Raw genomic sequence first — 243793 nt, 5'->3', positions numbered from 1 at the left:
CTAGTTACCAACTGATGAGCCCAAATTGGCACAATGGAGCAAAACACTGGCAGCCAAGAATCAGTTAGCTGGAAAATTATCATTTCCAATAATGGACAATTATATTGGAATTATGAATTCATTCATTCAAGAAAATTATTTCAAGTTCTCTATGAAAATCGAAATCTAGACCATCTGATGGCCTACCAGTCAATCTTTGCAAAAGAGAAGAAGTCGCTCATAGCACTTTGGCACTGCGTGAGGCTCCAAGTAGCTGTGGAGTAGCCTTGAGTACATGCACTAAGCCATGGGTCTTGGTAAGTGTTAGTTACCAACTGACGAGCCAAAATTGGCACAATGGAGTGAAATGTTGGCAGCCAAGAATGAGTCAGGTGGAAAATTTATCATTTCCAATAATGGACTAATTGTATTGGAATCCGCTACACTTTCCTGTCCTTATATTTCCCGCATGCTTGGTTCCAGACAATATTGTACTTCTCGAAATTGTCAAGCCTTCCCGTAGACACTATGAATTCATAATTTCCAAGAGATCTGGCTAAAAAAACAGTGACAGCTTCACTTTGAAGCATCAACCTGGATACGAGCACACTACTTGACTAGGCAGATGTGAAGCACTCCCACACTACCTCGTTACCGGTGATCTTAGCCTTCCTTTTCATTTGATCATTCCCTTGAATCCAGTCATTCATGCATTTTTATACACTTGAACTAAAAAATGATTTGCCATACTCAGTTTGTCCTTTTCCTTAGCTTCAATTATTTTAACTTTTTCATTTGGCGATAATGTCGTGTAAGATTTAGCCATGATGTTCTGTTTGTCTTCAGCTTTATGAATACAGTAGCCAACTGTTTGGCAGTATGCCAGCTTCCTTATGATCGTTACCGATTTATTCTGAAAATCTCATTACAGTCTTGGTTAACTTCCCTATTTAGCTACTGTACCTGTTTATCTTAGAAGATGGATTACTGGCTTTTCTCTCACAGAAATTCCTGAAGTTTCCCAGTGAAGAAACAGAACGGCAGGTGCACTGGTGGAAGGGATGTCCGAACACATGTGTCAGTTTGACCAAACAATGGAAGGAATGCATAAATATTGTACGCAGGACTACATCAGTTCCTAATATTTTCTGCATTGTACAAGTAGATTTTAAAGAATTCTTTCATTATTAGTTTCCGCTTCCGCATTGAGGAGATTCCGCATTATATAAAAGAATATTACAATGCTGTAAGCTTCATCGGGACTAAGAAAAGAATTCTGTAGTGGACAAGTTTGTTTTATTCAAGTTCTGCTTTGGGCAAGTTTTACTGTATGATAAACATACAGAATATTAAACAAAGTTTTGCACCATGTATGTACAGATCAGTTCATGACATTTAATACATTAATTAATGACATGTGAAAAGATAGTGCATATTTCTTAAAGAATGCATGGTCTGTCAATCAACTTGACTTAATCACAGATATGTTCAATGGGGTTCACGCCAAGGACACTTCTCCCTTTGAATGATATCAACACTGTAAAGAAAAATAAATGATGGATGCACTAGATAATTGTCATCCATGAAGATGTTAGAGATATGATTCAACTGAGGGTTAGAGAACGTTGTCCTGGTATTGATATTTTCCTGAAATGTGTACAAGAACTCTGTGTGTTACACGTAAAAATTAGGTGTATTTCTTAAAGCATTTCTGGTTTCTCTCCATACACAACTGTCAAAAAAGAGTCAATCATCAGTAAACTATAATTTCTCTATCACACACAAAAATGCCGTGTGTTGAAGAGCTAAGCACAAGGCAAATACTGTCTCTCTCTCTCTCTCTATACGTATGGAGAAGTGTTCCACAAAGGTTTTATATACACTAGTAATTAACGGACTGTATGAATCTACAATCAGTATCAATACTGTAATCATCAGTAGAACTCTACTGAACGAATGTATATATAACCTGTTAAACATGCCCATGAAATAAGCTTTTTACAGCTAAAATTCATACGAGAGAAAATCCACAAGGGATAGCTGCCCTAGAACGAGGTAACAGCATTAAAGTAATAGTAATGTACTGTAATGCTGTTCAAATGTTCACACTATTTACAGGATACAATGACTAGTGTTATATTAATTAAAAAATGTGAAATAAAAGCATTTTAAAAAACCAAATTCATGAACCTGTCAACTTCTGCTATAATGTACTTTGATACACCACAGCCATATGTGAGAAACTAAGGGTCAAATTTATTATTAGCAACAGCCTTTCATCAAAACCAAACAACTGAAATCAAAATAACTCTAATTATGTTTTACAGAGTTGGAGAATATTCATTTAGCTACACAATCAACTTAAAATCCTATATTAGAATATATACAACTAGAAATGAAATATTCAAAAGTTAAATTTTATAGTCATAAACAATGAAAAATATCACATCAGGGCAATTATATACACAAAATATGTTACATTAGGAAAATAAGTGCAGTAAGGTGCAAAATAATATTTACAAAACTGACAATTACATTAATTCAGTCTATCAATGCATAAATTAGACATGCCTGATATGAAAATTTACAACATATTCAGCATTTGTCCTCTGTACACTAATTGCAAATGGATCAGTTGGGTGGAATGTGAAGGCAACAAGTCGGCGAGCTGATGGTGGAGCACTTTTCCCAAGAACACCAGCATAAATACGAAACTTGAGTAAACCGGAATCACGGGCATAGAACCTGAAAGAGAAATAGAGTTCAGTATTGACTGAATTGTGGAACATTTCAAGGAGTAACAGAGTAAACAACATAAAATAAGATAAAAAATTAGGTCAAACATAATAGATTAAGTAAATATATTGAACCCATATACATAGCAGGTTGCCAGTATGCTTAGCAGATTGTGAGGGGCTCATCTCTACTTGATATAGATTCCCTTAGGGAACCTGAATTATTTGACCCAAATAAGTACATTTATAATACCAATATAGTGGGCCCATTACTGGACATTATAAATTTTCAGGCTCGAGCCCAAATTAGCACACTGGGGCGAAATGCTGGCAACAGGAATGAGTTGGCCTGAAAAATTATGATGTCCAATAACAGACCCATTATATTAGTATCATCTCCACTTTTCGAAGTACAAACTGAACAGCATGCGGAGTGTTGTATTTTGCCCCCATAAACTCTCCAGCGCACTAAGAGCAAGTGTTGCACATATGTTTACGAAGCTTGGAACTACATTTAGACCCAGGTCATCAGCCCAAAGGCTGGTTGGATCCTCAAATAGCACCATCTGAGGTTACCCGGTTATAGGGAAACAGCAAAAATGATGGCAGCATACTAGGCAAGATGAAGAGTGAGATAGTTTGCCATCACTTTCCTCACTGGGCCAGAAAATGCTATTGCAGCACAACTTACCCTATGAGAAGCATTTCCATAACATTCAGAATGACAGCTCTGAATGACATTACTCGGCACCACTCAGACCTCAGCAACTCCCATACAGTGACAAACACAAATGAGACAGACCTCAGTGGAAGGTACATTTGCCTCTGGCCCATGTCAAGAGACAAATTAAACAAATACTTCATCAGAAACAGTAACAGGCAGATCTTACAGATAAATAACATTTAATCTATTCAGGATTATTAAAGATTATGTCATGTGGGACAGAACAAGCAATCCCACTGGTCAAAGGTGCACCAGGTAATATAGTTCCAAACTGACCACTATGCTGAATGTGGAATAAAAGAATGTCCTTCAGACAGTGAAGTCAGTTTCATCATCAGTCACCTCTACTGTCTCATCGTTACTCTACGAGTTATTATGTACGTTATCGAGTGTGTTTCATGTACGTGATGTGTTTAGGTTCGTTGTACCAGTGTCAAGTGAAGGTTATGTTGTGACACTTGTAATTCTTCATTATACTTGAGCTTTCCCTGCCAGACTATGGGCAACACTCTGCGAGTATTTCAGTGATTTTTCTGCGAGTACACACAGTCTGTAAGGACTTGAACATTTTGTGGAGCTATCTTAAAGACTTAAACTTAATAGCCATGTACAATTGTAATGACTTTGATATTTTCCAGTCAAGTAAGTGACTTGAAACATGGTTATAAAGTGTGAGTATATGAGTAGACTATCGAACCGTATATCATAGAGCTATGTAACTTTAATTATAGTATTTGAATGAGTGAAAGTCAGACAGTACATCTTAGTGTTTGAGTGCATTTAAGTGAGTGAATTAAAGGTACTTGGATGTGATTATTAATGTAAAATAACAAAAGTAATGAAAGTGCCAGGGATTTCAGAATCGATTAAATGAATGTTAAAACTTCGTAGCTCAGAATAAGGTGCCACATCATTACAAGATTTTGTCATTGAATGGGAAAGAAGATTAGGAATGTGATACTAAGGTGATGGCACCACAAATTGAGTTCCCCAGGTGCAGTATAATGGAGTGGTACCGGGCAATTATGGACATCGCCATGCATTGGTTGATGAAATCGCAGTCTAGCCTGAGGCCAAACTGATGAGTATAATTTCTTAATTATGTAAATGCAATGTCGAGAAGTGCTTGGAAGATATTTTATTTAACCTACGTTAGGAGTTCAAGGCAAAATGTTGGGTAACTTGCCTGGTAAGTGTACCAAAATTCAGTAGTATTTTATTTTATTTTTTTGCTATTTGCTTTACTCGCACATACACAGATAGGTCTTACGGCGACGATGGGATAGGAAAGGCCTAGGAGTGGGAAGGTAGCAGCTGTGGCCTTAATTAAGGTACAGCCCCAGCATTTGCCTGGTGTGAAAATGGGAAACCATTTTCAGGGCTGCCAACAGTGGGGTTAAAACCCACTATCTCCCGGATGCAAGCTCACAGCTGCGTGACCCCAACCGCACAGCCAACTCGCCCCGTCAGTGGTATTTTAATACGGGTTCGAGGTAGTATTAACATTCTTACAATACATACCGTAGAACTAATACGTAAGTTCAGGCTATGTCTTATGGCTGGTGGTCATCTGAAATTAGCCGTCATTGAAATTTTACTTAGTAACAGTGACCTTGAGAGATGCATGGGCTATAGATTTTTATTTCTTATTAAAAAGAACCTCTGTCCGCAACTTTGTGAAATGATACAAATAAATTGTTCATTATCAATATTTAAGTTTCATTCATTGAAAGATATATTCATGATCATTAGCTTTTCGCAAAAGAAAAAGAAAACAAAAATTTAAAACAAAAAAATTGCTTTATGTTGCACCGACACAGATAGGTCTTAGGTTGATGGCGGGATAAAAAAGTGCTAGGAGTAAGACAGAAGCGGCCGTGGCCTTATTTAAGGTGCAGCCCTAGCATTTGCCTGGTGTGAAAATGGGAAACCACATAAAAACATCTTCAGAGCTGCAAAACCGAATACCAGCTCAGAGCTGTGTGACCCAAACTGCACGGCACCTCACTCGGTAAACAGATATTCCTCTAAGCTGATAGACTGTGTGCTAAGTAAAATTTCAATGACGGCTAATTTCAGATGACCGCCAGCCATAAGACATAGCCTGAATTTACGTATTAGTTCTACGGTATGTATTGTAAGAGAAATCCAACTGCTTCAGCAAGGAAAAGCAGCAGGAACTGATCAAATTACTGGGGAGGTGATAGAGACAATGGGGTGGTACATAGTGCCTTATTTAAGATTTCTCTTTGACTACGTCATAAATAATAGTGTAATACCAAAGGAATGGAAGGAATCTATAATAATGCCAATTTATAAAGGAAAGGGTGATAAAAGGAAACCAGAGAACTACAGACCAATCAGCCTGACCAGTATAGTTTGTAAAATACTGGAGAGTTTAATATCAAAGTACATCAGAGGGATATGTGATGATAAAAATTGATTCATGAGGAGCCAGTATGGATTTAGAAAGAAATTTTCTTGTGAGGCACAACTGGTGGGATTTCAGCAAGACATATCAGATCAGTTAGATTCAGGAAGCCAGTTAGATTGCATAGCCATAGATCTTTCCAAAGCCTTTGATAGAGTGGAACATGGAATATTATTAAAGAAATTGGAGGGAATAGGATTGGACGTAAGGGTTACACGTTGGGTAAAAACATTTCTAAATTCAAGGGTTCAGAAAGTCAATGTAGGAATTAACGTATCGCAGGAAGAGAAAGTTTGGAAGGGAATTGCACAGGGTAGTATAATCGGTCCGTTACTTTTCTTAATATACGTAAATGATTTAGGGAAAAATATAACATCAAAAATAAGATTGTATGCAGATGACATAATTGTTTATAGGGAAATAAACAACACTGAGGATTGCTCAGAATTACAAAGGGACCTTGAGAGTATCCAACAATGGGTTGAAGAGAATAATATGAAGGTTAATGGAGGCAAATCAACGGTTACAACATTTACAAACAGGAGTTTTAAAACTGAATTTGAATATACTTTGGATGGGGTAGTTATCCCAAAAGATGGCAAGTGCAAATACTTAGGCGTGAGATTTGAAAGTAATTTGCACTGGAAGTGTCATGTGGATGACATTGTTGGGAAAGCATACAGATCGTTACATGTCATAATGAGGCTACTTAAAGGATGCAACAAAGAATTAAAAGAGAAAAGTTACTTAAGTATGGTTCGTCCATTATTGGAATATGCAAACAGTGTTTGGGATCCTCACCAAGAATACCTAATAAAAGAAATAGATAGTGTGCAGAGGAAAGCAGCAAGATTTGTAACAGGGGATTTCAGGAGAAAGAGTAGTGTGTCAGAAATGTTAAAGAAACTAGGGTGGGAAACTTTAAGTAAGAGAAGGGAGAAAACTAGCCTTATAGGTTTATATAGAGCCTATACAGGAGAAGCAGCATGGGGAGATATCCGTGAGAGGCTTCGGTTGGAAAATAATTATATCGGCAGGACTGACCCCAAATATAAAATTAGAAGGAATTTTAGCAGAAGCAATTGGGGTAAATTTTCATTCATTGGGAAGGGTGTGAAGGAGTGGAACAGTTTACCAGGGGTAGTGTTTGATCCTTTTCCAAAATCTGTACAGATATTCAAGAAGAGAATAAACAGCAACAGAGAAAATAAATGAAATGTTAGAGGGCATTCGACCAGTGCAGGTTAATGTAAATAAAAAATGTGTGTGAATAAATTAATTCCATCCCCTGGTCTAAGGAGTTTGGACAGCCAAAGTAGGGGACTGCCTGTAGGGGTGAGGTACAGTGGGGACTTCGAGGGCCCTGGGACCGCTACGGTAGCTGTGAAGGCCCTTCAGGAACTCTGAAAAGTGTTGGTAAAAGGGGCTCTGGTTAAGACGCAGCAGGTCGTTATGCTACTTAGGTTCCAGAATGGGTAAAGAAAAGAAAAAGTAAATAAATGCAATGTAAATTTTAATCTTATACCAGTTGTACAGTATCGTTTGAAGTAATTCCACATACTGTATATCAGACGACTATATTTGTAAGTAGTACAGGAGATATAAGTAAAATTTTGTAAACAATGTAAATTTATTAAGGATGAGCTGTGTGTTTAATAGAAAAAATTGTTAGCGTAAATTATATAATATTGTATTATAGGAAAATTTTCTTCTCTTGTTAATTTAATATTTAGTGCTTGACAATAATGTATTTTAGTGTACCATTTGCCACCGAGGTAAACACCTCAATTGCAAATAAAGAGATTTTGATTTGATTTTGATCTTCGAGATTAATTATTGTTCATGTGTGTGGTGCTTTATTAAGGTTGAGATTGGGAGCAGCAAGCATTTATACAGCTGTCCAGGGTATCACCAAGTCCTCTGCATGAGCCTGTAGTTATTTAGTGTTGTATTGAACAGGACAACATTTGTTAGTTGCATATGATGCATGAGGGGGGTGGAAGAGGGCAAGCCTGCAGGCATAGTCGGATGTTTTCCTGGTCAGCCGTTCCAGTCTGTGTCAACGTCCCACTAACGACTTTTTTAAAGGTTTTCAGAGACATGGAGGTGCTGGAATTTAGTCCAGTGGGAATTCTTTTATGAGCCAATAAATCTACAGACACAAGGCTGTGATGTATTTGAGCACCTTCAAATACCACAGGACTGAGCCAGGATCATAGTTGAAGTGTGGTGGGAGTATTTGAATTAGCACCAACATTTTGTATTTGTTTGTTGAAGTCCACAGATGGAGCTATAACATTCTATCTTATTTAGATTTTCCACTATTACTTAGCAACGTTTCGGCCATTCTAAGTCAAGTTTCAATGAAATTGTGTCTCATTATGTTCAGCATCTTCATTTTCCCATGGGAAATGTGCTGTGTCATTACATTATTTCTTTTGAGCTACTCCTGACAATGATGTTGAATAAATGCACTACCACTCAATAGGCATGTAATGTCACAGTGAGATGACATGGGTTGAAAACTGATTTCTATTCCACTGGTAAACTCATGATTATTGCTCTTTATCTTCAAATTATATTTTCCTCATGATGAGAATCGCAACTGTTTTCATCAATTTAGTTAGAAATCCCCATCATATTTGGGCTAATTGTGTGAATTTAGTTTCTGAAGTGAGACATTAACTGAAGAGATAGTACCGGTACTTTTATTCTGTGAAATCATGTACGAGGGCCATCCGGAAAGTAGTACCCGTTAGCGCCGCATGAAGCGCTGACAACTCGGGTAGCCGCTGGGCAAGGTCAGACCGCGTCAGTAGCTTGTCTACTTGCTCTGTGCGAGGTTGCGTGACGCTAGCATTGCCTGTGTTGTGTCTGTGATGGTTTAAAATGTTTAAACAAATTGAGAACCCTGCCAGTTGTGAAGTGAGGGCCTTGATTAAATTTCTTAATGCACGAAACGTTCGACCATGTGGTATTCATCGCCAATTAACGGATGTGTATGGAGACAATGTGATGGACGAGTCGTATGTTCGGCGCTGGTATCGCAATTTCAACCTGGGGAGGGGGAATACACACAACGAGGAGCGTTCAGGGAGACCATCTGTCATTACAGACCAACTGCTGAGCGCAGTAGACGAATGAGTGAGGAAGGATCGGCGCGTCACAACTGATGAACTCTGTGAACATTTTCCTAAAGTGTCTCGAACAATTGTTCATGAAATTATCAAAGGTCATCTGCATTATTCAAAAATCTGTGCAAGGTAGGTCCCTCGCATGCTTACCTGAGAGTAAACGACAGTCAATGGAGTGGCATCATGCTCATTCACCAACCAAACAAAAAAAATTCAAGACAGTTCTGTCCACCAGGAAACTAATGGCAAACGTTTTCTGGGATCGCCGAGGTGTACTGCTCATTGATTTTATGGCCCGTGGAGACACAATTAATGCTAATGCGTATTGTGAAACATTAAAGAAATTACGGCGGGCAATACAAAATCGACGGCGAGGTCTATTGTCTACAGGCGTCATTCTCCTTCATGACAATGCCAGACCTCATGCACCTGCGATAACACAACAACTTTTGCAGCAATTCAAGTGGGAATCCTTCGACCATCCCCGTATAGCCCGGAATTGGCCCCTTCGTATTTTCATCTTTTTACGAATCTTAATGACTTTCTGGCGGGAAAAACATTTGACAGCGATGAAGAACTTAAACGAGCCGTGACTACGTATCTCAATACGCTGGTGGGGGAGGACTATGACGCTGGAATACAAAAACTCGTCCCACGTTATGACAAATGCCTAAATTTGCTTGGAGATTATGTGGAGTAGTAGTGTAAAGTATGCTCTTTCCAATAAAAATGTGTATATTTGTTCATATTTACTCCTGTGTCCTTATTGCGCAAATGGGTACCACTTTCCGGATGACCTTCGTAGATTATTTAACCTCTCAAGGCATGTAATACTCAAGGTTCTTACAATCAGGTTACCCACAACAGCTAACTTGTGGACATTGGCTGTTCAAGCACGGCATTAGAGAGATATGATGCATGAGGGGGGTGGAAGAGGGCAGGCACACATGCGTAGTCTGATGTCTTCCTGATCTGCTGTTCCAGTCTGTGTTCTGTTGCTGTTGCAGAGAGTCGCTTAGTCGAGAAGAAGCTATTAGGCGCAATGATACTGTCTCTTTGTAGCTCTCCCTATATTTGCTAGCTTGAAGAGATGTCGGAGAAATGTACAAGTAATTTTCTCAGTGTCCAAATTTTAACACCAAGGCTGTGAACTTCTTCCACTCCGGTAGTTAGGAAAGTGAGTCGATCCTCCGTGTCAATTTACTGTCATGGAAACCAGAAGGATTGTACCTTTACTACGAGCAAACAGCTAATGTTCCAGTTTTCAAATCTGAGTTGGCTGACATTGTGTTCATAGCAAACCAGGAGCAACTTTCAATTATATTAATGAAATCCTTGACGTACCTCAACAAAATAACACAAATGTCGTTTTTTTTATCGATGGTTCCCTGCGCAGTGTAAAAATGTATATATACCGATGCTTAATACAAAAGTAGTGGCTTCTATATTAGTAGCATGGACAGGAATAGCCACCATTTGGCTTCCCAACAGTTGATCAGTGCACTCTACATTCAAAATAGGCAGAGATCTATAATCCCTCAAGATGATTTAACTCCTTCAGATAAAACACTTCCATTTTCTCTTAAATGGCACCATTTAACTTGGCATTTTGCATCACGATAAATAAAGCTCAAGCAGGCCCCGATTTACAAATGGGCGGACTGGGCAATTGGCCAGGGCGCCAGTTTTTGAGGGGCGGCAGCTGGCGTATCGAGTAATTATGGCCTGTTTGAATTAAGTCTTAAATTCATTACACTCAAATTACTTTTACTTTCCACAAATTATTGCAATTATTTTATTAGCCTATATAAAACACTTTAAACTATTATAACTTTAAAACCTGAATTTAATCTATATATTTAAATTTTATGAAGGAAATTAAATTACTGCAAACAATAAGAAAGTATTATTTAACTCGTGCGGGTGCTGGGTAGGCAACTGCAGTTGGTGGCTTGGCAACCCCGTTGTTCTAGGCAGCCACTGCCCTGTCTGTCACTGACTCGTGACGGTTAGTGTGCGTATTGTTGTTTTCATCTGCTCACCATCAACCTGATAACATCACCTAGCCAACTCATTATGTTGTGTAATTCTTACATGTTTTTCAGTATTTAACCATGAGTAAGAAGTTAAGTGGTGCTGAATACAGGAAACGCGCTGCTAAAAAGCAGAGTGATGAACTCGAACTACTTGAAGTACCTAAAATGGGAAAGTTTTCTACTTTGACTCGTTCAACTCCAACCTCGGAATCAGAATGCCAAGGTGACTTAACAAAACCTTCGACTTCGTCATCGGTCCCATTTAACTTCACACAAGAAAACTTACAAGGCCTAGATATAAAGACTGATCAGCCCTGTGTTAGTATTAAATTGAACGATGAGCCTGAAGTTGTCCAGCAGCCGTTTGGAACTATTTCACAATCACAACCTGGGGTAACCTTACCTAATTCACTTTCTATAGTTGATCCTGCAACTTGGAATGTCAAGTTAAATTCAGTAGTTGAGAATGTTATTAAACACTATCCAAAACAAAACACAATGGTGGATTTTTCAAAATCTCTGCGAACTTACAATGATGGTAAAAGAACATTGTCTCAAAACAAGTTACTCTTCCAAATGGAGATGTTGTTTTAAGAGTTTGGTTACTGTATTCACAGTCATGTGGGAAAGTATTCTGTATTAAATGCTGTTTATTTCAACCAGATAATGCAAAAGTGCATTTTTCTACCGGTTTTAATGCCTGCAAGCACAGCTACGAACTACTGAAACATCATGAACATTTTCATGACCACAGGTATAATGTTCTTACATACATCACCAGATAAAAACAGTTAATGCAGGTTGATAAAATTCTGTTTACACAGTATGAAGAAGAGGTAAATCACTGGCGAAGTATAATCTCAAGAACAGTTTCTGTTGTACGATTTTTGGCAGTTAGAGGTTTACCATTCCAAGGAGACAATGAGGATTTTGGATCAACTTCAAATGGTTTATATCTTGGTTGCCTCGAGTTAATCAATGAGTATGACCCTTTCCTTGCCCAGAACATCGGGAAATATGGTAACAAAGGTCAAGGGCACACCTCATACCTGTCTTCTCAAATATGTAATGCATTTATTGAAGTTATGGGGAATTGTGTGCTTAAAACTGTAGTTGATGAAGTAAAAGAAGCTAGATACTACTCTCTCATTGTAGACTCTATGCCTGATTGCTCTCACACTGTCCAGTTGGCTATTGTTTTGCGATATTGTAATGGTTATCGTATCCGCCATGTTGGAATTTGAGAGAGTCTGGCGACGTCACCATCTGGTCCGCCCGTTTATTCTTAGACTCTGTGGTTGGAAAAACAAGAACAGCAGAAAGTGTCGGAGCGTCGAGAGTAGTCAAAGATTGTGTGAAGAGAGAGATCAAAAGAAGCGTGTAGTCGGGAATCCTGACTGTGTACCAAGGTGTAAGTGATTTACTAGCATTAGTTAATAAATTTTAGTATAGAAGCTACTAGCCGAGTTAATTTATCCTACTACCCCACCAACTTGTTACAACTAGTGTCAGAACTGGGATGGACTGGTAGCAGTAATTTCGTAACTAGCAATCTCCAGCGAATAGCAAATTGGATAGCGAACAGTTTCAGGCTCTCCTCAATAAGTTTACCGAACTCTCATCCAAACAGGACGAAATCAAGAGCGAACTGAAACTGGAATTGAATGAACTTAAGGGTGGACAAAGTAAATTAGAACAGGAAGTGCGCTCTCTAGAAAGAAAATTAAAGAGTGACATTATGCAGGACGTACAGGAACTGGCTGAAAAACAGATCAAAGAAATACCACAGGTTGTGGAGTCAGGGGTTCGAGACCTGAAAGAGGAAGTAAGCGCCCTTCGTACGAGAGTGACGGCATGGTGACTCATGCTACGACCACCAGCCGCGAGAGCGGCTCCAGCGCCGGGAAGGTAAAACCCCCGCGCTTCAACGCGACCACATCTTGGAGAACCTTCCGGATCCAATTCGAGACCGTGTGCGGGCAAAACGGTTGGACATCAAAAGAAAAGGCCGTGCACCTAATCGCCGGACTGCAAGGAACAGCAGCGGAAGTGCTACACAGCCTCCAGCTGGGTGCCACCCATGAGGAGATTGTTACAGCTCTCGACAGCCAATACGGTGACCACCACCTGGCAGCCGCCTACCGAGTCCACCTGAGGAAGAGCACCCAGCATGTTGAGACGCTGCAGGAATTCGCACAAGATGTGGAGCAGCTAGCCCACAAGGCTCTGGATGGGCTGCCTCAGGAGCACATTCAGCGGGAGGCAGCCTATACATTCACTGATGGGCTCCGCGACGCTGAGATCCGTCAAAACCTGATGCTCAGCGGGGAGCATAACCTCAGAGAGGTCGTGACATTAGCCCTGAGGGTGGAGGCGGTAAACGGAACAGCGGCACCGTCACTAAGAGTACGAGCCGTGAGAAGCGAGGACGCGCAGGAGAACCGCCCTGTTACAGGAGAGTGACGCACGCCACCACCGAGATGCCGACGCACCAACGAGATCACCTGTTGGAACTGCGACAAGCATGGCCACCTGCAGAGGGACTGCCATATGGAGACGGCCCCTGATCAGGGAAACGAGTAAGGACCGACAAGGAGAGGGGCTTGTCGGCACCGTTACTACCGTCCCCTCGTTTCACGCTAAATGTGGTCACAGAACGGAGTGACGATAGCTTGATCACCGACGGGTGGCTCGGAGACAGGCCGTGCAAGCTCACGATAGACACGGGACACAGTGGGTAATTTCTAGCATCCAGCCGGCCAAAAATAATATTTCCAACCCTCGTCTTTGGTGCGCATTTTCTGTGAGTCATGTTTGTAAGACTCTTGGGTACATTAATTAAGTATTGAAAAGTCGCACTGTCTGATTATCTAATCTCACCGAAGGCCTAAAGTGGGTCTCCTCCGTTAGGGCATCATATTCTGGCGAGGCGAGCGTGCAGTTATTATTATGTGAGGGCTCAGTAAAGACGTCAGAACTAAATATTTCTTTAGCTTGCAATGTGATTATATTAGATGAAGGTATGTATTTTTATACAGTATGTAGCATTTTATGAAAATTACTATATTGTTGTCCGAAATATGCACTTAAAATTAGGTACACGGTGTCCAAGTGCTATCTAATTATACAACTTTGAGCTGACTTTCAAAATGGATTGCCTTTGATTTCCGCAATGAAAGTATTTTGGATGAGTTACCTATACTTTCATGAATAGAAAACTGTGACTTTTTGCTGCGACCAGGCACGTCCATGAGAGTAATTAATTTTTTTCAGAAGCCATGTACTCTGTAACTCGGAGGTCGGTTTTCGAGCTGTTGAGGAACAGCAGGGAATATAAGCGGAACGATGATATTGCGAATGTTGTAATTGAACATTTAGGCTTTTAGGATTGTTTAGAAGATATATCCAAGTCAATAAGGAGATCTGGCAGTATTTTGTGTGCTAAAATTTGATCACGCTGGACAAAATATAGTAGAAAGGGACATATTGCTGAAGTAAAATAAAAGTTGGTTTGAGCAGAGAATGAGCCTTGCAGAAGGACGTGCATCAAAACAATGTCAGGATGAGCCTGCCATTAGCCTACTATAGCTCATTCCATGTTAAGAAAACAGTACTGCTCTTATGACAACAGGGTTGCCATATCGAACGGCTCCGCTCAACGCCATCATGGGAATACGGTGGAACATAAATTTGTGATATTCAGTATGTAAGTTCAAGACAAAAGACTGAAGAAACTAAGCTACAAATTACTTTTATGAACTGAAGGGGACGTGGGGTTTACAGGGGCCACTTTTGGTTTGTACAGAATCAGAGGTAAACTACGGCACATAAGAAACCTCAGCACTGAAATATAAGGCAAATTGCGAGAGAAAATAGACAAATAATTTTATGGACTTGAGGGGCGGGTGATATATTTAATTGCATTTAATAAATTTATCCAGACAATAAAAGCTAGAGAACAGATGCAGTGAATAAGTACTGCAGATGACTACAAAAGATCACAGTATTAATGTTAAAGAAATAAATCACACACGTAGGCTTATCGCATAACTCTCATTCAACACAATATATTTACGCACTGATTTAAAGCCTAAAATACACACGCAATAAATACATACTGCAGATGACTTCACTACAGAAGTTCAGGGAGGAAACGCGTCTACTGGTTGATATCCAAAGCAAAGTGCTGGCAATACCAATGATGGAAACCGCTAGAAGATTCTTCAGAGAGGCTTCCACTTCTGCGGATATTACTGGAGTAGATATAAATTTAATAAACTATCTACGTGCCACCGTAGAAACTCTTTCGTGTGGGTATGCCATTGATAAAGTGACATTTGGCATGTACGCAAAGGAAACTATACAATTGTACTTACAAAAATACAAATTGTACTACATGCCTGTAACTTTGCACAAACTCTTGGTTCATGGCACTGTATTATACGTATTGGACACCTCTCCGAGGAAGCCCAGGAGACCAGGAATAAAGTTAATAGGAAACCTTCCAGAAAGACACAAATACTGACCTTTTCCATAGGCTGCTTATATCATCGGACCCTTATATTACCAGCTTAGGGAAATCAAGGAGGAGGTAGTTGATTCCGCTTTCACGAGAAGAGCCTCCTTGGTTCTGCCGAAGGAGATAATGAAAGTGACAATAGCAATTCTGATGTAACTGCATCTGATGAATAAATTGTTTGGCAAGTACATGTATTCATGTATCTGTTTTCAAACATTCTAACAGCATGTCCCACTATTAACACCTATTTAATTTAAAACTATAACGAAAAATGATTAAAATTACAAAGATTGCTAATTCTATTCCTGGCGTAGTAATTTGTTCTTTGTTCTTGATTGACCACACACTTAATTATCTCCAATAATAACAGTTACATACTAAGTTTTATGAAAATCGGTCCATTAGTTTCCGAGATACGATTTTTGGCCGGCTAGATTCTTGAAATTACGCACTGTGCGGGGGTGGCATTAACCATCGCCAGGCCTGACATCGCTGAGGGACAGTAAGAAAGGTAACCCAATCGCCCCTACATGCTGCTAACGGCCTCAGGAGACACCATCCTTGTCCTGAAGGAGGCGCTACTTCAACCGACGCTGGGACAATAAAGCCTACGAGTTTGGGCCGTCGTCGCCGCCGTCACGGATGAGGTCATTCTGGGCCTAGATGCGCTACGGGCATACGAGTTGACTGTCGACATGGGACGTGTGTTGTGGCTCGGCAAACAAGAGATAATGCTCCGACGGCCAGAGCCGCAAACTCGAATAGCGCGATTAACGCTGGCCAGCGATGAAGTGATACCAGCCAACAGCGAGATGATGGTTACAGCACGATTAGAGGAACCCATACAAGGGGACAGCGTGCTCGTGGAACCCGGACCTCTGACCGCTGAACATGGACTCTACCTGGTGAGGACACTCGTTCCGGCACAAAGCTGTGTGCCGGTACGCATACTGAATTCGACGTCGCGGGAGCAGAGGATACCCAGCGGGACTGAGCTTGGAACTTGCGAACCAGTTACGTGCGTCGTGCCAGTGGACTATGAAGACGCACAGGCCCTGGAAGCAGGCGAAGGATCAGATAACCTCCGGATGATTATATCCGATGCCTGGAAACATTTGGAGGCGACACAGCTCAGGGAGCCTATGGAACTAATCCATGAGTTTAGGGACATCTTCACTATTACCGAAGGCGACTACGGAAAGACGGATAGAGTGTACCATTGCATTAACAACTGTGATGCCGCTCCAATCCGACAGCCACCTCGTAGAGTACCCCTGGCAAAAAGGGCGGAAATCGACCAAACGCTGGGTGACATGAAGCAGCGGGAAGTCATCGAGGAGTCGAACAGCCCATGGTCATCGCCAGTGGTCCTGGTGAAGAAAAAGAACGGTGAGCTCCACTTCTGCGTTGATTACCACAAATTGAACGACATCACGAAGAAGGACTGTTTCCTGTTACCTCGGATAAATGACAAACCTGGACACGTTATCTGGCGTCCAGTGATTTTCGATTTTGGATCTAAAGTCTGGGTACTGGCAACTGGCGCTCCATTTGGAAGACAAAGAGAAGATGGCGTTCTCAACCGGCCAAGGGCTCTATCAGTTCATCGTGATGCTCTTTGGCCTCTGCAACACACCGGCGACCTTCGAGCGACTGAAGGAGTCTGTATTGAGGGGGCTAACTCATGACGCCTGCCTCGTGCATCTGGATGATATAATTATTGTGGGACGCACGTTGGGAACCTGCGGAGAGCGTTCAAGAGGCTACGTGGGGCTCACCTAAAGTTAAATCCTGGAAAATGCCACCTGTTCCAGAAGGAGTTACACTACCTGGGCCGCATCGTGTCATCGAAGGCAGTAGCCACTGATCCAGAGAAGTTAACAGCTGTCAGGGACTGGCTGGCGCCGAAGGACAAGTGAGAACTGAGGAGTTTCCTTGGCCTTTGCACGTACTACCACAGATTTATAGCTGGCTACACAGACATCTCCAAGCCCCTTATGCAACTCACCGAAGAGAGAAATCCTTTCCAATGGTCAAATGAGCAAAGGATGCCTTCTGGACATTGAAGGAGTCCCTGTGCACGGCACCAATCCTAGGATACCCCAAGTCTGGGGAGAAGTTCATCGTAGACACTGACACCAGTGATGTGGGAATTGGTGGGGTGTTGTCCCAAGTGCAAGACAGCCGGGAGAAGGTGATCACCTGTTTCAGCAAGACGTTGTCAAAAGCTGAGAGAAATTACTGCGTGACACGTCGGAAATTGCTGGCCATAGTGAAGACCTTGGAGCACTTCCAGAACTATCTGAATGGGCAGCCTTTCCATCTACGCACTGACCACTCCGCATTGACCTGCTCCTGAGCTTCAGAAACCTAGGAGGACAGACAGCTCGCTGGGTACAACGCCTTTAGGAGTATGACTTCACCACCAAGCACCGACAAGGAAGGAAGCAATGCAACGCCGACGCTCTATCCAGAAGACCATGCCTCGAGAACTGTGCACATTGCCAGAAAGTGGAGAGACAGGCGGGCATTGTGGACGCCCAGGCAATGAGGGCCACCCCCGCTGAAGTATGGGATCGGGACGCCCTCAGGAGAGGGCAGCTGAAGGATGATGACATCAGGCTGATCTTACGGGAAGTAGTCAGTACAGAGATCAGAATGGAAAGACATCGCCGAACGCAGTTCGACCTATAAGGCGTACTGGGCCCAGTGGTCGTCTCTCATGGTTAGTGATGGGGTACTTACCCGCATGTGGGAATCGACCGACGGAGAGAAGCACATTGCCCAGCTGATAATTCCCAGAAGCATGAGAAGAGAAGTGCTGACTGAGTTGCATGCGGGCACTACTGCCGGCCACTTGGGAGTGAATAAGACCCTAGATCGTGCCCAACAGCATTACTACTGGCTGCACCTGAGAGGATCTGCCAGCTGTGTGACACCTGCGCGGCGAGCCGGGGCCCACGTACCAGGAGTAGGGGCCAGATGATGCAGTACAACGTTGGAGCACCTTTCGAAAGGATCGCCATCGAAGTTGCGGGACCATTCCCCGAATCTGACGCCAGGAATCGTTACCTACTCTTGGCCATGGACTACTTCACAAAGTGGCCAGAGATCTACGCCATCCCAAACCAAGAGGGAACGATAGTGGCCGACGTTTTGGTCAAAAACTTTTTCTGCCGATTTGGTGTCCCGAGGGAGCTTCATAGCAACCAAGGCAGAAACTTTGAGTCCAGACTGATGCCAGAGGTTCTGCAGCGCTTAGGAGTGCGGAAGACCCGTACAACGCCTCTCTACCCTCAGTCAGATTGCATGGTGGAGCGTTTTGTGAAAACCGTCTAAGAGCATCTCAGGAAGGTGGTTTTGGTGCACCAGAGGGACTGGGATGAGAGGGTCCCATTCTTCTTGATGGCCTATCGAGTGACCACCCATGAGACGACGGGCATTACACCTGCCAACATGGTCTTCGGAAGGGAGCTCCGCCTGCCATGCGATCTAATGTTCGGGTTGGCACCAGGCCAGCAGCAGCCAGTGACGGACTATGTATGGGAGTTGGTGGATTGGCTCAACGACATCCACAATTATGCCCGACATCATCTAAGGGTAGCCAGCGACCGGATAAAAGCCCGCTATGACATGCTGGCGAACTCTGCGAGTTTCCAGGAAGGCGACAGTGTGTGGCTGTACCATCTGGTGCGGAAAAAAGAGAAATGACTGAAACTGCAGCCACAATGGCAAGGCCCATATACAATCGTCACCAGGATCAACGATGTTGTCTACCGGATCTGGCGGCCGCCCCAAGGGAAGATGATGGTTGTTCACGTGGATCGCCTGGCACTGTATCGTGGAGCAGCTCGGGACGAGCAGCCTTAAGGAGGGGGCAGTGTAATGGTTACCATGTCCACCATGTTGGAATTTGAGAGAGCCTCGCGACGTCACCATCTGGTCCGCCTGTTTACTCTTAAGACTCTATAATTGGAAAAACAGAAAGAAAAAAAAAACACAGCAGAAAGTGTCGTAGCGTTCATAGTAAACAAAGATTGTATGAAGAGAGAAATCAAAAGAAGCGTGTAGTCGGGAATCCTGACTGTGTACCGAGGTGTGATTTACTAGCATTAGTTCATAAATTTTAGTATAGAAGCTACCAGTCTAGTGTTAATTTATCCTACTACCCCGCCAACTCGTTACAATATGTACCTCAAACAAGCCAAAGCCTGTAGAACGACACATTAAGCTTCTGCCTGGAATATCACATACATCTGCTGGACTAGAAAAAGCTGTAGTTGATTATCTTTAGAGTTTTGCAATCAACACCTTAGGGGCCAAAGTTATGATAATGCTTTCAATATGTCAGGAGCTTACTCAGATCTTCAGGCCCTCATAAAGCAGCAAAGTTCCCTTGCTGAATACATACCGTGTGCAGCACATTAATTAAATCTTGTTCGTTCGGCTGCCGGAGAATGCTGCACTGCCACAGTAGTTTTCTTTGGCTTCGCCCAGGAGTTGTATATTTACTTTTCTGTGTCAACGTAGAGGTGGAATATTTTGAAACAATTCTTGAAAAAAAAAAAAACAAAAAAAAACGGTACGCCAGTGGTAAAATCTTTATCAGAAACCAGATGGTCTGCAAGAGCAGACCCTATCAGAGCTTTGGTAGAAGGTTATGAAGAAATACGACAATCGTTGAGGCAGCTATTTGAAGACTCCAGTGTAAAACCTTCTTGTAGACTTGAGGCACAAAACCTTGAACAAAATTTCAGAATTTCGAGACCACTTTTCTGTTAGTTGTGTGGAATGACATTTTGGAAAGAGTTGACAAGTGTTCTAAGAAGTGTTCTTCAGAGAGGAGTAAAACAATTGAAAACCCTGGAAGGATTCATCAAAGCGAAAAGGGATGAATGAGCAATCTGCTTTGAAAATAGGTGGATGTAATGTTCCAAGCTACTCAAGAGTAAGAAAACGGAAAATATTTGCAGATGAAACACGTGGGATTGAAGGAGTCCCAGATGCAAGAACAAATTTCAAAATTATTGTGTTCCTTACAATAATGGACACACTTACAGGAAACAAGCCTATAAAGTCGTAGCTTCCAGATTTCAAGTATTGCCTCTACTACTGACTTGATCATCTGAATCAGAAGTGAAGAATGCTGCTTTGAAACTTAGTTCGCTGTACCCTGAAGACATCAGTCAGGATTTCGTAAATGAGTGTGTACAGTTTCAAATGTATGTTGAACTCAAGGGATTCCAAAACTTGCCTAAAGTGTATTCTTACATTCAGCAAAACAATTTGTCAAGTACTTTTCCCAACCTTGAAATTGCAATTAGGATGTTTTTGACCTTACCAATAACCAACTGTACTGCAGGGATTTTTCAGTTTTAAGCAGAGTAAAAAATGCTAAGAGGGCAACTCTTCTTAATGAAAAGTTAAAGTAATTAGTCCTTATGTGCACAGAGGAACATTAAACTTTGAAAACCAACTTTGATGAAATTGTTCAAGAGTTTGATAAGAAAAAAATGAAGGGAAAGATGTTTTATGTAAAGTAGTATTATATACCGTAGCCCATAAACAAAACTTGTATTTTTAAATGTGATGAAAATAAATTACAATAAATTAATGATAATTTATGAAAATCCACAGCCTGTTTCCAGTCATTCGACCAGGTCAGCGATGGAATGAATGAAGCCCCATCTAGCGGCGAAGGTAGGAATTTTGCCGGCTGCCGAAGCCTGTCGCACTCCGTGGGGCAATGATTAATGAATGACAGATGAAATGAAATTATATTGGAGGGTGTTGCTGGAATGAAATATGACAGGGGAAAACCGGAGCACCCGGAGAAAAACCTGTCCCACTTCTGCTTTGTGCAGCACAAATCTCACATGGAGTGACCGGGATTTGAACCACGGAACCCAGCGGTGACAGGCTGGTGGGCTGCCGCCTGAGCCACGGGGGCTCTATGTGTCTTATTTTTGAAATTATTTACTTATACACAAACTATCAAACTGAACCAATGGCTTTTAAAATAAAAATAGATACAGCCTGACTGTTATCTTTATTAGGCTTGATAAATTTACTTATGAGAATTAACTTTATTTGCATAATGTGCTGTTTTAAAACTCACATTAAAAACTGTAATCTTTGATTTGTAAACAATTATTATTTTAGTGGAAAAGAAAAACGAGTGGGGGGAGGGCTAAATATTGTTTGCCCAGGGCACTGACTACTTGAAATTGGGGCCTGAGCTCAAGGGAAAATTTTAGAACATGCAGGTTTCAGCCATGGCATATGTAGCATTGTCAAGAGTGCAAACTTTTGACATCTTTAAAGTTGTAATACTGCCAATAAGTAACTGTACAAAGAATGTCATATGTATATATAAATCCTTCACTAAATATTTACCCCATTGACTGTCATGTATTGACAGGTTTTGGCTAGTTATTATTATTATTATTATTATTATTATTATTATTATTAAAAATAATTGGTAAAAATTGTATAATAATGCACTTTATGTAGAATAATATTAATAATTTTTATTATTTTTAGTTTGTTTGGGCCACCTGACGATCATAGTGCTTCTGCTTTAGCTGAGTTATTGTCGATGTTTGGCGCTTCTGGTGTCCTTTCTTCTTGGTACCATGAACTTTTCTGTTGGCTCAGCAATCCTTCATTTTCTTGCTGAACACTATCTTGCATTCCTCGGACCATTTCCTGGTCTGATTGGGGTTTACCTCTATAAGGGATGTTAGGAAGGGTCTGGTTTTAATAGTTCAATGGTAGTTACGTCTGTTAATTATATTTTATAATTATAATTATATTTTTATATATGTAGTAGAAGAAACTGTGAAAGAAGATAAAGTGACACTAGTATATAGGTGGTTGAGATGATACAAATCAGAATGAAAATAAATTTTAGTGAGGTGGATATCGATAAGGTTGAGAGTGGGGAAAGTGAAAGGGAAAGGTGGTAGGCCAATTTCTTCGAGATCCTTCTCTACCTGCTGGATCCACAGGGATAAAGTGGCTTTACCCTTATTGGCTACATTTACATTGAAGAACTTACAGGATAGCCTGTGGGAGTCCATTCTATGCAGATGTCCATAGAAAACCAGCCATCATCTTCTGATGGCATTTGAGAGGGTTTCTTGGAGTGCGTAGAGTTCACGATTTGGTTTGTACCATCGCCTTCTATCTGGGAGGATCTTTGTTCCTACTATGTTTCTCAGGAATTTCCTTTCTTGAACTTCGATGGTTCTTAGTGGAGTCTTCTTAGGCACTCTGCTGTGTAAAGGATTGACGGTCTGATTATTGCATGTACTGTCTTATTTTGACATTCAACAATAGATGTTTTGAGGCGAACAAGCAGGGTATGACTTGTCTAATTTGATTCTCCTGTGTTCGGCAGCAACAGTTTTACCAAGATCTTCTGAAATCCACTCCCCTAGGTACTTTACAGTTTTGGCTGTATTGATATGCTTGGTATCACTAACTCTCATCATTCTAGGGGCAACTTTGATATTGCTAATGAACTCTGTTTTTCTCATGTTGATCAGGAGACCTATTTTAGCTGCTATTGAATAGTGTCTGGAGTTGTGTAGTAGCTTCTTGCACGTCATTTGCTAATAAGGTCAGGTGATCGGCAAAGGCCAGGTATGGGATCCTTAAGTTGTTTGCCTTGATCTCCATTCTCAATCTGGTGTTCACTGGTATAGATCTGGTCCATTCCTTGATGATGTTTTTCTAGGACACAGTTAAATAATATGCATAAGATGGCATCTCCTTGCCTCACCCGTTTTGATTGGGAAGCTGTCTAAGGTCGTTACTTTTTGTCCATTCCCTGCAACTTATCTATCAACAGACTGAAATACAAGCGGCAGCAGAAAGTGACAGGAGAGATGAGAAGGACCGGTTCGTGATGACAAGGCAAAGGCTGAAGGTGATGAGGGGAGTAAAGTCCAGTGCAGTGTAAGAAGAGACAGTATAGAAGACCAGGAGGACGAGGAAGTGGCTGATCAAGGAGCGGTGAGAGGAAGGGGCAGCAGAGCGACACCGGGAAGTGCTGTGGTGGAGGGGGAAGAGAGGTAATGAGCAGGGGTAGAATTTTAAGTATAAAGGATCTGTGGGGGAAGAAAAGCACAGGGCAGGAGGAGAGGGGGTAAAAGAGTATGTTAAGACGTCCAAAAAGGAAGAGAGCAGTGAAGAATGAGAAGGAATGAGGAAAACTAGAAGTAAAACGACTAACACAGTGGATGAAAATAAAAATAAGGGAGGGAAAGAGGGGACAACAGAGGGCAGCAAATAACTAGGGCGGAAGATAGGCTTTGTAAATATTGAAGGGGTACTAAGTTGGGCAATGAAGTAAAATGAAGGAGATTTTCGATACAGCGGCCCGCCTCAAGACATAGCTCGAAGAAGGGAATAATTTAACATGGAAGGGACTCGTGGTAAAGAATACTATGAGAAAGAAACAGGGAAGGAGGGGTAGGAATCCAGGGGGTATATCGTTATTAGTAAAGGAAGAGATAAGTGATCTAATTTTAGAAATAGATGATGAGATGGAAGAGGTGATGTAGATTAGGTTTATGATGGAGGGAGGAGAGACAAAGAAAGTGTGTTTGGGTTTTAAATACAATCATCCAAGGAGTTTGATATATGCAAATGTATATTTTTTTGAAGGGTTGACGGAGGAAATAAATGTGATTAGCGAGAAGTACGAAGAGGATTGATTGTGTTTGACGTGCGAGCTTGTAATGTACTACTTCGTGTTCTTCTTGGGCTCATACTAGCTGCTGTGAGGGGAAGGGAAGGAGGGGTAGGGAGAGTTGTTGTTGTGGGGGTAGGGGTGGAGCTGGGTGTGTTGTTTGGTGTTTTTCTGTTGCGTGTTGCGTTCTGTTTATCGATTAACTTAAGGTAAGGGTTTTTTAGGGCGGGGATAACTGTATTGAAGATGATGTTAGTTTTTTCTGTGATTTCATTTATGTTGTAATTTGGATTGGTGTACTGATCTAGAGTGATGTAAAATTCTTCTGTTATGTTGAGCAGGGGGCCTTTGGGGTTTATGTTTAGGATTTGCATATCGTTATCGATGTTTGTAAAACTTTGTTTATAGTCTGCGACATGTTGTCCTATTGAGGAAAAATGATTGTGTTTCACCGCGTTTATGTGTTCGTTATATCGTTATATATATATATATATCGTTATATAACAAACAGAATACACTAAATAAGAAATTAGAAGCACTTAAACAACCATCCAAACCAAACCCAAAAACCGAAACTCCGAACACGAACTCTCCTACCTTTCCCAATGAAATCACTGAACACAAATTCCACCCACCCGTAAAAAATCTCACAAATATGACTTTTAACGAAATGGAAACTGTTATCTTGAGCAAGGGACCCAAGCACAATTGGGGTAACACATCAACTTTCCAGAACATTACAACTACTATCACCGAAATAGAAAACGCCATACAGAAAATCCCACATGAGCTACGAGACAAAGTCAGATATGATATTAAAAAAAGGCTCCCACAATATATGGACAAAATTCACAGTAACTCCCAAAATAATAACTCAACCAATAAAGTACACATAAACAAACTCAAAGATAAGATAAAACAGAATAATCTATTGATAACGAAAGCCGACAAGGGCAATACCACAGTTATTATCGACAAAGACCAATACATATTGAAAACCAAAGAATGTTTTCAAGATAACACTTTCCTCATCAAACATAAAGACCCAACTAACAACATACAAAGGAACCTCAAAACATTATTAAAAAATACACACTTTCTTTTAACAGAAGTAGAATCCTCTAAACTAATAGCAATGAATCCTCAAATACCCACTGCTAAAGCTTATCCCAAAATACATAAAGAACATATTCCAATGAGACCTATTATTAACTACAGAGCAAGCCCAACCTATAAACTTTCACAATTTATTCAACGATTTCTCAAAAAGCACTACGTACTCTTAGCTAATAAAACAGTACGGAACTCAATAGATTTTTGTAATAGGACAAAAGGATTAAAGATTGAACCATATCACAAACTCGCATCCTTTGACATAATAAACATGTACCTGAACATTCCCACAAAACGAACAATAGAAATCATTGAATCTAACCTAAAAAGTCATAGCAATCTAAGCACTTTGGAAATAGAAGAGTTCATTAAATTACTTAATTTTGCCATTAGTAACACCTACTTTAAATTTCGTGATACTATCTATCAGCAACAGGGTTTACCGATGGGATCTCCCGCTTCTGGTATAATCGCCGAAATTTACATAGACTGTTTAGAGCACACATTCATTAACAAAATAGACCATATATTTTTTTGGTGTAGATTTGTTGATGACATTTTTATCATCCTCGACAATAGGTCCACAAATGAAACTGATATATTAGATAAACTCAATACAATAGATTCCCATATAAAATTTACCATGGAAACCGAAAACAATCGCAAACTGAACTACCTGGTCATAACGACAACTAGACATGATGACCACCTTTCTTACAGAATATACAGAAAACCCACGCATACCTCAAATACAATTAAAATAGATACCGTTCACCCCAACATACACAAAAGAGCAGCCTATTATAGCATGATACATAGAGCATTCAATATACCGTTAAAAAAGAAGCTAGCATAGCTAAAAACAATGGATTCAAGAAAGAAATGGTTAAAAAAATCATTCACAAAGTAAAATCCCAACCCAAAACCAAACTAACAAAAGTAGACGAATCCAAGAAAGATTATGCACTATTCACTTTCAATAATGTACACATATACCCCATACCTAACATTTTAAAAAAACATAACCTAAGAATAGCATTCAGAACTACACACAATAGTACCAACATCATACACAACGTCAGGACAATCAACAGCAACAACAAATACAACCACTCAGGGGTATACCGTATCAAATGTAATACCTGCGAGACAAGCTATATCAGACGTACTGGTAGAAACTTCCTAAACCGATATGACGAACATATAAACGCGGTGAAACACAATCATTTTTCCTCAATAGGACAACATGTCGCAGACTATAAACAACTATAAACAAAGTTTGACAAACATCGATAACGATATGCAAATCCTAAACATAAACCCCAAAGGCCCCCTGCTCAACATAACAGAAGAATTTTACATCACTCTAGATCAGTACACCAATCCAAATTACAACATAAATGAAATCACAGAAAAACTAATATCATCTTCAATAAAGTTATCCCCGCCCTAAAAAACCCTTACCTTAAGTTAATCGATAAACAGAACGCAACACGCAACAGAAAAACACCAAACAACACACCCAGCTCCACCCCTACTCCCACAACAACAACTCTCCCTACCCCTCCTTCCCTTCCCCTCACAGCAGCTAGTATGAGCCCAAGAAGAACACAAAGTAGTACATTACAAGCTCGCACGTCAAACACAACTCCGCTACACCAACAACAGTAAGTACATATTCCAATTCACGCACATAACCCTTAGACATTCCTCCAACACGATATCACTTATAACTCAATCTTATCTTCCACAGATAAACATAACATCATTGCACAGCTACAAATGGGAAAGGAGCCACTACTTTGAACCCAATGTCATCCAAATTTACGGACGGCACAGGACAACATGAATTGGTTCCAATAAAAAGGCAACACACACAGCAGAGCTGAACATATTTCAGTTGAATTTCATCCATACATTTGGCACTTTTAAAAAATTGAAAGTGTTTTATCCCACATATACACATGAAGACAAAATATTTTACCCATGCAATTTTACAAACTCCAAGAATAGCAGCTGAAGTGTACAACTGTAAATAAGACTTAAATACGGAAGTTAGTCGATGTATTGACCAACAAGCAAGAACGAATGTTCATATGCATGAAGTGCTTTTATATATTGTATTTATCTATAAGTTAGTTTAAGTAAAGACATATTTTATACACTAATTTTAAGACCTTCAACATAATATTTTAGACATACAGTTGCAATATTGTACAGAATGACATATACGCCAGTTCACGCTAAGACTTGCCCCATTTGTATGTGACTAAATGTACATCATCATCATATAGCATTCCTTTAACAACACAATCTTAATCAAAGCTTCATTATATAAATATGTATGTATGGTTCAGCTGAAGATGACCTTGTATATGAGGTCAAAACCGGTCCTGTAGCTTAATATATGCAATAAATAAGTATTGATTGGTAGAAATCCTCTCCTATTTTTAATTGTGCAATTTGTCAATACGGAAATGAAATGTCGTATGGCTTTTAGTACCAGGATATCCCAGGACGGGTTCGGCTCGCCAGGTGCAGGTCTTTCTATTTGACACTCGTAGGTGACCTGCGCGTCGTGATGAGGATGAAATGATGATGAAGACAACACATACACCCAGCCCCCGTGCCATTGGAATTAACCAATTAAGGTTAAAATCCCTGACCCGACCGGGAATCGAACCCGGGACCCTCTGAACTGAAGGCCAGTACGCTGACCGTTCAGCCAACGAGTCAGACAATACGGAAATGAAGATTATAGATTATGTTATTAAGTAGTCGCGGGGAAAATGGGCCTGTTGGCAGTTGTAGAGGTACAAGAAATTCCAGAGATTATTTCTGCTGATGATGTATTATTGTTGACGTTGACAGCTGGGGGCCTGCAAAGGAGTTTGAATGAGGTTTGTAGTTTTATGAAGAAATGGTCATTTTTAACAGTAGCAAGACAAAGATGATGGTTTGTAGGAAAGGTAACAAAAGGAAACCTAGGAAGAAACTGATAATAATTGGGGAGGAAATAGAGGTGGTAGATAAACTGGAGTATCTAGGCCTGATGATAAGTAGAAATGGTAGTTGGGTAGAACAAATTAGGTGAGCTAAACTAAAAGGCTCAGCAGCCATTCTCAGTAAAGGCCCGCTCACACCTAGCGGAAGGGAGACGCGGAGAGGAGAAGTTCCGAGAAGAATTTATCTCGTATGCACTCATATCTACCGGAAGCGCGCCTCGCCATTTGGACAGCTGGTATCATCTGTCACAGTGGTGTGTGAAACGTGACTCAGTCGAACGCAACTAAAATGGATTGCTTGTTAGCTCTTGCTCTGTTCGCTGAAGATGCTGAAGGGGAAGAACAAAGGCAAAATTGAAGATTTTGGGTTCACGTCATAAATTTATCCAGGAATTTAAACGGTGAATTTTGTACATTGTTTCAATCGCTGTTGCGCGATGAAGAGAAATTCAAAGTGTATTTTCGAATGAGTATTGTGAAATTTCAACAGCTATTTCAGCTTGTTGAAGAACATTTAAATAAGCATTTTACGAGATTTCGTGAACCTGTATCAGCGACCCTACGACTGGTTGTATGTTTAAGGCGAGTTAATTATGTTGAATATTTTAATAGTTCTTAATGTTCCATTTATTACAAAACTCTAGTGGCATACATATAATAAACACAACTAGAACTACATGACAATATATATTAAATATTAAAATCAGCGATGTACAAGTACTCAAGTGGTTCTGTTAATACATATAATTTTAAATAATTACGAATAGCAATGTAATTTATTACTAAAAGTAGTAACTAAAGCTATTGCCACTGAACTGAATTATGGTAATTCCAATGATACAGTGGCCTGTGCCATTCTGCAACAGTATCTAGCACTTTTTTTTTTTTTTTTTTTTACCTCAACTTGAATTTCGGGGGGAAAGGTTTTCATGGTTTCAGCCATGCTTTGAAAGAAACTAGAAATGGGATCTTGCACTGCCGAACTAACATTAGTCTTTTCCAAGTACTCTTTGAACACTTAAACTACAGAGAGACTCTGATCTTTCTTCCTCTTACGACTCTCATAAGCAGGCCTGTTAATTAGGGATGACGATGCTGAAAGAGGAGAATCCTCACACACACTAGTAAAGACTTGTACTTTCCTGTCCCATCGTCGCCATAAGACTTATCTGTGTCGGTGCGACGTAAAGCAAATAGCAAAAAAAAAAAAAAAAGACTTGTACTTCGGTGGCATCACTTTCCTCTTGTGTTTCTAGTGTCTCAATAGTGGATACCTGACTGTTGACATATGAAGGGTTTGAGGAAATATAATTCCTCCTCGTATTTCCAGGGTTTTTTCACTTTCCCCCCTTTACTGCCACTCTTTTCTCTTGATGCCATCGCTTTTCTATAGCATTCCCTAATACTTTTCCATTTTTCCTTGCATTCGTTTCCTGAAAGAAAGATATACTTGAAATTAATTATGGTAAAACAAGACCATGGCCAACAAAACATGCTGCTATGTGTAATTTATAAAGTCTCACAAATCGGACAGTTAGACTATTGTACTCTCGTTTGTTTTCAGATTTCTTGCTACTGGTGACAGTTTCAAAACAATTGCGTTCAGCTTCCGGCTTGGCCATTCAACAGTAGTCACTATTGTTCATGAAACATGCCGGATTTTGTGGGAAGTTCTTCAGCTAACAGTAATGCCTCAACCGACATCAGAAGTGTGGAAAAGGATTGAAGCAGGCTTTTGAGACAGATGGCAGTTTCCAAACTGCATTGGTACAATAGACGGCAAACATGTATTAATTCAAGCACCTGCTGGGAGTGGATCTACATTCTATAATTATAAACGCTTCTTTTCGATTGTTCTCCTTGCATTAGTGGATGCTGGCAACAAATTCATTTGCGTGGATGTTGGTTCGTATGGCTCTAACAGTGACAGTGGCGTTTTTTGGAATTCTAATCTGGGAAAAGGATTAGAAAACAACAGTCTTAGTGTACCACATGGGAACCCATTGCCAGGGACTGGAGTTGCAATACCACATGTTGTGATCGGGGATGAAGCATTTCCTCTCCGAAAGTACTTACTAAGGCCCTACACAAGAGCCCAGTTAGAAAATAACTATGAGAAAAAGGTTTTCAACTATTGTTTAAGTCAAGCTCGCAACGTCGTAGAAAATACATTTGGTATAGTAACTCAGAAATTTAGGGTGTACCAGCGACGGTTGCAATTAACATAAGCACACGCTACAGACACTGTGTTAGCAACGTGCGTTATCCACAACTTTTTGAAAGATGATATTACTAGCCTTCTGGAGAAGCCAGCATCTGCCACGGGATGTATAGCTTTTCAGCCGCTAGAAAATATCAGGGGAAATGCTTCGGTAGAGGCAATGGCAATTAGAGACAATTTTAACGACTATTTCAATACCATAGGAGCAGTTGAATGGCAAAAGAACACTGTGAATCGTGGACGTCAACCAGTTAATTGACTCAACATTATTATTTCTCTTAAGTCATTTTGTGGCTATGATGAAATGTGTATCAAGTAGTATGTAGTCTATGGCAATATTAGTAAATATATAATAGTTTACTGTTCTGCACAAATGAAATTACTAAAGAACAAAGCATAACTATGATCTGATTTTACGATAACAACAGAACTATTTAATTTCCACTGTATTCTGAAATACATATAATTATAAATAATATTTATTACCTTCTCTAAAATAGTTACGTAAGATACAATATGCTGGATACGCGAGTAACTGTATTTAAATATCATATTTTGTTACCTTAAATGGAGATTGTGATTTTAATTGATGCCTTGTGGATAAACAGCCTTTTCTTGAACACTGTTATGCTAAAATATCAACATTATTATTGATTTCTCAATTTTAAAAGTTGCATTTCCCAGTTCCTTGCTTATCTCATCCCACGCATTATCTCTTGCAATGGTATGTGGTTCATGTTTGTGGGTTAATGTAGTCAAGTCCTAGTTCGTGAACCATGGGCAACGGCTGAGTGGCCTAGTAAGTGGTCCTGAGAGTCGGGATACCAGCTGCTATGGAATGGGAGTGGGCATCTCGGACATATTCTGAGTCGTGGCCCTCCTTGTGCTCAGGCGGCTAGGACTATACAATTCACCGGTGGTCCATAACCCGTTAGAGGAGAGATCCTCACTTGGACTATGTGCAAGTAGGGCAGCATCCTGCTTCATGAATTTACCGAGCTCAGAACACTTTAAGCAAGCCTCGGACCTATGGGAGTAACGGAGTCCCACTCCCATTTGACAGGCGAGGGACTCCTTGGAAACAACTTGGCGAACGGAATGGAATTCGATGGGGAGCTATCAATATTAATGGGGCTTATGGAAGAAAGAAGGTAGAACTGGCTGAGTCAGCAAAGAGGATGCATCTGGATGTGCTAGGAGTAAGTGATATTCGGGTAAGGGGAGATAATGAGGAAGAGATAGGAGATTATAGGGTGTACTTGACAGGCGTTAGAAAGGGAAGGGCAGAGTCTGGGGTAGGGCTCTTTATCAGGAATACCATTGCACGCAACATAGTTTCTGTTAGGCACGTAAATGAGCGAATGATGTGGGTAGATTTGCCAGTGGGAGGAATTAAGACAAGAATTGTGTCCGTGTATTCACCATGTGAGGGTGCAGATGAGGATGAAGTTGACAAGTTTTATGAAGCACTGAGTGACATCGTGGTCAGGGTCAACAGCAAGGATAGAATAGTGCTAATGGGCGATTTCAATGCGAGAGTTGGGAATAGAACTGAAGGATACGAAAGGGTGATTGGTAAATGTGGGGAAGATATGGAAGCTAATGGGAATGGGAAGCGTTTGCTGGACTTCTGTGCTAGTATGGGTTTAGCTGTTACGAATACATTCTTCAAGCATAAGGTTATTCACCGCTACACATGGGAGGCTAGGGGTACCAGATCCATAATAGACTATATCTTAACAGACTTTGAATTCAGGAAATCTGTTAGGAATGTAAGAGTTTTTCGGGGATTTTTCGATGATACAGACCACTATCTGATCTGTAGTGAACTAAGTATCTCTAGGCCTAGGGTAGAGAAAGTGAAATCTGTCTGCAAACGAATAAGGGTAGAAAATCTCCAGGACGAGGAAATTAGACAGAAGTACATGGATATGATTAGTGATAAGTTTCGAACAGTAGACAGTAAGCAGGTTCAGGATATAGAAAGTGAATGGGTGGCATACAGGGATGCTGTAGTAGAAACAGCAAGGGAATGCCTAGGAACAACTGTGTGTAAAGATGGGAAAAGGCGAACATCTTGGTGGAATGATGAAGTGAGAGCAGCCTGTAAACGTAAAAAGAAGGCTTATCAGAAATGGCTCCAAACAAGGGCCGAGGCAGACAGGGATTTGTACGTAGATGAAAGAAACAGAGCGAAACAAATAGTTGTTGAATCCAAAAAGAAGTCATGGGAAGATTTTGGTAATAACCTGGAAAGGCTAGGTCAAGCAGCAGGGAAACCTTTCTGGACAGTAATAAAAAATCTTAGGAAGGGTGGGAAAAAGGAAATGAACAGTGTTTTGAGTAATTCAGGTGAACTCATAATAGATCCCAGGGAATCACTGGAGAGGTGGAGGGAATATTTTGAACATCTTCTCAATGTAAAAGGAAATCATCATGGTGGTGTTGCAAACAGCCAAGCTCATGGGGAGGAGGAAAATAATGTTGGTGAAATTATGCTTGAGGAAGTGGAAAGGATAGTAAATAAACTCCATTGTCATAAGGCAGCAGGAATAGATGAAATTAGACCTGAAATGGTGAAGTATAGTGGGAAGGCAGGGATGAAATGGCTTCATAGACTAGTAAAATTAGCGTGGAGTGTTGGTAAGGTACCTTCAGATTGGACAAAAGCAGTAATTGCACCTATCTACAAGCAAGGAAACAGGAAGGATTGCAACAACTATCGAGGTATCTCCATTGATTAGTATACCAGGCAAAGTATTCACTGGCATCTTGGAAGGGAGGGTGCGATCAGTCGTTGAGAGGAAGTTGGATGAAAACCAGTGTGGTTTCAGACCACAGAGAGGCTGTCAGGATCAGATTTTCAGTATGCGCCAGGTAATTGAAAAATGCTACGAGAGGAATAGGCAGTTGTGTTTATGTTTCGTAGATCTAGAGAAAGCATATGACAGGGTACCGAGGGAAAAGATGTTCGCCATACTGGGGGACTATGGAATTAAAGGTAGATTATTAAAATCAATCAAAGGCATTTATGTTGACAATTGGGCTTCAGTGAGAATTGATGGTAGAATGAGTTCTTGGTTCAGGGTACTTACAGGAGTTAGACAAGGCTGTAATCTTTCACCTTTGCTGTTCATAGTGTACATGGATCATCTGCTGAATGGTATAAAATGGCAGGGAGGGATTCAGTTAGGTGGAAATGTAGTAAGCAGTTTGGCCTATGCTGACGACTTGGTCTTAATGGCAGACTGTGCCGAAAGCCTGCAGTCTAATATCTTGGAACTTGAAAATAGGTGCAATGAGTATGGTATGAAAATTAGCCTCTCGAAGTCTAAATTGATGTCAGTAGGTAAGAAATTCAACAGAATTGAATGTCAGATTGGTGATACAAAGCTAGAACAGGTCGATAATTTCAAGTATTTAGGTTGTGTGTTCTCCCAGGATGGTAATATAGTAAGTGAGATTGAATCAAGGTGTAGTAAAGCTAATGCAGTGAGCTCGCAGTTGCGATCAGCAGTATTCTGCAAGAAGGAAGTCAGCTCCCAGACGAAACTATCTTTACATCGGTCTGTTTTCAGACCAACTTTGCTTTACGGGAGCGAAAGCTGGGTGGACTCAGGGTATCTTATTCATAAGTTAGAAGTAACAGACATGAAAGTAGCAAGAATGATTGCTGGTACAAACAGGTGGGAACAATGTCAGGAGGGTACTCGAAATGAGGAGATAAAGGCTAATTTAGGAATGAACTCGATGGATGAAGCTGTACGCATAAACCGGCTTCGGTGGTGGGGTCATGTGAGACGAATGGAAGAGGATAGGTTACCTAGGAGAATAATGGACTCTGTTATGGAGGGTAAGAGAAGTAGAGGAAGACCAAGACGACGATGGTTAGACTCGGTTTCTAACGATTTAAAGATAAGAGGTATAGAACTAAATGAGGCCACAACACTAGTTGCAAATCGAGGATTGTGGCGACGTTTAGTAAATTCTCAGAGGCTTGCAGACTGAACGCTGGAAGACATAACAGTCTATAATGATAATGTATGTATGTATGTATGTATGTATGTATGTATGTATGTATGTATGTATGTATGGTATTGCTGTATAATTTATGACATTTATCATACAGAAACGTGTACTTTTCAACTAATTGAATAAGTTTCTCGCAATCCATTTTCAACACAGCCCAGTATAAGTCTCTCAGGGATGTGAATATCCGCAGATGAAGCAAGCAGCCAAGCACTGTGCTGTGTATCGCCAGCGATCGCCAGTTTACAGCATGGACTCTACGAAAATACCCGACTACTTTACGAATGTTACCGATGTTATATTCTGGTGGGAGGAGCGGAAGAAATATTCCCGTTAAGCAACTTCCTCGTCTTCGGCGCGGCGCGTTTCCCCTCCAGTCTGTGTAAGTATGAGCCAGTGCATCTAATACGCAGTTAAAGAATATTTTCCTGCTTTTGCGCAGCATCTCGCTTCCGCTAAGTGAGAGCGGGCCTTAATAAGGATATTGGAAAATAAATTTCAGGGCATAGAATATGATATACAAAGAATGGTGTTTATTGCAGTGGTGAAGAGTAGAATGCTGAATAGGGCAGATATCTGGGGTGTGGAGAAAGAGAGCAGGGCACTGGAACAGAGAGTAAGTTCAGCAAGATTGTTATAGAGTTTCCGTTTCCGCAGGCGCAAGGATTATGTGTAAAGTTTTTATCAAGGTAGACATTTTAAAAGGGTGCTTAGTTACTGGTGTGGATTGAGAAGAATTGAAGGGGGCCTAATTCTGCAACTGACTTACCAGTATAAAAAAAAAAAAGAGCAATTATGGTGATTATTGGGTAGATAAGAACTGCTTTAGGAGGGCCGGGCTTAGGGGACTATTATGATATAGAATGGGAGAGGAGTGGTGTATACTGGAGATAGAGGGCAAGAGACAATGTACAACAAAAGCTTGTGGCTGAATGCAGTAAGCAACCCTAAATATTTTTATGAGGATAAATCAAGTATTGAATGTGAAAGTGGCTAATGTGGACAGGTTAGAGAGAAGAGGATTCATATGGTGGATGTTAGGAATATATATAAATAGGGGATGGACTAAATTAAATGATAATACGGTTTGTATTGTACCAGGAATGCCTACAGCCTGGCACATTATATTTTTAATTCGTAATTCATTTACGAATTGAAAGTTCTAGCATTTACAGTAAGTGTGCAAAGCGAACATTCGAGACTCAGCTGCTAGCTATGGGAGTAAGAGAGACAGTGCTACGTCACAGGCAGAGAACCGGCCAGATGACATAATCGCCACGTATTGCTAGCTCACTCATCTAGAAGATACTGGAACAATTTTGATATCTACTAAACGCTGTTAGCTATGAAATAATGAAGTACACCACTGTGGAGCCTATATTTTAAAACTAAAGTGGCCAAATTTTGAAGAAAATCCACCTACTGGTTTCCGAGATATTAAGGTGGAAAAGAAACACATTTTTTTTTGCTTGAAGCAGAGAGTATATAAGAGCCTCGCCTCGAGGAGTAAAAGCAGTTGCAATCCACAACTCGACCACGTCAAATGGTACTATCACCATGTCGCGTTACGCAAAGTTGTGTGTTGAAGTTACGAGATTTTTGCCATGCTAAAAGACTTAGAAAAATCCGGCTTGTATTAAGACGATATAAATTTTTTGCTGTGTTGCGGACTTGTAAAAATCCGGCGTTTATCAAGTTGAATTTTGTTATTCTCAATAACTTATAAAATTTCTACAGTGTTACGGACTTGGAATATCCGGCATGTAACAAGTGGAACTCTGCTATTCTTAATAACTTGTAAAATTTTGGCAGTTTCACGAACTTTGAAAAATACTGTGTGTGCTAATTCGAACTCTATTATTATCGGTAACATCTCCGAACTAGGTAAAATTTCTGCGTGTGTTTAACATTGAACTGTGAGTTCTCATAAATTAGAGTATTTTGAGAATTATGAACTTGATAATCATTGTAGCCGAGTGGGAACAATTTTCTCAAATATGACTTGTGTTTGAACAGTGATACCATATAACTGAGTAAACCTTAAGGACATTTTATGACATTTTATCGAATGGTGATCCTAGTGAAGCTAAATAACACCGAAAATTCCCTTAAGATCTGTGTTGGTGATAACTAGAGACAGCTAAAAACATTGTGCGTGTGTGTAGGTCATGGACTGAACTTACACTCAACATTCCAATAAGCTTTGAACTTTAAGTTTCGTTTCAAACTCAGTATAAAGTGTTCTGAATGCCAAGAACATTGTTTTCTAGTGTAAATAGCCTGAATTATATGAATTGTGTCTTCAAAAACTCATATTACTTAAGAAGTGTGAATATTTAAAAACAGCAGAAACTTCGAACTGTGACGTGTGTTTCAAAATTATAAACACTTCAGACTGTGCTTTAATTCATTTAAAAGCCATAGTTATTTCTAATAGTGATCATTACTTCGAAGTTATATAACGGACTGTGATTCAAAGTACACAGAACAGACTGCGATTCTATGTTCACATAATTGACTGTGATACTAAGTGCAATTATGAATGTTGCTTATCATTGACTTGCGAATATTCAATTAACCAGACAGTGCTATTTTCTAACACTCACAATCAATTGTCAATTGAACTTTCTCATGTGTATACAATGTTATACAACACGAGAAATCTTGACCAAGTTTTAATCCTCGTATAAACGCAACACCTGAATCGAAGTGGTATGATGTTGGAGATGGTACGTGGTTCGACGAGGGATGCAATATGTGGTACAGCGAGGGAAATGGAACGGGGTACGACGTTAGAGATGGTACATGGTTCGATGTGGTGCTGACAACATCGATGGAGTTCTAGCTGCTGTTCATGGAACTGCATTCACCAGTTCCAGCCTACTAAAAACTCTCAGGTGATATGAGTGCATTTAGCATTTTAAACTGGTAAAAGCAAGTGATTACTTTAAAAACTATTTATTGCACTAGACAGTTGATGACTTACTGAAGAGGCACTTTTATTATTTTCAAATCATTCTTTAAAAGTGATACGTCAACTACAAATATTTGTCTCATTACAAGTGCCAATGGAATTTTGAGTGAAAATTAATTTAATAATTTAAACAGACTTTGGTGCTTCAAAATAATTTCATTTCAAGTTATTGAAATATTACTGTGAAGTGTAAAACTTAGAAAAAGACTTTAGGCATTGATTTAGAAAGACTTTAGGTTTCATATGAGAGTAATTTATGAAAACAATTGTTTATTCCAGAACATTCTAAAGACTTATGAAACCACGCTTAACTTACGAATTTCATGAAGAAATAAGTTTATTTTTCTACTTCATTTATAGCAAAGAATCTTGACCAAGTGTTAATCCTCATATAAATGCAACACCTGAATCGACGTGGTACGACGTTGGAGATGGTACGTGGTTCGCCGAGGGATGTAATATGGGTACAGCGAGGGAAATGGAACGGGGGAGCCTGTAACCCCTAGAGGGCGCATCCCCAGGTGGCGGATAGGGGAATGCCTCCCAGATATGGGTAGTAGGAAGGAAATGAAATACCTCCCGGGAACCAACAGGCAGGTAGCGTCGGATCCAGAGTGGGCGGCTACACCCAGCGTCTGTTCTCCATGTTAGAAGCGGCTGTATTCATACAGGAGAAGGCAACGGGAAACCACACCAGTGACAATATTAATATGGAGAGAAAGAATAAATCAAAGGGCCCTAGTCCCGGGCAGCCCTTAAGTGGGCAAGGGGTGCTAAGAATCCACCGGTTTAACATAATTAAAAATCAACTACATATAGCTACATGGAACGTTAGAAGTTTATATGCAGCTGGAAAGATGGACAATATGATTCAAGAAGCCAGGCGATTGAAAATGAACATCTTAGGAATCGGTGAGCTACGCTGGTCAGGTTCTGGATTGTGTCACCATGAACATGGCACACTCTACTACTCTGGCAGGGACCCGCAAGACCGCAATCACTGGAATGGGGTAGGTGTGTTCGTTTCAGCGAACTATATCAGATATGTCAAAAACTTCATACCAATCTCCGACCGTATAATGCTGTTACAGATGCAGAGTCAGCCCTTTAATGTAAGCATTATACAAGTATATGCTCCAACAGCAGACACAAAACATGACAACAATGTTGATGAGTTCTATGATATGCTGAATAAGGTGTGTAAAGAACTCAACAGCACTGACATAATAATAATATCAGGAGATTTCAATGCCAAAATTGGGCAAGGTAGAAGGTCTGACTTAGTGGGAGAATATGGATTGGGTTCAGCTAACTAAAGAGGAGACAGTCTATTCCAATTCTGCCGAGAGCAAGATCTAGTTGTTTGTAACACTTGGTTCAAACTTCATAAATGGCACCTCTACATATGGATTTCATCACTAGAAAAGGAAACAGGAAGACCAATCAGGAATCAGATTGATTATATTCTGGTTAACAAAAGATTTAGAAATATTGTCAAACGAGCAACAACGTATCCTGGAGCAGATATTGGGTCCAGCCATGTGTGCCATTAGTGGCAGATATCAGATTGAAATTGAAAACCACCACATCAAAGCAAGTGTCTAGCAAGTGTGATGTTACCAAATTGCGAGATGGTACAATTAAAAAAGCAGGAATACAAGACCTGAACAACAAAATGCAAACCAACAATAGCAACAACAATGACAACAGTACAGAATATCAATGGAAAATATTACATGATACACTGTTATAAGTCTGAAAGGATCATCTTACATCAACAAGGCAAAAGAAGCAGAGATGGATGACTGATGAAATACTTGATCTAATGGAATGGAGAAGACAAGAAAAGGGCAGAGAAGACAGCAGCTACCGACAGACACAAAGGGAGATTAAGAAGAAAATCAGATTAGCCAAGGAAAGATGGATGACAATGAACTGTGAAGAAATAGAAGAACTAAATAAAGACATGATAGTTTCAAGTTATACAAGAAAGTAAAAGAGATAGCTGGGCTGTACAGAAAACAGGCGCCAATAACTCTCTTTGATGACACCAGCAAACCCATCCTAGATGAACAAAAAATCATACAGACCTGGATAGAATACATAAATGAATTGTTCAGTGATGACAGAGGTGAAATTGTGTACTTACATAATGAAAAAAGTCCAAAAATAACAAAAGGAGTACTACATTCCCTCACAATATCACCTAATGGTAAAGCAGTAGGTCCAGACCAGATACCAGCTGAGGTTCTAAAACTAATAACTGAAGAGAATGTTGACCAAATTGCTAAACTTTTCAATACAATTTATGATACTGGAATAATTCCAGAGGACTGGTTGCAATCGACATTCATCGCAATACCTAAAAAGACTTATCCAAAGAAATGCAGTGACTACCGTCTCATAAGTCTGATGAGTCATATGCTAAAAGCATTCTTATGTATAATACACGCACGCATTAGAACGAAGTGCGAAATAGACTAGGATGACAACCGAATGGGTTTCAGAAATGCCTTTGGCACACAAGAAGCCTTATTCAGCGTCAATATCCTGCTCCAAAAATGCTGCCAACTACACAAAGATGTATTTGCATGTTTCATTCACTACAAGAAAGCTTTTGATAGAGTGAAACATGAAAAACTGATTGAGATTCTCCAACGAAAATATCTTGATGGAAAAGACATACGCATCATACAGAATCTCTACTGGGGCCCACAAGCAACAGTCAAAATCAACCAAACCAAAACATCAGATGAGAAAATCAGAAGGGGGTACGCCAAGGTTGTATACTCTTGTCGCTCCTTTTTAATATCTATTCTGACATCATTTTTAAAGAAGCTTTGCATGATGATGAACTGGGTGTGAAAGTAAATGGTGTTTTGATCAATAATATTAGATATGCAGATGACACTCTGATTCTGTGCAACACTATAGAAGGCCTTCAAGAACTCCTGAACAGAATCCATGTCAAAGGTTTACAGTATGGTCTCAATTTTTAAATGTAGCAAAAACTAAGTTAATAGTATTTAGCAGGAATAATTAATGAACAAGGAGAGTGTGTATGTGAGGATCTTCAAAAGGAAGAAGTATTCAGTCAGCAGTATGTAAAGATTGTTAGTTACAAGGATAATGTCCAGACAGAGGAGGAGACTAAGGCAAAGAGGTATTAAAATTTACATATGATAACAATGACATTTACAGTAAGATACAAAAGTTGAAAACTAGAAAAGCGGCTAGAATGGGTTGGGATATAGTACCATATCTGAAGTACTTATTTGATTATTGTTTGGTCAGAGGAGCTATATCAGATGAATGGAGAGATGCTATAGTAAGCCCTGTGTATAAAGGAAACGGTGATAGACATAAAGCTGAAAATTACAGGCCAGTAAGTTTGACGTGCATTGTGTGTAAGCTTTGGGAAGGCATTCTTTCTGATTATATTAGACAAGTTTGTGAAATTAATAACTGGTTCGATAGAAGGCAATTCGGTTTTAGGAAATGTTATTCCACTGAAGCTCAACTTGTAGGATTCCAGCAAGATATAGCAGATATCTTGGATTCTGGAGGTCAAATGGACTGTATCGCGATTGACCTGTCTAAAGCATTTGATAGGGTGGATCATGGGAGACTACTGGAAAAAATGAGTGCAATTGGACTAGACAAAAGAGTGACTGAATGGGTTGCTATATTTCTAGAAAATAGATCTCATAGAATTTGAGTAGGTGAAGCTTTATCTGACCCTGTAATAATTAAGAGGAATAGGCCGGTCTCATCACAATTGTAGATGTTTGGAGGCTGATAATCGCTTATGATACCCGGCAGAACTTCTTCTTTCCAGTGTTGAACCGTGACGTCGTCCACAGCTTTTGAGTCATCGCAAATTGTTCTCCCTGTGATTCTATGACGATCTTTAAATCCTTGCAACCATCCTGATGAAGCCTTGAAATCAGCAGTGATACTCATCTTTTTAGCTAAATCTATCGCCTTTGCCTTCAGCATGTCGCCACTAATTGGTAGAGCTGCAGCCCGCTTTTGCTGGAACCATGTGAAAAGTGCTTTCTCCAAAGCTACGTACCATCCTTCTTGCTGACGGCTGCACTTTGCTGATTTTGAACCCAGTTTTAAGAACTCATCCAAAACAGCGTTTCTTTTACTGATGACTGTACATAGCGTTGTATAAGCAATCCCTAAGTCTGAAGCGATTTCAGTTTTCGTTTTGTGTGGATTAGCATCCACTTCTCGTATAAATTTTACTTTTTCATCTAGGGTATAATTCTTCCTTTTTCTGTTCTCCATGGCTAATCAAAAGCAACTGAGTGACAAAACTACTGTTTAACAGTAAACACCACGTACCGGCACCGTAGGCATTTTACTTCTCTGTTGTTCCCACGAAAGAAATTCTCATATTCAAACAAATTTACTGTATTTTCTTTTGTTTCCGCACCGAAACTGCTCACTTTCCGTGTAATGTAACTTAATCTTTGGCGGCATTGTGATTGTCAAAAACGACGAAGGTAGAGGAGGAGCGAGAGAGAGAGAGAGCGAAGAGGACTCGAACGGTTGGCCTTTGTTAAGCCGCCAATAAGTAAGTGTCAATCATGTCACTCGGCGAAACTCTTTGTGTTATGTTTCAACACCGAAACGAGAACGCTCTACTTCCGCCTTCGCCGACAAAGTGGACACTTCGTAAATACAGTAGTTTCTTTTAAGAAAAGTACGTGCTCATTACAATTACGCAAAACTCAGATATATTTCACCGACATTTAATACGTATAACTGCGAATTACGTATAAAAGGATTACGTATAAATAAGGTTTAATTAACACGCCTTTAAATTACATTTTGCCGGGACCTAAAGGAAATTACGTACAAGTACGAATTACGCAGAATAGAGTTACGTACAAAGCAGGTTCAACTGTATCATATTTCAAATCTGTAATATGTTACGTGTCTGAGATAATTTACAGATACAGTCTTTCTAAAATTTCACCCCGTTTGTCACTCTAGTTCACCCCCTATTCATCGGATTATCTAAAAACACAAAAATACGTGTTTCTTTATTTTCAAAGGAGATTCCAAATATCAATTTTGATGTCTGTAATATCTTCAGTTTTTGAGATATAAGTCTCCTCACAATGTTCAACCCGTTTTCCCCCTTTTTTCATCCCCCCTAATGAGATTTTCCGAAAAAAAAAAAAAAAACATGTTTCTTTATTTTTAAAGGATATTCCAAATACAAATTTTTACGTCTGTAAACTTTTAAGTTTTGAGATATAGATATCCTCATTTTAAAAATTCATCCCCCTTTTCACCCACTTAGCGATGGAATATTCAAAAATCCTCCCTTAGCGAGCACCTACATGTTAATATGAGTGTATCCCCAAAATTTCATTTCTTTACCTCCAGTAGTTATGGCTCGGCGATGATGAATCAGTCAGTCAGTCAATCAGAACATGTTATTTTATATATATAGATAATGATAATAATAATAATAATAATAATAATAATAATAATAATAATAATCGTATGGCCTCAGCTACCGTGTGCAGACACTTCAATGTGATGCCATCTGGCTGTCTGCTCGTCAATTTCAACGTTCCGTTTTACTCTAGGCTCACTAGATAGAATTATTATATTGTTATATTATGTATCACTGACTGGCCGTTTCAGGGAAAAACGTGAGGCGGGTCGGGGTTGATGCACTACTTCATTTCAACATCGAATAGTACGTTATTTTGCTCAGCACTAACCCATGCTAAATAATTTCCTGGATTGTTTCTCATTCTGTACAAATGTCAACACCATCAGCTCTGTGCAAGTACTGTAGTCACAACTTCCTGGTGACAAGACGGTTTGACGCTGGAGAGCGAGAGGAGAATCGCTCGCTCGGCCTTGGCCTTTCTCACTGACATCTATGCACCCGTGATGTAACTATCAGTGGAGTTAGTTGTCGACAGCAACGAGACTAGTGGCAATATTTTGAAATAAAATGTGGATCTTGACCTAACTACGGCCGCCTCTTAACGGTGGTATACTATGGCTGTACCTCAGAAACTCATTACAAGGCAGGTATTTGATTGCCCTATATTTTCTGCACCTAAAGACTTGCCAACTATTTTCTTATATTTTCTTTTCTTCCTGACTTGTGCACTGAAGTGACCTATTATTTTAACCATGTGATCAGGTGTTCCTAACAACTATTTCTCCAGCAAAGACCAGAATTTGTCGACCTTGTCATGAATCTTTCTGTCTTCATTTAACGGGGCATGCCCATTAAAAATCGCGTACGACTTACTCCCCTTCTTCAAACGCAAGACCGAAAGCCTCGGAGATGATTTAAATTCAATAATAGCATCTGTGACTGATTTATGACAAAGAAGGCAGTTCCCAAAATTAGTTGCGATTTTCTTTTCATTACCTGCTCTATATTCCCTGATAGCTGGTAATCCTTTTTTAGTATCCTGTAGTTACCCATTGAGGATATTTCATCTGAAAGAAATCTTGTCTCTTGTAATGCAAGCATCTTGATTTGATATTTCTCCAATTCCTTGACCACCTCTATTAATAAATATTTAAAAAAAATATTATTTGCTTTACGTCCCACTAACTACTTTTATGGTTTTCTGAGATGCCGAGGTGCTGGAATGTAGTCTTGCAGGAGTTCTTTTACGATCCAGTAAATCTACCGACATGAGGTTGACGTATTTGAGCACCTTCAAATACCACCAGACTAAGACAGGATCGAACCTGCCATGTTGGGGTCAGAAGGCCAGCACCCTCAACTGTTTGAGCTACTCAGCCCAGCGACCATCTCTATTTGCTTACCAATTCTCGAGAGGGCATTGATGTTCATTGTCCCCAAGAAATACTTCTTCTTCGTCCTAATCTTACTGCATACCTACCAACTTTTGGAAATCAAAAATAGGAAGATTTTTAATTCTTGGATTTTATTACATACATGTCTACAGTTACAATAGTTGCAATGTGAATTGACCATTAAATTTAAAATCTCAAACTAAGAAAACATAAAAATGGTTACAAATAAATGTACCTAATCATTCTCATTTGACACTTACATATGAATAATATTTATATCACACCAAGACATGCAACAAAATGTATAATAGTTTCCTTTATTAGATGGTAAAATGAACGGAAATTTATAGGTATCTCTGAACACTTGGAAATAAGGTTTGTTATATTTTTTGGCCAAAACGTGAAGAGAAAATACCAGAAACTGTCAACAACACAACTCTCTGAAATGCATTCAACTCATTAAAATTATGCACTGAAATATGCAGAACTGCCACATATAAAACAATTCAGTATGTCTCGTATATTATTAACATGCACAGAAACGCAAGAAAAACAAGTAGCCTACAACTCCAACGAAACTACGCACAGAAACAATGTTAACAGCGCGTGAACCACACAATAACAAACTCATTCTTTCGTCTGATTAACTGAGTCGCTTCCGCGCGCTAGACTCTCTTACTTGTAGTATGCTTGCTGTCCTGAATCTCCAGATGTAAAGCACACACACTGCTTTGGTTGAGCCGGGGAACACGATACACTCGCGAAATAAAGTATCAAATAATTACGCTTGAAAATGAAGTTGCGTAATTACAAAAGCACGTAAGAATTTATCTTTTATCCTAGGGGAAGAGTATTAACCATACTGGAGGTTACATTGGTCAAAAATAGAAAGAAGTAAAAATAAATTGGAAAATCGGAAGACAAGTTAAAAAACAGAAGCTTCCAGGTAAATTGGAAGGGTTGGTAGGTATGTTACGGGGTGAAGGATCCTCTGACTGAACCCGACATGATGGTACAGGGCCCCCAGAATCCAATACCCTATTAAGACCAGATGGTGACTGGCCCCGGATTTTACCGGCTGGAGTAGCATCTTCCGATTTACGTTTTCCCATCATGGTAGTCTGTGTGATGATAATTTTCAGCAGTGTGCGACCCTAAGGCCTCACCAAAGAATAGAACCAGATTGGTAAGATCTGGGGCATGTGTGAACAGCCAATTCTAATCTGGGTGCAGATGCTGGCCAACAAGCCGCCCGATACGAGCTCGATAGCTGCAGTCGCTTAAGTGCGGCTAGTATCCAGTATCTTGATTTATGAACTTCATTTTTCCGTATTGATATTTAGCAATTGTCACAAAAGAAAAAGAAGATTCCACCTAATCAATACATTTATTTACATGTAAAATATTACATATCTAGGACTGGTTTCGACCCTTTATAGGTCATCCTCAGCTATATCAGAATCATATTTACATTTTTATCTTATGCCTCTTAAGGACCTTCATGACATACTATTTTATACTTTCAATAAAAACTTTTCTTAAAAACTTACAAAATTAAAAGTATTGTGATAAAATTACAAACTTTATCTTACTATATACATGCAATTCTGGCTGAAAGAATTCGTCTTTAAGCTTATTTAGCATTTATCATAGGTATTTTGCTTATTCTGCTGAATTAAGCCCCATTCTATAAATGTGTAATCTTATTTGAGATAAGTTTGTTTATGATCGTGAAGTTACAGCGATAAGCTATCAGTAAAATGAATAAAATTTTGTGTGTTAACTTCAATAAAATATCTTATTACATTTTTACATTAAAGTATTGAAGTATAACAATGGTTTAGGTAGACTATAAATGTGTGTTGACTACTATAAAATTTTACATAAACACACTAAAATATTTTAAAGTGTAATTATTATACATTAGAGTCTAAAATATTTGTTTGCCTTAGTTTTTGCGTTGTTTTATAATGAAATATTGCAACAATTTGCCTTTACATAACATTAAATATTTAAGATGATATATAAATAAGCTATATATGGATGGCTTATAAGTCCAATTATTAAGTGTCAGTTCCTTCTTGCGCAAATTATAAGTTCCACTATGCGATGTTTATGTTTTGTGTGAAACACAAATGTCTATGAACTGAAATGCTTATTGTTTACTTCAAAAGTTTTTAACACCTAAATGTCATGTAGTGTGGCCAATGTATTTGTGACACCGGAATATATACACAAAGCACATCACAACAAACAATGGTCAATGTAATGCTATTGTTGATCAATTTTATGAGCTGTCTATATTTTATAATCACAGGAATAGAACCAGCTTTTGGGTGGTTAGGCCGTGTGCATAATGCAGAGTTTCGTCGAGACGTGCCATTTGGACTCATCAGCTGGAATGGCACGCCCCTCCAGGACTCTGCTTAGCAGGCTTTTGCATTTAGTTTTCTTCCGACTCTGTGATATTCGAGCATCTGATGTAAAGTGAGTCCTCCTTTTAAGACTCCCTTTTGTGTTATTATTCAAGCGATCATTCCTTCATATCTTTTTTCTCATTCTTATAATCATCTTCACAATATTATTACAGTCAGTATGGTAAAACTGAATAAGACATTTTTATTTTTTTTTTGCTAGGGGCTTTACGTCGCACCGACACAGATAGGTCTTATGGCGACGATGGGATAGGGAAGGCCTAGGAGTTGGAAGGAAGTGGCCGTGGCCTTAATTAAGGTACAGCCCCAGCATTTGCCTGGTGTGAAAATGGGAAACCACGGAAAACCATCTTCAGGGCTGCCGATAGTGGGATTCGAACCTACTATCTCCCGGATGCAAGCTCACAGCCACGCGCCTCTACGCTCACGGCCAACTCGCCCGGTGAATAAGACATAAATAATCAGAAATTGTACTCTATAACTCTTGTTATGTAGTACTTTTCGATATGACCAATTAGATAGGTAATTTAAAAAAAAAATGTTGACACCTTACCCTAAACTACCATTTCGAAGAGGGTGAATAAAATCATTTGTAGCTTGGACAGTAGTTCCTTATTCCCTGACTTTACATACCAATTTTCATTAAATTCTGTTCACCCATTTTCTTGTATATCGGCGTTGATATGGACTTAGCAACAAAAATCCAAATTCAATAATATCTCCGTTATCATACCCGGTACAGTAAAAATGTATAAGACATAAATGATAGGAAATTTAATAATATATAGCTTTAATTATGTAGTATTTATCAATAGGGCCAATATGTGAGAATTAAATTTTAGGCCTTCCCCTAAACTACCATTTCAACAGCGTGAACACAATTATTTATGGCCTAGATTGTAGCGACTTACTTCCCAACGTTATATACCGATTTTCATTCAATTATCTTCAGCCGTTTTCTCGTGATGCGCGTACATACATACAGACAGACATTACGGGAAATTAAAACGTGCATTTCTCCATGTTACTGTGGTCACGACCGGTACAGAATTATCATTATTTTTAAATTCTGTGCAATGTACAGACACACTTTTTTTAAGTTATATTGAGATAAATTAAAATTAGTCAGAATTGTCTCCGAATGGCTCCTAAAATCTCTAGAGAAGTCACTAGTCGCCATTGAAATTCTATCACTAAATTACTAAAAAAGACTCGATATCTAGCGACTAGTCTCTAGAATCAACTAGACTGATTCGAAAGAACACGAACATAGTACACGAGAACGAGAGATTGACGATTGATATCCGCGCCGCGATAAACAGGTTTCAATAAACATCGCACATTTGCGCACATTTCTCGCATTAATAAACGTAGATATTTCGGTTGAACGCGGCCAATGAGCAAAGGACTTCCGGCCACTCGTGTAAAAAAGGTGAAATGGCGGGATTTGAAAACAAAAAAATGAGCTAAAATGGGGAGAAATAATAGAATAATCGGGAGGCGGGAAAAACTGTCGAAAATCGGAAGTCTCCTGCCTAAATCGGGAAAGTTGGCAGGTATGCTGCAGTATTCTGATAAAACTGAGAAAGGTAACTTGTATTAATTTAAAATATGTTTTCAGATGTTGCATAAAGGTGAATGTAAAATAAAAATATGACTCCCTTATAAGTGTTTTCTCATTCTTCCCTAGCCACATTTAATGGTTTACCTGCTATCTTGTTTTTTACTTTATATTTTATTAATTTATACTTTTTAAATGTACTTCTTGCACAAACCTGATCGCTTCCCAAATTTTAACATTTTCCCCGAGGAAATAATAAAAACACAAAACACCACATTTTGATTTTTAAATCAACATATCTCTAAAAGAAATAAAAGCACTTTCTAACACACCTAGGAATAAGAAGTTATTTAAGTACGGAATTTCAGTAAAATTTTTCATTAAATCCAATTGCATTTACATTAATTTACAACAATTTCGGAGCAAAACAGTAATTCAGTGTAACTGTTAAAACTGTAGAAAGCAAATTGTGTATAAATTATATTATAGAAGTTGGCTACCCCGCTTGCCAGTGTTTTGTCCAATGTGCTTGTTTATCATTCACTGAAGACCGGAGAATGTATCGTCGTTTTTCAGTACCTGAATTAACAAAAATTTCCAGGTTGAAAGAGTTGTACAAGAAAATAAGTATACTTACTGTTCTTTATCAACCATGAGTTACATTTATTTCCACAATGTAAATAATGCAGAAATAAATTTTCGGTTATGTTAAAGCACAGATTACTGGTATTTAAATGTTACACATGTTGCTGCAGACTGTTTTCAAATTAAAAATAATGATTCTGAATGTAACATCTCCGGCATAGACAACAATATCAATAATAACACCAAGGGTTCCAACCAACATAAAGGTGAGCCACCACAAGAAGTATTATGACTAGTTCCATATTAAATTCATCTTGTGAATCAAAAAGCAAGAAAACACCCACCAAGAAACATCAAACCAAGACTAGGCAATGCCACCAGATTCAGTGGAAAAGTACTGTAAGGAAAGATTGTCACCAACGTGGAAAGGAGTGTTTCCAGATTATGTAAGCTAATGAGAGAAAAATGAGTGTTAACAATGGAAAACTGTTCAAATACATACAAGTTCCACTGTGCTTCAAACTTTACAGAAAGTGAAAGAACATTTTAAGTTCTTATCATCTAACCCAGAAAGATAATCATTACGGTATTTCTTTGCATACAGGTAGTACAAATATTTAATAGTACAGTACAATATATATCTAAGTCATACACGATACTTATAAGATTGACATTGCTCGTGCGCATGCAAACTACACTGAAATGACTAAACTGGTGTACACCAGTACAATAATGGCATCTACCAAAAGACATATCATTGAATAGTACTAGGTTTGACTGTTCATTGCAGCCAACCTCAGCTATTCACCATGAATCATTAGGACACAGTATCATTAAATCAAATGGGGTTGAATCCCACAAGTTAAAATTACATGCAGCTGCATTCAAAATCGACACTTAACCCAATGAAAGTGACAAAAAATATTGTTGTCTAGTAATCTCGCAAGAGAATCATTTTAAAAGTATGCATGTTAAAAGACTGTATATTTAAAAAAAATTAATTATCACAGTATTGATAATCCATTAAAATCCATTAATCGTTGAGATACATGCTGACTACTGAATAAATAAGGTTCAACCTTCTGAAGGTAATGAACAATATCTCAATGTTTTGAAAAGCAAATCATATCCGTCCATAAGGGCGTTAATGGGGGATATATAAAACAAAGAAGAAAAAATTTTAATACGTCTTGATATGAGTTATGAGGATGCAAAAGGAAAACTTACACTTCAAGGTTGCTGTGGGAACACCTAACACAGCTATCAGTGTCGACAGTAGCTTTGAACTTCTTGTAGCATAGCAGAGAAGGAGACTGGAGGGGAACTACGGGAGGGAGAGAAGAGAGCGGGGAAAGTTAGAAGGTGGAAGGAGAGTGAAGGGAGGGGAGAGAGGTGTACTGTTTGGATGATAATTTGTATAGCATGTATAATACTTAAATGTTATGGGAATTATTCACTGAATGAGGACATAAGTGTTCTCAGAAATTTCATTCAAGTTAAAAGCAGGGTTAGTGAACTGGTCTAAAGATATAAAATGAGGAGCATCGTTTCAAATCGTATTAAGTGCACAGATTATAATTTTACAGGAAGTTAAATAAAACGTTTTACTTCCTAACCAAATAAGACCTGTCAAAATTGTAAACGGCAAAATCTAGGTATTGAGGTTATGTTCCCGAATCAATCATGATTCAAATCATTTCCCAACACATGAAAGCGTCATTCTAATTATAAAATTTCACTTGATACGTTTTGAACTAATTCATTGAACAAAATACGTTTTGATTCACATAATACGATTTGAAACGTTCATTTGATTCCAAAGGTTTTTTTTGACTTTACTGTTAGCTACAGCACATCATGTACAGTAAATTAAGTTATTATTAACACATTGTTAATGCTATATGGATTTTTACAGTCTTGCAAGTAATCCTTCTTCCTCATGTAAACAGTCACAGTCGTCATCATGAGTTGGCCTACGAGTATCTGACGTTGAACCGATGTTTAGTGCTGAAACATAAGATTGCAAACAGTCAAACTCCTTCCAGTTGTCTCCAAATCTGGCTTTCAGCAGGTTCTCGACATACAGTTTTTAGCGACAGGTAATGCTCTCGGTTTATCGATTATGGGAGGTTCATGTACCTGACCCAGCCTTATGGCTTGTTTCAGAAGGGTTACAAATCGCTTTGAGGGGTCATCAAACCTGTACGTCAATTTCATCTTTACTGTAACATGGTACTGACCACTTTTCTCGCTTTTCTTCAGAATCACCCTCTTCATTTCTTTAATCCTGTCCAATTTCTTAAAATGCTTAGCGAGGATCTTGTGGTCCCTTATAAGCCACTCTTTTCCTACATGTTATACAGTCCCCACAGACTGATAGATCTCTCAGTATTCCTCAGGAGTAACGAAGTCAGAGCACTTACGAAGAAAATTTTCTACAACACCAAAAACCCTGTCTGCGGATGAAAAGGAATGTCCTCTGACAGGACAGATGACAACAATCATGGAAATGTTAGCGGCTGCTTTGGTTTGTAGCCAGTAAACTATAGCATGGATAACATGTAAGTTCTTGTTTTGGCTTCCACATCCGTCTGTGAACAGCCTGATACAGGTGATCGATTTATCAAAATGTACCTTATCTAAAACCGAAGTAACAGCTGATGACACCTCGTTTGGCCTTCTTCCAGCCTCAGTCTCATTCCATACATAAAATTTTGGATTCTGAATACTGACATCGGTAACACACAGTGCGTAAAATAATATTTGGCGCAAAGAGAACACTTCACCAATTGATAATTTAGGCAGTGGTTGTACCTGTTACAAATCAAAGTAGACGGACACTGTGTCAGCAGGTCGTTCCCTCATAAGTTTGTGAAAACCTGTGAGCGAATTTTATGTGCTCCCAAATCAGCTAGTAAACTGATCTTTTTAGCACTATCTTTTTCAGATTTAATCTGAAAGAGCATTCGAGCGCAGTAACAACAAGCATCCGTGGATGGTGTCCCAATCCCAAGGTTGAAGTGTGTACAAAAAAAATTCTGGAAGAACCATTTTTTCACTTTCAGGTTCGCGGAAACACTCGCATTATACATTTTGTGGAGTCTGTTTCTCTGCTGGTAGATAAAGCCTCTGACTTTTATTCCTGTTGTAATGCGAATCCCTTCCTCTCAACTGAGAAATAAACGCAATCACCTTTTCTTTCTTTGCAGTAAACAGAGCACTCTTCCTATTCCCGCCTCTCTTCTCTCGAACACCTTCACCATTATTAACAGCTTTGGATATATTATTAATCCTGGTTTGGCTTGTCCCGAACAATTTCTGAAAGAATTTTGAGCTAATCACTTTTGCTTGATCACCAGTATACACCTAGAAAAGAAGAATAAATGACTAGAATAGCTACGCTCATAAGCTGTATTCCGTTCTTGTAAGTTCAGCTGTACCGTGCAATTATATCAACTTTTTCCTTGCAACAGAAGGAAGATGAGAATAAAGCCCCCCATTATTCATTGCAATTGACTGTTTACTGAATTACTCAGCTATTCACTAGAGATAATGACGTCCTAATAATAACGTGGCATTGTAGCACTTCCTCCTAAAATCTAGTAGCAGTATTATATAAAAAAATATAACCCACCTCATACGAAACAACAATGGAATTCCAACTGCGCTCTCCTGCATATTGCTTTCCAGTTCTTCGTGGTTTCGGAGATGTAACTTTTATCATATGGCTCAGTCGGCGATTTTGTTCCACTTTCTTTGGTACGCTGTAAACTATATTATTTGCTTTCGCCAAGTAGAATACTGGGATGCTCCCACACTTAAATCTGCCTGCCTTGTGATTGCATGGTGCCTCAAAATTAGTTAAATGTGGATCGTGATTTGAGAACCTAAAATGAAAAGACGTCCACATAATCATTCACGTTGTTGTAGGACTAGCAGTAAATATGGTAAGAAAAACGTATGCAATGTACGAAAACATGCGTTTATGCAATCTTTCCTGCACAAAAAAGCACATCGAACACACCGACATTACCAATTTCAATAATAATGATCATTTATAACTTACAACTAGTGATGGGCAAATGATACCCATGTTCAAGTGGGATCGGGCCGACCCAATATGCGCCGAGGTTCGAGCCTGTTTGAAGCAAGCACCAGCAGTCACGTGAACGAAGGCAGAGTCTGACTCGGGCTACAGCGCGAACGTGCAGATAAGCAAATAGCATATGAAGTGAAGCACTGGTCACGCAGGTGTATGTATGATATTGATAACGAAGGTGCGTGTTGTCATATATTACTACATTCAGTCATTGACATTTATCTTATGCAGAATAAAGACTGCCCATAAAATTAGAAGGCTTAGATTATGAGAATATGCTACGAAAAAGGACAAAGCCTGTATCCGTAATATTCCCCGTGTATTACTGGAAGTATTTTCCTCTCGAGGCAGTACTTGTGTATCTTGTAACAACCGTTAGTTGGATGTTAAATTATGAATAAGGTACTATTATTACAATGTCATGCTTTGGGTGGATAAGACAGCAGTGTAGCACGGCAGGCAAGGTTCTCCTTCTGTCCTCAATGATGGGGGGTTTGAATCCCCTCCTTGGGATAGAATTACCCTTTTTCTTTTCTTTGCTCCAATAGAAGAATTTGAGTAAGAAAGGATTGATATCTCCTCAATCAAGTGCACAAATACATTTATAAATATTATTATACAGCAATGTTAACCGTCTGATTGCGTAAAATATATGAAAATCAAAAGTATCCCTTCCGTGACTCGGGATCTCACTCTTCATCCTTACCAAACTTCAGGCCAATCGGTCCAGTAGTTTTAGAGTCTATCCGGAACACACAAAACACCATCTCATGGTGTTAAAAAGTCCAGCTCCTTGGCTAAACGGTTAGCGTGCTGGCCTTTGGTCACAGGGGTCCCGCGTTCGATTCCCGACAGGGTCGAGAATTTTAATCATCATTGGTTAATTTCGCTGGCACGGGGGCTGGGTGTGTGTGTTGTCTTCATCTTCATTTCATCCTCATCACGACGTGCAGGTCGCCTATAGGTGTCAAATCAAAAGACCTGCACCTGGCGAGCCGAACATGTGCTTGGACACTCCCGGCACTAAAAGCCATACACCATTTCATTTTTTTTTTTTCATGGTGTTGAAAATACCGACCCTGCCAGGAATCGAACCTGCGATCCCTGTGACCACAGGCCAGCACGCTAACCACTTAGCCATGGAGCCGGATGAGCAATGTGTCAACAACTGAAGACAAAATATCGTACATTTTTACTCTTATAACCATTCACATATGTAACTATTTCGACACGTGTAATGGTTTCCTTTTTCTGTATTCATACCGCCCAAGCAACACATTTTAGTAGACAATTGGTTTAGCATATTCTGATGGAGGCATATGTAACAAATCATCGCACAAACACAAATAATTCTGACTGTCCCTAAAATACAGATATGGGTCGAAATTATATGATATACAAAAGACATAGAAGTAACAGTAAACAGAGACGAACTGGTACTATCCAGTATAATACTCTTACACATCCTACTCAAATTTTCTGGGTGTTCGTAAAAGCAAGCCGCTACATTGCGGCGCACACAAAAGCTCGAACATGTTCGAACTCTGACGTCATCTGTTTGAGCTGGGCTCAAGCACATCACTACGTACAACAGGAGTGTTTACTTACCGAGCTTCCTGATCATATTGTCTTTTAGTTTTTGCAACTCTTATTCGCTTTCTACTTCCTTTCGAACGCTCTCCTACAGGTAAGTAGCCCTCCATGGTGATCGAAGTGAACGGGCATGCAAGCAATAACATGCTGTCAAGTATGATATAAAAATAGCGGGAACAGCCAACAAAAGAGCGGGATAAATGCAGGCTGGGAAACATTATCGTGAACATAATACGTTTTGAACCGTTCGCCGTGGTGCACATAATATGATTTGTTCCGAATCATGTTTTTCAGCACTGAATTCCTATGAATAATACAAAATGACCCGATCTAACTCAAAAGCATTAAAAAAGCATATCCTAATTGGCAGGAAACTGCATCAAAACGAATTCTGACCTCGACTGCATTTAATACGTTTTGAAACGATGCTCCTCAAATACTCTTCCAGAATGTTGAGAATGGGATATTTTTGACTGAAATAAAGAATCTTTAAATCTTGTTAATTTGTGAAATGACGATTTGATTCCTTAACATGTAACTCAACGCAGAGAATCTGTTATGCTTAATAGCATTAATGTGTTCTAAATATCGAGCATTACAGCTCCTCTCTGTCTGACCAATATAACTGAAATTGCAGTCGGAACATTTCGATCTATACATAGCTGAACATGTAAATTTGTTATCAGGGTTCAATGAACTGGAATTGTAAAATTTACAATTAAAAAAAATTTTTATGTGATGAATACTATGATTATTATAGGTAAAAATGGCATACTTTGTGGTTTTGGCTCCTTGATTAGATTCGATTTGGGTTTATATTAAATCTTATTAATGAGTTTATAAAATGAAGGCTGAAACAGTTATTTAAAGCTACAGTCGATTCTTGATGATTTGACACTCATTAATTTGAATCTCTCAATAATTTGAATTTTCTCCTTGTCCCTTGAAAAATACTCGATAAATTAAAAAAAAACAATGTTATTTGATCCCCTCAGTAATTTGAAGTTGTAGGAATGGCATCTTGCTCGCCGACATTCTATAATTTGAAGTCGGGTTTCCCTACTCTCCATAATTTGAAGTCGGTGATTACAGTACGTATTGTTATCGTGCACAGACCTGTCGTCTGTTTACATCAATAATGAGATGCATGAGTGAGTTTGCAGTTGTGAGTCTTCTTTCAAACGTTAAAGTGTGGTACAGTTTGTTAACGTTTGATCTGTGTAATTTTTAAGCATCACAGTGAGTTCAAGAAAGAACAAGTGTCTTTCCATAAGTGAAAAAAAGCGTGTGATTCAAGCTGTGGAGGATGGACAATAAAAAAAACATGTTGCCAAACAGTTCAGTATTTTACCATCAACATTGTCGATGATTTTGAAAAATAAAGATCGCGTCACCGAAAGTGCCTTAACTGCGAGTAGAAAAAGGTCACGTCAGGGTGAATTTCCCCGTCTTGAAGAGTTCTTGCTTAAGTGGATTCGTCTATGTAGAGGACAAAACGTTCCCCTGGGCAGTTTCATGTTGAAGGAAAAAGCCAAGTCTTTTGCGCAGTCTCTCGGGATTAAAGGATTTGCAGCAAGTGAGGGGTGGCTTTCAAATTTAAAAAACCGACCCGCCATCACATTTAAAAAGATCTGCGGAGAGAGCGCCAGCGTGGATAGTTCCATTTGTTCCGAATGAATTGACGAACTAAATGAACTTTTGAATGGCTATGACCCAAGGAACATATTCAACACAGACGAAATCGGGCTTTTTTTTATAAATGTCTTCCTGATCGCACCCTGACGTTCAATGACGAGAAGTGTCATGGAGGGAAACTGAGCAAGAAAAGAATACCTGTCCTTCTAGCATGTAACATGGACAGATCTCAAAAGTTGAAACGACTCATTATAGGGAAATCTGCCTAACCACGCTGCTTCAAAGGAATAAAATCGTTGCCCACAGCTTATCGGTCAAACAAAAAAGCATGGATGACGACAGAGTTGTTTAATGAATGGCTGACCTCGGTTAACAGTGACATGAAAAAGGAAAATGCAAAATCTTGCTGTTTTTGGACCACTGCACCGTGCATAATAACCCACCACCATTAGACCACGTAAAATTGATTTTCTTTCCACCCAACAAGACATCAAGATTGCAACCATTAGACCAAGGCATTATTCAAAATTTAAAAACTCTCTACCGCAGAGAAATTGTTTCTCTTGTGCTGGATAGCATCGAAAAAGGTGAGAAGGCGAACATAAAAGTTTTGACAGCTATAATCATGATTGATAAGGTCTGGAAAAATGTCAACCCTATCACCATTTATAACTGCTTCAAAAAGTGCAGGTTTAAGCAAACCGAAAATGTGAAACAGTCATCAGAGCCGCCAAAATTTACGAATTTTGACTCAGGATGGGGACTTCTACCTAACTGTGGAGAGTTAACGTTTGAGGATTACGTTCAAGTTGACGATGACATCGGTGTCCACGGTGCCCTAACCAATGCTGAACTGTTGGATTTAGCCTCTCTGGATGAGGACGAAGAAGAAAACAAAGAACAACCGCCAATTCCAGTCGCATAGAGCGAGGCAAGGACAGCTCTTACTACCCTATGCTCCTACGCCCTAAGAATGGACACAAGTGACGATTTCTTCTCAGCTCTCACCACTATCGAAAATTCATTGGACCATGATAGATGGAAGTCGCTCACTCAAAAGAAAATTACGGACTTTTTTTCAAAATGAACATTTCTGTATGAACGTTCAAATGAACATTTCTCTATGAACAGTCAAATGAACATTTCATAATTGTACAAATGTTGTGAAAGAAATGAGTAAGTGTAATTGAAACTCTTGTTTATTTGAACTTTTCCCCTCCCTCCCTCTTGGTTAATTGAACTCCTATTATTTTGAACTCTCGGTAAATTGAACTTTTTCTCTGGTCCCTTGAGTTTCAAATTATCGAGAGTCAACTGTATTTGCTGAATGTTCAATTCTTCTTCAAGGTCAGACTGAGAAAATGGAATACTAAATGATCTGTTTAGCATGCTGTGATATGAAGCTTTTTTTGTGTGAGTTGGTGGTGGAAATTTGAGTAGGTTTCCAAAATATTTTAAATTTGAGATGATCATCTTCTCTAGTTATGGTTAGGTCAAGATAATTAATGGATTTGTTAATCTTCTTTTATAAAGCAAATTTAATGTGAAAATCTATGTTGTTAAGCAAGTGAATGTTGATTCACCGTCATTTAATAATTCGTCCATCACCACTAGAACACCATCTGCATATCTCAACCAGCATTCTATATAAGCTATGCTACTAATATTAGTGTACTCTAGATGATCAATGTATAACTCCACTAAGATCCCCGAGGCCGACGAGCCCATGGGAAGATCATAGTGCTTGTAAATGATGACAATGAAATCAAAGTAATTATTATTGAGAACAAATTCTAAAATATTAATGAATTCTTCGAATTCAAGAATGCTCTTATTGCTGTATTGTCTTAGATTGTTGTTAATAATGGCTATAGTTTATTTTATGGGAATGCTTGGATACATATATATCAGTAATGTCAAAGGAAACTAACGAATGATGTGGAGCAATTTTGAAGTCTTTGAGAATATTACATAATTGGGTGGAATTTTTAAATGTATTTGGAGAATTTACAGGTCAGGCTTGGTCTACAATTTACGATTGGTCTCACGGGCACATCAGCCTTGTGGATCATAGGGGGAGCTCTAGCTTTGGGTAGTTTAGAGTTCATGTTAATGAACTTCTGTTCTTATGTTTTAAATAAAGAAGTACTATGTTTTAGAATCTGCTTAAGTACTTTTTGAATTTTGGAAATGGGGTCATTCTTGAATTTTGCTAAGTATTTCCTGAAAAAAAAAAAAATGTTTTTGTTACGTAAGTATCTAGAATCACTGCAGTATTTCCTTTGTCTGCTTTTGTAACAATTAAACTGTTGGTCAATTTTCTTTTTTAGGCTCATGGAATTGTTTTTGTTCAATAGTGTTACATTTATTGGTTTTAAAATTTTGAATGAAAGCTGGAATTTTCTTTTTAATTTCAAGGCAAACATTTTCTATTTTTGGTCTAAAGGAAGTTTTTGAGTAGCTACTTCTAATTCTGTAATGATAGTCATGAGACTGTTAAATATCGAATCGGTCCAATTAGGTTTGGGACCTTTTCCTAGTGAATCGAGTTCTGCCTTATGGAAAGTAACATCAGACAAGTTCTTTACTGATGAATGAAATATAAAAGGATACACATGTGCTGGTGATGAACTAGGTTTAAGATTCCTGAAGATTCCTTTTTTTATTTAAAGTATTCTGTTTGGTTGAGATTATCTTGTGCAATTTGACATTTAACAGCTGTAGAAATTTGTCCCACTGGAAGCTCTAAATGTAAAAGGCGGCTTGGAAGTGAAGTTCATACAGTTATTATTTAAAAAAAGATGTTTTCTTATACAGGAATTTAATTTCATCATGTAGCCAAAGATACGAGCAGAAGATCTCTGTAGTTTATTACGACCTTTTAAGAAGTTAACATTCATACTTTTATAATGTACAGACCTCGGATTTTTAGGCGCTAAAATTTGTATTTCAGGTGCCTAAAAAAGGCTCTCAAATATGTAAAAATAGGTTCTAAAAATATGTTTTAGGCAGCTTCAATTTTACGTGCTTTAATAAGCACTTATCAATTAAGATACCATTTTTATTTTTCTAAATTGATAATAATGCTAAATGCATACAAGTAATAAGGCAATAACATGTTAATACAATATTTCACATACACAATGGTTCACCACATTTTTGAGTTTTTTTCTATAAATAATCAAAACATTGAATTAGAAGCACGTTACTGCCCATAATTTGATGCATAGTAAATCACTAGCACCAAATACAATAGAGGCAATAAGTGACACTCTGCGAGATATCGAGGGACAGGGATTAGAGCTCTATCTAGCAGAGTGACCTGAGAGTTACTGATTCTGTCATAAGAGCATATGTATTTGTTTGTGAAGTTTATGGCATTATTTATGCATTTGCATTAAGTTGACATAAGTAAATAGTAGTGTGTGTCACTCCTTTATATCTCCTCTCAATATGAGTGGAAAGATATGTGCCTGTGTTTAGCTGCAATAACTGTGAAGTGCAGAAGGATTCACGGTCTTTCTTCCGTTTCCCTCGTGGCAAGAAAATGTAAGTAAATATTGTGTTTGCATATATATTCTTCCAGTTACCAAGAGAGTTTTATAGTACTTCCTAAACTTCTGACCTGCGCGACTCACATTGTAACTGGCTTAAAATATAATAAGCTTATTTTATTGTATAGTGCAGCAGTTAATCTTCAATATTGATGTGTTGTTATAGGTGTGATCTGCGGGTTTGATTTAATTCAGGAAAATACATACGCATATGTGTGTGGCTGGTTGTATTCCAAGTTACCCCATTCGGAATGCCATAATGCGTTGTCAAGCATTGGAGAAAATATGGGTGATTTATGAAATGTACATATTTTGTTGAAACAATATGATGATGCAAATTTGCTTTACCCTAATTTTTTTTTTATTATTTCGTGTGGCTATTTCTAGCCAGGTGCAGCCCTTGTAAGGCAGACCCACCAATGAGGGTGGGCGGCACCTGCCATGTGTAGGTAACTGCGTATTATTGTGGTGGAGGATAGTGTTACGTGTGGTGTACGAGTTGCAGGGATGTTGGGGACAGCACAAACACCCAGCCCCCGAGCCAGTGGAATTAACCAATGAAGGTTAAAATCCCCGACCCGGCCGGGAATCGAACCCGGGACCCTCTGAACCAAAGGCTAGTACGCTGACTATTCAGCCAACTAGTTGGACCCTAATGTAATGGCATTATGGCAAGTATTGCTTATAGGTAAAGTTTGAATGTTTTTGAGGCTAAATTTATAGATTTTCTTTCTGTTAGTAGGCTTCAAGTTAAAGGGAAAATTGTCCAGCTCTTAAATGTAAATTCATTGAATCATGTGTGTAAGTAATGTGCCGATATTTTTGTTGACAAGTGTTTTAATGTGATGATACAATGCTTTTAAATGAGAAAAAAGACAAATCTAGCCGTGAACATTCAGCAGGAATGCTAAAGCTAAAAAAGTAATGCATAAATGAAAGATCAAGCCCTTTCACAGCAGTCAATTTCACATCTTGATTATATGTCTAATTTCAATCTTTAAATAATAACCTGTTAAATAATTCTTCATTCATTTATCCAGAATTGCTTTAGCAACTTTGAAGTTAATATCTTATTAACGCTTTCTTTCTAGACGTAATTTATTTATCCATTTCCGTATATATATTTCCATTGATATTTGAATTTAGCGCGAATTTTCAGGTCACGCCACTAGGAATGCCACTTGCGACTTGTCTCACATTTTAACAAGGCTAAATCCAGAAGTGTGCTCCATGGCTGAATGGTTAGCGTGCTGGCCTTTGGCCGCAGGGGTCCCAGGTTCGATTCCCGGCAGGGTTGGGAATTTTAACTAAGGTTGGTTAATTTCCCCGGCACGGGGACTGGGTGTATGTGTCGTCTTCATCATCATTTCATCCTCATCACGACGCGCAGGTCACCTACGGGTGTCAAATCAAAAGACCTGCATCTGGCGAGCCGAACATGTCCTCGGACACTCCCGGCACTAAAAGCCATACGCCATTTCAATTTCATCCGGAAGTGTACCATATTGTCTCTACTGTATTTGCTAGCACTATTTCTAGATCTTCTGTTGTGAAACTACACCGCTTGTCTGACAACACTAGCTTGTAGGCTGAGAAAGTACGCCCAACGTCAACAGAGGTTACAGGGCTGTATTTGAATTTTGGTACAAGACGTGGGGAGATGCCACATTCAACGTTAGTTTTGCCAATCAAAACATCAGCCACAGCATGAAGCGTTGACAGTCCTGGGTTCTTCTGCAGTACTTCATTAAGCTTATCCTAAATTCTATCCCCAGCGGGGCCTGGAGCTAAGCTGATTTATTCTTTCACCTCTTCTAACAATAAATCCAACTGTTCGTAAACAGGTTTCCTGGAACTCTCAAGTGCAGAAATAACAGGGACCAAAAAATTATATGGGACCTGATGTAGGCAATTTCTTGAGAAATGGTTACATCCTTTAGAACATTTTTGGCCGAAGTGATGCACATGGCATCTTCATTTAGGGCGAGAACAAAACTTCTGATTGCATCAAAAGGTTCGCTGTAGTACACAATGGCCTGCAACCAAGTCCCCCAGCGTGTAAGGATGGGTTCTGGTTGCAGTGGAAGATCCGGTAAATCATTGCGGAACAACTGGATTCGTGTGGGAGCCTTTACAAAAATGTTCTTAGTGGAGGAGATCATCTTATTGACTCGAGGAAATTCGGCACGTATCTGCTCAGCCACGCGATTCATAGCATGAGCAAGACCAGTGACGTGAATCAAAGCAGGGTAAAATACTTTCAGCAACTTAACAGCAGAAATCATGTAAGCGGCTGCATCAGTGAATATAAGAAGCACCTTATTTTCATCCATGTTATTGGGGAAAAGCACCTTGAGACCTTTATTTACAAACTGAGCAACTATCTCCTGATTGGTTTTAGTTAACTGTCTGCTGCACATCAAATATGGCGAACACGGTGTGTCGGGATCTAATTTTCCAACTATCAAGTGGGCGATATAACGACCTGAAGTGTTAGCAGTCTCATCGACAGAGATCCAGATGTATGAATCTCCTATATCTTCCCTTATCTGCCTAACTGTCTATTTGTAAAGTGTGTCCAGGTTGTTTTTTCTTAAAGTTGATTCAGATGGAACGTTCCAATGACAATATTTTTGTAAAAAGTTTTTGAAAGAAGGATTTTCAAGTGAGTTGAATGGAATGGAATGGAATAGTAGCAAATATTGTGTAAACCGTGCAGGTATATAGGCCAGATGAAAATATGCACAAAAGACTATTCAAATTCATAGGGCCTTGTAGCGCTTCCCGACCCCTCCAGTAGAAATGCACCCTACACCTTTAAGTGACACAGTAGAGGTAATAATTCCATGTGACTATTCCTATCCTGGTCCAGCCTTTGTAAGACAGACCCTCCAACGAGTGTGGGCGGCACCTGCCGTGTACAGGAAACTGCGTGCTTTTGTAATGGATGACAGTATTGTGTGTGAGTTTCAGGAATGTTTCTGACAATACAAATACACAGTCCCTGAGCCAGGGTAAATAACCATTTAAGGTTTAAATCTCCGATCCGACCGGGAATCGAACATGGGGCCCCCTGAACTGAAGGCGACTATGCTGGCCATTCAACCAAGGAGCCGAACACAGTAGAGGTGAATTTAATTCATTTCTTTTTCTGTTTTGTTATGTTCGATTAGATTATGTTGGCCAAAATTTTTCTTACTACAAGTACTGATGCCCGCGCATGGCTGAATTCTGTGTTTTTTCCTCCCTACATTTACTGTATGCTTATCAAAAAAAATCATTGCTGTATATATTTCCAATGTGTATAATCTGTCATACAGTTCCTACAATTGATAAAAGTGCATATCTAATTTTCTTACAATTTCCACCTCATACTTTTAGGTTCCCTACAGCAGCATGATATTTTTTTTCTTTCTTCTAGAAACTGCTTGAAAATTTGCCTTTCTCCAAAATGAATAGACCTTACAGTACCACACAAACATGGCCAGTTTTTAACGATTCTATAAGCAAAAATCAAGGGATTGGGATGCGCTACAATCCCCAATTCATATTTACTGTTATACTTCATTTAGTGTATGTACGCTGAATTGATGTATAAAATGTATAAAACGTAATACAACGGAGAGATAGAGCACCTACGTATTATGTACGACTCTCACACCAAAGTACGTACTTCAGAGTGAAATATAAAACAAACTTCACTTACCTCTTTGCTGCAAACGTCGCAGAACATTCCAACCAATGTGAAATGGGGAAACTCCTGCAACCACTGTTTAATTAAGGATGTCTTGGAAGCTGCCACGTTCGACATAATGCATACACTGAGCAAACGGACGCACTGAAAGTTTCTCACAGAATGGACTGAAGAGTTTTGTTTCCAGCAGGTCAATGGACACTGTCCCCCACCTCGTGACAAACAGACTAAGGGACAAAGGGAGTATTCACAGCGGGAGGTTCTTAAGGACTTCCGGGGAGTGGTAATTGGTTTACAGCTTCACATTTTGTCTGAAAAGAATTTCAAGAAAATACTATTCAAGATACTGAAAACGGGTCGGCAAATATTTAAGTTTCTCCGACTAAATTCGTTTTTAATCGATTTAGGGATAAAATATAGCAATTATAGGAATATAGGCAAAAATAGGTTCTAACGTCAATTTAGGCATTTTTAGGCACTATAGGACCACCGATTCTAACCTTATAAACATATGAAACATATAAATACAACTTCATTATAAATTAACCGCTGCCTGGATTCTACTCTCCAGCTGCATAGGTTACTATGAGTTCATAATAGGTTGAATATAATACTTTCTTACATTTCTTCGAGACATCCTGGTTCCACAAAATACCCCTTCCACTCTGGTAGAAGCTGTTTGGTTGTTGCATTTTTTTTCCGAATTTCCTCGGTTATCTTTCCATCTTCTGTGATCACACTTCCGAAGTACTTGAAACTTTTAACCACTTCCAGAATTTTACCATTCAGTTTTATCTTTCCTCTTCCTTCCCCTTGTCACCACTATTGTTTTACTTTTCTCTGTGCTTACTTTCATCCCAAATTTTCCTATCACCGAGCTCAATAGCTGCAGTGGCTTAAGTGCAGCCAGTATCCAGTAATCGGGAGATAGTGGGTTCGAGCCCCACTGTTGGCAGCCCTGAAGATGGTTTTCCGTCGTTTCCCATTTCCACACCAGGCCGCTTCCTTCCAATTCCTAGGCCTTTCCTATCCCATCGTCGCCGTAAGACCTATCTGTGTCGGTGTGACGTAAAGCAAATAGAAAAAAAAAATAATAATAATTTCTATCTCTTGATTCCATACATATACTTGTTTTTGCACTTCTGTTTCATCCTCACCACATATCATTATATCATCTGAAAACAACATGGCTTTGTTGCCTGTCTTCCCAATCTCTATTTAATGTTCTTATGAATTTCACCCATGACTATGATGAATAAATAGTATGGGGGATAGTACACTTCCCAGTCAAAGACCATTTTCAACTTTAAACCATTTTGTTTTTCCTGTCTTCACTAATAACAAAATTTTTGTACATAGCTTTCATCATTTGCACTTCCACTCTGTTAAGTTGTTTTTTCCTTAATGTGTCCCATACCAACTGTCTGGGCACACTGTCATAAGCTTTCTCAATGTCAATAAATGTCATCACTATGTCTTTTCCAAACTCCCATCTTTTCTCCATCATATGTCTTAATGTAAAGATCAGGTAAAACATTGATCTGTCTTTCCTAAAACCATACTCTTCTTCTTCCATTTCTCCCTCCAGCTTCCTCCTCAATCTTCCTTACAATACTCTCTCAAATATCTTGGCTACATGGGCTTAGTAATGTATGATATTTCAAGCAAATGACATATATAAAGGTAGTGCAAACAAAGCTGAAGATATAACATTCTTAATTTTCTTCATTAATACTGTTGCAAAAACCAAGGCTATGGAACCAAGCTCTGCATCGGGAGGAGCGTGGATTCGAACCCCACTGTTAGCTGCGCTGAGAATATTATGTTTTTCAGTGATTTCCCATTTTCACTTCTAGACAAATGGCGGGAGAGTTCCAATTCATAGACCAGAGCCAATTACGTCCTCCTCCTTACTCAATTTAATACTTCATCTTCATTAGCTCCTCACCTGAAGTTAGCATCAGGAAGGGCAGCTGGCAATACAATAGTTATTTATTTATTTATCTGAAAGTACACAGGTTTTACACCCAATTAAGTACCTTCTTGATATTAAGTAAAAATCTGTATCTATGAAGTTAAAATTTACCAAAAACAAAGTTAAAAATCAACAAAAAACAAAATAGAACAACATTAACATTATATATGATACCATTTACAATTGAAAAGAAATGAAAAATTCACTATAAACAAAGAAACTTAAAACACGAATAAGTACACTGGGAAATATGAATACCAGAAAGAAGGAATTATCAAAAATTTACAAATTGTAAAGCCAGGCTTCTAGTTTCTTATTGAATTCATTATCCGATTTGGTGAATATATTGATTTCTTTTGATAGAGTGTTATAAAGCGTTGTCATATTTACGAAAGGTGAATTTGACTGATGCAATGTTTTTGACCTTTGAACGCGAAATAATTGGTGCTGATGTGATCTTGTCTGCGGAACATGGAATGAAATGCATTTTAACAGGTCTTTTTTTTCTTAGTATTTGTGTAGAAATTAGGGACCGTCTGGTTTTCGATGAATGAAATTGAAATACATTCCTTAATAACTGGGTTGATGTGTCGAAAGGGCAAAAAGTACTAAAAGTTCTGAAATAAAGATAACGTAGGAACTTGTTTTGTATAATTTCAATAGCATTCACTTGTTGCTTTGCATACAGGCCCCAAATTATTACAGAATATTCCAGTATGCTCTGTACTAATATATAATTTATTCAGTACAGAGGGCTGGGTAAATGGTCACAAAGTTCTTATCAAAAATCCTAGCATTCGGTTAGCATTCTTTGTTATTGTATCGATATGGTTGTTGAATGTTAAAGCTTACTGTCAAAAATTATACCAAGGTCCTTAAACATTAAAACCGTACCCAATTTTTTCCCCCGTATATGATAGGCTGAGACTTCAAATTCCTTCCTCCTGGTAAACGCCATGTATTTACATTTACTAACATTCAAAAACAAATTATTAATATCACACCAAGAAATTACATTATTAATGTCCTTTTGCAACTCGTCCTGGTCTTGGTGGTCACTGATGTATTTGTAAAGTTTCAAATCATCTGCAAAAAGTAAACCGAGTGCAAAATATTGTCTGGTAAATCATTAATTAGAAAAGAGAGATCCAAGATTTGAACCTTGCAAAACACCAGATGGACTGATAAAGTTATCTGAAATTCCATTGTTAAAATAAACAAACTGCTGTTAATTTTTTAAATATGAACACATTAACTGCAACAACTGTTTACAAAAAACAAATTTATACATTTTTGTAATTAAAATTTTATGGTTGACTTTATCGAATGCTTTTTTGAAATCTATATAAACAACATCAGTCCTTCCGTTGGTATTTATGGTATCATACAAATTATGAGTATAGCCCAAAAGACTGGTGATAACTGATCTGTTGAGTACAAATCCATGTTGAAATTCAGATAGCGCAACATTTTGCCACTCTTGTTCACTCACAGATACTTGTATTCCCTACCACGTTGCAATTGTTTAGCTTTAGCAAATAGAATTCCGCTATTAGGAGCTAAAGACTGATTAATATACATGGGACTAGGGACGGAAAGACCAAGATGAGTTTGGGACAAATTCCTTTTGATCTTACGTTTTTCTAAGATCTGTTCCTTATAACATCTTCTAACAAATTTTACAATAATGCCACGAGTTGGACCGTTATTAATTTTTTCCAGCCTATGACACGCATCAATCATATAATCTTTTATTTCTACATCTAGTACCTTGGCGACACTGATGACAGTATAACAGACATTTTCATTCGGTACTTCCGGAACACCGTTTATCTCAAGTATGTTAATCCTAGAACACTGCGCATCATCACACTTGATTTTAAGTTCACTGAATGCTTTTGCAAGCCGATTATTTTCAGAAAATAAATTATCAATAATATTTTGCTGTCTATTAATTATTGCCTGCAGATTTTCTAGAATTTGTTTGTGCTCGTAGAGCCTTTCATGAAACACATCAATGGACTTACCTAACCGTTCTTCTATTTCACTAGTTGTTTTCTTAAATGTAGCCATATCGTCAGTTAAAATTTGCAGGAGTTTATAAATGTCCCAAACTGATGGTGCCGACGCAAGTGACTGCGATTCTTCTTGCATGCTCCTATGCCGCTGTGAGTTGCACTGTTCACCTCCATGTCTGATCCTGAGACTTCAAATATTCCACATCTTGATCATTAAGTTTCACACATTTACTGTGAAACCAACTGCTACAAGTGTTACACTCAATTTTAGATGCTATGTCCTGCCAAGGTACTGCTTTCCCACACTTCGCACAGGTACTCATATCTATTCCTTAATATAATATTAACCGATGGGCAAGTGATGTGATGTGACTAGTGTGTTGTGACCGCGGTACCACACGTTCAAGTTGCCTTGACTCAGTATATCGAATCGAAACCAAAGACAATATATAAGTGTCGTGACCCTTCAAAAGCACATTAAACTACCTTGAAGCCTTTGTTTACATATACTTGGCCTTAACCCTGACAATAAAGATCACAAATGTAACTCTTAGAGAAGGATTAGTTCCAATATTTATAGTTCCATAGCATCCATAACACTTACGGAATCTGTGGGTTCAGGTTCTAATCACTAAACTTACATACTTTTTATAAAATAACTGACATTTACCAGAGCACTATTCACACACAACCTTAGCCATCCATTGCCAACTGCCATATAAACTCAACTCACCTTATCCCCAACACCGTATTAAGAAACGTGAAGGGTAGACAAACTATACTGTCGATAATGTAATCTTCATATGACGAGCTCGTTATTGAAACTAACAGGAAAGTTTGTCTTGTAGCAGAGATCGTATCGCTTTGGTGTGCAGCAAAGTTATCTTCAGATAATTGCTGCGTACCACTTAGGGTTAAGATATATATTATATCGTATTGGTGTGCAGCTGACCTAAGTCTTTTTCAAGGGCATCCTAGCAATAAGGCAGAGCACAAAATCAGTGCAGGAACACCAAGTCTGATGGAGGAGGCAAGTGTACACAGACAGTACCTAAAGGAAGGAAGGATAAAGTTAGGTATCATATAAAGTCTTTTCCAACTTGGAATCCCATTACTGTAGAGCTAATAGTAAGAAGTTTTATTTTACCCTGATTCTAATGTAAATCAACAAAAAATGCATGAAGTATACATAAAAGACTGAGAGAGAAGGATCTGAACCAGTTGAAATGGCCATGTGTAGGCACATTTTTTGTAATGAATTCAACTTGTCATTTTTCTCACCCAAGCAGGACAGATGTGATATGTGTGAGAAATTCCAAAAGACAAAAAGAAAACAGAGTATCACGTGTATTGCCAGAGAAATATGAGAACCACATAAAACAAAAGCAATTAAAGTGCCTAGAAAGACTGCATGATAGGAAATTCAGCAATTCAAATGATCCTACCGTTTGTTTTGATATAGAAAATGTGAACAATAGAGACCAGAAGTTCAGCCATTTATTTTAGTTAAGATAGGCAGGCAAATAGGCACTTAAAATTCTGGTAATAGGCAGAAATTTAACAAAATAGGCATTTGAAAATTACTCAAATATGCAGTACAAATAATTATCATACTAATTTAATACAGACTACTTAATACACCTCTCTATCACATTTGAGTACTTAGGCCTACTCTTTCTTTTCTTGATTACATGTCAAAGCAAGATGTTTTTTCAAGCTTTCAACTGTCACAAACAGCCTTCTGTCACAGAGAGCACTTTTCATCATAGGAAACGATTGTTCCACTTCAACTGAAGTGATAGGAGCATACTTAAAACAGGTTATTCTGGATGGACTCATATCAGTAACAACATAACTTTACCTTTTAGAACATCACAAATATTTTTAAGCTTTTCTAAGTCTTTATTAGCACTCATCACACGTTTATATTTGTCACTAACAGCTAAACACTTGTCTCCTGGTGCTCGCAGCTGCTGGTTTATTGTATCTTCAATGATAGCCAAAGATGACACCAGTGTATCATGTCCGTTCTCCAACATCGTAATTAATTCGGGTAGCACACCATAGCTTATGGATAAATGATAAAAAGACATTACATGGTTCTACAGAGACCGAATCATGAGGAGGTTGACAGATTGCCTTTGAAGATTGGGAAATATATTTAAAAGAGTAGAGGAGTTTAAATTCCTTGGTATATTAATCGATGAGCAAAACTGAAGGCAACAGGAACACCAAGCTAGAATTAAGAATGCAAATAAGGCATTTTATTCTATGAGCTTTATATCAGGCTCCAAGTTTTTAACAAGGAATGCAAAAATGATTATCTACAATACAATCATTCGACCAGTACTTCTGTATGGTTCTGAGACATGGAGTATAACCAAGAAAGAGCAGCAGCAGTTACAAGTCTTTGAGAATAAAGTTTAAAGAAAAAAAATTGGCCCATGGTTTGATCCCCTCTCTCAAAGCTGGCAGAAAAGATCTAATTATGAGATTTACACCCTCTCCAAACAACAAACTATAATGGGTGTGAAAGAATCCAACAGACTGCGCTGGGCTGGACATGTACTGAAGATGCAGAATAACAGAGCACCAGTAGATCGATACAAGGGATCTCTTAATGGGAAAAGACCTTCAGGAAGACCCCGAAACACCTGGAAGAAGGAGATCAACAAGGTATGTCGGACCCTCTAAATTGATAACTGGGAAGAGCAGGCTCAAGATCGAAAAGGATGGAAGAGTATAGTGAAATCGGCATGGGAACTTCACGTCCCTCAGAAGCCTACGGAGTGAGTGAGTGAGTACACCGTAATGTGCTGTTGTAAATGCCAGATCAATGCTAAGTTCTTGATGGTACAGCAACTTTTCATCTCACAAACTGAAGCAGCTTCGTCTTCTCGTATAGCACTGATTACCTCGCATATCTTGTTCAATTCAAATTATTGGTGTAATATCACCATATCTGTTAATGAATATATAGTAAATAAATACAATGTCATTTGGACGTATTGTGTCATCTTAGATGGGTATTAATTGTGTCATCTCAGATGGCTGAACAGTCCAATTCTGGATGCACATATTTTATTGCAGTGACACAACACACTATTTGTTGTAGCAGATGGTTGTGCAAGAACACCATCCCTCGCATTCGCTCGTTCTTTCCTGCGGTTCCTCCTCTCAGCTTCTAACCTTGTTCTAGATGTTCAACTCCGCTGTATACAATTCTACGCCATTTGGGCCTATTCTTGGCTGTAGTTTCCCAGTTGATCGTACAATATGACACCTTTTGAGATTATACTTTAGAACATCCTTATATCGTTCAAGCTGCCCTCCATGGTTTCGCTGGCCATTCTTTAGTTGGGAGTACATGATTTTCTTTGGGAGGCGTGTATCTGGCATGCAGATGGTATGGCCAGCCCAGCGTAGCTTATGCCTATCTTTGCCTTCATGCTTGTAGTGTTGGCTTCCTCGAGGATACCACTGTTCGGTCGACGATCTTACCAATTAACTTTCAGTATTCTCCGCAAGCATCATTGATGATATCTTCAATAAGTTGGTTCCCCCTGTAAGTTGTCCAGGTCTCGCAATCATAGATAAGAGTAGGAATTACAACAGCATTGTAAACGTAGAGTTTGGTTCTCACACTGATATCATGATTGTCAAACACTCTTTTTAAGAGACGACCGAAAGCTGCACTAGCACACCTTAAACGATATTGGATTTCTGCATTAATGTTTTCACATGTTGAGAGGTGGCTTCCAAGGTAAGGAAAATGATTTATGTTCTGCAGAGATTGCCCATTGACTGTAATAGCCAGAGTTCTCGTATTGGAATTTGGTGCTAGCTGGTAAAGGATCTTAGTCTTATTAATATTAATTTCCAATCCAATACTTTCATATGCTTGATTAAAAGCATTTGTGATTGATTGCAGATCTTCCTCTGTGTTGGCTAAAATAACATTGTCATCTCTCTACTGAAGCTCTGTAAGTGACACTGAGGACACCTTGGTCTTAGCTCACAGTCTGTTAATATTAAACAGATTTCCATCAGTTTTATACACAAGTTCTAAACCTGATGGCAGCTCATCATCCACAAGGTGTAGTATAGTTCCAACAAAAACTGAGAACAATGTTAGAGCAATTATACAACCTTGCTTGACTCCAGTAGAAATATTGAAAGGGTTTCCTGGTCTTGTATTGGAATGAAAAGTAGCAAACATGCCGTCGTGCAGTAGTCAAGTTGTACGTATTTGTTTGGACATCCAATCAGAGCTAGAATTTGCCACAGAGCTTCTCGATTAACACAATCAAACACCTTGATAAGATCTATAAAAGCCATGTAATATATAGCAGCACAGGTTCAGGTTACCCACCTGGTCAAAACCGGTTGTGGAGGTAAAGAGAGCCCTGGTGCTATTTCCTTAAAAATCCAGATTTGGGAGGGCGATTTTAGGAAGATTTTCTTCGTGTTTGAAGTCAACTTGTCAACATGCGGGCACAAACTTCTAATTTCTTCGGCAATTCTGTGCAGCCGTGAATGAGACATGCGAGATGGAGAATTTTCGGGAAGAGGGCTTTCAAGACTTCAGCAACATTTTTCATATAAGGTGCCACATCTGTGGTAGGTATACTATTTACCAACTGATGAGCCCAACTTAGCACACTGGAGCAAAATGCCGGTAACCAGGAATGAGTTAGCTGGAAAATTTATAATGCCCAATAACGGACCAACTATACTGATATTATAAATTTACTCATTCGGAACAAGTATTTCAGGTTCCCTATGGGAATCAACATCTATATCATCTGATCGTCAGGCAGGCGTCAGTTTTTGAAAAAGAGAAAGTCTCTAATAGTGCATTGGCACTGCCGGTGGCTCTAAGTAGCCTATACAGTGGCCTCCACGGTATGCAGTAGCCATGCGTCTTGGTAGGTGTGCTATTTACCAACTGATGAGCTCAACTTAGCACACTGGGGCGAAACGCTGTCAACAAGGAATGAGTTAGCTGGAAAATTTATAATGTCCAATAACGGACCACCTACATTGGTATTATAAATTTACTCATTCAGACCAAGTATTTCAGGTTCCCTATGGGAGTCAACATCTGTATCACCTGTGATGAAGAGCAGAACATCATCATGTCGTATTGCTTGTGGGCAGAGTAGCATTAAGGAATTTGTAAACAACTGTGCGACAGGGGAATAATTTGCTCTCTCCATCTCTCTATTGTCAAAAGAAGTATGGAAGGGTCGATTTGTGTTGCTTCCATAGTTCTGATGATGGCATTGGACAGGTAACGTCCAATTGCACCCATAATTTTGTCAATTGAGATCCAGATTTTCTTTCCCGACACTCCGGTATGATTAAAAGTTAGACACTTCATTATGTTCCATATTGAACTGGGATTACACTAAACTGAAAATGTTAAGGATCCAACTTTTCAATATAATGACAATTTATTGATGCTAGTTAGATCATATGTTGTTTATACAAGATTGGTACTAGTTTCGGTGCTCATTGCGTGTTATCATCAGCCAATGAATCAATGGAGCAAATCACAACTAATCAAAAAACAATATAAAACACATGACAAGCACCTGCAAAGACAAATGTTAAATAGTAATAAGTTAAAATTGTGGTACAAGATAATGACCATAAAGTAAAATTCTATAAAATCTGAGAAGGTAACTCAGTTGTTAAGTCTTGATACACAAGAAAATAGTCCAGCTTGAGGCTTATTGATCATAAGGTGTATCTTTAGTTTTGTTAAAAATAAACTGCAAAATGTGTTATCCATGGGAAGAATAAATCTTGTTCTCTTAATCTATGGTATTCAACAGGCTTAACTCAGGTGGTTCTGAAGCAAACATTGTCGTATGAAGATCATTAATCTGAACCAATGTTATAATTCCCAGTTCGATATTGAATCGTGGAGATATGATGAAAAGATTGAAAGCCAAATTAGGCGTGATAAAATTAGCCAAATTAGGCGTGATAAAATTTACAAAGATGAAAAGAAAGTCAAGTGAAAGGCGAACTCACTTTGAGCAGCGTGTTGGGGCAGTTGTTGAAAGGAGTGGAACTGGGCTACTGAAAAGTGCAATAATAGAGGCCGAGTAGCGGAGGGGAAGGGAGTGAGAGGGAAGAGAGGGGGGGGGGGAAGAGGAGGAGCTAGAACAGGGGAGTAGGGCTAAGGTGGAGCGGAAAGATGAGGTAGTGGGGGGGGAATTTAATTTAATTTTTTTTAACAAAACTAAAGATACACCTTATGCTCTATAAGCCTCCAGCTGGACTATTTTCTTGTGTATCAAGACTTAACAACTGAGTTACCTTCTAAGATTTTATAGAATTTTACTTTATGGTCAAACGCACCATACTCTCATCATCTTGTACCACAATTTTAACTTGTTACTATTTAACATTTGTCTTTGTAGGTGCTTGTCATGTGTTGTATATTGTCATGTGTTTTATATTGTTTTTTGATTAGTTATGATTTGTTCAACTGATTCATTGGCTGATGAGGACATGCAATGAGCGTCGAAACTAGAACCAATCTGGTTTAAACGACATATGATCTTACTCTCATCAATAAATTGTCATAATATTGAAAAGGTAAATCCTTAACATTTTCAATTTACTGTACTCCGGTATGATTCCTCTGCAAGGTTTCTGATTGTACATTCTGACTAAACTTTTTCATTAGTATATTTCTGTATAAACGTTCCGAATAACTGATTTTCCAGTTTCCAAACAGGAATTCCAGAGTCTAGGAAAACTCTGCAGAGATCCAGAGAAAACTGAGATTGACTGCTGGATGTGCCAACCGCTGTTGATATCAGAGAGATCTTCTTCTGCCCAGCCATTTTATAAATCCCAGATGTATGTTTAAAAGCAAAGTCATCTCCGTACAGGCCATGAAGGCCCTTGGACGGGTGGAAGGTGAAGGCTTCCACCATTCGTAACCTCGGCACGTGGTGGGGTGGAGTGGTTAGCTCTACGCCTGGCCGCCTTTGCCCCCAGGAATTAACCTGGTACTCATTTTTGGTGTAGGCTGAGTGAACCTCAGGGCCATATGCACCTCCGGAAGTGGAAATCTTGTTTCTTAAATTTTACGACTTCCTGATGGGGACATTATAAATTCCTGTTTGCCAGCGTTTCGCCCCCGTGTGCTAGGCTGGGCTCATCAGTTGGTACCTAGCACACCTACCAAGATGCTGGCTAGTGCATACCGTGGAGGCCACTGCATAGGCTAATTGTAGCCACCGGCAGTGCCAATGCACTATGAGAGACTGTCTCCTTATCAAATGAGTTAGGTGGAAAATTTATAATGTCCAATAACGGACCATTTATATTGGTATTATAAATTTACTCATTCAGAACAAATATTTCAGATTCCCTATGGGAATCAACATCTATATCATCTGATGGCCAAGCAGGAATCAGTTTTTGATAAGGGACAACCTAATGCCTGAGTTCATCAGGGACCTTATTCTTGGAATTTGCGTGAGTGAGCGTGCCAATTTCTAAACACTCATAACAGAAAGATATGGGTTAGTGTTCAGAAGCTCAGGAATAAGATCCCACAAGTTCCAGTAGCAAATGGAAGTGTTATTCGAATATGTATGCTGGTCAACTAGCATGCAGAGAAACAAACACTACTGACATATTTCTTTCTTTGTAGAATTCTTTTCTGTGATAATTTCTCCTTAATAATGTGGTGAAATCCGTAATAAATACTGGCAATCCATATTAGTTAGCATATATTAAAAGCGTTTAAAACACTGGGCTTTATAAAAGGAACATTAAGTAAATAAGAGTTGTCTTTTTAATTTATAAGGTAATAGTAGTATTATTATTATTATTATTATTATTATTAACTTTTATTATTTAAGAGAAATAATTTAATAACAAATTAATGGGAGAAATGATTATCTATCAAAGTAAAGACCTGGAATTACATTATCGATCACTCTGTCTCTCTCAAAGAACTACTAGCTGCATATAACTCATGTCACATCTACATATCCGTCTCACTCTATCATTCTGTTTGGGTCCAGTCTTACAAGGGAAGGGCGCATACCAGGGAATCACGGATCTTACGCAAATTTTGAATACACGTTAAATGAGCCAAGAATAATACAATGGCCAAAACATTTCTTTCGGAAATTCATTTATGCGACCCACAGAAATCGTTAAAATTCACATGTTTGAATTGTAGTGCTTGGCCATGCAGGACTGCAGCGTGTGCTGGTTTCACTCATCGATGAACCACGCCACTGATCTTCATTCTTATTCCGTTAGTAAGTACGTAGTATGTCGCGATGGTTTTTTTTTTTGCTAGCTGCTTTACGTCGCACCGACACAGATAGGTTTTATGGCGAGGATGGGATAGGAGAAGGCTAGGAGTGGGAAGGAAGCATCCGTGGCCTTAATTAAGGTACAGCCCCAGCATTTGCCTGGTGTGAAAATGGGAAACCACGGAAAACAATCTTCAGGGCTGCCGACAGTGGGGTTCGAACCCACTATCTCCCGAATACTGGACACTGGCTGCACTTAAGCGACTGCAGCAATCGAGCTCGGTCAAAGATGATGTAGCGGCATTAGAGAAATAATTTAATTCCTGCAATGATTGTGGGTCAATACAGGCAACAGAATAAGATTGTTATGGTGAAAATAAAGGCTAATTATTATAAAGAGACGTTACACACAAAAGCAAGTTATTCTACATAGTTTCTGCAACAATGATGCACGTGGTAGGAATGTTGAGAGCACAAAGCGTTTCTATATCAACCACATCTAACGAAGTGAGGATAAGGGCAGGCAGAACATTTTAAGTCACCACTGTCAAAACAATATTGCACCGGATGCTCAAAGGCTCCTGGGTTTTTGGACAAGGTCTGTCTTCGGTACCAGCCGTATTGCCACATGGGACGAAAACGACGAGGTGATAGTTGGTGGTATGTCAGAGATTGGATTTTCAAGATGGTGTTCCTCTGCACCAAAACAATATCCATATACATCTAGTGGTTGACAGTAAGCTGTGACACCAGAAGAGATCCATCATCAGCTGTATGGTATCTTCATTTTGCGTAGATTTATGTCCAGAAAAGGAATTTGGAATGAGCGCAACTTTACTGGACAGTGTATTTTGCTTGACTACGCTATTAAACCATTCATTGAATTGTATAGATCCCATTTTTATGGATTTAGGGCAACCAACATGAATATTTTCATGTTCTTTTTCACAGACTTAGGAAACGCACCATTCGTCTGTCTTAAAGTGATATCATAAAGGCCCCACGAGTTCGCCACGTGCGGTGACACTTGGCATTATGGTGTAACTGTGGATGGTGGACACCACAGATTGCACTGTAGCGGAAACTGATTTTCCCCCTTTTAAAGTCAATGACTACTCATACACATCTCCAGGCTGAACCCACTCTGATCAGTGTTACACACGTTTTCGGGGTTGCAGGAATCTAAACCAGATTTAACTTCTACGACTATTTCTACTGCTGCCATGGTTTCTACTTCTTTGCTGGTCTACTTTTTCGGCGTTACAGGTGTTACTTTTCATGACGCAATACCATTGCATTTCTGAAACTTATGTACCCACGTCGCATGCTTTAAACCCCGTGCGTTGTTCTTCATGAATAGCCCATAGTTGGATGGTCAAATCGCCAATTATTTAATTATTTTGATGGGCAAAATCAATTTTTTTTTTTTTTCTGACAGTAGTCACTATTTTCCGCAATTTGTTGTGGTGCATCCCACTGTTCTTTATATGCTTTTCCCACAAATATAGATAATTTTTGCTTTCCTTTTTGCATTTACCGACGAAAACAAAAGCGGAGCTCGCTTACCACTTCTCCAATATTGAACAGCCTTCCATTTTAAGTGTATATCAGCGTAGCCACAAATCAGCTATTGGACAGTGTGAGTTGCGGGTAGCATATGGAGTAGTGGCCTCTAGACGAATGAACCCAGCATGCGGTGCAGTAATGCGTAGCAGAGCACGCCAATTCAAACATATGAACTTTAACGCTTTTTGTAGGTCGCACTAATTAATTTCTGAAAGAAGTATTTTGGCCATTGCATTATGCTTGGCTTATTCAACATGTGTAAAAATTTACTTAAGATCAGCAGTTCCCCGGTATGCGCCCTTCCCTTTTTAGACAAATTTTAATTTTGACGTGACAAGTCATTTCTCTGTGTTTTCCCTGTATATTTTCCGATTTATTGTTTCCATGTTTTTCCAGAAAACAGGTACCCTGCACGGTGATACAGCATTTCAAATTGTTAAAATGCCTCTGTTAGTGTAGACATGATCTCAAAATACTGAATCCCAACATTTAGCAATTTCACAGGTCAATATTCAGTAAAAGCTTGGCAAAGAGATAATATGTGACATCCAGCCAATGTACAAGTGGATGCCACTCTTGGATAAAACCTACTGTAAGTCTGTTTTTAAATGTAATATTCACTGCCAAGTTTCACCACCCCATCTGGAATGAAGAAGTGACGTTTATTTTTGATGAAAAAGTGTGGAAGTAAAGTTTACTACAATAATCAATCTTAAAATGCTTCATTTTGAATACATTATATATTTTACAGTTTTTTTATGCCTTCTTTAAAATTTCAAGCATTATATCATAGTAAAGCATCCTTTATGTCATTCCCAGACTTCTCTCAACTGTCTTATACTATGTGTTCGTGGTTATAATTATTTGTAGAATGTCAGTGCCAATAACGATATTGAATTGCTTTACCTGCTTTAGTTATACGAATTGGCAACATAGCAATCGTCATTTTCTTTGTGCATAGCAATGAATACTTTTAATGATAGTAAACATGTTTCTTCCGGTGGTAAATATCACACTTGTTTCATCCCACATTTATTGATTCTCCAGTCCGTAATATTAAAATAATAATCAAGTTAACATCACTAAAAGTAATTAAAGAAATGTGTATGTAAGTAACATGTATGCTACTTCATAATGGTGAAAAATATGACAATCTTTCATGCAAGATGGATGATGGGTTAAGATGGCAAAGATAAAATGTTGCACATGACTACATTGTTTACGTCTTGTGAAGCATCAAACTCTTACTAGCCTTCAGCCGTGTGTAATATTACAACATTAATATTATCATGAATAATGAACGTCATGAATGAAGTTAGCAGAAAGAAAGCCTTTAAGAAAAGAGGAATCTTAAAGTCCAGTCTTAGCCGCATTAAAACATTTGCTGGCACAGAATTAGAAGCCGCAGATCTTGCACTAATTCAGATTAAATTAAACAGATTGAAATCCCTCAATGAAGAATTCCAAGCAATTCAGTTAGACTTGGAGTTATTGGATGAGTTGGACGATGCTCAATATGACAGATACCGCGAGGGATTCCAGAATTTATATTACATAGTAGAATCTAAACTACAAGGCGCAGTCAACATAAGTTACCTTCTGTAAATGATTCCTGTTGTAAAAGAAACATTAGGCTTCCGAAAATAGACCTAGCAACTTTGTATTGTAATTTAACCACATGGTTGCAATATAAGGACACCTTTGAAAATCTCATAATTGCTAATGAGGATCTCTCAAATATAGAGAGATTTCACTACTTGCTCTCATCACTAGGGAAACAATCAAAAACATACGTATTTCAGACTCCAACTTTACTAAATGCCTACAATCTAATAAAAGGCCGATATCATTGTCCAAATCTCATTGCTTCTGAATACCTCAATTATTAGAACTTCCAAGTAAACAGAGTTCTACGGAACCAGAATTGTGTCGTTTAATAAACACATTTCAAGGTAGCTTAGATGCACATGCAGCATTAAATGCCCAACCCAGCATTCAAGATTTAATTCCAACTGAATTACTGTTATTGCATCGTTGCATATTGATAGGAAGCTAAGGTTAGAGTTTGAAAACATGTACGCTAATCGGGATGACATTCGCTTCAATGAACTTGTCAAGTTCTTGGAAAAGAAATGTCAAACTTTGCAGTTATGCATGCCAACTTCTTTTCCCAAGCAATCTCATTGCTCAGAACCAAGAAAACATTGCGGATTCAAACAACCTGCTAAATGACATCAGACCTGTATGTTTACAACCAATCCGTGTTGTATTTGTAATGTTTCACATAAATTATATGCATGCCCTGAGTTTTTAAGTTTAAACATTAGTGACAGATATAAGGTGGTGAAAGACAACAGTGCATGCAGCAATTGTCTTAGTATTTCTCATAAATAGAAGTCCTGCTCACCTAAAATGACTTGTAAAAAATGTAATAAATACCATTACACATTGTTAGATAATGAAACAAGAACTCTGTCACAGACATCAACAGCAAACACATCAGAAGACCAAACCCAATAAGGAACAGGTCAACAGTACTCTAGTTATCACTCCCTAAAAACCAAACCTGCCATTCAAGTGTTGCCGAGTACAGACCTCGTAAGAATCAAGGACCCTGGTGGAAGGTTTCATATCTATCCTTGACAGTGGTTCTCAGAGTAATTTCATTTCAGAAAAGATTGTTCAACAAATTTGTTTGAAAAGATACAAAGCCCACACGATGTTACAAGTTCCTGGAGATATCACTTCACAATCTGAAGCAACAGTAAGCATAGAGATACACTCTAACGTGAATGACGACTACAGCCTAAATACTGCCTATGTAGTTATTCCCAAAATCATGGGAAGCATATCTGCTTCATACATAAATTGGGGAAAACTTGAATATACCAAAAGACATTCCACTGGCAAATCTGGGATTTTAAAAGTCTCGGGTTACTGACCTCATCGGAGCCCCAGAATTCATGCATCTTCTGAACATGGAACGCAAGAAATGTCCAGGCAACTACCCAATTTTTCAAAACATACATCTTGGTCGGATACTCACAGCCAGTTACCAGTTATTGTTTGGTCGGAGGAGCTATACCAGATGAATGGAGAGTTGCTATAGTAGCCCCTGTGTATAAAGGAAAGGGTGATAGACATAAAGCTGAAAATTACGGGCATTGTATGTAAGCTTTGGGAAGGCATTCTTTCTGATTATATTAGACATGTTTGTGAAATTAATAACTGGTTTGATAGAAGGCATTCGGTTTTAGAAACGGTTATTCCACTGAAGCTCAACTTGTAGGATTCCAGCAAGATATAGCACCACAAGATGAATTACGCAATTCTCATCCATTCTTCCTTCGTAATGACTTCACGCTTGAAACCCAACTCTAGAAATTTTTTAGCATCAAAGAAGTAAATCATGTTGTTTATTCACCCCAAAAAAGAGAATGTGAAAGGCATTTTCAGGAGAATACCAAATGAGACAGACATGGAAGATATACAGTAAGCACTCGGCCGCATCCAACAGCTTCGACTGGTTACAGAAAAGCTGAAGAAAATAATTACTACTTGCCTCATCATCCTATCTTTAAACAAACTAGCAGCATGACAAAAACGTATGTCATATTCAATGCCTCGGCAAAGACTGGGAATGGCTTAAGCTTGAACGACATCCTTCTTGTAGGTTCTACAATCCAAAATGACCTCTGTTCCATTATCCTGAGATTTTGCACCAAACCCATTGCATTCACTGTAGACATCGAGAAAATATACAGTCAGATGAATATCAGTCCACAGGATTACCACTTGCATTGCATTCCGTGGCGAGAATGTCACAACGATTTGTTCAAAACATACACCCTCACGACTGTTACCTATGGAAGTTTATCTGCACCATTTCTTGCAACAAGATGCTTGCAGCAGCTTGCCACTGAAGAAGTAGAGTGCTTTCGGAGAGCATCTATCATTCTCAAGCGAGATTTCTACATTGGCGATTGTATGTCTGGCGCAAACTCAATCGAAGAAGCTCAAATGGTCCAATCTGAACTTCAAGACCTTCTCTCATAAATAGTGTACGAACAGTCAAGAGTTGTTGAATTCTATTCCTACACACCTTCAAGAAAACAACACTCTCTCACTAATTTAAACAGTGACATCGTAAAAATTTTTAGTCTCATGTGGCAACCATCCAGACAATTTCCAAGTTGTCAAAATTACCATTTCTCATCATCAATCGATTAACAATACTGACGTTACAAGAAGACTTATCCTTTCTAGAATAACAGCAATCTTTGACCCATTGGGTTTGCTGGTTTCTATGGTAATTCTCCGCAAGATATTCACAACGTCTTTGGCAAGAAAGGGCACCTTGGGAGGAGTTATCGACTTCACAACTTCTGCAGGATTGGTAAACCCTTTCTAACCAACTTTGAGTTATCAGAAGGATAAGCATTCCACAGCTAGTGATGATCAATGGCGAACTGAATAGCATTCAAGTTCATGGATTTTGTGATTCCTCAGAAAAGGCATATGGTGACTGTACCTATTCAGGATCCGCTAGTCATGAAGGGAAGGGGCTGCTGTTATGCTGCTTTGTGCAAAATCAAAAGTAGCCCCACTAAAACAAATCACACTACCACAGCTAGAACTCTGCGGAACTGTATTACTAGCGAAACTTATAAAGAAAACACTTGCCAGCTTATGTTTGAATACTGAAAGCATTTATATGTTAAAAGATTATATGTTAGTGTTAAATTGGCTTGCTTCTTGTCCCACAAAGTGGAAAACAAATTGCGTGCTATAATGTATCCACACAGACGCACACAAAATGCTGTCAGTTGGTACAATTATAGTTTCACATATATTTACAAATAACACACATAACCTCAATCACTGTTCTCAGAAACAAAACATTCACATCACAAACCGCCATCTTTAACCACAACTGCCAACACAACATATAGCGGTTACAACCTTGAAACACAAATAAAACAGTTGACTACGATCAATTCAACATAGAGACTGCCTTAACTCAGCATGTCAGCCACGTGTTTCCAAACTACAATTTCAGTAACCCTACAGTAACTAACTTTCAACAACTCTCAATAACCCCCTATGACTCAGTAACTAACTGTCCTTCAAGATTGTCCCCTTGTATATGTGTCTGGCCAGAATTCTAGAAGTTACATTACCAAAAACAGCTACCTTTGATAATATATTATAGTGCATGAATACACAGAATACAATGTACAGACTGTTCTCCACCGTTCTCGTCCTATACCATTCAGGAAGTTACAGTGGGTTTCATAATTATGGATTACAAATTATACAGGTAAGAATAAATAATAAGTTTACAGGTATTTACCTTAACGGAACTGATATCACTGTCTATGTACAACACATGTTCATGACATAACCTCACACATAACGCGATCATTCGACTACGTAACTAATAATACTAGTACTAACATGATGTAATACTTCACAGCCATATATACAAGTAATAATAATAATAATAATAATAATAATAATAAAATAATAATAATACAACTGTAAAGTAACAATAATAATAATCACCATAATTCGAGCTCAATATCTACATTAGGTACCTATGGGTGAGAGAATATTTTTTCAAGTTATACCCGTTACCGCACTTGCGTCAATATCCCCCCTATAACTTGAAACAATTTCCACACTTTGTCACACTCGTTGACTTTGCCTTTGTTCTCACTATTTAACCCGACACAGGCTACCTCACTCATACAGCCCCCCTGTTGGCGCTGTCGAAGTCCACGGTTCGCAGCCCGGTGGTTCCATCAGGGACCATCACCTTCCCATGGTGGGTCCGCTGGGTCCGGTCGACAGTGTCTTCGTTCCTGGTGATGGTGATCCACAGGTCCTTGCGTGGCATTCGAAGCTCCGCTGGATTTCCCCTCGTTCGTACCTTGGTGTTCTGTCAGGTGGTAGCCTCGTTTGGTGGTTGTTGGTTCAGACCCCATTAGTTCTCCGTCACCTAGAGGGGTTCCCTCCACCCGCGTCGTCATATCCTCCTCGTAGTTCCGCTTCCCGCCGATCATCCTCCCTGGACGAGTCTCAGCGCCGCGCACCTTATCACAGGCGTCGGCTGCCTCGAGCTTGGTGTCACTTCGGATTAACTCACCCTCAGTTACGTCTTCTGTTCGCTCGATCTCCACGTCGAACACCCGCGGCTCTCCATTAGTGCGCTGTGCCCCTTCCCGCAGCCGGATTCGGCAGTCGGCTCCCAGCTGGTGGACAACGCCGTGCCCGCCGATCGCTCCCACAGCTCGAACATGACTGAGGGTTGCGTCGTACTTCCATCTCCTGTCCAGTGATCAGGTATTCGGCTCCCTCTCCTGCCATCGCACCGGTCTTGAACTGGGCCCCGATATTCTTCTTGAGTTTCTCAAACTGGTCTTGAATGAAGGAAGTTAACTGTTTAAGCATTACCACTACCGCCCTCTTGTCGTTCTCCATTTTTGAGTCCAATAGATTCAATAGAGTCCTGTCATGGTCGCCAGTTAATGTTTCCATACAGACGCACACAAGATGCTGTCAGTTGGTACAATTATATTTTCACATATATTTACAAATAACACACATAACCTCAATCACTGTTCTCAGAAACAAAACATTCACATCACAAACCGCCATCTTTAACCATAACTGCCAACACAACGTATAGAGGTTACAATCTTGAAACACAAATAAAACAGTTGACAACGATCAATTCAACATGGAGACTGCTGTAACTCAGCATGTCAGCCATGTGCTTCTAAACCACAACTTCAGTAACTCTACAGTAACGAACTTTCAACAACTCTCAATAACCCTCAATGACTCAGTAAGTAATTGTCCGTCAGGATCATCCCCTTATATATGTGTCTGGCCAGATTTCTAAAAAAGCTCTTTCGAGAATATACTAAGAGTGCATGAATACACAGAATACAATGTACAGAATGTTCTCCACCGTTCTTATTCTATACCATTCAGGAAGTTACAGTGCGTTTCATAATTATGGATTACAAATGATACAGGTAAGAATAAATACGGTAATATGTTCACAGGTATTTACATTAACGGAACTGATATCAATGTCTATGTACAACACATGTTCATGACATAACACATAACGCAATCATTCGACTATGTAACTAATAATAATACTAGAACTAACATGATGTAATACTTCACAGCCATATATACAAGTAATAATAATAATAATAATAATAATAATAATAATAATAATAATAATAATAATAATAATCGTAAGATGATAATTCGATCGTATAATAATAATAATAATAATAATAATAATAATAATAATAATAATAATAATCACCATAATAATTCGAGCTCGTAATCTACATTAGTTACCCATGGGTGAGAGAATATTGTTTTCAAGTTATACCTGTTACCGCACTTACGTCAGCTAATTGCGTGGCAGAAATTCAAGACATAACTTCCACAGTAGTGTAGCATCATGTACCTTCTAAAAATAACACAGCAGACCTCATTTCTCGGAGGCACAAGGCCTCATCACTAATCTATTGTGAACTCTGGTGGCATGATCCAGTCTGGGTAAAAGAAGACCCCATCACATGGCCATGTGATAAGGATACCACTTTGTTAAAGAACTTACCTGAACAAAGAAGCCTCACAGTGCTCATCAATGTTCCTTAAGACAATGAATTTATTAAGAGATTTTCAAATCTACTAAAACTGCAACGTGTAATTGGATATTGTTTGCGATTTGTATCAACCTGCCGCAATAGGTCAGTAGAACGCAATTTCAACACATTGTTTCCCAAAGAACTAGATGCAGCACTGAACAAATGTACCAAGACAACAGAAGCCCTTTCCTATGCTAAGGAAATAGATGGACTGAAGAAGAATAATGAACTGAGCTATAAGAGCAACATAAGGAACCTTACACCTATTCTTAATCAAGATGACTGTATGCATGTTGGTGGAAGACTTATTAATGCTCCTCTACAAGGCAAGACATCAGAACATTCTGCCTCCACATCATTACTTGACAAAACTGATGATAATGAATGAACACAAATGTCTACTAAATGCAGACTTCTGACTTCATCACTACGACAAAGATTTTGGATTCCCACAATAAGACAGATTTTTAGAAAATGCATTCACTCATGTGTAATATGTAGAAGGATAAGTGCAAAAACTGCAGAGCATCTCATGGGGCATTTAAATTTATTTACTTCATACCACCAACACAGATGTTTCTCCAATTACAGGTGGCTTAGTCACTATACATTAATTATTAAAAAAAAAAAAACTTAATACTAAAAAAAAAATGCAACATTATTAACCCTTACCCCTCGAATTAAAGTTCAATGTGGTGCCTCTACTACTCGTATTTTAAATGTACATTTTTATCTTATATGACCTGTATTAATCTTTCACGATTTGGGAGATAGCACTTGGTTTTAAATGATGTAGTTAGGCTATGCACGTTTACAGCAAGCTATACGGGAGCAAATAAAAGCAATATGTGGAATTTAAGACGAATTATTTTGCATTTTTATTATTATTATTATTATTACCGTTATCGCATATCGATTGGTTTCTTTAATAATTTAGTGTACAAATTATCGCTAAAAAGCAATTGAAAAACTCTATTCAGTCTCTGTTTTCATACCTCGCGGTAGTATGTAGGCTGAAACCACTGTAAACGGCAATTTCTTGAAATCTGAATCTGTTGATTTATAATTGTGCCAGCCGTCAGCATCAGGTACATGTTGGGTTACGGTACACAAACCGACCATCGTCTGTTCACTTTTAGGCATCGTGAAATGCTATTAGATATATTCATTAGGAGCAGAGGTGCGAAAATACTGAGGTTTTGTGTGTTGCCTGACATATACAACATATATATGACTAGCAGAGCACATGGCGGCCATGTTTGTTTACTATGTGCGTGATTTGACAGCTGACGGCTACACTGCCATCTAAATAATGGATTTTTGACTGATTGTCGAATAGTATCTGGATTCTACAAAGTTCCACGCGGAACCAAAAGATGGCAGTACAGTATAACATCGTGCATTTTGTCGGCTAAGAGACGGCAGACGAGCGGTGGGCGATAAAATGCCGTGTCGGGTCTCCCCCGACATGCGACCGGAACGGGAATATCGTAATGTCGGGCCTCACCCGACAGACGAGTGGTAAAGGTTAATAAAGTAGCACACGGAATTTACAGCACATTAATACTTTTTCAAGTTCGAAGTGGACTTATGACCTCAAATACTTAATATCTAAAAATAAAAGTAGCAATGCAGATACAAATAATAAATTAAGAATCAGTATCTACAAAAGAAATAACTCTAATCTTAAACTGACACCAGTTAAAGCAACTGACATATAAAAAGAAAATCATAGAAAGTAAGGCATGAAATATACATGTTTGGTAAGAGATGAGTTGTGGCAATCAGTATGAACAGCACATTATATCTTAAGTACAAATAGATGCTAGTAATGACAATTTGTCTCCAGTTTTCCCTACATTTTGTTTATCTATATTTAAATAAAATAAAACACTAAAAGGAAACACAAACTAACCAAGAAATAAGTACATACATACATCTATAGGGTACACCTTCAGAAATAGAGCTTTAACTGAACTCAAAGTGCCCAGCATAGTGCGACCATTACTTTACCTGTGTGCCTTCTTCAATAATTTTACATAATAATTGTATCTAACAGCAAAGTCTAAATCAAGATGAGGAAATTTATGAACTGTGACGTTATATGTAGTGCACATTCTGAACAATGGTGGGCTTCTACAAAATACTGTTTTAGAAATCGGAAGAAACTAGAGATGTCTGTGTCTTAAGCTTCTTTTCCGGGTACTGAATGAGAATTGTTGTAGAAAGTAACTGTTATCTACCACATTATTGATAACTGTATGGAGGTATTTTTGATCATTTGTTATACGTCTATTTAATAATGAAGTGAAGATAAATTCTTTCAGGAGATCTTTATTGTGAATTATGCTGCTAGGGATTTTAAAAGTAAAGATAATGTAAGAAATGTTCTTGAACATTTTCCACATTGTTTTGATAATATTTATAAAGGGGAGACCAAATTACTGACGCGTACTCAAGTGAGTTGCACAAAAGTTTGAGGGCTTGGATATTCTTCAGGTCTTTCATGTGTCGGATCAAGAAGCCCAGTTTTTTGTAGGCATCATTGTTTGTGTCATAAAAGTGTGGGTTAAATGACAAATTGTTTGTGATGTGTACTCCTAGTTCATTAACTGAATTAACCTGCATCACTATGTTGATAGAGTACATGTGTTGTTCAGGGGATCTGCTGTGTGTAGTTTTTAAGAAGCAACATTATTATTATTATTATTATTATTAGCGTATGATGTGTACATGACAATCAAAATATACAAACATAATACAAAATATAGAAATATACAAGTTGGTGACATCATCAGGACTTCACTTTTATATTTTAATGTCCAAAATTTTATCCATGTAATCACTTCTGGTGTAACTTCAAAAAATTCCTCCACAGCGCCAGGAAATGCACGTAGGGGGTACTATTGAACTATGTGCTTGATAGAATGCACTTGAGCACCACAGTCACAGCAGAGAGAATCTACCCATCCCCACAGATGTAAGGCTACGCCAATCCTACCAACACAACATTGGATCCTGTTCAGGGTTGACCAAACAGCACGGGGCAGACTAAAGCCAGCCAGTTTCATGCTGGGGTCGAAGATATCACATAAGCCCTTGGGAGATGACATCCTCCACTCTTCTCTCCAGGCATTCCTGGGATTGAACCGATGACACGACAGGTCCAAAGCTGTCTTCCATGCTGGTTTTCTTGATTTCAGCCTAGTTGTAGTGTGCTGCTTTATATCCTGATGTACAGGAAGGGCCTTATTCTTTACTATTCTGCACCAAAAGCTATTAAGCGCTTGTTGTCTCCTTATATGAGGGGGATAGATATTGCAAAGGACAGGTAACCATTGCACTGGAGTTGAGTACAGCGTGCCAGATACAATATGCATAACCTGGCAAAGTTGGATATCAATTAGATTGCAGTGAGAGCTATTTAACCATATTCCGGCACAATACTCAAGGCGGTAGTTCGCAAAGTATTGGCGTCAGCTCCCCATGAAGTTCCAGCTAACTTGCTCAGCAGGTTATTCTGGGTCTTAAGTGTGGCGGCTGATTTTTCTATGTGACTTCGATATGTCAGTGATCTGTCTAATGTTACACCTAGGTATTTTGGTGTACTATTGTATTTCAAAAGTTGATTTCTGAACCATATCCTAGGTTGATAAGTAGCCTCTAAGTTGTTGAGTTGGAATGCGGTTACTTCTGTCTTCGAAGGACTTGGCTGAAGTCTCCACTTCCTAAAGTATTCATCCATCATCACCCGTAGATCTTCAGACAGTATATCCTCAGCCTCCTTGAAAGTAGATCCCTATACTGTTAGGTTTGTATCATTGGGATAAATGAATTTCCGAGCTGTAGTTTCTGGGATATCATGATGTACAGATTGAACAATATAGGGGCTAAGACTGAAGTAAACCAAACCGGGTATTTAGTTCTTGAGGAAAAAAAAAAAAAAAAAAAAAACGCTCTTTTGGGGACCGCAGCTTAAAATACAGAATTTACTTTCACATAAAAATGTTCTACAGCTTCATCTACATCTTCAATTTTTCCCAACTCAGACCAGTCCGTTTCTTGAAACGTTATATATAGGCTACCAAGAAAATTTGCTTTCTGAAAATCACGCGCTATAGTACGAATTTGCTTTATTCGATCACGTTCACCTCTTGGTTCTATAAGAATAGTGCAGGGTGGTGTGCATCTTCTGGGACTAACAGATACTGCTCTCTGCAACATTTCTTTATATTGAAATATAAATTATTTTCTATACTCCATTCGTATAATTGATTAAAGTCGCTTTGTAGTTTGTCGATGTCTCCATCACATTTTATTTCTTTGTAAAGCTTCACATCATCCGCATATAAAAGGCAGTTTGAAAACTTAACTTTAAATGGGAGATCGTTGAAATAAAGGTTAAACAGAAACGGACCCTGGTTTGAACCCTGTGGAACACCAGAATATACAGAAAAAATGTCTGAATTACAACTGCAATATGCTACATACTGTTTTCTGTCTCTAAGGTAGGATGAAATCAGTGTTAGCACTGGTGAAGTCATTCCAAATTTAGAGAGTTTTTTCAATAAAATGTCGGGATCAATTTTGTCAAAGGCTTTCGAAAAATCCAAGTAAATTACATCAACATTTTCTCGCCTATGTAGAAAATTTTAAAAAAATACTGTGTAAAATTACCAAGATTGCTTATTGTTGATCTACCAGTCAAAAAGCCATGCTGATATTCACTTATAGCCCTCTTTACATGAGCAAAAATACGAAAATATAAAATCTGTTCTAGGATTTTGCACGGAGTACATAAAATACAGACAAGTCAATAATTCTTAATCATCTTATTGTCCCCAAATTTAAAGACTGGGCAAACTCTCGATATTTTCCAGGCTTTGGGAAATGTCCTCTTCTTAAGTGTCAAATTATACACTCTCAGAAGAGGAATGAGTAACACTTCAGAACATGCTTTAAGGATGTAGGGAGGTATCCCATCAGGGCCACATAATTTTTTGGACTTTAATTTCATAATAGCTGCTTTATATTCACTTATGGTTATAAATTCGACTCCCAGGGAATCGTTTACCAGTAATCACGGTGTATCCAGAATAGTGTAAGAAGGAGAAGAAGAGTATACAGATTTAAAGAATGTTGCAAAACCATTGGAAATACTTTGACTATTATCTAACGTAATATTATTAAGTTTCATACTATGTAAGGGTGGATCTTTTTGAGTTTGCTTATTTTTAATAAAATACCAGAATTATTTAGCATCTTTCATGATGTTGTTTAGAATTTCACTGATATACCAATTGTACGCTTTGTTGATCAAGGTTTTGACATATTTTCTGAGTTGTTTATATACATGTTTACTGTGATCAGAAAATTTTCGACATCTTCTATGCAATTCTTTCAACTTAATATTATGGATTATGTCTGAAGTAAACCAAACCAGGTATTTAGTTCTCGAAAAAAAAAAAAAGAAAAAAAAAAATGCTCTTTTGGGGACCGCAGCTTTAAATACAGAATTTACTTTCACATAAAAATGTTCTACTGCTTCATCTACATCTTCAATTTTTCCCAACTCAGACCAGTCCGTTTCTTGAAACATGTTATATATGCCAAGAAAATTTGCTTTCTGAAAATCACACGCTATAGTACGAATTTGCTTTATTCGATCACGTTCACCTCTTGGTTCTATAACAATTGTTAGTGCAGGGTGGTGTGCATCTTCTGGGACTAACGGATACTGCTCTCTGCTCACAGTTACACCACTTACATCAGTTAAAACGAGATAAAGAGTTCTATCTTTGCTAGTTGCTTAACGTCGCACTGACACAGATAGGTCTTATGGCGACGATGGGACAGGGAAGGGCAAGGAGTGGGAAGGAAGTGGCCGTGGCCTTAATTAAGGTACAGCCCCAGCATTTGCCTGGTGTGAAAATGGGAAACCACGGAAAACCATTTTCAGGGCTGCCGACAGTGGGATTCGAACCTACTATCTCCCGAATACTGGATACTGGCCGCACTTAAGCGACTGCAGCTATCGAGCTTGGTAAAAAGAGTTCTATCATTAACGTTCAAAACATTATTGAGAGATTTCAATTGATACAGAGACATAAAATTAGCTAGGGACTTGTAGGCGATTCCACCATTTAACATATCATAATCTGAACTAACTATTAATGGAAGGTTGAAATGCCTACAAGGAACATGTTTACCATGAGCACCTTCTTGGCAGCACTACATTGCTCCACATCTTTAAGAGGATATCCCTTCAGGATATACAGCGATCAATGCAACCAACTTTTTTGGAGCTAATAGAGAAATTCAAAGACTCTTCATGAACAATGATCATGGCCAAGAATTAGTGAATGCTACCGCTTCATTGAGACTGACATGGCACTTCATTCCACCATCAGCACCCCACTTCGGAGGCTTATGGGACGCTGGCGTAAAATCCATAGCTGGGTAATGAGAACAAATTCACTTACTTTTGAAGAGCTGACCACTTTATTTACTCAAATCGAAGCATGTCTGTAATTCAAGACCCCTAATCAACAGTAATAATGATTTGTTGGACCCTCCATATCTCACACCGGCTCTTTTTTTGATCGGAGAACCCCTCACATCCCCGCCTGAATTTGATACTGAATCAAAACCGATCAATATAATTTTCAGATGACAATACATACAACAGCTGAAGCAACATTTCTGGCAGAGATGGACGAAGGGGTACCTGAACACCTTGCAAGAGAGTTACAAACGGACCAGAAGTTCTCCGAATCTATGCCCTGGTACTGTGGTTCTCATCAAAGATGACACTTACCACCACTCCGCTGGAAATATGGAGTAGTTGAAGCAGTTCATCCAGGCAATGACAACTGAGTATGTGTAGCAACAGTATGATCCAACTCTAGTGTGTTGAAAAGACCGATTCATAAACTGAGTATTCTCCGAGAAGAAGAATAACTCGAGTGAACTAGTGTTTTCTTATAAATTATTTTTTTAAATCCTTTTTATTTTACTTCTCTATGGACAGAAAGAAAGAAATTTATATTATCATGTTACTTCTGTATGTAGATTTCAAGTTGCATTTATTTAATAATTTAAATCTTCTTCTAAAATCCAGATGCCCTTTGGTGAGTGATATGTTCATGGTTATAATTATTTGTAGGGTGTCAGTGCCAACATCGATATTTAATTGCTTTACCTTCTTTAGGTGTACCCGGACCTGCAGTGTAGGGGTAGCGTGCCTGCTTCTTACCCGGAACCCCCGGGTTTGATTCCCAGCCAGGTCAGGGATTTTTACCTGGATATGAGGGCTGGTTTGAGGTCTACTCAGCCTACGTGACAATTGAGAAGCTATCTGACAGTGAGATGGCAGTGCCGGTCTAGAAAGCTAAGAATAACGGCCAAGAGGATTCGTCATTCTGACCACACAACACCTCATAAACTGTAGGCCTTCGGGCTCAGCAGCGGTCGCTTAGTAGGCCATGGCCCTTCGGGGCTGTTGCACCATGGGCTTTGTTTTTTCTTTAGGTGTACGAATTGGCAACATAGCTATCGTCATTTTCTTTGCACATAGCAACGAATATTTTTAATGATAATAAACACGTTTCTTCTAGTGGTAACAATCACATTCATTTCATCCCACACTATGAATTATCTGGAAAGACAAGGTTCTTTTGTTGACAAGGAGTTCTATTTTACATCAGTCTCCCACTATATATTGTACCAGGAAAGCCTATGTCCTGGCCCATATCAATCGAAAGAAACGTTATTCCAGCATAAAATATCCGTCCGACGTACGAACATTTAAATAAAGGAATGTTCCAGCAGGTGCCAGACTTCACGAGTGCACTAGGCGAAGTCAAGCGACATCACCTGACGCTCGAAGCCCTAGAGATATTTCTCGAAAAGAATTTTCTTTTCGCAAGCTTTTCAACGCCTTAACCAATTTCAACGGGACAAACGCTGAATCGTAGCGGACGTCATAAAAATTAATCCCTGTGAATTTCGAATTAATCCATCCCATGGTTGTTGAGTTATAATAATTTAAAGTCTAAGAAAATTATACACTCACGGTCACATGGCCAAGAGAAACTACCCCTCCCAGCGCCAGCATATATGTGTCAAGGCTAACAAGCAGAGCAGCGCAGTACAAGGACGAGTACACAGATGTGTGTGAGTGAGACAGAGGAGAGACCGACCCTCGTACAGTATGTCCGCGCAGTCACGGTGAAAGTACTTGCCGTTGCGTTTCCGGAACACGAAGTTATATCGCCGACAAAGACTTAACTTCTAAAATTGACAGGACCTTGGACACTAAGTTTGCAGAGGCCGATAAAGTCATTAATAAAAGGCTCACTGAATCCAGTGCCCTTATCGAGCAACGATTCCGTGAAGCTGGAACTCGCCTCGAAAAGAAACTTACTGATTCTAGTGCACAAGTCGAAGCCACATTGAAAAACATGAGGGATCAGTTTGTTGAAAACTTAAGAGTCTATCAAGGAAGAAATAAAGACAGAGGTCGTCAAGTCTTTAGGCAAAGATCTTAGAAATGTTCTTCCTTCTGTTCAAGCATTTTCCACCGAACTCAAAGATTTACGAACTGAATTTCAAGAATCCCTTGGTAACATCTCGCAAGCTCAAGTAAAGCTAGCTCAGGTGCAGGAAAACCTGCGAGATGCATTAAAGAACGACGTGGGCAAATTACGAAGCGAGATAGGATTAATTAAAAGCACACACGGAGAACTCGACAAGCGTATTACAGGACAGCTAGACAGCACTCATACCCAGATAGCTGCTTTCTGTAAAGACGTACAAGTCATTCAAACTGACTTGAGAAATGAAATAAAAGATTTAGACGCCTCAATTAATTCCAAAATTGAGAATTTGTCTGAAGAAGTGAATCAAATTAAACTCAAAGAACATACAACTGACGTCACTATTCCTGGTTCATCGAGGGAAGTGCACAGCACAACAACCCTCATTAAAGTACCAGATGACAAACCAGTCAAATTTTCAGGACGTGACGAGTATACTGCTCGAGAATTTTTGTTAAATGTCGACGATTACCTGGAAGAGAATAGGGTAGATGACGATAGAAAACTTAGAGTAGTATCCAAGCTTCTAGAAGGACGAGCCTTGTCATGGTTCATAGCTTTTAAGAGCAACTTTAAAAACTATGACGACTTTAAAAAGGCACTTCTCAAACGCTTTTGGGATTCTGAAAGACAACACCTCGTCAAGATGCAACTCTACTCTAGTAAATACAATACTTCAGTCAATACTTCCCGATGTTCAGATTATTGTTTAATGCAATTAAAAAAATTACAGTTTTTAGATCCACCTTTGCCAGATATTGAACTCATTCAGATCCTGACACTTCAATATCCGCCTCATGTTCAAGAGATACTGGTCGCTGCCAACATTAAAACATTGGAACATTTCGACGCTACTTTGCGCAGGTTAGATACGGCTAATATCCAATCTAGTCCGAAAACTAACAGGAGTCGAGAAATAAATACGAACTCTGCGGAAATAAAACAGAGAGAGGAACCCAGGACACGTGAAGAAGGCAGATTAAGCCCTACGAACCCAACCAGATTCCGGAATTTTAGACGTCAGAGGAATCAGGATAGACACCTTTACCAACCTAGGAATTCATGGAGACAGCGTGAAAGCACTCCTGAAGGAAATCGTGAGTCCAGACGACGAGAACTCTAAAGTAGATGGAAGGATACACGGGAATACGTCAGGGAGAGAAATCGTAATCCTGATGAGCTTGGAGCCACGTCCCTGGAATACCAACGTCAATTCGGACCAAGAGAACAATGATCACCTAATCCTGAATCAACAGGCGCTATTAAAAAAAAACGCCGATCTCACAATAGGGAGATTGACTACAGAACACGATGAGGACGAGATTTCAAACTATTGTACTGCTGTTATCGATTACTGGCACATTGACGATTCCGAATTACTATTCGAAGACGCACAAACACCAAGGCCAATCATTACCCGTTCATTACCTGTCATAACAGTACGTACAGGCAACCTACAGGTGATTGCGCTCATCGATTCTGGAGCGCAAGCTTCTTTAATTTCTGATAGGCTTGTAGACTCGCTTAAAAATCAGAACAATGTTTTGTTATTGCCTGCAGCTCAGATCAAAGTAAGAGGGACAGTTCCTGATAAAGTTGTTTTAAGTGTAAATCGCAGGCATTTTTAGAGTTTGAAATTAACAGTCAGACATTCAAACACATATTTTTGGTAGTATCACGTCTTAACTTCAACTTAATACTTGGATCAGATTTTATGATCAAATACAAAGGAACCATTGACTATGGCGCAATCCTCGTAAGATTAAAGAATAATTCCTTAGGACTACAGCTGGTAGGATGAAGCGACCTGGAAGTTCAAAAGAATGGAGCCCGTTTCGAAGAAGCCGGTGGTGACATTATTAAGCCAGCTGTAAGCGAGGTTGCACCAGCCGTAGCAGAATGTCAAAAGGGTGACCAAAGTGAGGACGATGCAGAGTCCCTATTCAATGAGAACTCAATCATAGGTCTGGATTATATAATGTCAATAGCCAGTGCGGTTGAAGACTCGGAAATTAAATTAAAATTGGAGGAGGCTAAAAATGATATTCTACAAAAATTTGCATGTGTGTTCGATGACAAGCCTGGATAGATAGCTGGCTATGAATATCATCTTGATGTAAATGACTTGTCACCTTATCAGAAGAAACCATATCCTGTCCCCGAGAAATATCGAGAAGAAGTTCGTGACTTAATTCATAAAATGACAGATGATGGGATAATTTCGCCTTGCGTAACTAAGTACCTGAATCCATTGGCCATAGTGCGTAAGCCTAACGGCGGTATCAGGATTTGCCTTGATGCGAGGGTCCTAAATGACCGACTGACCTTAGAATATGACCGTCCTCCATTACTTAAGGATATCATCAGAAGATTCCACGGCATGAATTTCTTTAGTTGCCTTGACGGAACTTCATATTATCATATAAAATTGGATGCTGAAAGTAGACTTTTCACAGGCTTCTTATTTGAAAATAGGACCTATGTTTTCAACAAAATGCCCTTTGGCATTAAGAACTCAGGAGCTGTTCTGATCAGAGCCCTGGAAAAACACTTATCAGATGACGTAAAGGACATAACTACGATTTATGTTGACGATATTTTGATTGCCTCGAGAACTTTCGAAGAGCACGTGAGAGATGTCAATCTGGTCCTACAGGAATTGGAGAAGAAGAATTTCAAGATAAATGCCCAGGAAAGTCAGCTTTTCCAAACATCAGTATTATTCTTAGGACATGTAATTAGTGGTGATGGAATTCAACCTAACCCTGCCAAGATTAAGAGTATCATTGACATTCCTAGACCTCAGCGCATTAAAAACGTGAGACAGTTCCTAGGATTTTGTCAGTTCTTTTCTCAACACTGTCCAGATTATACTGAGATGGTAGCTCCTCTTCAGCAACTACTACTTAAGAATAATAGATGGAAGTGGACTGAGGAATGTGAACGAGCTTTCCTTGCCACCAAGGACATGTTGAAAAACTCTGTTAAACTAGTTTATCCGGATTTTTCTCTTCCATTCTTCATAGAGTGTGATGCCAGCTCTGTAGGAATAGGCGCAGTGCTGTATCAAGTGAGACCTGAAGATCCCGATCACAGACTTTACATCTCGTTTCTAAGTAGAAAACTACGACCTCACGAAAAGTCCTATACCATAACTGAACTTGAAGCTCTGGCTGTTGTTTTTTCTTTCCAGTATTGGAAGAAAATCATCTACGGCTATCCCATTACGATTTACACAGACCATAAAGCTCTGACATTCATACTGTCATCTGACATGACGAATGAAAGAGTTTCCCGATGGGCTCTTTTCATTCAGCAATTCGACCTCACAGTACTACACAGGCCTGGTTGAAAGAATGCCTTAGCAGATGCCCTCAGCCGCAACCCTGCTGAAGTTATCGAAGTTCACGAGGTTAACATCATGAATGATGATGACGAAGAATGTCTTCGCAAACTGCGCTACCTTGCCCAGATGCAACGAAGAGACACCAATTGTAGGGAATTAATTTGATTTTTATCAGGTTCGATTCCCGCCGATGATGATGAATTCCCACGTCTCCAACGACTTTCTTCAAACTTCTGTTTACGGGATGGGATTATTATGAAATACATTGACTTAGCCAAGACGCAATGCAGGATTTATGCACCTGTCAAAATCAGGAAGGCTATCATATGGCATTGCCACTCAATTTCAGGTCATGCCGGTACGGATAAAGTTCTCAACCTTATTAAGGAAAGGTTTACACGGGAATATCCTAGGCGAGACACTAGGAGAATTTTGCGGTCTTGTGATTTATGCCAGCGGATCAAACCAAATAATTACCTACTTAAGGAATTTCCTAAACCGCTGATCCCGGAAAAGCCCGGAGAAATAATGGCAGGGGGAACAGACATGTCATTGTTGTTGTGGATGTCTTTTCCAAGTATACTATGCTGTTGCTTATTCAGAAAGTTAATGCCGGTAACATCTTAAGGAGGCTGAAAAAGAACATCATTCCTGAGACGGGAAAGCCTGAATACTTACTAACGGATCACGGAATGCAATTCACTTCCATAGAATTCCAACAGGCCTTAGAAGAACTTAACATCCGTCATATCATGAATTCTATTAGGCACCCGGAAGCTAACCCTGCTGAAAGGATAATGAGAGAACTCGCTAAATTCTGCCAAATTTATTGTAGCGAACATCACTGGAAGTGGATCGAGATATTGCCAGTAATGCAAAAGATTGTAAACTCTATTGTGCATGAATCCACTAATGACATTCCTCTCAGCCTGCATCATGGGATAAAACCTGAGCGACCTTGGGACAGAAGTCTACCAGCTCTACCAGATGTGATCGTGCCGCAGCAAGTTAAGGTCAACGACGCGCTGACCAGGCTAAGACATGCAGCTGCCATCAGAGAACAACGCCAGCGTAATAGGAAGTTCAGAAGACCATTAAATCCTGGAGACCTTATTTTAATACACAGACCAACTACTTCAAACCCTGAGAGAAGGATTTACGCTAAGTTCTGTCCACTATTTGTAGGTTCTTACCGTGTCCGCGCTGTATTGAGAAACGGAGCTTATGAAATGGATGGCACTTTTGAGGGTATTTATAACTCAGCCAATTTAAAACAATATGTACCACAGGAAGAGTAAAGCCTGGAAAAGAAAATCCTCCGTATTTTCTTTTCGTCAAACCAAGGGGAAGATGTACCAGGAAAGCCTACGTCCTGGCTCATATCAATCGAAAGAAACATTATTCCAGCATAAAATATCCGTCCGACGTACGAACATTTAAATAAAGGAATGTTCCAACAGGTGCCAGACTTCACGAGTGCACTAAGAGAAGTCAAGTGACGTCACCTGTCGCTCGAAGCTCACCTCCCCTAGAGATATTTCTCGAAAAGAATTTTCTTTTCGCAAGCTTTTCAACGTCTTAACCAATTTCAACGGGACAAACGCTGAATTGTAGCGGACGTCATAAAAGTTAATCCCTGTGAATTTCGAATTAATCCGTCCCATGGTTGTTGATTTATAATAATTTAAAGTCTAAGAAAATTATACACTCACGGTCACATGGCCAAGAGAAACCACCCCTCCCAGCGCCGGCATATATATGTCAAGGCTAACAAGCAGAGCAGCGCAGTACAAGGACGAGTACACAGATGTGTGTGAGTGAGACAGAGGAGAGACCGACCCTCGTACAATATGTCCGCGCAGTCACGGTGAAAGTACTTGCCGTTGCGTTTCCGGAACACGAAGTTATATCGCCGACAAAATTATAAAAGACGTCGCACTGTATTTAGTACATCGCGTCGCGACTACAGTCTAATTCTAAAGACATTTGAGAATATAATACGAGTGAACTTATTGAAGTGCAAATATCACATATTTAACGTTCACAGAATATATCATTACGTGTAGACTTAGTTTACTTCACATGATATTGAACTTCTACAGAAACTAATGTGTAGAATTATCAGGACTCATTTCTTTTCGAGTATTGAACTGTATTTCTTTATTCACGCCATATTAGTATACGACTTACAGTGGTAATCTGGGTGAATACTAAGAACTTTTTCTGAGGTAATATGACGTTATAATAACAAGATAATCAGAAAATAATCCTTAGTGACTTAATGACCGTGTTCAAAGACTGTGATTATAGACTATGATTTGCCTTTTTCAAGTGTGAACTGTGTAATTATGGACGTTTCAGTAACAACTTTAAATAGTATTTCATACAGGAAGGACTGTGATTATTCATTTAACGTCTTAAAGTTCAATTACGCCATAAACTGTGTTCAACAGTAAATGACAGTGTCAGTGATAACTACTCGCACTAAGTGAATTTTTCGTGTGCGAAAAATCACCTTAACGAGCTGCAATTCTACACGATCCAGTTCCAGCCGTCATCACCTCATCGGGGGACGTCAACATGGTGTGTTAAGGGAACATCGCTGTCCCTGATTCTCCACGGAACATTCCAGATGTCCATCCTTCAACATTTGTAGCAACATTTCTTTCACCAAGTGAGTAGTAACAAACTGACTAAAATTTTCTTATTAATTTTGAACAGTGGAAACTTCAGTGCCACGTGTGAACAAATATTTCAGAGTTCTCATAGTTTCTCAGAAGTGATTAATTTAATTTTCAAATTTAATTTTCATATCTCATAGAAAGACTTTAGGCTTTTCAAGTGTGCTATACATGAAGGTTTACAAACTGAAAAACCGAAAACTTGTAACAGAAATTTAATTTCTCATGTCAATTTGCAATTACAAGTGTGTGCTCATATTTAGAAAGACTTTAGGTGGAAATCTAATACCTCGTCTTCTCACATATGAAAGACTTTGGAATCAGTGATATTCATTTAATTTTCATGAACACAATTCAGGAAGATTACGTTCAAACTTTTAATTTCAATGCCAGATTTGAGTCCAATAATAATATTGCAGGGTGAAGAATTAATAAATTGTTAAAAAAAAAAAAAAATTAACCATCTATTATTCTCTCTGCGAGTCTATCCTACTCTGTATCGGCTCCAAAACCAAGTTCCACTCCCTGAGGTCCTACTCATGCCCTTTCCCCAAAAACTTTTCCTGGTACAATATGTCTTCTAAGTTCTTATTTTTACTGAAACTGATAAAAGAAACAATAGTCATCAAATAGTCAAACCTTACTACTGAAGAGTCCCTTCATAAATGTAAAGTTATTAGCAGGCAATCTAAAAATATTCTCCCGTAAAATTCATGAAATGTCGAATGGAACCTTGTCAATCTGAGCCCTCAATTATGTCGATTCTACAGGAAGAGCACTGTAACCTTTATTGTGAAAAACTGACAAAAACAAGTATTTCCTGCTTTTAATACGAGGGCAGATCAGAAAATAAGTTGCACTTCCCAGTTATGGCCATTTATTACACCACCTATACAACAGCAACACGACCATAACGACATACCGTATTTCACGGCATAATCGTCGCACTTTTTATACCAAAATTTTCGAAAAAAAATTGTAGGGTGCGACCATTATACGATGAATATTTAATACCAGTATTTGTATTACTCAAAAAATGTATTTATAACTAAATTGTATTTGATACAAATTTAAGATGCACGTAATACTCGTGTTTATACATCAAAATAATTAAAATAGTCTAAAACAAAATTCACAATTTTTCGCAACAATTCGGCGAACGTTTTTCCAACCTGAAAATAAAAATGAACGTATTAAGTTAATTTGTCATTAATTTGAGTATTAAAGTTAAAATATTACACTTGCAAAAACTTATCGCTTTGTTGTGAAATGCGGACTTACCGGTACGCAATTTATTCCAAATCTTCGGTGTCGCTATCGCAGGTTTCGCTATCTGATGCGCCGTCCTCGCCTCTGTTAATACCAGTATCAGATTCTTCGTCTCCCTGCCACACTGCGTCATCTTCGGAACCGTCTAGTGCATTCGAAATCCCAGTCCTTTTGAAGCTCTTGGAGACTAGTTCAGGTGGTATAAGATCCCAACTCTTCTTCACCCACGAGCATAACAAGTCCAAGGGTGGACGCCTGATATTTCCGGCGGGCGTCAATTGCTGATCGCCGCTCATCATCCACTCGTAAAATCGACGTAAGTGGTCTTTAAAGGGTTTATTAACACATACGTCTAGTGGCTGCAAAGCAGATGTTAGGCCACCAGGAATGACTATCTGTCGTGTCTTATTTGTAGTGAGAATTTGCTTCACTTCGTTCACGAGGTGATCTTGGAAACTATCTAAAACAAGCAGAGCTGGTTGTTTTAGTAGTGCATCAGGTCTTCTATTCCACACAGTTTTAACCCAGTCCAGCATGAGTTCTACGTCCATCCAACCCTTTGGTTGCACTCGTACATGAATTCCACGGGGAAACTGTATATTCTTAGGCATCGTTTTCCTCTTGAAAATGATGTAAGGCGGCAACTTTCTCCCGTAAGCTGTAATAGCTAGCATTGCCGTGCATCGCAACTTCTCACTACCGCTGGTTTTCATTAATACACTGCGTGATCCTTTTAGCGCAGTAGTGCTGTTGCGAGGCATATCAAAAAAGATTGGAGTCTGATCGGCATTACCGATTTGAGAAAGCAAGTACGAAGTTTCCTTGCGCAAACGTATGACAAATCGGTGAAAATTTACAATCTTGTCCGTGTAATCAGCAGGCAACTTTTGGCTTAGTGTTGTTCTCCTTCGCACTGACAGATTGTGTCGTCGCATGAACCCCTTAATCCACCCACAAGTCGCCTTAAACCGAGTTACCGGTATGTTGTGTTTGCGCGCTACCTCCTGTCCCTTAATTTGTAACATTTCATATGATGCACTGCAGCCATTGTTACGTATTTCACTGACGTACCTAAACACTTCTTCGTCAATTATAGGAAACTTCCCTGTTTTAGGACCTCTAAACGCGCGTCTAGAAGGGTTTGTGCTTCTTAGCTTGCTTTTTACTTTCCGCCAGTCATGCACCAACTTTTCACTCACAGAAAATTTTCTTTCTGCAGCTCTGTTCCCGTGCTGTTCAGCGAAGGCAATTACGCTTAGCTTGAAGCCCGCAGAATAGTTTCTATATTTACCCATAATCGCTTATAAATGCTTCACACGTTAATGTTTTGCGATATAAATGACTTTCCGTAATTGTTCACTATTAAAACAAATTATTTCTGCAAACACCCAAAACACAAATTAAAAACTTAAATTCTCACGCACACATGTCTACAGTAATCACGCAAATCTGAAACAAATAAATGCATCTGTGATCTGTCCATTCCAGAGCAGCGAATACTGTTAGGCAGCAAGGAAGCATGCAACAATTTATCAGTTTAGCTCGTTGGTTGCGACACACTACTGCGCTTGCGCAAAGCTCGCAAACCGGAGCTCTAGCTAGCGCGGTGTAGATCTACTGTATAGTTGACTGTATTCCGAGACGTCAGTAACAAACATTCATTTTTTTCAATTTCTTTTAAACATACGGTAATTAGGTTAATATTTCTTCCCAGTTATTGATGATTTTACATTACATTACTGACGAGTTTATAAAATAAAACTTTAATAGCATTGGATAATAATTATCTTGACTGCTTGGATAAAAGTTTTCATCCCATGCCCGGACACTTATGACGTAGTAGTAAGATAAGAGTCTAGCGATGACAACTGAGACATCGTAAATAATTCGGCTGAATAATTCTGTGGAAATCTGCGTTATCGTCTTGGATTTCACTTCGTGCGCAATAACACAGGAGCCGGCCCCATGGTGTAGGGGTAGCGTGCTTGCCTCTTACACGGAGGCCTCTGGTTCAATTCACGGCCGGGTCAGGGAATTTTACCTGTACCTGAGGGCTGGTTCGAGGTCCATTCAACCTACCTAGCCGGTATTTCCTGGCGACGTTGCCGATAAGCGATAACTTACAGCCTTACGTATTTCAAATGGGAACTCATAATATGTAGGTGGTGAATAAATAGTACACTGTCTCGCGACCACGTTGTCAAACTGCCGATAGCCTACCGGTAAGCATAATATGTAGGTGGTGAATAAATAGTACACTGTCTCGCGACCACGTTGTCAAACTGCCGATAGTCTACTGGTAAGCCATGCGTCGTACATATACCGGTATTATTTATTTATACGTTGTGCAACATGTCGCAAACGTGACTGTGTTGCCAAATTGCCCATAAACCATACACGTATTTAAATTGTGCATTCATGCGCAACTTACGTTGCAGTTCCATTTACCTTTTAACCAGATTAGTGAACAAAATTTGGACGTGTGACGATTATGTAATTAAAGGTTTAAAGTCCGATTTTTGTATTGAAAATAAAGGATGCGACGATTACGCGGTGGCGACGATTATGCCGTGAAATACGGTACACTGTAACGTCACTTTTCCATATAGTTTCCAAGAGACTCCAAACATTTCTGCGAACGCACAACCAACTTGTCGATGCCGGATGCATAGAAATTTCCTCCAGCGTTCTGCAACCACTCGGAGACAGCGGCCTTCACCTCCTGATCAGTCTGGAAATATCGACCACCGAGCTCCGTTTTGAGCTTACCGAACAGATGAAAGTCACATGGCGCTAGGTCAGGACTGTAGGTTGCATGTTGCCAGACCTCCCACTTGAAACGCTGCAGCAGTTCTCTCGTTTGGCGGGCCTTGTGAGGTGTTGCGTTATAGTGCAACAAAATCACACCGGCGCTCCTCTTTAATCGCTTTACGCAACCGCTGCAACGTTTGACAATAAGATGCCGCGTTGATCGTCATTCCTTTCAGCATGAATTCCACGTGCAGCAAACCCTCCGTGTCAAAGAACAATGTCGCCATAACCTTACCGGCTGAAGGTTGAACCTTGGCCTTCTTTTGTTGTGGTGATGAGGGGTGCACCCATTCCATTGATGTTCGGTTCGTTTCGGGGGTGAATTGGTGGACCCACGTTTTGTCGCCTGTGACGATTCGCCGCAGAAACCTGTTGCCGCCTGTGGCATAGCGTTGCAAAAATGCCAGGGAGGACTGGAAGTGTCCCTTGTGCTCATCGGTGAAAAGACGTGGGACTCATCTTTGACACAGCTTACGATATCCAAGTTCCTCGTGAACAATGGCGAACACACTGCCATACGACATGTTCAGGTGTGTCGCGATTTCTCTCAGTTTGATGCGCCAGTTCTGTCTAATGATCGCATTCACAGCGTTGAGCTTTGCACGGGTCCTGGACGTTGCGGGCCTGCCTTCACGATGGTTGTCCGTGATATCCCTGCGTCCGGCTTCGAATTGCCGACACCACTTTACGACACCTTGCCGGGAAATGGCCCGCTCCCCTACACAGCACTAATTTCACGATGAATGTCTGTGCAATTCTTCCTTTTGGCCCATAGGAATCGGATTGTCGCACGCACCTCATATTTGGAGTGAACGTCCAGTTGACGCGCAATTGCATTTGGCCGCTATTCACACAATACTAGACGAGACACCACAGCGACCTGCCTAACAGACGTGTGGGCAGTGTCTGTCCCTTTCTCCGCTGTGTCCACGTTTGCGACACACAGCGCGCGGCTGTGGCGCGTTAGTGTTACTAACCTTTTGATCCAACTATGTACCTTGGGGTACCAGCCCCATAATGTAGTGGTCACGTGCCTACCAGTTACTCAGAGGCCCTGGGTTCAATTCCCAACTAGTCCTAGGATTTGAATACTGGACTGAATGCTACAGCTCGGTTCACTCAGTTTCGTAAGAGTGACCAAAGAGCTATCTAATAAGAGAGGCAGTAGACTTGGTCACCAAAGTCAAGCAATATAGCCGACGATGTGGTCACACTGACAACTTGGGGCTCCAATATCTTGAAGACCATCTGTTTGGGCAGCAGTCATCTTGTCAGGCCAAAGCATTTAATGGACTATATGTACTGATGATTTTAATACCTTGTGTTCAGCAAGCAAATATTTTATAGATAACAGTGCAATAGTTAAAAGAGATTCTTCCAGAGTATGTTGTTGCTTTCAAATATGGCCTAATCTGCAAATGTTGAAAGTTCATTCTCAACATAAAAACTAATATTAACTGAAAAGAGTCATGAACTTCCTCAAGAACATCTGGGAAAAAATCAACGTTCTGTACAAAAATTACAATTACAACTCTTCTTTAAATTTGTCCCAGATTTTTCTGGAGATGCTCGAGCTACTTTGGCTCATTCTGGGTTTTGACAAGGGTGTACAACCAACAGAACAAATTATGAGAGATATTTTAAAGTGAGTACATGTATGAACCATATAAGCGCACATTTTAAAAAAGTATTAAGGATATTTTAATGCATACACATACAATGTCAAATCATCACCATACCTTTATAAATACTTCAGAGAGGTTTTGAGAGGAGACATCTAGTATGGATAGGGAATAGCATGTTTAGATTCTCAACAGTAAATGACAATGGGAAAAAGAAAAAAAAAATATCATACCTGATAGGGTGTTCACCACAGGCCTTAGGTCTTTCCATCACTGAAACCCATTTATCGTCATAGCTGAAGAGTGCTAAATCAAGATATGGAGAGCTGCTATATGACTGGGCACTGATAGGTAGTTGTGCCAACAATCTTTTAGTAGCTTCGGTTGGGCCACCAAAACGTGCACTTACTATGGTCTGCTTAAAACGTCGCTGAATAAGCCTGAAAAGATACATACTGAATTTGTGCACAGAATTCTTGGGAGTATGCAGTTTGGCCCAACTATGTGTGATCCTCATCTTGGCTTTCCTGAATTCCTTGGTAAGAATCCTTACCTAGGCATATATTTTAAAAAGAAAAGTAAACTAAAAATAGAATGTCTTAATAAATCATTAATGTTTTGATAAAATGCAGGTCTGAAGTATGATTAAAACAATTGCTGGGAATCATCAGAATATATTTCTCAATGGTGACAATAATAATAATAATAATAATAATGAAAAGCTATCAGAGTTTTATGGTGGAGAGAGAACCACAAGATTGAGAGGCCCTTCAACAGCAGAGGAGCGGAAGAAAGCACTGATCGATGGACTCAAGAGATAGTGGCACGCATGCACACAAAATGAGATTGGATGTTGTTTTTTTTTTGCTAGGGGCTTTACGTCGCACCGACACAGATAGGTCTTATGGCGACGATGGGATAGGAAAGGCCTAGGAGTTGGAAGGAAGCGGCCGTGGCCTTAATTAAGGTACAGCCCCAGCATTTGCCTGGTGTGAAAATGGGAAACCACGGAAAACCATTTTCAGGGCTGCCGATAGTGGGATTCGAACCTACTATCTCCCGGATGCAAGCTCACAGCCGCGCGCCTCTACACGCACGGCCAACTCACCCGGTAGATTGGATGTTAACATGCAGTCCATAGAGGATCAATTCAAAAAACAAAGTAATATTAATTATTAATAATCATATTGGTTTTACATCCTACTAACTACATTTACAATTTTCAGAGATGCTGAGGTGCTAGAATTTTGTTCATCACAGTGTCCACAGAAATGTTCTCGCAAGTTTCCCTGACCTACTAAGAAAAATTTCCCTGACTCATGAAAACTGAGTGACAAGTTAATTCATCGAACAGCAGGTGTTTTCAAGGAACAAAAAATGAAATTCCAGCCTCCACCATACCTACTCTCTCCACTTCCCTTTTTTCAATTATTTATGGATAAAACAATTACATTGATGGCACTTTATATATAAACAAATTGTTTAAAGGTAACATGTAGGCCTGACATGTACCTTTATCTTATCATTTCCAAGGAGTAATTAAAATCTTTCTTCTTCTTTTTCTTCCTCCTCCTCCATTCCCTTTTCCAGATTCTCTCTGGGTAGGGTAGTGTACCAAAGCCCTCCACCTTACTCGATCTTTCCACCACTCCTCTTCTAGTACTTTATTGCTATCAACTCTTCTATGTGCAATACAGTCCACAAGAGAGCTCCTCCATCTCACTCTAGGCCGTCCCCTAGACCTCTTTGCAGTCTGTATCCTTGAATGTTCTCTTTGGTATTCTCTCCCTTGGCATTCTCATCTAGTGTCCAAACCATTTCAGCTTTGCTATACTTATCTTTTCGTGAGGTTTACACACACTGTAACCTTTACTAGAGTGCTTACATGAAACAAAACATTAAACACAGTAAACGAAGGTAAGTGCCATTACGTAGTACCAAAAAAAACTTCACACACAGTTGAACATCAGTTGGAACTACGCGGATCTCCGCAGACAACAACGTACGTAAATATATCAGTAGGGCCAACTAGTGGATAATAAACCAGGAAGGTGGAAGGAGCTAGAACCTACCGAGGGCATGGACATGGCTTAGATTGCAGATTCCGAAATAAGCAGCCGTGATCCTTAAATTTGAAAAATATTATTTAAACTGGATTTTACAAATACATTCCGAACAAAATCCGCCAACTTGCAACTTACAAACTATATTCTCTGTGATACGCATAACTTACAGGTTCTTCGATAATACCTTCGTACAAGTTCAAAATTTCAAACCAACTATACATCTAGTTACAAATCCAGTTGTACAATGCAATTTACAGTGAAGTAAACGTACTCTCCAAAACTCTAGCATACATCAAGTGACACTGAACACCAGAGGCAAACCGCAAGGTAAATATATTAAACTACAGTCTACATATTTAGTGAAACAAGAAAAGGGAATGCCTTGAAAACAAACAGGCAAGCCCAGCTGAAAAGCTAAGGCGTCATAAATAATTAATTTGGCGAATCTAGGTTAGGCTAGGGCAGACTCCTATACGAAATAGCAACCGAACATTACGGAAATTTTAGCCAGAACGGAATGCAAGAGTGCTTACCCAAAGGTGGCCCATCCCGGTAGCGAGGCGTCGCACACGACGTAAAACTTCAGACAGACCAAGACAGACTAAGGCAGACCAAGCCAAGACAAGATGACGAAATGCTGCCTTGCACTCTATATAAGGGTAAACCATGGCCTTGGAGTAGCCAATCAGAATGCATGAGTCCGCCTATCCCCTCCTAGGTTCACCAATCACAATTCCTACTACAGTCGCGAACTTTAAATAATTTTCTCGAATATGCACGTTCGCAAATCTTCCATTTTCAGAATAGTTAGTATGTGCCTTCTAGAACACATAACCAACAAAAGGCAACACACCCTGTTCAAAAATTCATGTAACAATTTTCTAGATACTTCCAGTAAGTACAGAACTGAAATCTACTATTTACAAATACATATGTTACAAATATTACACTGTACAGGTTAGGTCGTTACAAATAAAACATATTACCACACTTTACAAATAAAGTCTTCAATAAACATTTTCCACTTCCACTACATTGTTCACCCGTGACATCTTCCTCCCCCCGAAAGTCGAGCCACACTCGATCATTAACATAATTTTACTGGGGAGAAAGCGATAAAACGTTCTCACACAGTATACACAATACATGACCCTAACAATCATGATTGACTTCTAAACAATCAAAACAAACTGTCACATAATTTTCAAAAATAATGAAGGTGTTCATAGATCCACCTATAAATATCACATAAAATCCACATGGATAGTCATACTACACTTCAAAACACCTTCTGACCCTTTCACAGTTGTTTAGACAATTTGTACTCTGTCCACCAAAGGATGTACACGCTTTCCTTCTGCCAAATGTTAGTCATCCAGAAACTTCTCACTTTGTTGCTAAACAGCGTTCAAAGCCTCCTATTAGGCAAGTTATGGACTAAGTATTTTGCACCACCTTTCCACACCAGTCACAGCACAGCTAGGCCACAGGTTCTCGCTGATGATGCGGCTGCCGACACGGCCGTTTGCCGCCAGCCTCCATTCAACTTTAGTTCAACCCAGGTAGCTATGTAATTGCAGTCCAATGGTATCTTCCAGTAGATAAGCAAATGGGTGAGACACCGTCCAGTCCGACTGCCTCCACTAGGACGTTCGTCACAGGATCGTGGTGCGGTATGGTAGCGCCCAAGGCACAGAGTTTGCCTCCCAACTTGGCACTTCAGGTTTCCATCAAGAGAAGCTGGTCACTGCAGCCACTGTAACATAAACAAACCGCAGCAGACAGGGGAATACATGAGGTAAAAGTATGCTGCTGGGCTCAAAGATCTTCGCAGTCACCCCAAGGGTGGCTTAATGATTATGCAGTAGGGACTCTTCCTCGCACACCAGGTATTTTAGGGCACTAGCCCCGGGGTAAGCACTGCTATCTATAATTCATTTGACAAGATTACGATGGGAGTGAAAGGAAACTATAGGAGTTTACCTTAAACCTGAAAGTAGGGGAATAAATTCCCACGAGTGACCCTAAACTAAAACCTACCTAACTTATAATACTAAATCCGTTACACTAAAGGATAGCTAAAGTATTTGCCTACACAATCACTTACAACTAACTTACAACAAAACTTATTATTACCTTATAACTAAAGCCTTATAAATACCTTACAATGAATTTATTATCTTATAACTAAACTCTTACCAATAGATTACAACTAAATCTACATGGTCACCAACAATAGTATTTACCCCTCCCTACCAGACTTAAGGTACCTTGATCTGGGAGAGATGGACTCTGCTAATTCTTTTCCTTTCGGGATCGCTCACCAATAATGTCACCGGGGTAAGGAACTTTAAGATGGTGCAGGGACCTCAAAATCTGGGGGCCAACTTACTGATAACATGGTCCGCAGCACTACTGATGGGGTGAGTTTTAATGAACACCTGGTCACCCACAGACAGATCGTGCGGTCTTTGCCCGTGGTTGTAATTACGCTGGACCTTAGCATAATAAACCTTCAAGTTCTTTCGTGCACGGTGCCAATTAGCTCGGATCTTTTCTGGACTGGCATCGTCGGCCAGGTCATTAATTGACCACAGATTAGAAAGAGGAGAATTTGGGGTAAAAGCCAACATTAACGAAGCAGGGGTTTGCTTGTGGCTTTCATGGACAGCTGTGTTAAATGCAAATGACAACCAATTTAATGAGGAATCCCACTTGGAGTGGTCTGAGGAGTGATAAGCGATGAGGGCAGATCACAGGTTACGATTCACTCTCTCAGCATAATTTGGCTTTGGGTAATACGGGGTAGTGGTTACATGAGCAATGGATAGATCAAAACAGAAATTCCGGAACTGGGCAGAAGTAAAGGTTGTTGCGTTATCACTTACCAAAAATTGAGAGGGTCCAAACGAGGCGAATATCTGTTTCAAGCACGAGATGGTGGTGTTGGCATTAGCCATCCGAGTGGGGAACAGCCACGTAAAACGCAAAAAGGCGTCAACACACACAAGTATGAAATGATGACCATTCCGAGATCTCGGGAAGGACTCGATATAGACTATGAACAGTCTTTCCATTGGGCGAGAAGCTTGCTCAGAAGACAAGAGACCTAGACGAGTATTCGGGGCGGGTTTGCTGATGTTACAAATCTTACAGGACTTGACAAGGGAACGGATCTCACTATCCATGGATTTCCAAATGAAGTGGCTACGAATCTTCTCTCTTGTTTTGAAAACGCCCAGATGACCGCCCACTGGGGATTCATTAAAATATTTGAAGAGAGCCGGGACCAGGTTAGTTGAGACTACAATTTTGGGCCCTCTACGACCGCGAGCAGGACAACACAGGCCACCATTCTTAAGAATGTAGGGCTTAACATGCTCACCGGATTTAATCCTGTCGATAATAGCCTTTAACTCAGGATCGTCCTCTTGATGTTTGGTTGTATCCTTGAAAAGGAAGGGAGAGTCAGTGGGAACTACATTCACAAAAGCCGATACTTCTTCGGGAGATGGGTCTGCCGGCTCTGAGGTTCAGAGCTGCCTGGATAGAACATCCTGCTAAGGCCATCAGCCACAACGTTTTCGGTGCCACGAATGTGGCGGGCTTCAAACTGGAAGGCTAAGATGTGCACTGCCCAACGTGCTAGACGCCCAGTCCTTCGCGGCTTGGCGAGTACCCAACTCAAGGCCTGATTAATCAGTTTCCAGATCGAAAGGAAGATGTTCCAGGTACATTCTGAAGCGTTCTAATGAGAAGACAACAGCCAAGGCTTCCAACTCATAAATGGAATAATTTCGCTCAGCAGGATTCAGGGCACGTGAAGCATAAGAAATAGGACGACGCCCTTCTTGAAATTCCTGAAGAAGAACACCGGATATGCCTGAGGAAGAGGCGTCAGTCTGAAGAATGAAGCGTTTAGGAAAAAATCTGTCATAGCCAGTACAGGAGCGTTACATAAGGCAGATTTCAAGTCCATGAAGGCTTTGCATTGGGCATCACCCCAGACAAATTTGGCATTCTTTCTTCTCAAGGCATTTAATGGGGCTGCACGTTCAGCAAAATTGGGAATGAATTTGCGAAAAAAAATTAACCATGCCAATGAATCTGGCTACAGCCTTGACGTCCTTTGGTGGGGGAAAATTCTGGATGACGGCAGTACGAGACTGATCGATTGAGACACCCCTCCCCGACACAATATGTCCTAAGAAGGACATCTGGGGTTGTGCGAAGGAAACCTTGGATGCCTTGAGGGTTAGACCTGCTTTACGCAGTCTTTCAAGCACTTCGTTGAGATGGAGTAGGTGTTCTTCGAAGGTTTCACTAAAAATTATGAGATCATCAAGGTAATTATAAACGAACTTGAACTTAATGCCCGATAAGACAATCTAGTAACTGTGTAAGGACAGCTGCTCCAGTCGCCAAGCCAAAAGGGATGCGCTCAAATTCATATAGGTTCCAATCAGTCGCAAATGCTGTGAGATGCTTGGATTCTTCGGCAAGAGGTATCTGGTAATAGGCCTGATTTAAATCGAAGGTGGTGAAAATATTTGCATTAGCGAACCAAGAAAAACAAGAGTGCAAATCAGGAAGCGGGACAGATTGGAGGACTACCTTACAGTTCAACATCCGATAGTCAACTACAGGCCGATAACCACCTTACGGTTAAGGGACCAGAAACATGGGAGAAGAATAGGCTGACTTGGACAGGCGTATCACTCCGTCAGCGAGCATTTGATTGATAGCCTTCAGGGCTTTCATTTTGGGAGGTGACAACAGGTACGGAGGAGAGCAAACCAGTATGTTATCCGTAACCTCAATTTTGTATTCTAATACATTGGTGACACCTAACCTGTCGGTGAAGACATCAGGGAACTTATCGCAGAGTTTCCTACGTCGATTGGCCTGCTCTTTGGGTAAGTGATTAAAATCAAAAGCCTTGGGTTCATCAGAATCTTCAGGAACAGCGTTAACGTGACAAGGCAGAATAGGGGAGCAATCACACAGCTCAAAGGTTCTTGCACAAAATTTAAAATGGAATCTGTTGAACTGGAGGTCCAAAATCATGCCTGTTTTAACAATAAAATTGACACCCAATATGAATTGGCAGGATAAATCCTTTGCCACTAGTACTGGCATTTTCCACGTGAAAACACGGACTCTAATCTTGACCTCTAGTGATCCTACAATGTTCAATGAATTAGAATTAGCAGTATGGCAGGTTAAGGACACGGGTTGTAATGTAGGTAACTTGCAAACAGTTTTCATAGAATCGTACCAGGTCTCACTCGTCAAGCTGACACTACTCCCAGAGTCTAGTAACGCACAGACAGGTTCATTATTTACCTCTATGCATAAATATGGTAGTTTACAAGAAGGTATGGCAGAAATCCTACAAGAGTGCAAGAAATGAACACCAGAGTCATACTGGGAGCAATCATTAGCCTCAGAATTAAGTAAATCATCCAAGGTACAGTCATGATCGACAAGACAAGAAGCCATGCTTTGGGGTTTACCATCAGAACTGGCGGTTAGTCATCTAGCACTACTATGGCCTGGGGGTCCAGAGCCAGAAATGTTACCTGGGCACTGCCTAGAGAAGTGCCTAGTTGATCCACAGTTACGGCAAGAAGTATTGGTGGAAGAGCCTCAACTCCTGGCAGGTTTCGCATTGCCTAATGCCCCAGCCTTGGGACAATCCCGCTTGAGATGAGCCGTGGAGCCACAACAGAAGCACGAACGAGAATTACGCGAGTTGGAAGCAGGTGACGAGGTGGTTTTAGAATCCTGAGGAGAGGGCATGCTTATAAGAGGTGGGGCTAATGCAAGATGTAAGTGGTCAGCATATCGAATGCCTTCAGCAGACACTGTAACGGCTTCCAACTGGGCGAAACTTGCTGGTAGAGGTGAAAGAGCCAGATATGATCTATAGTTCGGGGCGAGACCTTAAATTATGTTGGCAACCATCTGGGCCTCTGAATAGTGGAGTCGGAAAATCTTAGCTTGGAGCTTAATGTCTTGAACATATTCAGATAATGACTCGTTGAGATGCTGTACTCTGAAATAGTGCTTCTGCACTAATGCAGACAAGGTACGAGCAGGAATGAAATATTGAAGCACATGGCCATGAAATTGATCTATAGACCATCTTTCCGAAATGGCCCTGACAATATGCTCAGAAAGAGCTCCAGAGACATGCGGGTATAGAATTTGAAATACGTTGTCATTACTGAGATTATACACTATTGCCTGATCCTTGAACTCTGTTAGGAACCGAAGGAAATAACCTCATCTACGGAGTTAGCTGAAAATTTAGAGACTCCCTTCAACACAGTGGTCAACGGGTGAGGCAGATTAGAGAAAATCTGGGGACAAACAGGTGTAGGGGGTGTTTGGGAAGGCTTAGAATAGTCCAGAGGGTTTACTGAGGCCTCGTACCTTTGATTTGGGTGTCCTTGTGAAAAGGACGGAATACAGGATAGGTTAGGACTAACGTTAGCCTGCAACGTTACGGGCGCAGACAACCTAATTTGAGAAAGGTTCTCACTAATCTGAGAGACCATTTGGGCACTAACCGGTTGTGTAGATGTTATGCAACTTGATACCGGTGGCGCTAAGACAGGGGGGTGGTTTTCTACCCTTGCATCAGAAACGGGCTGATTAACAATAGAAGGCAAACACTGAGCCACAACAGAATTAGCAGGTAGTACAGGAAAACTTGTATGGGTACCAACATACAAAGGAGATAGATCATTAGAATGACTTACAGGAGTCCTAGTTCCAGACAATAAAACAGAAGATCCCAGGGCAGCATTAGTCACCTCAGACTCTTGAATAACACCAGCACTAGGTGTCAGATTGCACACTTGTGCAGCAACAGATGCATCACCAGAGTTAACTAGGGTTGGGCACCATGTCCGTTTCGGCACAAGGTGCCGGTGCACAGTTATGTTCCGCTGTTCCAGAACACCGAGTGTCAATTGTTCCGAAACATTCTCAAGCGAGCCGGAGACACTGACTCGCTGTCCCATCAGAAGCGCCACTATGCACTGCCCTTCGCCTACTAGCTGAACTGTGCAGCGGGCGCACGGGACGCGGGACTGAAACTGCGCAGTGTAGAGAGAACTTCGAGAGGCAACATTACATGCTCCGCGCCAGTGGGAACTGGGAGTGTGCCTGTACGGAACGTGCTGTGTGGTGTGTGCCTGTGTGTAGTTATGGCCTTGTCCAGCATAAAGCTGCAGGGAACGTGAACGAACAGTCGGAACACTGAAATTCGCGCCCAATAATCACGTTAAAGGCTGCTTTTAGGTTAAGATATTTCCGGTCAATATAAAATACACATAGCACGGTTACAATGGCAGTGCAGGTGTTTAAAAGTAACCAATTCAAGAATATTTTTACCAGTTGAATGTATTGGCCTTGAGTAATTAATATCTCGAAAATATCCCTCAACACTTTCTCGGGGATTGACGTTAAACATTAATTTGGACTTTAAGGAAACTTTTAAGCCCAAGAAAAATATGGGTCGATGCTTTGGAATTAAAAATATAACTGGATGAATACATTGTTGTACTTTCGTGCTGTTAGGACGGGCGCACATTGAGAAGCAGTTGGCCGCAGAGCAGGGAAGAGCAGAGCAGAACAGCGCAAAGCTTACGAAATTGCGAAGTGGATGTGAGCGCACATTGCCACGCAGGGTCTCATCAGTTTTTAGAAATAACATGTTTTCTTTAGACTCTGTGATACTGGGGCATCCAGTATAAAGAGGCTCTTTTTTTCTTTTTCTTCAAGCATTCGCGATGTTTCTCATTTTGTTAGTCATCTTCACAATTTCCCTTGTGCTCATGGCAACGCGGTTATTCAGCTTAACAAAATCGCAATAAAAACAACCACCTTCACCAGTTTACAAGACTGAACAATATTTCTATGTTACCGATGTTCGGCGTTCATATGGACTAAGCAAAGAATTTAATTCATGATTATTTTTTATATTTTTTACGTCGCACCGACACAGATAGGTCTTATGGCAATTATGGAATAGGAATGGGAAGGAAGCGACCGAGGCCTTAATTAAGGTACAGCCACCCCCAGCATTAGCCTGGTGTGAAAATGGGAAACCACGGAAAACTATCTTCACGGTTGCCGACAGTGGGGTTCGAACCCCCTATCTCCTGAATGCAAGCTCATAGCAAGGCAATCCTAACCGCACGACCAACTTACATGGTAAATTCATTAATAGGATCACAGTGGGGGAGAGGGGAAAAATATGTATTTACAAATGTACTGCTAGATTTTCATCTAGTTGTCACAAGACACAAGATACTAAAATCAATCAACACTGACAATCTGTTGTGAACGCGTTTGCATTTATATTTGACAAGACATGATAAATGATTTTCCATATTTATCTCTTCACATAAATGTGATGATGGATGATGGCGACGGAGTCGGCGATGATGCTCTCCATAATCAGCATTAGATCTTTGTCTTAAATTCTATATGTTGCAAGAACTTGGGTCACGGATTGTTTCATAGATATTTGAGGATTACATTCTTTTGTTTGCTGTTTGTTTAACGTCGCACTAACATATCGAAGGTTTTCGGCGACGGAAGAAGGGTGGAAGATTGGGAAGGTAGCGGGCGTGGCCTTAATTAAGGTACAGCCCCAGCATTTGCCTAGTGTGAAAATAGGAAACCACGGAAAACCATCTTCAGGCATGCCGACAGTGGGGTTCGAACCCACTATCTCCCGAATGCAAGCTCACAGAGCCGCGACCCTAATTGCACGGCCACTTGCTCGGTGGATTATATTTTAGGCCTTTCTCTAAACTGCCTTGTTACGCAGCATGAATAAAATTATTTATAGCCTAGACTGTAGTGCCTTATTCCCCGAATTTACATACCGATTTTCATTAAATTCTGTTCAGCCATTTTCTCACGAACATACGTACATACATACATACTGCATTGCAGTCCACATGATTCACATAGTACCTACAAAATATGGTGAGACTGAATGGCTGTGGTAATTTTCTCCTCCATTTCTTAACTAACTGCGTGACACGTGCGCAGGAAACTGTATTTCGAAGACTGCGCGTGGTAGGCGGAAGTAGGTGCAGAACCGGCCTGCTCTGCTCTGTCCTGCCCTGTCTGTCAACTTGCGATGGTGCAATGATTTGTGTGGATTACAAAAATCTGCTCTGCGCTGCACTGCTTTAGCTGCTTTGCCTGCGTCCCAATGTGCAGCCTTATGCTCTCTGCACTTCGAATTCCTTTCCTCTCAACTTCCATTTACTTTCTTCAATATCTCGAAAATTTCCCTCAACACTTTCTCGGGGATTGATGTTAAAAATTAATTTGGACTTTAAGGAAACTTTTAAGCCCAAGAAAAACACGGGTCATCGCTTTGGAATTAAAGATATAACTGGATGAAAAAATGTTGACACTCAAACACAGGGCGGCACACAGCCGGTATCGACAGGCAGACAGTCAAGGCCAACTAATCTATCTAGTGCGGCCTTGACACAGCACGTTCGGTTCAGGCACATTCCAGCTGAAGCGGACCATGTCCTGTTGCCTCTCGAAGTTCTCTCTAGGACGCAGTTACAGTCCTGTGTCCTGTGTCCCGTGTCTCGGCACTCTGTACCGAAACACTCCGCCTCAAGTTCCTAATGTTGCGGAACAAGTGAATGTTCCGGTCTGCCCAACCCTAGAGTTAACACTGTCACTCATTTCAGATGGGATTGACACTTGAATTTCAGAAACTGTGTTATTTAACTTATTGCCTTCAAGCAAACCACTGATTCTGTCGAAAATTCTGGAAAACTGTTCTAGTAAGGCTCGACATTTCTGCCGCTCAACTTCCGGCAATTCGAGAGACAACAAATCCTTAATTCTGTCTAAATAATGTAATAACTGCCCCTTAACCGCGCTAACTGACCATGCGAGGGCTTAGAAGCACCAAGGACACAATAATGGCGTTAAATACAGGTAACCTATCTTTAATCACGGCCAAAGACTCACGCAACTCGTCTGTAGTTAACTCAGGTATGGTAATAGGTAAGTTAAGCGACTGTTTCAACAGGCTAGTGTCATCTCTGACATTGCCTGTTGAATTAATTTTTCGGATACGAAGTTCATAAACGAGTTCTGCTTTTCTCAAATGGAAAGGATTAGGAACAGCACGAGCCATCCTAACGGGTAGAAACAAGATTTCAAGCGATACACAAATCACAACTTTTACGGTGTTTTAGGTTAGGTATGATTACAGTTCACTTTTCTTCGTCCGCAACCTAGCGCTTGCCTCTGCTACCAAATGTAACCTTTACTACAGTAGTTACACAAAACAAAGCACTAAACACAATAGGGGGGGGGGGGGGGGGGGAAGGTGCCTTTACGCAGTACCAAAAAACTTCACACACAGTTGAACATCAGCTGGATCTCAGCCGACAACATACGTAAATATATCAGTAGGGCCAACTAGTGGAAAATAAACCAGGAAGGTGGAAGGAGATAGAACCTACTGACGGCATTGATATGGCTTAGATTGCAGATTCTGAAATAATCAGCCGTGATCCTTAAATTTGAAAAATATTACTTACAAATGGATTTTACAAATACATTCCAAACAAAAGCCGCCAACTTGCAACTTATGAACTATATTCTCTGCGATACACATAACTTACAGGTTCTTCGATAATACCTTCGTACAAGTTCAAAATTTCAAACCAACTATACATCTAGTTACAAATCCAGTTGTACAATGCAATTTACAGTGAAGTAAACGTACTCTCCAAAACTCTAGCATACATCAAGTGACACTGAACTACCAGAGGCAAACCGCAAGGTAAATATATTAAACTACAATCTACATATTTAGTGAAACAAGAAAAGGGAATGCCTCGAAAACAAACAGGCAAGCCCAGCTGAAAAGCTAAGGCATCATAAATAATTAATTTGGCGAATCTAGGTTAGGCTAGGGCAGACTCCTATACGAAATAGCAACTGAACATTACGGAATTTTTAGCCGGAACGGAATGCAAGAGTGCTTACCCGAAGGTGGCCCATCCCGGTAGCGAGGCGTCGCACACGACGTAAAACTTCAGACAGACCAAGACAGACTAAGGCAGACCAGGCCAAGACGACGAAATGCTACCTCGCACTCTATATAAGAGTAAACCCTGGCCTTGGAGTAGCCAATCGGAATGCAAGAGTCCGCCTATTCCCTCCTAGGTTCACCAATCACAATTCCTACTACAGTCACAAACTTTATAATTTTCTCGAATATGCACGTTCGCGAATCTTCCATTTTCAGAATAGTTAGAATATGCCTTCTAGAACACATAACCAACAAAAGGCAACACATCCTGTTCAAAAATTCATGTAACAATTTTCTAGATACTTCCAGTAAGTACAGAACTGAAATCTACTATTTACAAATACATATGTTACAAATATTACACTGTACAGGTTAGGTCGTTACAAATAAAACATATTACCACACTTTACAAATAAAGTCTTCAATAAACATTTTCCACTTCCACTTCATTGTTCACCCGTGACACACTCCCATGCTTCTCCTTATTTCCTCATTTTGTATTCTATTTCGTCTTGTTTTTTCCTGTATGCTCCTCAAGAACCTCATTTCAGGTGCTTGTATTTTACTTTGGTTCCGCTTAGTCAACGTCCAGGCTGTTGAAGCATAGGTCAGTATAGGTTTATAATAGGATGAATATAAAACCTTCTTGCACTTCACTGGCACATCTTTGTTCCATACAATATCTCTCACACACTGGTAGAAACTTGCAAACTGCTGTATTCTTAAATCAATTTCTCCATCCAAATTTCCATCTTGTGACATCATGCTGCCCGAATATTTAAAAATGTTTACTACTTCAAGAAGTTAATTTCCTATTATCACTCCCCTGGATTTCCTGCTATCTCTCGTCATGATCAAAGTCTTGCTTTTCACAGTACTAATCTTTATTCCAAAATTGCTTATCCCCTCATTCCATAAATCAACTTGTGTCTGTACTTCCTCTTCATTATCTCCCCAAACCACAATGTGATCAGCAAAGAGCACTTGCTCGCACATCTTCTCCTTGACATTATGTAGAATTCTATCCATGATGATAATGAAGAGTAAAGGAGACTGGAAGCCTGTCTCAACTCTGAACCATTCAGTTTGACCCACTTTGGTTCTAACACAGCTCTTGTAATTTTGATACAATGCTATTAGCATCTGCACGGTTTCATTCCCAATCTGTACATCTGTCAATGTTTTCCATACCAAATTCCTTGGGACTCTGTTATATGCCTTTTCAATATCTAGAAACATTACTACCATGTCTTTTCCATATCCCAATACCTATCCATCATTTTTTTTTTTCAATTTGTTTTAACGTCATACTGACACAGATAGGACTTATGGCGACAAAGGTATAGTATATGCCTAGGAGTGTGAAGGAAGCGACTGTGGCCTTAATTAATTTGCCTAGTGTGAAAATGGGACACCAAGGAAAACCATCTTCAGACCTGCCAACAGTGGGGTTCAAACTCACTATCTCCTGGATGCAAGCTCTCAGCCGCGTACCCGTAACTGCAAGGCCAACTTGCCCGGTTTTCCATCATTTGACGCAATGTAAATATTGGGTCAAATGTGGACCTGCCTCTTCTGAATCCATACTAGTATTCTGCCAATTTTCCTTCTACTATGTCTCTTATTCATTTATCCAAGATTCTTTCAAGGATCTTAGCTGTATGAGGTATCAATGTCACTCCCCTGTAATTTTCACACTGCTCCCCATCTGGTTTCTTGAAAATTGGTATAATGACCCCTTTCGTCCACTCTTTTGGAACAGTCTTTTCTCTCCATATTACTCTGAAGAATCTATACAACGACTGTAGACCCACTGCTCCTGCTGCTTTTATCATTTCTATGGTGACCTTATCAATTCCAGCTCCTTTGCCTCATTTCATACTTGTAGTGGCCCACTCAATCTCTGCCATGGACACCTTGTTTTCCTTATCTTCCACCTGCAGTAAATCTGGTTCTTCGATTTCTCCTTGTACCAAAGTATTTTCCCCACCTCTGCAATATATCCTGCTTCTGTGTCATCACTTCCTCCTGTTCATTTTTAACTCACCGAGCTCGATAACTGCAGTCGCTTAAGTGCGGCCAGTATCCAGTATTCGGGAGATAGTAGGTTCGAACCCCACTGCCGGCAGCCCTGAAAATAGTTTTCCGTGGTTTCCCATTTTCACACCAGGCAAATGCTGGGGCTGTACCTTAATTAAGGCCACGGCCGCTTCCTTCCCACTCCTAGCCCCTTACTGTCCCATCTTCACCGTAAGACCTATCTGTGTCGGTGCGATGTAAAAAAACTAGCAAAAGAAAAAGAAAAAAAATTTTTAACTCGTTCGGTGGGCGATGCGGTGAGATCCGTGACTACAAGTCGCTTGCTCGGCGAGGAACGCGGATATATCCACCGATTCAATTTTTTTTTCTCAGTTGCCTGCCTGCAGAGGTTTATTTCCTTTTCAGCAGCGTATTCTGGATGAGTCTGCCCTCTGATGGGAACATTTTCATCTATATTCTCCCAATACCAAAGTGTCATCCACGAATTTCATCATAAAGAACGCAGCTTACATCCGGGCAAGAACGACCTAAGGCCTAATAGCTTCGAGCTGAAGCTTTAGCTCATCGCCTAATCGTCCCTTGGATGTAACAATATTGCTGTAGAAGGGATTTCTAGAGATTATGATACTGAACAGATCTCTCTAATGACATTTTAGAACTGTGACCTGATTTATTATCCCCAGTCTTGAGTTCTTCCTTCACGACTGGAGTGTGCGTGTACCGCGAGTTACACAACATTTATTATCATACGCATCCGTAATACAGACTCAATTCATGATTTCCGTCCAAACTGCATAGACCTTTTCTTACATTTTTTCTGCTAAAATATCTATAACGAATTACCGGCCCCCACCATTAGAGGAAGGCAGGCTCAAATGTGTAGGGTGCAGGCGTAGCTGATACAAATGTTCAGCAGTCGCAAAAGAGAAAACAGTGTTCAATTCCAGTTCAAGTAGCAATCATGACAGTGACAGTTGTGATAATAATACTGATTACGAAGGTGGTTTGAGAAGTCCGTGCAAAGTCTGAGAGATGGCACCACCGGCGCGTATCGAGGTCATGATTACTTAGTAGCATCTCTTGAATGAACGCACACCAAGTTTCAGCCATATTGGTCTATTTCTTTGTGTTTGGCATTCGTGTGAATCAAGGAACGAATTTCATGTTGTTGGTCCATATTGAATTGAGAATAACATATGAATAGTAACACAGTAAAGGTTTCCACCTATTCAATACTAATATGTATTTACAATATTATAAATTACATGGAACTAGTTTCGACCCACCCAGGGGTCATCATCAGCCATATTAAAGCATACATAAGTTTTTGACGAATCCTAAAACATGTTATTTTTAACTGTAATAATTTATAAAGTGAAGTGTGGTAATGAGATGAGAAATGTTAGTGTGGTACAGGTGAGTAGTAATTAATAATAATATGAGAAATATATATACAAAGAAGTTTGGAACAAAGTACAAGTAGTGTAAAAATATAAACTCATGGATATCAGTAGTCCTCGTACTAAAGAATACAATGTAAAATAACACATATAAACATATATACAAGTATGTACAAAGTCTGGAGAGTAAAAAGTGATACTCTTTTAATGCCGAGTCGGCTTGACACTGATCAGCTGAAGCACAGAATTAGGCATTTGGTGTATTAAAGCTGTGTTGATAATTTTTTCTTAAGAAACATTGGATGAATTGTGATAATTTGTATAAGGGGCTTATCAATTTTTATCCAAAAAGTCTATTAAAAACACATCAGAGCTAGTAGAAAAACTTACCAATTTCAATTTGCAACCGGATTACTCCATCCACTCTTTCGATATTGTGAACATGTACCCAAGCATACAAGTATCAAAATTAATTCCGATAATTAAAAACAATTTAAACAAAAACAGCCACTTAAGCAAACTAGAGATACAAGACTTTATCACAGTATTAAAACTAATCGTCAACAATAACTTTTTCACTTTCGACAATGTCATATATCAACAAGATGGTTTGGCAATGGGGTCACTGGCCTCAGGCATCTTGGCAGAAATATACCTGGACTTCCTCGAATACAGCAAAATTGACAATGAATTTGGAAACATTCTCTTTTGGGCCAGATATGATGACGATGTCTTCGTAATCATGAATGAGAAATCCATTAACGCCTCCACCACCCTCTTAAGACTCAACACTATTGATTCTCATATCAAATTCACACTAGAATCCGAATCAAATCAAAAAATCAACTTCCTAGATTTAACTATCAATAGAAACTCAGATTCTTTCAGTTATAAAATATTCAGAAAACCTACTCAAACAGCCTCCACCATTCGCCAAGATTCAGTGCACCCCCAGTCCCACAAACGAGCCACATACAATAACCTAGTTCACCGAGCCTTCAGCATACCTATGTCCAAGAAAGATCTAAAGAACGAACTTAACACAATCCGCGGAATGGCAAAATTCAACGGCTTCAGCAATCATTTTATAGAAAGGATAACCAATAAACACAAACATCGCCCTAAAACTACCCTCAAAAAACAAGTAACTAAACCTCTAACATTTTCCACCTTCACGTTCAACAATGATATCTACAAGTTAACCAATATCTTCAAGAAACAAGGCGTTAAAATAGCCTTCAAAACCAACAATAATAACACGAACGTTTTACACAATACTTCACACATCAACAAGACCAGCAGTTTTTTAAAATCAGGAGTGTATAGGATCAAATGCAACACCTGTGAAAAATCCTACATCGGACAAACCGGAAGAAACTTCAATACTAGATACCACGAACACACTAACGCAATAAAATACAACAGGTTTTCAGCCATCGGCCAACACATGCATGATTATAACCATAATTTCACCAATATCGAACAGGACATGGACATCCTCGAATTAGCAAACAAGGGCCCTTTACTCAACATAATGGAAAATTACAACATACACCTAGACCAATACTTCAACGCCAGTCACAATCTCAATGAAATCTCAGAGAAACCCAACATACTCTTCGATCTATTCATCACTTTCCTCAGAAACAATAATGCAGCCAACCAAAACTCAATCCTAAGTCTAATCAAAGGAACTTTTCCGAGACAATTACCCTTTCTCCCGCACCCTTCAACCCTGCCTTAAGGCTCCCACCCCCACCCCGCCCCAAGCCACCCCCACTCTTCCTAACCCCCTCCTAACCTGCACGCGCCTGCCCTCCTCTCTGCCCACATTTCACTTCCCGCCACCAGTCGCACACCATCAGCTATACTACACACACCGCAGCGCGAGGTAAGCGTTCTTTCACTTTATGTTAACCTTTTCCTATCTCCGTTTTTTGTTTTTACCGGCTTTCTCCATTTTAACAGGTCCAATTTGGTTTCCGCTAAGAACTGAGAATTAATACATCCACGCGCAGTATCCACCTTCTTAACCAGAAATTCAAAAATAACTTCACATCCAACAATCAACAATGCAGCCGGTCAACACAGCTTTAATACACCAAATCCCTAATTCTATGCTTCAGCTGATCAGTGTCAAGCCGACTCGGCATTAAAAGAGTATCACTTTTTACTCTCCAGACTTTGTGCATACTTGTGTATATGTTTATATGTGTTATTTTACATTGTATTCTTTAGTACGAGGACTACTGATATCCATGAGTTTATATTTTTACACCACTTGTACTTTATTCCAAACTTCTTTGTATATATATTTCTAGTATTATTATTAATTACTACTCACCTGTACCATACTAACATTTCTCATCTCATTACCACACTTCACTTTATAAATTATTACAGTTAAAAATAACATGTTTTAGGATTCGACAAAAAACTTATGTATGCTTTAATATGGCTGTAGATGACCCCTAGGTGGGTCGAAACTAGTTCCATGTAATTTATAATATTGTAAATACATATTAGTATTGAATAGGTGGAAACCTTTACTGTGTTACTATTCATATGAATCAAGGAAGTCGAGTGATTTTCAAGAAATGGACGAAAAAGAATTTCGTGTGGTGATTAAACATTACTTTATGAAAGGCAAAACGCCTCAGAAGACTACAGAGAAGCTTGATAAACATTATGGTGACTCTGCACCTTCGATCAGAACAGTTTATAAGTGGTTTCAAAATTTTTGGACTGGCCATCTGGGCACAAGTGACGCTGAACATTCTGGACGGCCTGTGGAGGTTACGAATCTAGAAATCATGATCAAATCCATGATATGGTGATGGATGACAGAAGAGTTAAGGTGCGTGAGATTGCTAGTGCTGTGGGCATCTTGACTGAACGGGTACATAATACTTTGCATAAATATTTGGACATGAGATAGCTATCCGCAAGATGGGTGCCGTGATTGCTCACGCTTGACCAAAAACGGAATCGTGAGAAGTGCTGCAAGGATGGTTTGCAGCTGTTCCAGAAGAATCCGGAGGACTTTAATCGTCGTTTCGTCACTGTGGATGAAACATGGATACATTACTATACTCCTGAGACCAAACAACAATCTAAACAATGGGTTACCAAGGGGGAATCTGCACCAAAAAGGGCGAAGACCGTTCCTTCGGCCGGAAAGGTTATGGCGACTGTCTTTTGGGATTCGCAAGGGATAATCCTCATCGACTATCTGGAAAAGGGTAAAACTATTACAGGTGCATATTATTAATTGTTATTGGACCGTTTGAAAACCGAGCTGCAAGAAAAATGCCCACGATTGGCCCACAAGAAAGTCCTTTTCCATCACGACAACGCACCAGCACACACCTCAGCATTTGTGGTCGCAAAATTAATGGAAATAGGATTCCAACTCGTTTCACATCCTCCTATTCTCCAGACTTGGCTCCCTCGGACTACTATTTGTTCCCCAATTTGAAGAAATGACTGGCGGGACAAAGATTTTATTCAAACGAGGAGGTGAATGCAAACACTAATGGATATTTTGCCGACTTGGACAAATCCTATTATTCGGAAGGGATCAACAAACTAGAACATCGTTGGACAACGTGTATAAGCCTAAAAGGAGACTATGTCGAAAAATAAAAAAGGTTTACCCCAAACACGTTAGTAGTTTTTATTTTTGCACAGACTTTTCAAACGCCCCTTGTACAATTCAACCAATGCAAGTTCTTCATCAACTTATACTGAAAACGGACAAAGAAAGTCCCGCTTTGATCCAAAATTCCATTGTGATGTAAAGGGGGAGTTTTTAGGGAGAACAAAACTGAGAGAAATATTTCAATTACTTTTTTATGACGAGATATGCCAGAACATAGCTGAACAGACAAAAGATGCCGAGCAGGAAATCGTACATAAAACCCAGTTTAGTAAGATGAAATGAAGGAGTCAAGCCTGTGTTCTAACAAATAAGGACGAAATAAAGCTTCTTATGGCCGTACTGTTGCCTCAGGGGATTGTACAGAAACCTAAATTAGGACACTATTTCTCGCAATCGCTTGTTCACTACGTCTATTTTCTATGAGCTGATGATACAGAAGAGACTTTTTCTCACCGGACTGAGTGGCCTAGACAGTTGAGGCGCTGGCCGGCCTTCTGAACCCAACTTGGCAGGTTCGATTCTGGCTCAGACCGGCGGTATTCGAAAGTGCTCAAATATGTCAGCCTCTTGTCAGTAGACTTACTGGCATGCAAAAGAACTCCTGTGGGACTAAATTCCAGCACCTCAGCATCTCCGAAAATCGTACAAGTAGTTAGTGAAACATAAAGCCAATAACATTATTATTATTATTATTATTATTATTATTATTATTATTATTATTACATTTTCCTCCACAGCTTTTTACATATCTCTGACAATGAGGTGAATAATAGACAACTTCCTCCCAAAATATACAAGATAAATCCAGTATTTGGCCACCTGTTAGCAACATTTTCGGAATCTTATACCCATGATGGCAAAGTGCCAATTGATGAGAAAACTCTTTCTATGAAAAGGGTGGCTAGGGTGGAAAGTTTACATACCAAGAAAATGATCGCGTTTTGGAGTGGATTCATATAAATTATGCGAAGCCGAGGCAGGTTATATAACATGATCTGCTTCCGTGTGTATCATAATGAACAGCTGTAAAAGACATAACACTGTGAAGACTGTAAATACTGCAAATATTATCTGTATTGTAGTGTAATATAGTCCGTGTGTGTCACTTATGAATTGAGTCATATGCGCGAACAAACGTCTATGTTACCTTCCCTACGTTTTGAGAAAAACGGCAATAAAGATGATTGTTGACCGCGGGACATGTCTACGCGAGAGAATGTAACATAGACTTTTGTTCCGTAAACCAACAGCTTAGAAGTGCACGGGCTCACTCATTCGCAAATAATGGACGCATACAGAGGAGAATAGTGTTATTTTAAAGTTTTAGCCTAATTATAATGATCCGATGCCTACAAATACTATTCCATTAAATATAACACGTAATTGAACACATTTCTTTACAGTGGTTAATATTTTCTTAGAAAGTAACTACTGTGCTCTTCATTCTGGTGCTTCAACACAATAATTTGCACATCTTTATAATCATTATTATTACATCATCTGGTTACACATTAACGGCAAAATTTGAAAATGTATAAAACATGTACTCAAATTGATATACACAGAAAAGAATCAATAATAGCAACACTGTAAGTTATATTTTTCAACTCGCTTGTAGTTTATATTCTGATGTTATTCTGCTTTTAGGTTTACATAGAAACTATGATACTCCTCCTTCAAGTATTTCACCATATCCTGAAGATCCTTCTTTTTCTCCTTCGTAATCGGCAGGTCATCTGGATACAAAGGAAGAAGGTCAAAAATTGAAAATGTCTCACCAATGATGCCATTTCTTGGTGTCACAACCGAATAATATTGGAATGGTATTATTGTATTGTGCGATTTTCTAACGTATACACCACTAGGCTCATCTTTAGTAAATTTTATCCACATAGCCTCCGTGATTTTTAGTTCCTTATTCTTCATGATACCCCTGGTCAATGGTTCAAAACTTTTGAAGTCATTTCTGTCCATCTCTACTATTTCATAGTTTCTTGAAATAAAAGATTCTCCTATCACATATTTCCATTCAGAAGGAACGTGGACTGTACAAACCTTTTTCTGTTTTTCAATTAATGCGAAGTCTCTGTCGCATGGTAGGAAGCTGTGTCCCGATCAGAGAAATTTTTGATGCACTTCATCAAAAAATCCTGACATAACAAATTTCCTGAATAGTACAAGATGTAGCCAGTTATTATTTTGTCCTACGCGTCGATCGGACCACACAATAAGTTTTCTGCTCTGCAAACTGCTTGCCTGAAAGTTGTCAGTGATGTGTTTTAGTAAACATGATGCTATATCTGTCGATCCCCTCCTCCCAATTGTTTCATTCCAGAGATAGAAAGTTACTTTATTTCGTCCCATGTCATGTATAGCAAAATTGTAGGAAGACAGCTGGCGTTGGTAGTACATGGATGAATGGGCGAGTGTAGGGCAGAACAGAACTTGTTGCAGATCGACACAAAGCACAGTTACATTTTCATTCCTTTCGGCAATTTCACCATCGTTGTGCATGGCTTTATACGCTTGATCGGCTTTGTAATGGTGCAGCATACTATCAGTCTGTATTTTCTTCCGCTCTTCTTCCGTTTGAGCAGCTTGAAGTTTGTTAAACAATAAGTCATAGTATTTACAAGTGTCACTTCGTGGAGAGCCTATTTTCAGATTCATTTCATAAAAGGTTGACTGATAGTACGTAAGGCTTACTTCAGCATCAGGGTGCTTTGATTTAAAGGCTCTGTACATTTTAGCTAAGGTTAAATCAGGTGACAGGTACTCTTTCTCAGTTTTGTGTCGAGAATAATGGCTGGGCTGCCTAGGGAAGCTGTTTATATGTTCTGTAACTTTGTTTTTGATTTCATCTGTAATAGAGTGAGGACGATTGAAATGCTTGCCCCTCTGGTCTTTAGGAACACTGACCCCGTCTTTCATATTTCCCTGCAGAGTTTGGATACGTCTGTGCGAAATTGGAAACGTGTGCATAAGGGTAGTTTTACAAACTTGCAGAGAGCCTAATCTGTCATGAAATGTAGCTTTTTTTTTCGAGAAGTTGCATCTGTTAGTCCTTTCCTTCGTCTGTTAGGTTCCTCTAAGTCAACACATTTCATTAAATAAAGAGTCTGTTCATCATAAGATCATTTATAAAAGTCCAGGAAATAGGACAGTTTTAATTCACAACTCAATTCTTTACACCCAGACCTCCTACATTTACAATCGAAATTATCTGTTGGTTTCTTACGTTCTTCTACATGCTTACCTCTTTTACTGATGTAAGCTTTCCCACTGTCCCTTAATTGTTTACGTTTCACATCTTTCCACTCACTGGGGTCACTTTTCCTTTTCCTGCATCTGTTCTTCGTCAACTTGCGTACACTGCTTGGGGATAACAGTACATTACTATCACTACTATCGTCTGATTGCATTACTATGGTGTCCATGATAAACTAAATAAACACAGTAATATAAGACTTAACACACCAAAAGAATCTCCGTACTAGAATGTGTTCATTACATTGCATTCAATTTGTGACATTGTCGAGCGCTCGCGCGGGAAACGATGTAACATAGACTTTTGTTCCATTATTTTTCAAGTACATTTCTCGTCACAATTTCGGGAATAATATAGCCATCTGTTGAGATATACTCAAACTACCTGCAAATACAGATCCAGGACACATCATGGATGTTTGTTCCGTGAATATCTCAAAAACCACAAAAATGTAACATAGACGTTTGTTCGCGCATACGACTCAATTGTAGGTAGGCTATATAAACTTGATCCCTCGAGAGCGCTATGGTAACCAACATAACAGAAAATTTTGTGAGTATTATAATTTATTTCATTGTAAATCTTTTAAGTACATGTAAACTTTGTATATCTACAATTTACATTTACATATACAGAAACATTTATTTCCAGGCAGAGATTGATAGTAAACTGCCTAAAATATTCAGGTAAATGTTACCGTATAAACGAAAACCAGAGCTTTGCTATTAGGAAGAGGCAATCTCGATATCACAGTGTGAAAGCACTTAGTACGTTTCTGCACAGAGTACTGAAAAATTTAAATATAATAATTTTTCAACAATTAAATACATTATATTCAAGTAAATATTTCTCTCAGTGCCCTTCAATAGTTCATTTTAGTCTAAGATTGTTTTTAATCAAGTAATCAAATATTTTCTTCAATCAGGGAAATCGTTCCCCACCTGGGAGTGAGTGGTTGTGTACCGAGCTCCCCGCTTAAGGGGTTAATGAAGTTAGCACCTTCTCCTGGGTTTTTCTTCTTTCTTAATCCACTGGAATGAGATCTTTTTGCTTCCAGTTGTATCTTCTTGCAGACATTCAGTGAAATTTTGCCAGCATTTTTCTTTCTCTTCTTGAACCACCTCGGAGCACGCCTCCTTACAGTGCCTGTATTCTGTTTCGCATTCTGTTCTGTTTCTCAGCCATTTTTCCCAAGCTTGCATCTTTTGTTTAACTATATCTTTTACCATGTCATTCCACCAGGGCGTTTCTTGATCTTTCTTCCTTCCTCATACTCTTCCACAGGTCTTTTCTCCAAACTCTACCATGACAGTTTTAACCCTTTCCCGCCCTTAGCACCCGACTCTTCACTTTGCCTTCCGGTCCTTAGTGCCCGGCTGCATTATCTGCACACTTACGCGAGCTATGCGATAGTTTTTTGTTCTATTCAGCTTTGAAGAGTTTATGAGGCATTTATGAACACGCAGTACAATCTACAAGGCTTAAGAAATGAAAGAAGAGCGATAATCTGTCTTGACGTCGCCTAGGAAATGGTCTTGAACTTCCGCGAGCGGGACAGCTGTTTCGTTCGTAAACATGGCGGGATTGAATACTGCGGATATTGAAAATGAGCTGAATATAGGCGACGAAAGCGACACAGAATTGTTGAGTAGGGGTGGAGGTGAATTTTTAGTGAGGGAATAACGTATCAACGAAGATAATTTTAGTGATAACAGTGATGTAAGTGAAAACGGATATCGAGAATTCGGGCCTGATTGCGATGCCACGGCATTTCAGTTAACACAAATATTTTGTTTCGTTACTCCGAATGATTATGTGGAACCTGTCCATAATTTCGAAAGAGTATTACGAGAAATATATTATTTTTGACATATGTTAGGAGGAGACAAACTATTCAGTGAGATAGCCACTTGCTTATATATCAATGCAGCATTCAAACAGGCACATTCCAGAAACATAGATACAAAATGTGAAGGCACTTGCTCAGGAGAAATAGATGCTGATATACAGTATACATTCCACTTCCAGAATCACGCGGTTATTGGTTTAGAGAGATTCATACAACATGAGAATGTGACAAATAGAGCCTACCTTTGTGTCAAGTACCACAATTAGATTCACAACTTCATCAAACCATGCGGATCATAACTGGTACACTTCGTGCTACACCGACCCAATGGTTACCGGTTCTCAGCAATATACTACCTCCACATATCAGGAGACAGAAGGCCCTTTTTCAGCTATGGACCAGAATGCTGAAGAATGAACATCTACCTGTTCAGGAGGATCATCATCATCATCATCATCATCATCATCATCAGTTTTCCACTCCAGTTGCCCGGGTGTGGTTTACGAGCACTCTCCACTTCTGTCTGTCCATGTACCACTCTTCTCTCAAGACGACATCCCAGCTGATTCCTCTTGTTCGTATGTCCTCTTTCACTTTGTCCAGCCACCTCTTCCTAGGTCTTCCTACCGGTCGTTTTCCGGCCACGACTGTGTGTAGCCATTGTTTTGCTGTCCTTCCATCGTCCATTCGTTTGACATGGCCAAACCATTTCAAACGGGCCCTTGTCACTTTTTCATTCAGGGATGGGTACACACCAGCTTGCTCCCTTATTCTTTCATTCCTTACCCTGTCCCTTTTTGTCTTCTGTACCATAGTTCGTAGGAACTTCATTTCTGCGGCTTGTAGTTTGCTGTCCACTTGTTGGGTTGTTGTGCAGGTTTCTAGGTCATATGTTATTATGGGGGTGAAGTATGATTGGAATAGAATCTGCTTTGATCTTAAGGGAACTTGTTCGTTCCAGAGGAGGTTCCGAACTTGATGGTAAAACAGAGCTGATTTTTGAATGCGGTTGTTAATCTCATGCTGTATTCTATTATCACTTGAAATGATGCACCCAAGATATTTATATTGGTCTACTGTTTCCAGGATATCATACAGAAATGCACATGCCTTAAGTCTCGCCAGCCTGCTTGGAAGACTGCCGTGAAGATAACATACAGCGACTTCAACCCCAACTCTAAATGGTTAACAGAGTGGTCTTTATCCCCACCTAGGGCAATAGTGGATACTGGCAGGCTTCGATCTGCCACGCTGCACCTGGAGTAGACTAAATCGCATGAGATGTGGAGAAGGTAGAACAGCATCTACTTTACACACCTGGGGTTGGTCAGTTTCTCCATACTGTGATTGTGGGGAGGTTTGACAAACAATGAAACATGTAGTGCAGGAATGTCCACTCCTTGCTTTCACTGGCACCATGGAAGACCTCAACTCAGCAACATCCGAAGCAGTGAAGTGGGTGGTGGGTTGGACATTCACATTTAGTGAGATGTGCATCACTCGCACTCAATGTGTATATACGAACTGTCAGAGTTGATAGGTGGATAGTGATGTAAATATATTGTGTTTTCTTCTTGTTCTTTCAAACTTTGTAAATTGCTTTCTTTGACTGTACAGATATGATAATTTGTATTTACTTTGTACTCATCTTTCACTGGTTGCGTAAATAGTTTATACGTTGTCATTATTTATCTTATGCCAAATGAATAATAAATAAATAAAATAAATAAGGGGGTGGAGGTTTGAACTGACAACTTTATGACTCAATGAGTACGGAAATGGATGTGATGGTATGTTTTCTAATATTACTGAAAATTTGAATACATTGTGATCAACAGTTTTTATTATATTTAACTTTTTCTGAAACAGTGTGCTCTGTTCAATTTTTCCTAAATAATAGGTTGAAATCTGGCGATAAGCGGACTGAAAATGTGGGCAGGAAAGGGTTAAAGTACGCCCATTCTTCTTTAACCCTTCCGATGTCTTCCTTAGGTATACTTGTTTAAATGTGTGTCTGGAACTCTTCATTTATTTCCTTCTCCTGCAATTTCCACACCCTTAGCTCTGCCTGATCTCAGCTATCTTTTGTATACTTTCCCATCTTTCACTTAGTTATCACAACTCTGTGATCTCCTTCAAAATATTCACTTGGGAGGGCTGTTACATCCAAAATTTTCCTGTAACCTTTCTCGACCAAAATGTAATCTATCAGTTTTGATTTTGTTATCCCAGCTATATCTTGTTATCTTCAGACTGTTTTTCTTTCGAAACCATGTGTTACCAATTATCAGCTCATTTCTTCTACAAAAGTCTACCAAAATATCTCCAGCCTTGTTTCTCTTCACATATCCAAATGGTCCTTTAATCTCTTGATCTCCTTTTCTACTTGGACATTCATGTTTCCTATGATCAGTGTTGCCAACTTATATTTTCAAGATCAGCTAATTAATAGTAAAAATCCGCTAAAATTCCGCCAAGAAATCCAATCTCAAATAATGAGCAATAATAATAAGTAAATGTCTGCACTCACCTTATCTCTGAGTTTCACTGGGATTAACCCCCTGTCTGAGAGCTGGCGAGCTGAAACTTGTAGGCGTTTTAGTGCCGGGTGCAAATTAGGTGAATCCCCTATCTCAAGGGCCACACACAGAACAGGCCAGTTCAAACGGTTTTCTTTCATAGCATAAATAAAAATGTTACTCTCTCAGTTTCATTATCTGTCGTCATTCGTCAATGAAGAGATAAGTACCCTTTCCCCACGCATTACAAATTTATGACACCATGATCTCATAACATCAAATCCAAATAACGTATTTTCCTCATGTGACTGCTAGCTTCTGACAAGAAAGACGGAATAGCTCGGAGACATACTGGAGTATAAATTTTTTTAAAACGTAAAATGGATCAAACACTGAATTCCGCTATAATAAATCTAGAATTCCGCCAAAAAATCCACTGTTCGCTAAATGATATATTCCTCCGCCGACAGTCTTCTAATTCTGCCAAATTTAGCGGAAAATCCACTAAGTTGGCAAAACTGCCTATGATCACAACTTGTTTGTCCTATATGTGACCATCCAGATATTCAAGGTATTCCTCTAGATCCGTCTCTGTATTTCCTGTTTGTAGAACATACCCTTGAATTATATCTGTAACATCAGTTTCAAGTCTCAATCTGACCTTAATCAATCTGTCATTTATGTTTTCCACTAATTCTAAGTACAGTAGAACCTCGATAATTCGAAATCGGTTAATTCAAAATCTCGCCTAATTCGAAGCAGCTCTCGTTCCCAGAAACATGAGGCACGTTTTTGCATGTTATTTAAATCGTTTAATTCGAAATACGCATAATTCGTAATTCGAAGAACAATGTCAGTCCCGTTATCGAAATTCAGACTTTTAATTCGAAACTGCCTTTACATTTTGAAAAAATAAAAGTATTTTACGGAGTAATTTAAACTCAAAATTTCTCCGCGTCATGAAAGAACGCGTCTTCCGGAACGTGAAGGGGTAACTTTGCGCACTTTCACCTACTTCGGCGTGTCTACAGTGTGCTTCATATCTGCTATGTTCAAGCGGAATCGTAATTATCTTGTATTCGGAGTTTTTAGGAACGCCATAATTCACAATATCACGTAGCAGGCAGTGTGCGGAGAGGTAGAATCCGCGAACTTTGGCGATGTAGACAGTTGGCGAAAAAGCGTGGCTTGTAGCCTATAATCAATTCGTACGCACCAATATTGTCAATGCCGATGAAACTACATTGTTCGTTTGTTTTATTTTTTTAAATGCTGAAACCAAATGGACTAATGGTTTTAAAGGAGAGAATTGCCAGCCAGCAAATGTACTTTGTTGCTATGCAGTGCACAGTGCACACGGAAGCGAGAGACTTCCTGCCCCTGTCATAGGAAAGTTCTAAAAGCCACGATGTTGAAGGGCGTCGGGCACTTTCCATGCCAGTACAAGGCATCTAAAAATGCACAGTACAGTAGGCCTAATCCAAAAAATAAAGCATTTGCACAGGGTAGCCAGCATAATTTTTCCTCGTCTTTGAATCGTGTTTTCTTCCTTTCGTTGCGTGAGGTTATATTTGTCATTGTTTTATACAAGAGCATTATCTGAATGATGTAAATGCACCTTGTTGGATACATTTCTGAAATAGTGTTTGCCATGGCATTTGAAAAGTTTAAACTGAGAATCAAGGTGATTGCATACATTAATGGGTCTTAGAAATGCCATGGCAGGAAATCGTACAAGTATTGTCACTGTACTGTTGTTGTAATGTGGACGGAAGCGAGAGACTTTCTTCCCTCGTCATACGAAAGTTCGATAAGCCGCGATGTTTTAAGGACATCGGGTATCTTCCGTGCAAGCACAAGGCATCAAAAATGCATACAGTACAGTAATCCAATTAATAAAGGAGTTTGGACAGCCAAAGTAGGGGACTGCCTGCAGGGGTGAAGTACAGAGGGGACTTCGAGGGCCCTGGGACCGCTACGGTAGCTGTGAAGGCCCTTCAGGAACTCTGAAAAGTGGTGGCAACAGGGGCTCTGGTTAAGACGCAGCAGGTCGTTATGCTACTTAGGATCCAGAATGCGTAAAAAAAAAAAGTAAATAAATAAATGCAATGTTAATATTAATCTTATACCAGTTGTATAGTATCATTTGAAGTAATTCCACATACTGTATATCAGTTGACTATATTTGTAAGTAGTACAGGAGATATTATAAGTAGAATTTTGTAAACAATATAAATTTATTAAGGATGAGTTGTGTGTTTAATAGAAAACATTGTTAGCGTAAATTGTATAATATTGTATTATAGGAAAATTTTATTCTCTTGTTAATTTAATAGTTAGTGCTTGACAATAATGTATTTTAGTGTACCATTTGCCACCGAGGTAGACACCTCATTTGCAAATAAAGAGGATTTGATTTGATAAAGCACTTGCACAGGGGAGCCAGTATAGATTTCTCCTCGTCTTTCAATCATGTTTTCTTTCTTTTGATTTGATTGCGTGAGGTTATGTTTGCCGGCGAGTTATCCAAGTGCATTGATTACTGTAAATGCATCTTGTTGTATACATTTGGAAATAGTTTTTTCCATGATATTTGAGAGCTTTAAACTGTGAATCAAGGTTAACTGCATGCAGTAACGGGTCTTAGAATATATTGTTAGGCCGCAAGGGTTGGCATTTCCGAGGTACGTGTTGGCGGTTAATTCGAAATCACGTAATTCGAAGTCCAATTTTTGCGTCCCAACGACTTCGAATTAACGAGGTTTTACTGTATTCCTTTAAGTCTTTTCTAATTATGAGACTCACACCATTTTGGCTTCTCTTCCTCCACTATAGTATAAGGTGTATCCTTTCTTTATTTTCCTCTCACTTTTCCCTTTCCATTCGGTCTCACTGATTTCCAGCAATGCTATACCTTTGTCAACCACAAAATCTACAATTTCTTCCACTTTCTCTGTTAGCGTCACTACACTGACAGTCGCTATCTTGATGTATCTGGTTGCTAATCGCCCATTTCTCACATTTCTCCCAGCATCACAAGAACTGTGCGTCGCTTGTGGGGAATGCCCAAGCATTTTCTGAGGCCTCAGTACACTTATCATATAGGCTTTTATAACAATGGGTTCGCCATTCCCAAAGGCATTTTAGAGCTACTGCCAGCCGGAACTTGTAGACCGCTCCTAACATGAAGAACAGGCACCTTTTGTAGCCGCTCCTCTGGAATACAGACGTTGCAGTTGATATGGGGTTTCAGTAGCATTTCCTCCACTGAGGGCCCATTTCCCTTCCATAAGGACTCCTTCGCCCATAGCCATTGGTCCTTATAGTGGGTCAGGCTATTTACCACCGCCCAACACTGGGCGTGGAGACATTGGCTGTATGATTTACTCCATTACCATAGCAGATTTAACTGGCTAGACATACAGTAATTCAAATATGAAAATAAAATTATTTTACCACAGCAATACTATGTCATGTGAATTTAAAGCACTCTTGACATCAAAAGCAATTAACTTTTGTTTTTAATGTAGGTGAATATAATGAATTCCAATTAGTCTAGGTCTATATTCAAAACAGTTTTCAAATTTGAAGACAAATCAGTCAGGAAAGACAGGAATGAAAAGGAAAAGTTTGCACTTATTGAAAAAGTACCGTTTTCGTTTTATGTTTTCTAGAACTATTTTCTTCCTTTCAATTTCAGCATCCTAGTTTTCTCTTTCAATTTTCCACTTTTTCTGTTTTTCTTCCAAATCTTTCAATTGTAATTCAATTTCCCTTTTCTCCATTTTCTTCTTTTCCTCTTCTGATTGTCTTTATTTTTTATTTTTTTAGGTATGACTGATACCTTCTCTTGAAGCTCGGATTGAGGTCACATACTTCCATTGATAGTAACATTCCTCGAACTACCAACATGTTTCACACTATCAAAAATTGTTCCCTGGGACACAGTGATTCTTCTAACAGATTTTTGACTCGTAAATGTTTATTAACAGAAAAACCTGTCTCAACAAATGCATTACCATGGGATACTATGAAACAAAGTTTCATTACAGAGCAGAGATCTTCATATTTCTCATCATCTCCTAAAAGGTTGTAGTAAAATTCATCCAATCCCAAATCATCCATTCTTTTAGAAATGAAGTCATTAATTTGTTTTTGATTCCTTCATTGTCCTGAGCTTCCTCGGTTAGCAGACAGAATTGTCATTTGGCATTTTCAGCACTTTTATCACTTGTGTGGCTGTGCAATTTTTCAAGAATGACGTCAATCCTTTTCATAGCCAAACTGGATTTGAGCAGTATTTTTTAAGGGTCTAGGGCAGTGAGAACCGTAGCTAAATGTGATTTTAGAGGACTTTTCTCTTCGAATGTTTCTAACATGGTTATCAAGAGATCACTCATTCTTACAAATAACTTTTTTCCTTTTCAGAACACTTAACTTGAGTAAGCTCTTGGTAGCATAACCAATATCCACTTTTTCTACTGAAAGCAGATTGGCACTATCTTGTGTCTAAATATGTTAACTTTTAGGAAGTACTTGCTTCAGCTATCTTTTCAGACTTAACAAATCTCATCATTATGTTTTTCATAAGTTCTTCAAACGATGTAAAAAGGTAAGGCACAATAGGTTTCTGACTTCGAAATCTTCTGCGGAAAGGTTGAACAACTGACAAAATACTTCTAAAAGTACTTAATTTTGCCTTAAGTAGTGGATTCTTCACAGCTTCTCTAAGGTATTGAAGGTTTTTGCTATTTTTTTTCCTCTCAGTGTACTCTTCCACCAACTTGTCAATGTGATCATATATTTTAAGAGCTTGACCAACACAGCATCCATTTTCCAACCATCTTATTGCACTGAACTTGTAAGGAAAGGCAGTGCTTGATGTTATGTCTGTATATTTAGCACGCCGAGCAGGGCCATCTTTAAAAAGATTGTACAGAGACATAAAAAATGAAAAGGGTCCAAGTCAATTTTGGATATCCGTTTTCATGGCTCCATTTACTGTATGCAAACTGCACATTTATGCCTATATCAAGAAGGGATTTTCCTTTGGGGTTTAGCACTTGCAAATGACGTTCAAGTTTTAAAATAAAACTGAGGTTAACATTCGGCCCATCCATTGAGACTTGCACAATATTTCCTAAAGGTAATACACTATTCCAATACCTTGTTGCAAATTTTTGAAGATTCACATCCAAAAATCTTACACACAAGTCAATTTGTCCTCTTTGGACAAATTTGATTAATGAATCATCAAAACAAACAATGCAGTCAGAGCATTGTTTTAAGTCATTTTACAAACTTTCTTTAAAACATGGGGCTAATCCATCATTTATAACATAGGAAGTCTTAGTCTTACCCATAGTAAAGGTTTGAGCAATTTTAATGTCTTGGAACATTGTTTTGAATGCAGCGGAGGTTTTATCACAAGACTTGAGAGACATCTTTCAAGTGACAACCTGGAGAGCCCATAATGGCTTTAGCTGATGTAACATCATCTTCATTCACACTGAAGTCTTTAAACTTGTTTTACTTGTCCCTAGCACTGCTAATTCCTGTGTAGCTGTGGATGTAGTGCTAACTCTAGACTGCGTATCTTCAAGTGGAGATGGAGTAGAGGTATTCTTTGCAAAGAAAGAAATTGTTGCCTGGGAAGAATTAGCTTTCATGTATTTTATATGAATAGGTCCTTTTGCATGAAAAGTGACTGCTTGTTTACCCATATTACTAAGTTTGAACGATTTACAACACACTTTACAATATGCTGAAGTTGCATCATTTACCAGAATGTCCAACCAACCACTCAGTTTGGGAAACACTTTACTGTCTACCCAAAGTTTATTAAATGTACACCACTTGTTAGCCATTGTCATGAGTTTCAAGAAAGCATCCTAGAACTGAAATAAAAAAGAATAACATAAAAATGGTTGAAAGAAATTACACAAGTGCACAACAAAAATTGTACAATTGTGGTGCACTTCTTGTGAAAAAATACCTGTGCTACAATAGCCTGGGTTACAGCAGACAAGAATCTAAAAATATCCCCTCAAATCCATCGCTGGGGAAGATTTCTCTGACTTTCCAGACTTTCTGTCTATTTCCCTGACCAATTTTCTTTTCCCTGACTTTCCAGAATGTGGATACTATGTTCATGTATGTGCCCGTAAATCTGCTGAATAAAGCTGACACATTTAAGAACTTCAAATACTACTGGACTGAAACCAAGGCGGTGGTGGTGATTTTTTGTTTTAACCCATATCTGCCCAAATTATTTTTCTGTGGAATATTGCGATATATTTCGTAAGTACAGATGTTTGTAACCTAAATGAAAGGCTTATGATGATTTTTAGGTTTCATTAACATATTTTAGCGGAGATTTACCGTGTCGACATGTGTCGACAGTGAGCATGAAGGGGTAGGGTAAGAGACATGCTCAAAAAAGGAACTTTTCTTTGCATTTTAATCTTATAAGAATGTAATAATTAATCAGTGAATATTAGTCACATAAGTGTTGAATAAGCAGAAAATATTTAAAAAACATGATTCAAAACATAAATGAGGGACAGTTTCGTCTCAATTTAGAATGCATACTGTTTCAAAACAAAAGGACAATATTCGTATGTTTATAGTACTTGTTATACACACAATACCAAATTTTGAGCAAGTATGATCACTCTGAAAATAGCAAAAAAGGGAAACTACGAGTAGAATTTCATAACAGTTTAGTCTGCGTTTTGAGGTTACACTCTGCTTCTCTTCATCCAGTCTGGTTTAGCGTGAGTGAAATGACTCGAAGCAAAGGACGTGGCGGCCAACGTTACATTTTTGCACTGTTTCCTGGCAGCTTTACCATTACCATAGTGAGCGCACTGCACTTGCTTCCCTCTTGTTTCGAGGTAGTGGGATACCCCATCGGAACGCACTTCTGGCAACACGCGTGAAGATACTTTCGTACTCGGTCTTCATGCGTTAGGACGCGTAGCGGCACGAGATAGGATATATGTCCTAACAATGCACCGTATGAAGTCGAGAAGGTCTAAATTTTCCTCTATGCCCTTTGGGGTCAAACGGTAAAGTTGCCATGCATTGTCCATGGAGACGTTCAGAAGGAACACAATTACAGGCCAGTACCATTTCTTGTTTTTGATGTTGATGCGGTTACAAAATACATTTTGATCCAATTGATCGACGCTCCCCATGTGCATATTATGCAGAATTATACATGCTGGCTGAATTACTGTTATGTATTTCATTTCATCATTATCACTGTACCATTTTCACTTATTTTTGTACACTAGTTCAGCATCAGCCCGGAGTTGATTACCACAGAGTCTGTTTATATCTCCACAAGACTCATCATCATCATCGCTATCCCCGTCACTATGGAAAGCATTTTCAGGTTGTTCTATGTATATATTAGCATCTAGGATGTTTTGTGATTCCTCTAAGATGATTACGATCTGCTCGACGGTCACTCTGAGAAGAATACATGAAAATTGTATATCACAACTGAGGCAGTCCCATTCGCGCCCACTGTCGACATATGTCGACGTGGAAACTTTTTGCTCTGCTAGACAAAAGCAACTATAAATCAGCCATAAATGAATTCAAAATCTGTTAAAGGCATGTTTCGTTATTACGTTTTACATAACAGTCCGATCTTACTTTCAACTGTAACAATATTATAAGAAAATATTACTCACCGCGACGGAAGCATCATCCTCTTGAATGTATACGGAATGATATTTCATACGCAGCCACGCGATAAGGCGCGAAAACGAGTGATTCTTGTTTTCGTGCTGTGCAGTAAGTATCAAACTATGAACTGTAAAAAATGCACCTCGAAAATATTATTCAGGTTTACCGACATAAGGTCGACAATATTCAGATATTAACGTCGACAAATGTCGACAGTGGGCACATATGGGTTAAGAGGAAGTACAACTTGGTAATCATCCTCTCTGAACAAATTAGTGGAAAAGAATTTTAAAATAAAACTAAATTATTTACTGAACGAAGGAATTTGGAAACGCAGTAGAAAATAATTTTAAAAATTATTGAATTAGGCCAAAAAATTACTAACAAATCAAAAGGGAATGTGCATTTTCTGAGTAACAGTACACTGGTAAATTAAATACCCTTCATTAATCCACTGTCGCACATAAAGTGGATGACTATATCAGCAGTAGTCGCGTCATCGGCTAGTATGCATTCGAATGTTTCCTGCAGGCCGAGGCTACGTCTTAGGCCAGAGAGATCGGCGCAATCTGTGAGGATGTGGGCCACGGTGAAATCGGCACCACAAGAACACACTGGAGGGTCTTCCCTCTTTAGGAGATAAGAGTGCGTAGATTGTAAATGACCTGTCCTCAACCTACACAATACTACGGCCTCTCTCCGTGAAGGCCGGAAAGAGGACCACCATGCGATGGCTGTCTTCTTAATTGCTCTCCTTGTTGAGATTTCAGATAGCTAGCCACTCCAACTCCCAGGACGCCAAGATGGTTCGATGTAGCTAAGAACAAATATCTTTAGCAGGCACACTGATAGGTCTTGGAGGTAAAAGTACCGCTTCCTTTGCAGCTTCATCCGCTAGTTCATTTCCCGCAATCCCAACAAGGCTTGGAAGCCACACGAAAGTGATTCTGGAGCCAGCATCACTTAACCTGGCTAGAAGGTCATGAATCTGCTACACCAGTGGGTGTTGCGAGAAACAGGTTTGAATAAACTGCAGAGAGCTTAACGAAGTGGTACACATAAGAATGTGGCTTCTTTTGTCACCCAGTGCAAACTGCAGAGCTCCTTAGATGGCATAAAGCTCCGCAGTATACACACTACATACACTAGGAAGCAAGATCTTCGTATTCATTACATCGGTGACGAAAGAGCAACCAACATTATCTCCGATTTTAGAATCATCCGTTAAGATATGTCTCGCAGCTGGATATTGGTGAATGAAGTCCTGGAAAAACCTCTGATGAACAGAGGAATCCATGTTCACCTTGGGTCAACGGAGTAGATCTAGATGTATATCCGGTCGCGGAACTAACTACGGAGGTACCTTGCTGAGAGTTTGTTCAAGACAACCACTGATATCTATATTTAAATCATGACACAAGTTATCGATTCGAAACCTGATTGGCCATGTGGCATTCGGCCGGTCTTGGTACCTCTGGTGGTATTGGGCACTAAAGATGCACTGATAGCTCGGATGTTGCGGTATTTCACAAATTTTGGCAGCGCACGTGAGGAGTAACTGCTGCCTCCTTATCCGTAAAGATGGAACTCCCGCTTCAGTGAGCAGGTTGGGAATGGGGTTAGAAAAGAAAGCTACCGTCGCCAGCCTAACTCCACTGTGGTGAATACTGTCTAAAAGGCTCAGCGTAGAATTTGATGCTAAGCCATAAGCTGTACTTCCATAGTCAATTCGGGAGAGGACTGTTGCTGTGTAAAAACGTAGCAGCACCGCACGATCAGCCCCCACAAATTGCTGCTGAGAAACTTAAGCATATTAAGTCTCTTCATGCAGGCAACCTTCAAATGACATGTGGGGCTGCCATGTTAGTCTCTTATCAAAATGGAGTCCCAGGAATCTGCAGGTGTCTACCACTGGTAAAACACTGTTTCGCAAGCGGAGCTCTGGTTCGTGATGCACAAGTCGATGTCGACAGAAGTTTAGAACTGAGGTTTTTGCTGCTGAAAATCGAAAACCATGTCGCAGGGCCCACCTGTCGACTCGGTTAAAAGCTTGCCGTAGCTGTCTCTCAGCAAACACCAAGCTTCTGGAGCTGTAATGTAAAGCTAAATCGTCTACATGCAGCAAAGGAATGACTGCGGGCCCAGCAGCGGCAACTATGCCGTTGACGGCGATTGTGAACAGCGTGACACTCAGTACCGATCCCTGAGGTACTCCATTTTCCTGAACGTAATAATGAGAAAAAGCATTCCTTACTCGGACTCAAAAGAGCCGGAGGGACACAAAGTTCTCAATAAACAGTGGGAAATTTCCCCGAAATCCCCACGGGTGTAGTGTGGAGAGGATCCCATATTGCCAGGTAGTATCGTAAGCTTTCTCCAAATCAAAAAACACGGCGACTAGGTGTTCCTTCCGGAGAAAGGCCTCCTGAATGGCACTCTCCAGTCTCACCAGATAATCAGTGCCAGACTGATGAGAGCAAAAATCACACTGGTAGTAAGAGAAGAAACCTTCCTTTTTCATGGCTCAGACAAGACACCGGTTGACCATCCTTTCAAATAGCTTACAAAGGCCATTTGTAAGGCATATTGGCCTATAACTATCCAGAAGTTTTGGATCTTTACCTGGCTTGGGAATTTGTATCATCATTCCCTCATACCATTGAGATGGAGGGTATCCTTGAGACATCTGTCACTCAAATGGTTAAGCATTTGTTTGTAGATTTTGTCTGGTCCAGGAGCCGTGTCTCTGCATAGCGCGAGTGCACTTCGCAACTCCCACTCCGTGAAAGGCACGTTGTAGGGATGCAAAGTACTAGAGTCAAACGAGAGTTGGTGTGCCTCTGCTTCGCGCTTAATTGGAAGAAATGCTAAGTCGTATCTCCCGGAGCTGGTCGTATCTGCGAACTGTGACGTGATGTGGTCTGTAATGACTGAAGGAATCGTAACTATATCTCCATTAATGGAGATTCCGGGGACTGAGGGCACATTCTGTACTCCGACAATACGGCGGAGTTTTGTCCACACTTGTGATGACGGAGTATGTGCCATCATGGAAGACACATACTTTTCTCACGTACTTTTCTTACTTTCTCAAACAAAAAAACGGGCCTTCGCGCACATATGCTTAAATGTGATATGACTGGCCATCGTAGGATTCCGACGATAATGCTTAAAAGCCCGTCGGTGATCACGTATGGCCACTCCAATTTCGTTGGTCCACCATGGGACCTGTTTCCGGCGAGGAACACCAGACGAGGAAGGAATTGTTTCCTCTGCAGCACCCGAGACTAAGGTGACAAATTCCCTAGTTAATATTCATTTTAAAAAATTCAATCAACAGCCTTCAAGAAAAAACACACACCTCTTTTCTAAAGCAATCTATTATCATGATAAGTGGAACTAGAATGCTTCTCCATAACAATGAAACAATACAAGTGCTAAAACTAGATGCAGTCACCATATGCAGAAAATCTGTGCTAAGAACCTATCTATGCATAAAGTTACTATTAAGGCCTTACCTTGCATATAGATTATTTGAAGGTGAACAGGTAAACTGCGATTCAGAATGCAACTTTGCATTTCGAAACAAGTCACAAAAATTCTCAAAAAGCTGAAGTAATTCTTCTGATGTATTTTCATAAACAGCCAATACCTCTGCACTGAAGATATTATACACCATAAAAAAGGAAGACTGAGAATTAGGCTCCGAAGCTTTCAAGGTCACAACATCTTCACCTGCATACTTGACTAATAAGTGATTTTCATCCAGAAGTTGCATTTTCCACATACGCAGAGCTTTAAACTGCAAAAATAATAATACAAAGTCAATAGAATATTCTTAACAATATAAAAGGCAAAATAAGCTGAGGATGTTCAAAAATTCACACATACTTTATGCAGACTTCTGAAACCTGTTACCCAAACAATGATGCTAGTCATACGAATGCTGTACCAAGCAGAGAACATACAGATTATTATTAAAGCACACTGTGGTAGAAATTTACCAAGGGACACACAGTGTAACTGCCATTATAGCAAAAGGTAAATCATTAAGATCTTATACCTCGTTCTACTTGTAGAAGAGAGATGTGTTTGTTGTGAATGGCAGGGACCACCACTAGAAATATATTCACTTTTATCACACAACATTTTCCACACCTTCTGCTGCTATTGGCTGAAATCCATGAAGATGACATCACTCCCAGACAGATTTAATTACCAACTATCACACAATAAATACTCCTACACAACGTCTTTACTCTTGGACACATGGTCTGCCACAAAACAGTGAATGGGTTTTGTCACTAGCCACGACATGCATAAACCAATACAGAAAAGGTGTAAAAATAAAAAATGGTGATTCATTACAGTTACACTGTTGAAATGCCCTCACCTCTCCTCCACCACAGTTCCAGTCATTGTTGGCAACAGTCATACGAAGTAACAATAAGCCATTAGCAATAAAAGGCTATCATGCAGCAGCGAGATGCAGTACACTGCAGCAGTAGAGCATGCAGGTCCTTTAGTAAAGCTGTACCCATAATTCCACCTGTGTTCTAACTTATTACGCCAAACACATGGAGCAAATTTTCGCTCTCGAGGAATACAGCAGCTTATGCATAGGCACTGGCACCCTTCAACACTAAAAGTTGACATCCAGGGACCATCTCTTTGTTCAGGGTCAGTACAATCTTTTGAAAGGTGTTTGGAGAGTTGAGTTATAACAAGTGTTGCTTGCTACAAGAACAGTCTCATGTAAAAGAGACTTTAAAAAGTAAGGTAGGACTTGCTGGAAGTGTCTGCTTCAATGTTTTTATCCAAAACAAGCCACTAATTCTCATTTTGTGGCAATCCAATCTGAGTGGATATAGACTACTTAACCACCTAAGTGAAAGCAAATACAGTAGACACAATACGCGACACTTCAGGATTTAGCCTTGTTAAAATGGGAGACAAGTCGCAAGTGGCACTCCTAGTGGCTTGACCTAAAAATTTGCACTAAATTCAAATATCAATGGAAATATATGTACGGAAATGGATAAATAAAGTATGTCTAGAAAGAAAGTGTTACTAAGATATTAACTTCAAAGTTTCTAAAGCAATTCTGGATAAATGAATGAAGAATTACTTAACATGTTATTATTTAAAGACTGAAATTAGACATATAATCAAGATGTGAAATGGCTTGATCTTTCATTTATGCATTACTTTTTTAGCTTTAGAATTCCTGTCTGAATGTTCCTGGCTAGATTTTTCTTTTTTCTCATTTAAAAGCATTGTATCATCAGACAGCAACTAAGTTCTTTCTTTTTGAATAGTCATCAATGTCCAGATGAATCAACTTAAGATTTTTTAGATTCTCTTACTTGTTTTGCAGATGTTCTGGCCATATCTGAACACCCTCAGGAACTAATTTCTCTTGTTCGCTTTTATGCTGCTCTTCCCTTTCGCCAGTTAATTAATCCTTTCTCTCCTCCCACCGCCATTTCACATTTATATCACATAGCTCAAATGGATACTTTTAACCCTTACAATAATGCCTCTTATTATGCTTCCATTCCCCCTCCTTTCGTTTCTACTCCCCTTCCAACTTCCCCTCTCCCTTCTTCTACTCGCACTCCTCCTCCTCTTAATCCACCTACTTCCACACTTTCTTGCTATCGCTGACAAGGTTGTGGTCACATCGCCCGTAATAGTTCTACTCCACATTCGGGAAACGCTCTATCCCGCCGTATGTAGGCAGCATTCGGTCTTCCAGGCAAAATCTGCTATCTGTCTCTCCCTTCTCGTTACCAATGTCGCATGTTCGAACTGCTTATGTTCTTTCGTTAGTACAGAACATCCCTTCTCTTGCATTATTGGACTCAGGAGCTTCTATCTTACTTCTTAGTTCCTCTTTCTTTCAGCAATTAGGCCTACTTCAATTGCTCCTCACCTTCAATTACGTTTTTCTGACTTATTACCGTATAATCCCAAATACCACCCCCCACCAGATAAGACCCGCACCCTAAAGTTGAGACGGGAAAATATGGAAAAAAAAAAACAAAAATCATATAACGTACGTACCTATTTCATTTTCTTCAAATATACTACAAATATAAATTCTAACAGCTTACAATTAATAGAATCATCACAAAAATCGTAAACAAAATCGGTCCAATACTCAGATCATTCACAATTCACCGTCGTCATCTGAAGTTTCACCATAGGAACTTTCGTCGCTGGCATCTTTCCACAAATAGTCGTCCTCACTACCGTCCACTGAATTTGAAATTCCATATTTCTTAAAACTTTTGGACACTAGATCATTGGGAATGCGCGCCCATGCGATCTTGATCCAGCTGCATAATATTCCCACTTTAAGCATCTTCACTTGTCCAGTTGATGTTAACGCATGATCACCATCAGACATCCATTTGGTGTACAACTGTTTCATTGCAGTTTTGAAAGGCCGGTTCACACACACATCCAATGGTTGTAGAACAGAAGTGAGTCCTTAAGGTATTATCGAAAGATCAGTTTTTCCTTTCCTCATCATATCTTTTATGGCGTCAGTTGTATGTCCTCGGTAACTGTCAACACAAGCATGTTTTGTTTTTGTAACAAAGCTCCCAGCCGACGTTGCCAAACGCACTTCACCCAGTCCTCAACTAACGCGCACTGTCCATCCAGCCGGACTCCTGTGTTCTAACAATGACACCAGATCGCAAGGTTTCCTTTTGGAAGTGTTTGCCTTTTCAGAACCATATACAGAGGGAGTTTGGTTCCATCCGCTAATACGCACAACATTACCGTGTATTTTCCAATGACATTTCAAAATAGACAGGTGTCTGGTCAGCATTCCTAATTTGCGACAGCAAATAAGAATTTTGCTTCCTCAAATGAATAATGGGATGCTGAAAGGCCGTTATTTTTCTTCGTACGCCCCAGGGAGACTTTGTGAAATAGACGTAAGTCTCCGAATGCACAATTCCTTCCTCCAATAACAGTTTCGGATCCATCCGCGGCTTGCACTAAACCCTTTTTGAGGTTTTTTGAGATCTCTAGTGCTCTCAATTGACACATTTCACTGGAAACACCACATCCTAATTCACATTTTTCTATCACAAATTTGTGGGGTCGTTCTTCAATTTTTGGAAACACCGCACTCCGCCCGCAGAACGCTCTGTGATCGCCGTTACTTTTTTAGGTTTCCTTCTTCCACCAATCACGAATGCACGATTCATCAATATCGTACTTTCTGCCAATGACACAAGTTCTGTATATTTCAGCTTCGTTTACAACTTTACGTTTCTCACGCACAGTAAGTGACCGCAGACGCCGTTTTAAATCCATGACAGTACTTTCACGGGACAGATACGGAACTCGAATGTGAGCGAGGTATACTTCCATAACCAACAGTCTCGACCCTCGCAAAGTACGATATCCCGCGAGATGAGCTATTCGCGCACCCAGCACTTGTGAAACAAATGACGATCGAGCATCCGCAGCAGCAACTTTCATATTTACTGCATATTTACCCATATTCTTTGATTTACCATATTTCATTACCTTACATTTCGCGTTTACATGCCACTGTAACCGTATTGAGAAAAATCGACATTCCTGATTGGATTTGGTAATGTTTGTATTGCATGATGTATTAAATGTGAAACATACCGCATACGTAGGTGGTTTGAAAAGTTCTCGGAATGTACTAGAATTAAGTATCTTACCTCGGTGGAACTGCTTTTATTTTTCAACATAATCTCCCTGTAGACTAATGCATTTGGTCCAGCAATGTTCCAATGCCTTGATCCCATCTCGAAAATGAGATTCCTCTAGGCCTGCAAAATACCTCTCCAATTCGGCTGTCAGCTCTTCCCCTGTAGAAAATCTCCGTCCACGGAGGAAAATTTTCAGCTTGGGGAATAGATGAAAGTCTGATGGGGCCAAATCAGGTGAATAAGGTGGATGTGGCAACAATTTGTACCCCAGTTCATGAAGTTTTGCCATGGCAATAACACTTGTATGCGGCGGAGCATTGTCCTGATGAAAGATGACCTTTTTCCTTGCCAAACCAGGCCTTGTTTTGCGTATCTTTTCCTGTAGTTAGGCCTTGTTTTGCGTATCTTTTCCTGTGGTTGGTCTAGGAGGTTTTCATAGTAATGCCCCGTAATTGTTTGGCCAGTAGGAAGATAATCTATCAGCAGAATGCCTTTTGCATCCCAGAAAACTGAGGCCATGACCTTTCCGGCCGAACGCACTGCCTTTGCTTTCTTTGGTGGTGGTGAATCAGCATGTTTCCACTGCTTTGACTGCTGTTTTGTCTCTGGGGTATAGTAGTGGACCAAGTTTCATCTGTAGTCACAAACCGGCGCAAAAAATCTTATTGGTTGCACTGAAAACTGGCCAGACTTTGTTCGGACATTTCCAATCTGGTGCGTTTATTGTCCAATGTCAAGAGCCGCAGCACCCATCTTGCGGATAATTTTTTCATACCCAATTCTTCGGTTAAAATATACTATACCCGTTCAGAAGACACCCCTACAGCTTCAGCAATCTTCCGCACATTCAGTCGACGATCCTCCATAACCATTTTATGCACTTTTGCAATAAATTCTGGGGTCGTAATACTTTTTGGCTGTCCACTACGCGGATCATCATCCAAGCTCTCCCGACCAAATTTAAACTCGCTGGTCCACTTGGCAACAGTTGAAAATGAAGGAGCAGAGTCCCCCAGTGTGTTCTGAAAGTCAGCGTGAATTTCCTTTGCTTTCATACCTTTCTTTACCAAGTATTTAATCACTGCTCGAATCCCAGTTTTTTCCATTGTCATAAATCACTACGCGGGAACAACAACAAAGAGCCGTCACTACCACACTCCTGCAGCTAGAGCACTGACGCGCCACGTGTTCACTCACAAAGGATGTGTGATTATTGCGCGGGAACCTCGTTGCTCTAGCACTGACATCTAGCGGTGATTCCGAGAACTTTTCAAACCGTCCTTGTACAAGTGATTAATCTCATTTTATGACCGTACTGAAGTTCAGTATACTTATTAAATGACAAAGTAGTTTATCATCATCCACCTATTCAATAATAGATAATCCTTATATTCAGGATATAATTATTTTACATTAGTTGTTGTGGTACATGTTTCGCTTGTCCTAGCAACCATCATCAACCAATTTAACCTTTAAAAAAAGAGCCAACGCTGCTAATCAATTCTCCAATAGTCAAAGGGATTTCAACACACATTTACATAGCAGTTCTTAATTACATCTACGTTCCAAGTTGAATTCACCTTTAGGCTATAGCTAATTCCACGTTAAGAAAACAGTATTGCTCTTATGGACATACAAGGAGTGAACACACTCCTCTGAGACACCCATAATTCTTCATTTTCAACGGATACTATACTGTACTTTGTAATGTATTATTAACAGGGGTCAAAAAATACCAGGCGCCCAGTCGCCATGGCGCCTGAATTTTTTAAATCGGTTTTGAAAATGTATTTTTTGAAATCTGGATTTTCCTTACATGTACATTCCCACTACGTAAAAAAAAAAAAAAAAAAAAGTCGTGTAGTGCTTCATGTGTTTTCTGTAGCTCATATAGTCTAATATGTGCAATAATCATTTTCAGTGCTTTTGGTAGAGTCTTGAATTCTGTAATTGCTCTTCATACCTTGAAACTGGACGTTTCAGTCTGCGTGAGAGCTGCCTAACAGTCGTGGGAGACATCGTTGTAACCCGTCAAACAAGCAGCCTTTCATGTAGACATATCATAACACATCGAGTTCCATTACAGATGATCAGCTATCGGTAGCCGAGTACAAAGATCAGACCAGAGTTGTGAAGAAATGCAGAGAACTACTACGTCAAATAATTCCACAAATACTACATTACCACCTTCCTTACCATGCCTAGTCGTTCCTAAACTATTGCCGCCAAAGCAGCGCTGATAAATTCCCGTGGAATTCATTCGTTGCATTTAGAACATACGGATTGACGTGTTTATCAATTCTACTATTTTTACCGAACATTATTTATACTTTTAATTTAATTACAACATCTTGGTATTGAACGGTTTGCAGTTAAGAAATACGGTTGTTTTTATTCCTGTGCGTTTATGGAAAATTGGCAACGTAGCCCACGAACTCTGAAGAAAATTAAAGCTGTTGTGTTTTACACTTCTGTGTTATACTTGAGACAATCGACAAAATGAATCCAACAAAGTCGCACTGATGCGAGTAAAAAAGTGTACTCTTTCAGATTTCTTCGTAAGTAGGGCCCGTCAGTGTATCACAAAGTGATATAGAAGCGAATGAATGTGAGAAAATACTTGATGGAAGTGGCGATTGTAGTGTTCAGGATGACAGTGAGCAGCATGAAATTTATGGTGTTCAAGACAATGATAAGTCAAACATTAAAAGTACGTCGACATTTCAATTTTCAGACAAACTGAAATTTCAGCACTTTTAACGAAGTGCGTAAAAAAATGAATGCTAATATGTTATAGCATATGAATGTATTGTTTATGGCATCTTATCATATTGCAAAAAATAACAGACCCTACACTGAATTTGAAGGTTGGGTTGCATTGTTAAGCAAGTGATTCAGAGAAGTATGTGAGTGATACACAATGCAGAGAATTTATTTCATACATTGCCTCAGATCTTCGTGAAGATTTTATATGTGACATAGGAAAGTTCACGTCAGTATCTTACTCGATGGATCAACAGATAAATCTGATGATTTTTAAATTTAATTTTGTGTGGTTATTTCTAGCCAAGTGCAGCCCTTGTAAGGCAGACTCTCTGATGTGGGTGGGCAACATCAGCCATTTCTAGGTAACTGCATGTTATTGTGGTGGAGGATAGTGTTATTTGTGGTGTGTGTGAGTTGCAGGGATGTTGGGGACAGCTCAAACACCCAGCCCCCGGGCCACTGGAATTAACCAATTAAGGTTAAAATCCCTGATCCGGCCGGGAATCGAACCCGGGACCCACTGAACCGAAGGCTAGTATGCTGACCATTCATCCAACAAATCAGACAATCTGACGACGAAGAGCTGATACTTTACATTCTCTTTTCAAAAAAGTAAGGTGACCTTCTATTGTGTCATTGGAGGATGTAACAAGTGATAGCTATATGGAAGCTGTAGAAACAGAATTGCTTCAGTTAGGCCTTGGAGAACTCTTCACAGTACAAAACTAACAAGTATAAGGACCAATGGAGCACCCTGTGTAATTAGTGTCCGTAATGGTTTGAGAACTTGGTACAACGTTGATTGTGCTGCACATTTGCCTTACGCTTCAATGCTGAGATTTTTCTGTGCCACCGTTTACCTCTGATTCTGTGCAAACCAAAAATAGCCCCTGTAAACCCCTGTCCCCTTTAGTTCATAAAAATTATTTGCAGCTTACTTTCTTCCGCTTTTTATCTTGAACTTAAATACTGAATTTCACAAATTTATGTGCCGCCATTTTCCGTGATGGTGTTGAGCAGAGCCGTTTGATATGGCAACCCTGTTGTCATAAGAGCAATACTGTTTTCTTAACATGGAATGAACTATAGCACATTAGACTCCACTAGCACAAGCTTTTCCAACATCTGACGATAACAACACTAATGTCCACAACTTTCTATAAAATAACTGAAGATTGTTAAACTATTCAACGTAATTGATGCGTTGTCGTTCGCTAATGATTGATTACAAACCCGCACATTTGTTGTTCAATAAATGGTTCTACCTATGACAAAAAACAAAACAAACAAAACAAACCCCATGGCACTACAGCCCTTGAAGGGCCTTGGCCTACCAAGCAACCGCTGCACAGCTCGAAGGCCTGCAGATTACGAGGTGCCGTGTGGTCAGCACGACGGATCCTCTCGGCCGTTATTCTTGGCTTTTTAGACCGGGGCCGCTATCTCACCATCAGATAGCTCCTCAATTCTAATCACGTAGGCTGAGTGGACCTCGAACCAGCCCTCAGGTCCAGGTAAAAATTCCTGACATGGCCGGGAATCGAACCCGGGGCCTCCGGGTAAGAGGCAGACACGCTACCCCTACACCACGGAGCTGGCGCCTCTGACATTACTGACTCCAATTCCAGTTTTACCAATTTTAAGAAGAAGTGTTTAATATTTCAGGATCCACACATACTGCAACATATGTGGAAGATAACAATCTATATATATAAAATAAGAGTTTTGTCTGTACATTGCTCAGAATTTGAAAATAATGGTATTTCTGTATCGGGCATGTCCACAGTAACAAGAAAATGCACTTTTTACTTTTCCGTAATTTCTGTCTGTCTGTCTGTCTGTATGTATGTATGTATGTACACGCATCACGAGAAAACGGTTGAAGAGAATTTAATGAAAATTGGTATGTGAAGTCGGAAGATGAGCCTCTACAATCTAAGCTATAAATCATTTTACTCACGCTGAGTGAAATGGTAGTTTAGGGGAAGGCCTAAAATTGAATTCTCAACTATTTATGTTATTAGTGGTCTAATGAAAATCGGTATGTGAAGTCGGGGGATGAGCCGCTATAATCTAGGCTATAAATCATTTTACTCACGCTGAGTGAAATGGTAGTTTAGGGGAAGGCCTAAAATTGAATTCTCAACTATTTATGTTCTTGGTGGTCGTATTTTAAAGAAAATGGGTATGCAAAGTTGGGGAATAAATTGCTACAATCTAGGCTATCAATAATTGCATTCACGCTGAGAAAAATGGTAGTTTAGGGGAAGGCCTAAAATGTATTTCTCAAATATTTCTTATTAGAAGTGTAGTCGATGAATGCTAGATAACTAAGGTTATATAGTATTAAATTTCCTATTATTCATGTCTTATACATTGTTACCGTACTGGCTATGATCACAAAGATATTCATGAATTTGAATTTTTGTTACTAAGTCCATATCAGCGCCGAGTAACGAGAAAATGGGTAATCAGTATTTAATGAAAATCGGTATGTAAAGTCGGAGAATAAGAAACTAAAGTTTACGGTATTAAATATTTTACAAATCACAGAGTCGAAACAAAACTAAATGTGTTGGCCTACAATATAGGAAGCTCATAACACTGATCAACAATAACATTACACTGACCATTGTTTGTCGTGATGTGCTTTGTGTCTTCTGTTGCCCCTCATCTCCGGTAGATAGGATTACTGCTGCGTACAGAGTATCTTTATTTGATTTCCGTCGCACCGACATAGATAGGTTTTATGGCGACGATGGGATAGGAAAGGGCTAGGAGTGACTTAGGACTTAATTAAGGTACACACCCAACATTTGACTGATGTGAAAGTGGGAAACCACGGAATACCATCTTCAGCGCTGCCGACAATGGGGTTCGAATCCACTATCTCTCGGATGCAAGCTCACAGCTGCGCACCGCTAACCACACGGTCAACTCGCCCAGTCGGACAGAGTGTAACAGCCTGCCTGAATATTGATGGGAAGTAGCTGGTGAATTAGATAACTTTCTTCTTTAGCATGCCATTCGCCTGGTTTATAAATTTTCTGATACTACTGGTACGTAACACACTGGATCATCATAGCATTCGGGCTATTCAATCCCTACTCTGAGATACTGATTGGAATGAACAGTGTGCATATTTAGCGGAATAATGACAGATGAGTGTTCATGGCAATCTGCGGCCTGGTCTTCCCAGCTCTGGAACTTTGGACTATTAGATTGGCACCGCAATCTAACCGCAGCACTGTTCGTTAAAAGTGATAAAACGTGCGGCTTTCCATTTGATCGAGTATTTTATATGATAGCACTGCTTTTAATCGCTACATTCATACTTACGTTTTTGTAATGACCTATGTTGATTTCAGTTAGGAAAACCACAAAGTCAGTCTTTCTGAGAATCCCGTAGCGAAGCACGGGTACATCAGCTAGTAATTTACAAAAATATGCATAAACTATTGTATGTATTATCACTCTTTTAATTATATTAATTGTCTATTATTGTGTTAGTACACTGATATATAGACGTTATAATCACAACTTCTATTCCCATTTGAAATGAAGATAAAAACATTGTAAGAAATCTTGCTCATTAAGATACTTTTATGGTGTAATTTTTAACCAAAACAACAATCCATTATAGAAGGCTCAAATGTAACAACTATGTACTATTCTCAAAATATATGTAACATTAGAATTTAAGGGATAATCTCACATATTGTGTAAATAATTCAAGGCCCTCACTAGTTTTTTTAAAAGGTTAAATTGGCTGATGATGCTTGCCAGGACAAGCAAAACATGTACCATAACAACTAATGTAAAATAATTATATCCTGAATATAAGGATTATCTAGTATTGAATAGGTGGATGATAATAAACTACTTTGTCATTTAATAAACATACCGCATAGGCGAGCATCTCGTCTCGTTACTCCCAGCCCAAAGTTTGCAACATTTTAGTAATACTACTCCTTTGTAGAAAATCACCCAAAATAAGTTGTGCCGCTTTCCTTTGAATTTTTTCTAGTTCTTGTATCAAGTAGTCCTGGTGAGGGGCATACACTGGAGCCATACTGCGGTCTTACCAAAGGCTTACATGCCCTCTTCTTCACATCCTTACTTGTTTTTTTTGCTAGGGGCTTTACGTCGCACCGACACAGATAGGTCTTACGGCGACGATGGGATAGGAAAGGCCTAGGAGTTGGAAGGAAGCGGCCGTGGACTTAATTAAGGTACAGCCCCAGCATTTGCCTGGTGTGAAAATGGGAAACCACATCCTTACTACAACCCCTAAATACTCTCATAAGCATGTGAAGAAATCCATAGCATTTCTTCACTACCGGTACTTCATTAATATGAATACACCAATGAAGATCATTTCTTATATTAACAACTAGGTATTTACATTGTTCCCCATGAAATACTATCACCTCATCAACACAATAATTAAAACTGGTAAAACTTACAACTTGACTTTTCATCCCATTTACATTCATACTACTGTCTGCTCATCTCACTATATTGTTTAAGGGTCGTATTAATGAACGAGACTTTGACTTAGACTTAGAAGGCGGTAAGTCGCCATTTCCATTTCATGATCGCTACTTGGAGGTAAGTAAACTTAGATGGCGACTTTACTTCCAAGTCTCCGATATTCCGTACTTAAGTAGACTCTGAGATCAGAAAAATAATAAAATGGCAGATATTGCCGATGCAGTTAATTTTGTAGACGAAATTGAAGAGATCCAGGAAATTATTCAGTAGGTACGTTGTGCCAAATCCTCAGCGTATTATAAGAGATGCACGGAACCCAGTTCAATTTTATACAGAAAATGAGTTCAGAAAACGATATAGATTCGACAAACGTACAGTATTAGATGTACTAAGGATGTTTGAAGACGAATTACAGAAACATAATAATCGAGGATCACTCATACCTCCAATGATACAGTTGCTAATTTCGTTAAGATTTTTTTTTCTATTTGCTTTACGTCACATCGATACAGATGTCTTATTTTACAGAAAAACAATATATATATAAATCTCCACCTTATCAATACAAATTTATTTTACATTAAGCAGGTAAATATAGTCAAATAGTCAAGACTAGTTTCGACCCCTAGGGGGTCATCCTCAGTTGACATGCATTAAAAATTGTATTGTTCACAAAAACATCACATATAGAGGTAAAGCTTAAACTAATTTAGACTGATCATTAATGTTGGTATGTTTAGTGCATGATTGACTGTGTGTGCATCATCCATGAAGACACATATTACCTTACTGCTACTACCATCCAGTTTTTAGGTTATATAATATGGAACACACATATGTTTGTGTAACTCAACAGTGGCAAGTTCGACTATATACATTTAAAATTGGTTGATAAATTACACAATTGGCTATTGATTAGTCACATGAAAGTACAGAACACTGGCTTGAACATTTCTGATTGAGATATCAATGCAACACCTTACTTGCATACATCCTAGAAGCTAAATTCAGTTTGTAAAGCCCATTACTTCTGATTGAAACTTAGTATGAAGTTAAAATTTGAATAAAAATATTTGCTTAATATAGGCATTAAAATGTTGTTAAAATGGGCATATAGTCAAAAACAGTGGTATGTATGCCACACATGTCTAGTTAAAAACACATTACATAATGTTGTTTATATGTGGTACAACATGTACATTGATTTAGAATAAATGGGGTTTATATATATAGTGTTCCAACAAAATGGGTCCGTAAAAAATATTATATGTAAAGACAATTGGTATTATAATGATCCGCTGCAGATCAGGTAATGCTAGTTATGTATCTGGAGATATTTTTGGAGATATTTTTTTGGCAGCTACTAATATTGAAGTTATTAGAAATGTTAATGGAACATGTTTTCTTCTGTAGTCGCGATGTTTATAGTTGGTGGCATTAGTCAAATATGTTGAAAATTATGCGTCTTGGTGCACGTTGATTTTGTCCTGGAAGCGTATATGTTGTAAAAAGCAAGGTGGAGTGTCTGGAAATAGAAATAATAGTGTGATAATGTTGTGGATAGAAAGTGTAATAGTGAATCGTATGTCGTTTTACTTACGTAAGGTGTTGGAACCGTGTGTTCTTTGTAGCTGCCTGTTGGGATCTGATACGTGTAGCTCTGAGATTGTAGTTAGCGGCGGTAGAGGGGAGGTTTGGGGGGATGGGTGGAGTGTTAGTGATGGAAGTGGGGTTGGAGGGGAGGGGGTCTTGGGGCGGTTGATTTGAACATATCGATTTTTGTTTGCTTATTCTTTTGATATAGAAATCTTTTAATAAGGGAATTACTGCATGAAAAAGAATATTGTTTCTGTCTATACTTTCATTTAGGTTGGAGTTTGGATTCACGTATTTGTCTAAATTTATGTAAAATTCTTCTATTATGCTGAGCAAGGGACTTTTTGGATTCATATTAAGGATTTGCATGTCGTTCTTAATGTCCGTGAAATTATGTTTTTGATCGTCAATGTGCTGACCCATAGCTGAGAAATGTCTATGTTTGACGGCGTTGACATGTTCATTATATCGTATTAAAAAACTTCTACCGGTAAGTCCTATATAGCTGGCTCGGCAGTCGTTGCATTTTAGGCGATAGACTCCTGAGTGATTGTATTTATTTATGTTATTAACTGATTTGGAATTGTATAGTATGTTGGTGTTATTGCGTGCCGTTTTATATGCTATTTTTAGGCCTTGTTTTTTGAAGATATTTGTTATGGGATGTATATGGTTATTGTTGTAAGTAAACAGTGCATATTCTTTTTTATTTTTAGTGATTCTGGTTAGCTTGGTTTTAGGTTGGTTTTTGACTTTGTTGATGATCCGGTTTATCATTTCTCTTTTATATCCGTTTTGTTTTGCTATTTCATGGATTGTGTTTAGTTCTTTATTTAGATTTTCCTTTGAAAGTGGAATGTTGTATGCTCTATGAATCATACTATAGTATGCAGCTCTTTTATGGGCATGTGGGTGGGTGGAGTCTATCTTTATTGTATTTGATGTGTGGGTAGGTTTTCTATATATATTGTATGTTAGGTGGTTGTTATGTCTGGTTATGGATATGTCTAAGTAGTTTATGGTATTGTTGTATTCAGTGTCCATGGTAAATTTAATGTGGGGATCTATTCTATTTAGTTGTTCTAGGATTATGTTTTCATTAGTATGTCTATTGTCCATGATTATAAATGCATCATCGACAAACCTGCACCAATAGATGATATTTCCTATTTTTTTAATTTCTTGGTGTTCTAAGTAATCCATATATATATCAGCTATTATGCCTGATATTGGTGATCCCAATATTTTCAACATATTTGACTAATGCCACCAACTATAAACATCGCGACTACAGAAGAAAACATGTTCCATTAACATTTCTAATAACTTCAATATTAGTAGCTGCCAAAAAAATATCTCCAAAAATATCTCCAGATACATAACTAGCATTACCTGATCTGCAGCGGATCATTATAATACCAATTGTCTTTACATATAATATTTTTTACGGACCCATTTTGTTGGAACACTATATATATAAACCCCATTTATTCTAAATCAATGTACATGTTGTACCACATATAAACAACATTATGTAATGTGTTTTTAACTAGACATGTGTGGCATACATACCACTGTTTTTGACTATATGCCCATTTTAACAACATTTTAATGCCTATATTAAGCAAATATTTTTATTCAAATTTTAACTTCATACTAAGTTTCAATCAGAAGTAATGGGCTTTACAAACTGAATTTAGCTTCTAGGATGTATGCAAGTAAGGTGTTGCATTGATATCTCAATCAGAAATGTTCAAGCCAGTGTTCTGTACTTTCATGTGACTAATCAATAGCCAATTGTGTAATTTATCAACCAATTTTAAATGTATATAGTCGAACTTGCCACTGTTGAGTTACACAAACATATGTGTGTTCCATATTATATAACCTAAAAACTGGATGGTAGTAGCAGTAAGGTAATATGTGTCTTCATGGATGATGCACACACAGTCAATCATGCACTAAACATACCAACATTAATGATCAGTCTAAATTAGTTTAAGCTTTACCTCTATATGTGATGTTTTTGTGAACAATACAATTTTTAATGCATGTCAACTGAGGATGACCCCCTAGGGGTCGAAACTAGTCTTGACTATTTGACTATATTTACCTGCTTAATGTAAAATAAATTTGTATTGATAAGGTGGAGATTTATATATATATTGTTTTTCTGTAAAGTAATATCTATCAATACGGAAATGAAACTTATAAATAACAGTAGAAAAGCCAACCAGGCAAGAAAAATGGCACACAGATACCAAAATCTGAAGATTAAGATCACAAATATTGTCAAAAACATCACTTTCTTAAAACAATGCCTACTAAATAATCTAACTCCTAAATTTCTTAGGAAATATAATAATAAACATAGAAGCACATATCAAACCCAAAATACCCAAAACAAAACCAATCGAATATGGCTTAAAGAAGAAATTAAATTCATGTATAGGAAAAAACAACACCTCAACATACAAATGTATGAAGCACACCTTAAAGCCTCACATGAGCTACCACACACATACTGGAACAACTTCCAACAAATAACTAACGAAAAGATAGAAAACATAGCCATACAGAAGCAGAATACCTTAAACAAGAAACTCAACGCACTCAAGGCATCACTAAACCAAACCAATCATACACAGTATAGACAACATATTACTGTTTCTACTGATAACAACCAACATATTTTCCATCCCCCACTCCAAAACCTAACTAACACAACATTCAATGAAAAAGAAACAACTATACTGAGCAAAGGACCAAAACATAACTGGAAAAACAATTCAGTATTTGAAAACATAGCCACTATTATTACTGAAACAGAAGATGCTCTAAACAAAATACCCCAAGAAAAACAAAATGAAATTAGATATGAAATTAAAAAAAACACTACCACAATATGTTGATAAGATCACTCAAAAACCTCAGAATCAAGATATCACAAACCAAACACAAATTAAGGTACTCAAAAATAAAATCCAGCAAAATAACCTAATAGTAACAAAGGCAGATAAAGGAAACACTACAGTTATTATGGATAAAGAGGAATATATAACAAAAACAAAAATCTGCTTTCAAGATGAAACTTTTCAAATTAAGACTAAAGACCCTACTAACAGTATCCAAAAAAACTTAAAAACTCTCCTAAAAAACACCAATTTTCTTTTGAACGAACAGGAAACTGCAAAATTAACCACCATGAATCCAGGGATACCTACAGCTAAAGCTTATCCTAAGATCCATAAAAACAACATTCCTATGAGACCCATAATAAATTATAGACCAAGCCCTATTTACAAATTATCCAAATACATACAAAAATTCCTTAAAAAACATTACGTTTTTCAAGCAAATAAAACCATAAAAAACTCAATAGATTTCTGCAACACTACTAAGAATATAAGAATAGAACACTTCTACAAGCTAGCAACATATGATATAACAAACATGTATCCTAATATACCCACACAAAAAACTATCACTATCATAGAATCCAACCTTTACAACCACAGTAAGCTAAGCAAATTGGAAATAGATGAATTTATAAAACTTTTACAATTCGCTATCAATAACAATTATTTTAAGTTCCATGACACTATCTATCAACAAAAAGGATTACCCATGGGATCACCAATATCAGGCATAATAGCTGATATATATATGGATTACTTAGAACACCAAGAAATTAAAAAAATAGGAAATATCATCTATTGGTGCAGGTTTGTCGATGATGCATTTATAATCATGGACAATAGACATACTAATGAAAACATAATCCTAGAACAACTAAATAGAATAGATCCCCACATTAAATTTACCATGGACACTGAATACAACAATACCATAAACTACTTAGACATATCCATAACCAGACATAACAACCACCTAACATACAATATATATAGAAAACCTACCCACACATCAAATACAATAAAGATAGACTCCACCCACCCACATGCCCATAAAAGAGCTGCATACTATAGTATGATTCATAGAGCATACAACATTCCACTTTCAAAGGAAAATCTAAATAAAGAACTAAACACAATCCATGAAATAGCAAAACAAAACGGATATAAAAGAGAAATGATAAACCGGATCATCAACAAAGTCAAAAACCAACCTAAAACCAAGCTAACCAGAATCACTAAAAATAAAAAAGAATATGCACTGTTTACTTACAACAATAACCATATACATCCCATAACAAATATCTTCAAAAAACAAGGCCTAAAAATAGCATATAAAACGGCACGCAATAACACCAACATACTATACAATTCCAAATCAGTTAATAACATAAATAAATACAATCACTCAGGAGTCTATCGCCTAAAATGCAACGACTGCCGAGCCAGCTATATAGGACTTACCGGTAGAAGTTTTTTAATACGATATAATGAACATGTCAACGCCGTCAAACATAGACATTTCTCAGCTATGGGTCAGCACATTGACGATCAAAAACATAATTTCACGGACATTAAGAACGACATGCAAATCCTTAATATGAATCCAAAAAGTCCCTTGCTCAGCATAATAGAAGAATTTTACATAAATTTAGACAAATACGTGAATCCAAACTCCAACCTAAATGAAAGTATAGACAGAAACAATATTCTTTTTCATGCAGTAATTCCCTTATTAAAAGATTTCTATATCAAAAGAATAAGCAAACAAAAATCGATATGTTCAAATCAACCGCCCCAAGACCCCCTCCCCTCCAACCCCACTTCCATCACTAACACTCCACCCATCCCCCCAAACCTCCCCTCTACCGCCGCTAACTACAATCTCAGAGCTACACGTATCAGATCCCAACAGGCAGCTACAAAGAACACACGGTTCCAACACCTTACGTAAGTAAAACGACATACGATTCACTATTACACTTTCTATCCACAACATTATCACACTATTATTTCTATTTCCAGACACTCCACCTTGCTTTTTACAACATATACGCTTCCAGGACAAAATCAACGTGCACCAAGACGCATAATTTTCAACATATTTGACTAATGCCACCAACTATAAACATCGCGACTACAGAAGAAAACATGTTCCATTAACATTTCTAATAACTTCAATATTAGTAGCTGCCAAAAAAATATCTCCAAAAATATCTCCAGATACATAACTAGCATTACCTGATCTGCAGCGGATCATTATAATACCAATTGTCTTTACATATAATATTTTTTACGGACCCATTTTGTTGGAACACTATATATATAAACCCCATTTATTCTAAATCAATGTACATGTTGTACCACATATAAACAACATTATGTAATGTGTTTTTAACTAGACATGTGTGGCATACATACCACTGTTTTTGACTATATGCCCATTTTAACAACATTTTAATGCCTATATTAAGCAAATATTTTTATTCAAATTTTAACTTCATACTAAGTTTCAATCAGAAGTAATGGGCTTTACAAACTGAATTTAGCTTCTAGGATGTATGCAAGTAAGGTGTTGCATTGATATCTCAATCAGAAATGTTCAAGCCAGTGTTCTGTACTTTCATGTGACTAATCAATAGCCAATTGTGTAATTTATCAACCAATTTTAAATGTATATAGTCGAACTTGCCACTGTTGAGTTACACAAACATATGTGTGTTCCATATTATATAACCTAAAAACTGGATGGTAGTAGCAGTAAGGTAATATGTGTCTTCATGGATGATGCACACACAGTCAATCATGCACTAAACATACCAACATTAATGATCAGTCTAAATTAGTTTAAGCTTTACCTCTATATGTGATGTTTTTGTGAACAATACAATTTTTAATGCATGTCAACTGAGGATGACCCCCTAGGGGTCGAAACTAGTCTTGACTATTTGACTATATTTACCTGCTTAATGTAAAATAAATTTGTATTGATAAGGTGGAGATTTATATATATATTGTTTTTCTGTAAAGTAATATCTATCAATACGGAAATGAAACTTATAAATAACAACAGATGTCTTATGGCGACGATGGGATAGGAAAGACCAAGGAATGGGTAGGAAGCTGCCGTGGCCTTAATAAAGGTGCAGCCCTCCAGCATTTGCCTGGTTTGAAAATGGGAAACCACGGGAAACAATCTTCAGGGCTGCCGACAGTGGGGTTTGAACCTATTATGACCCGGATGCAAGCTCACAGCCGCGCGCCCCTAACCGCACGGACAAATCGCCCGGTCGTTAAGATATTATGCTACAGGTAAGAGTAAAATTATTGTTACTATAGCGCACAGTTTTTGCACTTTCTACTCATCGTGTTATCTAGTTAGGTTAAGGGATGATCAGTACAGATTAATGCATTCTTATGGTAAATACAATAGCCTTTCACACTTCCATGGTTTTCAGGTAAATTCCAAATTGATTCCGCTGATTTACGAGGAGTAAGCCAGCCCTAATCAGAAGAATATCGATCCTGACTGCCCGAAAGAGACCACAGTTTGTTTCGTTCCCAAATGAAGCTGAATGTCGAAATAATGCGCGACGTGTGTATGAAAGATCCCGTTTCCCTGGAGTGGTTGGAGCTATAGATTGTACCCATATACCAATAATAAGTCCAGGTGGCAACCATGCTGAGGTATTCCGTAATAGGAAAGGGATTTTTAGTTTCAATTGTCAGGGCATAGTCAACCACGAGATGAAGTTTATTGATTTCGACTTCAACTATAGGCTACCTTTCTTCTCTTTCACTAGTTCTAGTAACACCTCCCTTTCATAGTTGTTGAAGGCTGGCAATTTTTTTCTTTCCATCCATCGTCGAGAAATAAAAATTAACTGTATTAACTGGATTGGATTGAGTTTAGAGTCTATAACGCGATCTATAACGCAGGAAACAGCTGAATTTCTTCTTCTTCTGCCTCTTTATTACGAAAAAACATTGAGTGATGGGAGATGCTACAGTGCTCTTCCATTGTTTTCATTGCCAACTTCATATCTAATTCTTCACATCGTAACTTACCAAAGTCTACTTACGCCAGAGTCTACTTTGTAAAAGTTGCGTCTATGAAACAGACTTCCACAAAACTCAGCTAAGTGAACTTACGTAAGTCGAAGTCAAAGTCTCGTTCATGAATACGACCCTAAGTCCCCCTGTAGTCGCTAACAATTCCTGCAACTCAGTTACTACTATATACAGTATAACATCTGCAAATATCCTTACCTGTGATTCCAGATCTTTACTCATATCATTTATATATGAGAAAACACAAAGGTCCAATAATACTGTCCTGTGGGTCCCCCCTCTTAATCATTACAGGATCAGGATCACCTACTCTAATCCTCTCAGTTCTAGTTTCTAGAAATGTATCCACCCATTCAACCACTCTTTTGTCTAGTCCAATTGCCCCCATTTTGGTCAGTTATCTCCCATGATCTACCCTATCAAAAGTCTTGAACAAGTCAATAGTGATACAGTCCATTTCACCTCCTGAATCTAAAATATCTGCTATATCTTGCTGGAATCCTACAAGTTGAGCTTCAGTGGAATAACCTTTCCTAACTCTGAACTGCCTTCTATCAAACCAGTTCATAATTTAGCAAACGATGTCTAATATCAGAAAGAATGCTTTCCCAGAGCTTACAAACTACACATGTCAAGCTGACTGACCTGTAATTTTCCGCTTTAAGTTTGTCACCCTTTCCCTTGTACACTGGGGTTAGTACTGCAACTCTCCATTCATTTGGTACAGCTCCTTCTTGCAAACAGTGATCAAATAAATATTTCAGATATGGTACTTCATCCCAACCCATTTCCTGTAATATATCCCCAGAAATCTCATCAATACAAGCTGCCTTTCTAGCTTTCAACTTTTGTATCTTCTCATAAATGTCTTAATTATCATAGGTAAATTTCAGTATTTCACTAATTATAAGTCACCTCCCATATCAGGACATTATCTTTACATCCAAATAACTTTACATATTGCTGACTAAATACTTCTCCTGTAAGTCCTCGCATATACACTCCCTTTGTTCACTGAAGATCCCAGAATGTCCTTCCAGGAACTTACTTCTGCCTTAAAGTACCTACACATGTCCTTCCATTGTTCCCTAAAATTTATGTAGTTTCCAATTATGCTGGCCATCATGTTATCCTTAGCTGATTTTTTTGCTGAATTCAATCTCTCCCTACTCTTGCAACCATTCCTAACTATTTCTTCCTAATCTGCACTTCCTTCTTAATCTCTTTATTTCCCTGTTTTAATGGGTCCTTACTATTCCTTACCACTTTTAGAGGTAGGCTTTCATATCCATTTTTACACTCCTCAACAATTGCTTTAAACCTATCCCACAGACTGTTTTAATTTTTATTTATCATTTTCCTTTCATCACAAATGCTTTTTAAAAATGTCCCCATTCCCCTCTTATCAGCCATATGGTATTGCCTAACAATCCTACTTTTACAACATTCCTTTCTATCACATTTATTTTTAACTCTGACAAAGCTTCATGATCACTTATACCATCAATCACTTCAGTTTCCCTATAGAGCTCATCTGGTTTTATCAGCACCACATCAAGAATATTTTTCCCTCTAGTTGTTTTCCATCACTTTCACCATTTGTTGGTCATGCTTTCTGTCATTCCCAGTTAATATGTGGCACGTTCAGATCACCCATTACAATAACATTCCTCTCTGTATCATTCCCCACAAAGCTGATTATCTTATCAAATAATTCTGCATCAGCGTCAGGTCTGTTCACCCCAAAAACATCAAGAGAAGAGTCTTACACCTAGAATTTCATGATCCTCATCCGTAACTTTTTCGTAGTTTACAAATGCTTCTTCACCAGTATAAATACTCCCCCCCCCCCGAACGTTCCTATCATGTCTCTACGATAAACAGTCCAGTTCAATGAGAAAATTTCTGCATCCATAATATCACTTCTCAGCTATGATTCAATTCCTATTACAACATCTAGTAAATATACAGGATGAACCAAAATTTGCACACTTGGGCGTCGCAGTGCGTCTCCTCACATGCCAGCAATAAAAAAAGTCTCTCACAAAAGTTTGTCCTGCGAGTATATCCGGCAGGAGAAGGACAATGAAGAGTGGCAATCTGTCAACATTGTAACCACATGTAGGGTAACTACCTCTGTCAGCACATATCAGTCGTGCTGTGCAGCTGGTGCAGTGGATAAAGTTTTGGGTTAGCATGCAGGAGGTCAAGGGGTCGATACTGGGTTGAGGCGTATGTTTTTATTTCATAAATGTAGTCCACGTGGTATGGTATCTGGCATCTTAATAGCCAACGGCGAATAAATTCATGCCCACGACGTGGAAAGGGCGTCTTTAAAAGCTGACCAATGAAAACTATTGTTTGTCCATTTCTAGGATCGTAGTATGTAAGTGCAAATGGTTTCTAGAGGACCCGCTGCAAATGCTGTTGACGATCCACTATATCCACTGCACCAACTGTACAGCACGACTAGTATGTGCTGACAGAGGTAGGTACTCTATATGTGGTTACAGTGTTACCAGATTGCCATTCTTCAACGTCCTTTTGCTGTCGGATATACTCGCAGGATGAACTTTTTTGAGAGACTTTTTTTAATTGCTGGCATGTGAGGAGTCACGCTGAGACGCCCAAGTGCGCAAATTTAGGTTCACCCTGTATATCTACAGTTTAACACTAACAACTTTTTGTCATCCTTATGGTGCGTCCACACCAAGATGTTTTCGTTAACTTTGTTAATAAACACTGTTAATGAACAATGTTCATGAACATTTTTGTATGTTAATAAACAAAATAGTGTTTTAATTCACTTTTCGAGCATGGTGATTAAAAAAAATTCTTTTAACTTTTGTGCATGAAACTTTTCATTAACATTTTGGTTCACACATGCGCAAGGATGCAATTAGAGCACGCAGATTCATAGTACGGAATACGATGAGTTGTTATTTCTTCTAAAAATTGACTATAAAATTGCAAGCGAAATTTCTAATATACAGTACCTAATTCTGTATGATATTCTTTTAGCTGTGTTCTAATGTAGTTTCATTTCCAGCTTCGCTCCTCACTGAATAACCTAACCTCCCATAATCGCTTGTATATCATCAAAATAATAAGGTACTATTCTAACTAGGTAGATTAAATGAAGATTTTCATTATTTCGTACCTTTACTAATTCCTTGATATTGTTGTATAAAGCTTCAGACACCTCAAACACAATAACTGAAATTGCTTGTTTTGTTACTCTTAGGGCCGGTTCTACCACCTACTGGTAAAGTAGCACGTAACTTGCCCTCCGCGTAAAAGGATGTTTCCGTTTGACCACCCCCAGGTAGCGCTATCAGCAGCATAAATCGTAGTTACCCGGCGCATAATTTATCAGCCACTTCGAGGGCCCGATAAGACTTTACCTGCCAGGCAAGTTTTGAGAGTTGAACATTATTAGCTGTATTTCTGGTGACATATAACTTAAATTAGCTTAGTATATTGAAAAAAAGCATGATACTGTACCAGTGGCCGATATTGTATGGCAGGATCTTGAACATTAATGGTTACCTTGAGTTGCAATGGTCACACCAGCCTCTCGCATCGGTAGCTTAGGGAACACATTTTATATGTCAATCTTTCGTAAAGAAACTTTGAAAGGATATAAAATCAAAATCTATTTGGATATCATTTCAAATGGGCTTTAATATTCTACTTTTTCAGTTTTCAGACACAAGGTATAAGTTAATGTATGTATCACATGTACCTTAAGTGTTCTCGTAGCGTAATGGCTAACACGCTCACTTCGTAATACGAGGTGTGCAGGTTCGAGTCTTTCTTATGACAAATATTTTTTATTTCCATTATTAGCGTTGTGTTAATCTGTATGCCTCTTTAAATGCGTTCTTTTGTTAATAATATATTTCATTGAAATATTTAATCACAATATGTCTACTAGGAAACTGCTTTATATGTATGCTACTTATGGAAAGTGATGTTATGATTAATAGCACATGGGACTGTCGCCCAGGTAGCAGATTCCCTATTAGTTGTTTACATAGTCTTCTTGTAAATTATTTCAAAGAAATCGGAAACTATTCCATTCCCAAATTCCTCTTCCTATGAATGGATATTTATCCCGATTAGTTCTTTACATTTACAGTACCTTCCAACTTTATCATCATAAAGTTAAACATTAGAATGAAATGCTTTATCAATAAATGGAAGCATATGGAACTAAACAAGTTTGCAGAACTAGTTGCAAATAGAGCATTGTGGAGATACTTAATCAATTCACAGAAGCCTGCAGATAGAATGCTCAAAGGCAATAAGTCTGTAAAGAAGATGTTTGTGTATATACGTATATGGAAGCGCGTAAAAGAGAGTTAAGAACAACGGCAGGGAACGAAAATACATTTTAAAATGTAAATTAGAAATACGATGAAAACCTGCGCACCTTCTATTACGGAGCAAGCGACTTGACCAATCTACTATGACAATACTTTTCAAAAACGTTGCCTTACATGACAGGTTATAATTGGCGTAAGAAAATGTAATCTCGAGATTTTAATCCCAATTAGGTATTGATAGTGAAGATCATATATTAAAATCACGAAAGCTTGACATAAATCGTTGTCCATAACTCTTAAGACTCCCCTTATTAGGCTTTTTGGTGATAATCAGCAGAAACAAGCACAGGGAAATAAGACAATCGAAATGAGTTTCATGCTTCTGACGATATATAGCACTACACTCGAAAGCGAGAAGTCGCTGAAAATCAGTCTAGCGAACTTCGTATATCGGTGTTTAGCTCCGGGTAGCTACCTAGCGCTTGCGCGGAGGTGGTTGGATGCAAACCAAAGTACCAGCCGATTTACACCTCCAGGTAGTTTACCTCCCGGGCAGCTGCCAGCCACTTTACCAGCAGATGGTAGAACCGGCCCTTAGACAAATAGGTATATTGGTAAAATGTCACCAGTTGCTAGGAGTCGTATAGTTATAGCCTATCTATAGGCCTACATACATACATACATACATACATTACATACATTATCATTACAGACTGTTATGCCTTTCAGCGTTCAGTCTGCAAGCCTCTGAGAATTTACTAAACGTCGCCACAATCCTCGATTTGCAACTAGTGTTGTGGCCTCATTTAGTTCTATACCTCTTATCTTTAAATCGTTAGAAACCGAGTCTAACCATCTTCGTCTTGGTCTCCTTCTACTTCTCTTACCCTCCATAGCAGAGTCCATTATTCTCCTAGGTAACCTATCCTCCTCCATTCGCCTCACATGACCCCACCACCGAAGCCGGTTTATGCGAACAGCTTCATCCATCGAGTTCATTCCTAAATTAGCCTTTATCTCCTCATTCCGAGTGCCCTCCTGCCATTGTTCCCACCTGTTTGTACCAGCAATCATTCTTGCTACTTTCAAGTCGGTTACTTCTTTTTTTTTTGCTAGGGGCTTTACATCGCACCGACACAGATAGGTCTTATGGCGACGATGGGATAGGAAAGGCCTAGGAGTTGGAAGGAAGCGGCCGTGGCGTTAATTAAGGTACAGCCCCAGCATTTGCCTGGTGTGAAAATGGGAATCTGTTACTTCCAACTTATGAATAAGATATCCTGAGTCCACCCAACATTCGCTCCCGTAAAGCAAAGTTGGTCTGAAAACAGACCGATGTAAAGATAGTTTCGTCTGGGAGCTGACTTCCTTCTTACAGAATACTGCTGATCGCAACTGCGAGCTCACTGCATTAGCTTTACTACACCTTGATTCAATCTCACTTACTATATTACCATCCTGGGAGAACACACAACCTAAATACTTGAAATTATCGACCTGTTCTAGCTTTGTATCACCAATCTGACATTCAATTCTGTTGAATTTCTTACATACTGACATCAATTTAGTCTTCGAGAGGCTAATTTTCATACCATACTCGTTGCACCTATTTTCAAGTTCCAAGATATTAGACTGCAGGCTTTTGGCACAGTCTGCCATTAAGAATAAGAATAAGTCGTCAGCATAGGCCAAACTGCTTACTACATTTCCACCTAACTGAATCCCTCCCTGCCATTTTATACCTTTCAGCAGATGATCCATGTAAACTACGAACAGCAAAGGTGAAAGATTACAGCTTTGTCTAACTCCTGTAAGTACCCTGAACCAAGAACACATTCTACCATCGATTCTCACTGAAGCCCAATTGTCAACATAAATGCCTTTGATTGATTTTAATAATCTACCTTTAATTCCATAGTCCCCCAGTATAGTGAACATCTTTTCCCTTGGTACCCTGTCATATGCTTTCTCTAGATCTTACTTACTTACTTACTTACTTATCCGGCGCTACAGCCCTGTATGAGCCTTGGCCTCTTCTACGATAGTCCACCATCTACTTCGATCCTGAGCGGCTGGTCTCCATGGACGGATGTTCATTGCCCTCAAGTCAGCTTCAACTTCATCACTCCATCTATTACGGGGCCTTCCTTGTCGCCGTCTTTTGTCTACTCGGGATTTAACTACTTTTCTTGGCATTCGATCTTCCTCCATTCTTTCCACATGGCCAAGCCATCGCAGTCTCTGTGCCTTAATAAATCTAACTATATCCTCCTGGTCTAATATGTTTTGTATTTCAGCATTCGTCCTTATCCTCCAACCATTCTGGTCTTGAATTGGGCCATATATTCGTCTAATAATCTTTCTTTCAAATATCTTTAATTTATTTGCGTCATCAACTAAAAGGTTCCAGGCGTCTGAGCCATATGTCACTACAGGTCTAATAAGGGTCTTATATATTTTGAATTTTGTAAGTTTAGACAATAGACGAGATTTAAATAATGTAAGATTAGCATAATAGGCCCTGTTTCCAGCTATTATTCTACGATGTATCTCCTCACTTATTCTATTATTATTTGTCAACATGGTTCCCAAATACTCAAAACTTTGTACATTCTCAAAATTATGGCCGTTTATTGTCAGATTATCTTGACTTCTTCTGCCCTCTATAACAGTCACATGCATATACTTAGATTTACTGTCATTCACCTCCAATCCCATCCGTTTTCCTGCTTCCTCCATTTCAAGAAACATTTCCTTCAAATATCTATCATTCCTGGCCATTAACACTACATCATCTGCATATGCACAAATTTGTTTAGATTTATATACAATATTTCCTGTATCCAGTATTTTTTCAAGGACTTGGTTAATTGCCAGATTAAACAAAGTAGCTGAGAGTGCATCACCTTGTCTGACTCCTGTATTAAGAGCAAACTCATTTCCAATTCTTCCATCCACCATCACCTTTGCCCTTACTTCTCCTAAAGTGATTCTGAACATCCTAATCAGTTTCTGTGGTATTCCTATTGTCTCCATGTATTCATATAGCTTATCCTTGTATATACTGTCAAATGCTTGTCTAAAATCTACAAACAACATATGTAGATCTATATTATGCTCATAGCATTTTTCCATCGTTCTTTCTCTAGATCTACGAAACATAAACACAACTGCCTATTCCTCTCGTAGCATTTTTCAGTTACCTGGCGCATACTGAAAATCTGATCCTGACAGCCTCTCTGTGGTCTGAAACCACACTGGTTTTCATCCAACTTCCTCTCAACGACTGATCGCACTCTCCCTTCCAAGATGCCAGTGAATACTTTGCCTGGTATACTAATCAATGAGATACCTCGATAGTTGTTGCAATCCTTCCTGTTCCCTTGCTTATAGATAGGTGCAATTACTGCTTTTGTCCAATCTGAAGGTACCTTACCAACACTCCACGCTAATTTTACTACTCTATGAAGCCATTTCATCCCTGCCTTCCCACTATACTTCACCATTTCAGGTCTAATTTCATCTATTCCTGCTGCCTTATGACAATGGAGTTTATTTACTATCCATTCCACTTCCTCAAGCATAATTTCACCAACATCATTTTCCTCCTCCCCATGAGCTTGGCTATTTGCAACACCACCAGGATGATTTCCTTTTACATTGAGAAGATGTTCAAAATATTCCCTTCACCTCTCCAGTGATTCCCTGGGATCTATTATGAGTTCACCTGAGTTACTCAAAACACTGTTCATTTCCTTTTTCCCCTCCCTTCCTAAGATTCTTTATTACTGTCCAGAAAGGTTTCCCTGCTGTTTGACCTAGCCTTTCCAGGTTATTACCAAAATCTTCCCATGACTTCTTTTTCGATTCAACAACTATTTGTTTCACTCTGTTTCTTTCATCTACATACAAATCCCTGTCTGCCTCGGCCCTTGTTTGGAGCCATTTCTGATAAGCCTTCTTTTTACGTTTACAGGCTGCTCTCACTTCATTATTCCACCAATATGTTCGCCTTTTCCCATCTTTACACACATTTGTTCCTAGGCATTCCCTTGCTGTTTCTGCTACAGCATCCCTGTATGCCACCCATTCACTTTTTATATCCTGAACCTGCTTACTGTCTACTGTTCGAAACTTCTCACTAATCATATCCATGTACTTCGGTCTAATTTCCTCGTCCTGGAGATTTTCTACCCTTATTCGTTTGCAGACAGATTTCACTTTCTCTACCCTAGGCCTAGAGATACTTAGTTCACTACAGATCAGATAGTTGTCTGTATCATCGAAAAATCCGCGAAAAACTTGTACATTCCTAACAGATTTACGGACTTCAAAGTCTGTTAAGATATAGGCCTAGTCTATTATGGATCTGGTACCCCTAGCCTCCCATGTGTAGCGGTGAATAGCCTTATGCTTGAAGAATGTATTCGTAACAGCTAAACCCATACTAGCACAGAAGTCCAGCAAATGCTTTCCCATTCCCATTAGCTTCCATATCTTCCCCACATTTACCAATCACCCTTTCGTATCCTTCAGTTCTATTCCCAACTCTCCCATTGAAATCATCCATTAGCACTATTCTATCCTTGCTGCTGACCCTGACCACGATGTCACTTAATGCTTCATAAAACTTGTCAACTTCATCCTCATATGGTGAATACGCGGGCACAATTCTTGTCCTAATTCCTCCAACTGACAAATCTACCCACATCATTCGCTCATTTACGTGCCTAACAGAAACTATGTTGTGTGCAATGGTATTCCTGATAAGGAGCCCTACCCCAGACTCTGCCCTTCCCTTTCTAACACCCGTCAAGTACACTTTATAATCTCCTATCTCTCTCTCGTTATCTCCCCTTACCCGAATATCACTTACTCCTAGCACATCCAGATGCATGCTCTTTATTATTATTATTATTATTATTATTTGCAAACAGGAAAGGTAAGCAAAATACTGTCTAATAAGAATAGTTACCAATTTCTACAGATATATTTCCCCTACTGCTTACACAGATTTCCCGTATAATATCAATATTTTGCTACAATAAAATAAGCACACTAATTTCTGCTACTACAATACACTACAGTACAATAATTCTAAAATGCGTTCAAACATATCCTAATTACATAAGGTTATTAGGCATATTATGCAGGAACAGAAATTAAAAATTTCTAATAAATGCGCGTAGAGGCGCGCGGCTGTGAGCTTGCATCCGGGAGATCGTGGGTTCGAGCCCCACTGTCGGCAGCCCTGAAAATGGTTTTCCGTGGTTTCCCATTTTCACACCAGGCAAATGCTGGGGCTGTACCTTAATTAAGGCCACGGCCACTTCCTTCCAACTCCTAGGCCTTTCCCATCCCATCGTCGCCATAAGACCTATCTGTGTCGGTGCGACGTAAAGCAAAAAAAAAAAAAAAAAAAAAAAAAAAAAAAAAAAAAAAAAAAAAAAAAAAAAAAATGCTGAAATTTGAAAGAACTGCTCAAGGATCACGTAACTAAAGCTAAATACACACAGATTATTATCATTATTATTTTATCCTACTATGCTCTAATAGAAATGTGAACTGCCGTTAGTTAAATGCTGTAATATCAAAAGGGGTTTCTGTACACGAGAATAACATACAAATGCAACAGGCAAGATACTGTCTAATAAAATAACTACCAATACCAGTAGGCCCTACATTACAATTCTCAACTGCATTTAGGCATTTCCTAATTGTAACAGGTTAAATGAAACAATACAGCTGGAATTAAAAGACCTGATAGGCCCTCCTTATTCGGTTTATTTGTTCAGTACCTATGCGCTAACAGAAGAGAGATTTCTGATTTATAAGTTGTAACCTCCTTTATAGGCTATGTGATTTGGTCTTGTATGTTTTGTAATTAAATGCCTTGATGAATCACACTGGCAAGAAGATATAGTATCCAGTATCCCTGTGTATTGTTATCCCACTGTTTTTACTACATAGCGAGTCATCTAGACTTGACTTTAATAGATAAGTTACGTACTTTCAATAGTAGAACAAGTTATTCCATATGGCCTTTAATATCAGAACTGTACACATAAACGAGGTTCAGTGGCTGTACGGAGCCTATCAACGCAGAGTCCAATAACAATCAAGAAGAAGAAGAAGCAATACGATTTGTATGAACCATCGTTCCAAATAGTATGACTTATGATGGGGAGAGTTTTGTTAAGTTTCGCCCAGTCTTCACCTGACTTCAAATTCAAGGACTTGGGGGTGCTAGATTAGATAAACTGGAACCTAATTAATCGCTTCCACTTTGTAATATAACAAGAAGAGTAGATCAAAATTTATTCCACATTAGGAATCTCCATGATGATACAACATGGTTATTTTTCACCATATGAACTCATGGCTACAAGACATCTTCACACAAACTGCCATGAATAACACCATGAGCAGAAATTTCATGCATAACTTTTGACATTGTTCACTGGAAAAGAATCATTACTAACCCATTACCATTTATGAGTTGTGCAAAAAAAGGGTTAACTGTATTTCCACAGTAGTGAAAAAGATTCAAAGTCTCTCTTACCTGATCAAAATACTGGTAGAACTTCCGCAGTTCATAAGGATCCTTTGTAGCATTAGATATATGAAGGGCTCTCTTGAACAGGAACACCAGCAGCCTATGTTTAAGAGAATTAATAGTAACTTCTCTGAATGGCCTAGGAATACTTGAACCCACTCCCTGGGGTGCAGCAGCAGTGAGAAGAAAATCATCATCTTCATAACATAGACGACCAATAGTACGAACATTAATAAACAAACCATCAATCAATTGGAAAATATGAATGGTTTGGTGCTGAACAGAGAGTACAGCAAGTGTGTCTTTATACAGGTACAGTCCTTGGTTGTGGGAGAGGAAAATTTTGTCAACTTTAAATGTTTTTGTATCACATAATCGTCCTAATTTAAGGTCAACCAAATGTAGAGAATAATCTTCCAGAGGAGACCGTGGATTTGGTGTCACCGCTTCGTTGTTGGTGTATATTTCATAGAAATGAGGCCGCAACTCATCAGGGATGTACGCTGCTGAACCAACAATAACGTAACGTCCATCGTCTGTGAATAAACTACATTCCCTATTAAGCTGCTCACCACTTTGAGCAACATTAACATTACGCTTAAATTTAAAAAACCTTTCGAAAACTTGACTGCGAATGTAGTCACTATCGCTGTCGCTTCTATTGCCGATATACTCGCCTTTACACTCTTGAACAAGATCAGCAGCGGCGGATGACCCTCGATATTCATATATTTCCAGGGAAGTCTGATCAGACGAAAAAGCAATAAAATATTTGCCATCTGGACTAAACTTCCTTAAGAAGCAAGGAGGCTTTTCTACATTTATTATGGTAAAATTTGGGAACACATTCTGGTGGAACTCCCGGGCAACATGAAAATGAGTTCCAGGTTTGAAACAACCAAACGTTTCTCTTTTCCACAAACGACTAACAATATTCTGAGGTGGTATTCGACGAGGAGAAAGAGTGTATCTACAGGTGCCTTCAGTCTTTTCCATCATCTAACAACAGCAATATAATTTTTAAAACGCCGCGGAGGTGCATATTGGTATCTTTCATAACCTATGAAACCCGCAATTTTTGAATCCATGGCGTTTTACAAACACAGGCATTTATAACCCAACATAATAACAATCAACACCGAGAAAAACCACTCGCATGAAAACATAACACATTTCCTCAATGTGAAATAGCAGTGAATTATTTGTTATATATCATACATATTATCACAGCCGTGCTACATAAACCAGACCTGAACCAGACAAATCAAGAATCATCAGTGTAGCCAATGCCCGTCAATGAAATTACCGACCTAAGGTCGCCAACATAACCCCCATTTCAAAAATAATTAAGGCCAAGCATACACATAAGAAAAACTGAACATTATCTTGAATGTTAAACGTTTTCATTAACCTAATCCGAGTTTCCCGGTGTTGAGCGAAATTATACACTACTCCTCATCTTCTCTTATTGGTTCCAATGAAACATCATCTCCCGTGATTTCGAACAAATACCAGTACATTATGGTGTTATTTAGAACTTTTTCCGGGTTGAAACGTATTGTTGTTTCCTGCATATGCCGTATAGTTTGCCTACGTTTCGAATTCATTACAGTATTCTTGTCAAGGCGACTGAAATCCCCCTACTCGTTTCGAGGTAATTATTCTCCCAGGCGCAATACAACACCGACTTAGCGATGGACATTCCGAATGAAAACTATCGAATTATTCGATAGTCTCAAACTACCGTTTCATTCGATTGTTTTCAACAACATTCGATGTTTCATTCGGTCTATATGATACTGAATTCTCCTGCTGTAGTTACTCCCACTTCGCTCAAAACGATAGTACGTAAGTCGAATGTTACGGAAACGATAGGAACCAATGCAATAGTATTACGGTCTAGGAGAGCAACTATCGCGCGCGTATTTTAAACATTATCCAATGATGGTCCGTAAATATTATTCCCTCCATTACATGGGCAAAAAAAGCAGTCCAGCAGAATTCTGGAAGAAACACAAATCTGCCATGGAACTCTTATACACATTGTCACAGAATTATTTCACAATTCCTGCAACATCTGTTCCAGCAGAAAGAATATTTTCGAAAGCTGGGCAGATGAGTGAAAGAAGAAACAGGCTGAAAGCAAAACATTTAGATCTTTTAATATTCCTGAACAAAAATTTTTGATTATAGGAAGACAGTGGTAGCCTAAGTGTCTGATTAATTATACTGCAAGTTTGATATGTTGTTTTCGTTATCCTAACCTGTTCTATGTGCACAGAATGAAAACATTTGATCTAGCTACTTTATGTACTTTTTACCACGACATATTATTAGTGACTGCACATATAAATGCTTATTGCTCTATTACATGTGTGTTTCATTTAGTTCGCGGTTTGGTTGTATTTTTTCATGTTAAAATGCAATTTTTAAAATATAATGTAAGTATCTGAAAATCTATGACAGCATTGAAGAGAGCTATGTTTAACGGCTGTTTGCACATGTATATTGTTTGACATGATACCAGTTAAATAAATAAAAATGTATTTTACTGTACTTCCTCCTACGAAGAGAGATTGCCTAACCTAAAACTGACCAAGTGCACCATTAAATATTTCATATTAAAATAAGTAGGCCTACGTGGTCCCAGTGTCCATAATGTTAATAATGAGTATTCAATAAATTGTTCCTAATGATTAGCACAGATCTTGTGGGAGCCGAAATTGCAAGGATCAGAGTAAATTTAAGTCCGTACACTGTAACAAGCGTGCATATTGCAGTAATTAGTAACTACCGTAACGAATGTCAGCAATTCGGAAACCGAATGAAAACTATCGAATAAAAACATTCGGTTGTGCTCCTGGACTATCGTTTAACAATCGATAGCAGGAAACATTCGATATGCCCATCACTACACCGACTCAACACCAACTATTATCTGCGCACTTTTTAGTGATAGAGTTACACCCTAGTGCTGAAGCGGTCGACTTTGGTTATCTTCGAGATTCGTATTGGCAACCTTTGAAACACAAACTAAGAATCGCTTATCATCGCTGTGCGCCATCTGGCGTACACTTTAAGTACTCGTACTGTTGTTGTTTACACAGTAAAGCCAAACTATAGAATTCATGCTAGGAACACGTTTCGCAACGGGAAATGTTATATAGTATTAAATATCGTGTGTGTGACACAGTTGTTTGTTTAAAATAATAAAGGTTTATAAAATTCATATTGATCGATCATATTATCGATTCAATTCAGATTTCATTTCCATTCAGTTGGCAGTAATAACGGAACCCTTCTTACTTCTCCAACGAGTACAAAAATCTATCACTAAAAAGTGCGCGGATAATACACTACGCGAACTTTTTCTTGAGCCCTAGTTCTTCTTTTTCTCCTTGATGATGTGGGTTGGACTCTGTGAATTTCGTCCAGTCACTATATTTATGGTATAAACTCAAGTGTCTTGGATACAACGAGCTTGTTATTCTAGCTCGTTGCTTGGATATGAAATTTTGTTATATGCATTTTATTTTGAATGTGAGATAGATAATATGTTATGGGACCAATTATTGAAAAAAAAATATATCACACGCTTTGTTTATGATTCGCTTGTATTTATCTGTAGAGGTTGGAATAAATTTTACAGTGGAAACAAGAAGCATATTTTTACTATATGAAGGAGGGAATAGCTCACCTTTTATAAATGCAATTTGGACTCATCAATAAATTTATTTAATGTATCAATTAAAGTGGGAGTCAGGGTTGACAATAAACAGGAAACACTTGTAGGAAGGGGAATGGATAAATTTAGAAGGCGTTGCATAAATTGACGACGGGGAGAATCAAATTGTGGACACTGAAATAAAATGTGATTACTGTCACCATGTGGGTGGCCACACACGCAGGTAGAGAGGTTAGAAAGGTGGAAATGGTACTTGTATTGTGGTGTAAGTGCGTGGTTGAAACGAAGACGTACCGGTATGATATTTGTGATATGCCTACGAGTGTATGATCCATAAAAAAAAAAGGGTTATGAGGAATATGCGGCTGAATTTGAGCCCTAGTTCCCATTATGCATTATGGAATAGGTTCCTACGACTCCGCGGTCGCACTCAATGTCGCAGGCGAGGAATCGGTTCCCGATGACGTCACCAAAGTGTGCTGGGCGTACTCACTACAGTGAGTCTTCCGTATATAAGTGGGGCGAATTCGAACGTGCAATATCTACTGTTTCTTTTGTATGCAGTGAAATGTCTTATTGGTCGTCACGAATGAGTTATGCCACATAATAATGAAATAGCAATTTATCCTGGCAGTCTGGAAATCACATTACACATTTCGACACTGGTTGTAGCAATCGAAATTGTTATTTATGCTTATCCTGTATTTTTCTTATGTGGTTTTCAAATATCGCTAGTATAAACGTATTAATCTGCGGAATTAAGTTATATTTTTAATAAGTACACAACTTGCTTCGTACCGTAGCATACCTGTCTTCCGTTACATTTAATTGGCAATGAACACTTCGTACTACTGTCCGACTCATTGGCTGGGTTGTCAGCGTTGAGGCCTTCGGTTCAGAGGGTCCCGATTTCAATTCCTGGCCGAGTGATGGATTTTAATCCCCCCTGATTAGTTTTCTTGGCCCGAGGACTGGGTGTTTGTGTGTGTCCCAACATTTTCCTCTTCATATTCAGACAACACACTACACTACCAACCAACTCAGGAACCGAGCACGATGGTTGTAGTCGCTTAAGTGAGGCCAGTATCCAGTAATCGAGAGATAGTGGGTTCGAGCCCCACTGTCGGCAGCCCTGAAGATGGTTTTCCGTTGTTTCCCATTTTCACACCAGGCAAATGCCGGGGCTGTACCTTAATTAAGGCCACGGCCGCTTCCTTCCAATTCCTAGGCCTTTCCTATACCATCGTCGCCATAAGACATATCTGTGTCGGGGCGATGTAAAGCAAATAGAAAAAAACCAACTCACGAACACGAAACAGTGATTACATCCCACCATGTAGGGTTGGCGTCAGGAAGGGCATCCGGTTGTAAAACCGGGCCAGATCAACATGGGCGATACAGTTCGCACCCACAGCCCCAAAGATGTGGGGAAAGTGGTAGAAAACTAAGAAGAAGAAAAAGAAGAATAAATTTCATACAAGAGCTAAATATTATTATGAGAAACTGTCAGAATTACTATTTTTGTTTTCATCACAGTTTAACATTAGTACAGTTTGTCTCTTTAATACAATTGTGTTTTGTTGAAATAGTAGTGTTATATTATGTCATAATCCCCATACAAGTTTTGATTTTTTTACAATCCATACAATTTGATCAGTTTCAAACAGAGAACCATATTTTCTGATCAAATTACAGTCGCATTAGAGTGTACGAGTATATCTCCAGGACAGTACAATCAGAGCAGCCATGGCGAGTACAGTTACCTGGTAATAAACCAAAACGAACTCATATTACAGAACACATTCGTGCTGCACGTATTTACGTATCTGCATCACGGATGGCGCTAGCAGTTCCTCGGAATCAATTTCCCAGGCAAGAACAACTACACAAGACCGACTCCAATCCTCAGACCTTAATGCTACTCTCGATCGTTCAAAGATGGCGAATCGAGTAGCCGAAATTGTTGGAAATGTGGGTTTGTTTTGGTTTGTTGTTATCGTATGTAGTCGGTGTAATTTTATTAAATTTGACGATAAATGTTAGTTTCTTTGTAGAATATAAGTGTGCGAGTGTATTTATATGAGTCGGTGGGTACATAGGATCTGTAATTATACGCAGTAATGTGAGAATGTGCTTGTTTTGATCGTATTTTTACTCAATAAAAAACATGAGTGCACTAGGTGGACCAGTTTTTAGTCTAACTATGGCAATGCCTCTCATACAACAATTCTTAAGTTTCCTACGAAATAGAACATTGGAAGAGAAATCGATTAGGAATATACATCGTGATTATTTTGAAGTCCATGGCAAAACAGTAGCGTGCATACATAATTTTGAGAATAAGTCTGAGGTTAGGAAATCTAGTTCTCTACTTCCATACTATTCGTGTTCCTCGAAAAATATTAACTTAGATAGAATATAACAGATATTGTGTTATTCCGTCAGTGTCTATGTGCTTCAAAGTGTCTAGTGATTTAGATGCAAGTGTATTTTACAATAATCTGTGCTTTGCCTGTGGAAATGTTTGGCTGGTACTTGGAGTATAACAAAACTTATAAGTGTGACGGATGGAGCAATCTGCATACTGTTACACAAAAGAAATAGTGACTTAGAGGGATTAACTGGGTTTGTAACGTAGGGTTATACACTACCAACACCTTCCGATTCATGCTGTGGCTATCAGTTATTAAGCTGACTGTGCCGAACTGAAGCTCGTGCATGTGGTTAAATATCAATGTTTAGTCAATAGAGTTTTTCCAGTCATGTTATTTAATGGGTAAAAACCTATTAGGCTATATATTTAGTGTCTGAACGTTTCATTACTAAAGTTACTATCCTTGCGTGAAGTGCTGTTATGCCATATGTCAACATTATATTAACATCATGTTAACATAATCATTTCGGGTGTACTTGATCTGAGTGACACCGAGCTCGAAAGCTGCAGTCGCTTAAGTGCGCCAGTGTCCAGTATTCGGGAGATAGTAGGTTCGAACCCCACTGTCGGCAGCCCTTAACATGGCTTTCCTTGGTTTCCCATTTTCACACCAGGCAAATGCTGGGGCTGTATCTTAATTAAGGCCATGGCCGCTTCCTTCCCACTCCTAGACCTTTCCTGTCCCATCGTCGCCATAAGACCTATCTGTGTCAGTGCGACGTAAAGCAATTATCAAAAAACTAGCAATGATCTGAGTGACTCAGACGGTTAAGGCGCTGGCCTTCTGATCCCAAGTTGCTGGATTCGATCCTGACTCAGTCCGGTGGTATTTGATGGTGCTCAAATACGTCAGCCTCGTGTCAGTAGATTTACTGGCACGTAAAGGAACTATTGCAGGACTAAATTTCGGCATTTCGACGTTTCCGAAACCCGTAAAAAATGTAGTTAGTAGGACGTAAAACGAATAACATTATGATTTCGGGTGTACTTCCCATTCATTGGGTGGTGAATTTAAGAAATTATCTACCACTTCAAAACTAAGGCAACAAGTTATGTTTGTGTTTCACAGTTCTCATGAGAGCGAATAAATCGAGGAATTTTGCACCTTAATTTATTTTGAAATATTCAAAATGATGCTAGAAATATCATTTTAACAGTTTTATCACATATTTTCATCTATCCAGCGAAGTGAAATCTAAGAGAAAACGTTATTTGACGAATTGAAATGCCTAAATAATCAGCTTGTTGGTCTCTTTTCTAGTAGAATATACGTGATTCTAGTCGATTATATGTGGTGCGTACTTGTTGGCGAAGCGATTTCATTCGTGTAAAAGTGATTTTACTTACGATGTTACATTTATCATATTAAATTACGGCCGTTTATATAAAATGCAAGTGATATTTTCGTGTTAGCCAATACCAGCAATTCGGCTACTTCGGCCGCCATGTTTTTCTTATATTACGGTCTGAGGATTGGAGTCGGTCTTGAACTACAATTACATTGTAAAACGTTCATTGTAAAACGCTGAAAATTAAATACCTCATTCTTGCACCACCGTTTAAGATTAATTTAGTCTCAAAATCATAAATCTTGGTCATGATTTTCCGGACCTTTCTGGGACTGATTTAATTTTCTCTGTAGTAAGGTACGTTGGCTGATAGGGCAAATGCTAGGATAGGCATCATTAGTTTTAATTTCGGATGTTTGCGCGGCACTCGAATGAGATCACCACATTCTATGTGTAAATAATGTCTTCCCTGAAAATACATTTGATTTCAAAAATGATAAAATGATTAATGTACACAACATTATTAGTCCTATTATTCGGATCAAAGTTTTCCTTACGAATTCTCTTAACCCAATTTTGCCGTAATACTAGGTCTTCTGGAAACGGGAACACTGAAGTTCTTACTTACATCCAGGCACACAGAACATTAAATTATAAACATATTGCATAGTTAACTCAAAATGAAGAAAATACTTTCAGAGAGGAACACGAGAATCAACATTAACCTAATCACCAGCGATATTGTTAGAATAAATCAGCTCTTTAAGAACAAACAACTTATTACGGCACTCAAAGATGATCTATAACCTTCTTAAGACTAAAAATAAACATAATGTACGATTAACAATATTAAAATTTCCGTAAATATTTGGTAACAACACGGCATACAAAAATCAAAACAAACGCATGCTAGCACTCCAGCCGCCGCCATTATGGACAGTTTCGATAGGTCGGTTAAGGTCTGAAGGGCCCCATACACGCGCAAACTTCTGGAATACTTACCTGCACAGACTTGCCTCTGGGAGGTAAGTCGGAAGTATGCAGTAGCCCACACACGCTCAGACTAAATTATTATTTACCGAGGAGGTTGAATACGATGCGTTCAGCTGTTTTCTGTTTAAGATTATGTACTTCGGATGGTTGAAAAATATATACGGATTGAAATTAATTAGATAGTCGGTATAGGAGATGAGTTGTTATTTTGACATAATGTAGCGCTCTGCACGAAGAAGACGCGCAAAAAATGATTTCAGTTTTCATATTTGTAGGTTAACACGTTTACATTTATTGCCGCAACTCTGAGATAGCGCTTTCGTCGCAATGTCTCCAGCTGAATTCAAGCAGCGCCAGAATGTCAGAGACTTGCCTGTAGACTTTTTGTCGGCAGACTTATCGGCCATACACACAGAGACATGTCTGAAGAGACTGGTTTGCGCAGACTTACCTCCGACTAAGTCTGCGCGTGTATGGGGCCCTTGAGATATTGTAGTTGGTCTTGCCCCAGGCATATGGAATCGACTCTTCGCGATTCCAGTCGCAACCCATCACTACCAACTAAGCTTACCAACTACTGAGAATCAACTCAAGACTTCTGGTCGGTGAAAAGGCTTTTGCAGCGCCAAATAGTTCCCTAGGTTTGTTACTTGTTCCTGAAGCCAGGGCTTTCTTCAGTTTGGTTAGATATTCTAGTGAAATGACCTGACGAATTAAAAAAATTTACCCTGGATAAATATGGAAAATATATCACAGGTTGTATGTTATTCGGGTTCGTTACCAACTCTTATATTTCATACGTAGATGGCTATGAATAGTTATTGTTCTCAGTGGTGTATGTAGCAAAATAATAATTATTTAATATGATATTGATATCTTATTGCACTGTGTACTTAGTAAGCTTTGTTCAAGTTCATTCCATTGCTGATAAGTTCGCATAATATGTGCGACTTTGAAGGTGGATGCAAGAAAACTGTTGGCAAAACTGGCTACAACAGCGTGTTCAATATTCGTAATGGCTGCCAGCTGTGAGCAACACGTGTGTGATGCTGTGGCACCTGAGTCCCCTGTGAAATACTTTAAAGCTAACAACAGTGGAGAAAAATTAAGTAGGAAATCTAAACCAAATTGTTTTAAACGTTTACATTAGCTTACGATATTAGAATCCGCTGTGGACTGTGGAAGACCTGAGAAAGACCGTGCAGCTGACCGGCGTTTCTGTGTACAGTGTTTACGCCGCTCGCTTAGAATTTAAACTCCACGGGAAATTCAAGTCTCCAGCGAAAGGTCGATGTGTCAGCTCAGTTCAAACTATGCACTCGTAGTAAATAAGGACACGATAGCCACGGCAGACCAGAAGAAATCAACGGGTGTTCAGCTGCCTGTCTCCGCCAAGGCAGGTCAGTGCACATCGGGCTCCCTATCGCTTCAACCATTGGCCGAAGAACAGCCAATCAGCGACCGCCCCCCACCATAGCGGCCAATAGGCGAGCAGCGTACCGTATCCTGCACTATATAAGTAGGTGGAATTACAACAGCACTTTAGAGGACGAGTTCGACTGCGCTAGCGAGAACACGTATGTGCTTCTCTCTCCGCTCTCACTCTCCTCTCACCGGGAACCTCTAGAACTTCAAGTGGATACACTACCTGTCCTAATCGGTTACTGCCTCTCAGTACCTAGGGTTAGATAGGGATTCTGTGGCCCAGGGACCCCCGTAACAAGGGATAATCCCGCGTCCACTAGTTCGTATTAGATGCCCCCACATACAAACACACGGCGCCGGGCTCGAGAACTTCAAAAGAGCAATACGCTTAGTGAAGAGCAAATTGTCAGCGAGCCCGGTGCTAATACAGACACCAACGACGATCCGGAAGAACTGACGGAGAGTGAAGGGCTGCCGTTATTACGGCAAGCTACTCACTCCACGGCCGTCAGCCCACCAGCGGAGGGTATAGCGCTGTTGTTACAGCGCACCCCCCCGCCAACCATCATCAGTAGACATGGACTGACCAGTCCTATCTTTATGGGCCTAACCCATAACACGTCTACCAGGAGCCCAGCCCAGGCGGCCAACGGCCATGCTATGCTGAACACTTCGATGAAAATCCCATCATCGCAGTTAAGCAACATAGGCCTTGGTCAGTACTTGGATGGGCGACCACTAGCGCGCAGCTCAGAGCTAACGGCCCCCGCTACGGCCAAGGACCCGGCCGAGCGGGGACCGGTGGCTACCCAACACAGCGTGCCCCCCGTGAGCAGTGAGCGAAATGCGCCAGAGGAGCACAGAACAGTCACCCCTGATTCTGTGCAAGTAAACCTGGCACACGAAACTCACGTAACGGAGTGCGCCATGCAGTACTTTGCGCTCACCACCACCACGAACACAACAACCACCACCACTACCAGGACAACCCCCATAGCCACCCCGTCAGTAGCCGCTGGCAAGCACATACCTGTGCAGCTGCTGCCCACTCGGCCGGCTGGCTCTACTCGAGCTGAGCCCCGAGAAAGGAGCGCGCAGCGCGGGGAAAGCGAACCATGCAGCCTGACGTTATGTGCGAGTGAACGGGAACCGGGGTTCGACCCTGAAGTGCCGGAACTCGCACTTGGGAAAGTGACTGGGGAGATACCTGAACACAAACAGGAGACTACTTCTCCCCCCAACACAAACCTTGCCCTCAAACCCAACCTAGTGGCAAGCCAGCTGGACGCCGGGAAAGCGGGACCCAGTTCCGCCTACCCGAGCGAAGAGGCGGCGCCCAAGGGAAGGAAAAAGGGCAAGAAAAGACGGGCTCGGCGGAAGGCGCCACGTAAAGTCCAACCCCCCCCCCGGGCAAGCCGGCGAATCGGACTCCGACGAAGATGAGGCAAGACTGGTGATAGATGTATCAAGTACATCCCAGGATGCCGACTCTGAAGGCACGGAGGGAGAGGAGCCGAGCGAGCGCGGGGTGACCGAAACCTTGGACCCAGCCACCCTGCCGGGAAACCAGGATGACGGTTTTAGGGAGGCCAAGAGTGGGAGAAGGAGAAAAGGCGAGGAGAAAGGAAGAGACACCAAGCCTATGAGCCGCAAGGCCCAACAGGGCGGGAGTCGGAATCCGAATACCCGAGCCGAAAGCTCCACCGACACTTCATACAGCTCGATCATGCCACCACCAAACACTAACACGAGACAGGCACAACAGATAAGACCTCAGCACACACAAACAAGTAAACCAGCCACCCGTAAGGGGTCGACCCCCCCACCCCTTACGGTCTACAGTAACAACATTAAACTCATCGAAATTGAGCTTCTCAAAAAGCTGACACATGAGCAGAGAAATTATTATTTCTCCAAGCCGAGAATAAACGCACATGAAGCGATCCGGCTACATATGTCTAGCTTCGAAAGCTACGAAATCGCTATGAAAGTGCTGAAAGGGCTTAATATCAAGTTTGTACAGATATTGCCCAACTCAGCAGTAAAGCGATTTGTAGTGAGAACGCCCAATAATACGTATGTGCCATATGATATCGGGTTTGCCATGAGAGCCCAAGGTATCCAAGCACTTTCTGTACACAGGATGCGAACAGGAAACAGGCCAGCCAAGGGCTGCCTCTACCTAGTTGCCGTGGCGGATACCCCGGGAGCGGACAGCCTGCGGAAAATGCGGATGCTGAAAAACATGCTGGTGACAGTCGAACCGTACCGCCCGCAAACCACTGGCCCACAATGTGGGGTGTGCCAGAGGCATGGGCACTCAGGGGCGACATGTCAGCTGGATCCCAGATGTCGCAGATGCGCCGCCTCCCACCTGTCCCGCGACTGCCCCCACGGCAATGACCCAGCGTACTCAAAGTGCGCCAACTGCGAGGGGAAACACGCGGCTAATTATAGAGAATGCCCCCGCCGCAGGGACTACGAAGCCGCCTTTCAAGGCAAAGGGCCTAAGGGTAATAAGCGTGGCAACCCTAAAGCCCCAGCAGGCCCATCAGGCACAGACGCTTCACGTGGACAACAACAACAAATAGGCCCCTCAGGCAAAAAGGACCCATCAGGACCTACAGGCCATTCAGGCACCAAGGGCCGAAAGCAAGGCCCATCAGGCAAATTAGACCCTTCAGGTGGAGGCAAAGTAACCTTGCAACCCCCAAGGACGGAGGGTACACACATAACCGGGCCCTCAGCCCAAGCACCCGCCACCTCCGTCCAAAGTAAGACCTCCGAAAATAAAAACAGGAAGAAGGCCCTACCCCAAAGACCCAACCTAAGGCAGGTCAAGTTCACGCACCCTCCCCCGGAGCAGCCTCAGGGCCCGCCCCAGAGCAGCTCCACCCCCCGCAAGGAACCTGCCGCTAATAAAACAGCATCCGACCCACCCCCCCAACCCCCAAACCCCACACAACAACAGTCACACCCATCTCACCACCTGCACATGTAACACTAGCACAGGCTCAACAGCCAGAGGGAAACATGGCAGTAAAGGCGTTCAGGGAAAGGATAGAAGAAATCCTGAAAACCTTCTTTCCTAACCTGAACCTCACGGCAGCCATTACCACTGGGGTAATGATGGCCAACATGCTCCCATTTTCCTGGCTAAGGGATCTGGTTAATGCGATCGCTGACCTCCTGTCCCAAGATGCCTGAACAACACGGCGAAGACCACAATAATAATAATAACACGCAGGAGCTTCGAGTTCTAATATGGAACTGCCAAGGCGTCAGATCCAGGAAATATGAGCTCGAAGCCTTCCTAGCCGCGAACACCATACACATAGCTCTCCTAACAGAAACCTTCCTCCCACCGGGGAAGAAGTTCACCATAAGAGGCTATAAAATACACCGAAGCGACAAGGCCAACAGAGTCGGAGGAGTGGCAGTTCTGGTAAGGAAGGACATTAAACATATGGAAATTGACTTACCAGAACTGGTCGAGCTGGAGGCATGCGGAATTGCCATGCCAGTGCGAGGAACACTCGTCAATGTAATATCGGCATACTCCAGACCTAAACACCTTAACACACAAGATATAGAATCGGTATTAAGGCAAAATAGAAACACGATCCTAGGAGGCGACCTAAATTCGAAACACGCCAGCTGGGGGTGCCTGAAACCTAACCCAGACGGCGAAAGGCTGTACAACCACATGCTATCCCAGGACTATGTGGTAACAGCCCCCAGCGAACCCACGTTCCTGGCACCAAACGAACAGGTCGACGATATATTGGACATCGCCCTACTGCGAAATATTCCTCAAAGACACACTATAAAGGTCATTAATGACCTAGGGTCGAGGCATCAACCAGTAATATTTACACTGGAAGCGAATCCGGAGGAATACGAGAATAACCCCAAGCGCCGCCTAAACTATAAAGCAGCCAATTGGGGTAAATTTGAAAGAAAACTCGATTCACTCCTACAGGGGACTGAGGACATACAAATAGTAAACCCAGCCCAAACGGATGAGTCCCTTAAAACGCTAATAAATGCGATCCAGGCAGCCACAACTGCGAGCATCCCGGTACACAAACCCAGACGAAACACCAACATCGAAATACCGGCCCACATTAAAGATCTAATACGACAGCGCAACAGACACAAGCGCAATTGGGCCCGACACCACCGCGATGAAGACCGGATACGCAAAAATGAACTCAGGGTCGAAATCGAAACCGAAATAATGGAGTATAGGTCTCGGATCTGGAACGACAAACTCAGTACGTTTGACACAAATACCAGACCGGTGTGGAACTTAGCAAGATATTTTACGCGAGAACCACACGTGATCCCAACAATTAAGGGACCTAACGGACCAGTATATGAAAATCAAGACAAAGCAGAGGTGATAGCCGACTCACTCGAAGAGGCCTTTAAGCCCAATGACGAACCGTCGGACCCCGCCTTTATTAGGCAAACAGAGGCCAAGGTAGCGGAATTCCTAACAAACGCACCCAAGCCCGAGGTTAAGAAGACTAATATCCACGAAATCAAGTGGATAATAGATCACCTTAACCCGAAGAAAGCACCCGGCCCAGATGAGATTCAGAACATAATACTCAAAAAGCTAACCCCGAAAGCCCTCGCACTACTCACTAAAATATACAATGCAATGTTCCAATTGCAGTATTATCCCGAACAGTGGAAAAAGGCGAGAATCCTTGTTTTCGGCAAACCAGGCAAGGACAAATCTAACCCCAATAATTACAGGCCCATCAGTCTCCTGGACGCCCTCAGCAAAGTATTTGAGAAAATACTGCTGAAAAGGCTCATAGCACATATCAAGGAAAGAGGAATCATTCGGAACGAACAATTCGGTTTCAGAAACGGCCACTCCGCCCCGCAACTGCTTACCCGGGTCCTAGAACAAGCGACCATCGGACTAAACAAGCGCAGAGACACAGGCGCAGTATTCCTTGATATCCAGAAGGCATTCGATAAAGTCTGGCACGAAGGCCTATTAGCGAAATTAATAGACCTCGAATTCCACCCAGGGTACATAAGATTAATTAAATCATACCTGGAAGGCCGAGAGTTCCAAGTAGATGTTCATAACACACTGTCAAGCACGCGACCAATTAGGGCGGGCGTAGCCCAGGGGTCACTAATAGGGCCAATCCTGTTCATTCTATTTACGAATGACATGCCGACAGCGGAACTTACTACCACGCACCTCTACGCGGATGACACTGCTATCACAGTACAACACTTTCAACTAGCATGCGCCCGAAAGAGACTACAAGAAGCACTGCGAACTCTCGAGCCCTGGCTAACCAAATGGCGTATCAAGGTCAACGTTGACAAATGCCAAGCTGTGATGTTTACTAAGAAGAACAGACGCACACGCATGCCAGCCAATATAAAACCGCTCAAACTGTTCAATCGAGATATAGCATGGCACGACAAGGTCAAATATCTAGGAGTAGTCCTAGATAGAAAACTAACCATGCTATATCACGTCAAAGACATCCAGCGGAAAACAAACGCACGACTGGCACAGCTCTATCCGATACTGAATAAAAGATCCAGTATTAACAAGCGAGTAGCAATAAACATGTACAAGGCCCTAATTAGGCCGATAATAACGTACGCAGCTCCCGCCTGGGGCTACACTGCTATGACGAACCTGGATAAGCTGGAACTAATACAAAACAAATGCATTCGAGCAGCGGCTAGACTCCCGTATGACACACCAATTCGCCACCTACGCGCAATTGCGAAAGTCACCTCCATAAGGCAACACATACGTAAGCAAACACTCCGAATGTACAAGAAGTCATGGGGTAGTAAGGTCAACCCACTAGTCAGTGGAATAGGACGCTATGACGTCGACCTATACACCAAATACCCCACACCGAAACACATTCTGTTCAGGCACAGGGCCAGGAGGCCGGGGGCCCAAAACCGCCCTCGCTCCTAAACTGACACCAACGCAATAAACCGCACCACTTAACAATATGCACACACACCACAAAACCTGTATATATGTACATGCTTGTCTACTACCTATATCCTTGTCCTAGATTATGTTATTAATATGTTACAGATTTAGTCAAGCGAGGGAGGATTGAGAGAAGAAATACAACACGACGAAGGCAACACAGCCATGAAAGAGACGATCCAATCCAACCTCGCCCCCACCAGCGACAAAGGAGTGGACGAAACACCCACGCCTGCTAATACCACTAACAATTAATCTACTAATTGTAATTGTACTTGTTCTACAGGACACGAGAGCGGAAAAGCGGCCCGCACTCTACAGAAGAAAAGGAATAATGTATATATAATAGGATGTGTGTATATATGTGTATATATTTACAGAGACAAGTGTGTGACACCAACACCGCAAAGAAGGGACGTCATCAGGCGGGAAAGAAGATGCCCCTTACAACAAGTAAGGCTTGGCACTACTCCCCTTCTCCTTAAAAGGAGACTTGGCACCAGGGACTGCTGGCTGCTGGACCAAGGGACTAACCTGTGGCCCAAAGCCCAGACGCCAGCGGACCCGAGCCGCACCAGGCAGTGACAAGTAGGACGGATCCCCCATAATAATTGACAAAAGCTAGGTAAATGGTTATGATTGCATGACACATATTCCTAACTAACACAACCTCTGGTCTTTTTCCAGCCCACATCCTTGCATGTGCTATCAAAAAGATGTCAGGTTTTACATGTAGGCTCTTTCTTCTTTCTGCCTATGTGGTTTTTCCCTGACCCTTCAATACCATACACCAATACCATATACCTAACACAATCTCGCCTGGTAACGTGTCCGACATGGAAACAGGCAGATACTCCTTGTATCACTTCCCACTCTACCCAGCTATCTCTTTTCTACTTAGAAATTAATAGCATGTCGGAGGCCATGTAGATTGAGTCGATGGTCACGACGGGGGAGCGGGCTACGGGGGCCCCCCGTAAAAAAAAAAAAAAAAAAAAAAAAAAAAAAAAAAAAAAAAAAAAAAACAGCACTTTAAGGACGAGTTCGACAGCCGTAGTGGAAGGACGTGTTCCTCCCGCTCGCTCTCTCTCTCCTTGCCAGGCGCTCTGTACTTTCCCAGTACCAGTCAGGCAGCTGTACTTGTTAGTACATTTCGAAGGAGCTTTGTCTAAGCTGAGCACTTCTCAGTGCTCGCCGCTTCTCTCTTTCAGGATTTTATTTCAGGATGGCCACGACGAACTTCAGGGACGGTCCCAATGGCATGGCGTTGGCGAAAGGAGTTATCTACAGGGGAGGCCGCTTCTACCCAACGCGCCAATGGATGGAGGACCACCCCGAACCGAAGACACCGCCCTCACCGAAGGAGCAGTGCGCGTCGCAGACCGAGGTGGAGACGGAGCCGCACAGGGACGGGTGCGACCCCCCTGAAGGCTTTTTCTTCTCTGAGGGCTACACCGATCCGGAGTACGAGGCGCTGCTCGTCTACTACAGGCCAGGTCGCCCTGTTCATTCCGAACGGGCCCTAGTACTGGACAGAGTGCGGCGCCCCCTCCAGGGAGGCAGGAGGCTACCGACGACCATGTCCGTGGAGAGCTTTCTACCAGGAGGCCTCATCATAAGGCATCACGACCAGGAGCGGATGCACGACGTGGAGATGGAGCTCTCTACTCTGTTTCAGGTCGTCCGTCTACCTGGGAGGGACGGCGTGCCAGGGACGAACGCCGGCGCCCTCAGGAGGAGTGCTGAGCCGGAGACCAAGGAGGCCATCACCCAGACGCCGAGGAGGTTAAGGCATAGGGCGGTTAACACCGACCTAGTCCAAGCCACCCAGCCGGAGACCACCGACGCCACTACGGAGGTGGAGCATGCCGCCCCCTGGCGCCGCGACTGTGCGACCCAGGCTGAGCGACTCGGAACTGCGAAGTGGACGCAGACCGCTCCTCCAAGGGCCACCTCCACGAAGTGGTCACAGACGCGGGCCTACCAGGAGGGGCCTGTCACCCGGGCGCAATCTAGGAAGGCGCCCCTGATGGCGGATGGCAGCACAGCAGTGGAAAAGGACGCCCCATGGCGTTCGGAGACTGCTACCCAGGCCCAGCCTGCCATCGTGTCTGTCGAGCTGCAGACCTCGATGTGCGCCCTCCAGGACCGGGAACGCAGTCGAGTGGTAGCACCGACCGACGCCGCCGCCGCCAGCCAGGAGAAGGAAGAAGACGGCGACGCAGCGGAGCCACCAGCCACCCCGGGGTCACCAGGCCGGGAGGAGGGCCACCAGGACGAGGCCTCTTCCCCCGCCGAGAAGAAACCCCAGGGAAGAGGAAGAAGAAGACGTCGACGCCGGACCAGGAAGCAGAAGGCGACGCCGGCCCACCACGAGAGGACTGCCCAGCTGCAACGCAGGACTGCTCCCAGGACAGCAGTCAGCCGAGGAGCCAATCAGGAGAGGACCTCAGCAGGTAGCGGTAGCGGCAGTCAGGTGAGAACAGAACGTCCCCCTCAACAGCTCTTGCAGTGTTTCCGCTGTTTGAGGTGGGGCCACCGACAGGTCAGCTGTGGGCTCCAAGTAAGGTGCAACCGTTGTGGTGGTGATCACCATTACACGGCCTGCGCTACACTTAGGGAGGCGCCGGTGTGCGCCAACTGCGCGGGGGGCCATCCGGCCTCCCATCGCAGTTGCCCTGTATACCGGGCCATGGCGCGGGCAGAGAGGAAGGAGGCCCGGCGCCATGTCCCACAACCATCCAGCAGGTCCCCGCCTCGGCGGGCTTGGCCTCATTCTCCGGGATTGGAGACTGGGTACGAGGGACCTCAAGGGGGTCGGGCGGTGCGGCAGGCACTAGTGGCTATTGCCGCATGGCTCGGCAACCGGCACGGCCCGCGCTAGTCACAGCAGTGCCCAGAAGGACTGATCCCCTGAATAACTGGAACGGCGAGGAATAGGCTTATGACGGTGCATGATACCTATTCCCAACTAACACAATTACCTGGACCTCTCCAGAACCACATCCTTGCATGTGCTATCTACAAAATGTCAGGTTTTACATGTAGGCACCTTTCTATTTCCGCCTATGTGGTTTTGTCCTGACCCTTACTACCTGATTACACCACTATTTATACCCACCACCACATCTGGCCTGGTAGCATGCTGAGCATGGGGACAGGCAGATACTCCTGTAGTATCACACTTCCACTCCTCCCTGCTATCTTTTTCTTCTTAGAACTAATAGCATGTCGGAGGCCATGTAGATTGAGTCGATGGTCACGCGGGGGGAGCGGGCTTCGGGGGCCCCCCCGACCTAAAAAAAAAAAAAAAAAAAAAAAAAACAGCACTTTAATGCACTTTAGACACGGGAGCGGAACATCAGCCCGCGCCCTATAACGAAGACAGCAGTAAAAACATAGTTACTATTTCGTGTCATTCTTCTATTACTTAGGTAGAGCACTGGACGTGAGCGCAGGCAAGCAAGCCGGCACTCCAAGGAGCACCTGTCTATATATATTTATTGTTCTAATAACCATAGCATAGTTGCAGATCTGCAGTGAGAAGTGTGTTCCAATAACACAGCACAGAGGGACATCGCCAGGCGGAAGAAGAAGACAGCCCCTTGCAACAAGTAAGGCTTGGCTCTAAATCCCCCTCTCCAAACGGAGACTTGGCACCAGGGACCACTGGCTGCTGGGCAAAGGGACGATCCTGTGGCCCAGAGCCCAGACGCTAGTGGACCCGAGCCGTCCCGGCAGTGACAAGATGGACTGATCCCCATAATAACAAACAATGGCAAGGAAATGGTTATGATTGCATGGCACATCTTCCTAACTAACACAACCTCTGGACTTTCCAGCCCACATCCTTGCATGTGCTATCAAAAGTTGTCAGGTTTTACACGTAGGCTCTCTCTCTTTTCTGCCTATGTGGTTTTTCCCTGGCCCTTCAATACCACACTCCAACACCACCTTACCAAACACAAACTCTTGCCGTGGTAGCGAGTCTAACTCGGAAACCGGCAGATACTCCTTATATCACTTCCCACTCTTCCCTGCTATCTTTTTCTTCTTAGAAATTAATAGCATGTCGGAGGCCATGTAGATTGAGTCGATGGTCACGGCGGGGGAGCGGGCTACGGGGGCCCCCCGTATAAAAAACAGCACTTCATTCCACTGAGAGCTTCGCTGCTATCCAAGTCAGTCGGAACCCTTGACAAGGCCGAACGCAGTCTTCGGTGAAACGTCGGGACATTCATTCGCTCCTGGACCACGGCCTACAAGCCCGGAAAACGCTGACATGATTTGTAACGCCGGCCGTGAAAGCCTCAAATGCTACACAAATATCATTCAACTTTCTAGAAGTTAAAAATTTCTCCTCACCAGAATCAAAAATAATCATGATCATTATAAACAGCTTGAAGATGTGCAGAGGGATACAACTGTAAGATTGACGTGGGATTTGGGGATGAGTAATTTGCAGTGAAGTTTATGAATAAATTTCTGAAGTACTCATTGTATGAAGAAGTATTTCGGAACTAGTGTGGCCGGGGATCGTGACTTCTTATATCTTGAACAGATGACTTGACCTGTACTGTCTTTAAAACTAGTGCATTATCCTTAACTGGGGAGGCTTTAAATTTTTTGCACTTGTGGAAAGATTGTAGCTGGCTGGTACAGGTTTCCTGGCAGATGAAGGTCTTGCTGGTATTGAAATCTAACAAACCATGTAGTAGTACATACATGTTTGCAGTGAGCAAATGGTCCCATTCCAGCACTGCATTCACACTGGCACTCCTCAATTAAGAAGTCTGCTATTTTCAAGTCTACATGGTATACCACATTTTTCCTATACTCTGATGCAACTCTGCCTTTTAAAAATGTAAATTCACCTTCCTGTGCCCACACCTAAATCACGTTGCTCACAGTCCTTTAAATATCTTGAAAAACACTGGGCTGTCACAGTTGGAAGATCTGTACTTTCATTAACGTCCTTGTATACTATTGCACTTGGTACTTTCATCATGAAAATATCCTCCTCCTCATCCTGCCAATTGTCCACACTAAATGTGGTATCATAATCTTCGAGCCTATAAAGGATAAAATACGAAATGTTACGCGGATATTGACGATTAAAGTATCCATAAAATTGACATTATAGTAGGCCTAGGCCTATGTCAGGTTAAGAAAATACACAGCAGCTATAATCCAAACAACAATACCTCTTTGTAAGTTCACTCTTCCTTCCATGAACTTTCGCATTTCTTCTTCTGAGTTCCGCCTTCAACTGACATAAATTCCAGTTCCCACAATTCTTTTTTTCACTCATTTCGATGCCTGACAATACAGCTGATTGCATTAGAAAGAATGAAGCATGTCCGCCCATTCGTATGCGCCAGGACCCCTTCGGTCCTTACTGCACTCTTGTGGCGGCAACACGAAGTTCATTAATATTTAGAAATTTCATGATCCGTATTGAAGTGGGATTACAATAATTGAAATTAAGAGGGTTCCTCCTATTCAATACAAAGATACAAAGATACAAAGTCAGTCCAGCTCCGTCCACCGATCACTCAGGCTGCTCAAGGTTCCAAAACCCATATTGAAGTGGGAATTAATTCTTTGGATTTAATCAAGTTCCATGTTTATGTTTATTTTTCGGAACCAAACTACAAAACACACATAATGTCAACTTCATACGACATTAAACTCCGCAACATAACTTAACAGTTTACAAAAGCATATACAATACCAATATAAATGGTCCGTTATTGGACATTATAAATTTTCCAGCTAGCTCATTCCTGGTTGCCAGCGCTTCGCCCTCGTGTGCCAGGGCGGGCTCATCAGTTGGCACCCAGCACACCCACCAATACGCTGGCCAGCGCATACCGTGGAGGCCACTGCGTAGGCTAACTGGAGCCACCGGCAGTGCCAATGCACTAAGAGACTTTGTCTCATTACTAAAAATTGATGCCTGCTTGGCCATCAGATGATATAGATGTTGATTCCCATAGGGAATCTGAAATATTTGTCCTGAATGAGCAAATTTATAATACCAATATAAATGGTCCGTTATTGGACATTATAAATTTTCCAGCTAGCTCATTCCTGGTTGCCAGCGCTTCGCCCTCGTGTGCCAGGGCGGGCTCATCAGTTGGCACCCAGCACACCCACCAATACGCTGGCCAGCGCATACCGTGGAGGCCACTGCGTAGGCTAACTGGAGCCACCGGCAGTGCCAATGCACTAAGAGACTTTGTCTCATTACTAAAAATTGATGCCTGCTTGGCCATCAGATGATATAGATGTTGATTCCCATAGGGAATCTGAAATATTTGTCCTGAATGAGCAAATTTATAATACCAATATAAATGGTCCGTTATTGGACATTATAAATTTTCCAGCTAGCTCATTCCTGGTTGCCAGCGCTTCGCCCTCGTGTGCCAGGGCGGGCTCATCAGTTGGCACCCAGCACACCCACCAATACGCTGGCCAGCGCATACCGTGGAGGCCACTGCGTAGGCTAACTGGAGCCACCGGCAGTGCCAATGCACTAAGAGACTTTGTCTCATTACTAAAAATTGATGCCTGCTTGGCCATCAGATGATATAGATGTTGATTCCCATAGGGAATCTGAAATATTTGTCCTGAATGAGCAAATTTATAATACCAATATAAATGGTCCGTTATTGGACATTATAAATTTTCCAGCTAGCTCATTCCTGGTTGCCAGCGCTTCGCCCTCGTGTGCCAGGGCGGGCTCATCAGTTGGCACCCAGCACACCCACCAATACGCTGGCCAGCGCATACCGTGGAGGCCACTGCGTAGGCTAACTGGAGCCACCGGCAGTGCCAATGCACTAAGAGACTTTGTCTCATTACTAAAAATTGATGCCTGCTTGGCCATCAGATGATATAGATGTTGATTCCCATAGGGAATCTGAAATATTTGTCCTGAATGAGCAAATTTATAATACCAATATAAATGGTCCGTTATTGGACATTATAAATTTTCCAGCTAGCTCATTCCTGGTTGCCAGCGCTTCGCCCTCGTGTGCCAGGGCGGGCTCATCAGTTGGCACCCAGCACACCCACCAATACGCTGGCCAGCGCATACCGTCCAATAACGGACCATTTATATTGGTATTATAAATTTGCTCATTCAGGACAAATATTTCAGATTCCCTATGGGAATCAACATCTATATCATCTGATGGCCAAGCAGGCATCAATTTTTAGTAATGAGACAAAGTCTCTTAGTGCATTGGCACTGCCGGTGGCTCCAGTTAGCCTACGCAGTGGCCTCCACGGTATGCGCTGGCCAGCGTATTGGTGGGTGTGCTGGGTGCCAACTGATGAGCCCGCCCTGGCACACGAGGGCGAAGCGCTGGCAACCAGGAATGAGCTAGCTGGAAAATTTATAATGTCCAATAACGGACCATTTATATTGGTATTATAAATTTGCTCATTCAGGACAAATATTTCAGATTCCCTATGGGAATCAACATCTATATCATCTGATGGCCAAGCAGGCATCAATTTTTAGTAATGAGACAAAGTCTCTTAGTGCATTGGCACTGCCGGTGGCTCCAGTTAGCCTACGCAGTGGCCTCCACGGTATGCGCTGGCCAGCGTATTGGTGGGTGTGCTGGGTGCCAACTGATGAGCCCGCCCTGGCACACGAGGGCGAAGCGCTGGCAACCAGGAATGAGCTAGCTGGAAAATTTATAATGTCCAATAACGGACCATTTATATTGGTATTATAAATTTGCTCATTCAGGACAAATATTTCAGATTCCCTATGGGAATCAACATCTATATCATCTGATGGCCAAGCAGGCATCAATTTTTAGTAATGAGACAAAGTCTCTTAGTGCATTGGCACTGCCGGTGGCTCCAGTTAGCCTACGCAGTGGCCTCCACGGTATGCGCTAGCCAGCGTATTGGTGGGTGTGCTGGGTGCCAACTGATGAGCCCGCCCTGGCACACGAGGGCGAAGCGCTGGCAACCAGGAATGAGCTAGCTGGAAAATTTATAATGTCCAATAACGGACCATTTATATTGGTATTATAAATTTGCTCATTCAGGACAAATATTTCAGATTCCCTATGGGAATCAACATCTATATCAAAGCATATACAAGCTGAACAAACCGCCATGGGTATACAACAACGGAGTCATCGTCATTTTAACGGATTTTAAACTGAAATCCAACATCATCATGTACCGTATTTTATTTCATATTCATCTGTGCAAGTGTTATAGTGTGTTTTAAAGTTGTTTTAAAGTTATATTTCATATTCATCCACCCAGGTGTTATAGTGTATTTAAAGTTGTTTTAAGGTTATATTGTGTTTGCCCGATTTGACTTGTTGGCAGATGATGGCACATAGTTTGGTGCCGAAACTAGTACCTCATGTGAACGATATGTGATTCATTCACGTTAATAAATATCTTTGTATTGAATAGGAAGAACCCTCTTAATTTCAATTATTGTAACACGAAGTTCACCTAGAACACTCCCATTAGAGATGGGCACTATCGACTGATAACTATCGAACTAGTCGATAGTTTGAACTATCGTAACAGTCGACTACTTTTAAAAAAAGTCGACTGAATTCAGTCGCAGTCCCCGTCACGGATCACTCACCGAGCACAGAATAACATAGTGTAGGCAGTATGCCGTCTTAGTTGAAATCAATGGACACAAGCGGCCGCCATGTTCCTTGTACCATAACATTGGAGACCAGTTAGTGTAAGAGAGCAGTGCACCACGTGTGAAGTAAATAAAAGAAGTTTGAATTATGATTTTAAAATGCCGACTTGTGTAGCGTATGGATATGCAAACAGAGCTTCAAAAAATTACCAGGTATAACTTTTCACAGGTAAGCAATAGGCCTGTATTTTTGCGGATATTCAGTGCCGAATTATTTTCCGCTTGCACATGCAGTATAGGTTAAGAAGCCCCTTTATCATTTACAGTTTTCCTAAAGATAATTAATGGTGGAAGAAATGGATAAGAGCTATACGAAGGGCAAATTGGTCCCCCACACCTTTCAGCACCATATGTTCAGTTCACTTTACTGAACGTAATTTGATCGTACTTCATTGTGTGTCGTAAGGCTGTGCCATCTGTGTTCGCTGTTTTCCGAAAGTACCTACAAATACAGTAAAATAAAAGGTTAGTTTCTCTTCATTTTAGCCGTATGCTGTGAGAAATATGTCGAAATACATATTTATAGAGTAAGCTTACTAGTTTATACATTATTTTACACGAAAGGAGGGTCCTTATAATCACAAAGACTGTGGAAATGCCCTCATTAGACTTCTCTACAGCAGTCCAGGAGTACCTGTTGTGGAAAATCTATCTGTGATAAAAGTCCAAAGACGTGTTTTAGTGCCCAAGTATATCATATAAAAACCAGAGAAATTGAGTACAGAAAGAAAAGAAAATTATTGCTCCTATTTAGCTCATACTTACTGCTCTTCTAGGATATCTTTGTTATTGACCGTGTATTAGTTTATTTATAGGCCTACAGACTGTGTATATTTTTATTGTGTGTGGATGTGTACTCTATATGGTATCTATATGAATATTCATGGTCCACAACCTGTCTTATTCTTTCTCTAAAAACGGTCTTTATGAAAATGTTCCATTATTTTTAGCTGCACCTTGCAAATCGGCAATTTGTTTGAGCTAAATACAATCTGATATAATAACAGGCTTTTTGAGCTCATATTTCCGAATATTAAACAAACGGTACTGCGATTATATCAGTGTTCTGGACTGTCCCGTGCTTATCATTATGACTAAGGCACTTTTCTACTGCGTTACAAACGTTAACCAATGAAATAATGTTACAGATTTTTTTTAAATGGCAGACTCTGATAGGAATGTACGTGACTCGAATAGGAATTAACTAGCACTGCTGGCAATGCTAACAGCTCTATAGGGAAACTGAAGTAATAGATGGTATTAGTGATCATGAAGCTGTTTTTGTGGTAGTTAAAAATAAATGTGATAGAAAGGAAGGTCTTAAAAGTAGGACTGTTAGGCAGTACCATATGGCTGATAAAGCAGGTATGAGGCAGTTTCTAAAAAGTAACTATGATCGGTGGAAAACGGTAAATAAAAATGTAAACAGACTCTGGGATGGGTTTAAAGAAATTGTTGAGGAATGCGAAAACAGGTTTGTACCTTTAAGGGTGGTAAGGAATGGTAAAGACCCACCTTATTATAATAGAGAAATAAAGAGACTAAGAAGGAGGTGCAGACTGGAAAGAAATAGAGTTAGAAATGGCTGTGAAAGTAAGGAGAAATTGAAGGAACTCACTAGAAAATTGAATCTAGCAAAGAAGGCAGCTAAGGATAACATGATGGCAAGCATAATTGGCAGTCATACAAATTTTAGTGAAAAATGGAAGGGTATGTATAGGTATTTTAAGGCAGAAACAGGTTCCAAGAAGGACATTCCAGGAATAATTAATGAACAAGGGGAGTGTGTATGTGAGGATCTTCAAAAGGCAGAAGTATTCAGTCAGCAGTATGTAAAGATTGTTGGTTACAAGGATAATGTCGAGATAGAGGAAGAGACTAAGGCCAAAGAAGTAATAAAATTTACGTATGATAACAATGACATTTACAATAAGATACAAAAGTTGAAAACTAGAAAAGCGGCTGGAATTGATCAGATTTCTGGGGATATACTAAAGACAATGGGTTGGGATATAGTACCATATCTGAAGTACTTATTTGATTATTGTTTGGCCGAAGGAGCTATACCAGATGAATGGAGAGTTGCTATAGAAGCCCCTGTGTATAAAGGAAAGGGTGATAGACATAAAGCTGAAAATTACAGGCCAGTAAGTTTGACATGCATTGTATGTAAGCTTTGGGAAGGCATTCTTTCTGATTATATTAGACATGTTTGTGAAATTAATAACTGGTTCGATAGAAGGCAATTCGGTTTTAGGAAAGGTTATTCCACTGAAGCTCAACTTGTAGGATTCCAGCAAGATATAGCAGATATCTTGGATTCTGGAGGTCAAATGGACTGTATCGCGACTGACATGTCTAAAGCATTTGATAGGGTGGATCATGGGAGACTACTGGCAAAAATGAGTGCAATTGGACTAGACAAAAGAGTGACTGAATGGGTTGCTATATTTCTAGAAAATAGATCTCAGGGAGTTAGAGTAGGTGAAGCTTTGTCTGACCCTGTAATAGTTGAGAGGGGAGTTCCTCAGGGCAGTGTTATCAGACCTTTATGTTTTCTTATATATATAAATGATATGAGTAAAGGAGTGGAATCGGAGGTAAGGCTTTTTGCGGATGATGTTATTCTCTATAGAGTGATAAATAAGTTACAAGATTGTGAGCAACTGCAACGTGACCTCGAAAATATTGTGAGATGGACAGCAGGCAATGGTATGTTGATAAATGGGGCTAAAAGTCAGGTTGTGAGTTTTACAAATAGGAAAAGTCCTCTCAGTTTTAATTACTGCGTTGATGGGGTGAAAGTTCCTTTTGGGGATCATTGTAAATATCTAGGTGTTAATATAAGGAAAGATCTTCACTGGGGTAATCACATAAATGGGATTGTAAATAAAGGGTACCGATCTCTGCACATGGTTATGAGGGTGTTTAGGGGCTGTAGTAAGGATGTAAAGGAGAGTGCATATAAGTCTCTGGTAAGACCCCAACTAGAGTATGGTTCCAGTGTATGGGACCCTCACCAGGATTACCTGATTCAAGAACTGGAAAAAATCCAAAGAAAAGCAGCTCGATTTGTTCTGGGTGATTTCCGACAAAAGAGTAGCGTTACAAAAATGTTGCAATGTTTGGGTTGGGAAGAATTGAGAGAAAGAAGAAGAGCTGCTCGACTAAGTGGTATGTTCCGAGCTGTCAGCGGAGAGATGGCGTGGAATGACATTAGTAGACGAATAGGTTTGAATGGCGTCTATAAAAGTAGGAAAGATCACAATATGAAGATAAAGTTGGAATTCAAGAGGACAAACTGGGGCAAATATTCATTTATAGGAAGGGGAGTTAGGGATTGGAATAACTTACCAAGGGAGATGTTCAATAAATTTCCAATTTCTTTGAAATCATTTCGGAAAAGGCTAGGAAAGCAACAGATAGGGAATCTGCCACCTGGGCGACTGCCCTAAATGCAGATCAGTATTGATTGATTGATTGATTGATTGATTGATTGATTGATTGATTGATTGATTGATTGATTGATTGATTGATTGATTGATTGATTGATTGATGGCGATGCGCGCAAAACTCGGCTTCAGCGAGCCAATGCATTGCAGTAGGCATTGACATCTTTATGTTATTCTGTACTCGATGGAATCACTCCACGGTTCACTGGACATCGGTACAAAACAAGTCGATTGAATTCAGTCGCATTCCCGTTACGGATCTCTCCAAGTTTCACTGCCCAGTCAGCACAAAACAAGTCGACTGAAGTCAGTCGCACTCCCGTCACAGCGACGCGGAAGCGAATTGTCTACCGGTTTATGGTCACTTCGGATACGGTATGTAATATATATGTTAACTGTATATGTACCTACATAATATGGCGATTTTCTCTTGTAGTTTATGTGCTTTTTATTTCGTGGCATATTTTTATATTAAATACGTTATTCATAAATAAGGCATAACTAGAATAATAATCTGCATGATAATAATTTCGTGTGGCTATTTTTAGCCGAGTGCAGCCCTTGTAAGGCAGACCCTCCGGTGAGGGTGGGTTGCATCTGACATACGTAGGTAACTGTGTGTTATTGTGGTAGAGGAGAGTGTTATGAATAATCTGCACAACAATAATAATAATCTAGAATATACAGTAGTAGCGTAGTAATGTATTTGGCTGTTCTCGTATATATGTTGATTGTGTACTAGAGCAACAAGTTTTACATATTATTATTGCTAGCATTGTTCGGAAATAGAGCCTCCTTGTCGTCTTTCTACGTTTCACCGTCCATTTAGCACCAAGAAAGGCAATTCGTATGATTTTGTTTCGTATTAAAGGCAACCCCAACTAGAGTATGGTTCCAGTGTATGGGACCCTCACCAGGATTACGTGATTCAAGAACTGGAAAAACCAAAGAAAACCAGCTCGATTTGTTCTGAGTGATTTCCGACAAAAGAGTAGTGTTACAAAATTGTTGCTAAGTATGGGCTGGGAAGAATTGGGAGAAAGAAGGCGAGCTGCTCGACTAAGTGGTATGTTCCGAGCTGTCAGCGGAGAGATGGAGTGGAATGACATTAGTAGTCGAATAAGTTTGAGTGGCGTCTTTAAAAGTAGGAAAGATCACAATATGAAGACAAAGTTGGAATTCAAGAGGACAAATTGGGGCAAATATTCATTTATAGGCAGGGAAGTTAGGGATTGGAATAACTTACCAAGGAAGATGATCAATAAATTTCCAATTTTTTTGAAATCATTTAAGAAAAGGCTAGGAAAACAACAGATAGAGAATCTGCCACCTGGGCGACTGCCTTAAATGCAGATCAGTATTGATTGATTGATTGATTGATTGATTGATTGATTGATTGATTGATTGATTGATTGACTGATGGATTGATCTCTGTATTAATTAGCCCCGTGTACGAACGAGTGAATAAATCGGATTTTAATCTGCGCAACTGTGAATTCCTCGATAGTGTGATTATATAATCAGGGATTGGGGTATGCATCCAAGGTAGAGTACTATTGTGACATTTGCCAGGAACGAATGTAGAAAACCCCATGGAAAACTACGTTAAGGATATGGTATCCGCTGTCAGTGAATGGAATACGAACATGGGATATCCAGGTGGTGCAGATTCTTATTCCTAGACTGCGAACGTGGGTCCCTCTGAGTAAATTAATAAGACACTCAATATAACTTTAATTTTGTTCTAATGGGTGTCTATACAAGTGATTTCTAATTAATGGTAAAATTGCGTTAAAATGAGTCGAATTCGTAAAATTACGACTCTCCAGTTTTGATACGGAGATTTTCGACTGGAAACTTTCGAATGTTTTTATTGGACTGTCTACTTGCGTTATATCAAATACAGTCGAGACAATACGCAACACTTCCGGATTTAGCCTTGCTAAAATGGGAGACAAGTCTCAAGTGGCACTCCTAGTGGCTTGACCTGAAAGTTCGATCTAAATTCAAATATCAATGGAAATGTATATACGGAAATAGATAAATAAATTACGTCTAGAAAGAAAGTGTTACTAAGATATTAACTTCAAAGTTGCTAAAGCAATTCTGGATAAATGAATGAAGAATCATTTAACATGTTATTATTTAAAGACTGAAATTAGACTTATAATCAAGATGTGAAATGGACTGCTCTGAAAGCACTTGATCTTTCATTATTTTTATGCATTACTTTTTTAGATTAAGCATACCTGCCTGAACTTCCACTACTAGATTTGTATTTTTCTCATTTAAAAACATTTTATCATCACATTAAGACACTTGTCAATAAACATATTGGCACATTCCTTAACACATAATTCAATGAATTTGCATTTAAGAACTGGACAATTTTCCTTTTAACTTGAAGCCTACTAACAGAAAGAAAATCTATAAATTTAGCCGCAAAAACATTCAAAATTTCCATATAAGCAATACTTCCCATTACTTTAGGGTAAAGCAAATTTGCATCATCATATTGTTTCAACAAAATATATAGAATTCTTAAATCACCCACACTTTCTTCAGTGCTTGACAACGCATTACGGCATTCTAAGTGGGGTAACTTGGAACTCAGCCAGCCACACTCATTTGTATATGTATTATCCTGAATTAAACCAAACCCACAGATCACACCTACAACAACACATCGGTATTGAAGGTTAACTGCTGCACTATACAATAAAATATGCGTATTATATTTTAAGCCAGTTAAAATATGGGTCGAGCAGGTCAGAAAATTATGCAGTACTATAAAAATCTCTTTGTCACTGGAAGAATATATATGCAAACACAATATTTCTTACATTTTCTTGTCACGAGGGAAACTGAAGAAAGACCGCGCAATCTTCTCTACTTCATAGTTACTGCAGCCAAACACAGCACATACATTTCTCCTCGTGTTGAGAGGAGATATCAAGGAATGACACACGCTACTATTTAATTATGTCAACTCACTGAAAACGCATAAATAACACCAGAAACTTCACACACAAATACACGTGCTCTTATGACAGAATCAGTAGTTCTCAGGTCAATCTGAGCTCTAATAGCTGTCCCTCGATATCTCGCTGAGTGTCGCGTATTGTCTCTACTGTATTTGGTTATATGAATACTTTCATTCGACTGAAATCATTCGACTCTTCAGTATTTTCGACAGGAAGTAATGAATAATTTTGTTCGACTGAAAACATTCGACTAGTTCGACTATCGCCCGACTAGTCGATAGTGGTTTTCGGTCGATAGTGCACATCTCTACTCTCAATGTTATTTTTCACTTCCGTACGCAACGGCTGCCGCAAAGATTGCCGGGAATTGCACGCTAGCGCCACTGGCCTTCAGGAGATCTGAACTAAAATTATCGGGCGGTCGATTTAAATTGATTAGCGCGGCAGGTACCCACGTTCTCATCCTCCCTCCACTCTTAAATATTATATTAAATATATTAATTTCTTAGCCGGCTCCGTGCTGTAGGGGTAGCGTGCCTGCCTCTTACCCGGAGGCCCCGGCTTCGATTCCCGGCCAGGTCAGGGATTTTTACCTGGACCTGAGGGCTGGTTCGAGGTCCACGCAGCCTACGTGATTAAAACTGAGGAGCTGTCTGACGGTGAGATAGCGGCCCCGGTCTAGAAAGCCAAGAATAACGGCCGAGAGGATTCGTCGTGCTGACTACACGACACCTCGTAAGCTGCAGGCCTTCGGGCTGAGCAGCGGTCGCTTGGTAGGCCAAGGCCCTTCAAGGGCTGTAATGCCATGGGGGTATTCACTTGTTTTCTTCATTTTCTTTTCTTTCTTTCCGTTACCTTGTTCTGAAATACTTCAGGTATTTGTAGGATTCAAAGGTAAACTGAAATTGAACATGATCTTTGGATTTATGGAGCTATATTCAAAATGAACAATGATACACCCGGAGGTTGGCCTCTGCTTTATTATTATTATTATTATTATTATTATTATTATTATTATTATTATTATTATTATTATTCATTGTTACGGGGCTACCCGTGGATCAGCAGAGGTGAAAGAAGGTGCCGGGATGAATGGGTCTAACTACAAAGTCAAAGTTAATGTAAAATTTTAACAAAGGTTATATTTTCTTGAAACAAGAAAATTTAAACAACTTAGTGAAATAACAATGACACAGCAATTTAGAAACAAGACTTACAGTAGAAGGATCCAAGACTTCAGAATTTAAACACTCTTGGGGTACAAGCCCCTAGTTTTACAAATTTGAGCTCCTAGCTCAACTTTACAAACGCACAATTTGTCCAAAGGCAGAAATCCCCTAAATACATGGAGCACATGCTCTCTATTTACAACATCAAGCCCCCCCCAGAGGCATTCTTACAATACTTGAAAAGAGCTGACATGCTGTCAGTGTTCGCAGCCTACTCAAGGCAACACAGTGTGAAAATCTAATAATCACTGGCCTTACAAGGCAGTGTTTACAAATAGCAATCTTATTACACAGAGGTACCTAGTGCCCAACCTACGGGGCCTTAGTAAAAAAGAACAGAACGGCCCGAGTACAACTGGAGTGGAGTCGGAGATTGAGTTCCACAAGAAAATATAAAGACCTATAGGGCACTTGGCCGGCGAAACAGGGCCTAATCCCAAACTACTGAGGCTGCTCGGATGGAGATAACTTTAATACATTGTAAAAACAAATGCGATACCTCACACCAAGATGAAGGGGAGCTCCAGAGGGTGTATCACTCTCTATCCCCGATTTACAGTTAAAGATTGATAAAACTTTACATGAGCCGAAATGAGATTTACGTTTTAGAAGGTTTGTTACATAGTTAAGGTTTCGAACCTTCCCCTCGGGTTAAACTGCAGAGCTAGCAAGAAATAAAGATGTTAAACGGCCATTACCTTGCTGTAGAACTGCTGCGTGAAGAAAGAGGCGCCTCCCTCCCCCTGCGTGACACACACACACACTTAGTTAGATGTTGATCAAATGGCCAGGAGACGTGAAAATTCGCAGTTTATAAACCCTCGGGGAAAGTTCGAGACCTTTCACGAATAAAACAGCCACACCCTCACAATTTTATTGGTAGATGAAAAGTTTACACTCACTATCGAAGAAGAAATACAGCATTGGTTGGAAATTAATTACAGAAATTCTTGATTGGCTAAATTCAAAACTAGCGGAAAGAGAAGATAAATATCGCCAACCCAAAAATGAATGAACATAATTTAGTAAAGAACAAACTTATGAATACAAAATTTCTTCAAATAAAGTTCCTTCACTTCGCACCAGGGTGCATGATCATAGTTTTTGTAGTGACATCTGTTGCAAAAATTCCAAACTTCCTGATAAATGGTAAACAAAATACGTAGAATTTCATACAGTACTGGAAACTTCACAATCACAAAATTAAGGTGGTTACATCTGAGTAAAAGTTTAAGTAGATCTAGTTCCAAGTTCTGTGTTTCTCCTGTAGAGGAGGTTTAATTGGCGCAAGATTTAAACGTGCGGCGTAGAGGTGTACTTCCCGGTATAATAATAATAATAATAATAATAATAATAATAATAATAATAATAATAATAATAATAATAATAATAATAATAATAATAATAATAATAATAATAATAATAATAATAATAATAATAATAATAATATATTTTGCTGGAGAAAAGAAGCTTACCAGCATGTGCTGCTTATTATAATTTTATTTTTACTAATTCACAAACCCATGAAGGATGGGAGTGACCGGCCTAGCCTTGCTGCTTTTTCTTCTGCTGGGGAAAAAAGAAGCTAAATCACAAAGGGAGGGAAGGAAGGAAGGAAGGAAGGAAGGAAAGAAGGAAGGAAGGAAGGTAGTGACCAGAAGGTGAGTGGGATTGGCAATCCTTATGGGGGATTAAGAACTACGACAGAAATGGGCACTAACATCACCTCGTACGTCACTCCTCTTCAACACTATTTAAGCCAACGCAACAGTCAATAGTATCAAGATATGCCACTTATGCAGGAAATGGAATATAAATACAATGTAAGAAAGAAAGCCGTATACAGGAACCAAAGTGATTAAAGGAAACTCATATGCTAAGGAGGGAGTTTGTAGGATTCAAAGGTAAACTGAAATGGAACATGATCTTTTGATTCATGGAGCTATATTCAACCTACCATCCACAGTATTACAGGTATAAAAATTGTGTAGAAATTTTTAAAAAAATGTCATTGATCATAGTATATCATAATCTCATGACATTACATTCAGCTTTAATCTTTTTTTTTTTTTGCTAGTTGCTTTACGTCGCACCAACACAGATAGGTCTTATGGCGACGATGGGATAGGAAAGTGCTAGGAGTGGGAAGAAAGCGGCCACGGCCTTAATTAAGGTACAGCCCCAGCATTTATCTGGTGTGAAAATGGGAAACCACCTTCAGTGCTGCCGACAGTGGAGTTCGAACCCACTATTTCCCAAATGCAAGCTCACAGCTGCGCGCTCCTAACACACTCGGTTTACGTAATATTAATACTTATTTTAGTCACTGACAACCTACAACATGTTTTCCAGTCAGTGACTGGGTCAGGGATGGAATGGATGAGGCCTCATCTTGCGGCGAGGAATTGTGCCGGCTGCCGAAGCCTGTGGCACTCCTCAGGGGCAATGATTAATGACTGACAGATGAAATGATAGTGGAGTGTATTGCTGGAATGAAAGATGACGGGGAAAACCGGAATACCCCGGGAAAAACCTGTCCCGCCTCCGCTTTGTCAGCACAAATCTCACATGGAGTGACGGGTTTTGAACCACGGAACCCAGCCAGCGGTGAGAGGCCGACGCGCTGCTGCCTGAGCTATGGAGGCTACACATATTTCAGTCACTATGTGTTCAAAATTAAAATGTAAACCCTATAAAACTGTTTATATAAATGAATCGGTTTTTTTTCTGAAACAGCACATGTCAATAAATCTTAGTTTGGAGATATCCACCTAAAACGTGCATATGTCAGAGACAAGTGCTGTTTCTCCAACAAACTATTATTACCAGGCAGGGCTACCAGATAAAGCAATGCGGTAACGTCTGTAGTTTCTGCAGAAAACGATACATCTATACTTAAAGACTGTATTACTTGCCTTAACTCAACTGTGGCAAAATCTTGACATGTGTCGTTTCAAAAAACCGATTCAAATGAAAAATCTTCATCATTTTCAGCATGATTGCGCGAGTTACATCGGAATTCAGCTTACCACGTAGTGTTGTACACGAGCGGTATCTGGATTAGCGTGGAATCGCATTCGAGCCCTCGAGCCTGCGGGAAGTAACAAATCCGTCTGGCTCTCCACAGCAACAAGAGTGATTATGAACAAACAGTAGAACACTAGAAGTTCAAACTACTCTGTTACGTCTTCTTCGTTACAACTCTAAAGTAGCTGCTTTTTGCAGTTAATGGTTACATGTCTAATATTATTGTTAATCGCCTGTGGGGAATAAGTTGAAATTTTATCATATTTATTTTTTACGTAGTATTCCCCGCCTGGCTACACATTCCTGCCACCTAGGTAATGGACATTTCTGGGGGGAACACTGTATACATCATGAATGAATATGGACATATGTAATTACTAGCTGATGTACCCTTGCTTCGCTACGGAATTCTCAAAACAACTGTTTTTGTTGTGGTTTTCTCAATTGCAGTCAACGTAGGTCATTACAATGACTTCAGTAGCGTTGTAGTGATTACAACCAATGTTATCATATAAAATACTTTATCAAATGAAAAGCACACATTTTCTCACTTTTTATAAAAAAATGTTTTCTACTGGCTCTACGTCTCACCGACACAGATAAGTCATATGGCGGCGATGTGACAGGAAAGAGCTAGGAACTGGGAAAGAAGCGGCCGTGGCCTTAATTAAGGTACAGCCCCGACGTTTGCCTGGTGTGAAAATGGGAAACCACTGAAAACCATCTTCAGGGCTGCCGACAGTGGGGTTCGAACCCACTGATACTGGCCGCACTTAAGCGACTGCAGCTTCGAGCTTAATACGCACAAACAGTTCTACGGTGCCGATCTAACAGTCCATAGTCCCAGTGCTGTAATGACCAAGCTGCAGAGAGCCGCCAACAATACTCTGCCATTTTTTCGTTAAATGTGTACACTGCTCATTCCAATCAGTGCTTCAGAGTAGGGATTGATTAGCTGCAATGCTATGATGAACCAGTGTGTTACGTACCAGTAGTATCAGAAAAATGTATGGCTGGGCTGAGCGGCTCAGACGGTTGAGGCGCTGGCCTTCTGACCCCAACACAGCAGATTCGATCCTGGCTCTGTTCGGTGGTTTTTGAAGGTGCTCAAATACGTCAGCCTCGTATCGGTAGATTTACTGGCACGTAAAAGAACTCCCGAGGGACTCTATTCCGGAAACTCGGCGCCTCCGAAAACCGTAAAAGTAGTTAGTGGGACGTAAAGCAAATAACATTATTAAATTGTAAAATGTATGAACCAGAGGAATGGCATGCTAAAAAAGAGAAAGATCTAACTCCCCAGCTACTTGCCGCCAATAGACAGGCTGTTTTACTCGGTACGCAGCAGTATTCCCATCTATCGGAGATGAGTGGCACCATGAGAGACGAAGAACATCACAACAAACCATGGTCAATATAATGTTACTGTTGATCAATGTTATGAGCTTTCTATATTCTGGGTCTTCACATTTAGTTTTCTTCCAACTTTGTGATATTAGGGCATCTTATAAAATTATTTATAGCGTAGAATGTAGTTCCTTATTCCCCGACTTTACATACTGTTCCACTAAATTGTCTTTACCCATTTTCTCGTGACTCGACGCTGATATGGACTTAGAAACAAAAATACAAATTCATCACTATCTCTGTTATCATAGCCGGTGCGGTAAACATGTATAAGATTGCATCCGGGAGATAGTAGGTTCGAATCCCACTATCGGCAGCCCTGAAGATGGTTTTCCGTGGTTTCATATGTTCACACCAGGAAAATGCTGGGGCTGTACATTAATTAAGGCCACGGCCGCTTCCTTCCAACTCCTAGGCCTTTCCTATCCCACCGTCGCCATAAGACCTATCTGTGTCGGTGCGACGTAAAGCCCCTAGCAAATAAAAAATCATGTATAAGATGTACATGATCGGAAATTTTATACCATATAACTTTATTTATGTAATATTTATCGATAGGAACGCTAATAACATAAATATTTGAGAATTACATTTTAGGCCTTCCCCTAACTATTATTTCACTCACCGTGATTAAAATTATTTATGGCCTAGATTGTAGCGACTTATTCCCCGACTTTACATACCGATTTTCATTAAATTCACGAGCCGTTTTCTCGTGCTGCATTTACATACAAACAGACAGGAATTACGGAAAAACTAAAAGTGCATTTCCTTGTTACTGTTGACATGACCGATACAGAAATACCATTCGCTTTACATTCTGAGCAATGTAAGACAAAACTCTTATTTTATATATATAGATAGGTACTGAAGCTTGAACTACTCTTTCCATCGTATGATACGAATGACTTACCATTAGAAAATTCAGACAAATAAATTACTTGGAAACTGAACAGAAACCACTGTGTAAAAGGACATGCTAACAAACTGCAAATAAAGGAAGAGAGCGTAACACATATTTCATGGACTCTGGCTTGTACATCCAACAATGATTCAATAGTAGCTGCTACTGCATGACTGAATACTTAGGATCCCAACTTCACTTGCATGTCCCTATAACCTGTAGAGTGAATGTGATTTTTTGTGAGCCTGTGACAAAAGCGGAATGTCCTCTGTGAGTCATATTCGAACAATCAGACAAGATGTTTCCATTCCACATTCTTTCCAGGTTCATAAAACACGCCATGGCAAAACAGGTTATTTCCAGTTGTGTTCAGAAGGCGGGGAGGATCAAAGATTGTAACAATCTCCTTCTCTCCCACTATGAAGAACGGACCAGGATGGCCAGTGCGAGTCTCACTGCACAGCTCTCATACTACCCTGCTGTTTGTGGGACCCTGGTAGCACATACTTGCTACAAGTTCCAAGCCAGTTTTCTGCAAAGCACGAAGGACATCCTTCAACAAAACTTTCAAGTTTCTCAGTGGATACAGTGCATCTGCAGAAAAAGTAAGCAACAGGTTGCTTCTATTATCTGAGGAGACCTCTAACCATGAACACCAAGGCATGATCGGCAAATCTCTTAGTACGTCCTGGGTGTCCATAGTCTTTGTACACATTAAATTAATCCAAAGTCACATTTTAATGCAGTCCAGCAGACAAAGAAAATTAAAAATAAGGGACCAAACTGTTTGATCACTAGCCTACTCACAGTTCTGACTCGAGATTCTAACACTTTGAAGGAAACCTTGCCAATGCCTATAGGAAATGAAAAGGCATTAAGCATTTTGGTAACTGTTCAAAAGTATCACTATTGGCAGTAGTAGTAGAAACAGCAATACTACAAGTGGTAGTAACAGTAGTAGAAGTAGCAGCAGTAGCAGCAGGATTGGAGACAGTGGAAGTAGCAGTAGCAGAACTCGTAGCAACTGAAGGACTCGACCGAGGACCACACCCATGTCGAGGTACATCTATATTGAAACACTATTAAGGTACGAAATTTTTCCTCACTTACTACAGTGAAAACAGGGAATTGATTTTTCAAATCTCATTAGATCATCATTCATTCATAAACATCTATGGTTATTATGGCCCCCCTACAGTTCTCAAGGTAGGAAAAACAGGAATAAAAGTACATTGAGCAAGTTGCCCACCTAAATTCGTTAAGCACTTGACTGTATTGAGGGATATTAAATGACTGATTTTGCTCTGTTCATGTTTGGTTGAAATTAATGAAGAAAATCTTACTGTTATTGCAAATATGATATTCACTGTCACCAAGAATAGACCCTTGCATGCCGAGAGGAACATAGGTAAAAATTTAAAAAGGTGCATTCAAATGTTCAGAATTTCAGCTACACTCTGCCTCTAAGAGATGTACAAGTGGTATTAATTCAGTCCAGTCGACGTCTCATTTCTAATGTTATAAGTAAGTGGAAATTACAGCAATATTACTTGGGGAGCGTCTCAGAGGAAAGATGTGTTCATTGCGATGTCCAGGAACCCACAATCTGGCCCCAAGAAGAATATTTACTTTAATAACCTAATTAAGATCATTACTGTTACCATGTTTTGGTGGATCGCAGAGGTGAAAAAAGGTGCTGGGTAGAATGGGTCTAAATACAATATCAAAAATTAATTTAAGACTTTAACAAAGGTTATATTTCTCTTTAAATCACAAACTTAACAAACTTTTCACTTGGTGAAATAATAAAGTGACAGGTACAAATAGCAATCTTAAAACAATAATTGGAAAATCCAAGATTAGGGAATTTTACAGATTTCGGGCATCAAGCCCTTAGTTTACAAATTCTGAGATACCGAATACAGTTTGCAAAATTTTGCAAAATCTCAATGTTTAGACGAGAATCAGAATCTTCCAATTTGAGAGCACTTTGCTCCAACAACTTTACATCCTTGCAGCGGCGCACTTCAATATGCAGTTGAATTTAGAAAACACAGAAAAAAGCTTACGTGCTCTCCAACTTTAACAAATCTCTTTCAGCTCGCTTAGGGCAAACTTACTTAACCCCTTACAATCTCTGGACTCTCTAGGCCCAATTTACAATTTTAAAAAATTCATAGAGGTATAAATTACCCAACTTACTGGGCCTTCGTGGAAAGAAGAAGAGGTTACATTACTGGCCCGAACACAAAATGACTGGAGGCGTGCACTCGCACTCCTAGGAATTTTCAAAACCTATTTGGACTCTCGGCTCGATGATGCAGGGCCTAATCTCATGCTACTGAGGTGACTAAAGCGGAGATTAATCTAACACTTTACAGAATAGAGAAAAGGTTACAAATACCAGTCACCTCAAACCAAGTAAAAGGGGAGCTCGAGAGGGTAACACACTCTCGACCCCCGATTTAGAATATTAAGAACTTATGAAATATTATATTAGCCGAAAGAAGGTATACATTTTCGAAAACAGGTTACAGAGTTAGAAATTATGACATTCCCCTCGTGTAAATCTGCGGACGTAACTACAGAAAAATAAGTCTGGTGGACATTACCTTGGCTGCTGGTCTGCATTGTCTTAACACACACACTCACTCAGAAATACGGCGATCAAGAGACAAGGTAGCCAGAAAAGTGGCAGCTTATGCACCCGAATGGAAGGTTCGAGAGTATTCTGGACTAATCCGGACACACCCTCTCAATTTTATTGGACAATTCAAAAAGCGACAAGAAGCCTGTGATAGGCTGAAAAATAATTGCAGAAAATTCCTATTGGCCTGATTCAAAACTAGCGGATTAAGAAAGAAGAGTTGCCAACCCACAAGTAAATGAACATTGGTGCAGTTATGAAAACTTAGAAACACAAAACTTCTTTAAATTACAAGTTCTTCCACCTTGCACCAGGGCGCATGACCAAAGTTTTTTGTAATGACATCTATGGAGGAAAGTTTAAACTTCTTGAAGTACACAAAACAAAATAAATCCAATCAGTTCAGGAAACTTAGAAATGGCAAACTGCTCAATTATTCGGTAGTGACATCTTGTGATTACTGTCCCAACTTTCTGCAGCAGCATTTTCACGTTTTGTTGGATAGATAGAGTTCATTAACGCGCTTCTTTGGAATGTGCGGAGTTGAGGTCGAAAATTGAAGTGAAGATAATGTATATTAGATAATATCTTGCCTGTTATGTTCGTGTTTTTCTTTGTGTGCGGCAATCCTTTCGATACTTAAGCATTTAACAAAACGCAAGGTTTCATTTCTATTAGAGCATAGTAGGATAAAGTAATACTATAGAAATAATCTTCTGTCTACGCGTTTTTGTTGGTAATCCTTGAGTATGGTAGTTCTTGCGAATTACAAACCTTAAGCCTAATTGCAATTTTCACTTCTATTTGTGCTTAATAATAACCTATTACCGAACTCGATAGCTGCAGTCGCTTAAGTGCGGCCAGTTCCCAGTAATCTGGAGATAGTGGGTTCGAGCCCCACTGTCGGCAGCCCTCAAGATTGTTTTCCGTGGTTTCCCATTTTCACACCAGGCAAATGCCGGGGCTGTACATTAACTAAGGCCACGGCCGTTTCCTTCCAATTCCTAGGCCTTTCCTATCCCAACGTCGCCATAAGACCTATCTGTGTCGGTGCGACGTAAAGCAAATAGCAAACAATAATAACCTATTGTAATTAGGATATGTCTGAACGTAGTTTTTAAACTGTTGTAGTGTACTGTAGTGACTTATCAGAAATTAGAGTGCTTATTCTATTATTTTGAGTAGTCTTGCGAATTTCAAACTTTAATTGTAATTTCCATTTCAGTTTATGCTTAGTAATAACCTGTTGTATTATAAATAGGATACGTCCGAACATAGTTTAAAATCATTGTAGTGTATTATAGTAGGTATCTCATTATAAATTAGTGTGTTTATTCTATTACTGTGAAATATTTATTATAGTATCTATAGTATCTATAGTATCTGCTGTATCTGTATTAACTCTCTTAATATAATTCTGTTGCAGTAATTAGGGTAGACTTAACTGCAGTTTAGAATTGTTTAGACCTAATTCTTGTGTATTACTTTCGGTTTTCAGTCATTAACAGCAATTTTCATTCTGTTAGGGTGCTGTAGAAAAAAATGTGTACAACTAAGTAGTATTGTAATGTAGTAGTAGCTTATATTAATTACCTCGTTGTTGTGTGTTCTTTGTGAACTATCCTAGACAATATTTCTTTCCTTTCACTTTATAGGCAATATTTCTTTCGTTTCATTTTTATTTGCACAGAATAAGTTATTTTATTTTTCCTTTACTTCCCAATATTCCCTAAATAATGGCTACGCAGTGAAAGTGTAAGAACTGTGGGTATGGCCAGGGATTAAAGACTGTGAGGGAGGTGTTGGAGAGTTTGAGGGAGATAATTAGGATTCTCTCAGAAGACAGGAAGGAAAGTAGGCATCCCTCAAATAATGTACAGGATACAGTAGGTGTAAAGATGGGATGGGAAGGAAAGGGGGGAATTGTAGAAGACAAGTGGTCTAAAGTTTTAAGGGGAAGGAGATTGCAGGTTATGGGTTCTGTTCAGGATCAGAATTCAGGACAGGTGTCTGTGAGAAATCGGTACGAATCACTGCAGGAAGAAAAACCAGGGGAAGATGAGGAACAGGCAACTGTTGCTGAGATGTGTGGAAGTAGGGGGAAGTAGAGTATTATCCAGGAATCAGGTTGAGGCAGATGTTGGGGAAAGTAGAAGAGAAGGAAGAGGGAAAGGAGAAGGTGGTAGTGTTTCACGTTGGTACTAACAACGTAAGGCAAGCAAGTATAATTACCAACATAGTTAGGGATGTGTGGGAATTGGTAAATGCAGCACGGATGAAGTTTAAGGAAGCAGAGATTGTTATCAGGGGAATACTCTGTAGGAGGGATACTGACTGGAAGGTGATTGGGGATTTAAATGAGACTATGGAGTGGTTATGTGGGAAATTGGGAGTGGGATTTCTAGATCCTAATGGGTGGGTAGGAGACAAGGATCTGCGCTCAGATGGCCTTCACTTAAACCGCAGCGGTAAATATAAATTATGAAACTTATTTAGAAGGGTTTTAGGCAGGTACGTTCAGGGAAACTAGGTGGCCTAGGGAGCGGCGTTAAGCGAACAGGGAACTGGAAATCAAGTAGGGATGACATAAAAATTTTACTGCTGTATTGTAGGAGCATTATAAAGAAAGGAATCGAATTAATTTAATAGATATATACTTACCAGATATTGTAATAGGAGTTGAATCATGGCTGAGAAATGATATAATGGATGCAGAAATATTCTCACGGTACTGGGGTGTGTATCGTAGAGATAGGATAGGAATGGTAGGAGGGGGAGTATTCATTCTAGTGAAAGGAGGATTTGTAAGCTACGAAAAAGTTAAGGAAGAAGAACATGAAATTCTGGGTGTAAGGCTCATCTCTAAAGATAACACACAGCTTGATGTCTTTGGAGTGTACAGACCAGGAAATGTAGCGCAGATGCTGATTCAGAATTATTTGATAAGGTAATCAGCTATGTGATAAACGATAAGGAAAGGAACGTGATTGTAGCGAGTGATCTCAATTTACCCTTAAATTGGGAAGGTAATGTTAACGACAGGAAGCATGAACAACAAATGGCAAATAAGTTAATATGGGAAGGGAAACTGATTCAGAAAGTGATGGAACCAGCCAGAGGGAAGAATATTTTGGATGTGGTGCTGATAAAACCAGATGAGCTCTATAGAGAAACCGAAGTAATAGATGGTATTAGTGATCGCGAATCTAGTTTTGTCGTAGTTAAAAATAAATGTGAAAGAATGGATGGTATTAAAATTAGGACTATTAGGCAGTACCATATGGCTGATAAAACAAACATGAGGGAGGTTTTAAAAAGTAACTATGATCGCTGGAAAATGGTAAATAAAAATGTAAATAGATTCTGGGATGGGTTTAAAGAAATTGTTGAGGAATGTGAAAATAGGTTTGTACCTTTAAAGGTGGTAAGGAATGGTAAAGATCCACTATATTATAACAGAGAAGTAAAGAGACTAAGAAGGAGGTGCATGTTGGAACAAAATAGAATTAGAAATGGTTATGGAAGTAAGGATAAATTGAAGGAACTTACTAAGAAATTGAATCTAGCAAAGAAGTCAACTAAGGATAACATGATGGCAAGCATAACTGGTGGTCATACAAATTTTAGTGAAAAATGGAAGGGTATGTATAGGCACTTTAAGGCAGAAACAGGTTCAAAGAAGGACATTCCAGGAATCATTAATGAACAAGGGGAGTGTGTTTGCGAGAATCTTCAAAAGGCAGAAGTATTCAGTCAGCAGTATGTAAAGATTTTTGGTTACAAGGATAATGTCCAGATAGGGGATGTGAGTAATACTAAAGAAGTATTAAAATTTACCTATGATAACAATGACGTTTACAGTAAGATACAAAAGTTGAAAACTAGAAAGGCAGCAGGAATTTATAAGATTTCTGGGGATAAACTAACGGCAATGGGTTGGGATATAGTACCATATCTGAAATGCTTATTTGATTATTGTTTGGTTGAAGGAGCTATACGAAATGAATGGAGAGTTGATACAGTAGCCCCTGTGTATAAAGGAAAGGGTGATAGACATAAAGCTGAAAATTACAGGCCAGTCAGTTTGACATGCACTGCATATAAGCTTTGGGAAAGCATTCTTTCTGATTATATTAAACATGTTTTCGAAATTAATAACTGGTTTGACAGAAGACAGTTGTGAGTTTTGGAAAGGTTATTCCACTGAAGCTCAGCTTCTAGGATTTCAGCAAGATATAGCAGATAACCTGGATTCAGGAGGCCAAACGGTCTGTATTGCGATTGACCTAAGGCCTTTGATAGGGAAGATCACGGAAGACTACTGGCAAAAATGAGTGTTATTTGACTAGAAAAAAAAGTGACTGAATGGGTGGTTATATTTCTAGAAAATAGAACTCAGAGAATTAGAGTAGGTGAAGCTTTATCTGACCCTGTAATAATTAAGAGGGGAATTCCTCAAGGCAGTGCTATTGGATCTGTATGTTTTCTTATATATATTGTTGTTGTTTGAGTCATCAGTCCATAGACTGGTTTGATGCAGCTCTCCATGCCACCCTATCCTGTGCTAACCTTTTCATTTCTACGTAACTATTGCACCCTACATCTGCTCTAATCTGCTTGTCATATTCATACCTTGGTCTACCCCTACTGTTCTTACCACCTACACTTCCTTCAAAAACCAACTGAACAAGTCCTGGATGTCTTAAGTTGTGTCCTATCATTCTATCTCTTCTTCTCGTCAAATTTAGCCAAATCGATCTCCTCTCACCCATTCGATTCAGTATCTCTTCATTTGTGATTCGATCTATCCATCTAACCTTCAGCATTCTTCTGTAACACCACATTTCAATGCTTCTATTATCTTCCTTTCTGAGCTAGTTATCGTCCATGTTTCACTTCCATACAATGCCACGCTCCACACGAAAGTCTTCAAAAACATCTTTCTAATTTCGATATCAATGTTTGAAGTGAGCAAATTTCTTTTCTTAAGAAAGCTCTTCCTTGCTTGTGCTAGTCTGCATTTTATGTCCTCCTTACTTCTGCCATCGTTAGTTATTTTACTACCCAAGTAACAATATTCATCTACTTCCTTCAAGACTTCGTTTCCTAATCTAATATTTCCTACATCACCTGCCTTCGTTCGACTGCACTCCATTACTTTTGTTTTGGACTTATTTATTTTCATCTTATACTCCATACCCAAGACTTCATCCATATCATTCAGCAACTTCTCGAGATCTTCTGCAGTCTCAGATAAAATAACAATATCATCGGCAAATCTCAAGGTTTTGATTTGCTCTCCTTGGACTCTGATTCCGTTTCCAAATTTCTCTTTGATTTCCTTTACTTCCTGTTCTATGTAAACATTGAAAAGGAGGGGGGACAAACTGCAGCCTTGCCTCACTCCTTTCTGGATTGCTGCTTCTTTTTCAAATCCCTCTATTCTTATTACTGCAGACTGATTTTTATACAGATTGTAGATAATTCTTCGTTCTCGGTATCTGATCCCAATCACCTTCAGAATCATAAATAGCTTAGTCCAATCAACATTATCGAATGCCTTTTCTAGATCTACGAATGCCATGTACGTGGGCTTGTCCTTGATTCGATCCTCTAATATCGGACGTAAAGCCAGGATTGCTTCACGTGTTCCTACATTTCTTCTGAAGCCAAATTGATCTTCTCCCAACTCAGCTTCAACCTGTTTTTCCATTCTTCTGTAAATAATACGTGTTAAAATTTTGCAGGCATGAGATACTAAACTAATGGTGCGGTAGTTTTCACACCTGTCAGCACCGGATTTCTTGGGAATTGGTATAACAACATTCTGACGGAAATCGGATGGGACGTCTCCTGTCTCATACATCTTGCACACTAAATGAAATAACCTTGCCATGCTGGTTTCTCCTAAGGCAGTCAGTAATTCAGAGGGAATATCATCAATTCCACGTGCCTTGTTCCTATTTAGATCACTCACAGCTCTGTCAAACTCTGACCTCAAAAATGGGTCTCCCATTTCATCACCATCAACAGCCTCTTCATGTTCCAGAAGCAAATTATTTATATATTTTCCTTGGTACAACTGTAGGATATGCCCCTGCCGTCTTTCTGCTTTGTCTTCTTTCCCTAGAAGTGGCTTTCCTTCTGAGCTCTTAATATTCATGCACCTAGATTTCCTTTCTCCAAAGGTTTCCTTGATTTTTCTGTATGCAGCATCTACCTTTCCCAGGACCATACAGCCTTCGACATCCTTGCATTTCTCCTTCAGCCATTCTTCCTTAGCTACCTTGCACTTTCTATCCACTTCATTCTTTAATCGCCTGTATTCTTTTCTGCCCTCTTCATTTCTAGCATTCTTGTATTTTCGTCGTTCATCAATCAGGTCTAGTATCTTCTGAGTTATCCACTGATTCTTAGTTGATCTTTTCTTCCTTCCTAACATTTCTTCAGCAGCCCTACTGACTTCATTTTTCACGATTCTCCACTCTTCCTCTATAGTGTTTCCTTCAGCCTTTTCATTTAGTTCTTGTGCAACATGTTCCTTGAAACAATCCCTCACACTCTTTTCTTTCAACTTGTCTAGGTCCCATCTTTTTGCATTCTTTCCTTTCTTCAATTTCTTCAACATCAGATGGCATTTCATGTCCAACAAGTTGTGGTCAGAGTCCACGTCTGCTCCTGGGAAAGTTTTGCAATCCAACACCTGGTTTCTGAATCTCTGCCTAATAATATGAAGTCTATTTGATACCTTCCAGTGTCTCCAGGTCTCATACAGCCGTCGGTTGCGGTATTTGAACCAAGTATTGGCAAGGACTAAATAATGATCAGCGCAGAATTCAACCAGCCGACTTCCTATTTCGTTCCTTTGTCCCAATCCAAATTCTCCTACTGTACTGCCGGTACCTTCTCTTCCTTGGCCTACCACTGCATTCCAGTCTCCCATCACAATTAGATTCTCGTCACCTTTGACATATTGTAATAAATCTTCTATCTCCTCATATATTCTTTCAATTTCTTCATCATCCGCTGAACTAGTAGGCATATAGACCTGCACTATTGTGGTGGGCATTGGTTTGGTGTCTATCTTGACGACAATCATTCTTTCACTATGCTGGTCGTAGTAGATTACCCGCTGCCCTATTTTCTTATTCATTATTAAACCAACTCCTGCATTTCCCCTGTTTGATTTCGTGTTGATAATACGGTAGTCGCCTGACCAAAAATCCTGTCCTTCCTGCCAACGTACTTCACTTATACCAACTACGTTTAACTTTAGCCTATCCATCTCCCTTTTCAGATTCTCTAACCTACCACAACGATTCAAACTTCTAACATTCCACGCTCCGACTCGCAGAATGTCAGTATCCATCTTCCTGATGATCGCCCCCTCTCGTGTAGTCCCCACCCGGAGATCCGAATGGGGGACTAGTTTACCTCCGAAATATTTTACCCGGGAGGAAGCCATCATCAGTACATCATTCATACAGAGAGAGCTGCATGTCCTCTGGAGGTAGTTACGGCTGTAGTTTCTGGTTGCTTTCAGCCGTGTAGCAGCATCACACAGTTAAGCCATGTTGAGTATTATTACAAGGCCGTATCAGTCAATCATCTGGACTGCCGCCCTTGCAACTACCGAAATGCTGCCACCCCCCTTTCGATGAACCATTCGTTAGTCTGGTCTCTCAACAGATACCCATCCGATATGGTTGCACCTCTGGCTCGGCTATCTGCATCATTGGGACACGCAAGCCTCCCCACCGCGGCAAGGTCACATGGTTAGCAGGGGAGGATATATATATATCGATGATATGTGTAAAGAAGTCGAATCAGAGATAAGGGTGTTTGCATGCAGATGAGGTTATTTTGTACAGAGTAATAAATAAGTTACAAGATTGTGAGCGGCTGCAGGGTAGCCTCGATAGTGTTGTGAGATGGACGGTGGGCAATTGTATGATGATAAACGGGGTTAAAAGTCAGTTTGTGAGTTTCACAAATAGGAAAAGTCCTCTCAGTTTTAATTACTGTGTTGATGGGGTGAAAGTTGCTTTTACAGATCATTGTAAGTACCTAGGTGTTAATATAAGAAAAGACCTTCATTGGGGTAATCACATAAATATGATTGTTAATAAAGGGTACAGATCTCTGCACATGGTTATGAGTGTATTGAGGGGTTGTAGTAAGGATGTAAAGGAGAGGGCATATAAGTCTCTGGTGAGACCCCTATTAGAGTATGGTTGCAGTGTATGGGACCCTCATTTAAAGATAAGAACTTCATTGTTCCGTATTGAAATTATTAATGTTAAAAATTAAATAATTGAAAAGGAGGTTCAACCTATTCAATACTTAAAAGAAGGAAATGCAGTAATCACATTCCTATTTAAATGGGACCGGTTTCGACCTTAGTCTAGGTCGTCATCAGCCATAAAAAGATGTACAATGTTTATGAATATTGGAGGTCAGTTTCACACTTTGATAGGCACAAAGACACGACACCACATTCTGTATGCACAAAGTCACAACACTATCAATTAATATACGAAGTTCAAAAATAACTAGAAGTCGCAGACGAATAGATTTGTAGTAGAAAGCCGCCAGCTCCTGGTGATCAGCGCGGCACATTCAAGGTCGAACGCCAAAGTAGAGTGGAGAATGTTTTTGAAGGTCTAGAATTTGTCACGGTTGCGGGAAGTTAAGTACGTATATAAAAATATACGACGCAAATTTTTTTTTCAATGTCAACTGTTTTCCAAGAACTTAGCAGGAGTACAAGTACTCACTCAATTATTCTGATTTGCGTCGTATATTTTTATATACGTACTTAACTTCCCGCAACCGTGACAAATTCTAGACCTTCAAAAACATTCTCCACTCTACTTTGGCGTTCGACCTTGAATGTGCCGCGCTGATCACCAGGAGCTGGCGGCTTTCTACTACAAATCTATTCGTCTGCGACTTCTAGTTATTTTTGAACTTCGTATATTAATTGATAGTGTTATGACTTTGTGCATACAGAATGTGGTGTCGTGTCTTTGTGCCTATCAAAGTGTGAAACTGACCTCCAATATTCATAAACATTGTACATCTTTTTATGGCTGATGATGACCTGGACTAAGGTCGAAACCGATCCCATTTAAATAGGAATGTGATTACTGCATTTCCTTCTTTTAAGTATTGAATAGGTTGAACCTCCTTTTCAATTATTTAATTTTTAACATATGGGACCCTCACCAGGATTACTTGACTCAAGAACTGGAAAAAATCCAAAGAAAAGAAGCTCGATTTGTTCTAGGTGATTTCCGACAAAAGAGTAGCGTTACAAAAAAGTAGCAAAGTTTGGGCTGGGAAGACTTGGGAGAAAAGAGACGAGCTGCTCTATTAAGTGGTATGTTACGAGCTGTCAGTGGAGAGATGGCGTGGAGTACATCAGTAGACGAAAAAGTTTGGGTGGTGTCTTTAAACGTAGGAAAGCTCACAATATGAGGATAAAGTTGGAATTCAAGAGGACAAATTGGGGCAAATATTCATTTATAGGAAGGGGAGTTAGGTATTGGAATAACTTACGAAGGGAAATGTTTAATAATTCTCCAATTTCTTTGCGATCATTTAAGAAAAGTCTAGGAAAACAACAGATTGGGAATCTGCCACCTGGGCGACTGCCCTAAATGCAGAACAGTAGTGATTGATTGATTGATTGATTGATTGATTGATTGATTGATTGATTGATTGATTGATTGATTGATTGATTGATTGATTGATTGATTGATTGATTGATTGATTGATTGATTGATTGAGGTGTACCTCCCGGTACACACCTCCCCACCAAAGGCCTTGGGGTGACACAGAAGAAATTTGACAGAAGGAAAGAGGAATTTTCATTGAAATTTTAAGGTGATGAGTATTTTTTCGACAGTTCATTTGTAGAAAATTTGGAAACCCAGATCTGAAGTCTTCTTGTGATCGTAGAAGTTAATTATATGCTGACTAAGTTTGACGGCAAGACCTGCCGCCGCTGCCAAATCCCAGGTGAGGTCACCCGGACCCCTCAATTACCCTCATAAACACCTGTCCCGTTACAATGAGAGGGGTAGTCGTGCTGAAGGTCGCCGCAGATTAGATGTACATGTGCAGTCCCCCGATGGGTTGGCGGTAGGTTTACCGCACCGCAGCCCTTGCCGGAGGGATGGAGTTCCAGCGCGACGTCCACAAGGAGTCTTCACTATAGTGGAGTGGGCCCAAACCCCACTCCGTTATCACTCGCTAGATGTTGCACCACGGCCGCCGACGACTGAGGGGGTACTGAAGCAATAAAATCTGGGCGACAGAGATGTGTTGCTGGAGTTTACAGAGTACGATCTTTATTTGTGTGAGGCCAAGGGGCGGGCGGCGTTGTTGGTGAGTGTGTGCCAATAATGCGTGGATGTAGGAGACGGGGGCTTGGTAATGGCCACCAGGGAACTGACGACAGGAATAATCAGAGGGTAAGATCGTACATATCAGGTAATACACAAAACAGGGCAGAAGGCCTCGAATCAATCACTAACATAATTTTAAAATAATCCTCTATTTCAAAGAAACATAACCTTCGACTCCTGCCAAATTTTAATGGCTAATGTCAGCAACAATGAAATTACACATGTTTCACCTGAGATAGGTGAACTCTAAATATCATTTCCACGGCTGGGTTACTGACTAACAATGTAACTGGTGTCAGAAAATCAAGAATGAAGCATGGTCCATTGAATCTGGGGGCAAGCTTGCCCGCAGGAACAAAATTTTTAACCATGACTTGATCTCCGACTTTTAAATTGGTGGGCCTCCGTCCACGATCATATCTTTGTCTAACATTTTCATGGGAAGCCATTAAGTTGAGTTTAGCTTTCTTCCATAGATCTCTAAGATTATCGGGATCTATTGTCTCTGGTAATATGTCATTAAGTGACCAAAGATTAGAGAGCGGCGTGTTAGGAACAAATTTAAACATGAGAGGTGCGGGAGTGAAATTATGGGATTCATGAACCGCCGAATTTAAAGCAAAAGCCAACCAATGCAGGGAAGTACTCACCTGGAATGATCTTCATTATGAAATGCAATTAAAGAAGATCTAAGGTTAAGATTGACCCGCTCATCCAGAGATGTTTAAGGGTAATATGCTAAAGTAGTTACATGTGATATAGCCAGATCAAAGCAGAATTTACGGAATAAGATGGATGTGAATGCCTTAGCATTATCAGAAACTGTATACTGACAGGGGCCCAAAGAAGCCAATATGGTATTCAAACAAGAAATAGTAGACTGAGTGGTTGCCAGCTTAGTAGGAAATAACCAGGAAAATCTCGTGAAACCATCTACACACACCAGAATAAATTTATTTGCCTTCCCCTTTGATTGTGGGAAAGGTCCTATGTAGTCTATATATAGACGTTCCATGGGGCGCGACGCTTGATGCGATGACAATACACCTAGCTTAATGTACAAGGTATGCTTACTAAGCAAGCAAGATTTACAAGCTTTTATCATTTCACTAATTTCACCGTCTATACCTCTCCAAATAAACATTTCTCGGATCTTTCCTGAGTTTTGAAGATGACTAAGTGTCCTCCCAATGGGGTCTCATGATAGTACATGAAAATCATAGGCACAAGCACAACTTGAACCTTTCATCTTTTTATCATGCCTCGACGGGCAACACAAAACCCCGTTTCTCAACACATAAGGGACGACATGTTCCCCAGAAGAAAGGGTTTCCATAATAGGAGCCAGCACTGGATCTTCACGTTGGTATTTTTCAATATCCCGAAATAACATGGGAGCATCAGTTAGAATGGCATTAATGCCCGAAGGACTGGGCGTGGGAAGAGGAGAACTATTTCCTAGTTCGGAGGTCACCACTTCATGAGAAAACATACGGCTTAGTCCATTCGCAACTACATTTTCAAATCCTCGAATATGCCTCACATCAAATTGGAAGGCAGAAATCCTGATGGCCCAGCAGGCTATATGACCAGTACGACGCAACCTAGAAAATACCCAACTTAAGGCTTGGTTATCAGTTTCCAAGTCAAATTTGACATGTTCCAGATAAAGGCGGAACTCCTCTAGAGCAAACAAAACTGCCAAACACTCAAGTTCATAGATGGAATATTTGATCTCTTGAGCCGATAAGGTCCTAGAAGCATAGGCAATGGGTCGTCTTCCGAGTTCCGTTTTCTGAAGAAGGACGGCAGCAACCGACGATAACGAGGCGTCGGTTTGGACAATGAATTCCTTTGAGAAATCAGGCATAGCTAATACAGGGGCGTTACAAATAGCTAATTTCAGATCTTCAAAAGCAGCCTTTTGGGACGGCCCCCATTCAAATTTGACGCCTTTCCTATGGAGTAAGTTCAAGGGCGCCGCTCTATTAGCGAAGTTAGGAATCCATTTTCAGAAGAAATTCACCAATCCTATGAACCTGGCAATACCTTTGATGTCATTGGAGGTTTGACATCACGGATGGCCTGTGTTCTAGAATGATCGATGGAAACCCGATCGAGCGACACAATATGCCCTAAGAATGACATGGAAATCTTAGCAAAAGCTACATTGGATAACTTCACAGTCAACCCAGCCTTACGTAGGCGATTGAGTACTTCCTTTAGATGATCTAGGTGTTCTCCAAAAGTCTGGGAAAATACAACGACATCATCAAGGTAGTGATATAAGTATTCAAATTTAATGTCCGAGAAGACCCTATCTAGCATTCTAGTAAGAACAGCTGCTCCCATGGGGAGCACGAAAGGCACGCGGTTGTACTCATACAAGTTCCAATCCGTAGCAAAAACTGTTAGATGTTTCGATTCTTCAGCTAGAGGGATCTGGTTGTACGCCTGATTCATATCAAGGATAGTAAAAACCGTGGCTTTCCGAAACCTCGAAAAACAAGGATGAAGATCAGGAAGGGGCACAGATTGTAACACCACCTTACGGTTTAAAGCCCTATAATCAATCACAAGCCTGAAACCACCTTGGGGTTTCGGCACAAGAAAAATGGGCGATGAATATATCGACATAGAAGGTCGAATAATACCATATTTTAACATTTGATCGATGATCTCTTTAAGAGCCTTCATTTTAGGTGGGGAGAGTCTATAAGGCGGAAACTTAACTGGAATCGAATCCGTAACCTCAACTTATCTTCGATAAGGTCAGTAACACCAAGAGCATCAGAAAATACATCAGGAAAGGACTGACACAAAATACGAATACTTTCAGCCTGCTCCTCAGGTAGATGTCTAAGATCTAACAACATCTCATCCTGGGTAGGCGAACAGATGAACATGACACAGAATTACACTTTAAAATAGGAATCTTACAATTACTAGCAAATTTGAAGGTGCACGACTTACTCTGAATGTCGAGCACGAGACCAGTAGAAGACATGAAATCCGCCCCATTATTACAGGGCAAGACAAGTGTTTAGCGACAAGCAATTTCATTCTCCAGGATAATTTGAAAATACGGTTTTTTGCAAAGATGAAACCTAAAATTTCTAATGGAGAAGAGTTAACCAAAACGCATTGGACAGAAGAAGAACAAATGTCGGGAAACTTACAAACAGGTTTTAATTTAGAATATCATTCAGCCGAAATCATAGAACACACGCTCCCTGACCTAATAGAGCAGTGACAGGATCACAGTTCACTTCGATTTTAAGGAATGGCACAAACGCGGGGATCTCTGTCGCATTTATGAGGCCTTCTTTGTGGCATACAAACAATAAATTGGAAGAACCTTTAACCTTACCAGAGCTTTCGCTTGGTTCAACAGGATCTGAGACTTGGGAAGTTGAAAATGCGACTCAGCCGATGACACTAGTCACTTTCTGTTATCGGAGTTTGCGGAGGATGGACCAGAAGTTGGTAAGAATATAGGAACGGGTACTCAAGGATTATTACATAGAATGTTACTTGAAATGCTTCCAAGTTTAACTTATAATGATCAAGGAAGAGAGATGTATTCAATACGCTGCCATGGGCCAACCCGCCCGCCCCGAGAAGTACATTTACTGTTATAACAAGAAATACTGTTTTAGACGCCATACTCCATTGCTCATAACGGTGATTGGTTCACGTAACGAAGAGGATGACGTCACTGACACCTAGGATGAGGCCGAGAATTTGTTGCCAACCATTTCCACACTCCCTTCGAGAGGCTCTTTTCTATCGCCGCGGCGGATACTGTCAGCACGGCAAGAAAAAGGGCAGTTTAGGCCCTAGTAATGGTAACCTATCTTTGCACATCCAGGCCAATCTTTGTCCCCTTCTGGGCCACACTCCGTTCGAGAGGCTCTTTTCTAATGCCGCAGCGCATACTGTCCGCACGGCAAGAAAAATGGCAGTTTAGTACTTGTAATCTATATTTGCACATCCAGGCCAATCTTTGTCATAAGAACAGTGGCCCCTTCGGGGCCACACTCCCTTCGAGAGGCTCTTTTCTATCGCCGCGGTACATACTGTCCGCACGGCAAGGAAAAAGTATAGTCATATCAAACCAACAGTTGGCAGCATTGTCGTTCCACTCGGCGCTCCCTCTCAGCGCTACTAGTGTGACAATGAACTGGCGTGCGCCACATAGCGGTCGCTCATGTTACTAAACCATGAATACCTTTTTCTATAGTTTCGCCCAGATGTTGAGCAGGAGGGGGTGCTATTGACATTAGTGTAATTCTTGGCGAGGGGAGTAAATGAGCCACATTTGTAACAACCTTGGGGGGACCCTGCTCCATTCTTTGTCCCACTCGATTTTATCAATGGGCGCTTATTGCGCAAATGTTCCGTTGACCTACAAGCATAACATTTGCGGGTGGTGAAATTTCGGCGAGGTGGTGGCCGAAAACAATTAAAAGATAGAGGGGGCTCCCACGAAACTCGTAAGGTGTCGGCATACCTCACTCCTTCATCTGATACGGCCATAGCCTTAACTCTGCAAAAGTTTGGGGACAAGACGCGAAACATAAGTAAGACGTATAGGGCGGAGAGATGACTTCGACAGTAGTTTGCACTATTTGGTCTTCCTAAAAATGGAGTGCGAACATCCTGGTGTAGAATTTAATGTCTTGGATAAAATCCGCAAGATTCTCATCCAATCGTTGTACCCTAAAATAAAACTTCCGGATCAATTATGACATTGCTTTAGCCGGAATAAAGTTTGCCAACAGGTGGGCATGGAAGTCTTCTATGGATGATCTATCAGCTATAGCTTTGACTATCTTGTCCGATAGGACGCCATGGAATATGGATACATGATTTGTAGTATTTGAGAATGAGAGAGAGAAAACACTAAAGCGTTATCTTGAAATTCAACCAAAAACCTTAGAAAAGAAATTACTTCACTAGTGTAGTTTACTGAAAATGTTTAAATGCCCTTCAGCAACATAGTCAATGGATGAGGCAAATACTGAAATCAGGTGACATAATAGGGAACGACATAGAAGGTTGAGAGGTGTCTAACACAGTAATATTCAAAAAGAAAGGTGGAATTTGTTTGGGATGATCAGACTCAGTAACCAATGGGGTAGAAGTTTGTTGAGTATCCACAGATTTTCTACTTTCTACAGCTTTGACGAATCCTCCTCAGTAGGCAAATTTATTAGCGGGACTTGGTCGTTATTGGGAGCAGCTTACCCATTCAACAATTGACTAACTCTATATGACATATCTGATAGATGTTCAACCAGATTACTAGCTTCCTTAGCATGGTCCTCTTTCAAATTTAGAGAAAATAGGTCCCTAGTCCTGTTGTAAAAATGGAAATGTCCAGCCTGTACTCTCTTAAGTTGGTTAGCAGATGGATCACTTAATTTAAAAAACTCGCTGCTAGCTCGATGGTATTGTCAGTGGTGGTGGATAGTGCCTCATCAATTTCCTATTCCCCGAAGACTGGAATACAAATAGGCAATTCAAGGGATTCTTTGAGTTTGGCAATATGTGCCACAACCGTGCCTCCAGATTGGACCTATCTAATGAGTGATTCATAAATCAATTTCTCCTTGCGCAAGTACCCGGGAGCCAGGACTTCGCGAGGGACAGACATGTTGACAGAAAATTAATAATTTGGAAAAATTTCCAGCGACCTAGAAAATTCTTAGAGTTCCAAACAGATCCTACTTTTAGCCGTCAAAATGGCTTAATTTAGACCCATTCAACCACTCTCTGCTACCACTTGTTACCGTGTTTTGGCGGAACGCAGAGGTGAAAGAAGGTGCTGGCTAGAATGGGTCTACTACAATATCAAAAATTAATTTAAAACTTTAACGAAGGTCATATTTCCCTTTAAATCACAAACTTAACAAACTTTTAACTTAGTGAAATAATAAAATGACAGGTACAAATAGCAATCTTGAAACAATAATTGTAAACCCAATGTTAGGTAATTTTGCAGATTTGGGGTTTCAAGCCCTTAGTTTACACATTCTGAGATACCGGATCCATTTTACAAAATTTTGCAAAATCTCAATGTTTAGAAAGGAATCAGAATCTTCCAATTTAAGAGCACTTTGCTCCAACAACTTTACAGCCTTGCAGCGGCGCACCTCAATTTATGCAGTTGAATTTAGAAAACACAGAAAAGAGCTTACATGCTCTCCAACTTTAAAAAATCTCTTACAGCTCGCTTAGGGCAAACTTACTCAACCCCTTACAATCTCTGTCCTCTCTAGGCACAATTTACAATTTTAAAACATTTCAAAGGCGTATCATTTACCCAACCTATTGGGCCTTCGTGGAAAGAAGACAGGTTAAATTACTGGCCCGAACACAAAATGACTGGAGGCGTGCACTCGCACTCCTAGAACTTTTAAAACCCTAATTGGGCTCTCAGCCCGATGATGTAGGGGCTGGTCTCAAGCTTCTGAGGTGACTAGGATGGAGATTAATCTAACACTCTAACACTTTACAGAATGGAGAAAATGTTACAAATCCTAGTCACCTCAAACCAAGTAGAAGGGGAGCTCGAGAGGGTAACATACTGTCTATCCCCGACTTACAGAAGGTTTACATTTTCAAAAACAGGTTACATAGTTAGAAATTAGGACCTTTCCCTCGTGTAAGTCTGCGGATGTAGCTACAGAAAAATAAGTCTGATGGACATTACCTTGGCTGCTTCTCTGCCATGCGAGGAATGAGGGGCCCCGCCTCCTGTCTTAGCACACTCACTCAGAAATGCGGCGATCAAGAGACAAGGTAGCCAGAAAAGCGGCAGGTTATATACCCGAAGGGAAGGTTCGAGAGGATTCTGGACTAATCCGGACACACCCTTTCAATTTTTATTGGACAATTCAAAAAGCGACAAGAAGCCTGTGATAGGCTGAAAAATAATTACAAAAAATTATATTGGCCAGATTCAAAACTGGCGGAATAAGAAAGAAGTGTTGCCAACCCACAAATAAATGAACATTGATACAGTTATGAAAACCTAGACACACAAAACATTTAAATTACAAGTTCTTCCACCTTGCACCAGAGTGCATGACCAGAGATTTTTGTAATGCCATCTATGGTGGGAAGTTTAAACTTCTTGAAGTACACCAAAACAAAACAAAACAAAATAAATGCAATCAGCTTAGGAAACTTAGAAATGACAAACTTCTCAATTATTCAGTAGTGACATCTTGTGATTACTGTCCCGACTCCCTGCAGCAGTAGTTTCACGTTTTGTTGGATAGATTGTGTTCATTAAGGCGCGTCTTTTGAATGCGCGGAGTTGAGGTTTTCCTCCTGGTACAATTACATGCCATTTTATTTCTGAAGTAGCTACTTGTATTCTTGTTGGCCAATGTAAACTTGCACGTGATCTTCTTCCCATGAAGATGGTTAATCATAATCCGTTACCAACCGCAGCACAATAAAAGCGCAAGTAAATGTAACATGCCTAGGCTGCTTCGCGGCTTCTCACCATCCGGACCAATGGTTTTGTACAGATCCTATCCTAACCGTCCGCGTGCCAAGAATCTTGTCCTGATCCAGACCAATGGTCTTGTCCAGATTCTATCCTAACTGACCGCACGGCAAGAATTTTGTCCAGATCCTATCCTAACCGCCCGCACGGCGAGAATCTTGTCCAGATCCTATCATAACCATCGAGACCAATCGTGTTTCCTAACGAAACTAAAGAACTGGGGCCGCTTCGTGGCTTCTAACCGTCCAGACCAATGGTCTTTTCTAGAGCTTATCTTAACCATCCGCACGGCAAGAGACTTGTCCAGATCATATACTGAATCCATGACCTTTGTGCCCTAAGAACATTATGCATAAATCGACAATCATTTAAAAGTTGGATTCTTGATAGCATGGATTTGACACGTGACGAGGGGGTGATTACCTTCGGTCCCACGCTCTGGGGTACGTGACGTCAGCCACACGTGTCAACGGCGGAAGAATCTCAAGTCATTTTTGTGAACTATTTCAAAGCGCGTGTACATGGCGTGAACCAAGCCAAGTCAAAAAAATATAGTGCCTATCAAAGGGGGTCAATCATCTCGCAAATCGAACCCGTAAAAGTTTTAAAATGTCCATGAACACTACCGCCAGAAATGTAGCAAGCATGTAGTCACTTTCAAAACTCTTGGAATTACAGTTTAGGTAAGTCAGAAAATTTATAGAAATTTTCTTGGCGGCAAAGGGAGATATCCGAAGAGAGGGGGTAACTGCTATAAATATGAAGGGACGCCATGACGAAGTCTCCTTCTCCGGCATTTGTGATACAAAGCGGACGAAAAATTGTTGAGCTGCTCTGCGAAATCAAACCAACGAAAGTAGACTGAGTTCAACTGAAGATTTTAGCCATTGCGGCTAGGTCTTGACTCCGTGAGGAGATAGTTTTCTTGAGTGAAATAATTGTACCAGATAGGAGGTCAAAGTACTGAATAAATTCTAATGTGATTAAGTAATTCGTGTGCGGAAATAATTATAGTCTATCGTGTGCACTCAGCAAACAAGTGAAGGGTATTTTCTTTTTTTATGCTTTATTCCAGGAAACCTGAAGATATTTAAAAATGGTTTGTAAGGATTTTATTCCAGTTCTTTGTCGATGATAATTGTAGAGCTGGGAAACAGGGGTTAGTTGTGTTGTTATGAGATTTGTGAATCAGGTTGGACCTGTCATTGAAGCCGGGACATGGAAGCCCGAGGAATATTCTATAATGTTGAGAATGGAATGGAAAGAAATTCATAGAAATCCATGGAGGTATTAATTGGTGATGCGTATAATTAGTGTGGGCATCTTGAAGCATAATCTATGCATTTTGTTGGTTAGAATATCGTATTTCTTTAGTTTTGTCGGCAGAGTTTAAAGAGAGCATTTTGAGAAGCCAGTCAACTGTGAATAAACCAGGTGTTTCATGTAACTGCCAAGCGAACTCGGGGGTGAGAGGCCTCAGCTGAGCGGGGATATAACGGGACAGGCGTGGAATTAAGATTGTATTGTATTTCTCGGCCAGGGAAAACGTTAAAATGCTGGATTTAGTTGAAATTCATAGCCGGTAATGATCTGAGTATTGTGAAATACTGTAATTGGGGACGTAATGAACATTTGAAATCACGAACTTTGAGTATAAGGAACAGAGTAACCAAATTCAGGGTTGTCCAAAATATAGAGCGATGGTTGTGATAATCGGTTTGTCTGTGAGGGGTGTGCAAAATTCATAAATGGTAATGACGTGATATGACATCGTAATTATATGGCGAGTTGTTTGGTTTGTACGTAGATTATTAGGATATACAAGTGTTAATAACAGTTAGGACTAGATTAGATTTTTAAGAGTGTGAGATCAGGAGACAAGATATATAACTGGACATGAATTATGTAACAATTCTTTTCCAGCCAGATAAACATCACAATATTGAATTCACATCACAGCTGCGTAGGAATTTGTGAAGAAACCAGAGTCCGCGGAGATAAAATTTGTTGTTCGTTAATATTTCCTCAAATCATTTAAATTTATTTAATTATTAAATTCAGTGAAACCGCATTTTGAAATAACTTTAATCAAGCGATTAACTTGGAGATGCATTCTGGAAATTTTATTTTGTTTTCTGGGGGAATATTTAAATATAAAGTAACGATTAAAGAGACATATCCGAAGGAAATGGATTTTACTGCCACAAAGTTTGTGAGCATTGTAATTGTAATTGTAATTATTGAACTTTGATTGATTGAGCAGTGAATGTGCTGGGGATAGTAAAGTGGAAACTTTGGTCGTCAACCGATGTAACTTAATTGTGTTTAGCCTTCAGCCTAGAAACTTGGATGGTCAGGGGTCATCAACCTCAGTGACTTAGATTAGGGCCATATGCCATTGTAGCATCATTTCCTTGCGGTCATCATCCACAATGACTTTAAAGTCACTTAGAAGATTAGATGTCGGTCCATGACATAGGCGCAGGTCACATCGATTCAATTAAGGGTCCATGCCGTAGAACCACTATGTGGCACACACCGATTGGAGGGCCTTAATTATACCCAGAGTCCAGAGTTCGTGTTACGAGGGCTGGACCATAACGAATCACCATGATGGTACATGTGGTCTCACATGGAAGCCGAATTTAAGGATTTCCAGACTTTCATTTCTTAAATGATTAATAATTGAGACAATGGTTTCTAGTAAGAATGCCCATCAGGCAGTTACGTTAAAGTCTCACACCAGTGTTCTGACCATTATGTTAAAATGATTGTGGTGTCCAGTGGACACAATTGACTTCTATGATACCTTTGACGTATCAGAATGCTTCAGAATTTTCCTGAATAAATAGGAATCTTTTAAACAGACCTTTCATTCCAGTAGATAGATTAGAATTACTGAACCCTACCTTTGCCTCAGCAAGTGACGAAGAACCCGATACGACCCAAGAGAAAGATCTCATGAACTTTGCTGATAGGTAAGAAAGTTAGGTATCCCTCAATATGGACCTAAAGGGTTCAATACTAACCTTGCCCGTGTAACAATGGTGTAAATAATCACCACCACCAGCAATCGAAGCATAGTTCCTAAGTACAGAGTTTGGCAGAACTGAGAACTGCTGGAGAACATCTTTTCCGAGAAGGCTGCGAGCAAGGAAACAAACGTTAGTCGTTACGCGTCTGCGTAAATGTTGACTAACGGGCTGAACTAATGATTAATCACCACCACCAGCTGTCGAAGCACCATCACTTATTAGCTCCTATGTACAGAGGTTGGAGTGGTTGGCAGCTTTGAGCACCGCTTGACAACATCCTTCCCGAGAAGGCCGCGAGCGTGTAAAAAACGACAGTCGTTACGCGTGTGTGGAAGTCTTTTAGATTGTGCTGTAATAATGATGTACAAATTTCAACATACTATGTAAGGCAAGACTTGGTATGACGGGCATTACAATAAATTTCATTATGAGAATCGAGGTTCACCCTCGTCTGCCACTTATGAATTTATCATAATTACCTCTGGAAAGCAATTTGAAATGAATTTGTTAGGTCACAGTACTGTGAGTTTTAATAAAATAAATAATAATAATAATTACATACTTCTATCTGGGACAGTATGTTTGAAAGAGGTCCTGGATAGCTGGAGTGGCGAAATGCCTCCAACACATAGTGCGGTTCATCAGCTGCGAAGGAATCTACCGCAACCTTTGGATTCCCACAGTGTCCAGCCACTCTTTGCAAATATCACGCCTAGGAACAGAGAAATAGTGAAATAAGATAAGATTCCCTGCTGCCGGACCTCTTCGGTATCGGTGTATATCCCACAAATTTGTCACTTTCCATTCATGGTCTGAGCCATAAAAAGAAATAGAAGAAAATAATTAAATGCACTGTCATCAGTTTATATTTTTACTGCTAATTTCAACACCACCAAAACGATAATGGCTTATCAGAAATAATATAACATTATATCAATTGAATTTAATTACATTGATATTTTTTCAGCCGAATGGCCATAAATCGACATGAATATGTAGGATAGATAGATAGATAGATAGATAGATAGATAGATAGATAGATAGATAGATAGATAGATATATAGATAGATAGATAGATAGATAGATAGATAGATAGATAGATAGATAGATAAGGAATGGGTGAGCCCTGCCTTCGCAGAGCTCCACACGTAGGTCTATGAATACCCTTTGTGTCCCTTAAACGGGTTTGCCTAGTCCAGCCCTAGTACTCCTATAAAGGATACCAGTGTCCGGGGCATTCCTGATGTCTTCCAGGCTCACGAAATGTGAGCCAAGGTATCGGTGTCTAGTGCTTGCACGAGCCTCGCACTGACATAACACATGCGCGGAGGTCTCCTCCTCCCTACCGCATCTTCTACACATCGGATCCTGACTGATTTTCATGATGTGTAGGTGTCTCTGTAAGGTATTGTGGCCTGTCAAGAGTCCAACTACCATTCGTATTCTGGTCCTATTCAAATTTATTAGGACCTTTTTATAACTTTGGCTAGGCCCTTTGATAAGTTCACGTGCCTGCCTTGCTATGGTTAACCTCTTCCAAAGTTCTAAGTGAGACTGGTTTGTCCACTGGGATATTACCAGTTTCACGCTTCGGAGTGACACTCCCAGGAAGGGCTCTGGTCCTATGAAAGAACCTTTTGAGCATTGTTTCGCTAGTTTGTCAGCTTCTTCATTTCCACTGATACCTGTGTGCCCAGGGACCCATAATAGGGTAACTGAGCTAAGTTCACACAGCTAATTTAACATCCTTTGGCATTCCCATACCATTTTTGATGTTTTAACTGCACATAGTACTTTTAGCGCTGCCTGGCTATCGCTGCAGATAGTGATGCATTTTCTGTGTCCAGGCATGTTCCATATATATACAGCACAGGCTAGTATTGCGTATACTTCGGCCTGGAAAACAGTAGCGTATTTACCCATAGGAAGGGAGAGCCTTGTCTTAGGCCCCCAGACACCGGCGCCTGTGCCCGTCTCTGTCCGCGAGCCATCTGTGTACCATGTACAGCCCCCAGACCTAAGACGGGCCCAAGCATGCGCGGCCCACTCCTCCCTTGTGGGTATCACCACTGTGAACTTATAATTCAAATTAAAGCTAGGCTTCATCAGATCCCCGATCATCATTGTCATAGGGCAAGTTTGGTGAAGCCTTGTAAGAATAGAGGCATGACCTCTATTCGGATTCTTGAAGGACCATCCTCCGAGTGACCAGAGGCGATAGGCACTCATTCCCGCTAATTCCTTAACATATAAATGGAAGGGGAGAAGACCTAGGATGGCCTCCATTGCACATAATGGTGTGGTATCCAGTGCCACTGCCTTCGTGATGTCCAGGCCGTACTGTAACGAGCGCGGGAAAGCAATCAGCTGATCGTTAGGGGGAAAGTTTAGCACGTGAGTTAGTAGAGTTAAACATAGATTTTCGCAATTTTATTGAAATTTTTAACGATGGCTGCATGTTCACTGGGATATACACTGACTGACAGAGCAAATGCAACACCAAGAAGGAGTGGTCAGAACTTTATGCCAATTGCAGGGTAGACTGACGTCACTGAGGTATGCTCATGATGTGAAATGCGCCGCTGTGCTGCGCACGTAGCGAACGATAAATGGGACACGGCGTTGGCGAATGGCCCACTTCGTACCGTGATTTCTCAGCCGACAGTCATTGTAGAACGTGTTGTCGTGTGCCACAGGACACGTGTATAGCTAAGAATGCCAGGCCGCCGTCAACGGAGGCATTTCCAGCAGACAGACGACTTTACGAGGGGTATGGTGATCGGGCTGAGAAGGGCAGGTTGGCCGCTTCGTCAAATCGCAGCCGATACCCACAGGGATGTGTCCACGGTGCAGCGCCTGTGACGAAGATGGTTGGCACAGGGACATGTGGCACGTGCGAGGGGTCCAGGCGCAGCCCGAGTGACGTCAGCACGCGAGGATCGGCGCATCCGCCGCCAAGCGGTGGCAGCCCCGCACGCCACGTCAACCGCCATTCTTCAGCATGTGCAAGACACCCTGGCTGTTCGAATATCGACCAGAACAATTTCCCGTCGATTGGTTGAAGGAGGCCTGCACTCCCGGCGTCCGCTCAGAAGACTACCATTGACTCCACAGCATAGACGTGCACGCCTGGCTGGTGCCGGGCTAGAGCGACTTGGATGAGGGAATGGCGGAACGTCGTGTTCTCCGATGAGTCACGCTTCTGTTCTGTCAGTGATAGTCACCGCAGACGAGTGTGGCGTCGGCGTGGAGAAAGGTCAAATCCGGCAGTAACTGTGGAGCGCCCTACCGCTAGACAACGCGGCATCATGGTTTGGGGCGCTATTGCGTATGATTCCACGTCACCTCTAGTGCGTATTCAAGGCACGTTAAATGCCCACCGCTACGTGCAGCATGTGCTGCGGCCGGTGGCACTCCCGTACCTTCAGGGGCTGCCCAATGCTCTGTTTCAGCAGGATAATGCCCGCCCACACACTGCTCGCATCTCCCAACAGGCTCTACGAGGTGTACAGATGCTTCCGTGGCCAGCGTACTCTCCGGATCTCTCACCAATCGAACACGTGTGGGATCTCATTGGACGCCGTTTGCAAACTCTGCCCCAGCCTCGTACGGACGACCAACTGTGGAAAATGGTTGACAGAGAATGGAGAACCATCCCTCAGGACACCATCCGCACTCTTATTGACTCTGTACCTCGACGTGTTTCTGCGTGCATCGCCGCTCGCGGTGGTCCTACATCCTACTGAGTCGATGCCGTGCGCATTGTGTAACCTGCATATCGGTTTGAAATAAACATCAATTATTCGTCCGTGCCGTCTCTGTTTTTTCCCCAACTTTCATCCCTTTCGAACTACTCCTTCTTGGTGTTGCATTTGCTCTGTCAGTCAGTGTATTTCCTATTTGTTCGGTGATTATCAGAGACGAAGCATACTACGTAAAAGTGAAGTTCTTTCATGACTTTGAGAATATCTACTGTTAGTTTCAGCAATCATGTTTTACAGGGAAGTGGCATATGACATCCTTGTACTTCGAATGTATGGATGAAGACATAAAAACCTGCATACTTGTGGCTGCCTTAGACTCAGACCCATTTTCAGCAATCCCTTTTATCGTTCCTGCTTTATATGTCAGCTTGGAATTAACGTAAATTTCATCCATTATGAAAGAAACAACTTTACCCTCTTCATTCAAAAGGTTAGACTTCTCCATTAGGGAACGTTTTTGAGAATACACAATACCTCATCCTTTTGAACCTGTTCTACCTAATAATTGATAACTATATACATGATAAGGTAGAGTGATAAGGTTAGTTTTATGAATGGACTAATAGGCTCCCGGATATGAGTAAGAAATTGTGGCAGCCCATATAAAAATCTCTGACGAATGTCGTACATGATTTAGTACAGACAATTCTAGCTGTTCTAGTGAAAATTGAATTTTTCTACGTCTTACTATATACAGATAATTGTCAATAACTAAGGATTCCTTTAAAAAATTCATCATGAAATAAATTCTATCAGACGTGGAAACATGTTCATCACTGTAATTTGAAAGGTGACTCACCAAATTGTACAAATTACTCCATCTATTACACTTCAGTTCACTGTTCTCTTAACACTGCAGTATACACTTAAACTTCTCAGTAGGTACACACATATTCTTAAGAAATACTTTAACATCTAAGGAACTCGTTAGTTTCAAACACACTTTCATTGATGGTTCATCGTCAAATTTACCACCATCATCTATCTTAATAAAAAGAACTTTTTTCTATCATAACTACTGTGAACCGAGCCACCTGTTTGCTGCCGAGAATTCTTCTGAAGTCTTCAAAAGATGATGTTAAGTCCTGCTCACACCACTTAGCAAAATCCTTCTCCTCCCTGTCGATCACTTGTTGTAATCGTTCATCTGGATTTCTATTACCATTGGGGAGTATAATTGTATGGTAAGAAGGTTGATTTGGGAAAATTGTAGGAACTGCATCAGGAGTTAATTTTGGAATTTTACGAGGGATGCGAATAGGCTCACAATTTTCGGTTGGAAAGAGATCTTTTTCCTAACCAGAAGTTTTGGTTCGAAATGTTTCACACTGTGCCCTATAATGCTTTGATTACCGTCAGGCAAACGCCGACATCGAACCAAGAACATTATGGTAAACAATACATCCACCTAAGCAGGTGATCAGGCACATAGCTTACCTTGCGATACGTATCCACCCTCAGCAACTCAGTAGAACATGAATCAGGGTATCGGGGTATAAACAAGGGTGAAATTGGATAAGATAAATGGATACGAAACATAACAGGGTAAGAGCAAATCCTACAAAAAATAAAACAGAAAACTTTGCTGCATTCAAAGTTTTTCACCAAGGGATTTATTACAGAAAAAAATCAAAATTGTTACAAATATAGGAGCTTTCCAAACTTATATGGGGTAAATAAAATGTGGAGCCGTTGGCTACCAGTTCACTGCCTTCACGAAACAGCAAGGCTGTAACAAGCATGGAATCATGGACTAAGTAATGGAGTAAAGAAAATACGGATATCTGCACAAATTCTCGTCTTACAGCAACCTCCTACTCGTTAATATACTATGCTTCAGTACTCCGAACCCTCAAGCTAACAAATATAAACATACTATTTACAGTGCTCGGACCTAGTATAGATCCCTGGTCCATCTAAGAGTAAGGCACCTAATATTCACATAAAATAACAGGAACTCAATTACATCGTCCTATGATCAACACATAAAATGCAAGACGTTTAAAGTGAAGCAAAATAAACGGAAATGCAATCTCTACTAGCACAGTAACATCAAGGTCACCGCCCCTCAAAACACTTGACAGACCGCAGGCAGCTTATACTGCCGCATTCCAAGGCCGTGACGTCAGACACCCCATCCCACAGTGGGACGAAATGACGAAAACGTGGCCGAAATGCTAAATCTTTGTAAAATTGGACATAAATTGGCACTATAGGTCTTTTGATACTGCTGATTACGAATCTGATGTTAAAATTGAAAAATTCAAAATGGCAGATCCAATATGGCGGACAAAAATTCGTAAAAGTTGGTTTAATTGGGCAAAAATGAGTATTATAAGGTTTCTGATACTGCTGACTACGAATTAGATGTTAAAATTGAAAAATTCAAAATGGCAGATCCAATATGGCGGACCAAAATTTGTAAAAGTTGGTTTAATTGGGCAAGAATGAGTATTATAAGGTTTCTGATACTGCTGATTACGAATTTGATGTTTAAATTGAAAAATTCAAAATGGCAGATCCAATGTATCGAACAAAATTTTTTAAAATATAATATTAATATGCAAATATATAGTTAATTAATTACTGAAAAACGAAAGTCGTTATTGTTTTTGAATTTAGGATTTTTCACTTATTATCAATAAGTATAATTTGTGAATATTAATGCATTTTATTAGAATTGAACAAAAGAAACATTACAATATAAATTTACATCTTTATCCTTATCCTATTGGCTTTGATGTTCTTCAACAGTTGCTTCTGATTCATCTTCGAAATCGCTAATCGGTCCGCCCGAATCATAATCTTCGAAGGAATCACTGTCCCCACAAAAATCATCGTCGTCTGAACCTTCATCACTGTTAGAAGCAACTGGAAGTAACACTAAGAAAGCTTTCGCTTCTGGTGATAAACCCTCCTCTTTTTTGCGACACGTGAAGTTGAAATAATTGGCCACATGTATTCCGGTAATGTATAAGGTTGTCCACTATTGTCTGCCACAAACTTTTCCAAATTGTCAATAACTACTTGCAGGTCACTGGAGAGATATGGTTTCATTTGGATGAAAATGTCTTTTCTCGAAAAATGCACATTATCATGGTTACTAGATGAACCTGAAAAAGCATATAAACTAATATATATACATATATACATATGTATGTGTGTGTTTGTGTGTGTCTGTGTGTGTATGAAAACAAGATCGGACAGAATATAATAGCATCGTTTGTCCTTTTCTAAGTTATGCGTCAGATCCTTCAAAAGAAGGGTCAATGTTTCCATCTCTTTTCATCACATTCTTTCCTTTACTATGCTACACGTACAAATAATAGCATAATTCACAAAAATAGTGCTATAACTGAACTTTTTACAAAATGTATAAATATCGGCTAATACCAATTTTCATTTCAAATGTGGTTCATT

At 40.0% G+C, this 243793-nt stretch overlaps 1 protein-coding gene across 4 annotated transcripts; it reads right to left on the bottom strand.

Moving 5' to 3' along the window:
• Positions 1 to 1268: 1268 nt before the first annotated feature.
• On the bottom strand, positions 1269 to 176742 carry abo (de-etiolated protein 1 abo). Of its 4 annotated transcripts, none has more exons than XM_067137988.2 (5): positions 175472 to 176742; positions 144552 to 144835; positions 105665 to 105871; positions 52630 to 52882; positions 2577 to 2724 (listed from the first exon to the last, which is right to left on the bottom strand). In XM_067137988.2, exons 1-5 carry the CDS (start codon positions 176462 to 176464, stop codon positions 2710 to 2712), a joined length of 1752 nt encoding a protein of 583 aa, XP_066994089.2. In that variant the 5' UTR covers positions 176465 to 176742; the 3' UTR covers positions 2577 to 2709. The 4 variants fall into 4 exon arrangements, 3 of the variants coding, with proteins under 3 accessions (XP_066994090.2, XP_066994089.2, XP_066994091.2); XR_010858639.2 differs by lacking the exon at positions 52630 to 52882 and adding an exon at positions 68297 to 68614 and having other exon boundaries at positions 2594 to 2724; XM_067137989.2 differs by lacking the exon at positions 52630 to 52882 and having other exon boundaries at positions 1269 to 2724; positions 175472 to 176739.
• Between the last annotated feature and the right edge of the window lie 67051 nt (positions 176743 to 243793).

The sequence above is a fragment of the Anabrus simplex genome, chromosome 1, assembly GCF_040414725.1.
Source record: "Anabrus simplex isolate iqAnaSimp1 chromosome 1, ASM4041472v1, whole genome shotgun sequence".
Taxonomy (NCBI): Eukaryota; Metazoa; Arthropoda; class Insecta; order Orthoptera; family Tettigoniidae; genus Anabrus; species Anabrus simplex.
The sequence above is the reverse complement of the archived record's forward strand: the minus strand, read 5'-3'. Positions and strand labels throughout refer to the sequence as shown.

Bases quoted from the DNA above. Each gene is read 5' to 3' on its own strand.
- abo (XM_067137988.2), bottom strand. From the start codon at position 176,464: ATGATGGAAAAGACTGAAGGCACCTGTAGATACACTCTTTCTCCTCGT. The intron at 144,836-175,471 runs GTAAGAGAGACT...TTATTTTTGCAG, and splicing joins TCTACCAGTATTTTGATCAG to TTTAAAGCTCTGCGTATGTG. The intron at 105,872-144,551 runs GTAAGGCCTTAA...GTATCTTTTCAG, and splicing joins TCAAATAATCTATATGCAAG to GCTTATTCAGCGACGTTTTA.